General features: G+C 43.5%; 14 protein-coding genes and 1 long non-coding RNA gene across 27 annotated transcripts; 8 read left to right on the top strand and 7 right to left on the bottom strand.

The window, feature by feature from the left end:
• Positions 1-52681: 52681 nt before the first annotated feature.
• Positions 52682-55201, bottom strand: mrpl19 (mitochondrial ribosomal protein L19). The gene is made up of 6 exons (XM_034580335.1): positions 55065-55201; positions 54768-54876; positions 54572-54690; positions 53784-53918; positions 53374-53555; positions 52682-53200 (listed from the first exon to the last, which is right to left on the bottom strand). The coding sequence occupies exons 1-6, from the start codon at positions 55141-55143 to the stop codon at positions 52979-52981; spliced, it is 846 nt and encodes a 281-aa protein (XP_034436226.1). The 5' UTR covers positions 55144-55201; the 3' UTR covers positions 52682-52978.
• A 953-nt stretch (positions 55202-56154) lies between these two features.
• Positions 56155-124073, top strand: LOC117758479 (protein eva-1 homolog A). 2 transcript variants are annotated; one of them, XM_034580184.1, is made up of 8 exons: positions 56155-56621; positions 75548-75771; positions 77517-77640; positions 78819-78971; positions 87150-87293; positions 117857-117991; positions 120345-120548; positions 122040-124073. In XM_034580184.1, the coding sequence occupies exons 1-8, from the start codon at positions 56441-56443 to the stop codon at positions 122417-122419; spliced, it is 1545 nt and encodes a 514-aa protein (XP_034436075.1). In that variant the 5' UTR covers positions 56155-56440; the 3' UTR covers positions 122420-124073. The 2 variants fall into 2 exon arrangements, with proteins under 2 accessions (XP_034436075.1, XP_034436076.1); XM_034580185.1 differs by lacking the exons at positions 56155-56621; positions 75548-75771; positions 77517-77640; positions 78819-78971; positions 87150-87293 and adding an exon at positions 95722-96021.
• A 577-nt stretch (positions 124074-124650) lies between these two features.
• LOC117758595 (EF-hand domain-containing protein 1-like) lies at positions 124651-128410 on the top strand. Its single transcript, XM_034580396.1, has 10 exons — positions 124651-124859; positions 125331-125552; positions 125630-125917; positions 126007-126156; positions 126329-126515; positions 126739-126965; positions 127059-127199; positions 127563-127776; positions 127986-128126; positions 128266-128410. Exons 1-10 carry the CDS (start codon positions 124794-124796, stop codon positions 128307-128309), a joined length of 1680 nt encoding a protein of 559 aa, XP_034436287.1. The 5' UTR covers positions 124651-124793; the 3' UTR covers positions 128310-128410.
• A 1107-nt stretch (positions 128411-129517) lies between these two features.
• Positions 129518-133181, top strand: LOC117758262 (EF-hand domain-containing protein 1-like). The gene is made up of 9 exons (XM_034579794.1): positions 129518-129770; positions 130278-130499; positions 130608-130895; positions 130984-131133; positions 131306-131492; positions 131636-131862; positions 131973-132113; positions 132461-132674; positions 132884-133181. Exons 1-9 carry the CDS (start codon positions 129705-129707, stop codon positions 133039-133041), a joined length of 1653 nt encoding a protein of 550 aa, XP_034435685.1. The 5' UTR covers positions 129518-129704; the 3' UTR covers positions 133042-133181.
• A 421-nt stretch (positions 133182-133602) lies between these two features.
• Positions 133603-141331, bottom strand: tram2 (translocation associated membrane protein 2). The gene is made up of 11 exons (XM_034580197.1): positions 141108-141331; positions 138660-138723; positions 138346-138455; positions 137495-137611; positions 137343-137401; positions 136875-136959; positions 136622-136692; positions 136368-136472; positions 135756-135899; positions 135078-135235; positions 133603-134370 (listed from the first exon to the last, which is right to left on the bottom strand). Exons 1-11 carry the CDS (start codon positions 141225-141227, stop codon positions 134294-134296), a joined length of 1110 nt encoding a protein of 369 aa, XP_034436088.1. The 5' UTR covers positions 141228-141331; the 3' UTR covers positions 133603-134293.
• Positions 141332-142350: 1019 nt separating this feature from the next.
• Positions 142351-149286, top strand: rars2 (arginyl-tRNA synthetase 2, mitochondrial). The gene is made up of 20 exons (XM_034580269.1): positions 142351-142518; positions 142677-142750; positions 143219-143321; positions 143726-143809; positions 143897-143997; positions 144126-144181; positions 144535-144618; positions 144909-144985; positions 145067-145225; positions 145342-145448; positions 145616-145711; positions 145909-145969; positions 146272-146348; positions 147082-147206; positions 147519-147586; positions 147683-147792; positions 148384-148479; positions 148580-148654; positions 148959-149022; positions 149108-149286. The coding sequence occupies exons 1-20, from the start codon at positions 142483-142485 to the stop codon at positions 149192-149194; spliced, it is 1740 nt and encodes a 579-aa protein (XP_034436160.1). The 5' UTR covers positions 142351-142482; the 3' UTR covers positions 149195-149286.
• A 342-nt stretch (positions 149287-149628) lies between these two features.
• Positions 149629-153457, bottom strand: slc35a1 (solute carrier family 35 member A1). Its single transcript, XM_034580271.1, has 8 exons — positions 153258-153457; positions 152826-153006; positions 152075-152234; positions 151416-151568; positions 151252-151318; positions 150879-151055; positions 150655-150789; positions 149629-150390 (listed from the first exon to the last, which is right to left on the bottom strand). Exons 1-8 carry the CDS (start codon positions 153265-153267, stop codon positions 150263-150265), a joined length of 1011 nt encoding a protein of 336 aa, XP_034436162.1. The 5' UTR covers positions 153268-153457; the 3' UTR covers positions 149629-150262.
• Positions 153458-158041: 4584 nt separating this feature from the next.
• Positions 158042-170205, top strand: LOC117758817 (phospholipase B1, membrane-associated-like). The gene is made up of 41 exons (XM_034580782.1): positions 158042-158075; positions 158375-158435; positions 158532-158566; positions 158660-158726; positions 158805-158856; positions 159161-159241; positions 159360-159425; positions 159522-159571; positions 159905-159974; positions 160120-160228; positions 160866-160939; positions 161061-161132; positions 161252-161326; positions 161424-161484; positions 161713-161771; positions 162365-162432; positions 162516-162559; positions 162716-162824; positions 163045-163096; positions 163326-163406; positions 163484-163549; positions 163645-163745; positions 164082-164163; positions 164268-164372; positions 164769-164864; positions 165130-165201; positions 165393-165467; positions 166015-166075; positions 166433-166491; positions 166970-167037; positions 167121-167164; positions 167565-167667; positions 167768-167819; positions 167912-167992; positions 168091-168156; positions 168250-168344; positions 168622-168703; positions 168795-168899; positions 168988-169083; positions 169181-169255; positions 169711-170205. The coding sequence occupies exons 1-41, from the start codon at positions 158042-158044 to the stop codon at positions 169954-169956; spliced, it is 3150 nt and encodes a 1049-aa protein (XP_034436673.1). The 3' UTR covers positions 169957-170205.
• A 969-nt stretch (positions 170206-171174) lies between these two features.
• On the top strand, positions 171175-177182 carry LOC117758526 (serine/threonine-protein phosphatase PP1-beta catalytic subunit-like). The gene is made up of 8 exons (XM_034580276.1): positions 171175-171307; positions 172657-172788; positions 172918-173148; positions 173356-173460; positions 173624-173695; positions 174070-174221; positions 175065-175199; positions 175303-177182. Exons 1-8 carry the CDS (start codon positions 171256-171258, stop codon positions 175405-175407), a joined length of 984 nt encoding a protein of 327 aa, XP_034436167.1. The 5' UTR covers positions 171175-171255; the 3' UTR covers positions 175408-177182.
• On the bottom strand, positions 175608-180401 carry bpnt1 (bisphosphate nucleotidase 1). Of its 3 annotated transcripts, none has more exons than XM_034580272.1 (10): positions 180320-180401; positions 179495-179613; positions 179295-179399; positions 179098-179205; positions 178873-178921; positions 178388-178471; positions 178151-178242; positions 177877-178074; positions 177513-177618; positions 175608-177405 (listed from the first exon to the last, which is right to left on the bottom strand). In XM_034580272.1, exons 2-10 carry the CDS (start codon positions 179609-179611, stop codon positions 177254-177256), a joined length of 1011 nt encoding a protein of 336 aa, XP_034436163.1. In that variant the 5' UTR covers positions 179612-179613; positions 180320-180401; the 3' UTR covers positions 175608-177253. The 3 variants fall into 3 exon arrangements, with proteins under 3 accessions (XP_034436163.1, XP_034436164.1, XP_034436165.1); XM_034580273.1 differs by having other exon boundaries at positions 178394-178471; XM_034580274.1 differs by lacking the exon at positions 178388-178471.
• A 723-nt stretch (positions 180402-181124) lies between these two features.
• Positions 181125-182562, bottom strand: saysd1 (SAYSVFN motif domain containing 1). Its single transcript, XM_034580277.1, has 2 exons — positions 182235-182562; positions 181125-181895 (listed from the first exon to the last, which is right to left on the bottom strand). Exons 1-2 carry the CDS (start codon positions 182463-182465, stop codon positions 181572-181574), a joined length of 555 nt encoding a protein of 184 aa, XP_034436168.1. The 5' UTR covers positions 182466-182562; the 3' UTR covers positions 181125-181571.
• A 137-nt stretch (positions 182563-182699) lies between these two features.
• Positions 182700-184392, top strand: grcc10 (gene rich cluster, C10 gene). The gene is made up of 4 exons (XM_034580278.1): positions 182700-182780; positions 183424-183477; positions 183588-183764; positions 183858-184392. The coding sequence occupies exons 2-4, from the start codon at positions 183426-183428 to the stop codon at positions 183995-183997; spliced, it is 369 nt and encodes a 122-aa protein (XP_034436169.1). The 5' UTR covers positions 182700-182780; positions 183424-183425; the 3' UTR covers positions 183998-184392.
• Positions 184040-192477, bottom strand: LOC117758522 (cytospin-A-like). Its single transcript, XM_034580270.1, has 12 exons — positions 192095-192477; positions 190492-190600; positions 188410-188913; positions 187771-187844; positions 186992-187551; positions 186839-186923; positions 186636-186711; positions 186251-186287; positions 185837-185933; positions 185610-185726; positions 185248-185307; positions 184040-185108 (listed from the first exon to the last, which is right to left on the bottom strand). Exons 2-12 carry the CDS (start codon positions 190529-190531, stop codon positions 185019-185021), a joined length of 1740 nt encoding a protein of 579 aa, XP_034436161.1. The 5' UTR covers positions 190532-190600; positions 192095-192477; the 3' UTR covers positions 184040-185018.
• A 1749-nt stretch (positions 192478-194226) lies between these two features.
• LOC117758520 (disks large-associated protein 2) lies at positions 194227-277425 on the top strand. 10 transcript variants are annotated; one of them, XM_034580259.1, is made up of 14 exons: positions 194230-194563; positions 195248-195302; positions 237573-238729; positions 247948-248165; positions 250249-250405; positions 251686-251905; positions 261109-261144; positions 265436-265492; positions 269009-269367; positions 270638-270723; positions 270800-271206; positions 271713-271819; positions 273592-273744; positions 274606-277425. In XM_034580259.1, the coding sequence occupies exons 1-14, from the start codon at positions 194546-194548 to the stop codon at positions 274819-274821; spliced, it is 3246 nt and encodes a 1081-aa protein (XP_034436150.1). In that variant the 5' UTR covers positions 194230-194545; the 3' UTR covers positions 274822-277425. The 10 variants fall into 10 exon arrangements, with proteins under 10 accessions (XP_034436159.1, XP_034436150.1, XP_034436149.1 ...); XM_034580258.1 differs by having other exon boundaries at positions 261109-261153; XM_034580261.1 differs by having other exon boundaries at positions 194231-194563; positions 271728-271819.
• Positions 263444-280635, bottom strand: LOC117758529. Its single transcript, XR_004613300.1, has 4 exons — positions 280487-280635; positions 270339-270342; positions 269586-269596; positions 263444-263454 (listed from the first exon to the last, which is right to left on the bottom strand). It is a non-coding gene; the product is annotated as an uncharacterized LOC117758529 (long non-coding RNA).
• Positions 280636-286115: the final 5480 nt, after the last annotated feature.

The raw sequence follows: 286115 nt of genomic DNA, 5'->3' as shown, positions 1-286115 counted from the left end.
CTATTTCCTGTGACATTAAGGTGAACATACATTTTTACCATATTTCCATGGTAAGTGCTGAGACGGCCAAAGTTGAACTTGAACGGGGGTCACATTATTTTGCATTAAGATTCCGTGATTAATATATTTGTATCAAAACTTCCACAAATGTCTGTCTGTTCTTCCGTCTGAAGAACGCATATCTCGCAAACATTGATAGAATCACTTCCTCTTCGAACTTCAGATAACGTGGGGGCTCTTGGAGCAAAAAGCTGTTGCAAGGTGAGATAACGAATTTCCCTCTTACATAAATAAATATCGAAGTTTTGCAGAAACAGACTCGCTCAGTAACATCCCGTGGTTTCAACACAGACGCTGAAGATTTTTTCGCGTTGAAAGCTAACACGGAGGAAGAGTAATGTTATAAGTGGCGCGTCTGTTTCATGCCTGTGCCGGTGACCTCCCCTAACTGGTTAGTGCAGCTGTTGCTTAGTTTTGATAGAGGCCCCTGATAGCAGATAACACATAATGCTTTTTTTTCTCTTTTCTTTCTCTAATCATAACATGACGGGCGCGATGTGGGTTAGAGGGGAAGAAAAGGAGTGACACGGTGTTATGCTAAGTGACTTGTTTATTGTGATGAACACTGATGGAGACTGTGATACCTGAGGGCTTTGTTTGGAGTTGTCTTCACCCCACACACACCCCCACACACATACACATTACACACACACACACACACACACACACAGACGAGGACTGTACGTTCTGTCACGCCGCCCTCACGTGTAAGAGCAGGTATTTAATTCTTCCACTTCCTTTTAATTTACATGTGTTCATGTAACCCACATAACCAAACAAGCCCTTGGCCCTAGTGAACCCTGCGAAACCCTCCTGGAGGTCAATGAGCTCTTTTTAGCGTCCGCCCGCCCCCCTCCTCCTTCCCCCCCAGCCCGTCTTTATCTCCCTGCATTTGTTTTGATCCTCAGGGGTCATTAGCCAGACTAAATGTTTGTCTGCTCACAAAGGGAGATGGTTAATATGTTTCAACGCATCCATTTGTCAGCCCTCTTGTCTCTGGCTGCACGGTGTGTGAAAGGGGAGCTCAGCGTCTCAACTGGCATTTCAAGACTTACAAGCATTTCAGCACCTCCGGCAGGAGAGGCCTTCAGTGTGTGTCTGTGTCTGTGTGTGTGTGTGTGTGTGTGTGTGTGTGTGCATTTGTGTGTGCATGTATATGTGTGTCTAGATACATTCCTCCTTTAGGGTTGGGTTCCCAGACTCTTGGTCGATATATCACCCCTGACATCATCAACGTGCAGTTCGGAGGAGAAAGAACAAGGAACGTTTCACTTCCTGCCAACATGCTCCGTCCTGTCAGTCCACCCCAGTCAGATTAGCATGACTTACGAGAAGAGGAGAGAAGAGGAAGAAGAAAGGAGAGGAGGTGAGGAGAGGAGAGAGGAGAGAGGAGAAGTTCATTCAATCCTGCAACAACAATCATTCGCTGTCGAGGCGAGAAAAACGGAAACCGAGGCCATAAATTTGAGAGTGAATGTTTTGTGTTGACAGGAAGTGGTGTTGTTGGCACCGTTTTAATCATATCAAGGTGATTTGCTGAAGCCTGGCCCAAACAGGAAGCCGGCGGTCCAGAAAAAATGGCCGTCCTAACAGCATTTGGCCATCAGTGGGGCGAAGGATCCATTTGTGTCTGTGATGAGTGATTCTTTCCTGCTGCTGGGCCCTCCCGTGGTATTCAGAGCTGCAGGTTCCGCTCATAACTTTTGCCCCAGCAAGATGTGTCACATCTGTTGACACTGCATACATGACCCAAATTTCTTTGTGTGTATGTGTGCGTGTGTCTCTCCTGGTGTGTTAATGTGTACGTATATGCTTTGTAGATTTATGTCAGAAAGGTACGGCTGTGTAGTCGTATGATCAGCGGTGGAAGATGAACTTTACATCTTCTACTAAGGTTTACTTAAGTAAAAGTATAAAGGTTTTGTGCACATATATTTACCAAATGTAAAACCATTACAGACTAATTATTGTGATGCAATTGGATTAAAATCATTACATTAATTTAATATTGCAGGTATCAAAGATTTGTCTAAGTTCAATTATCTTGTAAATCCCCCTTAAGAATCAATATAGTCGTATATTAACTCAATTAAAAAACACTTTAATACATAATTATACATTTAGTAGTTCATTACATTTTGTACTATAATTCTGAATTTGAAAAATGACTAGAACTTAATGTAGTGGAGTAGAAGTATAACGTAGCAGGAAAAATAGGTGTATAGTTATTACTTATCATAATATAGCCAATATAGTAATCTACTGTGAAATATATAATTATCAAAACAGAAAATGCACTGCACTTCCCCCACTGTGTACATAGTTGTAATATTTCATATTGTACAATAGTATATTGTGTAACAGATATTTTTACACCTCATCATTAATTCATGACGGCTGGATTCCACTTAGCTGCTTCAGCTTCCGGGTCCTGGTGATGTGCTCCCTGCCTCACTGTCACATCTGTGGCTCGTACACAACAGAGTCATGGTCGATGCCGATCGTGACACCTGTGCTTTCAGATGCATTCACATCCGCAGGAACGTGTCTGGGACATTGAGGTGAGGGGTGGTGCCTGCATGGTGGCGCATGTAGGAGGTGACACTGTAAATTCCACTGTGGAAATCATGTGTTTTTTGTTTACCGCACATCGACACCGGCGTCGGCCCTTATCTCCAAAATCTCCCGATTTCGTCAGCGTCCTTTGTGTGAAAGACTTCTCTTTTTTTTATCTTATTTCCAGTTTTACATCCGACGCGCCCACTCGCTCGTTGTGATGTTTGCGAGCATTGTCCCAACTGAACTCTCACATCGACACTTTCTAGATATTTTACGAGGGGGCCCAGCAGGAAAAGTTCTGGAAAACGTCTGGAGCTGCCGACTCGGACATTTGCGATGTTTTCCTTAAGAAAACTCCAATAAAATGTCCTGAGTTCAGTGCATGTCTGAAAACGGCGTAACGGAAATCTGTGTGTGCGCACTTCGAGATTCTCTGTTTGCATGGACTCGCATTGGCTGAATCTATATTGACTTAACAGACAGTTTGCTAATTAATAAACCTGTATGTTGTGAGATGTCACCCGCTCTGTATGGAGCGTTATGAAGTTATGAAACCAACCATGCAGACATTAGCCGTGTGTAAATAGGACAGAAAAAGAGGTTGATTACCTGAATCAATGAGTTGTGTCTAATGTAAATAATGCAGTAAAACCAGTCGTGAATGTCTCAGCAGCACATACCGATGCATCTGCACATTATGAAACGTGTGTGTGTGCGTGTGTGTGTGTGTGTGTATATAAACTCCTCGTTGTTAAAATGCAGTTACATCCTAATGAGATGTAAATGACTACAGGAGGTGGTCTCCCACTCACTCAATGGGACGCCCCTCCACCTTTTGAAGTCCTGATTTTTGGGGGTCCGGGGGTTGTCATAGTGATGCTCCCTCGTCCCCCTGACCGTCTCTGGGGAATTGGCTTTGATTGGAGTATTGACAAGCATGTGGCAGCCTCCTTCTCTTTCTCCTGCTCACTTCTCCCCTCCCTCCCATCGCTGTCCCTCGAGCTTTCTCTCAAGAAAAAGCACAAAGAAGTATCGCCCCAAAGAAAGAAAATGCGAAGCCCCAATAATGTCAAAATTCCTAGTTTGAATCCTTTCGTCTGTGAAAACTTATGCAAAGCACTTTATATTTAGCCGCTTCTGTTTTGAAGGTGCGTTTTGATGATTTTGGAGGTCAAAGCGAAAGCTGTGTATATAAATAACTCCTGCAAGATACGTGAGCACAAGATAGAACATCGTGTGTGTGTCTGTGTGTCTGTGTGTGTGTGTGTCTGTGTGTGTGTGTGTGCGCACGCGTTTAGTGACATTGATTTTTGCCACAAAGGGCGGTTGTTGGTGTCAAAGGGAGAACAGCAGTGGGCATCGGCTTCAGGCTGACCACCAACAAGGTAATCTGCCAGACAGACCATGCCGCTCCATCTGTTCCATCTCTGTGTGTGTGTGTGTCTGCGTGCGCGCGTGTGTGTATGAATTAGTGTCTGTGGCAATCACAGACGTGTCACCTTCCGCAGTGTAAAGCTGAGATCACCCATCTCGCCTCGCACAGAAAAAGCCACAAAAACAAGGGGGGGGGGGGGGAAAGAGGGACAGAAACGGACTGAGAGGAGAAGTGTAAGAGATTTATGTGAAAACGAGGGAACGGGGACAACTGTGCGTCCACAGGGACACAGTGTTCCTGCAGCCACCCTCGGCCCAGCAGATCGCCCCCCCCCACATCTTGTCATCATTGATCATGTTTAGCTGTCAATTGATGTGAAATCTATTAGAATGGAGGGTCTTTGAGGATGAATTCCTGACAGGCACCAGTAGCCTACAGGCCAATGACCTTTGTGCCCTCTGCAAGGTCAACACCCCCCCCCCCCCTCCTCCTCCTAAAGAAAGAAAAGTTGCATGGCACGCCCCCCCCCTCTTCCCTCCCTCCCTCCCTCTCTTCTCTCAAGACCTCCATCATGTGGTCCTCTAATCAATTAAGCCGCATCTTACATTCCTCTGGTGTGAGGTCACGCCAGCGTTTCCTCTGGGGGGGTTTCTCTCTTGAATGACTGCTGCCCTCGTCCTCCCCATCATGTCTGTGCCCCCCCCCCCCCCCCCCCCCCCCCACATCCCCTGTCTTTTGTACGAGCTTTTGATTAACCAGCTTTGATTTTATATTTTCCAGCCGCTCACAAGGGAGCGTATCTATAATTCGTCTCCCTCTCCGCAGGAAATGAGCGGTGGCAAGAAACATCCGTTGTGCGTCAGACTGTACCTGGACCAGAATGAATCGGCTGAACGGAGCAGCTGTCACCTTCAGGATCACAGAAGGTCACGGTGATGCTGATCATTTTCAAAATGCATCATGTTCTTCTCTTTTTCTCTTGAATTTCATTCAGGTTTTTCAAAAATGTGAACTTGTGCTGACTTCAGGTGTGAGTGTGTCTATAAAATGGGTTTTACGAAGTGATTTTAAAGATGTCACTGACTCTGAGTCTTATCTCCTCAGGTAGGTCGTTCAAAAGCCTGATGGCAAAACCACGACATACATACAGCATCCAGAGAGTAAGTGAGAACGCAGGGTCGCTCTTCTTTCGTCAGTTTTGCATCCAACACCTTTGGAGAAAGTGTTTAAACATTAAGACCCTTGTTCGCGTCAGCTGTGGTCTGTAGGACAGATATCATCACTTTCAGATGTGTTTGTATTATGATTACAGGATTGATCAGTGTTTTGAGGAAGTGGAGTTTCTTACAGACCTGTAATTAGTGATCTAGATGTATATATATAGATAGATATATTACTATGCATATCTACAATCAGTCTCAGACTTAATCACACTGATCATGCACAGATGTCTGTGAACTTTAAATAACTTGGTAATTAGTGTTTAAATTAGTGTTTTTGTCTGGCAGTCGAGTTGGAAAAAATACATACAAACCCGTCTGTGTCCTTTTCCCTGAGGAGTGTCCCAGGACTCTGTCGAAGCCTGATGGATCTGCACAGTTTTGGAGACTGTGATTATACAGCGCAGCCCCTTAGGTGGGAATGTTTGTAACGAATGAGCATCAGGGCGTTGCAGAAAAAGAAGGTGCACGTTCAGCAATCTCTCGCCGGGTAAATACTGCTTAACGAGACTCATTCCACCTCCTTTGTTTGCTGTTTTGTCAGAGGGCACCGTAAAATTTACCTCATTAGGGCGGCAGGAGTGAGTTGTTAGCGGAGTGCCTCCAACAAAGAGGCCTGACAGGGCTGTGCCGCAGTAACTACTATGATGTTCTGTGGCTCGGTTGCAGACATATGAGGTCGGATCGACTATAACAAGCCACTCGGGGGAGTTCAACTGGTGCCAGGAATCAGAAATTTCTCTGATGATGCCTAATTGGGAAAGAGCCTTGATAAGAGGTGTCCCAGACAAACGGGTTCGGCCTCAGTACCCCTGACTGTGAGGTGAGGTGAGGTAACATGGTGCAATTAGAATCTCATTCTTATTTGCCCCGACCATGCAAGCTCACGTCCTCTGAGCAGGCCCTCTCTGTGTGTGGGTCCCATATGATTTACATAAGGCCGCAGAGACCCGCAATCACGCTCGGTAATCGCTGTGCTAAATTTAACATGGGGGATAAGGGGGAAATCGGGCCCAAATCAAAGGCTTGGTTATCTGCTCGGTGCTTATGATGTAGATTATGAAACTGCACGCTGATCTGATAAACATATGGGCAAGGAGCGAGACAGAAACATCTGCACGCCTGCTGGCCACACAGTAGCGGGAAAACTTTATCCCACTGCCAGCCTTTAATGAAAAAGAGGAAGTCGGCTGAAAAGGGAAATGTAGACGCACAATTAGAGTGTGTGTGTTTGTGTGTGCGTGCGTGTGTGTGAGTTTCTAGTAAACCTCTTGGTCATGACTTGCTTGGCAACGGGATGAGGAAACAGTTCCTAAGTTACCTCGGGGACCGACTCTGCTTGAGTGGAAGAATGAAAGGAGGAGGAGGATGGGGGGGTGAAGGGGTGGGTGGCGAGGACTTGGACGGAGGAGAACAGGAAGACAGATCGCCTATGGCAACCGGGACTTCCTGTCAGATCCAGGTCAGTAAGTTGCAGCGTGACACTGGGGGGGGAAATGGTCGGTAATCGCAACAATCAACATGATTAGCGTGAGCAAGCTGCAGCCCCAGACCTCAGTCTGCCACCCAGGCTGCCGCTGGCCCGCGAGCAGCCTCAGCATCGCTGCATGGGAACAATGGAGGTGGGAGTATAGGAAACTCATACAGAACAGTGTACTGGGTGAAAGCTGAGTGATGGAGACAAGGAGAGAGAAGACCGGCTGAGGAGATGGAGGGATCCGCTTTACTCCACAAGTTCAACGTCGTGACACTATTTATAATATTTGACTCAGAATTGTGGGAAAGTGAGGAAGCTCTTCCTCTGCTGGGTCCAAGTGCTGTGTCACAAACAAATAGTTCCCCCTTGGGAGACAAACTGGACGGTGTAAAAACATTCAGCCTTTTACTATATGTCACAACAGCCAGATGGATATGATGATATGCACAAGGCTCTTCTGACTGAGGAGGTTTGGATGCCTCTTGAAGAACGGCTGGGGCACTCGTGGTGGTGGATACGCACATCTGATTCTGCTGTGTCTCACAACCTGCTTTTTCCCTGGATAAACACGCCACATAATGAAAAAAGCAGAGGATTAATGAAAATGAAGAGTAAAAATGGAGGACTAAGAGAAGAAAGCAACAGTTTGCCCTGCAGCATCTTTATTCTAAATCCGTCTGGCGAGTGGTCATTTGTCAGTGACTCAGTGTTCCCCTTCCATCCATCTCTTTGTGTCTAAACACGCTGTCAATCACAGCGCTGGCACTTCCTGTTTACCTGTCCCATTGACCTCCTCTTTGGAGAGCCACCAGCACTGAGTGCTCGGGGCAGCCCCGAGCACAAGCACTCACACGGCCAGCTTCAAAGTTAAGGCAAAGTTTACCCAGAGTTGAGCTTCCACAGGGCTGCCCTGCCGTCCACCGGGGTTGTGTGTTCAGATAAGGAGGCTGCTTCCTGGTCCAAACACACACACACACAGACACACACACACACACACACAAAGAGAAAAGAAAGAGACAGAGAGAGAGAAGGGGGCTGGGAGGCAAACAGTGAAGTGTTATCACAGGTATCATTTGTTTGAAAAGTGACTCAGTGATTTGGAAAGAGTGTGGCTGTGTGTGAGTTTGTGTTGGGATTTGTTTAGTGGAACTTGTGCTTTCTCTGCTACTGTTGGAATAGAACAGAGGAATTACATCTTTTTTTAAATGTTAACAGCAGGCGCATCTTGGTCGACTGTATCAAGACGAGTAAACCCTGTCATTGCGTCATTACCTCCTCCTGTTTCCACATATTGTCTGTGTCTTTACACCATCACATTATCCAGAAAATTCTGTATTACAAAGTTCCAGAAAAATAATATTTAAATAAGTAAGACATTACACTAAAACTACTGAACTGGTTTCCATGAATTCTTGTGAAGGGTTAGGGAGTGACCAGAGGAATGACCCATTACATTTTGGTGCGGATCCAGATCAGGGGGCCGATGCAGGAATCTTTCTTTCTTAAACATTGTGAAATTGTCATGTCATTTGGTGCAGATCCAAATAAAAATCTTGATCTAGTGAATTAAATATAAAATATAAGGGGACTGTTGGCGGAGGTATGTGCTCTGCTTCTATTTTGTGTATTAATTAACAACCTAATCCTTATACTCACTATATACAATAGTCAGTCAGTCAAGAAGTGTTTACTTCTATATGGTCAACCAAATATCTTTGAGGAAGAGATTCAGAGATGCAGCCATGTAGTCCTGCACAATTTGATCTAATTGCCATTCGTCACTGCTGCTGCTTCACAATAAAAGGATTCAAGCAGCAAAACAGAGGGAGGCTTTTATTGTCCAGCAGCCACAGGAAACATGGTGCGTTAGTCCACGAGGTTAGTGCCAGCTTCAATCATTCATCAGAAAAGAAGAAGAAGAGGAGGAGGAGGAGGAAGAGGAGGAGAAGACTTAAACAAACAGGTGATGTGTTGTACATAACTTTGTTGGACATCACCTCAGCAGCAACCTCAGACTTGTAATACATCCGTCATGTAGTGTCCTTCTTGGAGGAATAGTTCACACTTTATAACATTTAAACTCCTGCAGTTAAAACACGTGGGGCCCTGGTTTTTGACCATCTTCAGATCCTGTGGAGTCCAGGGTTGACCGGACTGTGAACCAGGAACATAATGGCCGCTCTGTTCCTGCCATCTCTCAATGTAATGGTACTGTAAACCAACAGCCCCTCGGCCCCTTGAGCCACATTGCCTCGCCGCCTCGGTATTTCTACAACAAATTACACAGGCAAACTTAAATATTGGGTCGTCTGTCAACATGACGAGTGAAAGGAAAAAAGAGGCAATTTAGGCCTAATGTATTTCAATTAGTGGCGAACTTTTAAAGGAAACCGGACTTCCGCAAAAAGAAACATGTCTAAACTCGGGTCATCAGTGAAGGGGGCTGCTGTGGGTGTTCAGGGTTGTGTGAGCATAAATGAGGCCTTGTGGCTATTAGCAAATGAGCAGTAATACCCCCTGAATGATGGTGATAATGATGCAGTGGACAGGACATTGGATTCTGATTGGACCCGCTCTGTGAACGGGCCCCAGCGCACACAGGAAGTGCTTGTTTGTTCCATGCAGCACTGTTTCCTGTCCGACCGGCTGTGTGGGTGTATGTATGTTTTCCACTGCAATAATCAGGACAGGCGTTTGTGTGTGTTTGTGTGTGTGTCTTACTCCACCATTCGCCTCCTATGGCTGCCGCTTCAAAGCGCCGCTGATGGTCAGGACGGAAGCTCCTCGCAACCGAGGATGAGATCACTGCACGCCCAACAAGGGACTTCCTCCCCAAGCAGGAAGTGGAGGCGCAGCTGAGAGGGAAAGGGCTCTTCCTCTGCCACCCCCGCTGCTCCTGCCCCTGCTCTTCCCGTGTCCTCCTCCATGATCCGTGTTTTGTCTCAGAAATGAGATAAAGCATTGCTCGCTCTCTCTCCGTCGCTCTCTCTCTCTCTGGCCGCGCAGGAAGTGCAGCCGGCTTTGTTTACGTAACAGATGTCCTCTCTCCCGCCAAAGCCACCCAAAGGCCTCTGGGAAACGGGAATCCCCCAGACTTCATATCCTCACATTTGTGAAGTGAACATCCATCACGGATTGACAGAGCTGTGTGTCTGCATGTGTACATGGAAGAGGAACCTAGAGGGGGGAGTGAGGAGATGGAGAACAGAAGAGCGTCTGTGCCAGCGTTGATGACCCTTTCCTGAGATGGTTTTCTTTCTCTACTTAAGTTGACCCCTGCTGGAACCGAAGAGGGACGAGATGTGCTCTTGTTCCAGAGCCGCCATCATTTCCCCCTTTCCGCCGCTCGGCTCCCGAGCTTATCTGTCGGCACATGATTCCAATAGTGAACATTTGCACTTAATGCAGACTCTGAGCTGGGAGATATGAATTCCACTTGTGATGGATATCACACTGTGTCTGTGTGCGCCTTGTTTGGTCGGGGAGATTCACGCACTCGTGAGGCTCATGTGACTGGATGAGGGTCCACAGAAAGAGGGTCTATCTCTCTGAGGCCTCCAGAAGACTGCCCGACGGCCATTACCAGAGGAATAAAGACTTGTGAGTGTGTCCCTTGGAAGTGGGCAGCAATCCACTGAAGGCACGAGTGGATGTGTGTGTTTTTGTCTGAGGCTTTCTGTGACAAGTATAATCAGATATTCTCCCTTAACTAACAAATAAGTGTGGAGATGAGATGGAAAATGGAAAAACCCAAATCTGTTGCTGTGATACAAAACTAAGAATACATTCTAAGAAGATAAGAAAGCAACCACATTGTTCACACCACAAATTTATTGCTGATAACAATTTCCCCCAAATATATCTGGTAAATATAACTTGTGACTAATAACGCACTCATTATCGATTAAATTACGGGTTACTTTTTTTAGTTAATCGTTATATCTAATAAAATGTGCCCATCACAAAGTATCAAACGTGCTCAGTCTTGTACATTTTCCAGTCGAATTCTCAAATGGTTTCACTCTGACATTCTACCTGGGGGCTGGCAGTAAAAGTTTCGGGAAACATCCGGTGCAACTGACATTTGTGTTCTCACATACAGCCCCTCCTTAATATATCTGGGAAAAACTCTGTACTTCTAAAAACAGCTTTTCTTACTCCTCATTTCAGAGCAAGGACTAACTGTATCTAATCCTGTCTCATGGTATGTGCACAACTGTGTCTATGTGTGTTTTTCCCTGGGATCTCTAAGGTCAGGACTGTGAAAAGGTTGCATGGAGCTCGAAGGTTCTCCCAATTTGCTGGAGAGCCTGCGCCGGCCCCTGCACGGCTCCACCGCTCCGCCCATACAGTGGAGGGTCTGAGTGGCTGCCATAAGGCCTGATGGCCTCGGGACCTGTTGGTAGAGGTCAGTGAGTACAAGAGGCGACAGCTGTAGAAACGCTGGGAGCCCTCTGCAGCATGAATACTGGCGATTATAGCCAACATTGCATGCACACACACACACACACACACACACACACACACACACAGTGATCAGATCCTTATCTAAAGGATACATTGTTTGGAGGTCGTTGGAGCACCACCTCACAGGATATAGACCGCTGTTAGAAAGTGTGTCCGTGTCCGTGTGCGTGCAAAATGATTGATCTAAAGGCTGCGGCGCTTTGGCTCTCTTCCGATTTCCACGTGTCCATAATAATGCACTTCCGTACCTTTTTAAGGTGCCGATGCTCGCTCTGAAACTGGGTAGGGCCGCCCTCTGTTCTTGGAACAACCGTACTTCTTCTGTGGAATCCATACCACAAGACGTGGGAGGCATTCCTTTTACGATTCTGTGTGACATTGACACGATTACATCATCAATGCAGATTTGCCAGATGCACATTCATGCTGCCAGGCTCCTGCTCTACCACTTCCTGAAGGTGTTTTTATTGGATGATCTCATCGTCATATTCTTGAAACCAGTTTGAGACGACTCTTGCTTTGTGACACGGTGCATTGTCGTGCTGGAAGTGGAGTGGATCAGCAGATGGTAGATTTTGCCCATTGGATGGTCAGCAACAACATTAACATTGTGGCATTCAAATGATGGTTGGCTGGTATTAAAGGGTCCAGCGTGTGCCAATAATTCACTTCCCACACCATTACACCATCCCTACCTGATGACACAGGACAGTTTGGGTCCATGGATTCACGCTGTCGGTGCCAAATTCTGACTCTGCCATCTGCAGCCTCAGCAGGAATCTACATTCATCAGACCAGGCTCCGTTTTCCAGTCTTTAACTGGCCAGTGTTGGTCTGCGCTCAGAGCAGTCTTCATGAAGAAATCCTCATTAGAGATTAGACATTAAAGAAGGAGGACGGCGGTTTCAGAAATACTCACACCAGCCTGTCTGGCACCAACATTCATGCCACAGTCAAAGCCACTGAGGTAATTTTTTTTTATCTCCATTCTGATGTTTGAAGTGAACATTAACTGAAGCCCCCTGACTTGCTGCCACATGATTGGCTGAATGGGTAATTGCATGAATAAACAGGTTCACCGCTTTCCCCAATAAGTGGCTAGAATAGAAAAAGAAATAAGGTTTTGTCTGAAGGGCTTTGTTGTTTGTATCCATGCATATCAAATTACTTCACATTTCTATACTTATAAGCGTAGTAAATAGATGCCACACTATGTGGATGTACTCTATGAACTCTAGAGAACCTATAAGTGATATAACTGTAGCTGCTTTCAGACGTGCACTGAACTCTGCAGTTCCTTTGTGTTTCTCCAGAGGAGGTGCTTGTGAGAACCCCAATGTCCGAGTGAGACGCTCAGCAGACTCTGGCCTCTAAGTATAAAGTCCCTGGAAATCAAGGAGAAGTTCATGTGATGACACAGCCGTGATTCACTGCGAGCGGACTTGCAGGAGTGGATTAGAAATGAAGGAATCAAAACAAGTCAGAAATTCGTAATCTTATCGGAAGATTTAAAATAGTTAAAATTCTGCAAAACCCTCAATGCCAATATTTCCATCTAGAAAATGTAGAAAGTCTTGGGTTAATTGTGAGCGAAGTGTTTACTCCTCTGGCACCAAATGCGGTCAGCAAAGCTTCATGACCTGTTTCCATTTATTGAAAGGGTATTCTGGTCCTTTAAATGCAAAACCCTTTGACACTTGGGGAGGGCCTGGGGTCAGTGACCTGGATGCCCAGAGAGAGGTGTTGCAGCTGGGATAGTGCTCTGAAGAGGTGGTGCTAGTGCTGCTGGGAGCAGCTGTTGTGTGTTAGACTGTCAACACAGTAATGAAGGAGGGGTTAAATCTGGCACAAGGAGCTGAGTAGAATTTTTTTTTTTCTCAGGTTACTTCATTTTCTGCTTTGTCTTCCTTACGATACTCGGGAGGCGCCTGTCTTTGAGGCGTCGGAGACGGAATGTGAAATGGCGAGAGCGTACCTGGCAACGCTTTTTTAAAATATTCAATCCAGGCCGTTTTTACAGATTTATTTAACATCGCTGACGTTTACATTCTGAACTCACACACACAACGAACAAGCCGGCAGACATGTCCGTACACCGAAGTCCGCTTCAAACCCTTCGTCGCCATCATCACTGCGGCCTGGGATCTCTGAACCTCCCCTGCTCCTCGTTCTCATGGGAACTTCACCGCCTCTCAATGAGCCTCCTGGTTCACCTCTCAGCACTGGCCGCTCTGGGGTTAACTCCAGGGGTCAGAGGTCACAGGATCACAGGCTCCACAATGCCTCAGATTGTTGATTGTTGATACTAAGGTGGGCGCTGAGAGGAGGGGCGAGGGCTGTGTGTGTGTGTGTGTGTGTGTGTGTGTGTGTGTGTGTATTCGTTTGTTTGATTGTGTGCGTATTTATCTGTTTGTGCATGAGTGATCGTCCCTTTTGCCGCATGCATTCTGACATTTTCGACTGCGCTCATGCATGGCATCGCAGTGTGTGTGCGAAAGGAGGAACCTGATTGGTCCGGACCACCGTGGCAGATGAAACTTGATGGACTGCAGGCTCTCTAAGCTCCTGTTGATGGGGATTTGGAGGCATGTCTTTGAGGAGGAGGGGGGAGGATTCAATTTCCTCCCCTTTGCTTGCCGGCGCTGTTTGGATAGCTTGGCCCAGGACTGGAGAGGGTGTGTGACACTCCAGATTACCCACTCACTAAGAGCCGGCTGAGAAAGTGGTGTCTGATCTGCAGCATGCCATGACTCAACACAGGAGGAATGTGGCTCGGCAGAGAGCTGTCAGTCACTCTCAGTCCGTCCGTCCGTCCCACCTTCCATTTCCAGTTCTTTTACAGTTTCTGAGCGACCTACCACTCGTAAGCTCAAAAGATTTCCATTTGCACATGAACGCTTATGCAGGTATTGATCTTGTGAGGGCAGCCTGTATGCAAATCAAACCTATATTGACATCTGTTTATTTATTGACTGAGCATAATCAATACTCATATTCGAGGTATAGGATCCTTATTTAGTATGCATCGTGACAAAGACCGTTAGACTGTGGACTGTTCTCATTCGAGTATTACTGTTTTACATTGTAGGTTAACAGAGTTCGAACCTTTTTTCTAACGAGTCATTTTGAATATGATAAATTAAATTTGTTGATATAGTTATATATACATATAAACCATTTTAAGTAATATGTGCTAAGATTATTTAAAAAACACACAACACACAAATGAATCTTAAAATTGAGTGTTTAACTATCGTTATCTCACAGGCAAAACAAGCTGTTCCCTCTTAATAAGACTCACATTGAGGTAAAGTCATGTCAGTGAGCGGTGGTGAATTTCCATCTTTTATTATTTTCTTTATTATTACTGTAATTCTATTTTTATTTCTTATAAATTCTACAAAAGTACCAGGTTGTATTGAATTGCATTGGAAATTCATTGCTTACTTTTGGTTCTTCTCTCTTCTCGCACTTGGTTGCACACATGAAAATCAGGGCCACGTGTATTTATGCCATGCAGTCCCTGTGTGAACAAGAGATTGTCACTTTCTAGAAGCAACAGAGATATTCCAACGTAGCTGTGGTGAGAGCGGAAGGTATCTGACCGCAGCTCGACAATGTCAAACAGCAAGACGCTGCCACCTTGGGTGTCCTGCGCTGCTCTGATTTCACAACTCCACGCTCAAAGTTGAGTCACTTTTAACTTTGACCTGTTTTTTTTTGGATGACTCAGAAATAGTTTGTCACCCGCCCTTAATCCCTTCTTTCATCAGAGTTTCAGACACAGGAAGAGTTGGATAATATAGAAAGTTGTTTATGCAAAGCAATTAGGCCATGTTCTCTGTTGCACCTTTCAGCTGTCACTCACTCAGGGTATCATCGCTACGGAAGCGGTTCCCATCACTAAGTGTAAAAAGGGCCTGAAGCCCTTAAGGAGTGTGTCAATCAAATATGACGAAATAAAACTGATCAGATTATCAGTATGATCTGGTGGAAATTTTTACCGGGTTGTGTCCACTGTTGTAGTTCATCTGAGGACCTATGAGAGGACATGTTCTTCACCTGTTTATTCACATTTTATTAATATTGAGCGTATCACGTGTCCAAGTCGCACCCTGGGCCTTTAACAATACACGAGTGAAGAGTGTTGTTGATAAGTTGAGCGATCTGTGATAAATGATATCACAAACATTTGTGGAATTAGATAAATAGTTAGGATAAGGTGCAGTAGCAGTTGGAACTACTCATTTACCTAAGTCAACTAAAATCTGAATAGCGAGCAACTAGTGAGCCTTGCAATGAGCGATGTTCGGAGCTGGCAAACACACAAACAAATACATTCAACCCTGCGGGGGGGTTGTGTCCCACCTCATCAGGAATGTCAATTACTCCTGCATTATTTGTGTTGTTGTTTGTTTGGTTGTTTGTTTGTTTGTTTGGCCTGGTGGGGCGGCTGTGATCTGGGGTCCGGGGGAAGTGGTGTCAGGTCCAGTGACACTCGAGACGCTCACCTCAGCCGTAAAATGGAGGAATTTCTTTAAAGCCTCATCCAATTTTACTGGAGCGTTGACCACTTCATTATACACAGATGTCGATGTGTGTGTGCGCGGCGTTCTGTGCGAGCGTGCGCTGTGTGCTAACGGGCCTGGACAGCTTGCGAGCGCTTCCTGGGTCACAGCGTGTTATTGTTCTGGGAAGAGCCTCTTGATGGAGAAGTTTGTGGCCTGAAGTCTCGTATTCACTGCCAAACACCAGAGGAAGAGGTGGATGAAAAGGTGAAGAGATGAAAACAAAAGAAGGGTTGGATTTCAAAAAGGTGCTTAACAAAAAAAAAAAGAAGAACCCGCTAATGACCAGCAGTCGCACATGAGCGACAGGTTGAGCAAACACTGGATGTTCATGTTAACTGTGGTCAAGGTTGTTTATTCAGCAGCTGGTTTAAACATGAGTCAGTCGTGTCACGTTCAACCACTGTGATGACTCAATGACTTGAGCCAACATGACTGTGATCATCTCAGGGCTTATCGGAATGAGGAATTACATTCCTGTCACATACTCTAAACTCCTCCTGACTCTGCTTGTGGACACGGATCTTTCATACCGAGGAGGAGGAGGATGAATTAGAATTAAATGCCATCCTGCATGATACAAAATAACTTTTGTCCCATGAGGACACAAACAACTGGAAAGAAATTGAAAGTTTGAAAGCTTTCGATCATATCGCAAAATGTGTTTCTGTTTCTATTTATTTAATTTCAATGTTTTCAACCCTGTCCGTTTGTTTGATTCAAGATTATGCAAAAACTACAGGATGGATTTCCACGATACTTGGTGGAAGGAAGTGATATGGGTCAGGGAAGAGGAAGTTACATCATGGTGTGGATCTGGATCACAGGGCAGATCCAGGAAGTGTTTGTTTTTTTTCACTTTCTTTAACATTGAAAGGTTTTCCAACATTTTCCTTGATTTCTCAGACACTAATTTATGGATCTTGATGAAAAAGAGTCTGATATTCATGAGTGTTTGTAATTTGATGCAGAGCCAAATAAAAATCCAGGTCTATGATGGTGATAATGAAAACAATTGTTATCTATAGTTTACTCTGATTTAGTTCCCTCCTTACACCAGCTCAAACAATGGCTCCTCCTCTGCCCCAGCCCCCCCACACCATCCATCCATCCATCTGTCCATCCATCCATCCATCAGTCCTCCTCCGCCCTGTCACCCTGAACCCACTTGTCCGGACACGCCTCATCCCCTCAGCTCGGCTGGGTTTCGGGTATTCACCAAACAAGAGCTTGAAGAGAAAAAAGTTTGTTCACCGGTTGGAAAAAAAACGGTCAAGAAGCAAGTATCATAATCCCATGAGAAACACTTTCAGACGTGTTGGGAGTCAGATAAAATGAAAGTCAAGGACGTCAACTCACACTATAGGTCATGTGGATTTCAGAGTTCCACACATTTGTCTTTTTCAGCATCGCATTCACACATGTGAGAGGAAGTGAGGTCTTTTGAGTTGATGGAGTAATCCCTGAGTATTTAGATGATTGGAGATAAGCCCCATCGAGATAAGATGTGAGGATAAGAGGCATGAGCTTTGTTTAAGATTGGCAGCTCCTCCTCCTCTTATCTCCTCTTTTTCCCCCATTCCATTTGTCTTCCGTCTCATTTCATCTGTTCCCATCTGTTCCCCTCCTGTAACTAATCAGGTGTAAAGCTCAAGTCCGGACAGGGACCGGATGCCACTGGTGTTTAAGATATCCCTCACACCTCATGACTTCTGTTTTTCTGGCCGAGCCGTGACAGAAAGAGGGAAGAGAGAGCGAGAGCGGCAGCAGACGCAGATATGACGGCTCTGAGCGCGTCTTCAAGGCTTATCTCCACCTTTGATCTATATTGGTTTATTTGGGTATATATCAATCAGCCTCCACCAGCCCCTCTACTTTTCATCCGGCCATGACTTCCTGTCCCAGATTAGTCCTCCATCCTGCCCACCTCAGTGGCTCACGATGCAACGGCACTTCAGGATCACAGGTCAGAGGGCAAGGGGTCGAGCAAAGAGCGTCGTAACGATGTCCAGACTTGGAGCGGCTGACCAGTTGCTGCGGAGGAGGAGTGTGTGTGTGTGTGTGTGTGTGTGTGTGTGTGTGTGTGGAGGTAGTTAAATGGTTGAAAGGAAACTGTCCATCAGTTGGAAATCTGAAAACAATTTGACTGCATTAAGGCATTTAAAGCGTCTCCATTGATTTCCCTATTGGCCTCTCGTCAGCGCCACACACACCCGCTGCTGTGTGCGGCGGGGAGGAGCGCACAGACGACCTTTCACAGCTTCGCATTCACTCGTCCGTTCGCCTGCCTTCATTTACACATTTGTTTATTCATTTATTCATTTGCTTGTCCACTTTGTTTTGATCCAGCTGTCATCTGCTTTGTAACAGATGAACTCTGTCTTTTTCTTTTTCTGTTTTCTCTCTCGTGTGCGTTATGTATTTAAGTAGCTGGAATGCGAAAAAGAAAAAAGGACATGAGTGCTAACAGGTCCCCTCACACTCCATAATTTGTTTCTACTCTCTAATTTACTCACCCCCCAATTTTCCAATAACACATAATAACATGATTGATAACCGGCTCGTTTCCCTGAAATGCAAAAACACGCAACGCGCAAATGAGACCTGTATATTTTTATGGGCTTGTAATATTTATTGAGGCTTCGACAAATGGCTGCGCAGCATCCTCCTGGTCTGACTCACACTCTCTGCCTGTTTGCACTGTATTAAGTGTGTACGAGGACTTTCTATGAATTCTTTCCGATGTTGTATATGAATATATTCCTCTGTGTACAGTCCGTGTTTATGCGTCTCCACCCATGTTTAGCATAAGCTCATGACTCAACCGTTCCTCCGCTACCACCAGGACAGTTTGTCAGCTCCTGCGCTCCACAAACAAGGCCTCCTCTCCAAACCCTCTGCCCTTGGCTCGCTGCAGCAGTTCCCATAAGGGAGCCAGCCGATGCCTCCTTTAATTGTAGCATGTAATCTGACTTAAACACAAGGCTGATAATAGTGCTGTCTATGTAGAGGTTGGGATTATAAAGGCCCCCGATTCCTACCAGCTCTCTTATTATCTCCTCAGCCCCGGCCGCAAGGAACCAAAGGGCCGACGTGCTTGTTTCAACCAGTGCCAGTCACTCTGTGACTCATCTAGGTTGAGAAACATTTGAGGAGAATGGAGCCCCTGTTTTGGTGTGTCAGCGTGCCGCTTGTGGCTCCCTGACATATTGCCGTGAGACGTGAAGGCGAATCTCCCTGCATGCTGTGTGCGCGCGTATGGAAAACACACACGCCTTCACCTCAAGTTATGCAGCTCGACCAAACTCCCAGGGAGCCGCTGCGGCCGTCCAATTTCGGCTGCATATTTGAGGTGAGCGGGAGGGAGGAAAAAAGTTACAGTCCGAGCCATTCTTAAAGGTGGAGATGACATTTTTTACTGTCACTGCAGCGCTCAGCGTTTCCCAAACACATCAATATGGATTCCTCCTTTTCAGGCGTAGAAAAACACCAGATATGAGTGATCGCATCTCGTATCCTGCAGTAATTTGATATACTACAGGAAGAGAAGCGAGACAGTTCCTATTACATATTATTCTGGCATTGCTCTCTTCTTTGGGAGGGTTGTCTCGTGCTAAATATAGTTATGAATATGCTGTGTAGGGCCGCTTTTCATATTATTTCTGAGACTGACCAGAAATAATATGAAATTACATTAGTAGATTAAAGTCGCGATGGAAATCGGCTAAAGAAAGACTTTCTATTTTTAGTGTTTATCGTCTTTATTGACCCAAATCCTCAACATTGGCTGCACAACGTGAAACCTGCAGAAAACCTACTCACACGTGTGTGCGACGTTAACACGCTGCCTGCCGCTCGGTGCCGACGCAATCCTCATAACGACAATTCAGACAGGAGAAGATCCCAATATTAAAACCATGTCAGGACCTGGGGGTGTTCTCCTTCAGATTTAAATGAGATGAGTCAAATTTGACCCAAAATTTGAAAGCTGGTTTTAATAACAACTACTTTTAAGACTGTCTCATCTATCTTATAATTCCAGTTCGTCTGTCTGTCTGTGGCTCATGCAACAAGTATATTATATATTCTATTAATATTAAGATTAATAAACTGAGTTTACGACAATGACAACGACGGCTGATTCTCCAGTTCTGGGTTCTGTGAGGAGCTGAACTTTGAACAAACCCGTGAACAGCTCTACAGCTGAATGAGTTCTGCAGCCGGTCTTTACTTATGGCTCAATGACTTCAGGTCACTTTTACAGTTTCTCAAAGAAAACTGCAACCAGCATCAACACAGGCCAAGACAACAGCCCCATTACAAACCAGCAGGTTGAGAAAAAGCACTGCACTAGTTCATATTGACCAAGAACCTGGTTTGTGGCCTCACTTGTTTAGAAAGTTCACAGGTTCAATGGCTGAAGTGACGCAATGTAATTCCACCTTGACTCCTGACTCTTTATTAGTGGTCTTTGTAAAGAAGGATCAGCTAAACGGCCTCATTGTAAACATCCCTGCTCTCATTTGTTTAACTGTGTTTACTATGGGCCTATGGATTTGTGTGCCGGGGGTTTAAACACCCCGCAGGGTTCATCAGGGAATAGTCAGCACAAACGCACCTAATCGATAGACATGTTTAATCATCTGCTGTAACCCCCATTATATTGATTCTGAGTCACCAGTGTCAGAATCACACCAGCTGGAGGCAGACGGACACACACCTACAATCGCATGCGTTCAAACACACACACACTCAGCTCGTTTGATGCCAGCAGGAGGAGTCCTTGTGTGTATTGATCCTCCGGCCTCTGAAGGACAAGGTCATCGGGTCATCTGTCACAGGGCTGGACACGACGGTGACACACACACGCGGGCGCGCGCACACACACTTCAAACAGAACCGCCGGGGCGTGCGGTGGCCAGACGCGGGGTCACGAGGGAGTGCAGGTTGTACTTAGGGCAGAGCTGACATTGTTAGGCCCACGTTTAATCATGTTGGATGGGAGATCAGGGAGGTTACAGGAGATAGCTCACAACTACAAAGGCGGCTTGTTTCATCCACAGGTTCCAGGGGGGTTTCCTCACCTTTTACCCACTCCACAACTGATTGGACTGTGGACATCACCGGTATCTGGACGTGTAAATCATTGTCTGATTAGAGGGGGGGGGGGGATGAGTTATACACAACACTGAGCAGGTTTGTGGATAGAAGTAGAAACTGCGAGTGGCTTATTTTCACCCGCAGTGTATTTCCATATTCCTGTTATATCAGCGTATCAGCTGGAGGTCTGGAGGGCTGAAATGAGAGAGCGCCTCACTTGAGGCTGCAGCTGAATGTGAAGTATGCCGCTGACACAGCCTGAGAAGTATTCCTGCTATGCTTTATTCTGTTTCCGCGCTGCTACATCCTCACTTTGACATTTGGCTGTGATAAGAGGAAAGCCTTGAATCCCACACGTATCCACAGCGAATTCCGAGCGCTCGATGCCGACTCCGCTCCCACACTCGGTCGTACAGTAAGACCACTGCGCCGTCCTGGGACAATGCTCGAATTCAAGCAGTATGCATGAGGCCTATTCACACTTCCTATCGCTAGCATCTGCATTGCTAATGACTGAGGGACTGAGTGTGTTTCTCTCACTGGTGGGAGTGGTTGTGTTTTCTCTATGCATCTCTGTCCCTCCGTTTTTTTTTTCTTTTCTACAAACTCTCTCTCTCTCACTCTCTCTCTCTCTCTCTTTCCTCTCTCTCTCTTTCCTCTGTAGTTGCGTAGGCGGCACATCTGAAACCGCATCAAAGCCTCAGACGTCAAAAGAATCTGTACGGCTCAGCTGTGCGCAGAATGTGGCACAAGCTCCGTCGTAAATGTCATCTGAAAAATAGTTTGTAACATTTCTTTGTGGCTGTTCCGTCACGTGTCCATTGTGCAGGCCTAAGCTGCACGGTTTGCATTGATCGCGCTGCAGCTGTGGGACAGTTTCTTTCGCTTTATCAGTAGTTCGACATGATTATTTCCCTCCAGGTTCAGATTTGTAACACCTTCTCGTAAAGTTTTCTCCCCCATGCGAGTTCATTGGAACGCAACCACGTGATTTATTCCACCTGAGAAATGCTCTTGAGCAACTTTAAACACATCCTCCCCTTCATGCATTCAACTCTCCCTCCTCGTTATTCCTACATCCCTCCATCTGTCTCCTCCACGTCTCTGCCCCTTTCAGACTAACTCTGAGCATATAGGGCGCTTTCTTGAGACTTTGTTGTATCAGTGTCAGTTTTGACTTTCCCCCCTTCTACCAACTGCCGGCGAGGCCGCGAGGAGGACTGCTGGCGGCGCAGGGCCATGCCGGAGGTGACTTCCTGTTCAACAGCTGGCCCCTTGTTCGGCCCCGGCCCAGGCATCACTGCGATAATCTCCCATGAGTCTTTCCACATGGGCAGAGAAGCCGTCATGTCGCACCACTGTTTTTCCTGCCTTCCAACAAAGAAGAAAAGGTGATTGTGTTAAGACCCCTCAGCCCCTGTTTGGGGTCCAACTGTGTTTGTGTAGCGTGTGTGGGTGTGCGTCTGTGTGTGCGCGTCTGTGTGTGCGCGCCGTGAATTATTTTCCTTCCAGGATGCATGCATGAATCAGCCTTTTCAGTCAGTATGTGCAGCAGTGGCTGGCTGAGGTGTACAGATCGGGAGCGTTCAGCTGTCACCAGCTGACCTCACCACAGACACACTTTGTGCTCAGAAGCGAAGGAAACAGAGCTTCTCTCTATCCCGCCCCCCCACCCCCCCCTCTGGAGAACACTTACACCTCAGTTGGTTATCCTCAGATAATCTGGACCGAGTTGTGTGTGCATGTTGAAGGGGCCGACTTCCATCTTCTTTAACCGCTGTCCCCGCTTTTCCCCCCCTCGCCGTGACCTTTGGCTCGTCGTGAGCCCCAAGGCGCCCCTGGGCACAGGAACTGACCCGCACAGAGGTCACAGGAGGTCACCTGAGTCTGCCTGGGTCCTCGTGTGCACTGATAGGACTTTGATGGCTTATTAGGGAATGTAATGGTGGGTAAAATAGTGTGATTCCCAGGCTCCACCGCCTGCTGGGAAGGGGACTAGACCAACCTGTTATTAGAGAGGTCACAGAGGAAAAGAGAAATGTAAATCCAGACTTTTCACAATAATTAAAAGTAAAGAACTCAGTTTTGTATTTCTTCACAAAAACATAATTCGATTTAGCTTCTGTTTGAACTCGGTGCTGAGATCAGATGTAGCTCAGGAAGTCAGATTGCAGGGGTTAAAAACCATTTTGCAGCCAAACAGGACTTGTTGGATTCAGTAAATGAAATCCTTCTTGTCCCCTGATGAGACGACGCATGCAACCAGAGAGACTTCTGCCGTTGGGTTCACACAAAGCTGTTCTCAACTTCTTTTTCTATTGAAAGGCAGATGACACACGTGCACCAGTGATTGGACCAGACAGCTGCTCCCAGGATGTACAGGGGGCTTTGATTGGCCTTGGCAGCTGCCCATGCTGGGCTTTGCTTGCTAAGTGTGTGTATGTGTGTGTGTGTGTGTGTGTGTGTGTGTGCATTATCAGTGAGGTCACCGCTTTACCATACGGCACTAATGCTTCTGAGCTGATGTTTATCCCGCTAATCAAGTTAAGGCTCTGGCCTCTGTGGCTATCACTGAGCTGCTTTGTGCGTTTGTGTTTGGCGCCTGTTTCAAACATTATTGAGTTGTTCCGGGCTCGGTGTGTTTTAACTTGCAGGAGTGCATCGAGATTACACATGTTAATGCAATTGTAAATTTCAGTGTAGTGGGAATAATCTAATTTACAGTACAGAAATGTTTGCTTTATGTCAGAACTCCTGTAGAACTGGTCAATAATAGAAACCACCCGCCGCTGTAGTTACTGTAATGGAGAAAGGGTTGTTGGGAAACGGCCACTAACCAGTTGTCGAGAACACACACACACTCAGTTATTAATGAAATGCTATTGGAAGAAGAAGTCTGAACAGCAATACCCAAAAAAGTCAGCAGCACCCATCTTCCCTCCCCGCGTGGTTTGGTTTGAGCTCCGCCAACAGCTGAAGCGATTACATAATTGTGCTCTTACTGCCGACCGTGCCACCGCTGCCGAGGGAGGGGGGGAGGGGGGGTGCCACCATGGGCGCCCCCGCCGCCGCCGCCGCCGCAGATGGCGGTCCTGCCCGCCAGCACCTGTAAATCATTGGGCCCAAATTGTTTATTTAGCTTTTCTTAAGTGCTACCAGTGTTTCCTCTGTGCGTTTGTGTCCCCTCTAAAAAAAAATAAAAAAAGTCCCCCCTACACCATCTCCCAAAAAAGCAGCCCGTCCCTCTGGGCAGTTCACCGCTTTGGCATGACCACCAACAAGAGAGGGCCAAATTTACCCAAAGGACACCCCCGCTCTCCAACCCCCCCCCTGCCTCCTTCTTTCCTCAGGCCGTTCACTTCCAGAAATGCGCCGACACTTAACACAAATAAAGGAGTAATTCAAACAAGCTCTTTGGAAGGAAACACAGAGCTGTTGTTTGTTGTTGCTCCTCCTTTTGAAGGGTGAACCTCTCTTCCTGCGATTCTAAGTTTATTTGCGTGTTTGTCGTCGCGAGAGGAGCCGACTTGCTATCTGTTAACCGAAACATTCCTCCCAGCCGTGTAAACAGCAGCGTGCAGTGGGTGACTCCAGCTTGTGTTTGGGATTTATGGCCGCAAGCTTTTCTGGCTTCGAGCTGCCGGGATGATGCACACGCCGCTGACCTTGGTGATAAAAATGATTTTCCAGCCCGGCCCTTCTCAGACAGTTTTCCTTGAGAGCAGAAATTCCTCCAGAACGATTAAGAGGGGTAAAAAATAAATAAAGTGGAGCACTCACAAATCTGATAAATCCATCTCATTAACCATCAGCACACCAGCTCCACCCTGGCAGAGCTTGCAGGTGCTAACAAGGTCCACTCAATTTGCTAATGAGATAACGAGCAGGCTAATGAGGCCCCGAAAGAAGGTCATGATGTAATGGAATACCCAGCTCGCACCAGTACAGCAATATGAGAGATGTACTCTTCTGGGGAATTAAGGATCTTAAAATGAATTTGCAATAATGTGGTCTATTATAACTCGTCCCTGGTGGGGATGTTTTTTCTTTTAATAGGGGGCGTTGCTGATAATCGTCTTGGGGAGAACATAACAATAGGATGTGGATAAAATGGGGTAAAATAAAGAGGCGAGAAGCGGAGATGTTGGTGTTTACAGTTTGTTCAAGATAACGAGAGGGAGGGTTGTTAATTAGGAGGGCGGCAAAATGAGGAGAACACATTTTAGATGAGCGAGCAGCGAGGAGTTTAATTAGCAAAGTCTGATGGCCTCTTTTTGGATGAGCCTTTTCCAGCATTTGCAAGTTTCTGCTGTGTCAAGGTTTAAAAATGCTTCTTTTGCAGCAGGGGATGAAGTGTGTGTGTGTGTGTGTGTGTGTGTGTGTGTGTGTGTGTGTGTGTGTGTGTGTGTGTGTGTGTGCAGGCTTTTCCTTGCACATATGCACCATGTACATTTTTATGTGATAACATGTGCAAGACAATCTCTTTTTCTCTGATTCAGTGGAACGTTTCCAAGATTGCCGTTGTGCTGGCGTAGAAAACACAGAAGCTGTAACCAAAGCTCCGGCTGTTTCAGTCGTAATCCCTCGTGCCTCTCCCTGCTCTGCTTCCCCATCAAAGCAGCGCTGATTACTGGGAACTTCGCTGGGAACAGGAAGAGGAGATGGGAAATGGGTATGGAGGAGGAGGAGGAGGAAGAGGAGACGTGCCTCTAAAATACAGGACTGTAACGAGTGATGTAGTGCTGAATGAAAAGCTGTAGTTGAGCTGCTCCACTACCAGATGAGCTTCAAGACAAACACAAAACCATGAAAACAAGCTACATAATCCAGATTCTGTTGTGGTCACAGGATCTTTTGAAATTTCTGCAGCTGAATTTTCCTACAATTTCAAAGATTCACTTCAACCACTTGCTTTAAAGACGTCATAATTTGGTAATTCAAACAGAGCAGGTGGAGGATATGAAGCGATGAGTAATAATAATTCTTTATCAGCTTCAACTCAAACATAATCCTCTCAATTTCAGTTTCCATTGTTTGAAGTACACACACACACACACACACACACACACACACACACACACACACACACACACCACCATCAACAAACATATGGAGTAATTGAAGAGCACCACATACACACCAGGTGTAACTGCTCACGTCATAGCCCACGTAGCCTTTTCTACAGGACTTGATTTTACTTAGAGGTATAAAACCATCTTTAATCTGGTTTGTCCTACAGGCCAACTGTGGAACTACAACTCCCACGTGGCCCAAAAAGCATTTCCCAAATTTATGGGAAATAGAAGCTTTTGCCAAGACAGTATTTCGAAGCTCAGTTTTATGTGACAGCGTCTCAGTCCAGACCAGAACACAACATGTAAAACAGGCTCACTCTAGACGTTACAGACCTTTTGACAGCGACAGTTGTGGCAATCAGACTGTGGAATTTCTCACATTACAAAACATTTCTGACTCACCGGATATTCCACCAATCGTCTGGGATCAGGCATCTTGATCTCTCTCAAACTGAAAATCAAACATCCGGAACAAAAACAACATCTGAAATATTTTTTTCAGATAGTTTTGCATCGTAGAGTCCAGTTTTCATTTTCTTTGAATACGTGCAGGACGAAACAGGAAAAAATACGGGAAACAACACCCACATCTAACAAAATACGTCATAGAATAGACTGAGTTAAAGTTACCCAGCTTAGTCTTAGTCTCCTTCAGTCGACTACTGGAATCTGCCGAGTGGTTTCTCTGCTGTGGAGGCGAAACCCTCAACTGTGTAGAATCGGGAGATTAGGTGCATTTTATTCGGTATAAACTAAATTTTTCATGTTTATGAGAAAGAATGTGGTTTGTGCATTCAAAATGTTTATAGCCTCTTCATGTAGCCCCCTCTTGACGTGTTAACTTAGGTCTGAAAGGCGTTGGACTTGTATAAACTTGGGCATATGACCATAAAATATGACATATTACACATATAAAGAAAATAAAATGTGTTAATATTGTCGGTGCCGTGGGGCCTCGTTCTATCAGCCACCGTGTATTCTGGTCACAGCCAAACCTGGATTCTTCACATGTCCCGTAACCACGATACAGCCTTGATGCTGTTTGACTTCAAAAAGGAAGGGAAAGGTATTCAAAACAAAAATACAGCAAAAGTAAAAATGCCTGACTCACTGGTGGCAAAGGGGCAGGAAGCAAAGCATCCTTAGTGTGTGTGTGTGTGTGTTTTCACGTGTGTAAGTTTGGGTGGGTATTTTCAAAGCCTGAAATAGATCAGGGAGTGTATCCGCACATTCTCTCCCTGTGTTTTTAATCTTCCTGTCCATTTGTCCATCATGGGGTGCTGCGGCGCTTCCTGTCTGTGTTGCCGCGGCGTTGACTGCACGGCCAATAAAAAGTCAAACAGGAAACTGAGTGGAGACCCTCTGATTGTTACTGAGGTGTCTGGACCACGAGTCCCTGTTGTACATCCGCCAGCCGGGCTTTTCCCCTTTTAATAACACAAACACACTTGCACACACACACACAGCTCAATGTGATTATGCAGAAATCAAGGAGATAAAACACAACACAGATCTCCTTGTTGTGTAAAACATGAAAACACTGACAACAGGCCCAACGAATGGCATCGGAAACATCCTCAGTCATGTCTGAGAGTCATTCTTGTTTTGTAATTTTCCGACAAGGTGCTGAAAGGGGCGACGTCAGGTAGCATGTCAGTCACACCTCGGGAGCGGGAACATGTGCCAGATTCCCTCGCAGCTTTTTCCATCTCGCCAGTTTTTCTCCTATGTAGAAACAAGATTCAGACGCAGGGGGTGCGTGGTCGTGTGCGTCCCAGACAGGGGAGGACGGTGCAGCGCTGGTAAGTGGGACGGGAGTCGCTTGTGAAAGGCCAAGGCCTGGACTCTAACCCTGGAAGGAAGCGGAGGTCCCGAGCATCACATGAGAGGCTACAGGGGGCAGGATGTGTGGGAGGGAGCGAGACAGATTCTCCTCCTCTCCATTACTATTTATATTTAGACACTGTGCATGAAACTCACCATATTTTACTTCCCTTGTTCTAGTCAGTTCCATTCCGTTATGTTCTATTGTGTCCTGCTCCAAAACGACACTACATATGCTACGGTAGTAAATTCACTTTTTAACCGTCACCGTTTTGCATCACTAACAGAGTAGGTGTGTAAATGTCGTCATTCACCCATCTGCGCTCTGGTGGATGTCCGGTCGCAGCCCAGAATTTGTGACCATGTAGTAAATAGGAAGGAATTTCGGACACAGCTGTAGTTATCTGTGTTATGTTGTGTTTTCACCCTTGTCCATTTGTCAGTAAAGCGAGATTACACAGAAACAACTGAGCTGATGTCAGTAGGATTTTGTGGAGGGGTGGGGCATGACCCAATCATGAAGCCATTACATTTTTAGGAATTTTTCTTTCACTCTCTTTCTCATTGCGAGAATTTTTCCACATTTTCACAGATTTTTTATAGAATGATCCAAGGGAGTAATATTTATGTGTGTCCAATATGGTGCAGATCAAAACAAAAATCTAGATCTAGTGAATTTAAAAGTTGTTTAACATGGGACCTTGGAGGTTTGCACAGTCTCACTTCACTCTTATGCTAACAAGCCATGCAGATAGTTTGGGTTGCATCTGCGGAGGTTTCACTATTGTGTGTGGGTGTGTGTGTGTCCAGGAAGAGGGACCCCTCCCCTGAGATTTCTCCCTTTTTTCCTTCCTTCAATGTTTTTCTTCTAAGGACAGAGGGTGTTGAAAATGAAATTGACTGTACATGTAGAAAACCTTTGAATATACATATGGCCGTATATGGAAATGAAGCAATAACCCCTCCACTGTTTCTCTTGAGCACTGAAACCGCCGTTCGAATGAGCTGCTTCTGCTGCATCGCCTCCCAATGTCCCAGTTGCAACAAACAAAAAAAAGCCGACTGTGTGAAAGCATCTTTTGTGTGTTTCTCACTCGCTCCCGCTGCTGCGCCCTCTCTCTCTCTCTCTCTCTCTCTCTCTCCCTCTCTCTCTTCCAGCGTGTTGTGGCTCCCGTCGTGTGTTTTTTTTCCTCCGTGTTTTTACGCAGCGCGCGGTGTCACAACATGACCTTGTGCCAGTTTCATCCACAGTTTGCCAGCGTCTCGAGCAGCCGTGCCAAACCCCAGTCTGCAGAGCGAACACACACATCCCGCTCCTGACGAAACAAGCATGCATTCACTTGAGTGTGCACGTAGAATATTACACCCACACACACACGCACACACGCACACACACACACACACACACACACACACACACACACACACACACACGTGTGGTCATGCTGGGATTAAAGGAGATCAACAAAAGCAATTATTTGTTTCGACACTTTCACATGCTCTTAGTTTGACTTACACTCCCAAAACACACCTCTGCACGTTCCGAGAGTCGAACAACAAGCCTCTGTTCTTAATGGCATCTACAAAAAATGATTATATAATATGTGAGTTTATAGATTTGAGAGCATCATAAAAAGTCAGACGCTGAGGGAGCTGCACGCCAGACCTCAGGCTCGGCATAACCAGCTCAGTGTCTTAATTGAAAGTCTCACAGGCCCTGCGACTTGTTTTCTCTGGGAATCAGCTGGGGAGAGGCTGTGGGGTGTTGCTGGCTCAGGCTTGGCGTGCAGAAGCTTGTGCAAAAAAAAAAAGAAAAAGAAAAATAGGCACCAATTACAGATGAAGGGTTGAGATTTCATTTGGTTTCAATTCCCACTTCATGCTCCCACGATGTCAAGCTGTAAAAAGCTTCAAAGTTCACTTCCAATTAATGAGAGCTGAGGTTTGTGACACAGCGGCCCGTTCTGCTGAGTCACGCTCTTCGTCATCAGACCGGTGCGGTATATGTGTTTCTCAATGTGCTTCGACAAAACCGCCGGCGCTAACGAATGATAATCAGCGCCACGTAAAAAAAAAAAAAAAAACGCAGGTCAATACCGATTCGATTCGGGAGCGCGTGTGATCCGTGGAACGACCTGCAGTAATAAATGAGTGGAGTTTTGTAATTCGGATGAGATTGTGTCAGAGGTCAGAGAGCGTCACCTTTGAGCTCTGCCTCGCGGGTCAGCGGAGGTGAGGGCGCAGCCACAGGCAAACACGCACAAATGCAAACACTCGAGCACAAACACTGATGAGCCGCAATATCAATACAAACAGGTAAACTGCTTTAAAAGAGTTTATGAGTGATTTGATAAACTCACACGGAGCTGAAACTGGACAGATTTTAAAAAGCTTATTCAAGATAATACTAAATCAGTGGGGATGTAGCCTACGGTTTATTTTGAAGGCACACGATCACACTCCATCTGCTGAATTCCAAGGTCAACACAAGGTTCTTTGGAGCTTTCAGTTCTTTGAATTCCTGCGCTCTGGTCTTTGGAGATCACGTCCAGGGTCAGTCGTATTTCTCCGAGTCCACACTGAGTGGCACTGTACTGTGACCCAACGTACGAGCGGGCGCCCGTCAGATGTTAAATCTCTGGGCGAGGACGAGCCGCGCGGATCAAAGACGTTCATCAGAGACCCTACTGCGCTCTGGGTTTTTTCGTAACTGCCCGCACACAAGTCGGGGCCCACACCGGCGGCACCCCTTGGCCCTCTGACCCTGTGAACTGTGCGTGTACAGAGTCGAGGCGGAACTAAACGGGTGGCTCCGGCGGCGTCATGAGAAGAGCTCGCCGTCATCCATGCAGAATGCGTGTCAGGGGATTGGGTAACTCTGCCAAGGGAAGAAAAGGCAGGCAGCACACACTGCACACATTGTTGAAACAGAAGACATCTCACTTACACAAGACAAGTGCGCAGTGTGTGTGGAGGGGCCTGTGTGTGTGTGTGTGTGTGTGTGTGTGTGTGTGTGTGTGTGTGTGTGTGTGTGCATACACGCGGAGCATCTGCAAATTTGTATGCATGTGAATCTCTTTGTTTGTGTTCGTTTGTCTATAAATATTTCTATTTTTGTTCATGTTATAGAGCATCTGCATGTGTGAGTGTGTGTGTCTGTGTGTGTGTGTGTGTGTGTTCCAGTGTGTGTGTGTGTCTACATGTGTGTTATGCCTCTGGTCATAACCCCCCCCCCCCCCCCCCCCCCCCCCCGAACCTAAACATATTTAGCTGAAGCAAATGACCCCTCATTACTCAGTGTGCCGCAATCAAAGGTGATAGGTCACTGCAGTGTGTGTGTGTGTGTGTGTGTGTGTGTGTGTGTGTGTGCGTGTGTGTGTGTGTGTGTGTGTGTGAGTGCATGAGCATCCCTGCATTAGAGCATGTTTCTGTCTTTGCAATTAGACTGCGAGACTGTGTGTGTGTGTGTGTGTGTGTGTGTGTGTGTGTGTGTGTCATTTATCATCTGGGCTTTGTTATCCCTCCTCTCACAGTGTTTGTGTTTACCTGCAGTTCTTATCTGATCGGGCGACACAGGAGGTCAAAGTCGCAGCGTGCTCGGGGAAGGATTCTGTTCTCAGTCCATCCGAAGGACTAATCACCGAGAGGATCAGCTCCCATCTCCCATCAGCTTCTCACCCTGACACTGACAAAGTTGGAAAACAACAATTTGTCACACGCACATCACAACTAAGTACACGGGTGAAACGAGGCCTGTTATGAGATGAGTGATTATTGAGGAAAAGGTTCTGGTTTGGTAACTAAGGTTCGCTCGTGATGGATGTGGTTTCATCTGAGTGTCTGTTTCATTTGTTCGTCCACAAATTCCGGCTTCACCCTGGTATTGCTATTCACTGTCCCCACAGAGCAGAGGCTCCTCGTCCTCCATCAATGCCACTTGAGAATACAGCTTGTGAGGCTGCACAGGTCGTAAAGATGGACTTTCTTCTTCTTCTTCTTCTTCTTCTTCTTCTTCTTCTGCTTCACTCTTCCAGTTATTCAGCTACAACTTTAATGCAGGCATTGGGTTCACATGCTGTCAATTTATTTTGCCAATCAGCATTTAAGAGAATGTAGGAATGTGCCAACAAGACGAGATATTGCAGACGTTGGTGTGCACAGATGAGATTGTGTCCCACTTCGGAGGGTTGGGGTCAGAATGCATTTGTTGTTAACTACACGTACACAAGATGGCTGCTTCCTGCGTCTGTTTGGTGCGTAGAAATTAACGCTTACGCACGATGCAATACCCACATAACAGGTCGGGGCAGTAGCTTGTCCTTGGCAAGGTCAGCGGACACGTCATGAGGAGAATTTTGAAGACAAGCTGTGTGACCAGATTTGGAATCGCCGGCCCTAGTGGCTCCAGAGTGAGTTGCGTGGCGTCGGATTCGTTACCTTAAGTGACGTCCTTTGAGTCGGTGTCATTCGGGGGCGAGAACAGGAGTTTTACATCATCTCAAACATGGAGGTGTGGAATTTGAAAGATGTGAGCTCACCACACTTCTGTGGCCCACTCCTCATCTCTGCTTGAGGCTATCGAGGATGTGTTATGCTACTACTTGCATAATGCATGCAAACCTCAGGCTGAACTGTGGCAGAGATGCATTGTGGGTGACGTAGGTGCCAGATTTTGACAAGGAGGATGAACACGTTGAATCCGAAAGACTGAGTTATTCATTCAGCTTCAAAGATGATTGCGTTTTCGATCCTCATCATCATTATCATCATCATCATCATTATCATCATCATCATCATCACGACCACCACCACAGGCCGTATCCGTTTCCTCTGTCCCTCACAGTGCTAAAAGACAACAGTCCTCCAGACAGCACATACAGTGAGTCCCATTATGGGTTTCCTGAGTCGCATTCCAACCAAACGACCCAGCCGACTGATGCCCGGCGGAGGGCATGCATTCCCATCCTCGCACTGATCCCCTGTACATGCTCCTTAACCATACCCATACTTTGAAAACATCCGGGGCCCTATCGGATGCCCCCGCTGAAACGCCGCCTGGCGACTCCTCACGTCTCTCAACCAGCTGGCTCACATAATCAGGAGCTTTGAGGAGACACCCGGGAACGCCATGGCATTCCCTTGGATATCATTCCCATTCTCGCCAGCGTTGCTGTCAACATGAGTAAAAGGGGCTCAGGTTCGGCAGCGGCTACAGTAATGGGATGGACAGATGTTTAGATGTGAGGGACCGGGTCCCCCATGGGGCCCCTGCAGTGGTGCAGCCTGACAGAAAGCAATCAGCTTGATGTGGAGGAACAGAATACCGTACAGTGCATTCACAGAAAGAGCTGCAATCCGAGCCAGGAGACAGGGATTTAGATATGGGGATGGATAAGGAGGGAAATTAGCAGGAAAAAAAGTGGAAACAGTTGAGGGGCATAGTCGAGAAAGAGCGGATCTGAGGACGAGTGAAAGGGGGGTAAAAAAAAAAAAAAAGAAAGAAATACCTAAGAGAAACATTTTGAAAAACGGGAGGAATCCGGTGTGAAATTATTTGGAAAAATTCTTGGATAAAACAACTGAGTGAGACTTCGACAAAAAGAGGGAGGGAGGGAGAGAGGGAGGGAGGGAGGGAGGGAGGGAGGGAGGGAGGTGAGCGTAAACGTGAGTCATGTTGGCAGGAGAGACGGGGGAAACAGCTGAGAGGTTTTTCGAGGTGCGTCTTTGGCTCTGATCGCACTTTTATTTTGGCTGAAGTAAGGTGATACTTACGGGCAAAAAGGGGTCTCACTCACCCACCCACACACACACACACACACACACAGACACACACTCATTCTCTATTCCTCTCACCCCCTCCTCCTGTCTGTCCCTGCCAAGTTTTTTCTGTCCTCGGAGGTGATGTGAGTGTTTCCACATGTGGTGGGCCCGTGCTACTAGTTTGGCTTGTAACACTGACTTGACACAAAGCCCCTTTATAGAAACAGAAGAGCAAACAGGAAAAGGGCCAAGATGACCTCATAGTGCTTTACTTTTAACTCGGATAAAAGAAAAAAAAGGAAGCGAGGCAGATATAAATAGATATATTTCTCTATCCTGTGCATCCCTTTGCTCTGCAGACTCATATCCCTGCATAGGACAGAAACTTTAAAAAAATCTATATTAATTTGATTCATTATCGTCGTTCTTTTTTTCTTCCTGTTGTTCATTTACCTCAGTCCGGGCCCTTTGTGGAACCACTGGGCAGGTCAGGTTGACAGTAATTGGGACGGGTCAATACAAGATCCCACCCGCGGTGCAGAGAATCATTAGTGTGAGTGAAATAAACATTCATCTGCTGGATGTGCCGCCGTCGGCCGCACTCTCACAATCACAGAGACGGAGACAGAGAGAACAGATGAATGAGCTGTTCACTTTTTCTTGTTTTGTTTGTCGTACACTGAAGCAGCTTGGACTGGGATCAATTCTCCTCATGAAGCGAAAGCATCTTATCTACTAGTTCTTTATGATGCAAATTTAAAAGAATTGTGTTTTCCAGGAATAATTTTGATGCTTATTTTCTGTCTTTTATGTTTGCCTCGCTCAGGTGGAAAAATTAGAAAATCGTGGCTGTTTTTATTAGATTTAATAAAAGAGACCTGGTCCGTTGTAAAAGTTGCTGTTTTTGCAAAGACATGCCTGCAGCCATTGTGTTTCTGCACTGCATTTCCCAGCGCTTACTGGGAGTTCAAACATCACAAGCCCAGACTGCACACATGCAACTTTACTGAAAATTCTTCCATTATTCCGACATGGGAATGTTCATATATTTTCCCAAGGTTGTTCCCCCCCCCACTGCTTGTCACACTCACGTTTGTTGTGTTGTATATTTGTAGCAGAACATTAACGAGAAAATACAAACAGAGTATGAATGTTGGTACTAAATGGTTCAAACTAAAAAAATGACAGGAATTGGTATTTCACTCCCTCAACAGACATTTCCATTTTGTGCAGAAGGAAAAAAAAAAACGTGTATGAATAAGAATAACATTTTTACGACTCAGTCATTATCCAGGTTTCCCTTTGAAAGGCAACTCTTTAAATTTTACAACCCAAACGTGAGAATGCATACGAGAGGTACTGAACAAAGAGCGTGGCTTTGAAAGCAAATACAAGACCTGAAGAGCATCTTGTGTGGAGAAAAACCTGTTCGGAGCCGCAGTTACAAGTCGGAAACAACTGTGTTTCAACAGCTGTTGCAGTAAAATGATCCTAAAACACGTTGCACTGATAGAAGTTGGAGACTCCGGGCTCTATTTTAATGATCCTTTTTTAAATTTTTGTGCGTCTGTCTTGTGGTGTCTCGCGGTGAAACCTCCAGAGGATTTCCTGCTGTTGTATCACATTCGGGCCAAACTTCCGGAGAAAGTACGGAGCCTCTCACTTGGACATTTGCGTTCCGCTGAATGTCCGAAGATTATCCGGAGGTCAGTGCTTGTCTGAAAGCAACAAAAAAAAAAAGCCTCATAATGTGGCATCTGCATCCGTCGGCTTTCAGGTAGAGCTTTTAGAAAATGGAAATAAAACCGACTTCATTTCAGACATATTTCCATGAAAAAGTAAATAATAATTAGCGCTGGCTAATTTGATAATTTGTTGAATGAGTGGTTGTGTGTGTTTATGTCTGCGCTCATCTGCTGGGACACGCACTGATGCTCCCAGTGCCAGGACACCGGGGGCGGCCGGGGGGGGGTCTGAAGGTGGCTGATTGTGATGGAAGCTGAGCTCGATGGAACTGGGGAGGGCGGTGATGAAAGAGAGTGAGAGGGTAGTGCACTCACACACACACACACACACACACACACACATTCACATGCACTTTCTGTGTCGTCCGTTAGTGCCTGCCACCGTCACAGTGGGGGGGCCGTGGCCTCTGCATAGCCTGAGAATGCTAAAGGCTAATCCTACAGGAATGCTCCAGGAATGTGAAAGTTGAGTCAGGGATCGAACAAGAGAGGGGTGGAGAAGAAGTGGGGGCAGGGGAGGGGGGGGTGGAGAGAGAGAGAGAGAGAGAGAGAGAGAGAGAGAGAGAGAGAGAGAGAGAGAAAAGGGGGGGCAATTAGAGAAAAGGGTCGCATTCAGGAATAAAAGAAACTAAAAGAGAGGGAAAGAGAAAATGGGGGGGAGAGGGGGGATTCAGAGAAAGCAAAAGAGAGGAGGAGGAGAGGTTGAAAGAAAAGAAGAAGAAAGAAGTAGAGAAAGGGAATAAAGAGAGAAAAAGAGAGAAGGACAGATTGGCAGGAGGGCCGATTGCAGTGTGTTGGTCGTAAGATAAATGGTGGGATGCTTTCTTTTTTTTTGGTTTCTTCCCCGCGGCATTTGCAGCTGTTGTCACGGAAACAACGCCAAAGTTTGCTGGGTTTGTTTTCAGAGAGACGCCTCCTGTCCCGCAGGTAAACTCCGAGATCGTCCCGATAGCCGCGTGCAAGCTTGTCTAGTCATGAAACGGGAGAAGAAGAAAAAAAAAAAAAAACGAACTTTGTGCAGGCTTTCGTAACAATGGCAGTTAGGCGTCCACCGTTGGAGCTTAGCTGTCGGGATGAGTCTCTGCTTGTCCTCGCTTCCGGGCTCCTGTTACAGAAATGGTTTTTCACACTGTCATGCACCCAAACCTGCACAGATGTGTTCTCCCACTGCGGCGTCGTGCCGGTGAGGCCCTCACCTTTAACACATTTGGCAACTGATACTAAAAGGCAAAGCTGGGAAGTCGTTTGCTGTTGGCCAACATGACACATCTGCTCAAGTGTCAAACAAAAGTGTGAAAGCACCGAAGTTGGAAAAATCTATATGTAACTTCCTCATAAGACAGGATATGATGGTTTTATGGGATATCTTCAGTTACCTGAGTGGCAGGTGTGTGCCTGTGTGTGTGTGTGTGCCTGAATGACCTCCACTGTGGATAAGTGAAGTGCACGTGTGTGGGGAGAGAGGGAGAAGTTATTTGTTTTCGTTACCTGGTCGCTCTTGTGCAACAGCAGTTACAGTTACGGTTTAACTTGCTGACATAACACAGCGGGCAGCCCTTGAGAAACGCAGCTGCTCCATTATCTTTGAGTAAGTGTGTGGGTTTGTGGACATGTATGCAAATGTGGGTGTGTGCACTTTAACGGGACAAAAGGGAAAAAGGAAAGAAGGCTTTGAATTTGAAACCATTTTTTCCCCTCATGCAAATATATTCAAAATGTGTCAAAATTGGATGATTAACAAGTAAAAGTTACTTGGTTACATCATCACAGCTGTTTCACAACTAATAACCCACACTGGTGCGGTGCCTGAACTTTACTGTTTACCTGAGTTGATGCTCTGGAGTTACTTGTGTGCTTCGCTTTTCATAAACAGTCTATGGTCCAGAGTGAAGTTAGAAAACTTTGCTTTCATCCGATCTGGTTTATCTGCAGAGGAGATTTTGTAGTCAATGTTTTTCATCAAATGAAACTGAATTTGCTTCATTACTGTTCACATATATATTTATACACAAGTTTGAATGATTTACGTGACTTCTGTTCACTTGTTTGTTTCATACATTGCATGTTGGTTATTTCAGCGTCTGTTCAGCAATCGGCGCAATCCTCGGACCCAAGTTCATAACTTTCACAGTAAAAGCTCTGTAATTCTGCTCGATATGAAGCATCGCAGCAACAAAACAAACAATGTGCTTTTAATTTGTAGTCAAATTGCAAAACAGGAAGTGATTCTGTGAATGTTACGGAGATCAGCACCTGACGAAGGTTCAGTCCGTCGGTTTGTTTCGGTCCATTATGGTGAAATAAGATATTGGAATTATCAAAATGTACCTGGCAGCGATTTTTAAAAGCAGTTTGACCCAGTTGCAGACGACTGCTGTGGTTCATCCGAGGATGTAGAAAAAGACACGCTCAACCCGGTCCACAGACTGAAGGTGCACTGACTGCTACAGAGCACTGGGACATTTAGGCAAGGGGGGGGCACCTGGGTAAAGGACGAGGGCTTAGTAATGATGATTGTTTCCAGCACATCGACACCAGCGTCAGCCCCGATCACCAAAAGCTCTTGAATCTCGTCGTCTGTCCAAGTTGACATCTTCTTTGGCATCTTTTCGGGGCTGTCCCCCCTTTTTCATCCTGAGTTATTGAATCTGTCACACGTTAGAAACGTCTTCAACATCGACATTTTATTTCTTTATTCTCACATGTTCTCCAACTGACATTTCAGGACAAGTACCAACTGTCTCAGACATTTGCGTTCTCACATACGACCCCTCCGGAAAAGTTCTGGAAAATATCTTCACTACATGTCTGAAAGCAGCGATAGAATTAATTACTTAATAAGTAAAAAAAATAATAGATCCCCATGGAAGATGTGCATCTGCCTCCTGCTGTCTTTGGTTGTGTGTGCATGATGTGTGTGTCTGCCGGCTGTCAGGAAGTGTTGTCATCATTAGGCCGGCGGGCTCGGTGTGTCTCTGTGGTCACCGGATTCCCCCAAAGACCAACTCCCTCGCTCTCTCAAGGACAGACTTCAGACATAAAAACAATACCACAGGAGAGAGAGAGAAGAGAGAGCGAACGTGGAGTGTGGGAGTACAAGTGATAAATAGTGAATGTTTGAAGCCGGCGGAGAGGAAGAGAGCAGATGGAAACTGAGCGGTGATGAAAGATTTTAAGAGGGAGGGATACGGCGAGAGACAATAGGACAGACAGGGACACAGAGAGTCATGCAGTTAGAGGAAGTCCCCTAATAAAAGGTTTCCTGTCTCGCTGAGTGTCCCTCGTCCCTGATGGCTTTTCACCGAGGCCTGCTTGACACCAATTAAACCTACTCTGGGACTGACTGCCACCCCCCCAGGACACAGCAGACAGACAGCCATGCACATGACGGCTGAGGTCTGGGTGAGAGGACTTCCTATGTAGGAATACAATATACACATGGACACACTGACACATGCAGACGGCCACTGCAAGCACACACACACACACACACACACACACACACACACACACACACACACACACACACACACACACACACACACACACACACACAGCTTTTAATGAATAGACTGCCTCTCTTTTCAGTTGACATAATTCAACATGCACTGACTTCATAGTCAGTCTGAAGATTTGAAAGCTCCTCTTTCTCTGGAGGGATTTATAGACTATAATGTTTGCATTTTTCAAAAGCGTATAAAACCCTTTTTGGCCGTATTTATGGAAACAGCATCTCGAGGGCCAGTGTTGCCAAGAAGTTTCATAATGTCAACTTCTATGGATTTGACTCACAGGCCAAGAATGCTGATGTAAAAGGTTGTTTCTCCCGTCGTTAAACATACAAAATGTAACTTCGGCCACTTGGGTGTTAAGGTTTTTATTAGACAAACTTTTAAAATGCTGGTTCATGCAGATCCTGCACCAATAAACAGCACTGACATTGTCAAAAACAATCTTTTTTTTTCTGTACATTTTTGATCAAACAGAGTCAATCTCCAAGGTTTGATTTAACCTTTAAGGGTTTAGGGATTTTAGTTCAACCTCTGTTTCTAACATCACTGCACACAGTCTCTCTGTGTGTGTAGGAACCTATGAAATATGTGAGGGATTGACTGTTGAGATAAATTCTCCATTTGTGTGGCCCTCGAGATCCACGAGGATCTGGAGTGACAGGGCTCGGGATGAACGATCGGGATGGCAGATTACAGTAACAGGGTAGGTCGGGTGGAGGCTCGGGGGGGGGGGGTCCAATTGGAAATTGGGCCCAAAGCCCGGCACAACATGCCACGCTCCAGGCTTCATCCAGGCCCGCTTCAAAGAGCCCTGAAATCCCAGAGTCACTCAGACAAATTATAGTAATAAACAACAAGTTGCCCCCCCCGATCTAACCCGCCTCACCTCCCAGGGGGAAAACAAACGGGCCGGGATCCTGTTGCCCCGGCGACTGAACCCTGACTAGCCTGCCCAGCCGCTAACCGCCTCCAACTTTGTTTGTTTGTTTGTTTACTCAAAGACACCAGAGACCGCTGCGGCGGGGAGGTTTATTTCCACAGGGCTCGGGCTGAAAGGAGCTGGAAAAAATAAAGAACCTCCAATTACATGTGATTTAGTCCATCCTGGGGTATTATGGGGCTGGTGTGTTTGATTGGGGGAGATAAGCTGGACTGTGAGTGGGCTCTAATGACCGGCCGGCCTACGGGAAAGCTGGGCGTGCTGTGTTCAATTGTCTCTTTACTGTAACTCACAAGTGTCTCATGATTCTACAAAAACCTGAATGAAAGTTGAAGAAACTTCTCTTCCTCTCGTGTTTGTTTTCCACGCGGTCCACTTTCATGCTGCGTGAGGCCCGGCGCTCCAATAACGACATGTCAGGAATGCGAGGTCTCACCCAGAGCTATTGGCAGGTATTTGTCAAAAGCTTTGTTTTGGGAATCATCAAAGATCCTTATCTGTATTTGCAGTGTGTCGCCGGGAGCCCGTCCTCACGTGGGCTGATTGAAGCTGAAAATGTGTGAGTGCGATCACATCCTCCCGTCTCTCCACCTTTTCCTGTCACGTTCTGCGTCACGTCCAAAGGGGCAGTAAAAACCTCTGACTGTATCAAAAGGAAAAGAAATGGACTTGTGCACAGGTAGAGACGCCTTTACCAGCCCTCCAAGGCCAGCGGCACTGAGAAGGTGTGGAATTTGACGAGGCAATAACTCACGGCCCTCTACTGTAGCTCACATGGAACTGCTAACAGAAAACCCATGAAGGCTCAGGCGAGGAGTGGGCGATCAATCACGACTCTCTTCTTTTTATCTGGTTTAGCTAAGGGGAAAGCCAGATAAACACTCTGTGGTGCCGTTTCTCCAAGGTCAATCCCTGTGTGACACTAAAACCCCTCGCCGGAGATCCACCAGGCGTTTAGGTGAGAGAGGCGGATGGATGGAACGATGCGGGACCAAATATAAATGTTTAAGTTCAGGAGCCGAGTGGGGAGTGTACCTCCCAGAGCCTCGCTCCGGCAGATCAATCACGCTGATATCAGACAGTCATGGGAGGAATGTCAACAGCGCTCACCTCTAACCCCGTGTGTGAAGGCATTACAGTGGAGCGGTGACCCCTTGGTTCTCCTCACGGCGACCTCCAGGCAGCCCTGCTCTAATGGAGATTTTATGGATGGTGTTTCACTTTATAGAGACTGTAGCTGCGCGGCGGCTCTGGGAGCCAGATGTGTTATATGGACAAAGTAGGCCAATTACTGGAAAATGGAAAGCACACAGGACGCTTTTTCTCAGGTACAGGAACTGGTGTGTCAGTTAAATGTTCCACACAATTCATTGTTAATTAGTTGTGTGTGAGCACATCAAAAGACAGTCCTGAAAGATGCCACAGTAAAAAAAAAAAAGAAAATCCCTCTTCGACAACTCATGAAGTTACTGAGGCCTTATTGTTTTCATCTGTGTTCGTTATAAAGCAGAATTACGCAAAAAGTACTCAACAGATTTGCCTGAAATTCTGTGGAGGGGTGGGACATGATGAAGAATTCGTTTAATTCATTCATTTGGTGCGGACATGGACCAGGGGCCGACATTTTTTAAAACTTTCTTTTTTTCTTGATTTTAATGTGTGAATGTCTTTTCCAAAACATTTTAAAATCTCATCTTTAATGTTTAAAGTGCTTTGGACTGAACTTCCTTTTTTTTATCTAAGGTGCATGAAGTCAATTTTAGAGACAATGACATGATTTTCTCGTTAGTCGGGGGTTGGTGATGAATCTGTGATGCCGGTGACGCTGATGGTGACGGCGATAACGGCGATGACTCTGATAACAGTGTTCTCGGTGATGATTATGATGATGATGATGATAACGGTGACAGCTGTGAAGAGGGTGCTTGTTGACGCGGGAGAAACTGGACAGACCGAGCATGTCCTGGTCTCACATCGTCGCTCCTTCCATCAGATAGAGAAACAGGGTTTTTTGTTGAACTCATATGCTTCAGCGTGGAGAGGTGTACGTTCAGAAGTCTCCCAGGGTCAAGTGGAGCAGAGATAGAAACGGAAAGAGAAGCTGCTGGAGAGATAAAAGTTGACAGAGACACTTTGTACCAGTTCACCTCCTGCACACCTCAGCTGTGTTGTAAAACAGACAAATTGATTGTTTAGTTGCTTTACACACTCTCATGTGTTTTTGTTGTGCAGCAAATTAAGTGATTCAATTATAGCTCATTCAATTTTAACCATGTGAATGGCGGCTGTAGTTTTCTCACAGCTTTAATTGACACATCAGTCAAATCCCTTAGATTCAATTATTGCAAAGTTGTCAGAGTAAATAAAAATGAATGCAGGTTGATTACAACTGGCGTGTGATGTAATGAGTTATATTGGTGTTAAAACTGAGTGATCAACAACGACAGTAACCTGCACATCTTAATGCAACCGCTACATCCTGCAGCATCCTGCGTCTGGGTCCTGCATCTGTGTCACGGCAGCGTCCTTCCATCCCATAGACTGTAAATACCATACAGTCAGTGTCAGCTGTCAAGGCTGATGTTTCACACTATTTTCAAAAATCATAATTAAAACCAACTTACCGGTAAAATGCTCCTTGAACATACGTAGGTGTGATAAGAATGAAATAAAATAACAAAAACTATATTTGAGAAAGATTTGTTTGACTTTTTAGCTTGGTCCATGTCCCATCCACGGACATAGAGGAGGCAACATGCTGCCACCCGGTGGCGTTTCGAGACGCTTTGACCATTTTCATGACCCCATTCTCAAACTTTGATGGCTTTTCAGAGAGAGAAAGAGGGAGGGGGGAGGGAGGGAGGCTGAAAGTGTGAGACAGTGAAAGGAATGATGGAGCAAGACAGACAGACTTAGTGCAGAGAGAGAGAGAGAGAGAGAGAGAGAGAGAGAGAGAGAGAGAGAGAGAGAGAGAGAGAGAGAGATAAAAAGGACAAGAAAGAGAGGCAGAGAAAGAGAAGAGAGATCAAGTGTCAGGTCCACTGTGGTCCATTTTGCCCGGAGACAGCTGCAGCCACAACTGACAAATCCAGAGAGGCCCCTTCCTCTATAGGCACCGGGAAAGCACCGGGAATTATCCAGCGTCTCAGCTCTCTGCTCCTTAGGGAACCTCTTTCTCTCTTTCTCTCTCTCTCTCTCTCTCTCTCTCTCTCTCTCTCTCCCCCCCCCTCTCTCTCTCTCCCCCTCTCTCTCTCCCTCTCTAGTTAGCAGAGGAGGAGGAGAGGGTCACGGCCAGTTCCACCTTCCAGAGCCTCCACTGATACCCCTGCTCCACATTGATACCCCCCTCGCAGTCCTGGAATGGGGCAAATCCCGTATGTTCAGGGGGCACAAACCTCTCTCACCCCCTCTCTCTCCCATACATCCTCTTATAATGATTTGTGTGTGTGTGTGTGTGTGTATGTGTGTGCGTGTGTGTGTGTGTTTTAAAGGGATATGGAAGGAGCTGTGGGGGTGAAGTGTGAACAGCTGTGATGTATTGTCGTCTGGGGCATGATAATATCCCCATGTCATTAGGACTGGACATTGCTAACATGTGTATGCATATGTGTGTGTGTGTGTGTGTGTGTGTGTGTGTGTGTGTGTGTGTGTGTGTGTGTGTGTGTGTGTTCAGGTAGGTTTTAAAACAAGCTCGTCACAGTTCAAAGGAGGCCACAGCGTGCTGGAGAAGCCCGATGCCTGCTGCGCCCCGTAAAGAACACAGAATTAAGTGAGTAAAGTGAAATGAATGCAGCCGCCGAGTATGAAAAAACGCAGGCTGCGGATATTAGCGTGCGAGAGGGAAGGGGGGCAGCGCGGGGGGCGATCAGGTAAATATGTGTGTTGTAAGGAGGGGCGGTGGAGGTTGAGGTGAGGGTGGGATTGGGGGGGGGGGCAGTAGCTAGAAGGGTGAGAAAGGTAGAGGGAGGTTTTGATGTTTGTGGTGGGTTTGGGGGGGGGGGGACGTGCAGCAGGGGAGCGCATCGTAATGTATCTATTGAAGTTCTGGCCCCCGTGTTTGATACAGTACATCTGTAGCCCATTTCCCTCTTTTCCCCCAGCTGTGCACGCTCACGTGTACAGGAACAATAAGACCCGGGCCCATAAATTCTCTCACTCCCTCTCTCCCTCCGCATCCATCTCCCTTAGTGTCCTTGTTTCTCTCTCTCTTATTTTATCTCTTTTGCTCTCCATCCTTTTCCGTCTGTCGTCGGCACCCAAACAAGCTTCTTCCTCACCTCCTCCTCCCGCCCCTCTTCGTTTTTTTGATGTAATATAGTGATGGGGTCGCTTCGCTGGAGGACGCTGACTCGGCTGCTGCCCCCTCGCCCGCAGTAAAAAGCCTGAATTAATTGATTTCCTCTCAGTAAGAGGGGTCATGTCTTCTTCTGCTCTGGTTTCCGACATCCCTTCCTCCCCACCTCTTCTCTCGCCTCGCTCTCCCCCCATCTGCTCACCCCTCACTCTGAGTGCACCCCTTACCCCAGTCCCTCCGCCGCTGCCGCCGCCGCCGCTGCTGACACCACCACCACTCTCCACGACGCAGGAGAGTGGAAGTATCAGTTGGCCCCCGTCAGGTCCGCTGGGGTCCGGGTGCGCGGTAAATGAAATATGGTAGCTGTCGCATTAGGAAATCCATTGAAGTTAATGAGGGCCGGTGTTCTCTGCGGAGCCACATCTGCTGCTGGTTAGGCGCCAACACCCCCCCACCACCCCCCCTGATCCAGACATCACTATGGGGACTGGTGGTGGGGAAGAGGAGAGTGGGGGTTTTGATACCGATGGGGGAAACTGGACCTGGGGTATTGAGTGGTACTGGCCAGCGGTTGGCTGAGTGGGGAGAGTGGCAAGGAATCTGAATGGCTCAGAGGTCGTGACCTTCAGGTAATGCGTAATGGCGGCGGGTTGGAGCATCGAGTAATGGATACCACACTGTTATCAGGGCTATCAGCTGGCTAAGCTGTTGTAAAACCACAGAAACCAGCCACTCCACACCCACATGCTGTAACAACACATGGCATCGACCCGCTGACTGAGAATCTCCCAGGATACTTCAGTACCCACGCTTTTATTTCAAGGTCAAACAATGACTCAAATATAACAATTACAGTTTTTTATTATTGTCCATTAATGAGCTAAATCATTCGGTACCGCTGAGTGATTTTGAGTGGAACAGTCAGAGGGCGTCCGAGGCTCAACCGCTCGGCGCAGGATCGATCGCACGCTCGAAAACGAACAACAGCTGAGTCAGATCATCAGATGTGTGGGGGGGCGAGAGAGTGATGAAGACGAACAAACAGTGAGGACAAGACAAGTAAACTGACCACTACATCGACAGTAGGCACCCAACTCAAAGGGCAGAGTTCTGTCAAAGGGTGACAGACACGGACGGGTCAAAAGTTTAATGACGTGTGTGTGTGTGTGTGTGTGTGTGTGTGTGTGTGTGTGTGTGTGTGTGTGTGTGTGTGTGTGTGTGTGTGTGTGTGTGTGTGTGTGTGTGTGTGTGAAACCCGGCGATCGGGCAAACGTGTATTGGGATGTATAGACAAACGACTCGGAGCTGCCTTGAAAGGCCGGTCACAGATCTTTACAATCAGGCCCTGAGTGCCGCACTAATGGGTTAGATTAGGTTCGGAATCATCCATCCAGGCCTGGTTTCAAAGGGTGTTGAGCCGTCCCGGCACCCGGAGTCTACACAGGCTGCTCCAGGATTTGTTTTGATATCAGGCTTGGGTCAAATATTTGCAAATTTTTCCACGTTTTGTTTTGTTTCAACCTGCTCGACGGGTTTAGGGCATCAGAGAGTGTTTGGCATGAGCTGTCAATCACACAGTTGTAAGTTGATGTTAGACTTCTCTGTACTCGCCCGCTTGTATGTTTCTGCGAATAGTTTGATTAATGGAAAAATAACCTGCGTTCATTTAACGCTATAACTCCGTCTCGCTTTAAAATGAGTTTATTCTGAAGGGAAATGTTTTGGCGGCTTGCGTAGTTTGTAATGTCTCTGTGTGTAGTTCCTTCTCAATGATATCATATATTAGCTCGCTGTAATAAAACTACAAACGTGGAACTGATGACTACAACCGCCCCGGTCAGAATTGATCCCAGTTATCTGCCTGTAGTTTGAGAGATAACTTGATGTTTCAAGAGTGATTCTCTACTCGGCTACTTCACCTTATCTTCAATTATTATTTTTGCAAAGACATGAATGGAAAACCTGTGGCAGTTTTTGCTATATGTTCATAAAAAATCTTATTTATCTCCTAATCAGTTTTGTCTTTATTATTTTTATTCCAAATCAAGTGTCTGAGGACAATGGATCTATGTTAACTTGGTTATTTTAAAGAAACTTTAGCACCTTATATAGGACTTTACTGTTTGTTTATTTTGAGGGTCTCCTGATCCGAATGGGAGAAAACAAAATGTGGAGAAATGGTCACTTAACCTTTGTCAACTCCCAAAACAACTCACCCCTGCTGAGCCGTAGCGGGGGGTCAGCGCGCCCACTGAGGCGTCCGATCGTTTGTCACCTACAGTTCAGTCCAGGGAGCGTCTTCACTGCGTCATCCGTCTTCACCGTGCATTCTAAGTGTGTGTGTTTCTTGCCATTTGTCAATAGTTCAGAGTGCATCTTCGCCCATTCGTCTTCAGCGAGTGTCTTAAGTGAGCATTCTTCGTGTCCATTTCAGGTCATTAGTGGCCGGCGTGTATAATGGATGAATGGGGTGGGTGGCTATCAGCGAAATGTGAAGGGTTCTCTCTTCTTGTCTGAAACAGATAAGAAACAACTTCACACAATCGCGTTAAAGCACCTTTGTCATCTGTAATGTGAACAGAAAACATCAGCGTGGCGACAACACGGAGAGACAATGAAACACAGAGCAGGGCAGGGATTGCCATAGTTTTACATGTACAGTATTATTGGTGCACGACTCTGAGAACCTGTCCACACTAATGCAGATGTTTTACAAAACTAACTTTTTCTTGTGCTTTTGGTCCTTTCATCCACATGCAAACATCTTTTAAAGTCACTATAGTGGAGATTTGTCCCAAAAAAGCCTATTGCTCCTTTTAGACATACATTGAAGTCCGGGGATTTTCCTAAATGTTTCCAGAGAATCTGAACGTGAGAACGCAAATGTTTGAGTCGATTGTTCTGCACATTTTCCGTAACTTTTCCTACATGCCCCCCCCCCCCCAGTAAAATAACTGGAAAATTCACAGCTTGCGAGTGGGCGTGATCCTATCGTGCGACGGACGTATAACTGAAACAAAGAGAATACAAATATTTCAGGATCTAAAAGAGACAACGCGATTCAAGAGATTTCGGTGTAAAGACAAACTCTGGGAAATGTCCGGACCCAATCTTCATGTCTGGAAACGGCGAAGACAAAGACTAAATATCTCTGTAATTTGAAAACCATGAATCCTGACAAATATTTAAACCTCCTGATGTTGCATCATATTGATCATTGACCGTCGCTGTGCAAAATGATGAATGTGCCGTTCCCCCGCTCACTTGATGAAAAGTTTCTCTGCGCTCGCTTTGTTCGCACGAGCAGCATTTCAGTGACATCACGACTTAATTCGGGGCTTTTTCATCAAACCCAGAGACGTCTCGTGTTTTGCAGTTCAACGTTGACATGAACAATATTTATACAGCCTGAAGATTTTCTGTCAAGTCTGTATGTTCCTCAAACAGTCGTGCGTGGGATCTTTAAGTCAACCTTAACCTTAGCAAACAGAATTAACCGTGTTACCTCACAAGACCCTGCATGATTCACTTAGTTCTTTGTCGACCTTCGTGACCCCCCCCCCCCCCCCCCCCCATGCCTTGTGGTGCGGGATTTGCCTGTGTCTCCCCCCCCCCCCCCCCCTCTCTCTCCCTCTCTCTGCTCTCGTTCCTTCCCACAGTCGAGAGACGTGCATTAGGGAGGAGCACTCAACACTTCCCATAAAGGTGAATGAGTCTGTGTTGTACATAATCTGTGTTGGCACGGCATGTTAGAATCATAAGGTTCACACTGTCAGACGATCTAGAAGCTGTACGGTTTGGCTGGGGATCACAGCTCTACTTGCTTCTATATATTAATATATATATATATATATATATAATATATAATAGAAAAGTGGGTCAGACTGCCGCTCAGCTGCTGTGTGATATATGGAAAAATGAGAGCAGGCAGCGAGACAAAGGTATGGAGCAGCACCCAGGCCTGTGCATGTGTGTTCTGCCTCTGTGCTTGGCTTCAGATGAAGGTGAATCTGGTGTGAGTGAGGGAATAAGCAAAGTAAAGTGTGTGTGTGTGTGTGTGTGTGTGTGTGTGTGTGTGTGTGTGTGTGTGTGTGTGTGTGTGTGTGTGTGTGTGTGTGAGAGCCCTCATTAGCAAACTCCAGCCTTGCATTCACAGTATGAACGCGCCGCTCCTCCCCTTCCCCTCACTCTCAGCCTCTCGACTAAATGAGGTTAATAAACTCAAGCGTTTACTACCATCACCGACACCATCCCTCCTCCCCCGCCGTCTCCTTCATCCTCTCCCTCATCTACCTCCACCTCTCTTTGCACCCCTGAGCCCGGCGCTCCTCCACTCCTCCACTCCTCCACCTCCCCTCTCCTCCTAAGCCTCCCTCCCTCTTTCATCTTAGCTGAAATGCTTTCTTCCTCCTTTCTTCACCTCGTTTTTTTTTTTTTTTTTTATTGTCATTGTTGCAGGGCGAAAGCTCTGGGATTTCCTCCCTCGATTTCCCAGGAAAGAGCTGCAATTACAGCTCAAGAGAGAAGAAGACCAGCTGTGCAGGGGAAGCTGTGTTTAAGTGGTGGGTCCAGGAGACAAAGAGGAGGGCGCCCCCCAGAGGCAAGGGAGGGAAACTGCTCAGAGCTCCCGCCACAATATTTCTTCCTCACATCAAAGCAGACACTCACTTTCAGACTACATGACTTTTTTTTTTTTTTTTTTTAAGAATACCAGGCAGGATCATCGTGTCCTAACAACCCGTCATAACGAATAATGTGCCGTGTTGTGTCCTGGCTCACACACACACACACACACACACACACACACACACACACACACACACACACACACACACACACTGGCTGTGGCACAGTGATATCAAGGAAATGTGAAGAATGCATCAAACAGCCTTGGTTGCCCTTATCTCGCCCAGCATGTGGACAGGGACGTCCCGAAAGAAGAAAATACTCCGGACATGACTGAAGAGAGGACATTAAGGGCGAAAAGTTCCAATTCAGACGCCTGTGATGTGTTTTAAGTGAAGGAATGCTGTTCGGGTTCTGCAGAAACATCGTGTGGCTCCGTCTCGACACAAAGATTCAGAGTGATCGTCCTTGTGACACGTTTTGCTGTTCGTTCCAACGATGCACGATTTGTTCCACCGTCGCTTTGTAATTGTACTTGTGCGATATCTTGTACAGTAAAAGCCTCCCTGTCGAAATTGAAATAGTGCTTATCTGACATCTGACTGGATTACCTTCAAACAAAAGGTTTAAGAATTATTTTCACCTCAGGCTCTTGGTCACAGTGCTCTCTCTCTCTGATCATATGACTAAAGGGGCCACTCCAGCTCTGCTATTTATCAAGGGCCGAGCTGTTAAAGCCTCCTCTGTTTTACTGCCCCGGCCCACGTTGGGTAATACGCAGCAGTAATGGTGCAAGTAATCGTGTCCTTTAAGGGATTACCACCGCGTCCAGTCCATCCTGCAGCGTGGCCAGAGACACCAGCAGTGGTTAAAGGAGAATGTGATCTCTCATATCTTTGTTTTTATCTGTGTAATATCTGTGTGATACATGATACTGCACGAGGGCACTGCATCACCTGGACGATCTACAACGTGCACATGCAAAGGCGGAAATTCAACTGAGGATCGAAGCGTAGGAGCCAAATCCAGCAGTGTCAAAAACTGACCACACACACACACACACACACACACACACACACACACACACACACACACACACACACACACACACACACACACACAGCAGCTGGGAAATAACTAATAATCAGGCAATAACACTGTGCAAAAAGTGTGGCCCATTAATTTCCCTCTAAAAGGTTCTGAATTGAAGTGTATGCAAGCTCAATAAGAAATGTCCTCTATTGGCCACACAACCAAAACTTGTCAGTCGGACGGAGACACTGGACTTTTGGTCTTTTCATGGGATTTATGGACAAAGATAAAAAAAATTATTAAGGGTCACCAGGTGCCTCCATTACATTCCACTAAATGTCGAGTCAAATTTCTTCCCTGCAATATCTGTTTTGAAGGTTTTAGAAGCTGCCCCGTGCTAAGCCTGACAAGTCCGTGCTCAGTTGGCGTGAACTGAAATCCCTGTTGAACATATGCGATGTGATGGACACATTTATCTGGACATTTTTAAGATGCCTGGCCCCCAGTGGAAATGAACCCTTGACCCGTGGCAGCACAGCCAGACCCACTCCGCTCCACGCTGCACCGCGTTATTAAAACCACTGTGATGTGCTGCCTGTTCAACTTCAGGCATCAGCTGCTCGCGATGTAATGTTTCCTAGCAGCTGTCGCACTGTCAGGTTGTGTGTGTGTGTGTGTGTGTGTGTGTGTGTGTGTGTGTAACAAAGAGAGTGATGGCAGCAGGAGTCCCTGTCGGCCCATGGGACAGTCGGAGAGGAGCAGACGGTCGTGTTGTTTCACTGGAAACATATGGTGAAACTCAAGTGTGTAATTTACCTAGGACTACGGGTGGCCCCCGAGTAGCGCGCGCGCACACACACACACACACACACACACACACACACACACACGCACGTACACACAGTGATAGGGTGTAATTTACCTGGGGCCTATGGGTGGCCCAGGATCCCGTTGCACTTGTCATACACACACAGACAGCTCAAACACAGTTCACACTACTTGACACAGACGTAGAGAGTGAAACTAATTTTCCCAGGCCTGCAGGCAGGAGAGTAAGAAATCACACCTTGACAGAGATGTTGGAGACCCGCACTCGGAGAGAGAGACAGAGAGCGAGGCTGCGTTTAGAGGAAGAACTTACCTCTAAAATCCCAACCTGTGGGAGTTGCTGCACACCCTGGATCACATCCTCTCCAATTCATCAACCTGGATCCTTTTCAAAGCCGCTGCCCACCCCCCCCTCTCCTTTCGAGAGAGAGAGAGAGAGAAGGAGATGAAGGTCATGGGAGCACCAGCGAAGGGGAAAGAAGACAGATGAGGAGTATGTCCCTCCCTGCATTCCTGCGCTGACCTTCGTAGTATTGTTGCACTGTAACTATCATCGGCCCACCATGCTTTACAGTGGGTTGTTATTGAGGTGGTGGGTGTGTGGGTGTGTGGGGGGGGATTATGGGCTCCCTCCAACCTGCATGCCCCACCCTTGTTCCACGGCAACCGTGAACCGTATCTAGTTTCACCTGAGGATTGACAGACAGGCGGGTCCCAGACGTTTGCAGTTGGCACTGTTTGAGGTGTGGGTCTGTCAGGGCTGATGTGATAGTCTGTCTGCGACTCTGTGTGTGTGTGTGTGTGTGTGTGTGTGTGTGTGTGTGTGTGTGTGTGTGTGTGTTAGTCTGGGAGAGAGAGAGAGGGAGCTGGTGTTTGATCTCCGTTCCCAGCCAAGAGGCTTTAACTTCACTCCAGGTGCAGAGAAGTCAACCTGAGGGCATGGGAGGCACATACAGTAGAGATCACAACCATGAAGTACTTAACACACACACACACACACACACACACACACACAGGCAGAGGCAGGAAGTATCTTCGAAGCAGTAACTCCGTCTGAGTAGCTCTTGCGGTTTTTAAAACTGGTTTACCATTTCAGTCTCTTAAAGACTCATCGGCGTGCTGTGGGATAAACATCTCTGTTGACATCCCGAGCAGAAGTACTGAGAGTGAGAGATGAAAAGGTGAAAGGGCCTCGGCTGGTGCAGTGGGCAGCGTAATGACAACGTGCAGGACGGGCTCTCGGCCCACTGGTACACAACAGGCACATGGAGATGGTTTTCTTTGCCCGGCAGAGAGTAAATAAGGTGGAAAATCAACGACGAGACAACAAGTAGTGATTTCTCGCTGTGCTGCAAATGTTCAACAGGTGCAGATTTGGCATAAAAAATAACCGGGTAGCCATTAGCTTCGCCATATAACCCGCGAATCGCTGTGTTTCGACATTAAAAGCTTTCTTCCACTTCACAGGCCCTAAACGCAACGTGAATAATCGCTCTCTTCATTCCACTGTATCTCCGCACTGGGAATCTGTGTGGTCCATAATGAGTGCAGTAAACATCTGCTACTCCCGTATTAGAGACCATTTTCCCTGCATCTCATCCTGTAATATGGAGAAATTAGAGTGCAGGGACTCATTCTGCGTGTTTACACACACACACACACACACACACACACACAGGGAGAGAGAGCAGACATAACATCAGGAGTCCAAGTGTTTTTATACTACCTAACTGACGCTCTAACATACCATCTCAACACCACAATTTTCCATCCACAGGGGCAAAACACTACCGGGTGTCCTCACTGCTTTTTTCTTTTCCTCCCCAACCCCCCCCAACGAAGTGCCAGCGTACTCGGGCTGATTCCAAAAAGGCAGATTTACTGATTTATTTGGAAATCTTCATGAAGTTAAACCCAAGAATCCCCTTAAAAGATAAATCCAGAACATGTACTGATTGGACCTTTTTTTCCTGCTTTTAAACCGGAGAACTCAGATAACCTGCTTTTCCTTTGGGGAACAGGCATCTCCAGCCTTTGTTCAGCTGGAACAATATGTTTATTTAACATGGAAGGAAATTCCCTCGAAACGCTGCAACACACAACAAAGGCTGTTATGCAACGGCGGGTGGTCGCAACATTTATGGAGAAATGGTGCCATCTAGTGGCAAGACGCCGAAACGCAGACCAAAGCGAAAAGAAACAAAACAAACCACCAAACATTGGAGTTGCATGAATACATTTTATTATAGGAAACACTTAATATCTGCTAAATGGCAAATGTCACATCTTATACCAGTAATGACAGAACTCATCGTCAGGCAGACTGGTGGATAAGACAAAATGGAGAAGGCAGAACACACCAGCTTCCATGTTGGCTCCTCCTTATACACAGGTGCAGCTGTAGCAAACATCTGGATGACCGTCCAGCAGAGTTCCACATCCCTGCCACCCTCACATCACTGTCTCTTCCCGTTGGTTAAAGCAAACGACCTTTGACGTTCAGAAAGACCTGGTCCTCACTTGCTCATCTCCTGCTGCACCTCCTTGAGGATCTGCTCCTCCAGCTTGGACGTGTCGTACTCCTTCAGCATGTCGTACTCCCGCCATGGCTCCGCCCACTTCTGCACAAACTCCGTCTGATGGGGGGTCATACACAAGTCGTAGCGGATGCCCTGGATGTTGAAATTCGGCCGTTCCCAGTGTTTCTGCCACGGTTTGGGGCGCATCCTCACTTTGAGCTGGTGAGTGGACAGATGGAGAGAAAGTCGATTATTTCACATTGCAACATGCTTGACTTTCATTAAAGCTGCTTTCAAACGTGCAGTAACTCCAGAGATCCTCCAGGGGCTGTACGTGTGGACGCAGACTTTCTCCGGCCGGTTCCCATAGTAAAGGTTGATCTGTGTCTCACCTTGTTGACAGAAACCTCTCCGGTCGGGGAGAAGGGCACGGGCTTCATGTTGGGGTCCACGGTGCTGTACTCGGGCATGGCATCTCTCAGATACATCAGGTTGTCGTCCAGACGTTTCTCCAGCTTCAGCACGTCGATGCTCTGGATACGAGGACTGTACAGCTCGTAGCAAATCTCCACACCTGAGCCACACACACAGAAATATACGTGATTCAAACAGGTGTTTTACCTGAAGGTGTAAAGAAACTCGTCTTTCCTCTTCCTCGCTGAAGTTTAATCTTAAATCAACACCTGTAGTTTCCATTGAATAATTGTATTTATATTCGTATTTCATGTTGTTATCTATCAGTCGTTCCTGGAGCTGCAGCTACACGACTTCAAAGTGTTTGGAAAGCATTTCGAAGCCTCACCTTGGTTGTCGATGATGTTCCTCAGGACGAACGTGGCTCCGAGGCCTTTCCCACCTCTCTGGATGCAGATCCCAACAAAGCGGTTTGTTTTCCCGCTGGCATTAGGGTCGGCCATGGTCACCGCCAGGACACTCCCTTGAAAACGATGAAAAATAACCTGCATGGTTAGAATTGATAAGATATTAAATAGTCTTATTATAGACTTTGAGTGAAGGTCGTGGTTTTAAACTCTTCTTTATGAGCAGAGAACACTACAGGGCAACTAATCGATGTGTTTTTGCTGTTGATGAAAATTATATTGCGATGATTATTTTTGATTGTGTCATCGCTCGTCTCTATGGTAACACGGCAGCATTAACGATTTGTATGCTGTGTCTCAATTCAGGGGCCTCGTCCTTCGGAGGCTGCGTCTGAAGAGCGATTACGTCAGAGCGGCACGACGAATGCGTCCTTTCCATCCCAGAGAAACGAAGGCTCCACCAGGTGAAATGGTGCCGGCAAAGCAACTCAACCGAACTTCAGCTCTGTTGCTAGGATATCAGGGCGGGATGAGCCTCCCTTGGACCAGACTGTCTCATTTTGGTTTTGCGGTTTACGTTGCCCAAGAAGGACGTGACCTTGATGGACCAGGTTAGACTGCGTCCTTCTTAGAAAAGCCTCTGAGTTGAGACACATCTACATGATTTGCAGAAACTGAATCCAGGGGAGGAAGAAGAAGTGTCTCCAGACCCGGCTCGTCTCCCTCCAGTTTGCAGAGGAGGTGCACCTGGAGCGGCTCGGTTCCTCACCTGCGTAGAACTCGGGGATGTTGAGCACCTTCCTCCTGCGGATCATGTCCTTTCTCTCCATGGAGAACTTCAGGGGCTCGGTCCTCTGTCGTGGGGGGATGAACTCGGGGCTCAGGAACCTGCGGGGACAGAACACGTGAAACCATCACACAGCCTGGACATGTGACGAGGTCCAAGAGACCGGTGGACATCTTACTTCCGCAGAGACGTCACAGACTGAGTCTTATCGATGATGACGGGTCTGGGTGGAGGAGCGAATTTGGGAGGGTCGCTGCTCCCGAGACGCACAGACGTGCACACGAAGCCTGCAAAACAACAACACGTCACTTTGCAAACATCAGTCACACGAGCTCAGCTGCAGTTAGCACGGCTCACAATTAGCCTGAGAAATGACGTTTAGCTCGTGTAGCCTAGCCCGGGTTAAGTCCTGCGCCATCTACGCGACCTGCCCGCTGACTGTAAAGTATTTAAGCACACGTCCGGTTTCACTTACGTTCATTCTTGAGCTGCAGGTTCCGCAACAACCTCAGAGAAAGGATGAACCTGTCGAGCCCTGTGCTGCGGGCGGCCATGTCTGACCTTCTGCTGTCACGTGGGAGCTCGTACGGAAGCCGTGCGGGACAGACAGGGTTTGAAAACGCGATTGGTCCCGAGCTGTAATTCAGCAGGTTGTCCACAGGATGGCGCTAATGTTCCATCGGTCACACGTGCACAGTGTTTTCAAAGGGTTTTTAACAAGTTCACAATAAACATCCCCAAAATATGAAATTAAATGAAATCAAAAATGTAAAACATATTATTATTTATAATATTAGTAGTATTAGTATTGTTGTTATTATTATTGTTGTTATTAATAATAATAATAGTGACATGTGAGAACTTTCATCTATAACAATCCTACATATTTTATTAGATGAATAGATATTAGATGATCAAACAAGCTGGTAGTATATGTGTCAAAGTTATTGTCAATGATAAAAAAGTACAATATTTACCCATGAGAAGCCTGGAGTATACACATCAGTACTCATCAGCCTGTAGCCTGTGAACTTCTGATATTTGGCCCTGATTGATAATCCATGACTGAAGACCCAAAGGTGACGGGGCCTTTGATGTGAGGGCCCCCCCACCACCCACCCTCACCCCCTAATTGAGGAACTCAGACTTGAAACATCACAGCCTGTTTTTAAACCATCTCTCAAAACTTACTTTTAACAATTAAACTCAAATAATAATCTTATATATTATAAAATAATCTTGGATTATAGATTTCATATTATGTAATTTGCTGTGTTCGATTTTAATTGTATTAGTGTATTATTTTTGCTTGTTGCTTGTTTATTATTTGTCCTCTTTGTGAAGCACTTTTGAAAGATGCCACAGAATAATAATAATAAGGATAATAATTATTGTTATTATTATGATTAGCATCAGCAGTAGTAGTTGTTGTTGTTGTTGTGGTAATAACATCAAATAATAATTAATACTCAGATAAAAACATTGATTTATCCATTAAGTTATATTAAAATGATCCATGTTACTCGGAGCCATCATTTCCTCGAGGTCCGAGGCGACACACAGAAGCTTCCTGCTGCATTAGAAACTCTTGATGGAGACATTTCGCTGCTGCGTGTGTCAGGCGGGGAACTGTGGGTTTTTGAGACCATGCAGGGAGGAAGGGAGGAGGAGGGAGGAGGGGTCGGTCCTCCAGGTGGGCTGCCTCCTCCACACACCACACAACACAACACGCAGTTAGAAATGAGGCAGACGCGGAGCTGTTCCCGGTGCCACGGCAGTGCGGTGGGAGGATGAGGGACACGATGGAACCGCACATCTCCCGCACGCGACGACGCACGGCCTGAACACTCAATGCTGCTGCTGCTGCGGCCGCTGGATTTTTCTAATGCTACAGAGGAACCCACGAACTTTGAGGCTTCAAGGATGTTCTTCTCGGATGGGACTCTCTCAGCCGTCAGTAGTGCGCTCCTGTTGGGAATAACGTGCCTCGCCGCGCTCTGCGACCTCACCCAGGGCTCCTCGGACCTCTCAGGTTGGCACTAGTTCGTGTTGTGTTGACAGAAGCTGTGTACGAGCTGTGAAATGCGCTTTGAAATCCCACTTTATTCCCCCTTTTCTGCGTTTACTTCACACTTCATCCCAGGGGCGTAAAAGTTACGCTCCTTGCACGTTGGATCCGACTTTTACGCACGCGTTTACCAAGCAGTGCGCAGGGATTTGCAGTGTTGCGTCGCCTCAGCTCAGGGCAGCCCGTGCCTGTGGCGTGCTGCAGCTTGCAGGGCTCAAGTGTTTCGCCTCATAAACCGACTAGAACACAACCTAAACATGCGGAAAAGACCCGTATCCTGCGCTTATCTCCCGGCCCCATTCTGACACACTTGTAGTGGAGGGACTACGACCAAATCCTGCTGTAATGGGGGATTAATGGTTTCCCAACGCAGCTCTGCAACTCATATCCCACTGATGCAATTGAGATAAAAGTGGTTAATGTGTCACTGCATCCGTGGGAGCTATTGTCTAAAGACCCAGTGATCTCCTGTGCAGCTTTTAAACAGTTTATTGTGCTTCACATACAAGTTGCTGGGGAAGTAAGTCAACGCATGGCTGCCAGTTACTTGAGGTTTAAGTGCAAGCTGGTGTGACAGAATCTGCAGGCTTTTTTTTATTTAAGGATATCACTAAACTAATGAGTGATTCCGTGTTGCAGTGGAGGCCACTGAGCTGCGCTGAGCCCAGGGCCAGCCTGCAGGTCTTGTTTACTGTGCCATAAAACAGGAAGGGAGCTTTGTGTCAGTGTTAATTGGCCTCTAATGGGTCTAATGGTTGGAAACGAGCAGCCTCGACACTGTGGGGAAAAGGTGCTAAAGAGCAGCTGTGTGTTAACGTGCACCGCCTCTGTGCGTGAGGCCCGTGCTGCTGCCTAATGAGCTGCTAAAGATGAAGGTGCATTAACAAGGTTTCAGTCCTGTAACGTCCTGGCATGTGTGCATGTGGTTGTTGATTGAGCCAAATATAATACAACCGAGTTAATCAAATGGTTAATTAAGCAAGGAGGGATAAAGACCATCTGATTCCAGATTTCCGCCGCTCAGAGCAGATTTATCAACACCCCGGCTTAGACATGATTATGCAAATATTATGTCACAGGCAGGAAATAATTTGTTGGAAGGAGAGCTTTGGGTTCTCCAGGAATTGTTCTACCTGACTGGTTGGAAGTCGAGCTTTCATTCAACATTTCTTTGCTCCTTTGTAATTCTCAGTGACCCCCGATATATACTTACTTTCTTGTGGAGCTGTTGCTGTATTATGGACCTTATATCAGTTTTATTGTTGGAACACTTAATGTGGAGTCCAAGGATGCAACTTCCTTTGCTCATCAGGGACAGAGCGTACTCAGAGGCCTTTTTCAGTCATGACCTCAGGAGAATGTCTGCAGAGTTGGGGGGGGGGTGCAGCAGGCAGAGGTAGGATGTAACTTATAAATGGCTCTGCTGAGTTCACATGGTTTTGTTTCCAGTACATCAACACCGGCGTCTGCCTTTAGAAACATCATCAACACGCCCACTCGCTGGCGGTGAATCCTGCGGAGGATCTCCTGCTGTGTTCTCACATCAGCTCCTTCGGACTCTCTGCAGACTTTTCACCAGGGGCTGGCTGGAGGAAGTCTGCATGAAGTCTTGAGGCTCGCTCTCAGACATTTGCGTTCGCACATGCAGCCCCTCCGGAGAATGTTCGGCGGTCTGTCTTAAGTTCAGTGCACGTCTGAAAGCAGCTTTACAGAAACGCTGACCGAGCGTCCCTGTGAATGAAACGAGAAAACCTCAGGGGACAAAGAAATCCTTCAGTCTTCACATTCTCGGCCGGCCGGAGTCTCCCTGGAGACCGAGAGGAGTGGATTGATTGACAGGTGCTGCCGGGCTGCAGGGTGACAGAAGTGGTGGGTTTGGATCCAACATCTGTCAGTCAGACCTCTCATGAGTCAGATGGTTGAATTAGTGACGACAGCGAGGCCTCGGTCGCTGAGGTGCATTTACCAGCTGGAGCCAATTGTTGAATGTCTCCAGTTGTAAAAGTTAATTTGTGTCCTTCTTGCATTTGCATAATTTGTTGACGACGGGGGGGGGAGTAATGGCAGTTTCACATTTCGTCAGCGGCTTTCAGCTCACTGCTGAAATGGAAACAAACTGTGCCGGAGGGTAATTTAATTCTCTCTCTCTCCCTGTTATCATCTGCTATTATACAGCTGCCTGAGCGGCTAATTAGAGGTGTGGAGTGAGCGCCGCAACACTTAGCAGCCCCCGGGCTAACTGAGGTGGCAGGAAGCTAATTAATACTCTTTATCTCAAATGTTATTGACACTTTGTTGTTGTTTTTTTGTCACTTTTCTCGCCTCGTTCACGCTCGTGCACAGTTTTACTGATGTGACGAGGGCTCATCTTGTAACGTAACTGTTCTTTCACAGAGAACAGGCTGCGCTAAACAAACCCAGCCAGCTGCCAAACATCCTTCACCACATATGTTGAGCTTTGTCACTTCAAATATGGACGATTCTGCACCACAGCATCAGATTCACACCAAAATAGAGCCAAAAAGGAAGTTGATTAGTAAGTGTACGGGCCTGATATTCAATAAATCATTTGTTATTTTATGGGTAAAATGGCCCAAATACAGTAGCAGTTTCTCAGTTGTGGGGATGTGCTGCTTTTCTATTGAAGGATGAGACATTGGCCAAGAAACAACCCATTAAACTTTGTTCCAGTCAAAGGGGCTGATCCAGGTTTTTTAGGGTTAACTTAGAATGTTACCTTTCTTTAACATTGTCAGGTTGTGTGTTTCACCATTTTCCCAAAGTATATTCATTTGATTTTGATGAAAAACACACCAGGCATATTTAGGGGACTGATATCTATTAGCGTTTGCAATGTTGTGCAGCTTGATTTGAATGTGAGGGGACTGTGGGCTGTGGGCAGACGTAGGTTCTCTACTGAGTTCCATTCTAGTTGATAATGAAAATAATTGGTATCTGCATTTTAACACTCTCCTCATCTCTAAGACTATACATCACATTTTTGCCTTAAGTGCTTCCTGAGATACACGAGTGTTATTTCTGCTTGTCTGTACTTTGCTCTAATCAGACGATATTGAGATTGAATCATTTTTGTTAAAACATAGATAACGTGATGGAAATCCAGCATCTTCTGCCGCTCGCTGAGCTTTTCTCGCGCTTACACAGAAGAAGCTCAATTAGAAGCGCATGCAGTGTTTATCACTTGTTGCCAGGCGAACTCCGTGCCGCTGCCAAAGGGCTACAGTGAGCGAGGCAGCGTTCATTCTCTTCCTCTGTCATAAAAAAAACCCTGTGGGCGAAACCTTATTTAACCCCAGTGAATAGGATGTGAGGCTGTCGAGGGGCTGAGGGGTCAACTGAGGTCAACCCATAGTAACTGTGAGTGTGTGGTTAGGGGGGGTGGGTGCGGGGGGGGGTATCATCCATCTCGGTCTTTGTTCCCCGCTGTCGAACCTCGTGAACACATGTCCCCACAATCAGGAAAGATAGAAAGAAAAGTCAACAGCTTTTCCATAGGTCATGAATTTTGATTCAGTTCAAGAGAGGAGGAGGAGGATGAAATTTGGAGAAATGATCAATAAGAGTAAAGTAAAAATAACTTTTTTACAGTTTTTATACGGTTTTATACTTTTATATTAAACCTATATTTCCCCAAAAATGAATCAATAATTATAATATTATCCCGCTAATGACAGCTACTGTAGTTTTCTAGAGTTGTATTTGATTGATTTATAGGGAAAAGTATTGATTGGACAATTACAATAGGGCGGAAACACTTAATCGATCAGCTGCAACAGCCAATCACTTTTTCCGGTCCTGATCATTTGGTTTACAAAATAAAAGAATTAGTGGAAAACCTCACTTTCTTCAGCACAATCAATATTCAAATCAAGAATCCAACGATTAATTGACGATAAATAAGAAATAAAAGAAGTGGGGACATATCAGCTGATTGCTTCACTGTCCCGAACCCTGCGAGCTGCACGACACTGCAGCCAACACACAGACACACACAGACACACAAAAATCTACCTGCGCTATTAACGGATTACTGGATCAGGCTCCCTCTATCTGCCCACCCCCACACTACACACACACCCCTCCACCTATCACTGAGCACTACCCGAGGACCCTCAACTCATAATCTGCTCCGTTTTTGCTCGTGGCCCCCAGATAAGGGTACAGCGCACCGGACCCCATGCTCTCTCCTCTCTCCTCTCGACCCCTTCCCTTCCCCCACTCACACACCCATCAGCTCCCCTGCTTCTTTCCTCACCACCACCACCACCACCACCACCACCACCTCTCCATCTCCTCCCCACCTCCTGCCTGCCTCGACTCCTCCCTGGGGCTTGCCCTGATCACTGTTTCTCTGTCTGCGTGAGCGCCAGGTGAGCTCTGTCTAAACAAATCCTGCCGCCCACTTGTTTTGTCTACTGCGGTGTCGGCAGGCGGCTCGGCCGACAGCGAGAGTCTGGCATAAGGCCGCTTTTCTCAGGGAGTCAATAGCGAGACAGTGATTGCTTCTCCTCAAAGAATAGTTTCTGTGAAAGGGTTTTCAGACATGAACTCTGGAGAATGTCCTGCACAATTTGGGTTTGGACTTTCTCCGGAGTTTTCCTTTCACACATGAACAACTTAACAAAAATCTCTGGAGCATTCAGGTGAGAGAGAGGTGGTGTAGAGGCGAAGACATAATATATTTATTCCGCTGCAGAGATCACATGTTTTTGTCTTCTACGTGTATGGCACCGCCTTTTTCCAACCTGAGATATTTTGTATTCGTCTTGTTTTGCTCATTTTCTCACTGCTGTGTCCTCACACGGTTTCATTCGACATTCTCCAGACTTTTACGAGAGCGCTGGTGGCCGGAGAAAGCCCAGAGCCTCCTGGGTGTCAAAGAGGGAGCTTAGTACAGTCGAACTAAAACCCCTTCTTGATTTTATCATTTAAATCCACCTGAATGCTGAGAGCAGACAGTTTGCAGAAGGGTTGATCAAATCTGAATGTTTTTTTCCAAATCTGCTTATCGCAAATCCTTTCAAATCCCTTTGAAAGCTTTGCTTTTTATAAACTTTCAGTAAAAAACCTGGAGCGAGGTTAAATGATAAGGTCTTGAACTACAAAACCTGAATCATTTTAGCTCTTTATCAATAATCAAGATGTAGTTAAAGATAACATAGACCAGAAATGTCCAGAAATGAAGCCAAAATATTCCAGGTACGAAAGCTGTCACCTAGAGCCGGCCTCAGATGTCAACCATGACGTTTCAACTCGTCTTTATGGCATCAAATAAATTGAAACCAAACTTTCTAGATAAGATTGACCTAAAATGTCAGACCTCTGAATACGGTCCATGTCCCGTCCACTAACACGGATGAGGCAGCAGGAGTTATAACCCGTACCAGCCACCAGGTGACAATCGAGGGGCTTTAGCGTCACTTTTATGGAGAAGTCATGTCGTCCATCTTTTATATACAGTCTGTGTCAGAAACCCACAGAAGGTCATTAAAACTCGGAGGAGTCAGAGGTCCGTGCTTCACGTTACAGAAAGCGAACACTTCGTACGCTGGGAATTTATTGCTGACACTTAAAATGTCATATGCGGCCGTTTAGCTTCACGTGTTATGTGGTCACGTTTAGCCTGAATAAATCCCAAAGACTTCTGGGACATGAACGACTGAGGGAAAAGGTTAACGTGCAACTATCAACTGCTGAATGTGCGTGCCTCCCGTGTGTAGTTGTGGCACAGTGTGTGTGTTTGTGTGTGTAATTTAAGGTGGAAGTCTGGCCTGACACAACATGATAGCGATGAAAGACATGACCTGCTGTGTAAGTCTCTCCACCTGGATACAATAAGCACATAAACAAACACACACACGCATAAAGCAGAGCTCGACATCACGTCGGGGAGCAGCACAGCGGCGCTGGCGATGAGAGACGGGTGTTTACAACAGGAAACGACGCTTCCCCGCCGCTCAATTTACACACAGTGTGAGAAAATTTAATTATCCCACATAAGAGCTGCAATAAACAGAGCTTTATAGTCATAGTTTCACTGTGGAGGGTTTAGAAAGTGAATTGAGATGCAACTACAGATAAATCAAGTTTCTTGTGTGTGTTTTTTACGAGGAAACACAACACGCCGATGGAAATTCCCGAATAAAAGGACGAAGCATTGAGGGCAAAGGCGTCGACATGATTAATGTCTTGAAGGCGAGTTTTGTGTCAACTGAGTCAAGTCCTGGCATATGAGCCACGGTAACCAATCAAATTCAGCTTTTGTCCCGTTGCCAAAATATGTGCAGGGCGACTGCACATCCTGACTGAGGTAATACTTATTAAATGATTTGGCTGCTGTTGGGGCAATTACACACGAAATTAAGTGGAGGTATGTCAGTAATGTTCCGTGCAGAACAGAGTCGCAGGGAAGTTTCTGTATCGTAGAAAGTTTATTGCAGAAAATGATCTGTTACCTTTTATTCTGACATATATACAATATATTTTAGTTTTAAGAGGCATCACCAGCTGCTGCATTCTTCACCTCACATCCACGCTGCTGCTGAGCCCCTAAAACAGAGACTTTTGAAAATGCTACTTCATCGGCCAGGCTAAACAAATCCCTGGTCACTGTTGTTCCTTCATATTTTCCTGCAACTAACTAACCACCTGCAAATAGACAAACTATTTCTAAAGCTGTTTCTAAAGCTGTGTTCACACCGAACCTGAGATTACAGAACTTTCACTTCAGCCAGTCGTTCGATCGAATGATCTGAGTAACGCGACGCGAAAATTCCCTTCACGTTTCAAGTAACGCTCATTGTCAGTTATTCCTCCCCTGAGCTCTTTGATTTCCCTATGTGGGTTCATATAGAGACGATGATGATGATGATGATGATGATGATGAGGGACGACAGTTGCCTAAAGACTCAGATGTTTAAATGTTTCCATGGTTGGAGTCATATGAACTGAACCACCTCTGGTGTTTCAGCACTGTGCAGTAATGGAGCTTCATCACTGTGTTGACTGAGGACGTTGGCTGCTTTAAAAAAAAGAAGAAATTACTGTAATTGAAGCGAGAGTAGGTGTCACTTTTTCAAACTGTCTCGTGCCTGATTCTGGGGGTGAAACTCCTAAATTAAAACCAGACTGGGGTTTTTAAATCGCCCAACGTCGGCTGCATGAGAAGGTCTAACTACCAGCTGAGATGGGCTGGATGTCCTCATCAAATCTTATAATCGGCACAAAACCGCTCAACCAGCCAGCCTGTAATGCCATAATCATTATTTTTCATATGCTGTAATTCTGTGAATCCCTAAAAAAACCACCCAAATCGCCCATTTCGGTGTTGAGCTGGATGGTTTTATAGTAATAACTGTTATTGGGGTAGGGAGGACGGGGGCCTAATTCCTCACCCATTTATCTGCAAAGACGTATATATGTAGACACTGCAGGTGTGTGTTTGCACTTGCCCTCTCTCGCGTGGGGGGGGTGTAAGAAACTCCAAAGAAAACACGGAGAAAACATGCGAAAAAAGATTCCTCAGTGACACGCCGGTGTTGCTTCATGCAGCTGCACCTCCAGTGAGCGGTTCCCCTCATCTTTACTTTCTCTGTTTTGGCAACAGCCGCGGCAATTAATTAATCACGTGTTATCATTTGTCATTTTAAACACAATCTCCCCTGTGTTCTCTGGGGACAGACGTGTTTTCTTTGAGGGCAGAGAGCTCGCGGGAGGATCAGATAAGTGGCCGATAACCTGCCGCTGCAGGTACGGCGCCTTGCTCCATCCAGTGTGTGAGGATCAAACTAAGCTGTGGTGTTGAGAAAGAGACTAATGGGTGTGTGTGCACAGGCAATTATCCCCCTCACGACCACCCCACTCATGCAGGATTGAATTATGCATTTAAACAAACCCCCCCCCCCACCCCCTGCAACAACGACACAAATGCACATGCAGAAAAAAACAACCTTTTTCTGCTCTTGCATCTCGAAGAATGTGAACCATGCTTTTGATGCCACTCCTCCTCCCTCCTGTCTGTCTCTCTCTCTCTCTCTCTTTTCTCCTTCTCTTCCTGGGAGATGATTTATGTTTGGTTTCGGAGTCTGCATGTCCGCCTTCCTCTTTTTTTTTTTTCTAATTGTGTCTGCATCCCTCAATCCTCTCTTCCGTCTCCACTTCAGCGTTGAGGGGAAACGCTTTGAACGTCTTTTTTTTTTTTTTTGTGTGTACGGTTTGATTAAACCACCAGAGGGAAAGAGAGAGGGAGAGAGAGATGGAGAGAGAGAGAGAGAGATGGAGAGGTAGAGAGGTGGGGCGCCGAAGGGCCAGTCTGAACAAGGAGGCATTGTGTAGCCCCCCAACTGTGAGGGACTGACAGTCTGCATTACAGCACGCTACAGCAGCCTGCTCCCCAAAGCACTGCTAATCTGTTGCTTACTGGCCCCTCTGGCCTGCGCAGGTAAGGAGGAGGGAGCGAGAGAGAGAGAGAGAGAGAGAGAGGAGGGGGGGGGAGAGAGAGAGATTATTAATTTTTATGTACATGCCACAATCATTTTTATCTGCAACATTTGGACTGTTCCATTCCCCCAGCATCCTCCTAACAGTCATGAATAACAAAGTTCTGATAGGAAGTGCAACGTAGGAATCAATAGAGGCCGACTGATTGATCGATATTAGACTTTCACAGACATATCAGCACATCTGGATTTATGTTTACTGATATGAAAACTTTTTATTTTACAGAATAAACAATGCAGAAAAGATTCATGTTTATATTGCTCATGTGTATTTATTGTGTTAATTTGCTTCCAGTTTATGGTTAAACGGTAAAATATCAAGCCTCAGTGACGTTTCTTTGACATTTTAGAAATCGTTGCCGTGTCTTTTTTAATGTATCGGCCGATGTATCAGTCGGTATCTGAGTTTTTCTTCCTCTCTTTATTCAAGTGTGTGCTCGATCACTTTGAGGACTTGTTGATTTCATCTTCAGATTGCGTAATGCTCTCACTCAAAACCCTGTGCTCACTCAAATACACCCTGCGCTTGTTCTTCCATTTCATGTGCTCCAGCTTCAGCTCTTCTCCTCTTCTCCTTCTTCTCATTTTTTTGGTGCAACAAGTCCGTCACAATTCCCCAAACCAGTAAAACGCCAGGTGTAGTGAGGACAAATGAAATGAATCGTAGTTATTAATCTGGTGAACATATGTGGAAAACACGTATTAGGAAGCTGTGTGTGTGTGTGTGTGTGTGTGTGTGTGTGTGTGTGTGTGTGTGTGTGTGTGTGTGTGTGTGTGTGTGTGTGTGTGTGTGTGTGTGTGTGTAGCAGCTGACTTCATTTCCCAAATCGTGGCTCGTACATTCAGCATGAAATCAAACCTTTTTCCCGAGCAGACCCCAGTGACTCGGTAGCTACAAAAACAAACTGCTCTGTGAATGACTGCGGCGCAGAGGTAAGCTTCCACATTTAGCCGGGTCATTCCTGCAGATCTCTCTGGGTTTGTTGTAAATGGAAGGGGATCTGCCCGCTAAGTCCCATTGGACATGCTGCAGATGGCTTTTCACTCCCTCGGCTCCTCAGGAGTTGTTCTATTGCTTGTTTTCACAGAGCTGCCCTCCAGATAAGCTTGTTAATTCCCCCCAAAAAGCTCAGCCTTTCAGTGCCCACCCACTCCCACCAGAAGAAAATACCCCAGTGCACGCTTGCACCTTCGTCGGCTGCTGCACTCTCTTGCTGTTATTGCTTTAGAACTAATTTTGGAGATTGTATATAGACTCTTGACCAAACTGGAGCAGTGCAGAAATAGAGGGGTGAGAGACTATTGGACAGGAAGCAGCCACAGTGTTATTTTTGGTTGTTTTGTGTTGAGTTCATTTTGGTGTTTAACTTCCTGATGACGAGCAACGAGAGAAAAAGTCAAAGGTCCGAACATGTGGACGTAAAAACTCCCAGAAGAGAAGTTAATCATTTCGCTATCAACTTTACACTTTGCCAAAACCTGATTATACATTCATTATTCTCTCAGGTAACTCCATTAATCTTTTGGACTTTATAATGTCTCCTCAAATCAAAAAGATTCTGAGGTGACGTCTTGTGTCTTGTTTTGTCCAAAAGAAATTTAGTTCACAGGTAAAAGTAGAAAATCCCACCACGTTGTGTGTTTGTCTATTTGGTTGTGTTGTGTGTATTTGCAGCTTTTTTGTCTATTTGGTTGTGTTGTATATATGCAGCAAGTTTGTCGATTGGGTTGTGTCGTTTGTACTTGCAACAATTTTGTGTGTATATTTGCCGCACATTTATCTATTTGCTTGTATTGTGTGTATTTGCAAGACACAGTTCGTCAAACTGATGAAGACGTTTTCTTAACGTGTTGAACTCTCAGGGCCACCGTACTTTTCTCACTATTACTTTGCCGATGTGCTCAACCTTCATCGTGTCTTTTACTTCTAGGTGTTGTAGCATTTACCGAAGATTGAATGTTCCCCAGGAGAATTCAGACTCAGACGGCAGCTTCCTCCATGTGCGTCGTCTTCTCTGCTCAGTCTGACTCCACAGACATTTATTCCTAATGATCAGTTCCTTGACATTCAGAGAAAACCAGAGAAAGGAAATCATTCCCCTGACGACCTCCCTTTGAAATCACGCCTCTCCAGCCCTCAGGCGACCACTGCCACACCCAGCAATCACTCCACTCCACTCTGCTGAAGGATACATCTGTCGTTCACTTTGTCACATTAACCCTCGCACACACTGATGCATCTGTCTGGTGTCTGCCGGTCTGTGGTTAGCGATGGGCCGGTCTGGCTTCCTCCCAACTCTCCCAGGCCATAAAAATGACCATTAAAATGATAGATCTCCTCCTCCTCCGCCTCTTTCTCTCCATCTCCGTGTGTCTTTCTTTCTGTCGCACACTTTCTCTGTGTGGGTTCCTGCGGGCGCACAAGACACACACTCAGAGACTCGGAGTAAAAGCGTCCTCGCCTCAGTGCCCTTTGACCCCCAGAGGTCGCCAGGAGAGGCACGTGCTAGCAGAGGTCACGGCGGCGGGTCGGGTAAGACCAGTGTTTAGTTTTCAGGGAGTCCCTAAAGGGAGACTCAGCGGCCACTGTCCAACCACAAGGCCGTCTCCAAGCCGACAGATGTTTTATAACCAGTCCCCCCCCCCCCCCCCCTTAGGATGAGCTTAGACAACAGAGCCACAGGTGGACATCCTCTCATTGTCGCTGTTATCCAATAAGGATAAGCTGAAACTTAAACTGCAGACATGTTGCTAACATGACAGAGTTTATCCTTCAACTATCAGCTTCTCTTGTGGTTTTAGGCTGTTTGGTGCCCCCCCCCCCCCCTTTGGTTTAGTGTGGTTATAAAGAAGAACTGTTGTGTTCATGTTCTCCTCCAGAGCATGAATTCCTCATCCCGCCTGATGTGTGTCTGACTTAGCATGTGACATCACTGCAGCTCTTTTCTATTTAATCCCCCTTGTCTTGTCTGGTTTGTTATTGGAGACATCAAACATCCTGCTCTCATTCGATCAGCTCCGCCACCATCCATGATCTCAACTGTGAGTTCATATCCATCACAACAACATAACAACTCCACATCAACTGTATAGTTTCTGCATGTCGGCCTTTTCTTTCGTTTATCTCTCATGTGTTGATTCATAATGGCTCTACCCTTGCAAATGTTCTGACATCAAACCCTCGTCACCCTCCTCTGATTTCCTCTACACACACACACACACACACACACACACACACACACACACAGAGCATTTTAAAAGCCCGGGCGACTGCTGCACTCAGACACGTACGTCATGGTGTGAACAAATAAATGAGCTTTGTTCAGGAAAGCTTCGGGGGCTGGGCTGCAGTGTGGAAGTTTGTTGTTCATGTCGCCGGAGTTCATGCTGTGGCTGCGTGCCACCGTGGAGCCATGTGTGAGTGTGTAGGTGTTGGAAAGATAAACCATCTCAGTGCGGAGGAGAGGACCGGGGCGAGCAGAGTGTTTGTGTTTGTGTCTCTCTGCTTTTAATGGCTTCAGCTGCTTCAGGCTCAGGTCTCGGGGGCGGGGGGGGGCAGCAGCTCTGCCATTCAAATGACCTGAGGATGTTGATGGACACCGTGATGTTAGCACACACACTCTTCATTCAATTCCACTGAATTTCAGTGCATCAATGAATCAAATCTTCCTTGAATTAAAACACAGTGATGAATGTCATGTAGTTAGAAGGTATAAGTGTTTTTATTTTTAAAGATTGACAACTAGAATTACCGCTCTGTGGTCGCATGCCTCTGCCAAACAGTGCAGTTTCCGTGTACATGTTTCTACATACTTTCTTTTCCAGATTCATGTAAGGTCACTGTGACCTTTGACCTTTGACCACTAAAACGTAATCCCTTTATCTGAAAGTGTTAGTCCAAGTGACAACTGATCGAAAGTTGAAGAAGTTCCCTCAAGGAGTCCTGAGATATCATTCAAGAGGCCACCGTGACCTTTGACCTTTGACCACCAAATTCTATTCAGGTCATCCTTGAGTCCAAATGAATGTTTGTACCAAAATTTGAAGAAATTCCCTCAGGGCACTCTCAAGATATCGCACTTGACCCGGGAGTGAATGCAGATTGTGTCCACTCCCGTTGCAGATGTCAAAAGCCAGATGTCAGTGGATGTTAGTGGGTTGTTTGACTCCGTATCGACTCTAATCTTCTCTCTCAGGGCTGTTTTCCCTTCTCCTCGGGTTTTTCTTCCACACTCTTCCAGATTTCATTAGCTGCTGTTTGATCAGCCGTCAGTGAAGTCTGATAGCCGGGTGTGAAGCACATGCTGGGTGGATCTCCTGCGGGGAAGAGGGCGGATGCTCTGAAAAAAGGGATTAGAAAGTCGTGTTTTTTTTCGGCCCTGGTCCTCTGTGGGTTTTCAGTGTGAAGTCAAAACCGATGCTGGGGTTAAATCCAGGGGGGCAACCTCATGTGAGTAAGCCCCCTCAGCTGACACCCACACCCACTCAAGTAACTGTGCGTGTACAGTATGTGTCTGTTAACATGTTCAGTAAGTATTCACGGAACTCGCACGGTTCAGTAGCCGTCGTCACGTGTCGCCCCTGACTGCTGTCGATACGAACGTGCCAACTTCTCACACACATTTTGCCACCACTCAACCACTGACTCCAAAAATATGAAAGCAATGGTTGGCATCTTGGACAGTTTATTCATATTTATAAAGAAAAATATATATTTATTATATATTAACCTCTCAAAACTCCTGAACACCTTCATTACACGACCATGAAGAAAATAATACCTACATTTTCATAGTTATATTTTTAAGAGTTTAACAGTCAAACATTCATCTTATTACCACAATCAAAACAGGATTTACAGAGACCAAAGACGCCATCAACTTGTTTTGGATTCAGAGACCCTGAAGCAGAAGTTACGTATTGTATGTTTAACCATAACTGAAAAACAGACCCCATCATGTAGGCTACCTTAAGAATAATTAAGATAAAGGGCTTTAGGCATTATTAAGACATTTTTAATCCACTGTAGCTAATATCCTCAAATCTATAGATAACAATGCAACAAATATGTGCATGTTTCCATAGATTCTTGCACTAAATCATCGATTTTCCAGCGAACGACCCATTTACAGTACACGAGTAGTTTAAAAAGTGAATCCCTCTCGGGCTTGTGTCAAATTTAACTGCTTAGGCTTCAACAAAAATATCTCTATGCTCTTTTTCTGCTCCGTAGCACGATTAGCGAGAAAGTAGGCTAATCCAAAACGTGACTATAGCAGCAAGACCAATGTATTGTGAGCGGAGGAATGCTGTGTATTTTAGGAATGCGTTTTTCTTTTTTGTTTAAGCTCCAAACTCTTAATGGTTTTCGCCGTGAGTACAGTACTTGGCACATTTACAGCAGCGGCCGCTCGTAGCTTCCCTCTGACATGACGTCCTTTGTGCGGGAGCGTGTCCTTTGTGGCATCCATGTGAACTTTTGCTCCTTTTTTTTTTTTCCTCTTCTCATGTTTGAGGTCTCATTCAAACGCTGGCACACCTCATCGTTCTGTCCCATTCAGCTCACGTATCATATAGTCAAGAGTTTTGACCACATGTGATTTAAAGCCGGCGGTGGTTTTATCTATATGTCGTGCTGCGCTCCGGGCCCTTGTGCCGCCTCTGTGGTTTGCGGAGGAAGAGTAATTACAACGTGGCTAAAAGCCGCCACACTCCGACCTCGGCCGCCACATCCTGTAAGCGGTGGCCTGCGCTTTTTAAAATATCTCTCTTCTTTGCTCCGTGCAGCTTTTTTCTCACGACCCGTATCGCAAGGGTTTTCCTCTCGTCCACCACCACCCCGACATCTTTTCAGATTTTTATTCAACACAGGTTTCACTAGGTCTTCATCTCCCACTTTCCTTCTCCGTCACTCACTCCTCTCTGCTTTTCGTCGTCGTCGTCTCCCCCCCTCCTCGCCTCCTCTCGGGCTCTGCCAGTTGCCTTTTGGGGGGAAACCTCCACTCTCCCCAGTAATCACCACTTAACGGGGAATTCCTTCCACCAGCAGCGGGCCTGCAGCTCTGCATCTTTGAACATTTGATGTTTTGATGGCTATAATTAGCTTAAAATAACACCAATAAAGTCATGAAGCTGTAAATGTTTAAATACCTAATGTACCAAGATAAAACGCGACACAGCCTTTGATTTTGCAGCTTTCAAGAACCTCATTCTACAGAATGCATTTTGAAGCGTATTCTTTATTACAGGTTAGAGATTGATTGCAGTTTATACAGCATATTTATTATCTCTAAACTAAAGCATAAACGTGCACTTTATGGCATTAAGCTAAGCTATATAATCTACTCATATTGTACAATGTTACACATTCTTCCCCAACGCCAGAGGCTTGACAAGTGTTACTCCACAAGCAACGCAAAAAGAGTTTAGAGGCGTAAGCAGCTGAATAGTAATCAGCACGAAGCCTATAAGATTTTAACGCGGCAGTAATACTTCACGCTGCCGTGCATTGTTCACTCTGACCAATCGGAGGAGACGGCATCTTACAAAAACAGGCGAAAGCCCTGAGCATCAACAACAGACCGGGTTTCCACCTGAACTGCCTCTGGAATCAAACCGCCGTCGCTCCCGTCCCCTCCCTCAGCTCAAGTCAGAAATACCTGTCATTCTCCTTCTGAGGAGACACTGAACACCTCGGCTTCAGGGACCGTGAGCGGAATTAGTACGAGCTTCCTCCCGGGCTGACCTGAAAGGAGAGACGGCTCCAGCTGGATGAGAGCCCCCCCACAAAAAGCCTTTCCTCTGTTTTTAGTCATGACTATTTCTGAGTGTATTTAACCAGACTCAGCACTGGTATGTGACCTGCACCAGGTTGTGACTGATCAGCGGTGCCCAGAGACGAAATCCTTCTCCAGCAGGCTTGTCTCTGCGTCGTGTTGACACAACACAGCGGCCCATCGCTAATCTCCTGACCCTCTCCACCGCCGGGTCAGACCTCAGGGTCGTCACATGACCACAAACGAGGAGCTAATAATCACAAGGGCCTCTGAATGCCTGAAAAATTGGGATTGCGGCCGAAAAACATTTTTGCCCACTGACGGGATAAATCTCATCATGTGACAACATCACATCTATTTTCCGGATGAGGCGTTCAAAAGAGCCGCTGCACCCGCCTGCGTCCGCAGCTCAAAACAAATGCAGAGGTTGAATGCAGGCCTTTCAATCCGGCTCGTGACGAGGGCGACCTGTTTGTACACGAACTGCACGGCGACCGCAGCCTCCTGTCTTTTAATGGCCAAATAAACAAGCCGGCAGACATAATAGCGCAGTGCTTTTGTCAAGGGGAAAGGGCAGAGAGCTCGTGAAGGGAAAGAGCCTGGGCCCACATGAAAAGAGCCGGGGAGGAGGAGAGACGCCTGGGTGTTCCTCCGGCATTGTTCGGCCTTCTGCCTCTGAGGGACACCTGTCATTGGCTGGGCGGTTTACACAGGTGCCTTCACCCAGCCTGATTTGTTGGCCTTGAAAGGAGACTTCAGTCAACAGGTAGCGTGGAGGGAACAATGGGGAACGATCCTGAGGAGGAGAGGGAGAGAGGAGCGAGTGGGAGGAGGGTGCAGTGGCGAAAAAAGAGAAATGGATTCTTTAGAAAGCACCTGAGGGGTTTGAGTGAGATAATCTGTTTGCGTTTTACCCACAGTCTGGCTTTGTGGGGCGGAGGAAGGCGTTTTCTGTGTGCTTGTGGCGCTCAGACTGTTGCTCAAGGATCCCTCCTCTCAAGAAACTCCCCCCCGCGAGTGGCGAATTCAGTCATCTATCCTCAGCCCCTCTCCGTTTCACCTCCTTCGTAACCCTGGCCGTTGCCGTGGCTACGCCGCCGTGCCCACGGCTCGGGTAAATGCAGGGCTGCACAAACTCGTGGTCTCTCATGGCACTGGCGCTTCGCCAAGAACCAGCCCCAATAATGTGATACTGTTGCAGTAACGCCACACACCCTGGCTCCGAGAGCCGAGCGGGGGCGAGGATTGTTCGCACCACGTTGTTTGTGTTGATGTGTTTTGAATGCATGCGTGTTTGTGTGTGGTCCCGCTGCCAGGGGGAATGCCACGTCCCCCCCCCCCCCCCCCTCACCCTGTGTGGAATGTGGAAGGCAAAGCAGACCTGTGACTGTTGAGGGGGAGAATCTAGTTAGAGTTCAAATTAAAAGTTGCAATAGTGATGCTATCAAGTGTCAGATTTGGATTCTGTGTCAGACAAAATCTTAAAATTTTATTCTGTTCTAGTTCCACAGCTTACAAATATAATGTATTGTAGGTTGTCATAATATAAATCCAGGCTGTGACATAAAGACAGCTGCTGTGTTTATCTTCTTCACATTCCTGATAATCTGGTTCGTGGCATCCAAATAGTCCCTGAATAAACTTAAAATAGGATTTCATGTGTTTCACCTGCCCTTTATTTTACAAGCCCACGCAGCCACAGGTGGAAACAATAGCGGTTTACCAACCATCCTTTATTTAGAGAGAGGCCGACCTTTCCAAAACCGAGAATGTCTCTTGTTTCCCTTCCTCTTAGAACTGTGGCCATGGTGATAAAGGCACAATGTGTGTGTTTTGTGTGTAAGTGTGCTTATGTGTGAGTTAGAAAAACACTGTTTCTGTGTAATTTCCTCTTCCCCAACAAACACAAGCCAAATAAAGTCAATTGAATCACAGTGTTTCCACTTTGTGAGTGAGTGTGCGTGTGTGAGCAGGAGTGTGTTGACTTTGTGTAAATGTGTTTGCCGAGCACTTACCCAAGAGGCTCAGGCTTCAGTTGCAGGTTGTCTGTAGTCGGTGAAAAGTAGATTATCAACATATCACATGATTTAATAAAAACACTCCCAGTATTAGTTTAATTGTAGTGGAAACATAGAGATACATTTTTTAATTTAATTTAATAATTAAAAAAAAAGTTCAGAATGGGAGATGGTACAATTTGTGCGTTTGTTTCTCTTCTGCTGCAGCCAGCCCCATAAATGGTCCAGATAATTCCAGGGAGACTTTCTATGACAGTGGTCAGGGGATCAGCTCGCTCCTTTATCTGCGTCTCCCTTCTCACACGCTGGAATGTTAATGGTGGCTTTGTGATGGGTTCAGCTCTCCTGAGTGACTGACAGGCCGACCGGCAGCTCTCAAAGAAGCAGAGATGGCTGAGAGACGTCAGTGTTTTCAAAAAGAAAGAGAGCTTTTTATTTGATTTCAAGCAGCCCCCGAGGTTAACTGAACCTTGTTCCGTGAAATGGTTTGTACAGGGTTTCTATTCATGGTCTTTGATAGCAGCTGGTTGTGGGGTGCAAGTACACACGGTTACTGGGAAGCTTAATCACGTGACATTAAACGCTTCAAGATTGACACTGACAATCGATCCCGCTGCCAGAGCCAAATTACTCTTTGGTGGATAAATATGCGGACCATCATATTTCCCTGTAGCAGAGCAGGAGTTGAACCAGAATTCTGTTGTAAATCTGTGGGAAAGGTCCCGTAGGTCGGTCTCTATGAACTCGGATCCTTGTCTAGAAACTGTAATAATGTCAGGCTTTGAAGATATCATCCTTGGCAGATATTATTTAATTTCAAAAATAAGAATATGTTCTAAAGCCATGACTGCAGGGCTGATGCTGGCAGCTAAATAAGCTGAAGCTTGACTCCCTATCTCTGCCGTTGTGGTATTCTAGGCCTGGGGCCGTCCTTAAGATGTAAGTAGTTGTCTGCCAAGGATCGCTTGAATGCAGCACTTTCATTTGGCCGTGGAAACACAACTTTATGGAACAGAGGGGCCAAGGGAAGGAGAACAGGTTTGATAAATAAGGGATAAAGTGGTGAAGAACAATGGAATTATCCAGTGATGAATGTACAGTGATGCCATATCTCAAGAAAGCCTCAAAGGAATTCCTTCAAATTTGGTAAAAATGTTCAGTTGGACTCGTGGATTAACTGATTCGATTTGAGTGTTGAAAGGTCAAAGGTCAATGTCATGGTGGCCTCAGAAAATATGTTTGTCCTTTTGATTGTGATATCTAAAGTCTTTCTTAAGGGAATCTCCTCAAGCAATTGAGTAGTTGTCACTTGGACTCAAAGAATCACTGATTATGTTTCACTGGTCACAGGTCACAGGTTATAGGTCATGGTGACCTCATGTTATTGTGAATGCAATATGTCAAGAGGACCTCAAGGGACTGAAACTCCACTCGAGGCATTCGAGCACAGGGCGGTAACTCTAGGTTTTATACAGAATGCTAAAGGGTTGCAACTAAATATAAGAAAGTCTGCCGTTTTTATGCATTGGTCTCAGTTTCTCAGCTAAAGGCTACATTGGCATCTTGCTGTCTTACAGGTTACCTGTCCAAAGTGTTGAGGAACTACACTGAGCAGGCCTGTGAAGGGGACCTCCTATCTGTTCGCTGCCCGCCACGCACCACCATCACCGTCCAATCAGCTTTCTACGGAAGGAGGGGTGCCTCTGACCCCCAGCAGTGCCCTCAGACCTACCAGGCCCTCCTTAGTTCTTACAACGCTCGGGAGGATGTTCGATATTGTTCTGTGTCCACTGCTCTACAGGTAATCAGCAGAGCTCACACAGTGCGGATAGTTTCAGAGAAAAATCTAATTAGAGTTTTCCTAAATCCCTGCATGTGTCTGTACAATACCCACTGTGTCCCCTGCACCCTTATCCCAGTCTTGAATCTCATCTGTGACTCTACTCTTAACATAAACATCCTGTAACACACCCTGGGCTCTGGGCTGTGAGGCCTCCTGAGAGAAAGCCTCCTGTAAAATGGTCAAATTGGCCAAGGGTTAAATTTCGGAGGACCACTGATTATGTAATGCTTTGTGAGGAGGTTTTCCGGCAAATTACACTCTCTCAAGAGGAAGCAGCTTGTATGTTCCCACCACACAAAGCGATTTCATGGGGTCTTTGCCTCAGCATCCTCTCCTAAATTGGGATACGGCTGGACTGGAAGCCCCACTTTGCAGCACCAACACAAACACACACAAACACGTCCTGTTCAGCATTCATTGGGCTGTTTTGTTTATTCTTAGTGCCCCTGCCTCCGAGCGTTGAACACCCTCCATTTCCATAACAGACAGGACAGCTATGAATGCACACAGGGACTGCATTGTGGTGAAGTGAGAGAATTACTGACCGCCACCCGTATTAGTAACCCTGAAGAAACCTGTTCACGACCCTTGTCCTGTTGGTATTACAGATTCAATTCTCAATGTAAAAGTGTTTAGTTTATTTTCTGTCCAACAAGAGCTGCAGATAATTCTTATTTTCTTTGTGAATTATATACTTAGAAATTATTTTTACTATATGAAAATGGTGATGATATCATTTTCTTTCTTTCTTTAAGACGACACTGGCTGATGGTCAACATGACTGCCCTCCGAAAGTAAAGCCAAAGCGTCCCGATCGCCATCTGGTGGCCGGCTGCAGTATAGGTCATATATCCTGCCTCCTCCATGTTAGTGGGTGGGACATGGACCAAACTAAAAAGTGCACAGTCAATACATTTAGTAGTAGTAGTTTTTGTCACACTGTATGTTGAAGAGCTGAAGTTTGGTTTTAATTCGTTATTTCTAGGCGGGACCTCGCTACTGCGGCTCAGTCCCACGATCGTATACTGGGCAGACGCCAGCTCCAAATGCACAAGATGGCAGCGTCCGTATCCGTTATATTTCAGCTTCACGTCTGGGGAGTGGATGGAAGTGGAAACGCGTCGTTCATCTTTATATGCAGTCACAACCGTGAAACTTTGAGCTAAATGCTAACATGCTCTCAATGACATTGCCAATAGGCAGGAAGGCATGCGACCGTTTGCTAATTAGCACCAAACACACAGAAGAGGATTGATGGGAAAGTGATTAGTTTTGCATGTATTCCTAAAAGTATCTCCCAGTTTCTGCGTTCCACGACGTGTTGCACCTCATTCCTGTTGAATACGGGAAAGCGTCGGAACAGAATCCATTCAGTCATCCCTCCAGCGAGTGGGATTTCAGTCCGGGGGAATGTTGGAATGTGCTCACCTGGGTTACAGCGGGCTTAAAGATGATGAAACTAGAGAAGCAGCAGGATGCCAGGAAATGAGTGCTATTGAGCTTTCCAGAGTTTTCTTTCTCCTGTTCTCTTTTTTTGCCCCCCTGACCTGCTCCTGTCCTCCTTATTCCCATGGCTCCAAGCAGCCCCGTTTGAAGTGGTTTTAGGTTTGCTCGCTGCTGGTCTCACCGTCGCTGGCTTATTGTTCTTCACCTAAACCTCCCTTTGGTCTTCTCTCGCTCTCTGTCACTCTTTCCCCCTTTAGAAAATGCTGGACGAGTGCCAAGACAGAAGGAGCTGTCAAGTCCTTGTCAACAGCCGCGTGTTCGGGACGGACCAGTGTCCTGGCATCAGTAAATACCTCATTGTCTGGTACAAATGCAGACCGAGTAAGTCCCTCATCGCCTCACATCCAGGCACTGACACACATTTTGTCCCTGTTTGTCCTCGGACTCTTCTTTCACTTTTTCTCCTATTTGCACAGAAGGAGACCAAGGGGTGGGGTCACTTCACGTGCACTAGGGTCAACAATGAAATGAAATCCAATCTATTTTATTATTTCTTATGTGTATTGAACAACCCTCGCTCCAATTTGTCTTCGCCATTCCTGCCTCTGCTCCATTTAAAAGAGAACAGAAACACTTGTTGCGTGCCTCCTCCTTTATTCCTCTGCGTCCCGCTCCCCATGAGCCAGGAAGCTAAGAGTATCACTCCAGATCGGAGCCACAACAGTGAAGTAATCCCACCCAGATTCTCGTCTCCATTCACGGCTCAGTGCCGCGCTGAGCCGAGCTGCACTGAGTTGTGCAGCAGTTCACACTAGAGTGACCAGAAGTGGACATTAATCCACTGATCATCCCCCCCCCCAACACCCCTTTCCCTCCCCACTTTTTCTTTCTCCACCGTAGCCTGGAGCCAATCAACAGCTCTTTGTTCACTGTCACTTAACCAATGACTTCTCAGGGGGAAGAGAGAATGACCGCATGGGGTGTTAGTGAGGTGCAACGGGCAGGTGTCACTGCCTCTGAAAGGAGAGGTGGATCGAGGACGGAGGAAGTGGAGGAGAAAGGGACGGAGGGAGTGAAAGAGAGAGAACAAGAGCGAATCCATCACCAAGAGACATAACAAACCAGTCCCATCCCGTTCCCCCCCCCCTCTGCTCTCTCTTCTGTGTGCATTCCTGTTCCACTCCCCACATGGATGAAGAAACGGCTGCTGTTGTGTTTTTATTTGCCGGCCAGTGGAGCTGCTCTGGCTGTCACAGGTCACTGTGGCTGGTTGTGTGTGAGGAATGTCGTTGCATGGCTCTACATGTCCACTGAGCAACTCCATCTCTGTTACTACCTGTTTACACTGACTTGAACCAGGCCGCTGTGCTCAGTGCTTATTCAAACCTGCTCTACAGAGGTTTGATAGAATACAAATGATTTAAAAACAAATCTGTCATCAAAATACTTCCTTTATCTAGCAAATACATTTTTTTAAATGTAGAAATCCAATTTTACATTTAAATTATTCTATTTTCTATGTTTTAACATTTCGTATATCCTCTCTGTTCCATCTCCAGACGAGTATAAGAGTAAGGTGGTTTGTGAGGAGGAGAGGATGAGGCTGAGCTGCAAGCGGGGCATGCAGATCGCCATTTACTCCGCCATGTTTGGCCGAACGCAACAGGGCACCCTGGAGTGTCCCCTTCATCACCGGAGGGCGCCGTCAGTAGGTGAGGCCCGTTCTTACTCCCACGTTGCAGGTCACAAGACGGGTGAGGAGCCGAGGAAGCTGCTTTTCTGTCAACAGACCCAGTTTTCCATAATTTAAGTTTACGTTTTGTCCATGTTCACATATTTATATGAAAGGTTTTACCTAAATCAACAAAAGATTGACAATCACGTCTTTTAGCCACGTAGCCTGTGACGCTACAACGATTTATTGTTGAAGGCTTTAATCAATCAATCATTAGATTTACTTTATTTCTATTTGATGCTAATTTCTTTCATAGCATTGGCCGTGGGTCAGTCTGAGGTCGGAACTTTCTTACATGAAGACACAAGCTGGGAATGTAAATCAGCTCTGCTTGGGTTTGCATGATGTTTACTTGAGTGTCCTTGTCCTGCTAATGCTGTTCTACATATTAATGAATTGACAGAGTGGAACTTGAGGTCAATCCGGGCTTTGATTTGTTCTTGTCTGAGTGAAACACACCGGGTGTCGTGCAGCCGATGGGGAAAAGATTTCACTGATGAGTTTTACAAGTCGGGGCTCGAACACCTTTGAACTCAGAGCCGCAAACAGTGCCAGGATCTGAACTCCAGCGGAATCTCTCCTTCATAAATTATCTTTGATTTGAGAAGCTGGTGTTGCTCGGTGGATTTTTATCATTTCCTCTCCTGCTTCTTTGCTTCGCAGGCTCTAGAACAAACACTGGTCTGCCACACCCACACTTCACGTTAAAGCTATCCCAACACATTCCACCGTTTCTACCAGGATAACTGATTAATAACATCCACAAAAGAAATGTCTCTATCTTGTTCCGAGACATATGCAACCGGCACTAAATCTCAGGTCAACATTCGCAACACACACACACACACACACACACACACACACACACACACACACACACACACACACACACACACACACACACACACACACACACACACACATTGTCGGGGGAATTGTGGTGGAATGTAGATCAGATGTCTCTGTCATCCAAAGCGCAGAGTTTGGCCCGTAGAAAAGGGACAGTATTGAGTTCCCTCCAAGTGTGTGTGTGTGTGTGTGTGTGTGTGTGTGTGTGTGTGTGTGTGTGTGTGTGTGTGTGTGTGTGTGTGTGTGTGTGTGTGTGTGTGTGTGTGTGTGTGTGTGTGTGTGTGTGTGTAGGGATATCCAGACGTACTCTAGCTCTTGTTTAGGAGAATGTTAATGACTCTAAGCTTGGATACATGACAAGTCTTATAATAGGTAGCTACTGTGGTGGGGGGGGGGGGGGGGGCTCGCCTCTTTGCAGAGAAGCTTTGTTTTGTTAATGTATAGAAGGAACTGTACACTGAGGTTTGTAAATAAGTAGCCAGAGCAGGTGTAAGTTAACTGAGTGTGAGTGTGTGTGCTCGACACATACAGACTGCATGAAGCTGTGGAGGAAGGCTACATGTCATCGGCTTTGGTTCATAATTCAAAAAGTAGGAATATTTTTAAGTGTGTGTGCTCAATTTGGTTTCCTACCGAGGACCTTTTCCAGTATAACCCACAACCTTGTCAGGACCAGCAGGCCTCATTATGACCACAGCCCAGTCCTAATGGGGCAAAATGTCACTTCTGAGCTCCAGGTTCGAGTTAGGGGTAAGATATGAATTGAGGTAAGGTACAGGTTGTTTAAGGTAAGGGATAAGAATAGCCGTATGTGTGTGTGTGTGCATTCTGTACGAGCAGCCAGTCGTGTGCAGGTGGACCAGGAATGTGCGACAGGTAGGTGTAGCTGACCTGATATCTGGTTTCAGACTCAGGATTAAATACACGAGCTGAGTTCCCTCCGCATTGATGTAAAAACTGACTCCACTGTTACGGTTGTATAAAGAGCAGATTAGAGCTGAGGAGTCGTGGTGTTTCCTGTCAAATCACATGTTAACCTTGCACGTGTTTACCTCAACTGCAGACTCAGACATACACAAACGCCTTGTTGTTCCTGTCCAACCATCCTGCAGCATGCTTTTCTATCTGTCCATCACACACACACACGCACACACACGCACACATGCACACACACACACTCCAACCACCCACTAACACCTCCTCGGGCTGTTGGGCTCTAGCGCTGCCCTGGTGGGATTTCCCCTGTCAGCTCCGTCTTTGATGTGGCTCCCATGTCACCGGGAGCAGGAAGTGAGGGTGTCTTGAGTGACAGCTCAGACACACACCGTTAATTATTTTTAAATGTCCCCCCCCCCCCCCCCCCCCATGTTTTCCCCTCTTTTACCTCGCACGTGTGTTTTTGTGATTCTGTGCGTCTGAATGATCTCAGGCTTCGGCAGTCGCGTTACGCACACGTTCGTTTAGAACCCATTTTGATTTAACGTCTCTTTAAACACGTGTTTAAAATGGGCCACGGTTCTAGTAATCTCCTAACCTGCACCACCCTGGCAAGCTCGCCGCTGCCTGAGGTGTGAGATCGACGCCTGAACTCCCAGAGCTGCGTGCACCTGTCCAGGTGAACTCTGGGTGGAGAGAGATTGCAGTGTGCGGCGGCAGCAGCTGGGATTTGCGGGTAAACTGTTTACCCCACAAAGAATCACCTTACATGTTCTGTTTCATCCAAAGACCAAGATTGTAGTGTAACGATGGCCACCTGCCAAACAGTGATTATTTTCTTTAAGTGAACTGTAGAGAGCCACATGGGCGACTGTGGCTTAGGGGGTAGAGTGGGTCGTCCCCTAACCAGAGAGTTTGTGGTTTGATCCTCAGATCCTCCAGTCTGCATTCTGAGTCCTTTGGCAAGATACTGAACCCCAAATTGCCCCTGAAGGCTGTGATGACAATAAATGGTAAATGAATGGCTGAATGCAATTGGTCGATATGACTGGAAAGGTGCTTTATAAACTACAGAAATACAGACAGTCCATTTTTCACATTGTTTAAACAGACTCTCTGTATCTTAGGCTGCTCTCAATCAAAATAAAAACAAAATACTTTGTTTGACTACGTCGTGAAGCAGCTTGGGATCATGGGAGTCTTCTCCACAATTTCTTCTCCCATAATCTTCTTGGGACTTCCTGTTCCCCTGTGCATTTGCACTTGGACGAATGGGAATGCATAATCTTGATCCATTACGAGCGACCAGTACAACCAGTGGAAGGAATAAACAGCCCAGTGGTTAACTGACTACCTGGTGAGCAGTGTGTTTTCCTCCATCGTATGTTGTTTGCTCCAGAAGTTAAAGCAGAGAGAAGCAAAGCCCCAAAGGCGAACAAAATGAAATGTCCCATTACCTTGAATAAAATGTGGCATTTCTCTGGTTTTTAACAATGTAGGAAACATTTTCTCTATTATATCACTGTTACTCTAATGTAAGGGCACAAGTCAACTAAGTATTTAACACAGGTCTTTTCACTTTTAGACATTTTAATGAAAAATTGTCACATATGCTTCTCTTCATCTGGAGGAAGTCTTACTTAAGTGGTCTTGTGAATGAAGAGCTCCAGAGAGCAGGTATCTGCTTCCTTGCTGAATCCAGAAGCCCTGGAACTGTGCAACACACAAATAACAAGTGCACACACACACACAGGCATGTGCGCACAAAAGTCAGGACCTTTGATGTCGTCTGCTCCTTGGTTGTGGGGTGGGGTGGGAGTGGTGGAGTCGGACAGGTCTTGGCGGCGATAGAGAATCCTCAAAGCAAAGGGGCCTGTTCAGCCCTCCTCTCTCATCTGCCCCATTACCATCACACACACACCTCTTGACATCTAAATAGCCCCCCATGCTTGGCATGCAGGGTCCCAGACTGATTCTTCTTTTTTTTTCTGGAGCTTTCACTTTTGAGCATGTGCTTCAGACGAGGATCTCAGTAAGATGTTTCCTAACTATAAGCTCGGGCTGGTCGGATGATCACAGTAGTTTTTAAAAAGCTGGGCATGCACAGCTGCAGGTCAAATTTAACACTTGGCTGTCGGAAGCCCGTTCCAGTTGTTAGGGTTGGAGCTGCTCCACTGTAACTCTATCTGCGCTGCTCCTCGGCCGCGATGCACTCGGAGCAGATAAATAGCAGGATGTCAGTGTTGTCTCTGACTTATGGTCAAGGGTGTTCAAAGCTCTTTTGAAGGAGATTTCAGTCAGTGCACGGTAGATTGTGACATTTCTGAAGGTCTGCCAGGTACCAAGAACTTCACACTGCATTCCATGATGCCAGTTTAACACAAGCTTTTGTTGATTGTAAATCAGATGTGTTGCTCTCATATCTAAAGTAAAACATAGCCGCTGGTAACACATGAGCGGGGTCGACTGTTTTCGTGCAAAGTGCTTCTGACTCTAGGAATAACCTGCTATCAACTTACAAATGCAGCCGAGGGAAACTCTTGTGCATGCTCATGTGCATGTGTGCACGCATGTGTCTGTGCAGGGGAGCTGTGAGTTCTGCAGGACACTTCCACACTTGATACATACTTTAATTCTTGAATCCTCTGTGTTGATCCTGCTGAAAAGACCATTTACAGTAAATGAGAGTGTCAAATTCTTTAATGGCTTCCACAGAAAGCCCCTGCCGTGTGCAGGTCCTTTAAACCCCCCCTCTTCAAAAGTCACTTTTTTATATTATACAAAGACTTTCCATCCCACAACAATGACTTAAGCCTCCCTATCAAATTATATGTGTGGCATGTGAGTCAGAGGAGAAGATGAGATGAGGAGATGAGTGCTTGTGAAAAGTTTGTCCGCCCATTGTCTTTGAAATTCCAGGAAAGGTGTGCATGCGTGGGTGGAAAACCAGGAGGATTGTTATGGAGAATTTCCTTGGAAAGGTTGCTGTGGATACACTATATGTACCCGTGTGTTTGTGTGTGTGGGGGGGGGGGACAAGCACTGCCCTATAAAGTTGTGCAAGGCAGTCTTTCAGTCCATCAACATAAACTGCACCCACAACACAAAGCTGGGGTTAAATTTGGGGTGGGGGTGTTCACTCGTGTTCACTCGTGTTCACTCGTTCTCTCCTTGGTGTGGATTTTTTGTATTTGTGTTGAGATAATTCTGCAGAGGGGGGAGAACCGGCACGTTGACTGTGAAGACACAATCTGAGGCCGCCGGTCGTTGAAGCGAGCAGAATGTACGACGGATGACTGAGGATGAGTTGTTGAGCCGTGTCGAGGTGCTGCTGGTACAGGGCAGCTTATCAACACACTGACAATACCACTAGGGGGTGGGTGATCAAACTATGAGTCATTTAAGGGATACGTACGTGCCAAAAATGTTGTGGCTCTCTGTGTCTGACCCCTATGTCGCATGTCTGCCGCAGGAAACTCCTCCCTTCCCTCGCTCGTTGCTTGACTTGACTGTGGACCTCCTCTCATGCACCACAGGCCTGTCCTTGTTGGGTGTGTGGTGGGTCGGAGGGTTTGGTGCACGGGCTTGGAGCTGGTCGAGGGTAAAGGTTAGAGGTAAAGGGGGTTATTCATGCCTATTCCCCTCGCTGTGTGTGCGTGCGTGTGTGTGTGTGTGTGTGTGTGTGAGAAAGGCTCTATGCTTGCCTGTCTGTGTTAAAGCCGTTAATGAGAGCCAGAGAAGGTCAGATCCTGAGGAATGCTCTTTTAAACTACAAAAATATGCCCTGTGTGCGTGTGTGCGTGTGTGCGTGTGTGCGTGCGTGCGTGTGTGCGTGTGTGTGTGTGTGTGTGTGCGTGTGTGTGTGTGTGTGTGTGTGTGTGTGGTAAGAAAGCCAGTGGACAAAGAAAAAACGTGTGTGTGTGTGTGTATGTGTGTATGTGTGTGTGTGTGTGTGTGTGTGTGTGTCTCCATCCTCTTGTCTCTAGAAGTCTCTATCTGTCTCCAGACCCACCCGTCCCACTGTGGGCCCCCTGCTCAAGTAATCACCCACAGCCAGTAATCAAAGCAGCAGCTAATGGGGGCCTGTCTGTCAGTGGGGAGGAAAGTTCTCTGTGTGGCACAGCGGCTCGACTGAGCGCTCTGGGAAGGGAAAGAGAGAAAGAAAGAGGGAGAACAGATTAAAGCACATCGGGGAGACTAGGAGGCGACTGTGCTGCAGAAACAAATATAGATACAGGATCTTTATATATCTGCACAAGATTCACCCGTGATCCAACTTACACCAGACCTTTGTTTCGCAGATTACCCTTAAAGTCCAAAATCCCAAATGTTGCATGTACTTCTACAGCAGCAGGTGGTCAGTGATGAATAAATATTGCTTTCTATTTATTTAGATTTTGCAGATACACCCAAATATTTCTCCTTTGCCTCTGAGAAATTAGAACAATTAGAAATTAGAGTAGTTTTCCTATAGACAGATGATGATAGAATGATGAATTGTCTTTGACTCTTTCCTGAGATCACTGACCTTTTACTGCAGATGATGTTAGCAGCTCAGTCACTTAACCTCTGAGGTGTCCGTCTCCCCGGTGCCGCCGTCTTCCACCTCACTTCATTGTGGTCGGGAATTCCAGTCTGTCGTCTCCAGCTGGGAAACGTCCGGTTGCCCCTTTGAACATCACTCAAATGATTGATTGATTGATTTGAGTTCACATTTTTTTTATAGAGTAACACACGAGCTGTGACCCGGACCTGCTGTTTTTCTCTCTGAGGCAGGATCACACAGTTCAGGACCATTCAAAGAATTTCCAGTGTTGACGCTGTCCACGACCACTTGATTACCGTCTTTCACTTCCTCACTGCGACATTTACCCTTTGACCTGAGCCATAATTTGTTGCGGCCCGCTGACGTGTGAGCTGAGCCTGTTCTCTTTTACCTTTTCTTTCTTGATCTCTCTTTGGGGCCCACCGGGGCAGACGGTGCGAGACCCCAGTGTCCACTTTCAAAGGCTCATCTCCTTCTGTTGTTTTTAGGAGTTAGATGGAACCATACAGGGGCCTGGGAGGAATTCATGTGGAACCCAGGGCCATTCACTTTCCCACAAAACCCAGGGGGAGGTGCGTCCAACTTAGTTAGTGCTTCTCACACCTCCATCTGTAGCGTCACTTAAGTTCATGATGTGGAACAGGTGGTAGAATACTGATGCCACTGGGATCGTGCTTTTTGAGGGGAATTCAAAACTTTCAGATCTAGTTTTCAAAATGCATGACAATGGAAGAATTACGTATTTTATATTTTTGTTCTTTAGTCTTCATTCACATATTGAATTTGCAGTTTATTGGCTTGAACCTGTAATATGTGGCTCTGGTGCAGGTTCTCTTGCGCTAAATTCAATATAAGTACATTTATACTTTAACAAGCATAATTATTCTTCATCACGATTATTAGCCAATGAGTTGTGATCATTATTGATCATTTTTGCAAATGTGTTAAACGACTTTCTCCCTTAACTGTTCTCCGATAATTTCAAGATCATCAATTAATCCGGACACCAAATCTGCAGGCCACTTTAAAGGGGTGTTTTATTTAAGTGTGGGCTCATTAAAATCGTATTTAAAAGCAGGTTAGCATATGATCTTCTTTTGTCGGAGTTAGGAAGTCAGAGCGGAAAAGGGAAAGAAAAGAGCCTCATCTGTCCTTCCACAAAGATCTGGAGGAGCAGTCGGGTGCTTAGTGATGATGTATGAGTCCCATCCATTACTCCATCTGGTCCCCATACACAAACACTCACACGCACACCCACACCCACTTCCACAAACACACACACACACACACACACACTGGATCAGGTATCTCTTTAGACAATGTGAGGCCCCGGTGAGGTTCCTCTGTGAGGGTCTGTTGTGGACAGAGGCTCCACCGTGGGAGCTGGGAAAACCTTTGTGTGTGAGAGATGGTCCTTTACTGTCTGCAGCGCATGTGTGTGCAGGTATGTGTGTGTGTGTGTGTGTGTGTGTGTGTGTGTGTGTGTGTGTGTGTGTGGGTCCATCTCCGTTGTAGCTGTCAGAGACTCGTGTATTGTTATTGTGCCTGAAGTGCTGCTTGTCCATCAAACACTTAACAGGGAGCAAGAGAATCACATGTAACAAGAACAATAAGAATATCTTGATTAATGTTCATGAAATGGATTTTAGTTAATTGATTTTAATTCAATTTACTGTTAACAGACTGTTAATTGATTTATATACTAATAAGGTAAATTTTCCATTTAGTTACAGTAACATGACCAGAACAGATATTTTAAGAACAACCGTGGATATAAAGTGATTTAGTCCGAATTGACCTGGTCCTTCTCCGTCTCTCCGTCAGACTGCCAGTCGTCTGTGGCCCTGCAGGTCCTCAACGCTCGCTGTCAGGGCAAGAAGAGCTGCCTGGTCCGAGCCTCCACCAGAGACTTTGGAGATCCGTGTTACTCCGGCACCAGGAAGTACCTCAACGTCATCTACACCTGTGGTGAGTCCCCAACGCACCTTTTACTGAGGGCTTCTTTCTCTCTTCCACCAGGGGGCGGTGTTCACTCACTGATCAACTTGACCTCAGTGTTCAGTCTATGGTGTTTAAACTCAGTGTCAAGCTAATTTAAGACTATTTAAACTTTTACTACAAACTCGAATGCAGTCACCCCCAGTGGAAATGGCAAGAGGCAATTTTCATTTTCTTTCAAGTATTTCATCAAGCGACACAACTTTCCCATCATGTAGAGACTCTGAAAGGTTTCTGAAGGAATGCAGTGTTTGTTTTCTGACTCTGAAGCAGTTTCTTTTAGGAGGGAGCAACGGAAGCCAAGTTCAAAGCTTAAAAACTTGTTTTCCACCCTCAGAACGTAGTTAAAAAAAAAAAAGTCTGGCATTACATCCATCTTCTGTTTTGGCTTTATGTCTGTGCAGATGAGGGAGAATGATTATCTTCCTTTTTATCTGTTTCCCACCCCTGGGATAATCCTGTACTGTCAAGGCTGTAATTCATTAACCTCAAGCTTGGAGACACACACACACACACACACACACACACACACACACACACACACACACACACACACACACACACACACACACACACACACACACACACACGCGCCTCAGTCGCCTCCAGCACCAGGAAGAGGTCTCTCAGCACCGTGGCCTGAAGCGTCTCAAACCCACCAGAATCGGTGGCAAAACAATCCCAGATCCGCACCAAGAAGAATGTTACGTTTGGCACTTAAGTGTCCAGATTTCTAGGAAAAGGGGTTTTATATTTGCGAGTTCCTACACTGCGTCTTAAAAATTATTGTTATGTTTCTCGAAGGACTGTGAATTCCTCTTTGGCGGTGTCGGTGTGATTCCCATGTTCTGCCCACAGCTCCTTTCAGAGCTCGTGGTGTAAACTGGTGATTAATCCGAGTCGTGAAGTTCTTATCACAGTCAATTGATTCTACGTCTTTTGCTGTGTGACGGTTGAATCCGTCCATCCTCTATCTCTGTAACCATCGGGCCAGCGCAGACAATGATACACAGGCCGTTCGGCTGTGTTTACGGAGTCGTTTGGCTCTGAGTCCCTTTCTGACCTCCCCTTATCTGCCGCTGATAACACCACGTACTCTGCTAACAGTTCGGCTGCTGAGGTGGGGCGGCGAAGTGTTTTGTGAGGAAGGGGCAGCGGAGAAAAAAGGGAAGGATGTGGAATGGTGTAAACGTTTAACAGATAGAGGCGAGGGGCGTGTGTGTGTGTGTGTGTGTGTGTGTGTGTGTGTGTGTGTGTGCGCTCTCAGAGGGAGTAGGTGGGTTTTCTGTGCTGTGGTCAGAGTTGAGAGGGGGGGGGGGGGGGGGGTGGATGTGAGTAAATCAGTCTTGTTGCTGTAGACATGAAGTCACTGGTTTGCTCCAGGCTCCAGCAAAGTGGTAATTTTGGGGGATCCTCTTTCATTGGTGGTTGAGTGTGTGTAGAATTGACCCCATTTGTGTCGGAATAGAGAGCGGAGGATGTCTGTCTGCACATGATTGGTAGCATTGGCGTGCATATCCGTGTGTGTGTGTGTGTGTGTGTGTGTGTGTGTGTGTGTGTGTGTGTGTGTGTGTGTGTGTGTGTGTGTGTGTGTGTGTGTGTGTGTGTGTGTGTGTGTGTGTGTGTGGCGGGGGTCTGTACAATGTTTTGTTTCAGCTATAAATAGTGGCGTCTACTTACACAAAGTGATTGATGCCACAAAAACCTTAAAACCTGAGATGGCGTTTTGATGGATAGTGAATAAGTAAATGAATAAGTACAAATTAATTCACGAACAAACCCCCTGATCCGCAAAAAGGTCTTTAGTTCTGATAATCTGAGGAAGTCTATAGAGTGTTTAAAGAAATATTGACTTTGTTTCTTTTGAAAAGATCATGAACTGAACTCCCTGCCTCCCTGTGTGTGTGTGTGTGTGTGTGTGTGTGTGTGTGTGTGTGTGTGTGTGTGTGTGTGTGTGTGTGTGTGTGTGTGTGTGTGTGTGTGTGTGTGTGTGTGTGTGTGTGTGTGTGTGTGTGTGTGTGTGTGTGTGTGTGTGTGTGTGTGTGTGGGCCAGCTCGTTTCACAGAGGTGTTAACCCACTTAAAATCGTTCCTTTCCTATGATGACCTAAGTGCTGTTTCAGTGGCTCCTGCAGCCTGCCAAGTAAAGAATAATTAGGAAACTGTTTTATAAGTCTATATATCTGCATGAATAAGTGTCGAGTGTGTGTTTATAAGTTGGCGTTTGGGTGCACGCACACACACACACACACACTCACACGTGCAGGTAGGAGTGTGCACGCATTGGCCCCCGGCTTGCCCGTGATTTAGAAAGCCATCAACCGGCAGAGCTCCAGCTTCTTCCTCACACAGCCTCCGGGGTGGACGCGTTTCTCAGCAATAACACAGCAGCAAATGGTCTGAAACCTGCCATCAGTCTCCCATCAGATCTCACGCACACACACACACACACACACACACACAATCTGCACAGCCGCCACAGCCCCCCCCCCCCCCCCCAAGGAGGAAGTCCCCATGGTTTGTTTATTTGTCAGAAAAAGCAGAAACAACTTCAGGAGTCCCGCTGCAGATTAACCGCAGCTCTAAATATTTGACGTTTCATTATTTGAAGAAGATTAAGGTATAAAATAAACTCGGAGCACTGTCCTCTGTCTTGCAAATTATTCGTAGCCTAAACATGGAAATATTTACGCCCCAGTGCGACTGCTGCAGGTTGATGGATGAGCCTTCTCTGGGGCACGTTCTTCAAAAAGCAAGGTTCCAATGTGGCGGCTTTGAAGTGTCTTTACTTGCAATGTTTTGTTTTGTCCGAGTTTGACCTCCCGTCTTCTGAAGCTGGGACGGAAAACTCTGCCTCTTTGCAACACGTATACAACTTTACGTTCTGACGCTCTTTTTTTTTTGTGATGTGCTGGTATAAAAGTTGCAGGAAGGGTTTTATTTATTCAGCTACCAGACGTCTGAGGCCTGTCCTGCAGCCTCATAACATCATTTTTCTATTTGTCAACATCCTTCCTCTGCCCGGTGAGCAAAGAGAAACAGCCCGAGGGCATCCTGCTCCCGCATGTGTGTGCGTCTTTGTACCTGGAAGGACGGAGATAAACATGATTTATGGACATCCATGATGAAAAGATCATATCCAGGGACAAAAAAAAAGTTTCCGTCCCTTTCTCCTTCTTGTGTCAGTCCCACATTCAGGCCTCCTTTCCCAGCTCTAACCCCCCCCCCCACTCCTGAGAAGTATTGAAGCTCAATGTGGAGACCTCCATCTTCTAAATGTTCCTCCACGTCTTCACTGCTGTGTAATGTATCACCCTGAACGAGCCACACAGCCTCTTTTGAACCACGCACACCAGACTCTCTCTGGGGGGATAAAAGGTCATGGAAAACCTAATGAGCAGGTCTAATTGCTGCAGAGGAAATGGATTAATTGTGGCACTTAGGTGGTTAACGTGGGATCCAGGGCAGGTGAGGGAGGGGGCTTGATGGAGTTGGCAACTCAAGCATTTCCAACCCTGGGGTTGAAACCTCCAAATGGAAACAAGATCCCTAAAAAACCTAATGAGACCATTTTTAATATGAGTTTTCATACATGTCTACAGCCTCTATTTGGTGCCGGATGTATAAAGTGACTGATTTTCCCCTAGTTGGACCATTATTAAAATAAAATGGGAAACTCGTAGTTTCCTCGTTTGCCAGTATGTCACACAATCTTTCTCTATGGAGCAGAAAGAGATGGGACTTTAAGTTCAATTAAATTCAAATTTCATTCTTGACCTCGGAGTGAGAATTGAATTAACTTAGAAATGATACAAGCAGATTTTACTCTGGTCGGTATTCAGCTCATTTTTGTCTAAGTTCGATTTTCTTTTTATGTTTTCTCTAATTGCTGTTTCCAACATCTATTTCCCTTCAGTTGGGCAAATAAAATGTGGGGCTGTGCGGATAGAAGCTGCCGGTTTGGTTCATTTTGGTCAAGGCTTCCCTGCAGGGATTAAACTGTGGGATCTGGCAGAGGTGTGCTCACCGCTCTGTGCTCCTGGTGTTTTTAATGGACACCATCCGAGCAGTGGAGACTGTGGCTGCCTGCTCGCTGCTCAGGGGGGGGTGATTTAGATGTAACAGGGAAAAATAGAGGAAGATAAAGATGTAATTCAGAAGCTTGAGGGCTCGAATTGTCCCAATTGGTTCTGCAGACGTACGCAAGGACACACACATGCACGAATGTATACATGCACGGAGATACTTGAGGTGCACATGTAACCGCTGCGAGCCGCGCAGTCCTCCGGCTCCCCAGCGCACAATCATGTCATGTCAGCAGAGGAGACTGTGGGGAAGATGTTTACTTTGGCCTGGTTGTGTGGAGCTGCAGTCCAGCCAGGCCGGCAGGGAGGCGGGCAGTCGCTGCTGCTGCTGCCGGGCCCCATGATTCCCCCGCTGAAGCTCATCCTATAGCTGCAGGAAAACACACACGCACTCTGCATTTAATGATGCCAACTTCGTCCCAGTGGCTTGTAAACATGGGCAACATATGTCTGTTTTCAGTGCAGTAATTTCACACTGCCAGACATCATAATGGCGACATTTGCCTAATGTACACCTAGCTACTCACGCAGGCCCCCTAACAACCTTTTCAAGTAATAACACTTATTAAAATTATGAACCTGAATATGAGCGTCTCCTTTAAAATACTAAAATATACGAGGCACTGCCAGATTAGGTGTTGTTTTCTTTTTCACCAGGCCAGTATCAAACATAATAAAATTGCCTAACTTAACTTTCGAATACTTAAGCGGTTATGTCGGAGTGTTGGCTCTTGTTGCATCATTATACAGTACGTGGCCGCGACTCCGACCAATTAAGTATTTTACTGGGGTAAAACAAACCAAGAACCTGGCAGAAGGTGTGTTAAGAAACAGCCGTTGAGTTGTACGCAGAAAGGAATGAAACGGCCCCTCTGAACGCTCCCTTGCCTCGTAACACAGGCCTGACTCTGCAGAAACCCTGGAATAACAGCCGCAGCTGGCACTCTCAGGACCACTGCTGCGAGAAAACACACTGCACGCGACCTCCACCGGCCTGCGTGTGTCGGGGTGCTGCGTTAATAGTGGTTGTAGTTGGTTTCGGCCAATGCCCATAAAAGGTGTTGAGTGTGGTTGGTATAACATCATCTCTGCAACGCACGGGTTCGACTCGTTATTGGACAAAAGTGTTCCTGTCCTTTTGGTGCTGAAAGTTGGTGAATCCCACTCAGGGCGTGTTCTCTGGAAGACGGGATGGAGTATTTGGCGGTAACACCAGAGGTTGTGGGTTTGTGCTTTGCCAGCGCGTTCAGTCGGCTGCAGCTGATGTCGGCCCCTCGCATCCTCGTGCATATGCCGGCAAGTTTGGTTCACCCAGGCGCCACTCGCAATACGCACAGGCGAATAAAATCCGGTGAAATCACGTCCTCATTCTGCTGGATTTTCCCTCCCTCGGACACGTCCACGCTCAGTTTTATGTGCTGTGGTCACACATCACAAATCTCGTTTAATACCCAGTCGATGTGATCACTGGCCCTCGGGGGGGAAAAGTCTGTAAGGCCTTTAATCAGATTAAAAATAAATCTTGAACAAAGTGGATTTGGAAAAAAACAAGGTGTTACATTCCCTTTTAAGTTCTCACAGCTCCTCCGACTTTCCCTCGGCCTCTCTCTCCCCTCACATGGTTCACTCACCTTCTCTGTACATCCAATCCAATCTTTCTCTCACGTTGCACAGTCTCTGCTGCTTTTAATCCTGTTTTATACACGGGAGCCTCATGTTCACGTGTTGTTGGAATAATCGTTAGAATGAGTTCCTGACCTGATGTTTCGATTCGTCTGTTTACAGATCACTTAGTAAACACGATGGGGAAGCAGCATGACAGGCCTGCACTGATAAACCCAGGTGACTGGATAAAGCATGATAGGATCAATGAGCCCTGAGAGTGATTAACTCAATTCTGAATGAGCATCATCACCTGCTGACAAAAGCTGAAGATAAGCAGAGATAATCTGTGTAGAATCCAGAGGGCGATGGAGGAAGTAGCCATTATCGTACTCAGCTAAGTGTGTTATTCTCAACAATACTTTATCTCCGTTGTGTTGACAGTCTCATGATATCGTGGAAAATCAATCGATCTTCCATCCTGTGTGACTCGATTCTGACCCCTCAGTCCTATACGTGGCCTGTGCGTCACGTTATTGAGGCCATAGGTCTCAGCACTAATAATTAACACTGGTGTGTGTCTGGTGGGGGGGGGGGTGCCTGCCGGTCTGATGATCATTTTGGGGTCTGCCGCTCCACTGCCGCTACTCAAAGCCACTTGCGTCCCCGTGTCCAGTCCAGCCCCCAACATAGGAAGCACTTTCCAGAGCGGAGGAATGTTCTGCGTTTGGCTTTGGGCTGTTTGTCTGCTTTACAAACGTCGGATAATGGGAGCATGTAGTGAAGCCAACACAAATGCATGTAAACACGAGTACAAACCTCCTTAAAAACAAGCACAAATGCTACACGGACAGACTGAACGCACAAACACACAAACATCTCCCCTCTTTTTTTGCTTGGCCCGTTCCCCCCAAATGAGCGACTGCGTCTTTGTTGGGCTGGAAACTGCAAAATAAGCAGAGCTCTGGACGAGAACTCGCTTTGCCAACTTTGCCGGCTACACACACTCGTAAATTGCGTACACTACTGTTTTCGTGTGTCGCGCTGTGTGCACGGCGCAAAGACAAGCTCTTAATTTTGCGATCCATCGTTTTCATCATTTGTGTGCCGAGCGTGTTGAATGAATCATGATGGGGGGGGGGGGGGGGGGGGGGGGGGCTGGGGGTGGAGGAGTGGTTGGTACTAATGCTTTCCAGTCTGTGGCTGGTTTCATTTTTCCCTCCTGCGGTGGACTCGGAAGGAGAGAGAGAGGGAGAGGGAAAAGGAGAGCGCAGAATTAATGTGTGTGTGTGTGTGAGGGACAGTCGGGGGGGGGGGAGTCAAAGGGAGAAATTCCCAAGGCGTCTTAAACTGGAATTTGTACTTCTGCAATTTCAATGTCTCTTCAGATCCATAGATCTACGCTGAGAGGAGAGTTGTGGGTAATTGTTGGTTCAGTCACACACAAGGAAACCTTTTCTTTCTCAGGACTTTATTTACAAACGCACAAACCAAAAAGCATTTTCCACAGACATAACATCAAATCAGAGACTTTGTTACGAGGCATGAACGTCTTTCCATGAAATTCCTGACATGAGGACAAAGTCGGGATGAATGCAAACATTTCCAAAGTGGTTGATCTAACTTCAAAACGGCAAGAGATAAAAAATTGTACTGAAAAATGATATTGGGGTGAGAGAGGGGGGTGAGGAGAGGTGGGAGGAGAAGAGGAGGATGAAGAGCGACAAAGATTTAAGCCATTTGTTTTCTCTCATGGTGTCAATCAATTAATTATTTTTTCTATGACCTAATCACAATTGGAACTTAATTGTGTCCTTGAGGCTCGACTTGGGTGAGGAAAAACTACAAGAGGGCGTAGGGGCGGGGGGGGAGAACCTCCCAGAGAGTCAGAAGTGAGGGATTCCTCTCCCAGGACGGACACAAGTGAAGATGATGTCGTGTGAAGCAGAGCACATCAACACAATAACAATATTTATACAACATGTAAAAAACCTCATAGACCTGGTTCAGATGCAGCCTGGAGCCGCACAGCTCTCACACACCAGGTTGGAGCAAACTCTCTTTCCTGAAGCTGCACATTAAATTCTCTCTCTCTCTCTCTGTGTGTGTGTGTGTGTGTGTGTGTGTGTGTGTGTGTGTGTGTGTGTGTGTGTGTGTGTGTGTGTGTGTGTGTGTGTGTGTGTGTGTGTGTGTGTGTCAGAGTCTTACTCATGCACACACTCACAGCCTCCTCCTCCTCCTCCTCCTGCCTGCTCCTTCCCTCCCTCTCCACCTCTCTGACTGCTCACTCACACAGCACTGAGCTGTGGAGGTGGACACTACATGTACCACTTCTCTCTCTCTCTCTCTCTCTCTCTCTCTCTCTCTCTCTCTCTCTACACACACACACTCGCTCCCTCCCTCCCTCCCTTACCCTCTCTCGCTCTCTCTCTGTGTGTGTGTGTGTGTGTGTGTTCTCTCTCTCCTGCTGTCACATTCCAGTTGTCTAAAGCCAGGTTTAACTTTCTCTCTCTCCCCGAGCGCAGGAAGGAAGGGGAAAACTTAAAAAAGAAAAGGAGGCATTAGAAGAGCCCTCAGTCGTTATAGTCTCTCCGGATGAGAAGAAGAAAAGAGGAGGAAACTCTCTCTCTTCATACTCCATCTGGCTTTTAAACAAAAAGTGGGAGTTACCATAAAGGAGCATACCTTCTTAAAGGGGGTATCTGTTTTGGTTTTTTTGTTGCTCTCGCCCTCCTTGCTTTTTCCTTTTTTGGGCCGTGCTCTCTCTCTCTCTCCCTCTCTCTCTCTCTCTCTGGTGGGACCCACTGCGGACTATTCACGTGAGCGCTTGTTTTTACGGCAAAGCTGGTCCTAACTCTCCTGGCGGGACGGAGAAGAGGAGGAGGCGGTGGTGGTGGTGGGAGTGTTTGACAAGGCAGACCGCCGCACACACACACACACACACAAACACACGCTCTTCAGAGAAAGTTACTGCCCCGGACCCTGGAGGATTTTCCATTCGGCAATGTGTGTGTAAGTGTCACCTTGTTTTTTTTCGCCTGAGCTTTTAAATGTGTGGATATTTGACTTTGTGCTGCGGCTGTGAGAGTTTCTGTGTCATCTGAGGATCTCCCCCCCCCCCCCCCCCCCAGTTTCAATTCCTCACCTTCATCGTTGCCTTTAGGAATGTTCTCGCTGTCTTAGCGTTGAGGATGTGAGAGAACATGTGAGCGTTAAAACTGGCGTTTGAGTTTGAGTCCGTGCGCGGTGGAATTCCTGTGAAACGCAGGGAAACAAGTGTTCGGGAGCTGGGGGGGGGGGGATTTGCCAGGTTGACTGACTGGATTAGACTCCTGACGGGGAACTGACGGCTTCACGTGTGGACAGATGAGATCACTCGGATGCGCCCGGCGATGAAGTGCACGACTTAAGCGATGCCTGACAACGGCCTGTCAACACTGGCTCCTTTAAAACCAACAGTTATTCTCATTTCTCGTGTGTGTGGGATGGAGGTTATGTTTTCAACCCTGTCACTTAGTTTTCTGGTTTGTTTATATGTTTGTTTATTGGTTGGTGAGCAAGATTACACAAAAACAACTGGATGGATTTCCCTCGAAACTTTGTGGAAGGACTGGTCAGGGGAAGAATCTGGTATTTTATGTCTCAGTTTTCCCAAAGAATCGTGGATCTAGATGAAATTCGATTGCATTTAAAGGGACCGTTGGGCCTTGGCGGAGGAATGTGTTCTACTACCATTCGAACAGCTCATTCACACACTCCAGATACTGCACGTGTGTACCAGTGTTTATTAAAGAAGCTTGGCTTCACACACCGCAGGCTTCACTTCCAGCGTCGCACCCCTCGTAAAACAGGACCTAAAAACCCAGTGAGCTGCTCAGACCACACAATGGCGCAGTCAGTTCCTGGGCTCCGAAAAATGACAGAATAGTTTCGATGGCTTCCAAATCCTGTGTGTGTGTGTGTGTGTGTGTCGTTGTGTGTATGTGTTTTCCTCTCTGTGTCGAACGTGTGTTTACAGTTCGCCTGTTTGTGAGACTGTAAATGTGGGAGCTTGTTTTTGAGCATCCACACCTACCTCTCTGTGCCCGTCGACCAACTTCTCTCCCACCTCTCTCTCTCTCTCTCTAATTGACGCGTGTAGCCGCTCCCCCCATGTAGCGCCAGTTTGCAGCGCCGGGCCCGGTCCCTCCCAAACCACAAGGGACCCTTTGTTTGTAATTTATGAATTAGTGTGTGGTTTTGGTTACGAGAAGAGAGGACGGGCCGGGGACTGACAGCGGCGCAGGAATGAGCCCGGACGCTAACTCGCTCTCGTTTTTTATTATTCCAGAGCAGCAATGTGGATGTGGAGGTGGACGCAGGGATTGAGTAGAAATGATTAGTGAGCGAGATGAATGAACGTTACACACACACACACACACACACACACACACACACACACACACAGATGTGACATCATGTTTGACAATGCTGTGGTAATCTGTGTAAATCTGTGTCCGGCCGTCAGATAAGAGACGACTGCTCAGTTGTAAAAACAGACAGTCAGACCTTCTCGTGCTCTTTTATCTTCACATCTTCCCGTATAGCTCCACACACACACACACACACACACACACACACACACACACACACACACACACACACACACACACACACACACACACACACCGCTCTTTCCGCCACCTACTCACTTCCTTTTTTCTCTTTTTCATTAAATGCTTGTATTTACTTTGTCTAGTCTGAGTGGAACCTGGCACAGTGCGGAGCTTTGGCCTGGTTCTCTCACAGACAAGCAAAAGACCTCTTTCCTTTCCAAGCCCCTCTTCTTTCCTTCTCTTGTCTTGATTTGATTTTTATCCTTCTCTCTCTCTCTTCTCTCAGCATGCATTCCTAAATGTTTCAGCTCTCCTAGAGTAGTTGCTTCCTTCCTTTGTACTTGCTTCCTTACCTTCTTCCTTCCTTCCTTCCATCCGAACTTACTTACTTTCTTATTTACTTCCTTACCTACTTACTTTCTTACTTTCTTATTTCCTTCCTTCCTTCCTTCCCTCCTTCCTTCTTTACTTTCTTTCTTCCTTCCTTTCTTACTTACTGAATTCCTACTCACTTCTTACTTCCTTGCTTCTTTACTTTCTTGCTCGCTTGCTTTCTTCATTACTTTCCTACTTACTTATCGTGCGTTCACACGCGTTGCGTTACTCATGTGATTCGCGTTGCGACATTCACAGGAGCCTCCCTCTCCCAATATTACTTGGACCACAGTGCTGGTAGTTGACGGAGCGTTGATGGAAGACTTTATCGGCACCTACTGGCCCGGCTTGTTAGAGTGTTCATTGTCGTTTTTGTGTGTTCTCGTCTGGACGTTCTCGTTTTTGGTAAAACGAAGGTCGTGTGGATAGAGATTTTCTTTTCCGAAACAGAGGGGGAAATATTAATTTAGAATAATATCTGTGAAACAGGTGACCTGACCATAGTTCTGCTTCTAAATGGAAGAGCCCTTCTCGTTGTAGTTCATCTTCAACAACCGGACTTTTCCTTTTCCTCTCAGGCCACTTCTTTGAAATGGCTTGAAGTTTGACCAGGCAGCCTTCTCCTGCAGGAGCAGTGTTTTATTGCTCCTCTGATGCCAGTGTTATTGGCCGGACTGGTCCTGGATGGAGGGGATTGGAGGGAGGCTCATCTGTGGGGAGTTATTCATCTCCCGGTGAGAGTGTGGGGATAAGTCCTCTGGATCCTGGTAGATCTGAAAAGGTCATCGAGGTGGGAGAGGGTGAAGGAAAAGGGTTACGGTTCACAGGCAATGGGGGGGGGATTCAAAGAACTTAACACCTGAGGAAGCAAAACACAGACTTCAGCGATGCACAGATCAAGATACAGTTGAGAGGAGAGTGTTTTATTCACAACTAACACAATTGTTCACCAGATTCATTTTATCTGTATGCAGGATTTTGTGACATTGCAACTTACAAAAGTGTGATGTGGAAACTTGAAGCCTCTGGTGAAGATTACATTTTCAGTGAACAAAGTACGACTTTATTCTTATAATCTCAGGATTTTCTTTCTTCAACATGGCCCTAATACTGTAATATATTATATTACATTAATCAGTTAAACATTTGTCCTAAAACATCTATACATGTATGTGTCAGTCTTGTTTGAAAGGAAACAACTTAAACTCAGTGATACCACCCTTAGATTGGTATTTGCGGTGTGTAATCCAGAAAAGTTGCGTGGCCAGTTCCTGCTCATGTCTGGGAGTTGCGTGCCAGAGGACTTCTTGAATGGCTTTATTCAGCAAGCGTTCCTGCCCTTTAACAAACCATGCACACCCAGGAAAATTAATTTTCTCTCGGGTCAAGGTGAAGGACGCTGCCCCTCTGAGAGAGATCCAGTGTGTGTTGCCCTCAGAAGAACCTGCACATATAGTCCAGTTAATTAAAGCAGAACATTGCACCATGCAGGAAAAGACCAGGGTTGAGGTGCATTCCAACTGAGTGTGTTCATGTCAGGGTTTTTGCCCAAGGTGTGTATGTTTGCTCACTTGCGTGTCAACTGGGTTAACTGGTATCTGCCAGTGAGTGTGATCTTAACCTGCTCGTGGTAAAACGATGCTGTTTCACATTTTCTTCTATAGGAAGATGAGTCACTGTCGGGTGAAACGTTTCTTTGACAACTGGGTCAGACATGTTCACAACAACAGGACATTTTCTGGAAGATTGTCGGCCCTCATCACCAAAAGCTCTTGAATCTCGTTGTCTTTCTACATTGACATCTTCGTCTTCGTCCTCTACATGTATGGCTCCTCTGTTTCATCCTGAGATATTTGGATTCTTCCGGTTTTGAATCTGTCGCAGGTTAGAAACGTCATCACCACACCGACTCGCTGAGACATCTTCCTGCTGTATTCTCACATGGGCTCACTCGGACATTTTCCGGACATTTTCCTCTGGGGCTGGCAGGAAAAGATGCATGTCAGTGCAGTGCAGTTCAGTGCATGTCCAAAAGCAGCACAAGAGAGATAAAACTCAACATAATGACATTTCCCTTCGTTAAAAGTCATATTAAAATGTACGTTTTCCTGTGTTTCTGCTCAACCCAGTGCATGTAACTGTGGCACTGGGGGCTCAGGAGTAATGTCATGGCGTGGAAGCAGTAACGCTGTGGTTCTCCTCACTGGGACTTGCACGGAGAAGCATGTGCTGTGTTTTTTCAGGCCTCTCTTTACCTTCCCCTCGGCTCACCCTGCCTCACCCCCATTAAACTCAATTTGTTCTGAGAGGCGAGGATCGCTACGAGCCCGGGAACATGTGCTGCGTGGCCAGAAAGGGCAGAGAGACTTGATTTGAGAGGAGGATTTAGTGGCATGGCTGGAAAAAAATAGAACTGTTGACTGAGAGAGAAAGAGACATTTATATCTTTGTATGACGTTAATCATGAAAATATGGTTTGATTTTGAATATATGAAGTGTTTCTGTAAAGCTTTGCCAAACGTTTTACGGCCTAACTGAAATGAGAAAGAAAAAGAGAGACAAACACAGACGGGCTCTTTTTAGTGAGACAAAGTTTTTGTGTTTTGGCTCCATCGCCTCCACATTAGAAGTCTGGAGACTTTGAAAAAGCCCAAACACTCCTCAACAATCCAGCGAGACTTCCAATAAAGGCCCAAGTGTTTTGCTGCAGGATTACAGGGTGAGAATTTAATGAAGACTCAGGGTCTCAGATGAAGAGACTTTGTTTGGAGGTTCCTATCTAAACATGTGTTTAAAGTCGGACCCACTTCAACCAGGTTTCAGTAAACATGTGTTTCTGGTTGCGTTGCCTTAGTAGTTTTTATATCGCTGCTTTATTTCAGGTTTTATAAATTAGCAGACGTGCTTAATGACGTCTGTGTGTTTTACAGCCCAGGGTTTTTGAATGAAGCATTAAATGAGGTTTTCAGATGTCGGCCAGTTGAAGGGAGAACATCTGCTGTGAAGTGATGTCAATTAATATGTAATAAGGTGCTAAGCTTTTATAGGACTGGTTTGTATCCCACTGCTTATTTGAATATTTATTTACAACAAACAGCTACTGATGTTGGAACAGAGTTATACAGTATATTATACAGTATATTTTTCAATTAAAAATGAAAATTCCAAAACCCTCAACTTTGAATTTAGTTGCATTATATGTGAAAAAAAAAAACAAGTAGAGGAATTTGACGCCAGCCTAAATAATCGATTACACCTCGAGTCTCTTAAAGGAAACTTTTAGTCACTGTCTGGACATCACATCATCTGACGTGGTCTTGGTGTTTGTGCTTCACCACGATAAAGATCTAAGATTTGGAGATTCTGGAAAATGCATGTGTCCAAACACGTGATGGATCGCAACCCTCGAGCAGCCGGGGTCAGTCCACTCATCAATGTGTCCTCTGTGGAGCGCGGCCTTACTCAACACAATATTGATCTCTGATTGCTGTTCTCGGGGTCAGAGGTTATCTGACCTCAGCAGCTGATGGGTCAGTGCTGCGTACCAAGCAGAGGTCAGGGGGTCGTTCGTGGAGGAAGTAAACTTCACAGGTCACCTGTTGAACGGGCCTCATGGACTCCAGTGTCTTCTAATGGGGAATGAGGGAAGTCACGAAGAAATAGGTTTTATGAGATTTGAACCTGTTACTGCATCTGTCCAGGAAGGTTTTCCCGCACATAAATCCCCATGACACATTCTAGCTAATACCTATACTGCCTACTTTAAGTCAAACTAACCAGCTGACAATTTCCGTTGCCCTGAGATATATTTAAAAGTTGATAGCCAATGCATTTCAGTAAATGTCATCTAACACTGAGAGAAAGCAATTATGTGTATTCTCCAAAACGTGGAACTATTCCTTTAATTTTCTTGTCGTGACCCAGGTTACATATTCAATTTCACACACTCTGTACTGTAAATGTGCCTCTTACATTTGTTGTGTTAATGTTAAACACAGCACTTGACAACATTATTATGCCCTGAAGGCTTAAAATACCTTCTGCTCCACTGGGATGTGTGTGTGTCCTGGGCAGCCTGCAGGCTCCCAGCCCAGTGCAGCAGAGCCATGCTGGGCTGTTATTTAAAACTCCATCACTCTGATGTCGAGCCAGAGCCCGCTGATCTGCCCCTCCGAACACTACCACGGCCTCGCTCGTCCTTTTCCTTCCAACGGAGGATGAAGAGATGATGGAAGGAGGGATGTAGGGTGAGAAAAAAAAGAGGGAGGGAGGCATTTTCTCTGGCCTTCTTTGGCATGCCTTTTTCTGCCTCTTTTCCCAGCAGGCCATCTGTTTCCTGTCTGCAACTTGACACCAGTGCCCGATTGGGTTGAGGTGTGTGTGGGTCTGCGTGTGTGTGTGTGTGTGTGCACTCTTGTAGGGTTCATGATTAGCTGCCATAATAATAAACGTAGTCATTTATATTGGTACAAATTGGCCCACGTGCGCTCATGTGATACGAGTGTGATATAGAAGACACGCTTCACACAGAGTGCGTGGGAACCGATGTGTGTGTCATTGATTCACACTGAGCCTTCTCAGTGGCTGATGTGTTGTGATATGACATTATTGATATTTTCCTTTGTCTCAGACTGACTTGTGTCATGCAGAAACACAGTTATACACTTTTTGTCTTTGTTTTGTGTTTAAATGAATAAATCCTGAAGAAATTTGCACTAAATGCGGAGAATACATATTTGAAATCTTGAATTCGTGGACCAGGTTTACAGAATGGTTACAGTGGCCATTTTAATTTAATTCCTGTGCAGGCTGGAGGGGGCAGGCTCTGTTTTGATCTTGGCTTTTCTCCACTAATAACAACACACTGCGGAGCTGGCTGGATGAACCTGGATAATCCCCATTCTCTTCTTTCATTTGCTTTTTATGGCAATTAAAAAAGCAGAGATCAACATTCAGCTTCAGGGTCAATTCAGGAACAGCTTAACTGGTAAATTGGCATCTTGGACGGCTCAGATTAAACACATTAAAAAGGCATCAAGAATTGTCCCTCACCCAGAAGTAGCCACTGTACTCCGCCTCCCACACTTCTTCACTCTCTTCTTTACCCCTGACTAACCCTTGCGTCAATGGGGATTTTCCAGCCCTGGGCCCACACCGAAAATCTGGACGTTTCTCTCTGCCAGCATGTTTGTTTTTAATCGACGTGCATAATGACGTCCGTCAGCTAAAGCAAAGCCAGACCTCCGAGTTGTGTTTGTTTAGCGAGGCCACAGTGGATCTAGGCCTCCGTGGGTCTGGTAATAGCCGTGGCCAAACCAGACGGATTTTGGGATGCTGTCTTTATGCAATCCAAGATTTTGGAAGCTTTGCTGACGGAAGCTAACATTCACGGGGGACTCTGTTGTCGTCGGTGCCAGATTCGCTGTAGTTGGCCACTTTGAATCGCAGTGAAGAAACTCCGACGTGCAGTGAGGTAATGTTTTAAAAACACATCACAAGTAAGTTGCCATTTTGCTCTGTAAAAACACATAAAGGAGTTTGCTAGGGCCAATAAAAATCTGTCAGTGTATAAAAGTCACTCTCTTGAGTATAGAAGAATACAGTCTCCATTATTTATAAAAATTGTCCTGTCAGAACAAAGGTTGCAAAAACGACATGTGATATGTGATTTTCTGCACAATGAAAGACTATTTAATGAGTTTTTAAAGACCCGCAGCGACATGTTCTTTGTTTTTTATCACAAGGTTTCTACTCTTTCATTTGCCAAATAAAATTCCTGCCAGTGTTAATATGATAGTTGCCCTATAAAGGTCGGCAATGATGAATTCATGGGTGGTCCCCTACCTCCTACAACCACATTCATTCTGGCATCTCTTATCTTTGGCAAGTCCTTGACCCTGCCCGAGCCACATCACAGGGAATACTGGTGTATATTTTACTGCAGTGTCGTAACAGAATCGTGGACCTAAATAAAGCAAGATTACTCTTAGCGTTAATTCTAACAGCTGGTATTAAAAGGAATGGTTTGACGCTTTGGGGAAAATATACTTTTCTCTCTTTCTTGCCTTGAGTCAGTTGAGGGTTCCCTAACCTCAGAACCTCTCTTCTAGTCTGTCATGTGTAGGACTACTGCTGTGACCAAATCCATGGACTGCATCTTTTGAAGGGCTTGATCCTATGAAAACCACAAGTTCGTCTGTGCCTTCGTAAAACCAAGTATACCACGAACTGAAATGAGAGTCTAGGGAGGATTACCATTGAATTGCTACCGACTTCCAGCGGCTGCATTTACTGCAGCTTAGCCACCTGCGTAGCTAGGTTGTTAGCTTCATTACTGGCGTGCAGTGAATCATGGCCCTAGACGGATCCACCCATTGGATCCTTTGTTGGTCGGCCGCATTTGAAGGAGCCTTTGAAATGGGGCGGCCCGGTCACACGGACGCAATCGGTCTCAGAATGCAGCTTTCAAGGATGCAGGCCCTGTTGTTGGTTGCCTATAGCAACTACCCAGCCAATCTTAACATTCTGCAAAAATAGCAAAGCTTACTTGTTTAAATTTTCAGTCTGCTTTTTACTTATCTATCTCCTATCCAGCGGTTATTTGTATTCGTTATGTTATACGACTGTCGACATGAAGAATATGAATTATTTGGACTGTCTGGTGTCAACTGATTTTGTCTGCGCCCCCCCCCTCACATAATTTACTCCACTCGCCCTCTCGTTTCATCCCTCCCACATAAACTTCCTGTCTTCCTCTGTCTCAGGCCAGAATATATGTGCTAGAAAGGTGTTCTGCGTAATGTGTGTGATTCTAAATGTCAACTGTTGATCTATGTGCCAGTGTACGCTTCTGTGAGTCTGTCTCTTGTCAAACCTGCACAAAACCCCCTGTAGCAAGAGTGAGAAAAGACACAAGCCACTGCAGATCACATTGCATTTTCTAACTCTGTAAGCCTCAGTCAGTTTCCCGTCGGAGGATTTATTCAGTTGATACCAAGAAGATTTACGGCACAGCTGGAAAGAGAATACTGCCGGCTGGGCTGGGGATTGAGAAGACTGATCTCCTCAGCTGTGACAAGAGGTTGATTCCTGTTGGGTAGAAGAGGCTGATTGGTGAAGTCTTTACAACTTCTTCTCCGTTAAGGAGAATGGCAAGTTCACATCTTTTCAAAGTAAAAGCTGTGTAATTTCAGCTCGACATTTTGCCCCACAGTTTGACGAACGGCTGCTGCTGTTTATCCATCAACTTGATCCAAAGACTGAAGACACATTTTTTAACGTATTGCATGTCCAAATCACAACAAATCTGACACTGCACTTCCCTGGGCCATTAACAATTCAACACGCCAAACGTAACGTCCATAAGATGAATGGTTTGCGAGATATCCGTTCCACATACAGACGGACACAAATACAGATATCCATGCTCTTAACGCTCATTAATCTGTCACACAGAAGTTACTAAGGTTTCAGGGCCGTTTCAAACTTCCGTTTCCTTTTCCTCTTGAATCAAATAGCTCTCCTGAACCTGACAGCCAGACATCTCTCCAACCAGTGAGAGGAGTGAACAGTCTCCTGTTGGTTTTAGTCACGCTTTTTTCACTTAGCTTGAATTTTCATTTGCGTGAAAAGAAAGCAAACCAAGGGGAAAAGGCATAAATTTTATCAAATCATCGACTGTTTGAGAACAAGGGAAGTAATGTGTATTAAAACACTATTCCCCCCACGAGTGTTAACAGGATGCAAAGGCCTCGGTAGTCACACAAAGAAACAGGGCTCCAGCAAACCAAGGAATCCTAGAATTCGCCAAAGAAACTACAGGAGATTAATCAGGTGTAAACTATACGAAAATCCTCAATGGAGCTATTTCAGTATTTGAAACAGGGTTTTTATTTTATTCCTGCTCTGCTACAGCACATACGAGTCGTGCGTTTCCTCGTATACAGGACATGTAATTGTGGCTCAGGGACTTGCGAGATAGTTTACGAAGTTGTAACTCTGTTAGCTCGGTTTCATTATCTAATCACAGCCGTAATGTTAGACGGCAGGATCTCCCGTGTCCCCCGGGCACTTCAGCCACTGCAGCAGGTGTTTATTTTAAAGAGCCTTGTAACAGTGTCTCTGGCAGCGTCTGCGTCTATCACTCCTCTCGCTGCCGGTCTCTCGCGCTCTTTACCCCCGAGGACATGCATCTGCATCTGCTGTGGCTCAAGCTGTTTTAAGACCGCAGCTGAGTTGACGGGCAGAAGAAGAAGACGACAGGACGCAGCCTGGATGTTACAGGAAATACAGACAAACAGATGGCCAGCTGTGCCCAGAAAACCCCAGTAAAGAACAATGTATGTATTCAGTGCTCTTGTGTGAGGAGAAACCCAAGCCGTGAGGAGAGAAATGAAAGGAAATGTTTAAAGTTCTCCTCTCATCTGTCCTCCCTTCCTCTTCTCTCTCGATCACAAACAGCTGCTCAGTGGAGCCTGTGATAGCACCAGCCACAAGTCTATTTTCGGAACTGGTTCTAATAATAGCCGGTAGTAGAGTATTATCAAAAGTCTGCTCAGGGGGGACAGGTTCAGCTCAACGTGGAGCTGGGTATCAAACTTTTTTTGGTACCGACCAAAATGTATCGATAGTAGCAATATCAGAATTCTTGCACGGATTCATGCTCCTCTGCACTTATTTGATGATATGATAGTTAACTCCGCCAAGGAAGTTATGTTTTCACCCCTGTCTGTTTGTTTGTAAGCAAGATTACGCAAATACTACTTGACGGATTACTACAAAACGTAGTGGAAGGATGTGGTATAGGTTCGGGAAGAGCCCGTTTAATTTTGCCGATTGAGAATTTTTTTACTTTCTTTAACGTTGCAACATTTTCACTGATTGGGACACTTTCAATGGATCCTCAGGAAATAATTCACGGTTCTTGATTTTTTAATTCTGACACATTTAAGGGAATGACATCTATGAGTGTGTTCAAATTGGTGCAGTTTGATATAATTTAATTGGACTACAGGGCCTTGGCCGGAGGAATGCCTGCTTTTTTCTCCTCAATGGACTTTACCAAAGAAAGAATAACTCTGGTGATTGAAACTGAAAATTAGGTACCGGCACTGTAAGCCGTATCAAAACATTTCAACCAATAATCCAGCCTAAGTGTAACGTTGTTGTAGCAGACTAAACAAAAGGCGGACGGTAATATGCATGCGTGTATACTTGTGGCGATAAGACTCTGAATCAGACCTCACCATCATTATCTCTGTCCAGCTCTGACCACTAATATGACCCAGCAGCCCGTCAACACACAGAAAAAAATACCCCTCCCTCTCTTATACTGTTATGAACATGCCGACTCGCTTGGTTTGTAGATGCTTGAGTTATCATGGTTGCTCTATCTGTGAAGTACAGCAAGGTATTACTTAGTCTGAATACTACCACTTGTGATCCACTATCACTTAGGGCTCGTCTAATTGCCTGACAATGACAGGGTGGGGGGGAAGCTCCCATGACAGACGTGCACTATATGAGGCCGGGCAGGTGACAGTGTTTCACCAAAATGAAAAAGAAGGAACCTTGGAGTGTGATGGCCTGCATCAAATCATAGAGCACGTAATGACACACAGTGCGTTATTTTGTTATGGTATGTCCTCCGTCATTTAGAACAATGACTTGTACTCAGATCTAGCTATTTCTGGTGTTTACTGAAAAGCCGGTGCGATACGGAGGGAGTCCCACCGCACTGCATGTGACTCTGAAATCATACACTAGCAGCATCTATCCCTATGACAATGTGGTCACACTCTCAGCCGCTGCTCACAATAGTGTTTACTGTTTACTTTGTGTGGTTGGATTTTCCCCAAATATAGAAAAACCCTGTTAGATTTAAGTTACTTTGAAAAAAAGAAAATTGTTGGACCAACTTAATAAAGAAAATACTTCAACTGGTAACACACACATTAGTTAAGCTTGTTGAAATTAAGATAACAAGTTGTATTAACACAATTGATAACTTTTATTGTAGTTTTTAGTAAATTACAGTTTTAAATTGGTCAGACAATGAACTCAATGAACCCAGCCCCCGTGGGTCGCTGTCTGTATCCGACCATTTGTCCAGACTGTGTAGGCGTAACAAGTCCTTGTATAGACGTCAGTTCTACAGCCTGCAATCTTCACATCCACCTGGACATAATGGAGAAGTACAGGGACATATTAAATCCACCAGGGAAGTGCTGTGTGCTATAATGCCAAAGCCATACTATCTTTGTCCCGGCTCCTTTCAATTAGCTTCTCTAATGTAGTTTGCTGTATGAAAGAGACCCATTCAGCGAGTTAGCTGCCGGCCCTGATGAACGTCTGAGGTAATATCTGTCGTAGGACGGAGCAAAGCCTCTTGTAGACGTTTCTTTATCTCCGTCTAAAGCTGTCGAATTATTGTTTTAATGCCCTGAGAATACTGCACTGCTCTATACTTTAATAAAATCATTAAACATAAGGTTCACTTAGCTGAAGCATTCATCTATACCCACTACCTACCAGTCTTAGCTGAATGGACCATTTTTTCATGTGATAATTTTCTATATTATTACCGAGTGATGAGAACATATGGATCTTGGGTTGTTTTTCCATATTTTTCCATATGTGGAGCCGGAGTCTGCCAGCCATCAGGGGGCGATCAAGGTGTTTTGGCTTCATTTTTGTGGAGCCGTCATGTTCTCCAATCTTTATATGCAGTCTGGTTTCTATTAAATACTTAATCGCATGCTTCATAAAAGTCAGGAGCATTTTTATTTTTACAGAACTGTTTATTGAGTGTATTGTCTGAACTAATGAGGCCTTGTACATGTAGAAAACAGCTGCAGAGACACAAAGTGTTGTGTGAACATGACGTAACTTAACAAATACAATGTTATGGCATCTGGCTTTTGGATGTTATGCAAGTTAATGTATGAAGACTTGGTGTTTGTGGTTTGGACGCATCAGGCTTAATGACATTTGTCTGTACAGTTCTCTTTGTAGAGAGAAACTCTTTTAGCCAATCGTACTCCATCTTTCACCAAACCCTTCTTCATTTCTCAGGTCCCAGTAGATTTGAATGTTGCCCCGTGTTCATTTTATTAACCGTCTGTGTGTGACCAGTTGTTGCCTTTAGCTAAAGATAGCACCATTGTTTAGATCAGCCCTGACACACGCTGGAACATCCTTGTTGAATGCCGCTGCCGCTTTATTCCTGTCCTGATTGTGTCTAGACCAGTCCTGCCACCATCTGCTCTCTCTCTCTCTGTTCCATGTCAGTGGCAGCGAATGACAAATCTCAATCTTGACTGTTTTCACAAGATACTGTCATTCGACGACCTCATCAGCAGCTTTGACCCAATCAAAACTCCACATCCCGTTACCTCATAACTCTGATATGAAGGAGTGAGTTCAGGCGGGCGGTTCGTTTTGATGATTCAGCGCCGGTCACATCCTTGTTGACCCAGCAGAGCATCAGATAATGATGAGGCTGTGCTGACTGCGACAGAGGACCCGCCTCCCCCACGTTCCGCCGATAAAGACGTGGAAATACAAACATTGGAGGATTCAGAGGGCAGCGTGCAGTCAGGCAGAAGAGGAACAGAGGTCCTACTAGATAACAAAGATCCAGTACAGTTAGGACGGCTTGTACTGTGGGCTATAGCAGGGATTTATCACTTGGCCGATTTTTGGACAATAATGAAATAAGGGGACAGATTGATTAATGGTATAGTTCCTCATGAGAGTGGGTCTTCCAGGGACCAGAGGGTCGACGGTTTGATCCCAGTCTCCCCCATTACATGTACTGAAGTGCACTGTACAAATGTGTGTGTGAGTGGCTGAAAGGCAAAACTGTCTTGTAAAGTGTTGTTGAGTGGTTATCAAGAATAGAAGGTTAGTATATAAATACAGACCATTTACCAACGAGCTGCTGATTTTACATCAGTGTCCCTCTAATTTGAAAACTATAAACTACAGAGTATGCCTTTGTAAATTGCCTTTTACGTCTTTTGTGTTAGATCACTTTTTTTGTCATTTCTAAATCCTGTTTTGTGTTTTCATTATTGAAATAAACTCGGAAACATTCCTCTTAAATTATGAGCCCGGATGACATTTGGGGAGTTCTGAGTAAATGCTGACAAATAAATCAAAACCTAGAAGAATCAGACAAATTCTTACAAAGTGACGAGACGAACGACATCACAATGAAAATACCAGTAGATTTAACTTGTAGATAAACTCAAAGGGGCTTGTTACTCATTGCTTTGGACTTATTCTGTGCAATGGACAACTGCAGACTTCAGCAGACCGATGCAGCCGCCGCCCGACTTCAGTGTCACAAATGAGTAAATCAATCACTCATCATGTCTGAGTTGGAGTCTACGAGCCGGTGTGAGGATTTTCTCCACATCAAAGAATAGTCATTTTAATCTTTGAGCACCTGGTAAATGTCCGAGAAACAGTTGTTGTTTCATTTCCCGCTGCCAAAACACTGTCACTGACCTAGAGTTAGATTTGAAGGCCTGTTCCGGCTCCGGTTAATGAAAACATGTCGGTTGTGTTTTATTGCTCCAATGCTTGTTTCATGGAAGCAGTAATAATAGATAAAATTTGACAGTCGTTCAGAAAACTGAAGCAGACTTTTAAGAGTACCTCAAAAGTTGCTGTACCTAGTAACTAATTACTTTTTAATGTAGTAATTGGCAAGCCACTTTTTTGTGGCCTCGACAAAATGACTGTGAGCCTAAAGTTGCCCACTTGTAAAATGGCAAATGTGGCCCAAATACCCCAAAACACTTTAACGTTGCGCTTTTCGACATTTTCACCAATTTCCCAGGGAATAATTCATGGATCTTGATGAAAAATATTTAGGCAACAGATGCCTTGAATTAATTTAAGGGGACCACTGGGCCTCAGCACCTCAGCAGACATTATTTCCAGTACGTGTGTGTGTGTCTTTGCGGGGTCTGAGGGGTGGGACTGACTGAGTGATCTTCTCACTGATTGTTATGACCCCACACTGTCAACAGTGCATCTATTTCTGCCTCCATGTTAATGACACCAACTGTGTGTCCGTGCACATGTGGTGGCGCATGAGGAGTGTTTAAATAGCCAAAACAGCTGGGATTTTGGAGTATAACTGATGGCTGTGGTGAGAGTGAGAGTGATTACGTTCAGAGCCCATGCTGTGGCATCTGTGTATGTATGTGTGTGTGTGTGTGTGTGTGTGTGTGTGTGTGTGTGTGTGTGTGTGTGTGTTTCAGACTGCAGAGGGATGTGTGCTGCTATCCATTAAAGTAAATGGGAAAAGAATTCTGTGTTTTGCAGCAGAATGTAGGGCAGGGGGCTCAGCGAGGCAGGATGGGGGGGTTGAGCTTTTCCACTCTCTCCATCCTGGAATGCTCTCCCAACCCTCAATACCCCGAGTCTGGATGCTTTTAGACTCCGTCACCATCGAGCTATGCCATAGTTTGCAACGACATCAAACGGTAAACTTGTATTTAAAATATCACCGCGTGTGGGGAGAACAATCAGCAAACAGACGTCATAACAAGAAGCTCCTGCCAACTACAGAATCAACGCTGACTGGGTAAAAAACGAGACCACTGAGCGACTGAGCCAAACAGACAAAGCCCAACTTTTCCTGGATCTCCAGGATTTGAGGCTTGGTTCTAATAACGGTTTCCTGGGCAGTGGCTGCTTCTCATGTGCACAGTTACAAGCAGTCGCTGCAGTGAGAGTTCTCGTTTGGCCACAGTTTTTCCACCCAGTGGCCTTAGATCAGCTCCAGTGGAGTTTTCAGAGGGGGGGATTAAAAGCATTTGCTGAGGGACAATTTGATGGCAGTTGTTCAGGAGGGGAGCACGCCGGCCAACTGGTAACGTTCCCAGCTGAGATTCATTGTTGGTAGAAAAGGAAACTTAGTTTTCATGTTCTCTATTATTTGATTTCTTCAGTTTCCTCTTGAATTTTCTCTGTGACAATGTATTCCATATGCTTTATGCTCTCACTGAACAGAATAGGCAAACCCAAGATGCCATGTTTTCACAGCTTCACCGTGGAATCCTTGCTTTCTATTTGTCTTGTGCATTACTGAATGTAAATTAAACGTCTGTCTCGAAGGTTGGAATTAAGTTTAAATCTGGTGGCATGCTGTGGGAAATTGTCGACAATCATGTAAATTAGATGTAGTTCATAGTTAATGGGCTAAAACTTTTCAAACCACCAATGTGCTGCTTTAAGGTCACCACATTCCCAGTGCATGTTGTAATTCTTGTAGTAGACACACACACACACACCCACACACACACACACACACACACACACGCACACACGCACACACACAAGTTAACCTCATAACGTAATGGAGTAGGCTGGATTGCCCACGCTGACACAAAAATGCAGCAGGAGCCCAGAGAAGCCCTCCGCTCTGACCAGCAGTCCCCTGATCGCGTTACCAGACCCGGACCTGGAGTGTACACAGAACAAGAAGGAGTGTGTTAACCATGTCCTCTGACACACATGCTCTACATCATTCAAGGACACACACACATATTCAGCTCTCACATATCTACAGTGGTGGAGGAAGGACTCAAACATTTTACTCAAGTAAAACTACAAATAAATTCTTGTCCAAACTATTCTTGAGTAAAAGTACCACATTAACTTTTAGAGTAAATACTAGCTTTAAAAATACTTAAAATATTAAAAGTGAAAGTACTTCTCTCTGTCCACTGTATATGTTGTTTAATACAATAATAATACAATAATGTCCTATATTTCATTTCAATATGACATATTCACATCCTTACACTGTCGTTCTCATGGCAAACAATGCACAGTGTTGTCTGCATGTTGAAGAAATGCATTCCCTTGCATGTAAGCTGTCAAACTTGCACACACACACACACACAGACACACAAATACACACGCTCATACACACTCGAGCCCAATCAGCTGCTGTCAGCTGGATACTATCAGAGGGTTCAGATGGGGGCTGGACAATAGGAATACGGGAGGGAGAGGAGGAGGAGGAGGAGGAGGAGGAGGAGGAATGCAATCTCAACACCTTCATCTTGCAAGTTGTTCTGCAGGAATGTCATTAGCTAAGTGAAAAATGACTGTGTGTACGTGTATCTGAGTGTGTGTCTGTGTGTGTGGGTGGATGTGCTGATGTCTGCATGCCTGTGTGTGTGGGAGAAAAAGCTGAAACACAAGGAAATAAAAAAGCATCTATAAGTGTGTCCCTGAACACTGAGTCACTACCTTTTGTGTGTGTGGTTGTCGGGTGATTGTTTGGCTCCAGAGAGTAATTTAATGTTGTAGATTAAGTAGAAACTGTGCGTTGATTGAAACCAGACACTGAGACTTTTGCTCTGACATTTCACACACATGCACACATCTACCAGCTCTTTGTTTCAATGCCCCTCTTTGTTTGTATATATTCTTTTCAGGTTTTCAGGGTGTTATCCTCTACATAACTTTTTTAAAGATTCTTGCTATTTTTCTGATTCGGAAAACAAAATATCTCCACATCTTCATGTAGCTGCACATTAATTCCTGCTCCTGTCAGAAGTATCTGTTGTGCACAGTTTACAGTTTCTTACACATTCTCCCTTTCTGGTTTTAAAGTGCTCACAATTTGTCATCTTGCTGCACCCTCATGGCGTATAATTTAGAGTCACCACATTAAAGCTGCTTTCAGACATGCACTGAAGTCCAGACATTTTCCCAAAAATTTCTGGAGGGGCAAATGGTTGAGTCAGTTGCTCCGGAATTTGATCAGAACCTTTCCTGCCACCCCCCTGGTAAAATATCTGGAAAATGTCAGAGTATGAGAATACAGCAGAAAACTATCTGCAAAATTCCGAGTGAGCGAGTGGGTGTATCGGTGACACATGAGACGTAGGCAAAACTTGAAAAAAAGATAAAAATAATTCAAATATTTCAGGATGAAAAAGAGGAGCCGAGGACACGAAGAAGACGCAGACGAGATTCGAGGACTTTTCACGATCTGGAGTTCGTGTCTGAAAGCCGCTTAAGACTGAGCTGTGCAGAAAGATCACACCGAAGATGAAGCTGAAGTCTCGTCAAAATCTCAGAGCGAGCGAGCATTACAGAGTTCCCTAAAACAATACCCAAAACATTTAGTTCCCAGCAGCGCCCCGTGTACACACATAAATGCTAAAGTATGTTCAAATTATTGGCCCTGGGTCTGATCTCATCTCAGATTTAGCATGGTTTAATATTTCATTATATCCCCTCTGGCTTACGGGGCTTTGTCACAACAGTGTTCTGCATGGCTCAGCACATGTACACACACAGGCATGCACACACACTCGGGCCCGCAGAGCCCAGTGAAAACAAAGCCGGGCTCTGCCAGTGTAAACACGGGCCATTGTTATGGGCACTCTTTTCCCGCCTCAAAATCTGCGCTCCCCATGGCGATCGCAGGCCGCCGAGCGGGACCACGCTGGCGCGGCTCCCGCGCAGTGGAGTTAAATTAGGAATCGCCAGGACTCGTTTGCTTCGCATTTATGTGACCGTGTCATTATAATGCAGACGGTGGAGTGTGATTTATGTGCTGGGTTTCTCTCCCTTGCACTCCTCTGTCTCCCTTTTACTGGTTCTCGTTTTATTGCCTGGCTCCTTATGTGTGGTTTGTGGCCATTTGCTTTAACTTTGTGACAATTATTTTTAGACGGGGAACAGCAGTCGATCTACTGTTCTGCACCAACTCTTGCTCACAAAGTAGGAAAACACAAGAAATGGCTGTTTTTGTTGGAGCAGGTAATGCATCCATGTGTGTTCACGTGCATCTGCTGCAGCTGGCGATCACGGTGCACGTGCACTTTTGTGTCTCGATCTGTAGCTGGGTAGAAATGTCTATATGTGAGTGTGTGTGTGTGTGTGTGTCGCATCACGGTGCCTCTCAGCTGTGACCTTGGGCCACATGTGCAGTCAATTAGGGCCAATCAGAAGGCTGTAATCAGGGCGTGGCATGGGGATAGTGGCATCGTGGCAGTGGGGGGGAGTTTTAAGACCTAAGATTAGTGCGTCAGACTGAAGAGGAAGCACGGGGGGGCGGGGGGAGCTGGCCGAATCGAATTTCTTCATTCCGCTGCCTGGTTCACCTTCACTCACATGAGTTTATTTAGTTTGTGCCAACCAGACGTGGATCAAATTAAGTCTCAATTTTCTTTTAACCCTGGTTATGTGACAGAATGGTGCGGTTTGCCACATGAGATGATGTAATTACGCAGCAGTGGTTAAATGTACCTTTTCCTCAATGCAGAAAGGTGGAGACGTCAAAGCAGATTGAAATAAAGACCAGAAACCATTCACTACTGCTATTAGGTTACATCAACTGTGTTTTCAAACTAAAACGATCTCTGTCCACAGAAGAGTTTTGGCAATTCTCCTCTTCCATGTGTGTTGCATGTTCTGTATCCCATAATAAGTACCAGAGTACGTTCACCTGCCTCTGCCAGAGTGGCACTGGAGGCAGCTGCACTTCTTTTAAATCCCGACATCAGATAGCGAAGAATTTAAATCTCTTCCATACAACCCTAGTTGGCAATATCACAATAAAATCCAACATGTTGTACTTTAGGGCCAAATCCTTCTATAATCTTCTGGTGTGCACTTGTCAAATACTCAAAACCCCAACGGGAAGTTTCAGCGGTGAAACGTCTCGCTGAGATTTGAGTTTTCAAAGTTTTTATTGGCTGAAGAAATATGTATTAAGTTGTGTGTGTGCGTGTGTGTGTGTGTAAGTGCAGATATAAAACTTTTCCTGCACCTGCTGCTGTCTAATCTAATTTTCAAAGTTTAACCAGTCACTTAACATTCAGCTCTCAGTTGAATAAGTAGTTCTGTGTAAAAAGAAAATTTCTGCATGAGCTCCAAGTTTACTTCTGTGTCAGAATATCACAAGGAAAGTATTTTTGCAAAGTGCAACGGAGCGTGTAGGTGTGTAATAAACATCATTTCTTCATCTTTAAGTATGTGCGTGTAAAAGGAAGCTGCCACGTCACGTTCGCTCATGCAACCGCAGCCGGTGACGAGGTGCTGGTGTCGTATGCGCATCATGAAAGTGCGATGTTATAGGAATATGTTTCCTGTCAATCTCCGAGTCTTCTCGTTATTGCTCATAATTGGAAAACCCTTGTAATGTGTCCCAAGACAAAAGTATTATCCAGTGAACGGGAGCTTTGTCAGCTCTGCTCTTCCTGCACTTTGATTGGTTCCTGGAGATCTGCCAAAGTCTGGAAATTTGATCCGCGTGTTTAAACAAATGGTCCTTTTTTCGAAACCTCAAATCACAAGTCACAATCGGACTATTAGTGCGTGTGATGTCACCAGAAACCAGACAGCAGATATTTGTTTGTCTGGAGCAAATGAAAACAACAGAGCAGGCAGACAGACAGCTGGACAGAAAGTCATCTGTTGGGCTGTAAATCACCTCCGATCCAACAGGGCAGACAAACACGGTGACCGGAGCGTGGCCCGGCCTCCGAAACCACATGTGAGCAGGCAGGAATGTAATAGCCCACTGCATTGTGGGTTCGTGTCTGGGGGGAAAGAGCGCCGACTCCCTGACTCACAGGACACCGTGAGGTTGGGGGATGAGGTGTATGGGGGGGGGGGGGCAGCTTAGCTTTCGGGAATCAAGAGTGCAAGGTCAGGGGGAGTGTGTGAATCACAGCCGCGATGCTATTCCGCAACCGTTTCCTTCATAACTCCTTACTCCTCTGTCATCATGTAGTCTAAGTAGTTTGACTTTCATCTTTACAGCACTGAAGGGAGGAGGACAAGCTGCTAAGCATCAATTACAATTGAGCGACTGATAAAATTATTGAAATTGTATTAAAAATTCAATTTATTTGACATAATGCATGTGAAATGTTGACTGTCACATTACTTTAAATGAGAGTTAGCAGACTCATTGTGTTTGGCTCCATCAACCGACATTTAATCTACAAAAATAATGATTATCAGTCAAACGCTTGGGTAATTTTTCCAGGCAGAAATCCACGGGTTCTTAAATGTGAACATGTGCTTGTGTCTGTTTGGGTTCAGATTAAAAAAGCATTTTTTATCATTTTGATCACGTCAACTAAATGTATTTTTCATTTTCTTCAAACGCTGAGAAAGTAAACGGCAGATGAACCGATAAAGACATTTGTTGTTAGTTGCTCCCCTTTTCCATAATTCAGCCCCGGCCGGTTTAATTTGCACACAGACGCATTTTTGGCTGAGTTGCATATACATGCGATACGACCTATAATGTTTTAGTTATTTAAAGAAGTTACAGTCGTCATATTAACTGTGTCGTTTTCAGATGTTGCTGTTTTTAGTGGCTCTGATAAATCCGCTGTTCACTACCTGCTGGGGACAGATTTATAGACTAGTTGGTGAAGTTAAAGAGCCATTTAATTGCTCTTTGAGTTGGCGGAGACCAACACCAGAGCAAAAAGAGAGTGAATATTGGACTTATGTGTTTTTAGGTGGCCACTTACATAGCTTCAAACGGATAATAACATAGAACTGTGTGTGTGGTAAATGCATGAATAAGCAACTGCTTGCAAATGTGGTTTCACTTCAAAAGAGTTTTGATATGTCAGTGTTTGTCTTAGACATTATTTCTGCCACAATCTTTTTAAAAATGAATTGGAATTTAAAAAATACCTAATCAAAAAAGACACAAGAGAGCAGCTTGTAAAATTGATTGATTGTCAGTATATTGTTTGGGTCTAGTGTGGAAGTAACTGTCTCATTTATATACTTATAATTGTCTCTTCTCTTCTTTGATTCCATCTTTCCCAACCTCCCCTCCCTCGCTCCATCTATTTCTCTCTTTTAAGTCCCAAAGAAGTTGCTCCAGGAGCAGAGCCCCAGACCACCGGTGTTCTCCCCTCCCCCAGGTGCCCATGACCCCAACATAGTGGGAGACGGTCCTCCGGAGGGGAGCTCGGTCAAAAGCCCTGACGCTGTCCCAGGTGAGCAAAACGACAAACACACAAGCTTTCTTTCACTCTCTCTCTCACACTCACACACACACTCACACACACACACACACACACACACACACACACACACACACACACACACACACACACACACACACACACACACACAATGCCTCCCATGGAGAGCAGTTAACACTGAACAGTCACGAGGCCTCCCAGGCATCAAGAGGAACAGTGGGGTCAGGTCTCAAGCTCGGGCATAAATGTACGTGTATTTAATGTCACACGAGTTTAACTGTTTCCATGTGTATCCGAGCAGAGCCACTGGTCTGTGCTATTTATGATCGTAGATCTTAAAAATATACGTCTCTCCGAGACCCAGTGATTGCACTTACATGTGACCACAGTCTAAATCAGTCTGTTATAATGTCAAGCTCCCAGAGAGAGAACGAGGGAGAAGACAGAGCGAGAACAATGGAATGAAAGAATGAAAAGTGGGGAGATGCCAGCAAGGAAGGAAAAGTTAAACAAAGCTTCATTCATGAGGGATGGTGGCCTGCGTCCAGCACACTAATTACTCTGCTCAGCTACCGGCACTGTACTGATTAGGAGGATAGACGGATGAATGAGGAGTTACGACAGGAGATGTGTGCTGCTGACACATGAATGCTCCCTGCGCTGGTTTCGAACACTTCACCTACAGCTCATCTGGAAAAACCTGTTTCCGTGTCTGATGGGACGATGGGGGATGAATCATATGAAGGTGAAACCCGATGCACGTCTCTATCCCCTCATTTGATTTGTCTCATTCTTTGTTTATTTAGGGACACAGAGACACAGATTCATTCTTTCCAAAATATAAAACTTTATGAATCTGAACACCGCTCGGCAGGACAAGATCGTTTCGTAGAAACTGACCCGCCTGTTAGAAAGGTTAAAGAGGTTAAAGTTGTAAACCACGAGATTCTGACTTTTTATTGACTCCATCTTTGGTGCTCACTGCTTATTACTGCACTGTTTCTGCAGCCGTGTTTCCCAGAGATCCTTTGGCCACAGGTTTTCTTTCAGTCAAGTCCTTATTTTTGGAGCCATGATGCCAACTAGTATACCCAGCTCCTCTAACGTCTATAACGCACCTCTTTTATAGTATTTTTTTATTGTTACCATGAGGCTTAATTACTGCAATTTAATATTTAAGTGAATATTTTTGGTCGTTAAAAATGATTTCACCTGGATTTATCGTGTCAAAAGTATTTTACGGGACGATCAGCTGCTGTATTTCCATTGTTTTGTGTTTTCTAGCTCTGTAAGACTTTTCTGCTGACCGATTGTTTGGCCGTTTCTACGCGTGTTACAAAGAGGGATTGTGGTTGAATGTTGGTCGATGTGCGCGGCACAGCAGTGGGTCCAGGTGGAAACATTTACAGTGAGCACTTCCAGTCTAAACTGCATTTATCAGATAAAGTGGGCCTGACACACCTCGGAGACTCTGCAATTAGAGCTCATCGGTGTGTGTGACGGTTCACTGGAGCATGCTCACCTACACGGTCAAAAGAAAAAATCAAGTATGGAAATATGACTATAACACACACCGATCCTGAATGCTGCTCTTTATTTTGACGTCTTAGCTTCAGGGTTGTTTTTTTGCTCATTCATGGAGCTTAAGTTACTCTGTCCCACCTAAACAGCTCTGTCGGATTAACTAGGAGCGATTATACTCAGAAATATGGCATTTTCTTTATTTAATTAAATCATTCTGTGCCTCTTTTGCCTCCTCTCTCATCTCAGCTCCTCTAGTCTTTAATACACAACACAGCCCGGCACGTAAACACTGCCAGAAGTCATGCTGCGGTGCAATTCCAGCAGAGGAAACAGTTGTTCCCATCCATAAATAGATCGTTTTCTGAGATTTATTTTGAAATGTTGCCCGAGTGCATGTTTTTCCCATGTGGTTCTCTGTTCCTTAATGACCTGAGTCAGAATGAGTTTAACAGAAGCGGATGTTGTGTTATCTTCTGAATCACACAACCCTCTGTGGACGTGTGTGTGTGTGTGTGTGTTTCGCTATGTGTGATCCATCTTTTTACAGAAGCCTTAAATTTAAAAAACCACAGTGGATGAGTCACTGGTGCGCACGCTGAAGTCACAATACCTCAAAGGCAACACACACTCACTTTACCATAAATGAGCAAAGCAGCGCCGTCATAATCTGACTGTACGTGTAGTTGAAAACACACTTGTGGTGTGTCACTGCACATGGGACCACAGAATATGATCTCAGAGTGTATCACAAATAAAACCTTTCAAAAACATCTTCTATTTCAAATACTTGATCACATTTAGAAAATTTTACTTAAGTTTCCTGCTCCGTTGGCTTTTACAGATAAGAAGAAGGTCAGGGAGACGGACCCCAACGAGGAGAAGGCTTCAGACGCCGAGAGAGGAGGAGGAGGAGGAAGAGGAGGAGGAGGAGGAGGAGAGGAAAGTGTGCTGCGGCCCAGAGACATGAATCCCATCATCAACTCCACCTCCAGCGCCAACATGGCTCTCATCAGCAACGCACTGGCAGCCTACACCTACGTATCAGGTGGGGAAATCAAAATCAAAGTGTTGACATGGACAGAGACGGATATCGAACCTCTGACCCTCTTTTTTTTTAAAGAGATGAAATTCCGCTGCAAAGATCTAATGTTACAACATCATTGTCATTATTGATTCCTTCTCGGCCAATGAAATCAGAGAGGTTTCGTGTGTGTGGTGCGTTTTTTATTTGGATAAAATCCCCTGTTTCCTTTCTCGTTGGACCGAGTGGTGGGTAAATGTGGGCCAGAGGAACGCAGATGTTGAGAGAAGATAATGACCACACACACACACACACACACACACACACACACACACACACACACACACACACACACACACACACACACACCATCAGTCACCTGCTTCAGCCAGCTGGTAAAGCGAAGCAGAACATTTTTGGGTGTTTGGATATTTCCTGATTTATTACCTCCCACTCAAATTAAAAGTTTATAAGAAGTGAACTCCATAGTACGTTCAGTTGAATGATTATATGTATATACACTGTAATGTATTCTACTGTAGCTGGAAAGGTTTTCTCACATTTGTAAGCTGCCATAACATTTTATGTTAGGTTGAGGAATATTCGACCAGTATAAATCTTTTAAAGAATGAGCTTAGACTTTTTAAGAAGATCACAGTATATGGGGGGATACCAGTGTGAAGTAGAGCAGTGGGGAAACTACCAGAAGTCGAAACTGAGGGATCCTGCAGGACGGAGAGAAGTGCAATAGATGCGGCGTGCAGCAAAGCACAATATTGAATAACATTCAAAAGAAAAGACGAACATAGCTGCAGAGGTGTGTCAGTGTTTAAAGTATTTATACAAAAGAAGTATGACAGAGATGAAGGGAGCAGTAATGAGTGTTGTATTGATAGCGGTATTGCCAGTAAACGTAGTACATGTGCGTACAGGCATATTGTATATCTAAGTAATCTAGTTGCTGCCACCATGGTCCATGATCACGATCCACAATGTGGCCGCAGCCTGGAGCAGGAAGCTGCTTGGATTCATTCATGAGAAAGTCCCTAATATGAGTGGTGCTCTGGAGGGAGAGTCTGCAGGACGCAGCAGCAGCCTCACAGTATCACACCTAAATCTGTGATTGATGCAATGTGGGTCATTTTGCTTCACAACCGCAATGAAAGACAGATTTTTATTGTGGCGAAGAGGAGAAGCAGCTTGGTCTTACTCACTATGTGTTTGTGGAGGAGTACAGAATGTACCACGGTTAACGGGATTTGTGAGACATAACCAAACCAAAACACCAAGCCAGGGAAGTGAGTCATACGAGCTGTGAGCCTGCAGCCAGCGTTCATTACAGCGAGTGAGACATATGAGTGAAATATTTCATGACGGATCAGCTGAACAGGTCAGAGGAAAAATAAGAAGGAGACCTGCTCAGAAAGATCCAATTACATGTTTGATGTTTTCTGTGAGAGCTCCACTACATGTTGAATTTCCTTCGCTCATTTTCCTCTTCTCCTTCCCTTTCAGACCACCCAGAGAGGGCAGCGCTCTTCTTCGTCTGCGGCGTGTGTTTGGGCCTCTTCCTCACGCTCTTCGCGCTGGTGGTCCAGATCTCCTGTCGCACTGACTGCAAGCCCCGCAAGCAGCCCCCCGCCAAGAAACGGCCCCGTCCCGCCGACACGTCGTCCGACTCCAGCGACTCGGACTCGGACTGGGACACCACCTCAGACCTGTCGGCGCGGAGACACCGGCGGTTCGAGCGCACGCTCAACATGAACGTGTTCACGTCGGCGGAGGAGCTGGAGAGGGCGCAGCGGCTCGAGGAGAGGGAGCGCATCATCCGGGAGATCTGGATGAACGGGCAACCGGACATCCCCGGGACACGGAGCCTCAACCGGTATTACTGAGGCTTTTCATAGGAAGATCACATGACTTGAACGCACTTGGCTTGGAGGCGAGGCCCCCGACGAGGCCACACAACTGTGGAGGTTGCTGCAGACCTGGAAATAAAGCCCTCCCTCGCTGCCGGTTGGCATATTCCTCTGGGTGTCATAAGCTATACCCCATTTAGTAAGAGAATAAGCTCTCTGCATGGTAAGCTCAGCTCTCGGCCGCTTCTCTCCGCTGAAAGAGAGGGTGAAAGGCTACACTGCCTTGCCCGTGACCTCCGCAGGCCTTTTTGAAGTGGGGGGGGGGGGGGATTTATGGGGTCGGCTGCCTTCACACTGGCCCACAGAGACTACATGGTGACTGAAGGACCGGGGCCTCAGATGGGTCTGTTCTATGCAGAACGCGGAGCAGCTGAAAGAGACACTTGGGGCTTCACGCTCAGAAGAACCCTCCAGTATTTAAGTGTGGACTTTAATGGAGGAGGCGGCGTAAAGATGAACGCAGCTGACTGGACGATGTAAGACAATCTCTCCACAGTGGGAAAAAAGAAAAAACCATGCTGCCTTTTGAACTTAAAAAAACCAAAAGATTTTTTTTTTTGGGGGGGGGGGACTCCATCTCAACCCTTATGAAATATATTTTATGATATTTAATAGTTTATTGATGTTGTGTATTATTTTGTTCTCAAGTATGGTTTGTTATGAGCTATTTTTTATACTTGGCGAAGGTTGTCCGGCACCTCAGGGATGCAATCCTCGTGTTTCTGTGTTTCTTTGAGTGATGTTTGCGCTTCCTGAGAAGGGGATCGGCCCATTTCAACAGCTGTGTCAGCATTAAATTAAAAAAAAGAAAAATTAAAGATGTCATATAAAGAGCCTCCAAGAGGATGATTCAGCGATTTTAACCTTATTTTTGATACCCGATGTTTAATATACACTGCAGTGCCTTCTCTTTACTTTTCAAGAGTGCAGCTCCTGTTATCACTCGGAAACTGGTCAAATGATTTTATAGATTGGAGAAAAAAAACACCAAATTTATCTGGTCGTACATGTATTCCCGTCTAACTGTCGCTGGAGTGGAGCACGTGTAAAAAAGCTGAATGTCTCAAATGTCAAAAGTTGCACTTGTCGTCTCATCAGATGTAAAAATGTCGTAAATATGCCAATTGTTGTTCAAGTGGATTTGTTGGAAACTATTTTTTCTCACAGATTATAGTGAATGTCAGATGTTGGCCTTCTTCTTCTTCTTCTTCTTCTTCTTCTTCTTCTCAAAGATACCTGTGCTACACAGATGCTCGTGGTGATCGCCTGGTCACGGCCGTCTGAAGAAGGAACGAGCGCTGCAGCATTTGCTCCTCGTAAAATCACGTCGCCAGTTATATCGTCACAATATAAGCTATTGTCAATCCAGCTCTGTGTGTTTGTGCTGCCCTGGATTCAAGCATAGAAAAAAAATATAGTTTTCATTTAAGAAAAAAGAAAAAAAGAAAAGCTTGGTTGGAGTTTTAACTGAGAGCACACAGGACATATTGGGGTCATCCACGTCAAGACTGCCACTCAATGTAGGTTATTTTTTAATAAAGACAGTTCTTGAATGGGATTCAAATGTGCCAATAGCTGGTGAAGTGAGACCAAAATATGACTCCTGTGCTTGGAATAAACTGCTCAAAAATAACTCATCCACTCTTTGTCACATTTCTTTCTTTTATCATATTTGGGATTTTTAAATGACCCGATCTTATAATGAAGAGTTTATTCACGCAGCTATATAGAGTTATAAAACAGTGCAATGAGCTGATCATGAGCTTTTATACTTTTATATACACATTTATGACCTGTCTGCTTTTCTTTCTGGGAACATTTATTGGTTTTGCTCGCCCCCTGGTGGGACTTTCAAGGCATTACTGGTTGTGTAAATTGTACAGCTTAAAAATCACCAAATTATTTATTTGCACGACCTAAAGAGAATAGTTTAAAGTCATTTCAGTGATTCTAGCAGTTATAGTCGTAACTCAATATATAGTATATACAAATTTAAATCATGTATAGTTGACTATTTAAGGTTTTTATAATTTCATCAGTTTTTAATTTCTCACTATTTTGTTTTTTAACTTTAATTTAATTGATTTTTTTCCATCTCATTTACTCTTAATTATTATTTTTGAGCTTTTAAAAAATATATGTAATTTATTTCGTTTTTTTGGTGGGGGGGGGGGGGGGTTAAACTGTTGTCCCGTTTCCATGGAGACCACACAAGTAGCACGGTGGAGCTGTCGCGCAGCAGCAGCAGCGGTTGTTGTTTTGTTGTTGTTATAGAGACACATTCTATAGTTTATCCTCATATACAGCTGAAGGAATAGTTCTATAACCCGGGGAAGGTTTATTTGGAGCGATGTCTTGGAACTGGAACAGCCACGGATTACCTTTCTTACCTGGATACACTTTCCGGGATGTGACGGTACGTATACGGTTGTTACGCGAATGACTTAAAGTGAAACGAGCTAGCTTCAATTATAACGTATAAGTTTACTTAACGCAACGGTTTAAGGTTCAGCTAACGTTAGCCAACTAAGGTTATATAATATTGACTGTTTACTTTCTGTCATGCTAATGTTCTCCCTGCATTGCTCCACTTTAAACTCATTTTTAATTTTAGCCGTCTAATAACAGAGGGAAATTAATGACTTGAATTAAAATCTGAAATCAATTCTCCGTTGAGGTGTCCTCAAGTAGAGATGTTTTAGAAATAATTCAATCCAATTATTTATCTTATACCGGTATTTTTCTGTCCACTCCCCGGTTCTGTGTATTGTAACAATAGGATGACATACAATGTTAATCTGACTTCAATTTAATGGGATTCCTGACTTTATACTTATCAGATTGAAAAGATCTAAAGCATGTTCTTGTCAATGATCTTTCCGTGCAGAAGTCTGCCTTCCATCGATCACAGACTCTCAACTACAAGAACGGCTTCCCTCTGCCCCGTCGCCCCACTGTCGGCATCGGACAGGATCCTCTTCTGTCAGAGCAGCTGATCCAGGAGGAAGTCAACAAGCTGACCTTCACGACACCAGACGTGAGGTTTGAATCCCTTTACAAGATCCCACCTCAAGAGTTCGTACCAGCTCACGTGGCCTTAGACAAGAAGGTAAGGTACAACTTTGAAGACTAAGAATAGTGTTTGATGGTTTTTGTTTGTCTGTTCACCAACCTTTTGTGTTGTAGGTGCTGCGCTTCTATGCATACTTTCAGGAGGACGTCCTGTTTTCACCTGACGAGGTGTACCGCGTGCGCCCTGTGATGATATACTTCTACCTAGAGGATGACAGCATGCTCCTCTATGAGCCCACAGTGGAGAACTCTGGGTTAGCGCAGGGGAAACGGCTGAAACGGCAGCGTGTGCCCAAGAATGAACGTGGAGAGCATTACCAGTATAAAGACCTCAACCTTGGCATAGACCTGGATGTGTATGGGGTCAAGTACCACATCACAGACTGTGATGAGTTTACACAGGTACAACCTGTTCGAATGCTCGTTATTTTTCTGTATATTTAATAGTTAACCTGTCAGTTGTTGAAAATAATCTCTGTCACTGTAAACAGGAGTTCATGGAAAGTGAGGGCATTGTTTTGAACGACCCTCAGCCGATGCCAGTTGACCCTTACAGCAAAAGGCGCGAAATCCCTGAGCCTTCCCACACCACACCCTCCGATTTCGACCCCTACCACCAGTTTCTCACTATGGACGGCAAGGTAAAGTAAATTCCCTCTGCTCCAAACTCCTTGAGCAACTATTACAAACTCTAACCTTGGCCAGCTACCAACACAGAACCTCTAGTACAGTAACATCTATTCAAACACCTCAGAAAACATGAGCTGCAATGAGCAAGGTCTCGTTTCAGACTCTTAACTTCTCTCTGTTCAGGTGCTGTGTTTCTTCGCCCTGTGGGATGACGCTGACTCACTGTACAAAGAAACCAGGACCGTTACCATCCACTATTTCCTTGCGGATGACACGGTGGAGATCAGAGAGGTCCACGAACCCAACAGCGGTCGTGATCCCTTCCCGGTCGTGATGCGCCGACAGAGGCTGCCCAAGCAACTCAAACCACGTAAGATGCAAAGTCGTGAGACTGGGAAACGCAGTTTCAATTTCTGCTCAAACTGAAGCTAAACTGAACTGCTGGCTTGAATTTGTATGAGGAAGCAGTTGCAGTGGTATGGATAAAGACATTTAAAAGAAAACAAATAGTAAATAACAACAAATAATGATTATATGGTGGCATTTTCATTATTTGGTCACTACATAATTGTTCTTGTCTTATTTCCTTTCAGGGCCCTTCCCCAGCTGTGTGCTGGAGGTCTCAAAGCATGAGGTGGACGAGTACTTCTCACCCAAAGACTTCCAGCTGGGTCACACAGTGAAGCTGCTGGGTCGTCCCTTCTTGCTCTATGACTGCGATGGCTTCACTCAAGAGTATTTCCAGACCAACCACCCTGACATGGAGATGAAACCCATTGAAGTTCCAAAGAAGGTTGACGTGCATCAGGACAGGAAGAGGGTGAGAAATATCTCATCTTTTCTTTCACAAAACTGAAGACCATGTAATCTGACTTGTGTTGTGGTAACTATTTGCTCTCGTCCACATCTACAGGAGGTTCCTCCCTACAATGGCTTTGGTTCACTTGAAGATTCTCTCCAGAATTGTTTGTCTCTGATTCCAGAGCCTCCGAGGAAGAATGTGATGAAGATGCTGGAGAACAACCTCAAAGTGTTGCGCTACGGTGCCACAATGGTGAGTCGACAGTTTTGTGCCGCTTGGTCTAATCCAGGATGGAGAAAAATGACCCAAGAAGTGTAACTCAGGAAACACATTTTATTGATTAACCCGACAAGATTCAAAGCCATTGCCAAGACCATCTTACGCACATACAAGGAAACACTACACTAGCTGCCTGTTAGCTGTAATTTTACTTATTACATTTAAAATCCTACCTGGGCTTGCTCCTACTTAGATCACAGATTTAAATGTACCCTATGAGCCTAAACGCTACCTGCGTTCCTCAGGTCCTGAAATGCAAATGATTAGTTATCATTATTATTAAAACAGATCATTGCTCTGTTTGGTTAAGCTGTCCCTATGTTATTGACATTCCAGGACTCACAGAATCCGTCAGACGAAGGCCGACATTTTGTTATGTCCTACTTCCTGTCCAACGACATGATCAGTATTTTTGAGAAGCCCACTCGCAACTCGGGGATCATCAGTGGCAAGTTCCTGGAAAAGACGCGTATCCCCAAGCCGGGCTCTACTGTGGATGATCCTGAGTTCTACTCACCTGCAGACTTTGCTATTGGAGCCACTGTGGAGGGTGAGGATCACAGCGGCCTCCATTTATTAGCGTTGTTGCAAATGGGTTTACAAAAGGAACGCTTACTCAGATACTACAGCATCAACAGGAGATGTGTAGCTCATTATTACAACCAGTATGATGGTCCCAAGTTTGATGGGGATCAATACCAAAGAGCGAAAGCTCAGCTAATGTCATCTTTCTCTTCTTTGTCGTGTCTGTTACTTTAGTTTTCGGCCACCGCTTTGTGCTGACCGATGCCGACCAATACGTCCTTACATACCTGGAGTCCATATCAAGCCAGATCCCTTCTCAGACGCTGGACTCTGTGCGTCAGAAGCTGGGTGAAGGGGCAGAGAATAACCAGCCAGGTGACCAAGATGGTTAAACAGTCAGCTAATCATCTCTATTAAATTGTTTGTCAGTGATACTCGGTGTCACCTTCTTTAAATGCACTAATACAATATTCAGCAAATTAAGCCCTAACTTCTTTCTTTTTTTTAAAATCAGGTGATGAAGTAGAGGAGATGCCTCGTGATGCCAGTGAAGGCTAGATGCCCTCAGTGTTGTTCCCTGCTCAATAAATCTGTCCACAAGAATATGAATCAAAGCCTTTGAAGAGTACTTCATTACACAATAAATAAATAAAACTGGATGCAAAACGTGAAGAGGTATTTGTCTAATGAAATCTGACAACTTGTGCAAACTCCACAGAGTGAGGTTAGTCAAGCCTGTGCAATATTGGTTGATCACTTCATCAATAAACTGAACAAAGTAGAAGAAGACTACTTTGTTCAGTTTATTAGCGGGTTGCAACCAACGTAAAGGTGCACGGATTGTACGCACACAAGCTCTCGTCCAAGGGTGCACTGTAGCATCATTACTTCCGGAAGCATCGCTGCAAAGCTGCAGTTACTGCTGAGTATCGCTGATGTCATCACGTGCCCCTTGAACTTTCCCTTCCCTCAAGAATTCCAGGATGAGCTGATTTCGTCCTTGCTCTTCCTCTCTTGTCCTCCTCAGTCAAGTTACCAGAACTATGGATTTGAATAAGTGCTTTCCCTGTCACCTTCTTAAGATCCTGTTGGTTAAGCACTTCTTCTTCTTCTTCTTCTTCTTCTTCTTCTTCTTCTTCTTCTTCTTCTTCTTCTTCTTCTTCTATGGCTACCTACTGTGTTGTAATATGAATCAGAGTTATCTAGGTCAGACTAAAATCTTTCGTCCAATCCTGTCTCCTTCAGATTCCAATGATCAAACAGAGTCAGATCAGGTTTTTTCGAAAACATGACTGTCAGAGATCAAAGGCATCATGCAGTGGCTACAATGTGAAGGACAAATGGAATGTAAAGGAAAACCTTTGTGGGCAATTATTAAAGTCTAGAATGTCGGACCCCTCCTTTATACCTGTGAAATACAGGTGAGCTTTGATGGAATAGCACGTTCATGTTGGTTGCCACCCGCTAACAAACCTCAAAAAAGAAGAAGGCATTTTGAAGCAGAAAAACACATTTGTGTACAAACCTGCATTCACTTTTTGGCCAGAGGGAAAAGGTATTTTTAAAATAAATGATTTCAAACATCCATAAGCTGCTCCTACAGACAGGACTGACTATTAACTCGGGCCATATGGATGATGGGGGGGAAAAAAAGATAATTTCTTACTTTATTTTTTTGAAACCCATCCATAGATCTTGTTAGTTACAGTCTCATTTCCAAATATTGCCTAAACATGAATAATAGACATAGCAAATATATATACAAATCGGAGACAATACTATAGTATTGCCTACGAACACCATACTGTCATGTCTGACTATGCAATTAACTTCTATGGCCTCAATTGTGATCATTCGGTTCCAATAAACGTCAAGTATAAATGATGTTGTTTAACAGGTTGTAGAGCTGAAGAAACAAAGAATACGAACACAGTGAAAAGTTTATTTGGAGCGATGTCTTGGTACTGGAACAGCCACGGATTACCGTTCTTACCTGGAAACACTTTTCGAGATGTCACGGTACGTACGTTTTTGTATGCTAATTACTTAATGTGTAACTAGCTATCTTGATTTAAAATGTATTTAAGTTTACATAACCGAAGGGTTAAACGTTTCACAACGGTTAGCCAAACTGAAGTTATATAATATTTACAGTTTACTTGCTGTGCTACTAATGTACTTTCTGCATTTCTCCAGTTTAAGCAGATTTTTTAATTTAAATTTTCTATCCAAATTACCAAGATAAAAATCTCTGTTGAGGTCTCGTCAAGTGGTGACGTTTTCTATTAAACATAAGAAATAATATATTCCAATTATTTATCTTTTACTAGTATTTTTCTGTCCACTCCTAGGTTGTGTGTCCGACAGGTTTTTATGTAGTAAAGTGCTGTTGTATGAATTGTAACAATAGGATCACATACAAAATTAATTGGACAGCAATTTAATTGGATTCTTGAATTGATTTATGTATTCTTATCAGATTGAAAAGATCTAATCCATGTTCTTGTCAATGATCTTTCCCTGCAGAAGTCTGCCTTCCATCGAGCACAGACTCTCCACTACAAGAACGGCTTCCCTCTGCCCCATCGCCCCGGTGATGCCATCGGACAGGATCCTCTTCGGTCAGAGCAGCTGATCCAGCAGAAGATCAACAAGTTGACCTTGATGACACCGGACGTGAGGTTTGGATCCCTTTACCAGATCCCACCTGAAGGGTTCGTACCATCTCACGTGGCCTTAGACAAGAAGGTAAGGTCCAACTTTGAAGACTCAGAATAGTGTTGGATGTTTTTTGTTGCTTCGTTACCTGTCTAATCAATCCGTTGTTTGTCTGTTCACCAACCTTTTGTGTTGTAGGTTCTGCGCTTCTATGCACACTTTAAGGAGGACGTCCTGTTTTCACCTGACGAGGTGTACCGCGTGCGCCCTGTGATGATATACTACTACCTAGAGGATGACAGCATGCTCCTCTATGAGCCCAGAGTGAAGAACTCTGGGTTACTGCAGGGGAAACGGTTGAAACGGCAGCGTGTGCCCAAGAATGAACGTGGAGAGCATTACCATTATAAAGACCTCAACCTTGGCATAGACCTGGATGTGTATGGGGTCAAGTACCGCATCACACACTGTGATGAGTTTACAAAGGTACAACCTGTTCGAATGCTCGTTATTTTTCTGTATATTTAATATGTACCTGTCAGTTTTTGAAAATAATCTCTGTCCCTGTAAACAGGAATTCTTTGAAAGTGAGGGAATTGCTTTGAACGACCCTCAGCCGATGCCAGTTGACCCTTACACCAAAGGACAAATAATCCCTCAGCCTTGCCACATCACGCCCTCAGAATTCGACCCCACACACCAGTTTCTCACTATGGACGGCAAGGTAAAGTAAATTCCCTCTGCTCCAAACTCCCTGAGTAACTATTACAAACTCTAATCTTGGCCAGCTACCAACACAGAACATCTAGTACAGTAACGTCTATTCAAACGCCTCAGAAAACATGAGCTGCAATGAACCAGTTCTAGTTTCAGTCTCTTAACTGCTCTCTGTTCAGGTGCTGTGTTTCTTCGCCCTGTGGGATGACAATCACCGTCTGTACAGGGAAACCAGGACCGTTATCATCCACTATTACCTTGCAGACGACACAGTGGAGATCAGAGAGGTCCATGAACAAAACAGCGGTCGTGATCCCTTCCCGGTCGTGATGCACCGACAGAGGCTGCCCAAGCAACTCAAACCACGTAAGATGCAAAGTTATGGAAAATGCAATTTCTAAAAGAAACATTCAGTTGATGACAACAAATTTTCCAGCAAAATTATTATTATTATTGGCATCTTCATTATTTAGTCACTACATAATTGTTCTTGTCTTATTTCCTTTCAGGGCCCTTCCCCAGCTGTGTGCTGGAGGTCTCAAAGCATGAGGTGGACGAGTACTTCTCACCCAAAGACTTCCAGGTGGGTCAAACAGTGAAGCTGCTGGCCCGTTCCTTCTTGCTCTATGACTGCGATGGCTTCACTAAAGAGTATTTCCAGACCAACCACCCTGACATGGAGATGAAACCCATTAAAGTACCAAAGAAGGTTGACATGTATCACAACAGGAAGAGGGTGAGTTGTTTTCTTTCACAAAACTGAAGACCATGTAATCTGACTTGTGTTGTGGTAGCTATTTGCTCTCGTCCATAACCCTCTCATGTCCATGTTGTCCACATCCACAGTACGTTCCTCCCTACAATGGGTTTGGTTCACTTGAAGATTCTCTCCAGAATTGTTTGTCTCTGGTTCCCAAGCCTCCGAGGAAGAATGTGATGAAGATGCTGGAGAACAACCTCAAAGAGTTGCGCTACAGTGCCACACTGGTGAGTAAACATCAGGGAATCGGTATGTGCCACTTGGTCTAATCCAGGAATCAAAAAATGACCCAGGGAAATGTAACCCTGGAAACACATTTTACTGATTAACCAGACAAAATTCAAAACCAGAATTGACTTAGACCATATTTAGCCCATACTAGCAACTCTACATTACCTTCCTGTTGGTTGTAATTTTCCCAATCACATTTAAAACCTGCATTGGCTTTCTCTTTCTCACAAGGTGGGACTGCCTACCTAACTTGACTTGTTTACATTACACACTCTATTACACCATATTGTGTGTACAGGTTCTGTGAAACACTGAAGCTTCCCCTATGTTACTGACATTCCAGAAGTCAAAGTATCCCGTAGACGAATCCCGGTGTTTCATTCTGACCTACTACCTGTCCAACGACATGATCAGCATTTATGAGAAGCCCGCTCGCAACTCAGGTATGATCAGTGGCAAGTTCCTGGAAAAGACGCGCATCCCCAAGCCGGGCTCTAATCTGGAGAATCTGGAGTTCTACTCACCTGCAGACTTTGCTATTGGAGCCACTGTGGAGGGTGAGGATCACAGCGGCCTACATTTATTAGTGTTGTTGCAAATGGGTTTACAAAAGGAATGCTTACTCAGATACTACAGCATCAACAGGAGATGTGTAGCTCATTATTACAACCAGTACGATGGTCCCAAGTTTGATGGGGATCAATACCAAAGAGCGAAAGCTCAGCTAATGTCATCTTTCTCTTCTTTGTCGTGTCTGTTACTTTAGTTTTCGGCCACCGCTTTCTGCTGACCGATGCCGACCAATACGTCCTTACATACCTGGAGTCCATATCAAGCCAGATCCCTTCTCAGACGCTGGACTCTGTGCGTCAGAAGCTGGGTGAAGGGGCAGCGAATAACCAGCCAGGTGACCAAGATGGTTAAACAGTCAGCTAATCATTTTTATTATTATTTGTCTGAGCGTCAAGGTGACTCGTGATTTTATTCTGCCTGTCCTTCTGTGTGAATGCAGCAGTTTTATTTGAATAAATTATCTAATAAAATCTCTACACATCTATGGATACACTATATGATTATGAATATCCTTGGACGGTTGTTTATGTACTGTATTCTCATTTGTCTGTGTGGGTGTTATATGTATCCACTGTTTGGAAGCATGAGAACTTGTAGGTATAGTGTGTGTACATGTGTGAATGCGTGTGCATGCGTGTGCATATGTAGGCATGTGCACATACGTCCGCTCCGTCACATTCCCATGAACGCAATAGCACCCAGGAAGTTGCACAGGTAGATGTGCATACCGTTGTTTTTAAAGCCAGTGGCCGGAGGCATAATGTTTTCGGGTTGTCCGTCCGTACCATTTATATTTTTTGTTTTACGACTCAATATAACAATGTGTGTGAGGTCACATGGAAGACAGCAAACGTTCCATGTTCCGGACAGATGCGTGTTGCGTACACAATGAAATAGAAACATAGACAAGTCTTTATCTTATTTGAGAAAATTGCATTATTTAATAAAGTAATAAACAAAAAAAACAAACATGGAATGGCATGCGGTAATATCCAACATACATACTCGATACATATCTATTAAGTGACCAGTGACAGATGTAAATCATTGGGAGGAGCCTATAGGTGAACATCATTGTTTGGCCAGAATCCCTTCTCTTGGCTTGGTTAAGGGATAACGCTACAGCCGGCATACAGTAAGCTCATATCATAGCATATCATCAGTAACAATTCATTCTGCTCCAATGGATCAGACCAGAAAACAAGCAAAGCCGGCTCAATGGGAAGAGCTGCAAACACTACAACCAATACAGTACTTATGTATGAGGAAATGCACGGACACATTCATCACTGACACACACAGTAACTTGTGTGCCATTTACTGCATTCACTTTTATGCACACAGTGGTGTTCCTTAGGAAGGGGGAGCAGGCTGCGTGGATGTATGAAAATACTGATATGATGAGAAGAGTAAATGTCTTTTGGGCTCAAAGAGATTTCCTTGGTTTCCATTTTCCAGCATTCAAGCGACTGAGTCCCTGTAACATCTCAGGACGTAGTCAACCAGGAGCCCCGTGGCCACCGGCCACCAGTTCCCCTGTTTTGCTGTTGAGAAAACCTTAGCCTGGGCTAAGGCTGCTGTTCAGGCCAGTCTGTGCGTTTTCTTAGGTGGATTTGAGTTTTTTGGTCCGAGGAGAGGCTCCGTTCTCCGCTTTAAGAACTCCGTTTTCATGGTGACCAACTAGCAGAGAGAGAAGTGAGGCGAGAGGGTGTTAATGCAGAACATATACTGTGATCTGGACAAAAACTGTGTTTTAAAGCATCGTTATGCAACTTTTTCCCCTTAAAACAGCGGCTTCATAATTAGTTTGATGGTTCACTAACTTGGAACAGAGAGGATGGTGTCGCTTTCATTCCCACTCTGTTCTTGTTCTATGTAACCTTTTGAGCAGGTATGATGTCCTGTGTAAAGTGTGTAACTGACTCATAGTCGCAGCTTTAATTGTCAGAATCAGGTCCAGCAAGTTATAGAGTAAAGATGAACTGTAGATCAGTTAAAAAGACTTTGAAATCATTCAAAACCAGCATTTATCTCCAATATTCAGCAGTTAACTTTTAAAATATGAAGCATTCTTAACAGAGTTTGGTGGATTTGTTACAGCAGCAGTTCTTCTTCTGGTTCAGGAAGCCGGGGATTATGGGTAATATCCACCATTCGGTTGTGCTTCAGTTCAGTGAGTGGGACTAGGCAGTCAGAGCTCCGCTGGCTGCAGGGGGCGCTGTTGCTCAGAAAGTTACACAGTGTTGCTTTAAGAAGGAATCGTGACAAATCACATTCCTGAAAACTAATGTTGTGAAACGGCTGTCCCCTTGCCTCCACTGCAGCTATTCATCATGTGAGTTCATCAGTGTGTGATGAAACATGTTTGACCAGGTGCCTGTACTCACGTGAGTCTCTCTTCACTGTCCGTAGGGGTTGTTTTGGGGCTGCCTTCTTGCGGACGGCCTGTTCGTGTCTGAACTCCCTCCAGCGCCTCAGCTGGAAGCGGATAAACTTCCAGAGTAGCCAGGATTGGGTCAAACACACCAGCAGTAGAACAGTCATCCTGTCGGGGCCCCAAGGCAAGAAGATTAGCGCAATTGTGTGTGGGGTTTGGGGGGGAAATGGGCCTGACATTGCACATTAATGAAATTACTCTCTTGCCTTGACATGTGTTATTGGATCAAGGTCTGAATTCCTTAATTTCTCAGGGTTTTACAGTAGCCGACTCCTGGTAACACGGTTAGATCTAGACCACTGTTTGAACCCTTTAAGTTTAAGAGTTACAGTTTAAGAGATTTCCATAATCAATGTTCTGAATATCACATCATAATAATGACTTATTAAACCTAATTTAATGGTTCGTGGAGATCATATATTTTCTGTCCCTAAGCTTCAAATTGTGTTGTTTTTATGTTGTAAAACGATAAAATAACACAAAAACGTCAACACTTTCTTTTATAGGTGTTTTTTTGCCATTTAGTTGTTATGACAGCTGTAAAAAGTAACGGCTGTGCCACAAAATGAATCATTATCCACAAATGTAGGACACAGTGTTTTTCTGTCTGCCCACGTTGTGGCTTTACCTAATCAGCACAGTGTTGAAGTTTCCCATCTCCCAGTCCAGCCCCTGGCTCTCAGCACGAGCCAAACCAAAGCCAACTGCCAGGAACATCAGGGTCAGAGTGGCCATCCGTGTAAACACAAAGCTGACCGCCCACAGGTCAAACCTGAAAACACCACACACAGAGACACAATCAATAAAAGATTTAAGGTGCTGAGATAATCAACTCTGACGACCCTCAAACCAAACAAGGCAACAATAAAATGCACTGTTAAAGGTGGAAAACACTAAAAACATGTGATACAGCTGCTTGGGGAGGACAATTTCTTCGAGAGGTTGAAGAGTTCAGTGTTTGTGATAAGGAAATATCAACAGTCTGTAGTTCAAGTATTTTATTCTGAGGGTTGAGTTACAGTGGAAAAATAAAACCCGCAGTAGGGATTGTGTGTTTGCTTTCAACACAAGTGAGGCAGCAGAGGAGGCACCACAGACAAGCAGAGCAACCTCAAGTATTCAACCTCATCTCACTTGTGCCCGGGGGTTGTATTCAAATCAATTCATACTGATTCTGTGTCATGTCAAATTTATTAGACCTGGATTTTTGGAAAAAAGTGACAGTGTTGAGGTTACTTACATTTTCTGATGGTTCTCATCAGTGAAATAGAAGAGTCTGGCGATGTGGAAGCCCAGTTCTGACACGTACTGGAGGAAGAGCAGGACCAGACCCACACGACTCAAACTACACAGGAAACAAGAGCGAGGCAGTCAGGGCCGAGGAGCAAGGAGGAGCTGAGAAACTCATTTTGGAAAAACAAGTGTAGAAGTATTTCTTGGCCGGACTTTGAGTTTACAGGATTTTAAAATAAAGTCCTTCCGTCGGATGCTTACTTTAACAAATAGGCTGCAGAGATGTGCAGCAGATACAGGCAGATGTACTGCAGCTGGCGGGAAATCTCCTCCTGAAAAAACAAAAACTGTGTTTATTCACGAAACGTACAAGCCTTTTGTTGTTTCTCATTCTCCATCCAAATCACACAAATGTGGGACACACACAGACCGACACAGCCACACACACACACACACTCATGTTCTCTGGTCACACTCCCTTAACTCCTCCAGTTCCCAGGATCCCCTCACTGACCTTCCGTACTTTCTGGAAGTAGAGCTCCGGCAGGGCATGGAGCCAGTAGGCCAGCTGAGTGAGGTAGAAAAACTTCACCTGAAACCTGGACCACAGATACAGACGGAGATAGAGAGAGAGGGAGAAAGCAGCAGAAGTTAAAAGGCAACTGACAAGAATATAAATCTTTATAGAAACTGGTTAAATGCCAAACAATCCAGCACAAAAAGTTGCTGCCTTTAGTTTAATCTGCTACAGAGGAATTGATGATAAGACACAAACTAACGGAGGTCGACCAAAGCTACTGAGGCCTCGTGGTCCCAAAATTCAAGTTGTGTGGGTTCACTTTGTAGTGATTCATTAGTGAAACATCTAAAAGTATGTTACTGTACGTTATATGTATTTTGATGAGAAAAAAAACATAATCTACAAACCATGTTATTTTGCTAATATGACACTGACAGTGGTAGAGGAACACATGGGTCATACCTGAGGTGTACATGGGGATAGTTCTCCCAAAGGCTGCTGGGATGCAGGACATATCCTTCCTGTGTGGAGACATTAGAGACACGTCATCACTGTGTCTGCTCAGAGTTTAAACAATCACATATCCTTAACAATACGAGTAAAATCTCACTTACTGTTACGAGAACGTAAAGGCTCCATACGCTGGACACCAGGTGAAACACACACAGTTGACCCGACTCGTTGAACTTGGTGTTCTTGCTCTTGGAGAGGTGGAGACGGCGGTTCACCTTCTGCAGCGCGGACAACAAAAAACGACAGATCACGTAAATGCGGCTGGATCGGGTCCGAACTGGAGGAAGAGCCGCAGCGATACAAATAACTTGGACTGCAGGTGCTATTTGTGGCTGTCGCTGAAGAGGTGTTCCTTTCAAGACTCTCTGGAAACCATAGTGATGGAGCTAAAATAAAACCTACTGGCCTATTTCTACACAATGACACAGGGGCTTGTTTAGTCGGATGGATCAAATGCTACCGTCTCTTCCTGTCTCTGTACTCACAGGGCACATTGCTCATACTGCTCCTGGTGCGATGCCCAATAAGGTTCAAGAATTTTCTTCGGTTTTAAGTGAGTCTTGTATTATCTTAATTGCATTTGTATGAAACACCGTAAGAGGGAAACGACTCATTTCCTGGTGTTCGTGTTCACTTTGTCTTCATATGTCCTGTGCATTTGTTTATTTGTCTGTTTACACAAAAACTACAAAACAGATTTGCATGAAACTTGGGGGAAGCTTGAAACTCGGGCCAGCAGAGATCCTGTTGAATTTTGCTGATCCAGACAAAGGAAAACTTTCTTGGACAATGTATTTGTTCCTACTTTTTCACAGATTTCCCGGGGAACTCATTTATGGATCTTGAATAAAGAAAAACAGGCATATTTGGGGACTAATATCCATGAGTGTGTGCGATCTGTACGACTCCTCTGATTCCTCGATGCAATGCAGCACACTGACCACGTACTTACATCCAGAAGATACTCCTGCACTACGGCATGGAGTATGATGGCGATGAAGAAGTAGAAAAGGATGGTGGCAGAGTCCTTCCATCCGTAGTGGTACAGCGTCACCTCTCCCTCTAAACACACACACACAAACACACACACAGCATGTTTGCAGTCAGAGGCGTGTGAAACATCCTGGTGCAACGTGAGGCGTGTTTGTAATCGCACTTTGACAGCAGTAAACAGAATAATGGCAACATGCAGGAGTGAAACTGAGGCCAAATAGATCATCTGCTGGGAATGAACTGAATAATAAAGTGTTAAATTGCAGTGCGTACCTGGTGACAGTGTGGTGACATTGTACTGAGGCTGAATGAACAGTATGGCCGTCTTCGCTGTAGCCTGCAAATGAGACGAGATGGTAATCAGCAGCGTACGAGTAAGACCGCAACAGGTCCCATGCATGTGTGTATGTGTGTGTGTGTGTGGGGGGACAGACATTAAGAATCCAAGCTTATCAGAATATATAATGTTTGTAATACTGTCAGTCAATCCTCCTCCTCATCCCCTGGTATTGTAATTAGCCACTGGGAGGTGAACTCCCTGAGGGGTGCCGCTAAAAAATATGTCAGCATGATGCAGCTTGTGTGGACCTGGGATGTGGAGGCTGTGACAGAGCTTCCAAAATATTTCATGTGAAGTATCCCCCTCGAAGACACGAGGCATTAGAGCGTGTTTCCTCAAACTCTCGAAGTAAAGCGGCGTCGCCCTGTGGCCTCGTCTCAAAGGGTCGAATGTGGCAGTGAACCGTGAGAAGCTCAGCAAAGTTTCACTTCTCAGATCATTTCTGGGACTGTTGAAGGTTTTCAAAAGGAAATTGGCAAAGACTTTTTAAAGATTTGATTTCTTCTTCATTTGCCTGTAAAACAGTCTTAAATCCACAGATCTCACATTAAATAGGCTGGAGTGAGAAAATGATCTGCATATTTTATTTAGGGGGATTCATTATTTAAGCTGTTTTAAAAAATTTACAAACTTGTTAGGGATCTGTCATTTAATGGTTTCAATACTACAAGCATCATAGTTTCTTCATTACAACTTTTGTGCCCCGTCTCTTTTCCAAATGTCGATTTTTATTTTGATTTACAACTTTTTGCCTTGGATAGCTTTCTGTAATATATAGTATATATATATATATATATACACATATACACACACACACACACCACTGCATCAGAACCACATGGGACCCTGTTGGTGGCCTGGTCCCTGTTTGAGCACCACAGTCACCAGTCGTCCCTTGAGCACCGCGGCCACACGCTTGAACTGTCAACACCAAAACGTCAGACTGAAAACCAGCTGCAGCTTCTTCTCCCCCAAACCAAGAAAAATGAAGGAAATCCCCTCCTTCGTATTCGTTTCAGCCGAGCAGCTGTGTGATCACTACCAGTCTCACTTCAGGCTCTGAAGTGAGACTGTGGAGCCTGAAGGTTTCTGTTCACACGTATGTGAAACTGTTGATTCAAACACCGGATTGAGTCAGACAGTGTGTGTGTGTGTGTGTGTACACATATACATATATATATATATACACACACACGTGTGTGTCTATGTGCGCTGGTGCATGTATGTATATGAGTGTGTATATGTAAATGTATATCGATGTATGTATGTGTGTCGATATGTGTATATATATATGTGTGTGTGTGTGTGTGTGTGTGTGTATGTATATAAAATGTGTATATGTCTGTGTGTGTAGGTATATGTTTGTTTATATATATATGTGTGTGTGAGTGTGTGTGTATAGAATGTGCATATATTTGTCTATATACAATGTGTATATATGTATATATTTGTGTATATATGTGTGCATATAGAATGTGTGTGTGTATGTATGTATGTGTGTATATAGAATGTGTGTGTATGTGTGTATATATATAATGTGTATATATGTATGTGTATATGTATGTGTGTGTGTATAGAATGTGTATATATGCATATATATGTATGTATGTGTGAGTATCAGCTGAGCCTCCAGCAGCAGCTCAGAGATTGAGACGTGGCAGTTAACTACCAGAGTCGAGCTAGCGACCATAACCACACCCTTTCCGATTTGCCCTTTCAAAATAAAACCCTAAATCACGGACGTGTGCTACAACTCCAATTTAACCACAGCGAGGCTTTTAATTTGAAATTCCCGTCCTACCTAAACCCGGCTGTACGTGGTTTCTGACACAATTTGGATGCAAAAAAAAAATTGCTGCAGCGGATTGACTTTACTGGAAAGTGGAGGAAGAGCGAGGGTAAAACAGGTGATTCAAAGAGAGAAGGAAGTTACATCATGAAGCGTTAGAGGATGTATGTGCTGAGAAAAGAGGTTTTAAACAACTATGCATGGATTCAAGAAACGTCCATTGAGGTTAAACCATAAACAAACAACACAAGAAAGTAGAAAAGTAAAGTTCCAGGTTGAACCCTGAAGTTTCCTGCAGCCTCTCTCTCTCTCTCACTCAGCCTCAATCCTCCCATTCTCAACTTTACTTGGTGGATAAAAAGTGAGGAAGCATTAAACATGTCCGACAGCACTGATGCACATTTCTTCCAAAGTGAACTTTTTCACAAACCAAACCCAAAAGCCCTCTGGTTCCTCACTGACCTGGTTTCGCGTGTGAAGGAGCAGGAGGAGTTCGAAAACCTCTGAAAACATCTGAGTGACCCGATGGAGGAGAAGAAGGAGAAGAAGAAGAAGAAGAGGAAGAAGAAGAGGAAGAAGAAGTTGGGCTCACCTCGAACATCAGTCCAATGAGAATGAAAATGACCAGAGTGAACACGATGTCCGCGTGGTTCTGGATGAGGAACTCCTGGCTGAAGAAGGGGTAGCTCTTGTTCCTCCTGCGGAAAGCCATGTCCGCCGCCGCAGCGTCTTTTCCTGCTGCTTCTTTATTAATCTCACCAAGAAAATCTCGAGCTGCGAAGTTCAGGAGTTAACTTTCTCTACGCCGTGCGCACGCGCGTCCTCTTAAAGGGCCAGTGCCCTAAATACCTTCTGTGTGAGATGTGTTCCTGTGAAGTGCACGAATGATACAGGTGGAAATAAATACATGAAGGAATACATACAGCTTGTAATGAAAATGTATATTTCTTCATTCATTCATTTATTTCGGTCTTTCTACATTTACTTATTCATTGATACATTTATTTATTTAATGGTCATATTTTTCGTGTACATTCCACATTTTCTTCTGTTTGTTTCCCAGAAAGTTGATTTATTGTTATGCTCAGTTCGAGTCTTTCAGAAAATGCCTTTTACTTTTAACTTTTTAGTTGAAACTATGAGTCTGTAGCAACCTCCATCCTTCAGGAGAACATTCCTACTGCTGCAAAGCAACGTCAACTTCAACCACTAGAGGTCAGCAGAAACACGTTCTGCTTGCACTACTTTGATTTTATGTGATCATAAAACACAATCATCTCTGACATTTCTACGTGAACCGAATTGGTTTGTTGTGTTCACAGCATTGAAACTTAACATTTAAAAAGTTAAACATATAAATAATAAATATATTTAATAAATATGTATTTTATCTTCTCTTCTTGTTTTGGGAATAAGACAAAAGCCAATGTGGAGATTGTGCGGTTTTGTGATTAAATAAAACATTTCATCTCTGTATATTTTATTCTGGATGAAGTGTTTGTTGCTCTGATTTCTTAATATAACACTTTGATCCTCGTTGTGAAATATGAGGCTCTGCTGTCAGTCAAACCAGCTCTGTGATTGGTCACACGCAGTAAACCCCGCCCCTTTCCTGTGCACGTGCTCAGATCTTGAACCTGAGTTATCTCAACTTGTTGATAAGCAGCGTCATGTGACCACTGAGCCTGGCTGTGATTGTTGGGTTAAGTTTATCCGGATCTCAGGAACATATCCGGGATATGTTGAACCCGCGTCGTAGGACAAACCCCGGGAAATCCATTTTTTTCCTGAGTCGGTGACGTTACTGGCAACAAAGGTTGTGATTGGACGAGCTGACCGGAATCGCTGCTGCTGGGCGGAAGTACATTAGCCACACGTCCCTACACCCTGCGAGCACAACATGAGTGGATTTTACTTCATGTTTCCGAACGAGGATTAAAACGTCGCGTTCGCACTTTGTAGGAAACATGGCGAACTACTTCAGGAGAAGAATCGCAGCGAAGGTAACGAGGCTGAACGTCTACAATGATAATGCTAACGTGCTAATGCTAACATGCCTGTGACCCTGGACACAGATCAAAACAAGAATAGTGTTGAACCTCGTTCTGTCATTGACTTCGTGCGCGTGTGCGTGCGTGTGTGTGTGTTTATGTGCGTGCAGCTGAGCAGGACCCTGCAGCAGCATGAGGACTTGTTCTCTCCAGCCCTGTCAGCTGTTCCTGTCTTTAAGAAACAGTTAAGTGTCTTTATTTATCTGTTCTTTATCAAAGAGAGAAACACGTCATGTGCAGGGAAAGTTCACAACAAGATCCTGGGGTTGGTGTTATGATTCAAAGAAATAAACAAGCATTTAATGGGTTATTATTTATATTATATTTAGTAATCTGACTTACTTATTGTTCAACATCTTTTAAAGAATATTACAAAATAAAACAAACATATGCCATTACATATGCTGTAGGTTTTAATAGCATCTTTGTTCTTAAACTTAGAAATATTGTTCAACATCTTTAAGGAAATTAACAAACTTTTAGTGCAAATTCTGTATTAGATAGATTAAATAGATAGTTAGATAAAATTAGATAGTTTTTGATCAATACATATCCTCTTATATTTGTTTTTGAAACACCATAATGAAAAATGCAGTGTTTTATTTTGTCCTCTCACCAGTTTATTAAAGCTTGTTGATCTTGTTCTCCTCAGGAAGACGGCCGACTTTAAACTGTCCATCAACACTCTGCGAGCCAATGGAGTATTGCCGTCCAGCGGAGACGTTCAGCTGCAGGCGGAAAACTTGGCCGCTCAGGTAAGATAGATCTCACAGGAATTATGGAAATGGGCAGAAGCAGCATTACTACGTCTCTACACTTTTGTAAACCTACTCAAAGGAAACACACGCATTTCATCCAATATTCCCTCTCTTTTCTTTAATTAATGGATATGTCTACCTTTTGTCAAATCCTCCACACAAAATAAATGCAATGTATAATGATGTTAAGGCGAGGAAAGTGTCTTTGCTTGTATTCGTACATTATTGCACATTAATATTCTGTCGATCAACAAATGTATTATTATTATTTCAGCTTTTGTGTCTATATATATACCTGTGTAATGTAGTGTTCACACAAGGTTTCACAGTCTTGGCTCTTTAAAGGTCACAGATTAGACAAAGTGTTGTTTTTAAGTTGTGGTTCTTGTTGTGTGTTTCAGCTGAAGCAGGACAGCGTGGTGGAAAACATCTCTGCTGATCGAGGACTGATCAACTTCACAGTCAATCGCAAGCTTTTTGTGGAGGTGTGTGAGCCGACATTTCCACAGTGCTGGAGAATAGTCTTTATTGTTTCTGTTGTTTCTATAATCTTTCTGCTTTATTTGTTTTAGAAAATGTTGGAGCCGTTAGAAAATCAGGACGATACGAAGTTTGGGTTAAATAGTGAACTTTTAAATAATCTCAAGAGAGGAACAACATTAGTGGAATACAGGTATGTTTGTCTTTGTCTATTTTCTTTTTCTTTTGTATATCTTCACTTCATATGTCTTCACCTTTTATATAAGAATGAATATTTTTATAAACATTTTAACGGACACAGGTTGTGTTTGTATGTTGCAGCTCTCCTAATATTGCCAAAAAATTCCATGCTGGACACTTGCGGTCAACAATTATTGGTGAGTTAATTTATTCAGTAACTAAAGCCAAAGTAGCTGATATTGATCCATATGTGTGTGAAGTGAGTTGATCTGAACTAGAGCTTGATTGATAAATCAGCCAATATTAGGTCATTGCAGAAACATATGTGTCAGCCGATCTATTGTTTGACCATCAGGGGGCAGCAAAGCTTCTTTTTTCAACAGTGAAAAGTCTGCTACTTGTATATTAATTGGTCATAAATTCGAAAAACAAATTAATTGAAACCCTAAATGAAAGAATATTACGACAAATAATCTTGTGTTCTACAGTGAACTCCCATTTTGATCTGATGACTTTGAATAATTAGCAAAGAAATGAACTCCCTCTCCAGGTAACTTCATCGCCAACCTAAAGCAAACCCTCGGAAACAACGTCATTCGAATGAACTACCTTGGCGACTGGGGAATGCAGTTTGGTGAGTAGCTCACCAAGGCCCAATAATCCCTTAGATTCTATCAAGTGGCACAAATTTGAAAAGCTCATAAATATCAGTTCCCTCAATGTGTCTGATTTTTTCTAATTCATGACCCATTTATCATTCCCCTGGAAAAGGGTGAAAATGTCAATAACAAAAAAAAACATCTCACAAAGATAAAGAAAGTTTAAAAATAAATCTGGCTTCCCCCTTTCTCTAAATCCAACATATTAAAACATTGAACCAGTATCATAACGTCCCAGATGTTAGTGTTTCCTCTTGGATTTCAGGTTTGCTCGGCGCTGGGTTCGGTCAGTTTGGATCTCAGGAGAAATTAAAACAGAATCCACTGCAGCATTTGTTCGAGGTGAGTTTGTATGTGTGCAAGATCTGAATCCTGTGATCTAAAGTATGGTGCGTACTTCACAAGTGACGTGTCTTTTTTCAGGTGTATGTTCAAGTGAACAAGGAAGCAGAGCGGAATGAGGACATGAGGCAGAACGCCAGAGACTTCTTTAGACAGCTGGAGCAGCATGAGAGCCAGGCCGTGTCGCTATGGCAACAGTTCAGAGACATCACAGTGAGCGAGTATCAACACATTTACAAGGTACAACCAGTCGCACGGCACTGTAAAGAGTTAAATCTCCAAAATACACACTTGATGGGAGAAATGAAACAAAACATAATTCTAACATTTCACAAACTGAAATCTGATCTTTGCAGCGTTTAGGCGTCCACTTTGATATTTACTCCGGGGAGTCCGAGCACCAAGGTCAGGCCCAGGAAGTGGTGCAGCAGCTGCGGAGTCGAGGCCTGTTGAAAACCTCAGAGTATGTGACAGTATGTGATGGTTTCTGATCAGTAAATGGTGCCAGAAGTGTTTGTTTGTTAGCAAGAAAATAGTCTAATGTAAACCTTATTTTTCTTCTAGTATTGTTTACAAGAATATGCACCCAGCACCTATGGGAGTTGTATCATCACACTGTATGTATTACAGGAAGGGAACTGGTGTAGTGGATCTCTCCCCTGATGGAGACGGGAGCAGCGTCTGCACAGTGCTCCGCAGCGACGGCACCACTCTCTACATCACCAGGTCAGTGCGAGTCACAAGTCACAACAAAATGGAGAATTTTACAGAATAGTTTTTCAGGCCTGGAGAAGGTTAAATCATAAATACATATCATAAAACCGAAATTCTGGTCTGAACTATTGGTTTATCTCTTTACTGTCAATTATCCAAACACAGACAACCATGCAACGTTAACCTCTTTTGCGTTTGCTCCATTCCAGAGATTTGGCTGCAGCTGTTGACCGAAAACAGAAGTACCACTTTGATGAGATGATTTATGTGGTGAGGACACTGACTCATTCACCTTTTCACTTGTTCACCGCTGCCCTTTGATTTAAAGACAACTTCATACAAAGTAATAAACACATTCATCCGCAACAAAAACTACTACTTTTCACTGCAGATGTAAGTAATGAGTAGTTCATACAATCAAAAGTAGAAAACATATCATCCAAGTGAAGATTTGTTCAACTCCCTTTTCCTCTTGAATTTAGATTATTATTGTTACTGGAGTTTCTTGCTGGTTTGCTTTTACACTCGAATCACTGCTGTGCCTGTATTTCTTTTTCTTTTTCTTTTGTCAGACGGATAAAAGTCAAGCGACTCACTTCCAGCAGTTGTTCCAGATTCTGCTCGCCATGGGTCATCCTTGGGCGGAGAGGTAGCAGGAGAGACACCACACACACAGTTTTGTAAAATATATTTTATAATTTACTTATCACACTGATGGAAATACACAGTAACTTTATAAAGAAAGAAACTTAACAATCTAATATTGAAATACTGGGAAAACTTTTCTTACTAACAAAACTATGTGCACTGTCTTTATAACTGCCGGAGCAGAAACTAAGAATGGAATGAAAAGGGAATTCCTTTGGATTTCGTAATAATTGAATCCGTACTCCACCCACCACAGAACAATGTTTTAATAAGAAACACTCGTCACACCACATCCTGGATGGTGAAACATTTTCACTCAGTAAATACAGTTTGGATCAGTTTGTGCTTTACTTGACTATTTTATATACATTTTATAGATGGTTTGTTTATTTTGTAAGAGACTCTACATGCTCTACACTCTACTACACTACATTTCTAACATCTTCTAGTTTTTACTTAACTACTTTTATCTGACAGCTGTGGATACTTTGAAGATTAAAAGAAAAATGTATATATAATTCACAATGTATATAATAAACTTATGAAACATTATAATTTGGTATAGATCAAAGTACCAAGCAGTGTATGAATGACGTAAAATCACTCCTCAGTCAGTTTCAACTTAAAGTTTCCTTATACATCAGTAATAATACCATTTCTACTTTTAATGAAGTATTGTTACAGTGTTGTATTGTGTGTGTGTCTCGAGTAACGTGTGTACTTCCTGCTTGCAGCTGTCAGCACGTTTCCTTCGGCCTGGTGCGGGGGATGAAGACCAGGACCGGTGAGGTGGTGTTTCTGGAGGACGTGCTGGACGAAGCTCGGACCAGGATGTTACACAACATGAGCCAATCAAAAAGTAAAGTCTGCCAAATACATTAAGGGATTTATTTCTATACATGATACACGAGTGGTAAAAATCTGTTTGCATGAGTCCCAGTACAAGTAATCCAGGCTTGAGTGTCGAAGTATTTAAGTGTTTAAAGGGGCTACAGGAAGCATTTTAACATTAGTATATCATAGTAATAACTCTAACACATTATTTTGTGCAGATTTTCCATTGACTTCACTACATTTAACTGCAACACCTCAAACTTAAAGATGGATTTATATATTTGTGAATGATGTCATGAAGTAAATAGAGTGACAACAGTTCTCGTTGTTTCCACAGCAACAAAGGAACTGGACGACCCAGAGGACACGGCAGAGAAAGTGGGAATCAGTGCATTGATAGTTCAGGTAAATCACCTTTAAACTTTCACCATCAACTACTTTATGACTCTGTAATCTGATGAGAGACAGAGACTTTATTTCTTTCTCATTTCTGTGTTTCAGGACTTTAAAGGTCCCCTGAACTCAGACTACAAGTTCGACTGGGACAGGATGCTGCAGGCACAGGGAGACACGGGCGTCTTCCTCCAATACACACATGCTCGACTCTGCAGGTCTGTTCGCCGCTGAAAAGAATAAAACACGACCACAGGAATATTTGCATTCTGTTGTGCAGCAAATTACTATTTTCATTATTCATTCATCATTTAGCTTGGAAAACGTCATTAAAAAAACCCAAATGTTGAATTTATCGTTAAATATAAACAAGATATAAATATATCATGCTGCTGCAGCGTTTAATCTGTAACGCTTTATATTTTCTAAACTGATGGTATGTTTTGCATGTAACATTTGAATGTGCAAAGTAACTATGAACTTAAACTGTCAGATAATAAACCCAAGTGCAAAGTAACAGGTAAAGATATTTTCCTTAAAAGCGTAAAGAGGTAGAAAGTACAAATCATCAAGTAAAGTTTATTTTAAACACTCCACTGGCTGATTTCAGTTGCTAGTTCTCTTTCAGAGTTTTTTTTATGTTTGTTTGCAGTTTTGAAAAACGCAATATCACTCTTGCAGGAATTCCATATTTAAAAATCCAAACCCACTGAAACCAGACACATTAGCATGATGGATTGAACCTGTCCGAAGCCAACAAGACTCGTGAGATGGTTATTGAACATTTTAATTGTTTTCTTTTACTGCAGTTTAATACGGAGGAATGAAGAAATAGATGCTGCGACGTTCGATCCGTCTCTTCTCCTCGAGCAGTCGAGTGTCACCATCCTGCAGCACCTCCTTCGGTAAGCAAACCACTCAACCCCCAACATCCCCTAATTCCTCTGCACCTTTTACAAATATTTGTGCCAGTTAAAAACCATTAGGTCTTCGTTTTGTTTGCAGTTATGACGAGGTGTTGTATCAGTCGGCCCAGGATCTCCAACCCAAACACCTTGTCAACTTCTTATTAAAGCTGTGGTAAGGAACAGGATTTCAGACTGTGTTTACCTATGGAAGAATAATTGAAGGGTAAAGCTTTCACTTAGGAAATCAATGTTTCGCCCTGTTCTCCTGAAAATGTATTATATTTTTGATCTGGAAAAACTGACCAGATTTTTTTAAGAAAGTTTTCTCTGAATTCTGAGACAATTTTTTTTTTATTCTAAACAAAGGATAGGTTTCTCTCAAGTAAATGCATTTAGCTTCCATATTAACATGCACACGTGTGAATTCAACTGTGTAGTCAGGCGTATTCATATTTTTCCTTTTCCCTCTCTTCCAGCCACCTGATCGCCACGGCACACAGGGAGCTGCCGGTGAAGGGAAGCCCTCAGGAAGTTGCACAGGTAGACAGAGAAATCCTTATGTACATACAATGTTTATTTCTTTAAATGCACCATCATCTAACGTTTATTTGTTCAATGTCAATAGGCGCGATTACGGCTGTTCAGCAGATCCTGCTCAGTCCTGGCCAACGGGATGAGGATCCTCGGCATCACACCGGTTGATAAAATGTGAAACCTTAACCAATGTTATTTGACTGCTGCAAGTGGCTGTAGATAAACTGTACTGTAAATAAGAGCATTACATATTAAAAATAAGAGCATTTTTTAAACTTGAATTCAGGTTCCTTTTTCTCTCACTGAGATTGTGACCAAGTAACTGAGTTTTTCTACAGACCATTATCCACATCTGTAAAAACAAGAGCTGAGTGATGTAATTCACAGTTGATGTAGATGCCAGAGCTCCGACTGGTGCAAGAAGCTCAGTTAGTTTCTCCTGAAGCTTTTTTATACAGTAACAGCTTTGTTCTTATCAACAGGAACACTGAATATAAATGAATCATTGATAAAGTGATATCCTGTTTAAGGGAGATAAGAGTTTTTATTGAACACCCACTCTTAAGAAACCCAGTTAGATCATTTGTATATTGACAAAAGGTTCAGAGGCACTATTTGTTTCTAACATATTTCCATTGAAATTTAATGAAAGCTTTAAAACAAAGCAGAATCCAACACAGATCTGATACGAAAGATACGAGACAGTGAAGATATTAAACATCACACATGCAACCTGCTCATCCTCCTCCTGTCCATGTTTGTTCTCCTGTGGTTTGGGCACGTTGAGAATCAGCACTATGTGGTTATGAGCATAAGAGACTAACACGGAACGGTTTAAAACCGACTAAAATAATAACTCCGTGAGAAGGAGGTGTGATATTTAAACGCCTCTGATAAAATACATGGAGGCCCCAAAGTAAACGTGGATATAGTTGAATCATGTCACTCCAGCGTGGTTGAAGATGAAAACAAGGTTTCACTGATTGCTTCACATTATTTACAAACTTCAAAAAATAACCTAACATGAATTTGATTTTAAAAAAACTACGATTTCTGGTGAGCTGGATCGAAACATGGAAGTGGAACGACAGCTGTCGTCGACGTGATGAACTGAAAACGGAGCGAGTCCAACCGAGTGTTCATTTGGAAAACAGCTGGATCGGCTCCCTGATCCCTCCAGGGCGGGAGCTTCTTGACTTCCACATACCGTCCAGCACACCTGGTCCTGCTGCTGCAGCTCAGTGACTCACACAGTGATCAGTTTCTGTTTGGACTCTGTGTCCTTCTGGCTCAGCTTGGACGTGTCTTGCTTTGGAAGTCCATACAGGTAGATGGAGACGCACACGAGTAAGGCACCAGAGGCAAATGTGATTGCTGCACAAGAGCGGGAGAAAGAGAATAGAATTGAATAAGACAGTTGTAGAATGGGATCTGCTGGAATTCCACACGTTTCCAGGAAACATGGCGGCGCAGATCCAAAAAATGTTCCTCAAATCAGATAACACGTCAAGTTTTTTATAGTTTCATTATCAAAAAATATGCACTAAACACACACGCCCTCATCTCAGAACAGGCTGGACCGGAAAAACAATAAAAAAAATCTCAACCGTCAGTCTGTCAACAATGTGGTTAACTTACTTATCTTCAGGCCAAACAGGATGACGGATGCAACAGTGGAGATAACGATGGCGGCCGCAGCGGAGAAGCCTTTCATGATGTTGTCCGTGTACTTCACCACCACCGACGTGTACAGGCCTCCCACACTGGCCAGCACTGACAGCACAGACGGAACAGTGTCAACCGAACAATTGTGAAAAACATGTAAATAAATAGAAAGCGTTCTCCGCTTTTATCGTACTTACACACTACAAAGTACACCCAGGGTGTGTAACCGAAAAAGAAGCCTTTTTCCAGGACGTTTTCACCGTCCTTCATGAAAACTCCCATCAGTGTGACCACAATGCCCGACAAGTACATCTGTATGTTCCTCACCCACAGAGACGTGTCGGAGCTCTTCAGCACCTTCTCAAAGTAAACACCTTAAATCAGAGGGGGAACACAAGTTAGAACCAGCAACTTGTGATGTGAATTGACATAAGTTTTTATCAGTTTCATGTTTGAATGCACATCACACAGTCCCTTGTGAAAACTCAGGCTCAGTGTTGTTTAAGTGACTGCAATGATTAGTTTTATGTGCAGTTACTAAATCAATATAAAAGGAAGAGTCATCGTTACCTGCAAATCCAGAGCAGATGACAGCAATGGCGATGGCGATGAAGCCAACTAAAGGATTTTGCTCGATCTGGGGGGGGGAAACATAGACATGAGCCACCAGGTAATAAAAAGCAGGATCCATGACGGGGGTCGTCACATGACAGACGATGATATGTCACCCGTACCTGGACTTTAGTGGCTTCAACCGGCCTCCACTGTACGAGTGTGACGCCTCCGCAGAGCATGAAGACAGAGAACCACTGCAGCCGGCTGAGAGAGCGGTTCAGCATGAGGACTGTGCACAAGGCCGTGCACGGGATCTTCAGCTGATAGGTCACCTAAACAGAAAAACACAGCTGGAGTCAAACAACTATGTGTTTTTCCCTATTTATAAAAAGGGCAGGAGGGCCGAGCATCTCCTGTAGACACCATGTAGCTGTTGACTTTTCAACATAAGCGCCACATATGAGGCATTCTACACTAAAATCAAGTGTAAAAGATTTGGTGAAAAACATCATTGTATATTAGTACGGTGTAAAATGTCCCAAAGGATCAAAGTGGTTATGGTTGTGGTTCCAGATTTGTCAGGATTTTCTGCTTTTCTCTATTTTAAGTTGAAATATCATAGGTTTCAGACTTTTGTTGGAAAATGTAAGAAATTTAACAACACAATTTTTCGACATTTCACCTTTAGAGCTGAAACGATTTGTCGTCAACACAAAACAAATCAATTATTTTGATATTCGCATAATCTTTGCAGAAAAAACTTCAAATATTCTCTTGTTTCAGATTCTCCATTGTGATGAACACTGTACTTTAATTTGAACATCATCCAAAATGCTACCTGATAAACTGCTGCGTCGAGGTTGCTCAGGGCCAGAAAGGCCATGTTGTTCTGAACTCCGTACACGACCGAGGGCACGCTCAGCTTCAGCAGCTCCTTGGGGCTGTAGATCACGTGTTCCACGAGGGCGTTCTTCAGCCGGCTGAGGCTTCCGGTCTCTCTGGGAGAGAAGACATGAAAACAGACCAATAAGAGGAGGAGAAGAGGAAATGGTGACCAACTTAAATTGAAATTAATTTAATTAACAAACGTTTGTAGTGTTTTAAACAGTTTAGATTCCCTGCCGAGTTTTTTACGTGTTTCAAAGTGGACGACAAAAACATCTAGAATCTTTTTTGGCCGTTTTTTCAAACATTTTCCTCAATTTTTTCAAATTCAAATCAAATTTTGTATCTATCTTAAGTCCTACTTGACAAATGTGAGTGTTTATTTATGTTTTCTCTGAATGTTTTCTTTATCTTCTTCAGTTGTCTGTATTGTAAATGAGGTATCTACAATCAGTTTGTCCCAGAGTTTAAATAAAGGTCACATGAATATTGGTATTGAACATGTATTAGTCCCTAACTACAGTATAACCCCAAAACCCCCAATTGATCAGGCTCTAGTTCATACCCCAGATGATTAATCGATTAACCACCAGTTTGCAGATTGATCAGTATTGACAACAATAACAATAGTTTCCACGTGGACCCCACGTCCTGTACATTGTGTTCGTTTCCCCACGTTTAGAGTGAAGCTGACGGACTCTTACTTTGTCAACATGCCCAGACTCAGCACGAGTTTAATGACCTCGGTGATGCACACCGCGGTGGTGGAGAAGTACAGGTCCCCGGAGGAGATGGTCCTCGTGTACCGCAGCACCACCGTGTACGTGGCCGCCACCAGGGTCATCACCGTCAGGCAGTACAGCTTGAACACCACGCTCACGTTCTCTGGAGGAAACAGGGGAGAGTCACTGACGAGCAGCTAACGGGAGTCATCCTCCATGTTTCAGAGCGGAACCGACGACAGGCTCCATCTTTACTCATTTAACAACACTCACACATCACCGACATGTGTCAGTGACGTGTAACCAGCAGATTGGAGACATTGTATTTCATTTAAAGTCGTTTTTGTTGCCACCGTTGTTGCTTCACTCTAAGCTAGCTCCTAATGCTAGCATGTAGCCGCAGGTAAAACTCACCGACGGCCATTGTGTCTGTTGAGTGTCCGTCCTGCAGGGAGAAGGGGTCGGTTGTCCTGCTCCTGCTTACATGGCGTTAGAACCTCCACATGCACGCGGGGCTGGTCCGAGGTGAGTCCGCCGCCGAGGACGCGAGGAGACCGGAGATGGACTAAACGGGGTCTGCCTACATCACCCAGCATGCACCGCGGGTCAACAATGTCCGGTGACGCCACAGCCCCTCCCCTTTCAGTGGCGTAGCAGACAAATCCGGGGCCCGTTTGACAAATATAAATAATAATAATAATTCCTCCCGCAGAGAAATTTTGAATGTGTGCCTTGTGCTTGAGAGACATTTATAAAAGCTGCATGTTTATAACATGATCCAGTTTGATTAAGTTTTTATTAGTTAGAGTAAAAAAATGTGACCGCGGGAGCGAGTTAGAAAATGTGGACCTTCGGACTATATCTTGTTATTTCCTCTCAAAATTAACATTAGACCCAATGGAGAGAGGCCACGGAGAACTAAAGTTACAAAAAATGGATACAGCCAAATTACATTTTTCAAAACACAGTTACAAGTTGTTGAAAATATGTTTCTAAGGGAAAATATGGGAAACAAATAAAAGAGCAAACAACAGGTAATTAGTAAAAGTAACTTGAGGGTCACACAACATCAGATCACAAAGACAAGAATAAAATTAGAGACAGATGAAAAAAGAGTAAAAATCTAAATAAAACATATTGTTTAATATTGTTGGTAGGGTCAGAACTAGATCTAAAGTAAATTAATACAAATAAAAAGCCAAATTCAGACCCCAAGTCCGGAGAAAGCAAACCAATAAAAATGAGAGATTAAAAATAAGATACAGAGTTTGGGCCCGGTCACCTTTGGTCCTCACCGGGGACTGAGGAATGGCTCCTAGGGGCCTCAGCTTTTAACGTTGGCTTTCTGAGTAACATCATCTGCATCTCCATCTCAGGAACTTTCCCCAGGAGGAACCTTTGCAGGAACTCTGTGGGTTTCCATCACAAAGGTCCGAATAAAGTTCAGCTGAATAAAACGTTTTCTCTGTTGTTCGTGTTGTCAACTCCCCAGTGTGGTCCACTTGATGCAGCTCTCAATAATGACCACAGGGGGGCAGCACAGTTCTCCAGAAGAGATGCATTATATTCAAGGACGCTGGCAGAGAGGGGCTGAGGGGGCTGCCCCCTATTGGTGAAGGACTACAACTGCAGGGCAATCAAAGAAACAATTTGAAATCAATAAAAGAAACTTTCACTTCATTTTCTAAAGTTGTTAAAATTTTAGAGTAGCATAAATGGCCCCAGAAAATCCAGATAGTGTAAAAATACTACTTTAAAAGGGAAAATCCTGCATTCTAAAGTAAATTAAAGTACAAAAATATTACAGTTAATATGCAATATAAATGACCCGTTTTAGAGTATTTCTTTAGAGTTTTATTTTAATTAAATTATAAGGTGGAGCTCATTTCAACTAATTTATAAAGCGATAGATATTCTTATCTATGATAGGACTTATTACTGGTAACTCATAAGATCTGTTATAAATCTGATCAGGAACTATAGCTGCAAATAAGTGTACATAGTTAATTTATAAGTGCAATATATGTCATTGCTTTGTCAGCTGCCGATTGTTATCATACATAATAAAACAATTCACCGTTGATCAAGGCCACCACACAATTAATTTTACAGTGTTGCCCAAAAGTCAAGATACAGTAAAGCTGCTCTTGGCTTCTTATCATCATACAATTAAAAAAAACTAAAAATCAAGTAACAGATAAAGCTAAATTCCAAAAAAATCATGTCAATCTGATTTTTGAAATCCTTTGGTGATAAGGACTGATGTCGGTGCTGATATGTTAAAATAGAAAGACACTGGGAAATGTCCTGACCCTTTACTCTAAAAACAACTTCTGTGTCAGGTTTATACATACATTTCAACCTGTTTTAAGACTGTCAATATAATTCTGTGACACCAGGTTTTAAATATTCGTACAGATCATGAGGGCGATTATCAAGTTTCAGCAGAAACTTGATAACAGGACAAACTGTTCAGCTCATCTAAGCCCGTTCAAAGATTAGCGTTGGTGAGGGTGATTCGGCCTCAGCAGGAGGTTCAAGCCGAGTTAAGGTCCTTGAGGGAAGATAACGGACTATAAAGGCAGCACGGCCTCATATCAGGATTAACCTAATCACGATTGCAGCAGACTCTCTGGTAGTAGAGGTGTTCTTAGTTCTGCAGCAACAAGGAAGCAATGGAGAGATCATGACTGTACTTTTATCTTTCAGTAAGCCACAGACTAAACCTCAGGTGAACGGCTGTGGTGCTGGAAGGACGAGAGCTGGTGTTAATGTCTGTAGCTCATGAGAATAAGGAACAGTAGCCGTCAGCGCCTGGTTGGTTGTTTTCCTAACATCTTTAAAGACCCTCACATCTAATCAGCAGGGAGATAAGAGATAGTCGGTTTTAAAACGTCGAAGCATCAGCGTTATGTAAAAAAGAGCATTTCATCAGCTGCTGTCGTAGAGACGATTTAAAAAAAGATTATCTTTACGAACACAAAGATTTAGTAGAAAAATCACATATTTCTATCAACACACTAAATGGACATTAAGGCAGATTCTTGAATGAGGAGAAATGAATCTGCAGGAGAATCAGCAGAGAACTAGTTATCTAGAATAGTGATAAATGACCTGTTTTCTAATCAAAGTCTAACTTTTTAATTCCACGTTCACGAAACCCAGATGATCGGCTGACTTGATGTGAAGCCAACAAGAAGATACACGGTTGACATCATGTGATTCTGCTAATAACTAGGATAATCACCTTTGACGCTTTGCCCTGTTACAGCAACAACCAATCACATGGTTCCACAGGAAGCCAACAGAGTGGTGTGATTCCTTAGGTTGAGAGAGGTCAAGGACTGATTCATCAGATACTGTATCAGGAGAAGCATTCGTCTGGCTCTGTCTAAAGTAAAGAAATCAAACCTACGAGACAACAGGAAATCCAACACCACATGAACATGTTGGTTATTTACATTAAAGTTTGGAGGCAGGCAGATATTGTTGTGTTTTATTTCCAGTGTTTGTGCTAAGCTAAGATAATAAACTGCTGCTGTGTGATGTTCAAGAGATGAGGAGCAAAATGTTTCTCATGTACCGAGAAAAATTGTTTGTTTTGTGGCAAAGTTAAAAAGTAAAGATTATCTCATAAAGAAAAGCTTCTGTGTATAAACTTATGTGAAGTATAATTCACGTGAAAGACAAAGATGTTACGTTCAGGAACATTTATTACTTTCACTGTTTTTTGTAAATCAATTAAAAGTTTCTTTGAGCATTTGTTAAAAGCGCTATATAAAACTAAAATGTATGATGATAATAATAATAGTTATTATTATTATTGTTATTACCTTCTTAAGGTTTAATGCGATTAATTTCTTATTCAATCATTGGTTCTACGAGGAGATAAAGTTTGTACTTTTTAGTAACATGCTTTTTATTTCAGTTAATTTCTTGTGGTTTGAACATTACTTGTTCTATAGGAAGGAAACTTTTTTGTCGCAGATTTTTTTTGCCACGGTTTTGAAAATTTAAGTAGAATATTTTGTTAAATGCTGAATTGTTAAACAATACTTTATTTTGTCAAAAACTAAATGACATTGAACACTGCCACTGTACCTCTTGATGTCTCTGTGTGCATGACATTTATACATTGATGTTATATAGAGTCATGTTTGACTCCTTATCATCATATTTTAGATTGTGATATTTATGGTTGTTCTTAATTATTGCAACCATATAGGTGAAAGTGAATTTTCCCGACAGTCTATAAATAGCAGCACATTAACCTCTGGTGTTCACTGTCACTCATGCTGAAATGATAAATGTTCATTAGGATCTTATCAGCATCAATGTTACAAAACCTTTGGACAACAGTCTGGTCCCTCCCCTCGGAGCATGGTTATGATACAACTGTCGACCAGGTATAAGGGATATTGACAAAGATAGAGAGGAGAGGAGCAGACAGAGAGTTAAGAAGAAGAAGAACGGCTGCACAGACGACCCACGAGGACAAAATCTGACCGAGAAGATGCTTCCACGGCTGGTTCTCATCGCTCTGCTGAGCCTCACATGGAAAACAGGTTTCTGCAACATAAAACTTCTCACTGCTGGTTTTCTTTCTTTTGGGTTTGGTTGCTGCAAACGTGTAGCTGATGAAAGTTTTAGAGGACGAAGCTGAACGTGTTTTATAGTGAAAACTGACAGAAAAATATATTTTGAGCTTATCTGAGGCTTTTTGACTTTAATCTCTTCAGGAAACTTAAAATCTTGTTGTTTTCGTTTCTTTTTATTTCTTTGATATTTGATGAGTTTGGATGTGAAGTTTTTTTCCCATCTGTTTTATGCCTATAACAACAACCAAGGAATAAAATGAGTGTCCACGGCTGTTCAGTTACAACGATATGTAATATGTATATCATATATATGAGTTAACAAATAAGAATACAATGCAGGAAAGTTCTTATATATGCATTAATTATAGTATTAATCTATAGTATATGAATATAGTAATATAATACTTTTCTGGTATAATTATGATAGTTGTCTCTAAGCATCTTAACTGATTTCATGTTTTTTTGTTTGAAATATTTCGTGTGGACCTCAGGAAGAGTAACTTATACTCGACATCAGTTAATGGGGATCCTGATAAAAGTCATTTTTAAATCACACTTCATCTCCTCATGCTTTCAGTGAGTGGACTCCCCTGCACTCAGATGTTTGCTTCTCAGCCGCCTCCTCCCTCCACTGGTGAGTCCGGTGTTGACCAGATTTAATTTAATGGTTTTGAACGATGTATGGTTGATGCGTCCTTAAATCAACACAAAAGTTTGATCGAAGCTCTTAAGATCAAAACTGGTTTACGAATATGTGTAAAAAAAATTAAATCAAATGTGGAGTATGTCTAAAATCTGTTAACTTCTTTTTAACAGTAATTGAATCCAGAGTCCAAAATAACTAATTTACTCAATCACAGTTTTACCACATAATAAATTCTCCTGTAATTTGTTACTAGATTCTGTGTAAAATGTTGTTTCTTTCCTCTGAAGTTAACGGCGTCCGGCCCTCAGACGTGGCTGTGATCTCCTCCATCGGACTCCACATGCACAGGTGAGCACAACTCAACAGTGAGCACCAACCGTTCTACGGTATCAGCTTCACAAGGTCTGAAAATCATCATCAGCACCGTGTTTTCTTTCCCTGCAGCACTGAGCTGTCCACAGTGGTTTCAAGACTCACAGGTAGATCTCAGACTTTTATTTTATACTTTAGAGGAAAAACAAGCTTTGGATTTTGAGGCTAATTTAAACTTTGGGTTTGTTTCCTTCTGTCAGAGCTGATGTTGATGTTCAATCCTGCACTGATCAGAGAGGACACAAACCTTTATGCCCCTCAACAAAGGTACAGACAGAACATTAAGATGAACACAGTGAGGTACCAGTGACCGATATTTAATTGTATTTCTCTGTGTTCTTACAGGAGACTGGTGGAGCAGGCAGAGGACGTGTCCCTCGATCTCCAGAACAACAAGGTAGGAGCTTTAACTTCTGCTCTCCCATCTAAAGGTGATGTTTTCAGTTTGACCTCTTTTTGTATTTATCTTATATCAAATGGCTCTTTTACTGTATTGATGATGCAATCACACTAGGATATACAGTCTTCAACCAATCAAATATCATATTAGTCATCTTTCTTGTTTTAAACAGCTTGTTGACACTGACAAGTTCTGACACCTTGTGTTCTGATTTAAAGATTTAATTGCAAATATATAAATGGACGTAGTCTCTGCATTTGAACAGAAAACCTAAACAGCTGTTATTTGTTTCCACCTGCAGGGGACGGATGTGGACAGAGACTGGAAGCTGGTGCTTCTCTTCGTTCAGGTGGATCGTCTCTGTGCCGTCAAGCAGCCGCAGGTAAACTGGGAAATATTGTTATGATGTTATATATATATTAAATGCACGATGTCTCACTTGTTGTTTCAGCTGAATAAAAGATGATGATTCAGTTTCCCTCTGTTGTGTGTGTGTGCAGGTTCAGTCGGTTCTCCAGACGGTGGTTGAAGAGGTGGACGATGCTCTGCAGCTGCTGAGCTCTCAGGTAAATTTCACATCATAAACTGTATTTGTATTCATTCTTTCTCTGTCACTGTGTTTGCAGAACTTTTTACATTTCTGTCACATCACTGTCTTGTAGTTAAAGCGAACAATCGTCAGCGTTGCATTGTGGGATGGAGAACAGCACAAGTAAGTTCATATTCCAGTGGACATCATTCCCTTTGATCCTAACACTTAGTTCTCGTGTAAACATGTTTCTGCCGCATTGGTTTTACTGCAGCTTTCATTTTCATGAACAACTTCTCTTGTTCCACTCTGTTTAAAATATCTCTTATTCTTCTATGGAACATAGTGTGTTACATTTAACAAATTATACGTTATGTTATATGAGGGTTCACATGTATTATGAGGCTGTAAAATGCCTGTGGTGCTCTGTAGTTGACTTACTCTAATCTACTTTATCAGTTTCTTCTGTTTCTCGTAAAAATGGAGATAGTGAGAGACAATGTGTTTCCCTGACAGGACGTGCATGGACGCGAACAGCGAAGGAGAAGTCAGACTTCTGAGGACCCTGCTGACTCAGTCCCTGCAGGTTTGTCCGTTATTCATCCTCAACAGTTCAGTCCAGTGCTTATTTTAGCTGCTGTGATTTCTGATCTGTGGTGGAGGAGTATGAACCAGTAAATATCTTGTAGCTTATTAAAGTTGAACCTTTTTTCTCCCACTGCTCTGAGCAGGAGTCCCTGGGCGAGCTCTTGGTGAAGAGACGCTGGTACAATGACAGAGATGACTTCAGCGTGTCTCTGCAGGACAAACCTCTCTTCACCGTCCCTGTGAGTTCAGCTCATACATTATATTTCCTCTAACGTGAACTTTCCCATCAGTGTGACAGTGGAAACGTTCCTACACTGTAAATATTCCTTATTAAGTCAAGGTTTTAGAGATGAATTGTTTTACCTTAGAGTTTTAGTGAAAGATCTCAAACATTAAATACTATGAACATTTAAACTAATTTGCTGTCGCACATTGATTGTACAGAAATATAATTGTAGGAGAAGGTGTTTCTGTCTCTTAAAATACTCTTAAAAGAAATATTTAAAACACTGGATAAACTAGGACACGATTAGTAAAGTACCTGGTGCAGGGGGAGCAGAGTAGAGCAATAATTAAAAATAACTAGAGCAAATTTAAGTCCCTATTCACTCAGGGTTACACCTTGTTCACAGATCAAAATGAAAAGTCTGACTGCTTTAATCTTACCCGTTCAAATCAATAACAAAAGAGCAAACCATGAATTCTGAGGCCTGACGAGAGCCGTGCTCTTCGCTTGTGTTCAGTAAAGAAACAATTCAAGAACGCTGCTCGGTCTCTGAGCCGCTGAACGAGCTCCTGACCAGTGACACACACAGAGTCCTGATTATCTCACAGCACAAACTACAGATATACGTTTTATATCTAACATACACCTTTTCCCTAAAACAGAGTGGGAAACATGTGTCGGAGGCCGAAGCTACACAACAAACTGATAACCTGATGATGCAGATGTGGACAAACCTGGTAAAGCCTGACACACAAACGCCTGTTCTCTCTCACATACTATAGACACACACACACACACATGTAGATTCATTGTCCTCTGTGTGGCAAACATGAAGACAAGGAGTTTTCTGTCTTGCAGCTGCAGCCCACAGTCGGCCAACACAACACAGACGACAGTGGAAACATCATGACACTGCCATGTCCCACTGAGGTGAGGAACTGTGCCACACACACACACACATATTGTATATCAGCTGAACAAAATGTACAGTGTGTGTAAATAATACTAATTGTGCGTCCCCTCCTCCTCAATCTGTGTCCCGCCCCAAGGACCGACCCTTCCTGAGGACGGAGGGAAACTCTCCTTCAAATAGCCCCAGCGACGTGTCTCCTCTACTTCTCCCCGTGAGTAGCGATGTCGAGCCAAATGGAGGCAGTGGCGGCGTTGTTGATTACTTCCTGTTTAGTTCTGACCATGGATGTGCTCTGTGCGTCTGCTCAGTTCATAGGAACAGAGATGCCCTGCGAGGACTTCAGCCCCTCGGCCTTCGTACCCACCTCAGGTAAGATCCTTTACACTTTATCAGAATTTCAAGTGTCAATTGTCTGTAGAGGCTCAAAATGCTCCTTTACAGTACTTTAATCCCACTGTACAGTATTTCTAGAAAGTTGCATTGCTCTATTATTATAGTAGAAGAGTCATATGGATTTACAGTTGCTCTGAATGTCACGTGTTGTCTAATAAATGGAGTCTGATGTTATTCTGACTGACTTTTACTGTATTTTCCCAGTTCATGAACTCAGGCCTGCAGACATCAACGGGGTGGCTGCTGTGGGAGACTCTCTGACAGTGAGTTCTCATTCTCTATGTTCTACATATAGAGATAGAAACATATCATCTAAAATAAGCAAATAGAAAAATGGAGATTGATCTTTGACTCTAAAATGTACTAAATATGCAACCATAGCACCCAGTGAGGTGAAGGATTGTTCTTGGATATTTTAGAATACTTCAAAGCTATTTAACAATGCATATTCATATACTGCGTGTAGTTATATACAGAGATTGATTTAGCACAGTTTCTGCACCCGCCCTGATGCCTAGTCACCACAGTTTATAAGATTTGTAAAGACAGAACTTTATTTGAGTGATAAATGAGATATGACAAGATAATTATACATTAATCAGTAATAAAAAAAACCTTGATTAGATAATTATTTGGCTCAGTCTGACAGTTTAAAGATCTAAAGGTCTCAGCGGACATGTTGACCATGTGTTCATATTACATAATCATGCAGAACAGCGACGCCACAATATGATGGAATCTTATTTTAACATCTTCAAATAAAGTAGAATCTGATACTGTACGATCTTCTATATCTGGAAGGTACGGTTCTGTGTCATCACGTCACATAAACATTTTCTGTTTCTTCCTCCATCAGGCCGGGAACGGTATCGCATCCAACAACATCCTGGACGTGGTGCGTCAGTACAGGGGTTTGTCCTGGAGGTGAGTTTTTCCTGGATATGAAACCACAGCTTTCAAATCGTTCACTGAGAAAATAAACTTAAAGATGTTATTTTCCTCCTTAGCATCGGTGGAGATGACAACCTCACCACTGTCACCACTCTGCCCAGTGAGTCTCTCTCTCTCCATAACCTTATGTCCCTCTAATCAATTAAAAACAGTCCGTTCAGGTCTGTTTTTGTCACTGTGAGGTTCATGTAGACTCATGTAAACACACACACACACCTTGTTTTATTACCTAAATGTGTCTCTTCTCTTTTAACAGACATCTTGAAGTATTATAATAGCAACCTGACGGGCTTCTCCGTTGGTATGGGCAAAGAGCAGAGTCCTCAGGCTTTTCTCAACCAGGCTGTGGCAGGAGCCAAAAGCAAGTGAGTCCTCCTGGAGGCAGCAGCTTCCTGGTTTTGTTATTATCGTCACAAAATACGAGACTGAAATATGTGACGAAACTACTCCACCATAAAATCTAAAAGAAAATGGGATTTGTATATAACCGACAGTACAATACATCTTTAGCTAAATGTGCTTTTAACCGCCTGAGTAAAATCTTTGTCAATTCATTGCCATATTTTGTTTTGTTTGCTTTTTAAGGGACATACCATCACAGGTTCGAACCCTGGTGAAGATGATGAAGAACGACTCTGTGAGTTTATAGACATGTATTCATTTATTTTTACTCTACACTTTAAAATCATGTTGTACTTGTATGTGTTATATCTGGAGAGTGAAAATGACCGTAACAGGTCTACATGCCTAATTATTTTAAACAAGGAACGTCCACCTGTGTGTAGCTTTGACAGTTCAGACAGGAAGAAACACAGAAAAGTACAAACTGCGTCACGTGACCATGTTTCATCTTCTTTCTCGTCCAGAGAATCAATTTTGAATCCGATTGGAAAGTGATCACGTTGTTCGTGGGTGGAAACGACATCTGTGACCACTGCTATAACTCGGTGAGTAACCTACTAACATCAAGTCGCTGTCCGAGGTGTCAACAGCAAGACATTAAAACGTTTGACTCTCTTCACAGCTGCTCTATTCTGCAGAGAGTTATGTCCAGAGTGTCCGTGAGAGTCTGGATTATCTGCACAAACAGGTAAATAAACCAGACTTTGCACTGGAGATGTGGTTTTTGTTTAGATGTTCATTGGTTGAATGTTTGTTTGCATTAACCGGGCTCGTCCCTGTCAGGTCCCTCGAGCTCTGGTCAACCTGGTAGAGCCTCTGCACATCATCCCCCTGAGAGAAATGCACATGGACCCTTCACTTAAATGTCCAACTTTGCTCGTGGAGTGAGTATCACTTCTCTCTGTTGAATGACTTGTAAATTCATTCAAGTTAAGAAAGATTCAGAAAATCCACTTTAACCTCTCTCACTATCATTATTCTTTTTGTTATATTTCATTTTTCTTAAGGGGAAATACATATTCTATTAACTAAATGTACTATTCTTGAATTCTCTTATTTTACTTACTATATAAAGGTAAGTTGGCTCTGACACCAATAATCCCATGTTGTTATTAAGTATAAAACAATAAACATGATTCCTGCTTGTTCTCTGCATTATAATCTAATAAATAATAAAATAATTAAACTGATTTAGAACCATGTTATCTCTCCTTTGCCAGAATTCTGTGCCCCTGCGTTATTTTGCCAAAGCCCAAATCTAAAGCTTTTCAGATGTTGGATGACATCAACAGAATTTATCAGGTGAGCAAACACCATGAACGGTCAAATGACTTTCCTCTCCATCCTCAGGCTCTGACACCTTCTCTCTCTCTCTCTCTCTCTCTTTCTCTCTCTCTTTCTCTAAGCGTTCGCTCCAGGACCTCGTGGAGTCCGGCCGCTACGACACTCGCTCAGACTTCACTGTGGTCGTCCAGCCTTTCCTCAGGAAAATCATTCTGCCCCGACTGCCGGTAACGACGACAACTCAAAACCAAGCTCTCTGAGAACCATCAGTCACCTTCTCCATTGTCTTATACAAGAGAATCATCACAGGGCCGTGGCTACATAGTGATGATGTAAAAGAGTCCTTCTCATTTGATCACTAATCCATTTTAAAGTCACTTCATTTAAAGAACAGAGACCTTTACTGGTGGACCAATCCAGGAATGGGGTTACACTCAATAAACATGTTTTCAAAAATGTATTTTACTAGTACGTTTTAATTTTAAATTTGTTGTTTGAGGTGTTTGGAAACCATTCATTGGCAGCTCTGTTTTTTTTTTTTATTGAATGCTCCTTCAAACTACTCCTACATCTCACTGCTCTGATTGATGAAATAAACACATTTGCTTGAACCTTCTCCGCAGGATGGCCGCCCCGATCGCTCCTTCTTCAGTGCCGACTGCTTCCACCTCAGCCAGAAGGCCCAGACGCTGTTCGCTCGCTCCCTCTGGAACAACATGGTAACTCTCAGACAGACAATCACACACTTTCACTGTATTTTATCCCAATGCCATTTTTTATGGATGAATTTAATTTCATGTTTTGTCAGTAAATTAGTAGCGAGATCAACGACTTTTCCAAATAATACATAAAACACATTTCTCTCTTGCAACCAGCTACATTAAAGTTGTTCTTGCACATGATCACGATAATAACACTAATCTTATATTAATGTACCAGTAAATTAAATCTATACTCACTGTCACGCTGACTCCTGTTTTCTAGCTGGAACCACTTGGCAACAAAACCTCCCAACAGGATTTCAATGCAGACATTAACCTGAAATGTCCAACCAAGGTAAAAACATTTTGATTAAACTGAGAATTGAATATTGTTTCATGTCTCCTAGTTTCTCTAATGTCCCGACTGTGAGGAAACAAAATACTGAGAATAAATTGCAAACATAGGTTTTGATTGGATGTAGCCTCTTTCTATATTTTGAAGCTGCTGTGAATTAATCTAGTTTCTTCTCTGTTTTCTTCCTGCAGACTTCACCGTATATTCGCACCTTTAACAACAGCGATTACAGATACACTCCCTCCCCAACACCTGGACCCATAAAAGTAAGCACCCCCCGTCGGAGGAGAGGACAAAACAGATTTGAGAAATGATTTGGTACAAAGTTTGACAACTATAAAGTGGAATTAAGCTCAATTATTTCCGATTGTGAAATGACAATGAAAGAATGATTGATTGATATGTTTATTGATTGGAAATAAATCAACTAATTTATAAGTCATTTATCAAGGAAAAATTGCAACAATTTCTTGTTCCAGGTTTTATAAAATGGTCATTCTATGGAAACGTAAATGTTTCTGTCCCTAGTCTTTACAGTTTATTGTGCAGCAATGAAGTGTAAAAAAAAAAAAGAATTGCATCATTGCTTGTTTACAACCGCCTGCAAATGAATAAACATTCAACTCCACTACATTATCAAAATAAAGAAAAGATATCGCAGAAACATACAACAGACAAACTCATTCAGGTTTTTGTCCCTTTGATAGAAATATGCACAAAACTAATGATTTATTTAGAAACCTAATTTATCATTTGAGGACGATTCATCTTACACGCTGCCACTCTCTATCTTTTGCCTTTTGTCCTCTCCAGAACTGGGGAAGTGACTTCTCCTGTGTGGACCTTGTTCCATCTGACACTGTTCCAATGTCAGGTGAGACGATAGTCATCAGTTCATTATCAGCAGACAGTCGATATGGGATTTGATGTCCTCTTTTATCCAGAGGCAACAAGCTGAAATGAAGACATGGCGGCGTACGACCACAAACTGACAGTGAAAGTGCTGGAATGAGCAGCACCATTCCTCAACTGCAGTTTCTCAATATCCTACGAACAGAAATGTTTGTCACCAAGATGATTTAACAGATAATCACATGCACGTAACATACATGGTGGCTTCAAACTCTTTTTCCCCAAATACTGAAGGAGCTGGTGTAAATGTGACATAACACAGGAGGAGGATTGTGGCTTTATCTTGATGATGAATCTCTTCTATGTGTTTTATCTGTAGTTAACCAGCTGAGGCCGGCAGACATCATGGTGGTGGCAGCGCTGGGAGACTCTTTAACGGTGAGAGACATAGCACATTTTCCATTTGATTCTTTTTTTTCTCATCAAAATTACAGAGTGCTTCATATGAGGATAAAACAACATCAAAAAAATTGAAATTCACAAAGAGATGAAAGCTTTTGAAATAAGTTTTAAGAATAATATGTCTTTAAATATCTTTAAATAAATGAATTAATAGATGCTGCATTTAAATAAATGCTTAACAGGTTATTATTATGTATTTTATATAGTATCTGGTGTGTGTGTGTGTGTGTGTGTGTGTGTGTGTTAAATGGACACATTATCACCATCGGTTATTTGATGTCATTGAACTATGAACTGTCTAATCAATTCATTATCAGCCAGATAATTCCCATCAGTGATAAACTTCTCTTTTATGTTCTGGTTGTTTATTAAAATCTCTGTCTGCGTCTCGCTGTCTTCACAATGTCGTGCTGTTTTTCTGTGTCTTCACTTCCGTGGCTTGTTCTGTTTACAGGTCGGCACTGGAGCGAAAGCAAAGAACTTCTTTAACATCAATAAAGAATATAAAGGAGTATCGTGGAGGTAACAGGAGTCTTTGTGGTGTAAATCATAGTCACAGTAATTGTTACATTTCACAAATCACACCAATGTTTGTTTTCTTGCAGCATCGGGGGGGACAAGGATCTGGAGACTGTCACAACACTTCCAAGTGAGTTTATACTTTTTAACCACGTTACTGGAAGCTTTGGCAATATTTTTTAGATCCCTGACATGACAACTGAACTTGTAATTGTAGTTTGGTGTAGTTTGTTCCTGTTGTTACACTTAGCTGACATGTTTATCATATGTGTGCTTGTCACGTGAAAGTAGTAACATGAGAGTTTATGTTGAATCCTTGCTACTTGCCGTAGATGGTAAACATTTTTTGGATGTTTTAACGGAACACCAACATGGGCAGGATTTCTCCCAGTAGCCTATGTACAATGCACAAGCAGGGTATGGCCCCTCTAGAGGCAATGGTTTCCTGAATGATAACTTCATGAACCACTCATGTTCAGGTAGCTTTAGACAAGTTGTTTCACAGTAGGATATTTGACCTTTCCCCTCAGACATCCTGAGGAAGTTCAACCCCTCCCTGAAGGGCTTCTCTACCGATCAGGGTCTGCCCAAACAGAAGGGCTTCAACATGGCTGCAGCTGGAGCTAAGACCTCGTAAGTGCACAAGTGTTTTTGGTTCCTCCACATGAGTAAAACCTCTGAACCCACCCGTTGTTATCTCTCACCTCCTCCTGATTGGATTTGTTCTGTACAGAGACATTCCAGCACAAGCGCAGGCTCTGATCAAGGCCATGAGAGAGGATAAGGTGAGACGTCCTCAAATACGACTTAACTCTCTCCATGTCTGATTCAAACAGTGTGAAACTTAACTCTGATGTTCCTCATAAATCCTACACAGAAGGTGGATTTTGAAAAGGACTGGAAACTTGTGACAATATTTGTCGGGGGAAACGATCTTTGCCATTATTGCATCGACCAAGTAAGTGCTCCTCAACGTTTTCTTACTTTACACAAAGATATTCATATTTCTGCAAGTTCTGGAATGGCAATAAAAACATTCTTTACCTATTTCTACAGAATACTCTGTCACCTAAGAATTACAGCCACAATCTTAAGGTCGGCTTGGACATGCTCCACAAAGAGGTGAGTCACATTAACAATATTGAATTAATCTAATCTCTAAAGTGGATCATATTTTACTGTCTGTACTTCACCTTTATCTCTCGGAATCTTCAGGTACCGAGACTGTTGGTCAACGTTGTGGAAATTTTTGAGATACTTCCTTTTAAAACAGTTCATGGGAAGTCAGTGGCCTGTTCTCTAGTGCCCAGGTTGGTTTTGTTTTAATCTGAGCGGATGTTTCTGGCTTGTTTTCCATTATCTTAAATATCATGTACAATATCAGTACATACAAAGTCTACAAGATCCTTTCTTTGGTGATATAGCATTACGTTTATACACGTTATAAATCACAAGCTATAAGTGAAGTACTTTAGAAAGCTACTATAATCTGGAGGAAAAGGTTTGATAAAGAGTTTAACACTATATCCTCGTCTTATTTTTTCATTTCAAACTTCACCCTTTAAACTAATAAGTGTTTTTTTGCAGGACCAGTTGTCCCTGTGTCATAAACCCAATTGAAAACTCTCCAGAGCTTGACGAGATAAAACGAATCAATCATGAATACCAGGTATAAGCTTTTCTAATAATAATTTTAAAAAAAAATTATAAGCAAATTAATCTGAGCTCTAATTCATTATTTTTATTAATCTCATTCCTAGATTGAGATCCAGCATCTTATTTCTGGAGATCGCTATGAGGGGAAAGAAGATTTTGCCGTCGTCCTTCAACCGTTTCTGCACAATTCCTTTATCCCTCATACTGGAGTGAGTTGCAGAGGCAGACGTATCAAAACAAGCATCCACACGCAAATAATGAAACGTGCTCATGCTGAAAATCTGATCTTTTCACCAGAAGGGAGAGGCCGACCCCAGTTTCTTCTCCGTGGACTGTTTCCACGTCAGTGAGCGAGCTCACGCTGAGATGGCCATCGCCCTTTGGAACAACATGGTGAGTGCTGGGCGGTGACGGACCAGAGTGAAGCAGAGGACCATGTGCTTTCAAGTGTAATTTGATTTGAGAGAATTCCTCTTTCTGTCTTTAACAGCTGGAGCCTGTCGGGAGGAAGCAGTCGTACAACAACTTCACGTACGATCGCTCCAAGATTCACTGTCCTTCTCAGGTATGAGTGGAGAATTCAGACAAGAATCCATCACATCAGTCAATCAATGAGACATATTCATTTACTATTCAGGGTTGACTTTCAACAATCAATTAGTTTAACTTTTGTGGAGAGTGTTCAATTACATAAATACATTTTATGGAAATATATCATGAATATATTATTTATTGTGTATCCAGTTTTGTGCGTAATGCAACAGCTTTGTGTTTCATGTTGGATCTAATGTTTGTTTTGTAGATTTGTGTGTTATGGGCATTTTGTTTTTATGAATTTTCTGTTATTACAAAAATAGCAATATAACATACCATTTCATAAATACTGCTTTGGCTACATATTTTGTGTGTTTCTTTCCATATGCTTATTTATTTTGTAAACTCTTTTATTTAACATCAAAACAGCTTGGGTATGTTTTTCAATGGTTTTCCAAATGTCTAACTGTTTTACTTTCCCTACAGGCCAGTCCCTTCGTCTTCACCAAGATAAACAGCCTTCCACGTCCACCAGCAACCCTCCCACCTACTTCCAGTCCTATTTCAACCGTCCCTGTGCCGAGGTGCCCCTCCTCTCTGCCCGTGTGGGTGCCAGTGGTCGCGGGATTCGTCGGTTTACTGGCTGGCATCACCGCCGCCTACATGCTGTTCTCCTGCAGACGGAAAGACAAAGTGCAGAGAGGAGTGGAAATGAAGGCCACCAACTTTTAATGCCAACTTTCTTATTGTCAACAGTAGCTCAAGCCTTAAAGTTGCATTAAGCCATTTATATAAGATCATTTTTGAAGAGGACAGAAAGTAGACAGTTTTTATTCTCGCTACTTGTTCAATGTACAATATTTGGTTCATCACCTCTTATCAGAACCATCTGTGAGTTTTTGTTTTGCCAGATGTTTGACTCTCTGATGCTTGTTTGCTGTCTGTGTTTTATTCAAACTTAGACAGTAAGTGAACATTCAGTTTGTTCACAGTTTTTTTTTAGGGTGTGAAGTGCTGTGGCTCAGCACATAGGAAATAATATGTAGGAAAAACCCAGTCAAGGAATAAAACCTGCAAAGAGCTGTAGGCAGGTTTGTAAATTATCTGTTGAACTGGTAGTACTGTTTCAGGTACTCAAATAATGAAAAGCTAGTTTGAAAAAATATCTCTTAATTGTACAAGTATGTAAAATATGTGTCATTTTTTTTTGTACTGCATAGAAATTGTGAAATATTCCAAATGTAATTGATTGAAATTCCGGAGTTTTGTACATTTTCCTTTATCATTTCTATTTATTGACAAAATAAAAATTCTACAATAACCAAGTTAATCATTACATGTATACTCGTCAATGATGATGGAACTTCACAAAGCACTGAACTACAGCCACGTGCGCGTTTCTGTATTTGCACCTGTTGTGGCTTTTTGCAGCGTGTGTCATCAAATTGATGAAGTTGTGTAGAATTCACAGTGTAGAATTTACTGACATCTAGTGGTGAAGTTGCATGTTGCAGCTGAATACTCCTCACCTCACCCTCCCCTTCCAAACATGACAGAGAACCTGTGGTAGCCTTCAGTTGTCATAAAAACGCAAAAGTGTTTAAGTTTGTCCAGTTCGGGCTACTGTAAAAGAAACATGGCGGCCTCCGTAGAGAGAACCCGCTCCTGATGTAAATATAAAGTATTTAAACACACAGGGCCAACAATTAATACAATTTAGGTGAAACACACTCGAGAAAACATCACTAGGGTTATTTTAGATTCAATTTCTGCCAATGGATCCCTTTCACCTAAATCTTACACACTGAAACTTTAATTTGCAAGATTTTTCTATTTGCATGTTTTTTCTTAGTTGGCACGTGTTTTTGCTATTTGCATGTATTTTCTTAACTGGCACGCGCCTCCGTAATTTCAGTAAAAAAAACACAAATACCCTGAAATTGTACATGCACCTTGCGTCCTGCTCTTTGAGCCTGCAAGTCAACGCTCAGGGCTGATTTCGCCCAGTCCCCCTGCCTGCGTAAGAGAAACATGGCGGAAAGCGAGTTGAACGTAGACAGCCTCATCTCTCGGTTACTAGAAGGTAAGAGAGCGTAGTTACGCTTTTCTGCTTGAATAAGAAAACACTCGGGCGTGTAGCTTGTAACTTTACTTCACGTTAAACACAACAATCCTGCTCTTCGTTGTCTCGTAGCTACTGAGAAGCGGCGACCCGTGAATCGAGCCGCTGCGTCCAAAGCGCAGTGATTAACGTGACTGTGATGTCACAGGTTGTTGGAGCTATTCACGAACGATCCCATGTTCGTTATCAGTCGCGACTCTGCGCGTGAAATTGTGACACAAATAAAAAAAATCCCATCGTGGCCGCGCGTAACAGAGAGTTACGGTAAATAGTGACACAACGTGGTTTTATTACAAACTCAACGATTCGAGTTCGCGTGTTTTTTGTTTGTTAAGAAGACGGGACGTCAGAGGAATGCTGCGGTTGCTTAGTAACGTCAAGTGTCTGCATGGCGAGACGACCTGAGCGACACGCCCCCTTTAAAACCTCCGTGACGTCAGCAGCCCTCCAAACGCACCCGTTTAAAATCTGAAATCGAAAAGTTTAATTTCACTTGATTTAATTCGAGAAATCTAAAAGTAAAATGGCTTAATTATAAATGTAGATAACGTGTTTTTATTTTGTATAATTTTTAAACTCAGTTTTTTCCAGGGCTGGCATTTGTTTAAAAAATTAAAACAATGTATTTAATTTAACTCAAGCCACATGTCGATTTAAAAACAGAAATGGATTCAAACCTGGATTCATTAACCTGTTCAAGGTTTTCCATAAGAAGCTCAATCTATGTTCATCTATGTTAGCGTCTATAGTTACGTTATTTAATAAATATTATAATTTGCATTTTCAGTAGTTATTAATATTATACAATTCTCAATTTAATTCTTTAATATTTGTCTTTTTGTTTTTGCTAACATACCCATCATAAGAAAATTAATAGATGCAGTTACGGCTGCATGAATCTGCCCTCCAGACTTGTGTCCTTCCTGTACCCCCCCCAGCCTCGTTCACACACACACACCTCCAGCTGGGCCAACAAGCTGTTCATTCCTCAGCTCGCCAGTTTATAACGACCAGTGTTGACTGGAGTAAAGTGAATTTCTTACCGGTGGCGAAGGAAACACGATAGTCAGGTCTCTCTCTAAAGGCACCATGATGCAAATGTAAAGTAAAGAGTAGCTGACCTCAACTCTGAAAGACAGAACACGACAGGAACATGGTCTCATAATAATTGGTTGGCATTTTACCCTACGATCTGAAAAATGTACCTGGACACCTGTCATTACTGTACGTGGAATTTGATGCAGCGATCTGGTGTCAAATACTTACTCGTCCCTATTAAAAGATCACGTCTTTGTACGTTTGACTCGCAGTACGAGGATGTCGTCCAGGAAAGATCGTCCAGATGTCGGAGGCTGAGGTGCGGGGGCTCTGCATCAAGTCCAGAGAGATCTTCCTCAGTCAGCCCATCCTGCTAGAACTTGAGGCTCCGCTCAAAATCTGTGGTGAGAACTTCTTCACTTCTTCTATATTTGTTGCATTATCATCTTCATTCAATCCCATTAATTAAAAAAGCTGCTACACTCATCACTGAGATCATGAGATCGATTAAACATCTGAATACATGATTCCAGGTGATATCCATGGACAGTACACAGACTTGCTGAGGCTATTCGAGTACGGAGGTTTCCCTCCGGAGGCCAACTATCTGTTCCTGGGGGACTACGTGGACCGAGGGAAACAGTCGCTGGAGACCATCTGCCTGCTGCTGGCCTACAAGATCAAATACCCAGAAAACTTCTTCTTGCTCAGGGGGAACCACGAGTGTGCTTCCATCAATCGCATCTACGGCTTTTACGACGAGTGTGAGTTGTCACTTGTTTGTTTGTCGTGCACAGGCTACGTCCCAAAGTCCTGTGTTTTGCATTTGGCCAAGAAGAGTCCTACTAGCATTTGAAAACATTAAAAAAGTCCTTCTTATAAGGTATTATTTAGCTAAAAAATAAATTCTAATGGTTCTTTGTCTGATTTGTTTTGTTATCTTCCACGTGTCTTTATGTTTTTCTCCTCAGGCAAACGCAGGTTCAACATAAAGCTCTGGAAGACGTTCACAGACTGTTTTAATTGCCTGCCCATTGCTGCCATTATCGATGAGAAGATCTTCTGCTGCCATGGAGGTTTGTGTATCATGTATCCAAAGGCGTTGACATTAATTTGTCACGTTTTCTGCTACATCATATCTCCAGGCTTCTATTTTGTGATGTTCCTTTCTTTATGTAAATTGAACATTTGATTTGCTGCAGTGTGAGTCACAGTAACAGAATCTCTCGTTCTCCTCAGGTCTCTCTCCTGATCTGCAGTCCATGGAACAGATTCGACGCATTATGAGACCCACTGACGTCCCTGACACAGGTCTGTGGTTTAACGCTCTCGTGACGATCGTCTTAATCACCGGATTATTTACAGGAAAACAACAAAGTGGTTCTGTACAGTGTAGCAGCACATTTGTATTCATTGGTTGTAAGAGACTGAGCAGTTTCATGTTAGAATTGAGCAAGGACTTAACTAAACTAACTATGCTCTTCATTTTCTAAGAGATAAATTGCTATTTCTTGAACTGAGGTGACAGAACTGGTAGCACAGACAAGTTTGGAGTTGTCCATAATGTGTTCTCAGGGTTTACCACCACTGTATACAAAGATGAAATGAAAATTAAACAAAAAACCCTTCAGTTTTTTACTTCTGGGAGTGTTATTGGTCTGACTGGTGCTTCTGGCTGGTTCCAGGCTTGCTGTGCGACCTGCTGTGGTCGGACCCAGACAAAGACGTGCAGGGATGGGGGGAGAACGATCGGGGAGTTTCCTTCACCTTCGGGGCCGACGTGGTCAGCAAGTTCCTCAACCGCCACGACCTGGATCTCATCTGCCGAGCACATCAGGTAACACTCCTGCAGATACACACACTCCTGCAGATACACACACTCCTGCAGATACACACACTCCTACAGATACACACACTCCTGCTATATTCTAAAAGATACCGTGGGAAAATCCAACTTTCATTTTGTTAAGGCAAATAAAATGGAAATTTCAGAATACATTGTTAGTTCATTCAGAAACAAGGACAGAGAAATATTGTTTTTAATAATTGAGTTTCAGTTTAATGTATTTGATAATGTGACTCATTTATTTCATGGTTTGTACATTCAATGCAGGTTTTCAATTACAGCATTAAATTGCAAAATACACAATGTGTTTCCACTAGATAGATGAATAATGGTGATTAAAATAATCAGGTTTCAGGTTTTGACTAATTCAGTATTCAAATCAATTGACTATCAACAGTGTTTCCATGAATCAGACTTAAAATAGAACACAACGCAATACAACCAAACATTTTAAAAGGGGAAGTTCTGCAGATGTAGTGTAGCAAAAACTCCTGTATTACAACCTTAATGTGTAGTAATTTTAGCGATAATATTGCAGCTCTTTTCTCGATATGTTTGCTTTAAAATCATTTAGTATCTTATGTTAGATCCTATAAAATGTCAGTATATTGTGAAAAATGTGAGAAATCTAAACATAATGCCCCAGTTAACATGTTTATTCAGTTTAACGGAACAGTAAGAAATCTTCACATTGGCAAAGCCGAAAAAAGAAGATTTTTGGCACTTCTACTTAAAAATAACACAAAAATACCATCAGTTGGTCCTAAAAGCTTTTTGTCGAACACCTTCCCCTTGATCAACAGATACTTTCTGCTCTAATTCTTCTAACCACAGGTCGTTGAAGATGGCTACGAGTTCTTTGCCAAGCGACAGCTGGTGACGCTGTTCTCTGCCCCCAACTACTGCGGGGAGTTTGACAACGCCGGCGGCATGATGAGTGTGGACGAGTCTCTGATGTGCTCCTTTCAGGTACCGAGCTCAGTTTGATGTTGTCCTGGAACGTTAATCCTGATCTGGACCCGACTGGATTTGCTGTCAATGTATTAATCACGACCGTCTCACTGTCTTTCAGATTCTGAAGCCGTCAGAAAAAAAGGCCAAGTACCAGTACGGAGGGGTGAATGGGGGACGCCCTGTCACCCCCCCTCGCACCGCTCAGGCACCTAAGAAGAGGTGAGCGTCTGGCCCCCCCCTCTGACTCTCCTGCTCCTCCCCTGGCTGGTCTCTGGCCCGAGTCCCTGCAGGCTGCCTCAAACACTCCAGCCTCCTCTCAGTAAGCTCGTCCGTGTGTAAACAGAAACTCCAGGAGTGTTTGTTGTTGCTCGTTCTGTGGGTAGTTTTATGAACACGAGTGGTATTTCCTTTACTCAAGTTTTTTCAATGCCATGGTGTGTATTCACTCAGCCTTCGTTTCCACTGCTCAGTCCATTCAGCAACATTTAAAACTAACCCTTTGTGGAAAAGGCACGACGCTAAGAAAAGACGCTTCTCCGCCTCCATGAACAACTTCCATTGTGACTTTGTGAACGCATGCACACTTGTGAGACTGAGACTGGTTCTTTGCCCTGGTCGATGTAATTTTCTGTTCCACCTCGACTTGCCTAATGTGCATGTAATTTACCTGATTACTGCCATTGTCCCCATTTAAATGGAGCTGAAAGCCGAGAGGGAATCGTTTGACATAGTAGAATGAGTTTATTTCTTTACGACTGAAGAATGTTAGGCATCTCTAAAATCCGGAGATTTTCACCAGAAATTTAGCCAAATGCAAGAAGAAACATGTGTGAGCCTGTTTGAACTGTACTTTTACGAGGGCATTCATAAACAATAGATAAGCTGCATTAGTTAAGTGTTTCCAGCTTCAGCTCTGAACACATGCACCCCCTCACATCACTAAACCAGCATTTGTGGTTGTTGAAGAGCAGATTTCCATTGTTGGTGTAAAGTAAAGAAAAAGGCAAATGCAATAGCATTAAAATGTTCCTTTTTTGTTCTGATGTAAATTCAGTGTGTGTGGAAACGTGAGAACAAAACATAGCTGAGAACTTTGAGTTGATGTTCTTTATTCTTGTTAAGATCAGTGGGTGTGTAGAAACCATAGACTGTATATAAACATGGACGACATGTCTCCACTTCCTCCCGCTGTACAAAAATGAAGCTAAAATATCCTGGATACAGGTGATGCCATCTTGCACTTGTGACGTCATTTGGAGCCAGAGTCTGTGCAGCAGTGATCAGGATGTGGAGCTGTGGTATCGAGGTCCCACGGATTCACCAGCTGGACGAATCACACGTCTCAGCCGCCAAATCGTGACGTTGAACATACATCAGTGTGATTAAAAACTACATAAAATGACAGAAACCAGCTTTGGGGAAGAAAAATATTTAATTTTTTACTTTTTAATTTGGTCCACATCCCATTATGCTAACTTAGAAAAAGCAGGGTTAATGTCCTGTACTCCAGTCAGCCACCAGGGGGCAGTCAAGATGATTTTGCTTCACTTTTGTAGAGCTGTCATGTCGTCCATCTTTATATACAGTCCATGGTAGAAATGTAGCCATGGATACGTGAATGCAAGAGGTGAAAGTGTACAAAGAAAAGTGAACTAATAAAAACAATACAAGACAAACTATCTCACATTGAACTCTGTTGCACTTCATCGCATGACATTACATGACGTTGTAAAGAGGTCGAGACGATGTTTGTTGTCGGCATTATGCTAATGATGTTACACTGTTTCCACCTAGTGGTTATTGAATGAAAGTACAGTGAATCATTTCCAACTCACTGATGAACATTTGACTTGTGTATTTTTATTTAATATAGTATAATCTTGCCTTTTGCCTTGTACAGCGATTGGTCCTCGAGTTGCAAACAGTTACGTTACGATGTTTTGAGATTTGTACGACTTTGTTTCAAATGAGTGAAATAAATGGACGTGCTGTTGCGTCGGCTCATTTCTGATTGAAGTACGATCGGTGTGTTTCTGAATCACACGTGAGTCAAAGTGTTTCATGTTTCCTCAGTCAAGCTTGAGGGCTTCCCTCACCGACTGTGGTACTCTGCTGACGTAGTACTCGTGGTTACGCAGAGTCGCGAGAACACCAGCGGAGTTCATGTGCTTCACGTCTGCATCGTAGCAGTACGCGTTACCGTGCATGTCGGTCAGTTTACCTGCACAAGGACAGAAGGAGCTGGTTAAATATTTAGCACTTTAGCACATGTGTACTGTTTTAAAAACTGTCCTGTACTCGTCTGTAAAAGGAAATGAGAGACTTTACCTCCGACTGCGTGTAGGATGGCCTCAGGAGCACAGGTGTCCCACTTCTTACATCCTGGACTCGCGAAGACATAAGCTGATGCTTTTCCCTCAACAAGCTGAATTATCTGCAGAGATGAATCAGTGACCAGGTGTTATTCACACAGAAGCAGGCTTTTTGTCTCTTTGTGCTGTTACTGTTATTGCTAAAAATGTCTGTCTATTCAAGGGAACAGAAAAGGAGTTACTAGTTGTAATAACAGCCGAAAGTAGGATTCCTCTGCGAGTCAAGAGCAGAAACCATGACTGCATTTTGATTCAATGATTATAATTAACAAGGACCAAAATCCCACGTGTTAAAATGCTAAAAAAAACCAAAATCTCACCTTATTTCCAGCACCACCCACTTTTACAACTTCATGCGGCTCCATGGCGTCTACGCAGTCCGTTACCAGCTTGTTGCTGTGGGAACGGGTGGTGGTGACTATTCTTCTGTCCCCTGGAACTTCCTGCAGCTGAAATCCAAAGGCGCCCACTCCCAGTATTCCCCACATGGTTCTTCCCAGAACTGCTCCTGCTCCAAGCTGACAAGAGTCTGAATTAACCAGAGTGTTGGGTTTTAAGACGCAGCTGCAGAACAATACTTAGTTTTCACTGTACCTGATAGTTGTAGAATGGCTGGTTGATGACACCTGCTATAGCTCTGCCTCCGTATGCAATTCCAATCAGCACCGTCACGTTATCCAGGAGCCCTGGAGACAGCAGGACGTTAGCTGGAGGCCACTTAACCAAAGTTTAATTGACTCAAAGTAAACATGAGAAACTGCTCTGGCAGGTTAAGAGTCAATACAGCAAGTTCATGCAGAGGTTTTCCATCGCTGCTTTTCTACGTGTCACCATTACAGAGAGCTGTGCCGTGAGAGGTCACCGACCCTCCGTGTGGTGTCTGGACCTCAGTGTGCTGACGGAGACACCTCGACGCTGGGGTCGGCAGAGGGCGAGTTAGAGAAAGAAAGACAGAGAGAGAGAAATACAAGGAGAAAGGAGAGGAAAAGGTGAAAGTGACAGTGAACCCGAGAGCCAGAAAATAACCAGCACACGAAAGAATTTTGAGGAAGGAATAAATGGATTCAAACAAGAGTTTCGGTTAAAGACTTGAGTCGGTGGTTGTGTTCATTTCCAGGAAGCAGAAAGTAGAAGGGCTGAAGTAATTAGTCAATGAATTAACTTGACAACATGTGTGTTAAATGAATAAGAAGCTGGTGGAGTCACTTCAGAGCTAAATATATTTGTTCAGTCAATTCCTGGATAGTTTACTATGAAGCCTCAGCCCACTGTGCGCACACACACACACTTTTAAGAATGATATGTGAAGAGCCTACCTTCAGTATATTCCTTTGTGCCATCGAGTGGATCGACCCACACAACAAGCTGAGACACAGAAACACACCAACACATGCACAAAGTGAGAGTCACAATATCATTATGCACCAATTTATAACCAGTGTGAGTCACAGAAAAATAACATAACTTAATATTCTTCAGCTTTACCTAATTACCGTGACTGAAAATACACATTACACTCCTGGAACTACTGGTTGTTTTACCTCCTCCTCCTTCAGCCCCCTGTATTCTGCTGGGCAGCTCTTCTGGAGGATCTCCTCTGCCTGGCCCTTCTCAATGGCGTCCTCCTTCACCTCCTCAGATGGAAGATCCTGGATGAGCAGGAGATACATGTCATTGTCTGTCTTTGTCCTCACTGTCCACCCATATAAAACCTTAAACCAGAGTTATTTTGACGGACCTCTTCTCCAATGATGGTGAGTTTTGGGAAGCGTCTGGACAGTGAGGCACAAATGCTCTGCTGGGCCAGTCTGTCTGCCAGCGTCTGCAGATCGTTAGCTCCCGTCTGTGGAGACAAACATGGAGGAATCAGAAAAGGTCCAAACGACACTGATGATGAGGCTGGGAGCTTTTATAACTTTACAAACAAATGAGTCCTACCTTCTCCACGATGCCAAGGTCTCCACTGTGAAGGACCTTCCTCACGATGGCCCCGGCCTTCTCAGCCACAGAGTGCGCCGACGCCATCAGACGCATGATCACAGGACTTCCAGACATCGCTGAGGGACAGAGACAGAGACAGACACCTTTAATGGACACATTCAAACACATCACTGATATCTTTAGATCTACAGCTGTTATTGTAGTTAATGGTGAATTTGTATTAATGATCAGTTTGATTTGAATTATGTAACATCAAATGTGAACTATTTCATATTCAAGTTATCTTAAGAGTTAAATTGTTACTTACTACACTTATCAAGTTAGTAATATGCTTAACTACAAAGTTGATGTACTTATACTAACTGGGTATTTACATTGTATACTTTGCTACATTTCAGTAGTTCTGGGCTTTTATCCTGTCGTTCATAGTTATTTAAAAGATCAAGGTCCAAAACTACTTCTTTAACTACTGTCAATGCAATTTGAATCTCCAGGTTTTCCACTTTCTCTCTGTAAGGTGTCACAGTGTTTTTGTTTTCCTCAGATGAAACTGTTTTAATTTCCATTTCTCCCTTTTTTAGTGAAAATCCTTAATAAGCTCTTTAGACTTTGTCTTTTTATCAAAATCAGAAACCTTATTAAACATTTCAGTTGAAGTAAAGAAGCATTAAACTGAGAGAAGTGTTAGCATCGTGAAGCTTGTACACAAGCTAACCTGCTAACACGCTACTGTAGTAAACTAACTGAATCACAGATGTGTTAATGATGAACAGGATAAATCAAAGATCAAATATAAAGTTATATGATGAAGAGGAGACTTACTGAATAAGGCACAGACACACACTCACACAGACACACACAGCTGCTGACAACCTGAAGCTGAGTGAACCCGGAAATACAAACCCTTTCACCTCCAAAGAGCCGATACAAGTGTCAAGATAGTTCACTTCCAAACCAGAAGTATAAGTTCCACCTGGAAAACTCGGTTGTCAGGACATTCGTCAATTTCTTCTTACAAAGTTCGTGTTTATATTTTTAAACATATTAAGGAGTCCACTAACATCTGCATGAATCTAGTGATGCTCTTTAGAAAACAACTGGGACTTATTTAAGGTTTAAGCTAAACGTAAAAGCGATAAAACGGATTTTAGACTAGAGTGAACCATCTCGCTTTGTCTCCAAACATATACTCTCTGCAATAAAAAGACACTCTACTGGTCCTAAAGTCCGTTGAGTTTGATTCGAAGCATAAAGAGGCGTGGCTATAAAAATCAAGTTAACTGTCTTTATAGTTGTAAAATAACATTTTTTAATTCTTACTTTCAGAATAACTTACGTTTAAATCAGTAATCAAAACAAATTATTTTAAAATTAATTTTAGCACAATCTTGTTGCTAAGCTAATTATTTGTTTTCATTATTTAACATTAAGCTTAATTTTTCTGGGTTTTATTCCACTTTACAAATTCTTTGCATTTCAGTTGCTTGATTTTATTTTGTTTATTTGTTCCGTAATATTCATATAATTAGTTACTTTAATCAAACATTTTACTTTCTTGGCCGATTCCATTGAAAAGATTGCTGCACAACAAAATGTAAACCTGTATCACTCTCTAGAGACGAGACGCTGGAGTCATCAAAATACTTTATTAGACTTTGAAAGACTTAAATTACAAGTAAACACCATTTACCACATATAAATTAATAGCAACTTGCCCTTTGTTTTCTCTTCCCATTCCCATTTCTCAACACTTTTGAATACACCATATTTTGAATTAACCCCACATTGGTTTGTAAAAGGAAATGGAAAGTCGAGGTGAAAAGATGAAGCCCAGGAGAGAAAAATGTTCCCCAATATAACGTGTACTATCTTGTGAGTTAGGGTGATGATTATTGGCAGCTGTAGAATTAACACTGACACAAAGATGGAGTTTTAAGTAAAGACATCTCAATTTTCTGTTGTACTATACAGTCAAAGTACAGTAAAAACACATTTTATCTCACTGTAAAGTCTTTAAAAGTTAGATTTGAAAAGGAAAACACCCTGATTATTTGATCTAAATGTGCAATGCGCTTCACATGTTAGCCAGATGTATGAAGCCCATCTCTCCCTCCAGCTGCTCTGCAGTGAGCGAGCCCAGCAGAGGTTGACAGTCCGGGTTGAAGACGGAGTAAGCGCTCATTTCTCCCGGCTCTCGGGGCGCTGGGCTTCGGAGTCCTGCATAGAGCCAGTAGAAGAGGGAGATGACGAAGAAGGCCAGGCCGAACTCCAGCTCCACAAACAGGCCGAGCAACACCAGCCACAGCAGCACTTTCAGCAAAGTGAGGTTGGAGATGATCCCTTGTCTGGAGGTGAGCCATCTTCCCAGAGCGCTGTCCAGCAGCCAGTCACTTCGGTCCTGCAGGGAAGACACGGTAAAGTTCACATGTTGTGTAAGACCCAGAATAATAACGCTGAATAAAAGTCAGTTGAATATTGCACCTGCCCTAAAAACACTTAAAAAGATAAAACACTAAAAGGATAAAAGATGAAAAACAACAACAGGCATCAAACCCTAAAAGCCAGGGTGTGAAAATGTGCCAGACAAAGATATCGAGATACAGGAAGAACATGTTTCCTGGAGCTTGAGGAAGTTCCTCTTACTTCATAATATGCTGTTTACATATAAGTACTTCTGGAAATGTTTAAAATCCCAAATACTACTAAATACTCATAGTTTGGTTGTTGGTGATCTTACCTGGATGTGAGAGCTGTCAGCTGCTGCTCTGTTGCTTTGTGTCTTCTGCTTCTCAATAGTAGCAGTAGTAGTAGTGGTACTTGTAGTATTAGTAGCAGAAGTAGTACTACTACTACTACTAGTACTAGTAGTTTCAGTCTGTCCCATGACTTGAGAACCAGCAGCCTGTGGTTTCTCTTCAGATTTTACAGCCTGACGTCGAGCCCTGAAATCAGCGAGCTTCTGCTCCATCGACTCTAAAGAGTCAATCAAATCCACGAGATACAAACCAAACAGCCGCTTCCGACAACTGGATCCAAACTTCTGAGACTTCAGATTCACTTCAGTTCAAGTTCAAAAAGCCCAGAACGCGAGCACGTGGACTGAATCTGACACTTTGAAGAGGTTTCATCGCTACGAGCAAAGAGGTTTGTTTACCTTCCGCGTCAGCAGTTACCGGAAACTAGGAGCACTTGTCGTAAAGCGCCTCCGTGTGTCGCAAAAGGCGTCGTTTTCCGGCAGATGTCCGCCGCCCTGCTACAAGCTGGTTTGTTATTTTCATCTCTGGTGAGTTTACACAACATTAAACCTCCATTAACCACTGAGCAGGGACCCGGATGTTCATGTTTGTGTGTTTAACGTGTTGTGGTTTCCTCCTGCTGCGTGTTAACCTGACGTCACACAACATTAGTTCAATTATCCATGAATTAACATCAACAGTTTCCAGCTCGTCACACCACGGAGACTAGTTAACGTGTGGTGGATGACTAGTTAATGTTTGGTTAACTAACCTGAGACTGACTAAAAGCACTGGTCAGATCCTTCACTCATCAGACCCTTTGCTTAGACTAAAGTACACCATTAAATACTGCAATACCATTCAAAGTACTGCACTCACGATCTAGAATCATAGTATTATCAGCATAATGTACGTCACGAATCATAAGTAAATATTCATGATGCAGAAAGAATCATCTCAGAGGGTTATATCATTGATACGGTGGAATGTTAGATTTGTATCATACCTCGTCAATGTTTAACCAATTTTACAGTTACTACATTTTCTTTTAGCTGGAAGTGCGTCTTCATATATACTACACGTTTTGAATACTGTCTCCGTCAGTTCTGTGGAGTACTTGCTATCTGCAGTACTTCATTCTGTTCATGTTACTCAGTGTAAACATCTGCTTGCTCCCTCTCTCCTCTGCAGTCATGGCCTCAGCTCCAGCACAACAGCCGACCCTGACTGTGGAGCAGACCAGAGGTGAGAGGAGCTGGAGCTTCAACAGTTACTGAATACATTTTGGCCTTTTACATTAAAACACCTTGCATTTATACTATATATAGACTCCTGATGCTGTTGTTGTGTCTCAGTGGTGCTGAGTGAGGTGATCCAGGCCTTCTCGGTGCCAGATAACGCTGCTCGGATGGAGGAGGCTCGGGAGAGCGCCTGCAACGACATGGGCAAGATGCTGCAGCTCGTTCTCCCCGTGGCCACTCAGATCCAACAGGAGGTTCTCAAAGCCTACGGGTTCAACAACGAAGGAGAAGGTGAGGCAGCGTTTAACAGCCTCATGCACACAGGCTCTCATCCGTTCAGCGTAGATGTCAGGATCCATCACCTTCTCTCTGCTTCGCTTTCAGGCGTCCTAAAATTTGCCCGACTGGTGAAGATGTACGAAACCCAGGACCCTGAAATTGCAGCCATGTCGGCTAAACTGAAGTCTCTGCTGCTGCCACCTCTGTCGACACCACCTATAGGAGGCGCCATCCCAGCTTCATAGGAACTCTTTATATTCAAATGGTCAACTGCTTTTTTTTTTTTGGTGACTTTCATTTAATGCTTTGGATCCGTGTGACCATGCCGCATTTTCAAAATCATGTCTAGATGTTATAGACAATTAGTGTGTTCCAGCATAACATTAAACCCATGAACTACATGTACATTATGATTTCATTTGAAGCATCTTGTTAAATTATTGCTTTTGAAAATGTTTCAGTATTTATTTGTTACCCAATGACCACTTTCTTATGTCACTGAACCTAAACATTTCCTTTAGTTCCATATTTGACATCATTCTTTTATACCATTTTTATATTCTATCAAATGTATTAGTCTTTTTTTTGTTATACAGTCAGGTCCAAACTGTATATTGATATTAAAAAGGTTTTCTGTGAATCTGTGTGGTGTTAATAGAGAAAACAAAAACTTACATTATACATAACTTTATTATTGCATAACGTTTAGCAGCGACATCTTCATGTGTTTAATATGTTTCTAAAAATACTGAAGCGGTTACACACATTTACATATTTACAAGACAACTCTCCTTAGTTTATAAACATCACTTCTACAGAAAATAAAATCTTTGGTGGGTTTAGTTTTGGGAGCATGCGAACATGACAACACTGTCATGGTAGAAGAGGTTTAAGATTAAAAATAAATAAAACTTAAATGCCAGAGATTCTGGAATCATTAAAAAAATTACATAATCATAAAGTGCATTTTTTTTAAAAAGGCGAACCGTGCAAAACCAGTGGCTCCAGCACCAAATGTGAAAGTAACTGTTGAGTAAGTGAAACGTCTGGAATTCAAATATTTGATGACCTGTGCATATTCACCAACCTGGTGCCACCACTATGTACAGTATGTAGAAAAATAAAAGTATTCGAGGGCAAAACACTGTTTGGAGTTTTTCATGAGAACGTGTGTTGATGCATAAAATCTTATGATAAAGTTCGATATTGCTGATGCATTTTAAATCCAACAGTGTTTCAGTCCAAACAGGACGAGAGGAGACGACCTCACATCTCAAACTGACGGAAGATGCATTCGACGTATCCCAGGACCCTCTGCCAGTCCGGCCCGTCAGCCCTCAGCATCTCCTCCACCGTCTGCCACACAGAGGAAGGTTGTAAAAAACACAGACCATGATGCTGTGAGATCTATGAATACATCTAAAAACAAACCTTACTGATCAGAACTCTGAAATGACAAACACATTGTGTAAAAGACAGTAGAAGCGTCTCTCACCAGTGTGCCTGTGACTCCCACGTTCTCTCCCGTCCTAAAAGCGAGGTCCAGATTTACCTTCTGCAAAAACAAAGTTCGAGTCAAAAGTTTCTGATTGAACTCAGCTTCACATTTTTACATTTTTAATTTCAGATGTGAGCTCTCGTAAAACTAGAACGACACACAGTAGAGCCAACACCTCAACAGGCCCCTTATCAAACCATATTTAAATCCACTAGATAACAGATTTTTTAAAAATTGGATCTGTTTTTCTTTTCTGTCGCTTTAAAAGTTCTTTCAGACTCAAACCTGTGGTCATGGTCTTTGTAAGTGAATTAAACTGATACAAATCTGCATGTCACACAAGTCACCAGCAGTCTTACCTTGTCCTCAGGGTTCAGGCTCTCATATGGGATGTGACTCGGTAAATACGTGTGATAAACGGCGCAGAACGCCAAACCATCCTCCCAGCTGCTGCTGAAGTTGGTGATATCAATATTCTGTTGATAGAAGAGCCTTGATTTGTTCCCTGTGCAGAATTCCACTTGATTTTACAGAATGGGATTGATTTAAATAAAATATTGAGAATAAATAAATACTTCTCTCTGACCTTGTAACCTTGTGTACGACCTTGGCACCAGCGCAGCAGGGAGTTTCTCCTGGAGCCGCCGTGACGCCGCAGCAGAGCACTGAAACCATCCTGAGGTCTGAGGAAAGAAAATATCTCAACCACCGATCAGCTGAGAGTTAATCCTAAAACTCTGTGGGTGTGTAGAGGATCGTTTTAATGTGTACAGCAATTTTCTAAACATGGTTACAAAGCACTTAACGAAGAACAGTGATACAATTACAGTGAAAAGTTTGTTTAAAACTAAATCTACATTTAGAAGAAAAGCTTTTTCATCATACGATTCAAGTTCAACCTGAGACTGTGACTGGGTTTGAAAATGCTTCTGACTCATTCATACTAAACATTCATCAGTCTCCCGGCTGGAGTCAGAATCAACTTCTCACAGAAACTTACTTGACGTAATCTGAGCTTTGATCCTCGTCCAGTTTTCCTGCAAGATGCAAAAAACAACCAGTCGCAGTCACACAAATGAACAAAAACACAGTACATGTGTTAAGATGGACGACGTGACTGCTCCCCAAAGTGAAGCCAAAACATCTGGATCGCCCCCTGGTGGCTGTCTGCAGTATAGGGCATAAAGCCCACCTCCTCCATGTTAGTGGATGGGACATGGACCAAACTAAAAAAGGTGAATTCTGCACTCTGGCTCCAAAAGTGAAATATGGCCACGTTCGTAGCTGGTTATATTTTGGCTTCATTTCTGGGTAGCGGGAGGAAGTGGTGGTTCATCTTTATGTGGTGAAAGAGCATCATGTTGGTTTTGTAGATTTAATCTCACCCGAATAAAAACTGGACCAACTGTCCTGTCGCTGTAAAATACGATCCATCCTTCTCCCCTTAGTTGGCTGCTCTTTCTGGAAGAGACAACAAATGATTCTACACAGGCCACAACAATTAGATCAAACCCTCCCCCCCGCCTCCAAGTCATTTAGACATTACATGTAATAGATATACTATTCATATAAAGACAATATCTAATACCTTGCATAGTGGCAAAGTTGTGCTTGTATTTGAAGCCTCATTTGGACCGGAGGAGTCAACTGGGAGTGGAAGACGAGATAAACTCCTGAAAGACAAAATGTTCAGTGAGACGTTGTTGTTGTGTGAGGGCTGTGAACTTTCACGCAGACTCACCAAGATCGTTCAGACAGCATCACGATCCTCCTCGGATCTCTGAGCCCACGTCCCGCTTCTTTCTTCTTCTCCAGTGCAGCTAAACTCCGCAGGTATCCCTCCGCTACCCCCTTCCCCTTCGGCTGCATGTCCCCTGACCCGTTTGCCTCCACGTCTCCATTTGCTTCATTCTCCTCCTGCTCAGCTTCAGTCTCTCCTGCAGCTTCTTGTATGTCCTCTCCCTCCTCAGAGTCTCGTCTCTCTATCAGTTTACCACCATCCGCTCTGTCTTTCGCCCCACATGTGTTTCTCAGAGCATCCAGCTCGGCTCGCTGCTGCTCCTGCTGCAGCGTGAGGTTGTTTAGTTTGCTGCAGACGTCTCTGTGCTCGGCTCTCAGACTCTCCAGCTCTCCGTCCTTCTCCTGCTGCCCGCTGAGGGCAAGGGCCAGCTGCTCCTCCACGGCCCTGTGGCGCCCCTGGAGCAGACCCAGAGCCTGGTCCGACTCGATCCGCAGCCGGTCGGCCACGGACACGGCGACCTGCAGGTCACGCTGGAACTGACGCCACTCCAGCCGCTCCGCCTGTGGAGGACAAAAGAGCGAGCCGCACATGGAAAATAAACACTACTGCTTAGTTAGTGACCATCGGCTGTACGCTACTTTTCATGATGCATTGTGGGAAAAAATGAGTTCACTATAAAGGGTATAACAAAATCTCCGTGAACAATTGTATATACAGTCTGTGGACTCAACAAATCCTCAAGAGCTAAGAGTGAAATGTGACGTGTGGTTGAAACTCACCCTCAGTGTCTCCCTCAGTGTGTCCACCTCCTCGAGCAGCTCGTCTCTCTCTGTTATCAAGCGCCTGAGCAGCTCTGACACACACACACACACACACACACACACACACACACACACACACACACACACACACACACACACACACACACACACACACACACACACACACACACACACACACACACACACACACACACACACACACACACACACACACACACACACACACAGTGTTATAGTAGAGTGAAGGTGAATCAATCATTTCACAGGAGAGCAACACAAGTAACATAACATAATTATTCATACATGAATCTGTATCTTAGAATTAGGGTGAACACAGAATCTTTCCTCGTTCAGCAGAGAAACTCCACAGATACTTTATTCTGCACAGTGAAGTTCAAATGTGAACTAACAATGAGCAAAAACACCTTTTTGAAAAAGAGGGAATTAAAAGTTCTTAGTATTTTAGGCACGTTACCAATAACCAATAGTTTCTAGGAACTTAAAGGAGACACTTTGACGGCCGACAAGTGCAGAACATGTGGGAGGTGGTGGTCTTCTCCTCTCTCACAGAAGTCAGTTTCCATAGAAGCAGGTGTAAAGAAGCAGAAGAAGAAGACAGTGAAGACAGAAGCGTACCTACTGCTCCTGTGATGACATCGGTTTTGGGGGTGAGGCCCAGCGAGGCCCTCTGATGCTCCATCAGACTGAGCAGGACCAGGGTCATCTCCTCCTCGGCTCTCTCTGCTGCATCCTGCGGCTCCAGTCCGCTGTCTCTCTCCTGCCAGCTCTGCTCCGAGGGGGAGTCTCTGGACGGGGGCAGAGACGCCGGGGGGGCCACGCTGACCGCTGCCTTCCCGTGTCTGGCTGCTGCATCGCTCACACTCGTCTCTGAGGAGGCGATGCTTTCTACGCTTATCACGGCCCAGTCTGTGGACCCAGATAGTCTCTGTGTCCACTCTGTAATTGGAGAAGCGGCGGCGGTGGCGGAGGGGATGTCGCTGTCGGCCGGCGATGGAGTCTGTGCTTTGTTAGAGGAGGAGGCTGACGAGGATAAGGCCATGGCTGTCAGCTCTGCCTCTGAGGGCGTGGTAGGAGGCGTGTGGTAGAAATCTAGAGGAGAACCTGAGAGGGAGGAACAAGCTGTAAAACAGAGGAGGAGAAAAAGAAAGGGAGGTAAAAGAAGAACAACAACTGACCTGAGCTTTAAAATCATCTAAGTTGAAAAATGTGCCGAGCATTAAAGCCTCTTTGTTCTTCTCCTTGATGCAGATGTAAGGGCTCAGTGTCTGCTCCCTTATTTACTGTCCTGTGCTGACTGATGCAGCAAAAAAATCCTCTCCTGCCAAAGTCTTGGCTGGTGCACACACACACGCACACACATACACACACATTTCCCTGGGAGAGATGCAGTCTGACCCTGATCTACTATCTTACAGCTGCTCTCACTGCTTCCACCAGGCGATTACATTGATCAGTGCTGCCATATTTAGATTCAAGTTGCTGCATTGGTTTGGTTTTGTGATATTAAGGTTAGAGCTATGTGGTTTCTGTTTGATGCAGATAATATGTCGTTTACGGCGTGCACCGACTGCTCGTGCACACTTGAGCAGGCCACAGCGATCTCCACCTGCTTCCCCTCCTTGCCCTTGCGTCGTACTGCAGGAATTCTGCAGACTCATCATTTCCCCGGCAGCTGCATGATGTGATGTGTTTCAGCTACGGCAGTGGAGCTATTCTCATCCTCCAGCGTGAGCCCACCTCCTGCACACTGCCGGCCCAGAGATGAAGGAGCAGCATGTCAAACAGCTGTTAAGTGAGAAATAACCGGAGCGAGCGGACGACTGAATGTCCTCAGTTAGGAAATGAGACGTTTTAACGCTGCTCGGGCTGATTTCACACGATGGCCGAGCCAAACGACAGCTGGTCTGTGATGTTTGGAGCTGAAAGATGCTGGAAGCGAAAATATCTGACAATGCTGAATCCAAATTTCACAGAAATCCCAGAGATACACTTCTGACTCATCAATTTCTTTGTGCAGGGAAATGTCTCTGTCATCAGATGGTGTCTCTCACCAGAATTTCATCTGGTCAAACTGGGTAAATACAAAGAATCACTCAATGGGACTGTGATGTTCATCTTCACAGCACCTATGCACATATACATTTAGTAAAAGAAATATCGGGGAAAGATTTTGTTGAATGAAGCATTTAGAAGCTGCAGATTAAAAGCAACACAACGTAATAATTCCTTTGCTCTATGTAAGTGTATTTTGGGTAAAAACAATTATATGATAAATGTATTTGTCTTTGGATTTTAGTGGAATTACTTCTGCTGTTCACCTTTAAGTCAACAAATGATATTCTTCTGTAGTTTTCATTCTGTGTTGTATCTCTAAACACTTCAGCTGGTGCCCTCCCCAGTGCAGAGGATCCTGTTACTGTTCTGAATCCCACAACTTCAGAAGACTTATCTTTTGATCTCAGAAGTGGGATAATGAGACACTGAAACTTAAAAACATGCGGCACCCTCCATCTTGTAACCAGGAAGACAGTGTCTAAAAATAGTCTGCCCGGAAAAAAAAGGACATAATTAAAGACGGAGAGAGAACTGGGAATGTGCAGTGCAGAGACCGAATCGTAACCATCTGTTACTCAAACTAAAATCTATCATTGCAAATATAACCAAAGCATTGATTGTGCATGCGTGTTGCTGTGATACCTGTAGGACTGTGGCTGTCTTTGCCAGTGTGGTTACCCATGATCCAGGACGGGTGGGTACCTGGAGCGTCCTTCTTGTGCCCTCTGTGCTCCGCGAGGCCCACTGCTGTCTGGAGGGGGGGGGGGGGGGGGGGGGGGGGGGGGGGTAGAGATAAATATTAATATTTAATGAGTATGACTAACTGCTGAGAAAAGAGAAAAACCTTGAGACCTTCTGCTATGATCAATCAACCAAACTCCATTACCTAATATAGTGATTTAAGGTTTCCATGGTTATCGATAAAAGAGCCGTGCATTAAACGGTATGGATGATCTCACTAAGACATGGGCAGTATACTCAGTGTAACTCGGCATCCACACAACTTGTCATGATGCTCTGCACGTCACAGTTTCCCAGAGTCAGAGCTGATCACTTTGAGAGAGAATTACATGAATGAACTGACAGGAGAACTAACCCTGCAGTGAAGTTAGCTTCAAGTTGGATATTCCACAGACAGAATTTCCCTTATGGACCATCAGTGAGTTTGAATAGGAAATAACTGCATTGCTTTTGTAGCTTCCGTCTCATGTGATCTTTATTAACAGATTCTCCGTGTAAATGTATGAATCTAGAGGCGAGGGACACGATTTTTGGCGTCTGGAAGCATTTCTGGTCTCCATCTCTAGTTTGACCAATCACGCTTGGAGCAGATTTTAGTTGCCTGCAGGTAAACAATCCGAGTGGAGAGTAGAAGACACGGAACACACTGACCTAAATACATCGTTAATACGGATAGTTGTTGATAGAGATGAAGCAAAATGTCATCTGGACCTAAAACACAGACAAAAAGTGTCAGAGTCTTGGTCCAAATATCTGCTGGCTACAACAGATGCCCCAAATTATTGGCAGTTGGAGTCGGTGGGTCACATGACATGGAAGCTCTTGAAATATTAAAATCTACTAGAAAGAGGTGTGTCCTGTTGTCCAGGGTAAGGGTCACATCATATGCATGGAAACTATTGAACAACATAAATATTCATATAAAATATCAGAAGCACTAAAATCCAGTAGAAATGAGGGCATCGTGTTGATCTGGGGTAAAAACACAATTCAGCATCGTGACAAAAATATGATTTTTTAAACATATTAATATTCACATAAAATAGATGACACACAAAATTCACACAACAAGACGTGTGTCCTGTTTGTCTATGAATGAAGTCAGGGGGTCACATGACATGGAAAGAATTCAAAAGGGAATTTATTGACGGTCCCTAAACGAAATCCCTGTGCTTCAGATGCAACATAAAACTAACTTCAACCTGTTAGTAAATTAATGCGCAACTGGGTGAACGATGTGAGCCGTTTTAAAGAAGAGCAACAATTCATCTGTAAAATGTTTTGAAAATTAGACAATGCAGATAATTTGTGTTTTTAACCAGCCAATCCGATTTAAAATGACAGTTTTGTGAATGAAGTTCGGGAGTAACACATATCTTATTGTCATGGCCAAGAGATATATTTATTTATATGATTTTGGCTGTGACATATGTTGCATGTTACTGCGCACACACACACACGCACACTGATCACACACAGACACACACACCGTCATCCATCCTACCTTCTTCCACCAGCTGCTGGATGTCCTCCCCTTCCCTCCTCAGCTCTCCGCCGGGTTTCCTCGACCTCCTCGCCGGGCTGCTGGTTCCTCTGTCTGCGTCCCTTCTCCCAAATTCACCGGAGGACTCGCTTCAAATGCCTGAAAATCATTTCACTCCGAAGTCCCATGTTGATCACACAGCTGCAGAGAGGCAGCGAGTCCCAGTGAAAAACCCAACCCTGCTCCTCCTTTAAATCCAATGCGACAAAAGGCGCAGGAGGCAGAAACCAAGTGTTTGCGCAGCAGCTGCACGTTGGATCCACACGAATCTCGTCATTAAACTGAGGAACATCTGAACACGTTTGCACAGTTAAACCATTTAAACAGTTTGTGATCTGTGGGAGTAAAAGTCTGCCGGAGGTGAGGAGGTGCTTCCGCCAGCAGGGGGGTGATTGTCCTCTGTTACCTGCAGGTGTGTTGGACAGGTAACAGTCACGTGGTCTGAACATGTGTTGAGTCAAACCTCCTCCTCTGTTCTTCTGCTATTATAAATGTTCAAATTTAAGAAATATCCATTCATTCATTCATTTAAGTGGAAATCAAACAAACAAAATCACCCTAGAAAAGTGTAGTAGTCTGTGTTTGATGCTCAGTTTGTGTTGTGGCATGAAGAGGTGAGAACTTGTTTAGAGGCAAAAATTACTGACGACACTGACAGGACACAGGTCAGTAATTGTGCAAAAACAGGAAATGAATTTACTTGCAATATGTAAAGTAGAAACACTGCATTGAAAAAAATTTGACTTCCTCTTTTTGGTATTTGAAATTTCAATATGAAAATATATTCTAACAGATAAATGAAGTGGAGTAAAAAGCAGAATACTTCCCTCTGAAATGTAGTGGAGTGGAGATGAAGTAAGAAATACTAGTACCAGTATAACTGTATTTAAGTACAGTAACAATCTCGCAGCAGTGTATCCTCTGATATGATACTATATACTTTATTGTATACAACAACATACATTTACTCCAAACATCCAACAAACAAGCTCAACCTCAGTATCTTCAAATCTGATCAAATTAATTTGAATATCTTAAATATCAATAAAAATACATGCACCTCTTATATAATCTTTAATAACCTAACATGTTTCACTATGGACAACCCAGTGTTATATTCTGTCTAATATATTCAAACACAACCATATGAAAGATGCTGAAGGCTGAAAATAAAGCTCTTAATCTGCATTGTATTGTATAAACTCATATGCTTCAGGACCATGGACAGAGAACAGTGAAAAGAGATCTAGTGCCCCCACATGTCCAAATTCAATACTGCTGGATGTGATGAGAAAATAACATTCACAGATGTTTCATGAGGATGATTAATAAGAACTGGAGAGTCTTTAGCTCTGGGATGATGCCTCACTCCTCCAGGAGGTCGGTGCTAGACAAACTGTGGGTTCAGTACATATGAGAATGTAGATTTACTGTGGAAGTGTAGTTCAGGTGTGTTAAGATCACACTTTCTATCTAATTATGTGTTGAGTACACTGGTAGTACATACATATATATATATATATATATATATATATATATATATATATATCAGTACACTTCAGCATCAGTCAGCGAGGGACGTCAGGACAGAGTTTATCATTCTCATCCCCTAAACAGGAAGTTATTCCTAAAATCAGTGTCCTCTTTTAGGACTGATTTTCAAGTAAGTTTTTAGCTTAACTTATACTAAATTGTTGGAATGACATTAATATTGTCATTCTTTGTATTTTGTGTAGTATTTTCACATTTTGGTGAGTGTGGTATGTGCCTGATACCTTGCTGCTGTAACACAGGAATTTCCATCTATCTATCTATCTATCTATCTATCTGTCTGTCTGTCTTTTGTTTACTAAAAAGCAGGTTGTAACTTTATTTTGAAGTTAAAGGAAATTAAACAGACTGACAAGGGCACATAATGACTAATGATAATGTTTGTAAAGCAATATAGTTCCATAATATATTTGTATTTACATTATCTACATTTTTGATTAACTCAAAATGTAAAATTCAAATGATGACATTATTATCCACTCAACGACCTTTTCCCGGTGAAAGTTTTTGCATCGAGAAGTTACGTGTTTGTTACGTAGTTTCATTCTGTAGGTGCAGACTTTGTGAAAATGGCGTCTGGTGTGGGGCTGCCTTCACAGGCGGAGCTGAGCCACAACAGCAGATAAGTCATGTCCGGAGGATGAAGTCCGCCGCTGCGTCAGGACGAGGAGACGCACACATGTCGCCTGCATCATGGGAAACTGCTGCGCTGCTGCTGCAGATGTTTCCAGCGGTGCAGACAACCAGCGTTTCCACTGGACCTCAGGGGACATGATGATGATGATGAAGATGATGACGATGATGGTCGGCTTCTTTCACGTTGTTTATCGCCAGTGCGAGTGACCTTCTGAGAGGAGGAAGATGTCAGCGCTGAAAAAGGTAAGAGGCAGCACGCACGGTGTTTGTGCACGAACCCCCGAGCACCGTTGTTGTTGTTATTGATTATCGTGCACTCGCATGTGATGTGAAGTGTGATGAAGGAGGATCTGACCCGATTCTGACCCGAGCATCACGTGTGACCGTGAAGTAGATCTAATTAGACAAAGTGCCATAAGTTGTGCTCAGTCACTGTTTTTCACCTGCGTGTCTGCAGAGATCAGTCAATGCCACTGAATGAGGGGGGAGGTGGGCGGGCGTGCGTGTGCGTGCGTCTTTTAGAGGGTGAAAGGTGTGTGTGTGCGTACGTGCTTGCGCGTGCGTCGTTTGGGGAGGTGGAAGGTGTGCATGTGTGTCTCTTGGGGGGTGGAAGGTCTGTGCGTGTGTCTTAAGGGGGGTGGAAGGTATGATTTGTGTGTGTGTCATTTGGAGGGTGAAAGCAGTGTGTGTGTGTGTGTATTTTGGGGGAGGTGGAAGGTGGTGGAAGGTGTGTGTATGTGTGTGTGTATGTATTTTGTCCTTGTGAATGGAGGGGACCCACAACTTCTGTCTTTAAACTTTCCTCTGTCTGTGTAAATGCCCACACACTCCCATTGTGCAGCAACCCCCCCAATTCAGTGTGTGTGTGTGTAGAGTGACTCAGCTGTATTGTACTATATCTGTCATCCATCTTTTCATCTGTCACAGGTGTTACCATGGCTACTACAGACTCACTGCTGTCTTTTCTTTGAGAAGGACTCAGGTAAGAGGTGGGAGGGGAGATTAAGTCATCACATGGTTTTATAGTAGCAGGGATCTGACTGTAGTGACACTGTAGTGACGACTGTAGTCGTGGGCGAGTTTTAATACAACAAAAGCCCTATGAAGGATAAACCTCGTTATATTCTGTATCTTTTATGAATCGTGACCAAACTGATGATACTAAGTTTTGTCTGTGAAGCCATTAGGCTGCTTGATATATGTCTTATCCCTGTGTTGTAAGAAAACCACAGTGTTTGCCTTGGTGACATGTTCCCTCATCACTATGAACACAGCTTCAATATAGTTTATATTCTACTATACTCCAATCACTTTACACTGGAAGTCACAGTCACCAATTCAGACACACAACCGTACAGTGTGTCCATCACACATCATTCAGGGACAACTTAGTGCTCACTGTTTTGCCTCAGAATGTGTCCTGGAGGAGCCGGGGATTGAACCACCGACCTTCTGGTTGGTGGACGACCTCTAGCTCTACCTCTCCACCCACTGTCAGCTGATGAGGTTGATATGAGGAACGTGTTATCGGACATTTTGCTTATTTTCACATCCAGCAGAGACATTAGCAACATTAGCATTCATTTGGAACCGTGTCTCTGGACACCTGATTAATTAAGTCCAACTCCTCAGCTTTGCTAAGTTCTTCCGAGTTCATCGGCTGCGTCATTTGGTGCAGACGGTGGTAAAAGATTGATGAGGAGCGTGAATGAACCAAAACAGTCGTTTAGGGGCTGTAAAACCAAAACAAGGAGCTGAAAGACCCTAGAACTTAAGCCAGCATATTGATGTTACAAGTGATGTGACAGGAAAAGTTCTGCTACTATCTGTCATGTGCCTCATGCTTCGGATCGGGTGCTGGAGGTGCGAGCAGGAGATTGTTGCAAATTAGTCGAACTCTGTGTGACTCTTCTTCTCGGCAGAGGCCAGAAAAACATCCGAGGAAGAAGAGCAGCAGGGGTCCGCTGCCTTTCTCTTGGCATTTGTTTGGACATCGGAGAATAGAAGATCAAAAACTGGCTCACATCAGCACAAACCTCAAATGCTATCACTATCAATGTGAGGCTTTTGAAGAGGAAATCATGAAAGAGGAATTTGGAATTTGAATGCACTTGTTTATTTATAACACAGAAACAAAGAAAAACGAGCCGTCTAATGATTTTCCATCACATGAGAATAGAATTTATTTTTATTGGTTTATAAATCACAAATGAACAAACATATTGAGGTCAGGTTTGACTATTTTTACTGCGACGCTTTCCCCCTTGTGTTTTGCTCATTAATATTTCAGGTAGTTTTAACCCGACACTAATTACTCGCCTGTGTGAAGTGTTGCTATGTTCAAAATCATAGATAAAATCCTCGTATGTGTGTTAATCACATTCTCAAAAGGTCTTTTTAAACATCACAAACGAGCTGACGGTGGATTTTCAACTGGAGCCCGCGTCAGATTATCAGTGAGTTAATCATGTGAAGGGTCTTACTGTGATTTTACAGGCTTTGTCAGCACAAAGGTTCCTGATGATGAAGGTGAAGACGAGAACTTGTTTGAAGTGCATAACCTGAAGAGTTTAGTTTTTCTTCTTCATCAGCCATCTGCAGAAGCTGCTCTTGATCGTATCTTACTCATCGTTTTCTCAAGGTTGAAGCACAACATTAACAACTGCGGGGAACAAATCATTAAAAGGAATATGAAGCATGTTGGATAAATAGCAGAGGCTGTGATGATGCTTATGTTCTTTATACAAAAGGTTAAGATTTATAAAAAAAATTAGCACAATGAGCTTTTTAAATGTGTCTTAATGGTTTTTTAACCTCGATGAAAGAGTTTGGCACAAACGTGTGAATGTGTGATATTTCCAGCTTAGTGTTTTACCACTAGGTGGTGCTGTTTACTTTGATTAAAAAAAAAAAAAGAAGAACCTGCTGCTTTCACATAGTGTATCTATGAATATTTCCATCTTGGTTATATTTGAGACTGAGCAGGTTGGAGAATGGTTTGTAACAAAACCAGCAGCTTATTTCAGAACTTTAAAATGTACCTAGAAACCCATTAGAATCTTATGAAATACACCATCAATTTAAACTGTTCCACTGAATTAGATTTGCTGTCAGTCGATGTACAGTGTGTGTTAGTACAATGACAGAAATCCACCAGTTCTTTAAGACAAACATCTGCTAGTTTGACAGACTCAGGAAAAACTTTGGCCTGACGAAATAATACAGTCACAAGAAAACGATGTCTTTTCCGGAGTTTGCCTTTCACATATGTAGGACGCAGCAGGAGAGTGTGCGGTGTCAATTCTTATCACCAAGAGATCTCAAATCTCTTCTACTTTACAAGTTGACATCTTGAATGGCACCTCTTCTTCCTCCTAAAATATTGTATTAGAAACTTCATCAAGCCGCCCACTCGCTCTCTCTGTGAATTCTCAGGACTTGGACATTTTACCAGGGGGCTCGCAGGAAAAGTTTCGGAGCAACTGACTTGGACTTCTGTGCTCTCATATACGACCTCTCTGGAGTTGTCCTGAGTTCATTGCATCTCTGAATACAGCACTATTGACTCCCACTCAATAATTACAGCTCCATCATGGCTGTTCAACTGTTGAAGGACTGTGGATTGAATAACTTTCACAATCACTCGATCGGAAGAAGTGCACAGACAGGAGAAATAAAAGACTCATTACTTTGACCACTTATCAAGGCATCTAGGTTTGAGCTCTGACTTCCAAAAGGTATTACGTCTTTTTCTTGACTTTGTCTTGCGGCTCTTTCTTTCCGTGCCCTTCTTTAAGCGGTCCCTCCTTTTCCATCTGCATCAACTATTGCTGAAATGTCCTTTTCATCAAGCGAAGGAGCGCTGATATTCTTCTTGCGTAGCACCTTTACCCCTTCAGAATATCAATAAGTCTTACATCTGGCCTCGAATCAATATCATCCTTTCCAAATCTGTGTTTATTCCTCTCTCAGATTGTCTTTCAGCCTCAGTCGCTCGGCTGTGCTGTAGGACAGAAGAGGCTGGTGAAGGAGGACGTGAGGTGAATGTGAGGGCGGTCGTGTTCTTGTTAGCTGGTGGAGTTCTTGGTTCTAGTTTGGATGAGAGGTTGTGTGATGACTTCATAAAGGCAGTGAGTACCATCAAGTCTCGTGGATCTGGTGCAGTGCGTTTAGGCTGAAGTGGAACTCTTTTTGGCGTGCTCCTGTTGTTGAGCTCTGTGTAACTTTCTCTACGGATGCATGTTTGCCGTTTAAACGCCCGCACATGGTCTGAGGAACGTGTCTGATCTCGGTGATGTCACCGGGGTCCCGATAAGACCAGGAAACGACTCCCTCCCTTTCAGTCGGAGGAGTGATGTCATCGCAGGGAGAGTGTGAGGTTGGCTGAGGGTTTATTGAGCTTGACGTTTCATCACCAAGAGCGCCAGACGTATGACCACATGTGCCGGTCAGTGCGAGGACACAGAGCAGGGAAACGGAGCCAAATAACATGGCAACACATTTGTGACTTGTTATAAACCCCCTGAGAGGGAGCAAAGGAGGGGAGGAGGAGCAGCATGAGCGTGCATGCTGATGGGGAGAGGAGCTTGTGGAGCCACAGAGCTGCAGAATCCTGAATCCAGCAGATGGAGACTCCGCGTCCTTGTTTTGCGGTGATCCGTGGGAGCAACATGCAGCTCGCGCCGCTGCCTTGCACTGCTGCAGTGGAGGAGTAAATGCGGAGCCCAGCACTGCTCCAGGTGATCCACAGCAGCCCAGCCCGGCAGACTGCTCCCTCCTCAGCCTTCCCTCTCCTCCTCCTCCTCCTTATCCTTCTCCTCCTCCTCCTCCTCTTCCTCCTCCTCTTCCACCTCCTCCTCCTCCTCCTCATCCTCTGTCATTGCTCCATCCCTCTGAGGGCTCTGAGAAAAAAACCACAAGAAAGGAAAAGAAAAACAGAGGAGAAATCCTGCTTCTCCCCCTCCTCCATTCTCAGATGTGAAACACCTCTGCATGACTGTCCACCGCTTCCCCGTCATCGTGCGAAGACGCATATGTGCTCCAATGTCTCCGGAACATACAATCGCTGCAAGGTAAGAATCGTTGCTTTGGTTTTTCCCGAAGGCAAATTTCTGTGTAAGTGTTCTGTGTAACTGTGGCAGAGACTTGTGTGTGTGTGTATTTGTGAATTTAACAGGTAGATGGGAAGTTGCCACAGCTGATTAGGTAATCGGTAATTTCTTGCAATGGTTTGAGATCAAAAGAAGCTCTCGGCAGATAAGAGTCTTTATCAGATGTGCCAAATATATCTGTGTTCAGCTGTGGAGGGAAAGCAGCTCTTCTCCCCCTCATTCACAGCAAGCCGTGCAGGTGTGTGTGTTCATATGTACGTGTGTGTGTGTGTGTGTGTGTGTGTGTGTGTGACAGAATCGAGCAGGGGAGGGAGGGATTGCTCCTCATCCAAGCTCCTCGATGGGCAACAAGGGGATTTTCATCTTGACAGTCTGGTCAAACAGCTTCCCATCAATCTTCTCATGGACATAGCTGTCGGCAGATCTCCAAGACTTTAAACGTAACCGACACCGTCTTCTTCCATCGCATCAATAGTGCATCAATATGTGATCATCTTCATTAAATGCAGCTTGGAGAAAATTGGTCTTGTCCTCAAAAAATCGTCATGCTTTTATTTTGCAGAGATAAATAGGAATCCAGTGGATGAAGAAGGGGAATGAAAGGGGTGGATGTGTGCGACGGCAGGGAATAGATGGGGGACAGGGGGATGGAGGGGTGAGGAAAAGGGAGGTGGAGGGGTGCGGGAGAACTTACTCCATCACTCTCTGATTTGGGAAACCTGCCGGCCATCAGCTGCACATTCTCAGATCTCTCAGTCACATGTTGGCTTCTGACGCCACAAAGCCTTAACCTGTAAGTGGCCTAATGAAGGTTCATTACTTTCAGCTCCTATACACACACACACACACACACACACACACACACACACACACACACACACACACACACACACACACACACACACCCTTCCTAATGCCATAATAAGAACTGGAGTCGAGCTGGTGCTGCAGTGATATCCAAATCCTGCATTCTGCCGTTTGACAGGGCTGCAGGGCTTTACTGTGTGTGTGTGTGTGTGTGTGTGTGTGTGTGTGTGTGTGTGTGTGTGTGTGTGTGTTTAAACCATTGACAGAGTCCTGCGCTCTGTTTAGCTGTTGTGTTTGCACAGAAAAATAAAATGCTCTGCCTGTGAAAAATAACCCCACCACCACCATTTAGCCAAAATAAAATCTGTGCACGTTCACATTCATTCACGTTTGCGCACAGATCAGAAGCGTTTCAGGCTCTTTTTGAAGCTGCTCTGTAATATGCAGCAGAGGACTGGACAGATACTCTTTATTACTGGCAGCATTAATCCTCGGGTCTTGACACATGCAGGCTCACACACATACAAGCAGCGTTTGCCCTTGCAACATACTCCATCTCCTACCACACACACAGTGAGGCATGTAAATGCATGGCTGTACGTATACAGACCCACTCAGCTGGCTGTGTGGACTGAATCAGACGCGTAGCAGGGTGCCTGGATGAGGTGGTTCCTCTGTGGTGTTGGGTTGCAGAGGAGGAGGATCTCAGAGCTCGCGAGGCTCAGATCCTCGCGAGCTCCCGGTCGGCTTTTAACCGCTCGGGTTTTTTCAAGCAGATCGCTTTCATACTGAAACGCCTCATTTGGCCGCTTCCCTGTAAAAAGCTCAAAGCGCCCAACAAACCTAGAGGCTGCAGGGTTTATGAACCCACAATACAGAGATGTTGGTCAGAACTGTCATACATACTGACCGACCGAGAGGCTAAAGGCCTGGGTAGATGGCGGTGGCCGAATGGCAACACGTGAAGACAATGGGGAAAAGATGGTTGTCACAGAGAATGGAGAGAAGCAATATTGTTTTAAATATGGAGATAACGGTGCACATTCATAGGATGTTACATGGCTGCCCACATGAAGAGTTACAGAAATACCTCTATCAAGAGGTCCACACATTTGGCCAATCACAGTGTGAGGTCAGTGTGAACGTCGGATCGTTTCAGTTTCAGAGAGAAAATCCTCAGATGCAGACCCCCCCCCCCCCCCCCCCCCCCCCCCAACACACACACACACTCACACACACACACACACACACACACACACACACACACACACACACATCAGAAAGGTGTGGGGAAGGAAGTTTCTGAAGCAGTTTGACTCCTTCCTCAGCAACATTGACAGCTGCACTGGTTGAAGGATTAGTTTGACATTTCATTCACTTTCTTGCTGAGAATCCGATGGACGCTGCAGCTGAGCATACTAACTGGACCTGAGGTGTAAAAATGAGAAGTTGCTATTTTATGTGGGGTTACGTGCTAGACTATTTCTGGGCCGGGACCAGTAACTTCAGTTGCCTGGCAACAACTTGTGTTAAATAGTGAAGTGTGTAGTGGATTTTTGTTTCTTGTGGACAGAGCTAAGCTAGCTGCTCCCCTCTTGTTTCTAGTCCTTACGCTAAGCTAGCCAGCTGCTGCCTCCAGCAACACTTTTACCAAACAGTCACGAGATATGAGTGGTATCAATGGTCTCATCTAAATTCTGCCAAGAAAGCGAGCTAGTTTCTCAAATTGTTGAACTATTCATTTGAAAAAATATAAGAGGGCACTCAAGGAAACAACATTCATCTACTCTAAAAGGTTTTATCCCTTCGGGAGCACGAGTGTGTTCATTCAATTTCCTTGTCTGTTGCATTAAAGGTCAAAAGGGGCTAAGACATGAAGATGTGTCACTTCTCTTTCTCTGACGACCAAGAATATCCAAACCAAATTTTGAAATCTGGCAAGAAGTCGTTGAAATCTGGGCGGTATAGTTTGACCGGCAGATACAAGGTTTGACCAACATACAAACTGATCATCACATGCTGTCCCCACTGGGTCTCAGACTGTCACAAGAGATTCTGGTTTGGTTTTAGAGTTGTCTAAAGTTGTCCTACTTAGGGAAACAGGCACATCAGTCATTTGGCAAAGTGTAAAGAGAGATTCATTTGTTTACGCTGTTGGTTTTTCTCACTGCGACTGTGTGTTTGGTTTTAGGATTAAAGCTGCAGTACCTGTGGATGTTAATGGCGTGTTTCTCTTTGTGCTGTGAGGTTTAGAGGTCAGGGTGGAATGATTAACCAGCCATTAACTCACAAGCCCATTCACTGCCGGGTGCAGAGCAGGACAATGGAGGTACCGGTGAATTATTACGTTATCTGTTATGTTGCCTTGTTCATGGTGTTACACAGTCGTGGCTCTAGTGTTTCTAATTTCTGATCGTTGATCTTTTCTCTGCATGTGACATTAATCCCCAAAGAAGAGTGAATAAAATTGCAGATTTATTACTTTAAGGATCATTTATGCTCAACGTTAAATACGGAAAGGGACAGGGTCTCCTGTCCGTACTCGGCGTTCATTTCCTCTGTATTTGCACACGTCTTAGACACACGAAATAGAGCAGTACCACTGGAAAACAAGGGGGGGGGCAGTGTAGCCAACAATGGAATAACTGTTCGAGGAAGTTCAAATCGAAGTATGTGGACTGGTTACATCGTTAGGAAAAGGACGTATCTCTTTTCACACGCACAGGCAGCATGAATGAGCCTTTAGTCTGATGAACTTTCCTCACCAGACGTTTAATTGATATAAACTGTGTGAATAAATCATCTTTTTTTCTCTCTGACAGTGAGAAGTTGTTGTGTTGGTGAAAACCTCCACAGGGTGATAATGTGACATTTATCCAGGATCCAGCAATTAACTTACATTTTAATGAGGAGTGGGTTTGTTTTGGCACCTCACCTATTTAGAGCTCACACTGTTACAACTTCACATCCTTTCTCTGTCTTGTTACCACAGTGCATCTTATTAGTGACACCTTGGTATTTTTCTCCAGCTTCCACATCATTGTCTACACACTACAGTAGACATTTGACATTTATTTTATTCAGCACTTTTGCTAAATACAGTCTTAGATCGTCACTTTTTCTCCCGAGCATAGTCGACTGTCGAATGATAAACATGGAATATAAGAATAAGGAGATTTTAAAAATAAAAAAGCAGTTATACAATGTAAACAGAATACATACGGTGTAAAAAGGATTTATTGCAAGTGTTGTGTTGGACTGAATTAGATTTAGATGGATGTTCCTAATAAACTGCCAAAAAAGGAAGGGAATGCTCTGTTGTAGTTCCAGTGGAAAAGTACATTGATTTATTACTTTCTCACAGACACACTTGTGTGTTTGCATATCACATAACCAGTGAATGTCCACCTGCACATCTTCTCTGGTGTTCTGCACACATATCCTCCTCTTCACTGTAATTGTGCAAATCTGGAAACTACTCTATGTAGTTAAGAGCTCGGGCTGCAACTAAAGATCATTTTCATTCATGTTCACCCGTCAATTAATTACCAGACTATTTAATTTCATTCATGACTAGATTCAATTTATCTGGTCGATAAAATCATATTAACATTAGATTACAAGAGCTTAAGGTATCGAGCTGAAATTTAGTTTTTTTTTGTCATTGACGATTCAACGCCAAAAAAGTGACATTTAAGAAAAGGATTGAATTGCATGAAGTCGGAAATTCTCTAATCCGAGGAGCTGTTATCACATATTAGATGTCTTATATTTACTCAGCATTAATGTTTCATCTCATCTACAGCACCTCCTTTTTTCTTCTACTGCTGTGTGGAAGTTTCAACTCAGCTGTGTAACCTCAGTGTTTCCTGACCGCCTGATATTCTTTCCTGTGGCGGAAACGCAGTGAAGATGGATTTAAATAACCAGAATCCTACTCGCCAGTTTTAATCCCTCCGAGTGGTGCTGAGCACAACACCATGTTAGGTAGCGAGAGAAGTTGTGTGGGTGTACGAGTGAGTAGAAGAGTGAATATGAGTTTGAATATCGAGAGCGTTCAGTCGAGTGAGCTGGATATTTGAAGCAGAGAGGATGATTGATACCTGGTTATTGTTTTGTGCGGAGAACACGTGGAAATCCTCTCGGTCACCTCTGACCCGAGTAGTTCTGAAGGACGTAGGAATTGCATAAACGTAGAATTGCTTGTGTATTGAAAGCAAATTACGGCTTTGTAGTTAAATGCCTCAAGCTGCAGGAAAGGTCACAGACGTCTGTTTTTTGGTTACGTTACAGTAAAGTTTGTCTTTGACATTATGTAAAATGTAATTACGTCACTGTAAGCTGTATCCTAATTGGGAGGCTACATTTGAAGACAGATTGCGTCACAGCAGCTCGACTGGGATGTCCCATTTCAAAGGCTTCCTCAAACGTGGCCGACATATGCGTCTGTCCATTCCTGAGCAATGAGGGATCCAACAGGTGGATCCTTCTCAAGCCAACATATCTCAGGATTCATTGCACGTCAGTAACGAAGCTTCCATATTCTAATACGATCGTCCTTGAGTCCAGATGGAACGATTGTAACACATTTAATGAAATTCCCTCCTGCCGTTCCCGATGTGTGGTGTTTACGAGAATGTAAGGTCATTGTGCCCTTGACCTTTGACCAACAAATACGTCCAGGTCAATGTTTGTGCCAAATTTGAAGATGATACCTCCAGTTGTTCCTGAGAACGGGAACAATGTTGAAATGAATTTGTCTCATCACCGCTACTCTCTCATGGTCCCTAAATATGAGTTTGAAACAATCTCACTGAACGGCTCCTGCAACACATCTTGCAGCACACGGGCCGCAGTGAGAGCCTCTTCAAGTCTCAAGCTTTTACATCTCAACGATTCAGTTTGCTTTTTTTCTCGAATTGAATCGCCTGCTCTGGGGGATTTTTTCCTTTATTCTTATCAGTGCGTCAGCAGCACTTTGGACCTGACTCAAGAAACATGTCCACTTTCCCTGTCAGCTGGCAGCTACTGCACAAAGTACAGAAGGGGAAACTGTAAATATGAGTTGCCCACAGGGGGAAATCGACAGCAAGCTCAGGATGAGACGGCATTAGCCTGCGTGAAAATCATACGATTTGCATTGATCTGCCTGGAGAGAGGATCTCTTGTCCCACATCCAATAAACTAGCTGGAGTGTATTGACTACTTTGAGCATGAGGAAACCCCTCATCCAGGTGTGTGTGTGTGTGTGTGTGTGTGTGTGTTTTCTCTGTTAAAAAAAACGCTGTTGTGTTTAATAATGGAATCAACCGCCTGGTGTGTGGTGTGGCTTCCCTAATGAGGACTGGATTCATCCTCAGTCTCTGACAGTACACTGAGTGGGATATGCTGCTCTCCAGCCTGTTTCCATGGAGATACTCAGGAGCTGTTGCCCCCCCCCCCCCCAACTCCTCCTCCCCCCAACCCAACCACCCCCCCACCCAACCACCACCACACCCCCACCCCCACCCCCCACCTTCTGCTGTACATTCCTCCAAACGGTGCTGCTTCATATGAGAGATCTGGGCCACGGTGTGTGAGTGTGTGCTTTTATTATAACGTGACGTTTGCAGACACACAATCATGTGTGGTGCCGCTGACGGATATGCTAATGCTATTGTGGTACTATAAAGCTCTACTGCAGTGAACATGCCAGTGTGTGTTTGTGTGCAGCTCCCCTAAGTGTGATTTTACAGTGTGTTAGCGTGTGTTTTGCGTGTGTGTGCACTCGCTCTCTCCCGGTGTGTCATGCTAGTAGTAGCTAATCTTGAAGCTCTGCTGTGGCAAATGCACAAGTGTGTATGTGTTTGTGTACGTCACAGTGTGCGATGGATGCCGAATTGTCAGCCGTGTGTGATACTGTGAGTGGTCATTGACAGTGTGTCAGTGTGTGTCAGTGTGTGTGTGTGTGCTCACGCTGTGTACGTGAGATTATGAGTCAGAGTGACAGAAACAGTGAGAGAGAAGATCGAGGGCAGTCGAGGTTCGGAAGAGAGAGACACACAAACAGAGGCGAAAAGGACACAATCAATCTAATGAATGCATAAGACAATTAACTGTAAACGGTGAGCAATACAAACGGTGGACAACGTAACCCTGCTGCATTCTGTGAGTGTGTGTGTGTGTGTATGTGTGTGTGTGTGTGTCACCTGGGCTGCAGAGCCACAAACAGACTCCTGAGGTTGTTGCTTACAAGGTGACAAAGGTGACAAGTGATTTGTGGCCGGACAAAGAGGCCACCATGGAGAAGGAGCGTGTCGAAAATAGCTGCGAAAAGGATCTTTCTCTCGTGGCAGATGTGATGCAGTGCAGACCTGAAGAGAGAGTCCCTGCTGAACGGAGACCAGGGCAATCCCTGGTTTTGTCGAATCCTGAATCTCTGTCCTGTCAATGCCCGTCCTGCCTCCGTTTGAGGGAGTTGATCCGCCCTTTGATTCATTGATCGCACCAAGTAGATTCTGGTTGTTTCTGCCTGGTGTTTTGTAATTAAGCTAAGTCCGGTGTGAACCATTTTTTCCTTTTTGGCAGCTTCTGTAAAACTGCATTTATCGATTTTATTTTGGCCGCATGGGGTCAAAAGAACAAGTAGAGACAAAAGAAATACACCCACTTCATGTATTATCTTATTAAACTGGAAAACACATTAATATGACTGAAAGTAATGATTATTTTAATTACTGATTAATCTAATAATTACTTTCTAAGAGAGCTCTGAGGGACCTACAGATTTAGATGATAATTGTGTCAGAGTCTTTTCCCTGTTATTATTTAATACAGCATTATTCTAAAAATAGAGATTATAGCTGTTTCAAATGAATTTGACATTTCTTAATTCCTACAAAACAAGAACATCCCTAAACAAATTAAAAAAGCAGAGACACACAACTGATACATAAAGCCAGTGTGTCCTCATTTTGGTCCTGGATTTTACATTTGAAGTCACACCACAGAAGAAAAGAGATCAGAATCCGCTTCATCGACCTATGTAGTTCAAATCGCTGCTGTCATGCGTGAAATTGGTTTAAGTCTCTCTGTGTGTGTTTCCTCCCTTAACAGCATCTATACTGAACATCTCCATCCCTGATAATAGGATATGCTGCGTGCAGGGTTGGCCTGCGGAGAAGCAGGGTGGTAGCAGTCATCTCAGTGTATCGCACTCTGGGGAGCGCTTATAGGATCAGTACAAGTCGGGGCAGGAGGGAGGGTAAGGCTTGATCCCTCGCCGATGCCACGGTACCTGCCGTGCGGTAATGGCCGGTGTTGTGACTCACGCAGGGAGGTGACGCCTGCCAGGTGGTACATGTCCACACGGGGAAATCAAAGTTGTAATGCTAATGTGCTAAACCAAGCAAGGAAGGGGGGTGGGGGTGGAGGGACAGGAAGCTCAGGAAGAAACTCACACGCTTTGTTTCTGTAAAGCTGCTTTCAGACATAGTACTGAACTCCGGATATTGTCCTGAGCTGCTCCGGACATTTTCAGTTTTTCCTGCCAATCCCTTAGTAAAATGTCTGGGGAATGTCCGAGTGATCCCACGTGAGGATACAGCAGGATAATGTCCACAGAATTCACCACGAGCGAGCGGCTTTGGTTGATGACATTTCCAACATGTAATGGACGCAAAACTGGAATAAACCCCAAAAATACAAACATCTCAGGATGAAAAAGAGGAGGCATACACGAAGAAGACGGTGACGAAGATGTCAACTTCGAAGGACAACAAGATTCGAGAGCTTCAAGCGATGAGGACCAATGCCGGTGTTGATGTGCTGTATTTTTTCGGGCCCAATTGTCGAGACATTTTCTGGATTATTGTCTGAAAATGGCGACGTGAGCACACCCACGGCTACAGTGACTTGCCTTCAATAAAGAATATGCAAATCACAACATATATTATCTCAAGGCTCTTTTTTAAAGTAAGGTTGATACTATTCCCTTTAAAATGAAGAAACCTCCAACAGAACCAGACTGAGTGTTGAGGATTCGTCTGCCCAGACAGCTCGGGCTGAGAGGAAAGGAGAGATGGATGGAAAAGGGGACAGCGAAGAGAAAGAGAGAGGAGGAAGATGCAGGTGTTTGTAAAACATTCGCCTTCATCCAAACAGCTGTATTTTGTCGTCCAAACTTCACCACTTCAGGGACAAAGTGAAGTTTTCTATCCTCCACATCCTTTTTGGGGTCTTGCCTCATTTAGACACCGAATCCAACTTCCTTTATATTAGATTCCAAACTAAAACTGACCGCTCTTGAACCATTCTTTCAACTTTCAGTTGACTTTGGCAAATCCCTAACTAGCCTCTAATCAGAAGCCGCTGCCCACTTGGAAACAGCCAACGTAAGAGGTTTTTCACTCGCCTCTCGCAGGCGGCTGGCGCGCAGCATCCTCAGTCTGGCCTGGACAGAAAACCCTTGGCTCATCAGCACAACATGAGCAAGGAAGTGGAATATTAATAATGCTGGATATTTCCACTCAGTAGGGATCCATCCAGCCTCTCGTGGAGCCCATCCAAAGAGTTCGGTTCATTTTCAAATCTTGGTGGGGAAACTTTTGGGATATACACAGGACTGAGACTGTCTCTGCTGCAGCTCTGTCGAGTTTTCAGTGACGTAACCAAAGTGACAAGCAGAGCCTTCCCAAACGTGGTGCCGGCACATGACTGAAACCTAACTGTTTAGTTTGAGGCCTTTTAGCGGTGTCGGGATTCACTAATCGCTTTAATGCACTGGGATTAGACAGCTCTGTGTGTGACCACAGACACACAAGAGGCTTAAAGATCGTGGCCTGTGCTCTGATGTGTCATGGCACTGGGAAGGTGAGAACACTGACGACGCATGTCTGGCCCCCCCGCTGCTGGTGACGGATTAATTCAGAACCAATCGTGGTAAATATTCCTGGAGCTGGTCTCGGTGTCTTCAGAGGAGTTTTTGCATGAGGTGAAGATGCCTTTGGGTAGTTTCGGATCAGGCTGCAGTGGAATCTGGATCAGAATCTGGATTCAAAAAATTGGCAAGATCATCAGTAGGATCTAAGAATGTACGCTGTATGCTGTCTTGAACCTACTGCCTCGAAGGGGCGGAAGCTACCACCAGAGGGCAACTCTTCCACTTCAGTCAGAGAGAGGGCTTGTCTGACTACAGGTCTTTTAGATTGACTTCTTATGAGAGTGAGCATGTGTCATGCTGAGCGCGGAGAGGGAGGATAGACGAGAGGAAGCACGGCCCTCCTCTCCAGAGCCATTACTCTGTCAGCCCATTAAGACCATGAATCAAAGCTCCCTGCTCTCCAAATGAAGACACTAGAGGTGATTTGGTGTAGAGTACTGACATATTGGTATTCGACACCATTCTGGTCCCATTCAGGATTCTCAGGTGCAACATGTGGAGTTGGAAAGTAAGAGTCTCTCGCAGTCAGCCACTTTGAGAGCATCCATTTTATTACCTCCGAGAACGAGGCAATGTTTGTGTCCGTCCCCCTTTTGTCTCCCTGTTAGTTAGAGGGATATTTCTAAAACTACTCAGTTTGACTGAACGGCCACGGAAAGAGTAGCAGAGATCGGTTTTATACAGAACTGTGAAAAAAATTGCTGCACCCATATCCGGGTACAGTTTACGGTTGTAACCCATTACTCCAGAACAGTAAAACACAGAAGCAATTGAGCTTTTCTGCAATATAAGTGTTTTTAACAGATCTTTTTCACAATCTTTCCAAGCGAAATCAACCAATCTGGACAAAACTTGGCACGAAATATGTTACCACGAGTTTTTTTTCATTTCTTTAGCCAAAATACAACATGGCCAGTTTGAGATACACTTCCATAACCAAATGTGCAACTGCAGATAAATTTAAGCAAGACATGTATGTACAGACTCCAGAAACCAGATAACAGTTAAGCCAAGAGAAAGTTGTTTTAGGGATTTTAACGTAAATAGAAATCTGTAAAATAAAATAATAAAAACGTATCCGGATCTGTCTTATGAGCTGCAGCTGAATGTTGGGTGCGTGACTAAAAGCAAACAGCTCAGGAAAATCATTAACAACAGTTTGTCTTGTACTTGTTAAAAAATCATTTGGAGGAACGTCTTAAAGCCCTGTTGGTTTTTTCGATTCGCTTGTGTTGGTGTTACCCATCCAGGCTGTTGTCCCTACACCCCTCACACGAGCAGCGCCACCTCCCAGGGCCCTCTGCAACTCCGACGAGAGCTGGCTGTTGTGCCTGAATACGGACATAAGAAGAAATATCGCCGCGTGAAATACCCAGTTGGTGCTTGTGTAATCTCCCTCAGCAGCATCTTTATTAAAATATTCTGTCACTGCAGTGGGCTCTTGGTGTCTTAAGAAGAGACAGCTTCTGTTGAGCGTCACACTGCTTTGACAAATCACACTCGAGAGCCACACTGCTTGCTTGTGCGCAGCAAAACACAGCTGATGGAAACAACCCAGCAGGACGGCACATTGGCTGTGATCAAAGAAAAGTGAAAGAAAAGAGGTCGGACAAACTTTGACCTACAATAAACCCCAGGATTTAGAAAAAAACATGTCCGAAAAAATGTGTGACTCTGAGTATGTACGACTTTTTTTTTTTCCCAGATGAATGACTCACAGCGGCTCAGAAACATGCTGTTATACCTAATGATTATCATTAGTGATAATGATAACTAGAAGTGCAGAATAACAACTGAATGGTCAGAACTCAGTGTGGGCTTAAACAACAGCCACACACACACACACATACACACACACACACACACACACACACGTTTGTAGAAGTGACACACTGGTTACATCGAGAGGCCAAAAGGTGGCTGAGGAGGACATCTTGTGTAATGAGATGCTTATTTTTGGAAAGTGATTAAAAGGGGAGTAAATAAAAACTAATAGTTATTTTGGGGGCATGGCAAACTGTATAAGTTATCGGGCCGTTCGATGCAGTAAATGTATTATTCATACAGTGTCGCTGCAAGTAAATAGGAGGAGAGCGTGTGGCATCCTGTTTTGCCCCCAGACTCTTAACGCTCCGTGTTGCTTTTTTTTGGAAGATGTTTTTCCGAGATGAATTCTTTTAATTTTTACGCTGAGGTTGAAGCTTTTCTGTATTTTGCACAAACCTAATTTATCTTAGTAATTTAAATGTGATCATGCCAAACACTCTGATAGTTAGATAATGTGGTTTAGGCCGTTGAAACCACACCAACCTGTTTTATTAATAACTTAAATAAGTAAAGCATGTAAAACCACCAAATTGACCTTAATTTTAAAATAAAAAATTAAGGGTGAAAGGAGGGAAAGGGGGTGAGGACAACACGCCGCAAATAGCTGGGTCAGAACTGAACCTGCGGCCGCTACAGGGGGACTCATACCTTCATACACATTCGTACATGGGGCGCCCGCTCAACCTGGTGTTTCAGTAGAATAGCAGTCATCAGGAAACATTGAATTGCAGCAATACTCTGCCCATCAGTACTCTGAAACAACATGTCGTGTATGATACAATCTCCTGTGCACCACCACTGTGGGAAAAGCCTCAGACACACACACACACACACACACACACGAACACACACTTGCCCCTCTTCCCTGTCCTCCATCCTTCCCTCTCCACGTTTAAAGCACACTTTGCTCCCGCTCACTGCTCACTAAGCTCGGCTAAGTGTTACTTTGAGATTAATGCATGGGAGGCCCGCTCTGCCGGATGATGTAATAATCGCGGCGGGTTGCTGTTGCCTGGATACAGGGCGACAGCAGTGAAAACACTCAGCCGGGTCTCGCTCTCCCGTCACCGAGACCTGCAGGTATGTTAGCGTCAATTAGAAGAAAGTTGTTTAAGGAGTAGTGCTGCTCACCTCTGGAGCCATGTACATCAACAAATATTAAATGATTCAAACTCATTTAGTGTCTTCTTTGCTCAAAAATTAGATTTTCTCATTATATCATTTTCTTGAGTGCACCCCAGGGTGTTGTTGCCTCATCTCTGTACATGACATTAGTGCTTTGAGGAAACGCAATCTTCCGAGCAACAGACTCACCAAACCTTCCTAAACTAATTCCTCTCGTCCCGTAGTGAAGAGCTGAGACGGAGAACTCAAAGGAAACTCTTAGACGCAGGTCACTACGCTTGAATCAGTGTGTGTGTGTGTGTGGAGCCTGTTATCCTGTAACTGTACTGCAAACATTTTCCATTCTGTTTTTAGCACAACCAAACTCAATCTGCCAGGTTGCCATAGCAATTACGACCAACACTTGATACTTCATGTGCCGTTTTGGTGAAGATGCATGAAGATGATCCGGTGATTGTTGTTTATTAAGCAAGAAGATGGAGTCTTGAATTCTGGGTGACAACAGAGAAGTGTCTTCCAGGTTTTTCTTGATCCGGGATCTTGTCTGTTCTTATAAAACCACTCACAAAACCAAGTGTTGTGCTGATCTGAAGTCTACATTTAGCCAAGTATGGTCTTGCTCCTCAAATACAATCGAGGATGCTTTAAATAGGCTGACTTGTGTGGGTTTGGTGTGAGCAGGTATCCCATTTGGATTCAGCTCGCTACTGTTTTGTCTCTCTTTCCGTTTACATCACTGCAAACCGACAGTTTCCACAATTTCCACAATTAATTGAGAAAATAATAGGCCAACAGTAAAAAGCCATTGAGGTGCTAGTTTTGGCCTCTGTGCCAACTTTGAATTATTATAGATACAAGTTTGAATTTGCTATATATATATTTTTGAAAGGATTTGACTTCACCAGAGGGGTACTGTAAATACATCTGTACCAAATACAGAATTACCTTCGACCTGGTGCATTTCTGGATCAGGGGGCAGATCCAGTAAGACTGGGAGTTTTTTGACAATTTCCCTGATTTCCCAGGGAATAATTCATGGATCTTGATGGGATTGTTGGGCCTTGGCTTTATGTGCTCTCCTGAGGGCCATTCTTCTTCAGCCAATGTAAATCTTTCTTTTAAACTAGAATAAAGCAGCAGAATCCCCACAAGCTTTTTGTGAGAAAGAACAACCATCGATCTCCTGGATGAGCAATGATGAGCCGTCATTTGACCACCATCTGCTGCTCTGGTGCCAGTTGCTTTTCGAGAGACTGGCCGTGACCTTGGGGAGAGGCTGGCCTGGCTGGGCTGGTCTGCATGACATGGTCTCTTGTTGCCAGCTGTCCATTAGTTCTGAGTCAGTTATCGCCTGAGCTGATCGTCCATGACACATTTACTGTAGATTTGGCCGCTAGATTGCCAATCAGCGTGAATTTCTGGTGCTAAAAATGGGTTTCAAGTGGACTCTGCCTCATTGTGCAGTGTGTGGCAGAGAACAGGAGATGGAGGAGACAAGCTATGATGTAGAAAAGACATGTGGCTCAGTCCATTTTTAAAAGCACACTCCTAAAATGTAGCCATTTCCAAAATGACAGCAGTAAAAATTGGACATTTTTGACAGTGTCGTGTACGGAGGAGCTGTGCTGGTTCCCAGACCCAAAGTAGAACCTGTCACACTGACACACACCTGCCCACGTTTCACTTTCCTCACAGACTAAAGCCAAAATCTGTCATTTTGCAAACTGCTGCCATACTTGAACAGCTGCAAATGGGAAGTGTGAGGAGCTCCATGTGTCAGTGCTACGTTTTTAAAACAGTTAAAATCAGGAAGCTACTGCTCCACTTCAGGTGCATGTGCATAACATTGCTCTGATCTACTGATGCATGTATTGTTTGCACCATAGTCTGTAAATAGAGATCTCCACCTCCTAAAATATCCCAGATACGGGGGCCGCCATCTTGCACTTTTGAAGTCATTTGGAGTCAGAGTCTGCACAGTAGTAATCGCGGTGTGGAGCTGTGGTATCGAAAATTAAGATATACATTTATTTATGTACTTTGACTTTATAATTTGGTCTATGTCCCATCTGCTAACACGGAGGAGGGAGAGTTTATGACACTAGGAGGCCAACACAACGATTTGGCTTCACTTTTATTGAGCTGTCATGTCATCTATCTTTATATACACTCTATGGTTTGCATATGTGAAGTGGATTAAATCAAGGCTTGCATTCTGCCTGGAGACACTAGAGGTGCAATCAAATCTTGATTGTTTTTCAAAGATGGACACATTGGGACATTAACTAATCAAGCCTCCTCCATTAGACCACGGGCAGAACATCACTCTTTAGACCAGTCTCTCTCTCTCTCTCTCTCTCTCTCTCTCTCTCTCTCTCTCTCTCTCTCTCTACAATCCTGTGCCCGTTCTCCTCCACTGGACAGAAGCATAAAGTCAAGATACAACAGAAATGAAAGAGACACGACCACTGGAAAGGTCACATATCACCGACCCTAAATACAGGAATAGTAAAGTGCATGAAGTGGTAGCCATTGATGCAGCGTAGCGACGGTTGTCACTCAGGCACGTTAAAAAGGGAATTGGCGATGAAGGTCACTACGTTTTATTTTAGCTTACCTCTCAAATGGTGGATAACGCATAATGAGATGTGTGAATGTTTGCTTCCAATCATTTAGAGATTTATTTTCGTGCAACTATTGCAGCGTTTTCCACAGAATTAATTCCATATCTGAATATAATACATACCACTTGAAACTGTGAGGTCTGACAATGTGGATGGTAAAAACACTATGGAGCCTCACACAGCTAAACAACGAAGAAACGAACCAAGTTAGAAATCTCTTATGTTATGATGAGCGGTGTAAAATACATTTCTGGTTCAATAGGACAAATATTATGGGAAATTAGAATATGGCGGGCGAGAATTAATGGGAAACACTGCTATTGTAGGTGTTATATGTTCATTCATACGTTCCTGAGTGCGTGTACAGGCCTCTGGTCGTATGTTCAGTATATATATGTATGTCTTTGTGTGTGTACGCTTGTGTTTTGATGTATTTACTGCCTGGAGTAAAAGTCATGCACGACCCACTCGACAGCAGAGACAGTTCAGGCTGCACTGATACTCCAGACCCACACAAACAGCAACATGTCATCATCGCACTCCCCCCCCCCTTTTCCCTCTCCTCACTGTACTGTGCAGTGAAGCAGGAACACTTTAAAAACAATATATGTCACCTCAGCAAACAGCTAAATTACATCTATGGTCTTTTGATGGTGGCGTGTGTAATCCCAGTGTCCATAGCGGGCGTCTCAGCGGCTGCACGGTGACCATTTTTCCTCTCTCAGGGGCGAGAGGAGGATCGCTCGGCTGACAAGCGAGGTCAGCGCTCTTGTTTTTATCCGGGGCCGGTGCTGTGACACGCACGTAGCGCAGGGGAGAGCTGGAGTGAGAGCGAAAACAATACACACACACGGCTGCCTTGTCTTTTCCAGGAAGAGGCAATCATATCTGACAGTTTGAATTTCATCCTTTTTTTTTTTATGTCGGAGAAAAAGATTAATGGCAAAACCTGATACCGGGATGGAGGGGTCGGCAAAAGTTAAGAGCAGATGTAAGAACCAAGTGAGGTGTAAACAAGTGTCTGTGTCAGCCTGGTTCACAGTACAGCAGGAGAATCAGGTGGATTTTTGGGACGAGTCGGGGGGGTTTGTCCTGGTGAATGATGGTGGTGTGTGACCCCCCATTGCCGGTCAGTCATGTTGTATGACCTCACAACGACTGCCAATCAAACTGCACAGCGATCCAATGAGTCGTACAGTGTGAACTCTCTGGAGCATTAAGTATTTTCTAACACTGCCTCGGCGAGTGGTTTAAATATCAGGTGGAACAAGACGACTGATTTGGTTAATGTTGCCTTGTATTCGATATATATTTGGCTTCTGGATGCTGTAAAGGTAAAGTCAGTATATTGCTGTAAAATGAGTTGTATTCATATCTTTATCTCTTTCACTCCCCTCGCTCTTCATCAACGGGTGCTTCGCTCTCCTCTCAGGATCAGTGCAGAGTTGTAAGTGAGCCGTACCTCGTAAAGCATCTCCCACTGACATTTCTGCTGTTGCCTGGCAACCACTTAGCATTTTGATACCCTTGTACCCGCATTGAAAAATAAATAAAAAATAGCACAGTGAAGGCTAAGTTCCTTGAACTCCTGCTGTGGGTGTTTGAATACTGAATATATTGTGTTTCTCACCAAACACCAGGAGCATCACAGTCCTATTCTTGAGCCAACATCTCTGCCCCGGGGTTTCCAGGAGCGATGCAAACTTTTCCTCACCGGCTGCAGAGGGAAGAAGTAGAAAGCACAAAGTTAGAGTTAAACTTTTTTTCTTAAAGATTAATGGGCTATAATCTCTTGAGGCAGATACATGAATTAAATCAAATGGATGAAGTTTAACTGGGAGGTCATTTAGTTTCTTGGCCTGTGTTGTTCTTTCTAAAGAGCCGGTTGGAATCACTGTAGGTTAAAACACAGGATTCATGTTTTAGCACTGAACTATACAGAAAGCACGCAATTAAACTTGTTAGAAAATAACTTCCTTTAACATGAGGGAGATAGGCCTCCCTGTTTTTAAACAAAATATTTGATACATTGTAAAATTACAAAGAATGGGACATTTGACAGCTGAATTTAAAAACTACGTATAATGAAAACACTGTTTCTCCATTAACTCAGATATATTTTGGGGCATTTTGATTTCATTTCATTCTTCAGTACGACAACAAGGTCTAAACATAGAGGGAAAGTTATAAAGAACTGTCAGAACAGTGGAGCAGCAGATGGTTTGGCCCTGAACGCAACATGAGTCGGACTAGGAGGAGACAGAAGACACTGAGACAAACTTAAGACACTTGAACATACCAGCAAACTATCTTTAAAAAACTATGTGTACTTGTACCATTTTAAAAAACGACACACCGCAGTACTTCTAGTGTATTATATCAGTCAATGTTAAATACAAATTTGTGTAATCACCTCTAGTGTCCTCACTTGTGGAAAAACATATGGCCGCCATATTGATAACTTCATTAATTGTCACGAGGAAAATTTGCAAGAAGTCCCCGTCACAGCCAAATGACATGGTAATGGATTCAGAGCAGCAGCTGATCTGCCTGTAACTGCAATTATCTCCACATCCTGTTTTTACTGTCATTAGCAGCCTGCCTCCACAGTGTGCGAACTGTGGAGACGGGCAGATGAGAACAAATTAATACAAGTCTGGAACCGTCCCAACTCTCTCTGAGAAAAAAACGTCCAGTTTATTGTAGAGGAGCAAAACAACTGACATAGTGGGAAAGAAATTGTTCACCTGGGTGTTTTATATACGGCTCTTATGAGATATGTGAATCTGTCAATCTGAGGTTATCGGTAGAATTTCATGAAAAGAAATAAAAACACATTATTCCTTTGTATTTGTTCTCCAGGATTGCGCAAAAACTATCAAGGGTATTTCCACAAAACTTGGGCCAAGAAAGAACCCATTGAATTTTGGGGGCAGATCCTGGACTTTCTCAAATATTGGAAGACGGAGATTTTTTCCCAGAGAGTAATTCATGGATCTTGATGAAGAAAATCAGGCATATTTAGTCGACTGATATCTGATATGAGTTGCTGCTTGATGAGACTTAAGGGGACGTTTGGGCTTACTTGTGCTCTACTGTGTTGCATTTATAATAGTTTTCTTGGACGCCCCCACAAACCACGAAACAAACAACAGAGCAAATATAGACCCGAAACATATATATACCATCCCACACAGGTACCGGATAATTAAAAGGTCATGAAAGAAAACGAACTTGGACTTAGAGAAACTTTTCTCTGAATGTGTGTGTGTGTGTGTGTATATAATCTTAAAGGCAGATCAAGGAGATTCACCCGATTAAATGGCAGCTGCACGGCCTTATTTTCTATGCACACTGTGTCCAGCATCCTTGAGTGATTCTGATAAATCACTTTTCCCCGTGGTTAAAATCAATACGCGTGGCACACAGCACTTCAGCCCAAAGCAAACCCAGATAATTCCCCTGATACGGACGCAGTGTTTTCCCTCGAAGCTTCACACACACACACACACAGTATCAATGATGCATAGGAGTTTACAGGTTGTTTATTTCTGTGATTAAATTACTTCTCGATTACTTCCCCCACGCCGTGCCGTCAGTGGATCGTTAAACAGGACGTGGGTCAGCAGGTGACGAGGCGTTGGACGAGGTTACATCAGGAAAATTAAAACACATTTCAGTCATAATAGAAGAAAAGAAAACGTCGTGACACCAGCAGAAGAGTTTAAAGCTGCTCTTTAAGACATCTTATAAACCAAGTGGAGTCTGTAAATAATCCTTAGGAAACTGGGAATTATTTTTGGAGGAACAAATTTCAAAACTCAAAAGTCTAAATACATAGATACCTCTGGGTTTATGTGGGAAAATACAATTTAGTCATTTCTGTGTTCATAAAAGTTAATTTAATTCGATAATTAAGTTAGGAATTAACGGAAAGACAGTTTTAGTTGTGACTGCACATCCTGCAACTGGGAATATTTCAATCATGAACCAAAGGACCTCCAGTTGCCCTGGTGGTAGATGTGTGGCGCCTCTAATATTGCTGAAGAAGAACAATCAATTTGCACATTAATATTAATTAATATTAATATTAATATTATATACCAATATTTGTTAAAACAAACAAGAACAGATGCAGCTCTTCTGTAAAAATACAGAAATTTTGGGTGCGAGGACCTGATCGTGTCAGACGTGTGTGAGACGGATGACTGAAACATATGTTTGAAAACCCACCAGTAGATTGAAATCAAAATCTTAAAGAGTGTTTATTGTAGCCTGGTACACTTGTATTCCCGTTAGTTAATTTGAAAACACGGTCAGGTTTTGGTATTTCGATGGAGGATAACTTTAGTTGCCGTAACTCCAAGTCGGCCTTCGTTGGACTTATCTAACACTGAGGGGATAGGAGCCCAGTTTCAGACTGACATGGAAAGATTTCACCAAGTGTCATCTTTCATTTGCCCCAAATCCTTTTAGAAAAGGAACCATTAACAGAAGCCAATCTTCTCTCTCCTACTCATTACAAAACTGTCAGGACACTGCGGCGGAGAGGACGTCACTTGATTCAAAATGAAAATCAGGATGGATGAATTTAAAGTCAGAGTGCTTATTTGCAATGCAAAATGTCAGCCCTGTGTGCTTGTGTACTTCGCACCTTGATTAGGGAAAGTGATGCACATTTTTGCATAAATTTACATGTTAATATAAAAACACTATGCAGCTGTAACTCCTTCATCATATAGGAGTAGAAGTGAAAAGAGTTTCTAACAAGTTATATGTTGACAGAAATACTTTCTAATTTATGCATTAATTAATCATTAAATTGGCACAACTGCTTTAATTTGAAGTAGAGGAGGAAACATGCGGGAGAGCTGTGAGTCAGATGCGTAACAGGAAGTGCTCGCCACAATAAAACATCGTCCCTATTCTCCTCCAGGATCTGCTCGTGTTGACTCCACTGCATCACAGCGGCGAAGCTGTTATTCAGGGGATTCCCCAACATCCCAGCATCGCACTGTGGGACTTCAGCTGCCGCATCACATTTTCATCAGCTGTGATGCAAAATCCCAACCACACCTCCACCCTCCCCCACTCGCCTCACAGCCCTGAGAAGTCAACACAGACATAAATAAGATCAAATGAACCCAGAGCGAAAAAAACACATCAAAGCTTTTTCTTTGCATTCGTCAAATCTGCCGTATCCCTGCCGCTTTTATTTCAGACACAACTGGGAAAAGTGTCGCGATGAACAGGCAACGCTCAGAAAGAATCCACAAGCTTCCTTTGTAAGTACACTGGAAAGAGATTGATTTTTAAAAAGTCAATAATGGACCTTTTGGCTGCATCTGCACCATATTTCATACCGAAGAGTTACAGGGGGACAAAACTAATTTACACAGAAAAAGCTTCACTGATTAAACTAACTTAACTGAGAATAAAGTCTGACTAACTAAATGGATTTCCAGCAACGTAAATCCCCTTTAACTGCTTGATTTGTCTGTGGAAACACTGGGAAGTTGATAAAGACTAAAAAAAAGTATTATAAAATAATAATAGAAATGACAGGATAAAGATAATTCATCAATCAGACTATTTCCAAGAGAATAAGGCATCAGACAGCTGTTATTGAAGTTTACTGAGGTATCTGCCATTAGAAAGCTCTTTTTAAAAAGCTATATGATAAAACACTCTATAGTTATTGCACCGTGCTCTTTTATATCCGCTGGTCGACATTAACATGTTCTGTGTAATTGTCTAATGCTCTGAGCCTCACAAAGCAGCTCTCAGAGTTGTTAGCAGCCGTCTGATCGTCCGGGCCGAATGGACGGAGCCGAGGATTTAACGGCGCTGACGGACGTGCAGGTGCTGCTGTAAAGGAAGAAAAGTCCAGAGGGGGATTTTGCAGTATTTCAGTATTTGTCTCTTGCCACTGGCAGGTGGAGAATATTATCACTTACATAATAGACAAGATAGGCGCCGAGGGTTGCAGCTTGCCAGTATAATTGAAGTTCCTCTACACCCTCATTAACCCATATTAATGACTATGCAGGATGTAATGAATCTGCTGCGGAGTTTCTGGATAAATTGTCAGATTTAAGCGGATTCTGAGGCTAAATCAAAACTTTTTGAAAGTATCTTTTGACTTTTTTAGACTCTTGGACACATCTGGGATAAGAACGTTTCCATCGTGTGACAAAGACGTCATTTGGAGCCAGATTCTGCACAGAGGTGATCATGGGGGGGAGCCGGGGTCGTGAGGTCCTGTCAAGACATGTACTCGACCAATCCAGAGACAGTCTCAGCTGTCAATCATGGCGTTTCACACCAACTTTATAGCAACAAATAAGTAATTAAAAACTTACTGAGAAAATTAGCACATGAACAAAACATCCGTGTGGAAAGCACTTCCTAAAAATACATTGGATATATTTTCTCCTTTTTGTTAGGTCCTAGTCCCATCTGCTAACATGGAGGAGGCAGGGTTTATCACCTATACTGCAGCCACCCAGCAGGGGGCGATCTCAACACTCCAAATCCAACATTAGCGTCGTGCTGTTGATGGACATGAACTCGGTCACCTCTCCGAAGGGAGCTCTGGACCGGAGCCTGTATTTTTATACGGATCCCAGATAAATTCAATCAGTGCATGAGCTCAGCCTCATACTCTGAATGCATATTTATCCTCCCGCCTGTCTTAAGAAAAACACTGCCAATCAATAAATTAGCTTCTCTGCTGGCAGGCGGCGCACAGTGATACTGACGGGCTGCACAGACTGACGTGCTGGTGTAGTTATATAACAGAGGCAGAGATGTCTGGCTTGCTGAGGGTATTATAGGTATAATGTAACATCGCCCTTTTTACTGTAAAATAAATACCCAGAGCAGAGAGTACACCTACTGAGTTCAACCCCACAGTGAAGCAGAAACTTCACAAATCAATGAATGGATATGTGGATGATTTAAAAGACTAAATAAGTAGAGAAGAAATATACAGAATAACACATTTTCTTGCAGTTTAGAGCGATTTGCATTGAAAAGTCCTGGTGTTGTTATTGTTCAGAGAGAGCGAAGTGTAGCATTTGTGACCCTCATGGTTATTTTATTGCCTGGAAATCAGGTTGTGCTGGACCATGACTGAAGGAACAATATGGTTATAGTGGTTTTCCAAAGGGACTTTCACATGTCTGGAGATTTTGGGCACCTCTCGCTTCCATTTTGTTTTTAGAGTTAGGGAATTCGGGGAACTAGGGGGGGAGCTGGGGTGGAACCATCACACCCGGAACCCTCAGAGATGTCGATCCACAGACAGAGACCCACACACACCCTCCGAACTAAGTTGCGAGTCTTTCTGAGTGACTTTAATACGATGAGAAGGAGTTAAAGCTGGGCATGTATTTTTAGGAGCAGATGGCGCCCCTGCTGGGTGCTGCTCTTTAGTCTGTGATCCAGATGATCTTTAGCTGACATTAGTTGTTCACATCTTGACTTCCTCACCTCTTATGTCAGGACAACACGAACAGAGCAAACGTGTCACATCAGTTTGAGCGATTGAGTTTACGTCGCTGTGTGTGTGTGTGTGTGTGTGTGTGTGTGTGTGTGTGTGTGTGTGTGTGTGTGTGTGTGTGTGCTTGTTGTGGACTTCACACACAACCAGGTGCAGCGTGCGTCCACTTTGAAGGTCACGGACGGCATCGGCAATGAATCCTGGGACCTGGCGGTTGCAGGTTTCCCTCAGACAGTTCTCTGACAGTCTGAACCGTCCCCACAGAGACAGATGGAGCAGCGGGGCGGCGCAGCACAGTCCTGCTTTGTCTCACAGAGCACGGTGCTGTGATATCGTGAGAGGAGCTTGTCAGGTTGTCCCAGCACTAAATGAAATGGACGGCTAAGGTTTCCTGAGGGTTTGATTTCTTAAACTGATTGAGGGTCTTCTTATCATTTGCTGCTCATATAAAATCCTCATCCTGATTATAATTATTAAATGAGCTTGAAAACAAACAGAAGCATTATAGCCACATTTTTACAGTATTTTAGAAACATATTGTTATTGGCACTTATGATTGTCAATATGAAAACTTTAATCTGCAGAAAAAACAATGCTGAATTTTGTCTTTCTCCTTCATTCAAGTTCTACATATTTAGTTGTATTTGTGGTTTTTCTTTTTCATAAGGGGTTTGATAATGATAATATATTAGTATTGGGATTTTTTTTTAATTCCCTAGTACCGACAAAGCCCCCAAAATTCCATATTGGTTTGGCTCTAATCAATATGAGTAAAACAAAAGTAACAAGGTAGAAAATAATAAGTGACATGTGTATTGTTACTGGTTTAATTAAGAAAGCTATTAAATTAGCAACAATTAATTCTGTCTTCCATGCTTATGAATGATGTGCTCTGTTTTTCAATTTAGCATTGAGCACATTTCACAGCACTGTGACATCTGTACATGAAGTAATTTCAGTAAATTTATAATTATCTCTTTTAATCACCGCTCTTTTTTTAAAGTTGGGTCATACTTTCGAGAGCTGAGGCCATTCCACCGTTCTGAACAGCACTGACTCACGTGCACAGGAACCAGAGGCAAAGGAATAGATCTGAATTCCCCTTTAACAAATTGTGTCCGTTTGTATTCCCCTATTTCTCTGGCAGGCCTCCTTACAAAAGCAACGGCTGAGAGAAACAAAGCAATTAAGGAATTTTAAGAAACAAACCGCTCACGACACAGCTGACAAGATTTGTTCCTACAGTGACAATAACACTGTTGTCTGGGGAGATGCACCATACCCACGATGTGAGAAAACAGACAACAAGGAGAGAAAATTAGCCTGACTGACGGTTTTCTATTAATCAATGTGGCTTGTCTGTGGCATTTAAAAAACAATAAAGATGACTTACAGAGCAGCTTCACACTTACTGTGTCCTGTTTACAAGGTTCAAACTTTGATGCTTTTAAGTTCATCGCAGTTTTTTTGTGATATTTTTGGCGACACAATGAACCCTTTCATCCCCGTGTGTCATTAGATAGGTGGTCGCCACGGCAACAAGCCTGGATCCTACCATCTCTCGAGTGTAGGACAAATGGCGTGACCCGGCGTGGACACCTCAACAGCGTCCTGCTGCGACCTCGGTGTCCTGGCAGTAAATCATCAGTCTGAATAATGAACACTAATGGGAACAAAGCAGATTACTAGTGTGAGAATACACTCTTTATTAATGATACCTGTGCAGTGCGACACACATATTTCTCATTATTCCATCTCCACTGTACAGCATTGTTCCCTAGACTGTATAAAGATAATATGGAACCATAGTAGTAGTAGAAATAGTGGAGTGGAGTTTTATAACATCAAATAACTAATTAAAACCAAACCTACCAGAAAAAGTATCACTCGATTAAACAACAGTGTGATAAGAACTTTCTAAAATGACAGAAACTATCTTTGAGAAAAATGTATTTGATGTTTATTCTTACTGACCTTTTTAGTTTGGTCCAAGTCCCATCTGCTAACATGGAGGATGTTGGTTTAAATCCTTTATTCACAGTCTGTGGTATGAAGTAGTTTTTATTCTGGGAACAGACTTTCCTTTAAAGAATTTATCTGACACTTCAACACTTTCCTTTTCTGTTGTTCACCTTTACAAGCGTTCCTGCTGTTCAGGTGTTCCCCTCCTCATGCAGCTTACTGTTAAAACCCCCCCTCTCACAGTTTCTCTCTGCAGCCGCTTGAGCAACGTGCACAATCTTTCACCGTGTCTTCTGCACAGCCGTCACAAGGAGGCGGGCCTGTGTTCCATATTTCATGCGCGCCGCGTTCGGTTAGCCATCATTAAAGCTCAACTTTTCACACTGGCTGCTTGACAGTCTGGTGCATGCTGTACAGGTATTGAGGGAGGAGTTGTCCCCCAACCCACCCTTCTCCCACTTCCTCTATCTCCCTCACTCTCTGCTGCAGTCGGCTCAAGACAGATGGAGCGGTACACGACAAAACAGCCTAATTAAGAGAGTGGTGCACCTCTGAATTCCCACACACGCGAAAAGAAAAAAAAAACTTCACCAGAACCATGACTGAACATGTTGGAGGCGAGGAAAGAAGAAAAACATTTTCTACCAATTTGCGTCATCCGTCTTCGTCCTCAAAGTGCTACCGCTACCTGGAAGCCTCGCAGAAGAGCGCGCAGCAAATAGGCCATTCAAATATCTGCTTTCTATGCAGAACGACAACATGACTGCCTAATGAACTACATGGCTGAATACGTTTACAACTTGAAAATGATTTATACGCGGATCGAAGAATGGCAAACACCGAGACCTGCACTCTGAGAGGTTGCAGTGTAGAAAGAGGAACAAACATAGCTCCAGGAATGTTAGTTATGGCTTCAAACACCTGCTCACTTTGACGTCACTTCATATTATGAGCACATTTCTCTGAGCTGAAAAGATTATAAAAGTTTATTTAATTTGCAATTACTTAAATAACTAATAAATCCCCAAATGTGATGTTTTTGGTAAAATCTCCGGGGATCAGTTTTTTGGGGCTGAACAAACGCACTTTTCTCGTACTTTACATTCCAAACGACAGATGACTTAATCAGGACAATATTTGTCGGATTAATTGCTAATGAAAATGATAATTAGTAGCGTCCCTTCGTGCATGCGTAATGAATGAATATATGTGAAGTGAAAAACTTTTATTTGCGATACTGTGTGGAGCCACTTCTTGCCTGTGCTTGATGTGACACATCCCATCTGGCTCCATTCTGCTCGCTTTGTATCACCCGGTAAACATTCTGCTTAATTTTAATGTTGATGCCAAAAGCCGGCCGCTCCAACAACGTGAATAGTTACATGGATAATTTTTCCTTATAGCAGTGTTCACACAGACAGAGACTGAACCATCTGGAGGACACTTGATCCCAAAGAACAGGGCTCTTCTGTATACTATATAATATTTAAGAAGTTTCACACAATGTTGCATTGAACCAACATTTAAAAAGCCTCCTGTGTGTTGAGCTCTGTGTACATTAGCCAGTAAAGCCTGAAAATCTGTGTTCATTACAGAGAAGAAATGGAGAAAGCTCTAAGCAGCTGTTTCAAAGGACAGATAGAGATGCTTTTCTTTTATGGTTTATGATAAAATGTTCTACTAAAGGCTAAATTTTGCCAAAGCATATCTCATATTTCAGTGATTATGTGCAATAATAGTAATATCTCACAAAGTAATAAAATGTTCTGTTCAGAAATGTCATGTGAGGGAATATCAAATAATATCTAATAAGTTTTTAGATACTGTAACAATATGTGCTGATACTGAAAGAAAGTAATTACAGCTTTCGAGCACCAACCCATTTTGAGTTTTGGGGGCAGATGCCAAAATTTATATCCGGGAGAGAAGACTTTCCAATAAATATACTTTTTTCAAAATTGGGAAATGATTCACAAGATGTTCTCAAACCCTTATGACAAAAAAAAGTAATTAAGGTTTGATATTTTACAGTTTAACCATAAACTTTATTCGAAATAACTGTAAAGCACAAATAAAACCGAATACATAGAAGTTGAACTGAGAATATTACATATAGGTGAAATGCATGTAAACATAGATGCACATCTTTTCATTTTGTAAAATAAATGCAAACATAAACACCAATATTGTTCGATATTATAGGATAATTGATATATTGCTTGTGCTATAGTCTTATAAAGGGTTTAAGAATAAAAATTCTAATACTAATATTCGTCTTTATGTGTGAAAGACTTGATGACTAAACCTCATCAGCTGTCAGTCACTGTGATGAAGCTTCGGGCTGGAACAAATGCCAAAGGGTTACAGTGAGTTACAGGGATTCTCTCATTTTACATATTCTCGCCTGTGGCTTTAAAAAAAATGAATGTGTGATACACTGTGTGTTTGTGCAGATGTTCCTGTTGCAGGACAGGCTGAGCTGCTGCATGTCTCCCCACATACTGCACTGCAACACTCTAAGTCAAGGCGGATTGCTGAGATATACTGGAGGAGTATCACTGTTCTATTGCTGGAATGAAACCCAAAAAGAGTATCCTCCATTCTGAATAAAACATCTGTTAAATCTGTGAGGATGACGGGCGGGCGTGGGCTTTAATATTGCAGCTGTTGCAGATGTGAGACGCAGCTATCGGGGCATTTTTGGGGGGAAGAAGCTATTTTCTCCTCCTGTTTTCTGTTTCTAAGAAAACATGAACTAACACAATACATTTGTGATGCGCTTTGCTTTGATGGGATTTCTTTTCTTCCTGAAGTATTTTCTCTTTCTGTGCAGAAAGGACAGTGCCCCATCTTTAATGTAGTAGTTGCAGTAGTAGTGGCATAATATATTGCATTATAAGAGAAAACAGTATTACAGTCGGTCTGACCAACAGAATTAAGGTTGATAACACTTTATAAACATTCAGAAAAACACGGTTAGATACTGATTATTTTTGGGACTTTGTGAATCTCGGTGTAATAAGTTTGTGTTTTGTTCAATTGACAAAAAAGGGTAATAACAATAATTACCAGCCTAAAATTAGCTGACAACATAAAACACAACACATTTAACTTATAGCTCAAAAAGCAAAGCTGTGGCCCATCTTAAGTTTGAATGGCGTTTTGTTTCGTTAATGCTAAAGTTTGATTTCCCTGCACTTCAGCATCTTTAACGGTAGAAGATTTTCTAAAAATGTCCTGAAAGCCACAACAGTTTTCTGCAAGCTGGTAAATTTATACCTTGAACTGACAATGCAGAAATATACGCTGTTCATTGACTATTTTATTGAGAAAAGGTTGCATTGACGCGTTTAGCATTTCAGAAGTGGTGTACGAGTATCGCAAGCTGTATTTGCAGAATTTTAAACTTGTTAACTTTGGTGAACCGAGTCAGTGACGGCCTGTGGTTATAATGAGGGACTGGAAAGGATGCTGATGAGGCAGAACACCCCCCTCAGCGATGCACACTCTGATTCTTTTCTTTGCAGTTTTTAACTGAATTTGCTTATTGAGATCATTTCCATTTTAAACACAAAAAACTGTTAAAACACTTGTGTATTGATTCTGAATACAAAACAAGTACCCAGGTCAGGAGCTGGTTAAACCTGCAACACGACAAATGTAGCATAAAACTGCATAATCCGCGTGGTCATAAATTTAAAACCCTCAATTCGTGGAGGTTAGTGCTTTGTAGGCGGACGCTTAAACATCCCACACAGACAAGATGGTTAAAGTGCAACAGATGTCTCAATATTTAAACTCACACAAGCTGCACAAAGGCTTTAATAACGGCTAAACACTACATATGAGTCGTTTCTATGGAGACGTGTCAATATCTGCTGTAAGAGGAAAGGATAAGATTCCAACTCACGTCTGCTACATCTTGGGTTTTTAGCGTCTTTTCCTATATTGTATCATCGCTTATTGTTATGAATTTCTCACATGGCTGCCTTCTTATGTTACAGTTTAGATTCCAAACTACAACTCATAGACTCAACGAACAATGGGCCTCAGGCAGAAGCCGTTCTTAAATAATGCATACGATCGATTTAGGAGAACTTTTGCATTCAACAAGTGTTTCTGACCTGTTGTGGGAGTCACGTCCGCCGTTACTCAAGTTTTTCCTCTAATGCATTTTATATTTCAACACTTTGGAGCAAATAAAAACATTTTAATAATTATATTGACATGATTCTGTAATTCAAATTAAAATATAATTCTACATGTATTCATCTACCTCCTGCTTAGTGCTGCAAAATATGCAATTGGTATTCGTCTTGAGCAAATTCTCCTTTTTACTCTTTGATGCAATTTTCATGAATGAACAGGAGCGGAAGGAAGATTAGCCTTATATGGTATTATATGCTTAAATGCACACAAGTGGCATTCATTAGGGATTTTCACGCCATATAGACACATTTCTGAAGTTAGAAGCGTTTGTTGAATCTGACGTTTCATGATCGTACGATATTCTGCATGCAAGAACATGTTCTTGCATGAGGCTCATTGTTAAATCATGAGGTCCTCGTTACTTCCTGTAGACCCCAGTTAAAGACTCTGTTCTGCTATATAACTCGTACATTACGTGCACAATGTATACACTTGTGGAATTACACAAGACCCCTGAGGGAAGAATATATTTCAGCTCTACACAGGACCTCATCCTTGGTGTGTTAAATGATAGTGTAGGAGGCTTTACAGGCTGCTGCACACCGAGCAGTGATGGACTCTAAGCTCCCTATTTGGCGTTTTCTTGTGGTGAAGGGTGCAGAGAAGAGACTGTGTCCAGGGTGTGTGGCATCACTACAACATCAGCCTGTGTCTGCTCAGCGAGGAGAGAGCAGCAGCAGCAGCAGTGGGAGGGAGTGGGCGGATATCAAAAGGTGAAATGCGGCCTCTGCTGCAAAGCAACTGCATATGATTTTGTCTCAGTTGCGAGGTCTAACACTTATATAATTTTTCCGCTGCTGTCCCCGTGTGCATGAGCAAAACCATTTTACCCGTAATGAGCCGTCTCCTCACCGCGGCCTCTGCAGCGTTGCTGGAGCGATTACACCTTTATTAACAGTCAGATGCTTTAGTTATTTCCTGCCAGTAAACATTCATTTGCTATTCACCGTTACCTTTTCTTTTACAATATGAATTCAATCATTGCCAGGACATGTCAAATGTTACATTCAATCGTCTAAACAAATAAGAGAGAAAAGCTGGGCCGGTGCAACAACACACACGTTGACACCTTTTCCTGTCCAAACGGATTCAGGTGTTTTTAGCCACATAGAAAGAGTGAGAATAATAAAAAAGTGTGGCCCAGAGGTGTCTCCATGCCACAGGTTCTGACTGAGGAAATACATCTAGTACATCCAGGACACTGTGTCTCTGCAGTGCATACCCAGAATATTCCAATAAACCGCACCGTAGCCAGGATACTCTACGAATGTGACGTGGTTTTTCTGTTGAAGAGGCTTCATCAGCTCAGTCAGCTTTCTCACAAATAGTCTCTAAATTGTCTTTTGAGGTTTGGATATCACTGAGTGTTGGAAACCTGTTCAAAATGATCCACCTGCCTCCCATCAAGTGCTGGGATAGGCTCCAGACTCCTGTGACCCTGACTCACAATTAGCAGGCAATGAAAATGAATGAACGCTGTTTTGTTTAAAAAAAGAATAAAGAGAAACGGGGTGCTGAATGCAACCGACACTTCTCTTTTGGCAGGTAGCTCGAGACGTGGGTAGGACACCTTAGGTAGACAGGAATACACTCTGTTCGTTTGTATTTGAGGCAACAAGGAGACGAAATCACAGGCGACGAAAAGCACATGCGATTCCTCACGGGGCAAGTCTCTCCGCTCAGCAGCCCAACCTGCCAACTCCCAGGGGCGTTTATTTCAGGCTAAGAAGACTGGACCCCTGTCTGAATGAATAAGGAGCCATAACTGCACTTCTAACGTTCACCTGGAAATAAAAACTGCATGTGTAGAACTTAGCTTGTGTGCAAAAACACGATTGCCTTGGTATGATGTTTCCCCCGTAAGAAGAGGATTGGCTAATTTGGCGAAAATATCATACAACCAGCATCTTTGGTGCTAGTTTGTGGTTTGTCATGAGGTTGGTATATTGCCTCTTTTTGCTTTTTTCTGATGAAGTCATCATCGGAAACACCGGCAGTTGAGATTCACTACGAGACGTTGACCTGCGCTGAGCGAGACATCGAGTTCCCTTCTCGTTTCCGTATCATCTCCAACCTTTCGAGAGACGTAATGTCATGACCGTCATGTCTGATAATTTCGTAACTGACCTGATTGGATTTGTTTGGTTTGTGGCTTGTTGCTCTTTCCGAGGTCAGTCTTCGATGTCGAGGTCAGGGCCGAGGAACAATCAGCGAAAGTAATAAGGATTGATTAAGAGCGGATGTTTTTTGCTCAACGCCGATCGATAAATCATTTCAGGGGTGTTATTTTTTTCCAGCAGTGTGATTCATGCTCTACAGTTTGGCTGCCTGTTGCTCGGTTCTCCCCTGTGGCATTAGCTCGCTGTGCACTGGTGTGGAGGAGGAAGGTCTCATTTATTCCAAGTTATGCAACCATCTTGGGAAATGCTGGCCAGGCGCTGACTGTAGCACAGAGCTTAAACTCAGCACACTGGTTTCCCAGAGAGCAGAGCGAGCAGAGAGGCTTCCCCCCCCCCCGCCGCCGCCGCCGCCTCTCTTCTTCCTTTTCTATTTTGCCTCTTCCGCACCGGGCTCCAAATCTCTCTCCCCCCTCTTTCTCAGAGTGGCAGCTTTGTCAGGAGAAGATATGTTTTACAGGCTGCATCAGGTGCTGACAGAAGCACATTTAAGGCACGGAGGAAATAGTCTGTTGCTCATGCACCAGAATAGCTGTTGCATAAGCTGTGAAACAGGAAAGCTCTCATCAATGTTTCATGGAGCTGCATTGTAAGCTCTTAAAGAGACAAGGGGGAGTATTTGAATTTTTACAACCTATTGTCCTATTGAGGAAGAATCCCTTTCAATCATGACAGCTGAAGACATTTTATCCAGCGTGTCAGATAACAGCATTTATTGTCACCTTAATTCGATATTTTTAAAAAATCCTTGCCAGTGGTGTATTGACTTGCAGAGTTTGATTTACATTTTCCTCCATGGCTGCATGTAATCTTCTGAAATCTCCCCCTTCTCCCGAAAGTCGACACAAGGTTGCTTGCTTTTCTCAAAAAACCTTTCAGGGGCTTAATTCTCCGCCTTCTGACGTCCATCAATCACCATCACAGGTTCTTTTTTCCTCTTTGCTCCTGGTTCTAGTTGTCCTCTCATACCACGAGCTAGTATCTGTTGCTACAGCACCGGAAATCACTTCTTCTGAGGCGCTCTGAAAACAGTACTTTCCGGTAGCAGTGTAGCACAACTACTCTTCAGAGTGGTGCAGTTTAATGTGGGTGAAACTAAGGACGTGGTATCAGATCGGTACATAGATCTGTGTACTCGCAGATGCCCCCTTTCCGGCAGTATCAGAGTTATTTCCGATGCTGGTATTATTGGTATCGAAACATCTCTTGTGCAGATCCGGCCAAGTTAATTTCATTGAGTTTTTCCCAGGGAACTGAAGCTGGTGCTACTACAGAAACAGAAGAGTTGTGCGGAAGTCACATGGAAGTCTGGTCGAATGAGCACTTGAAACAATTCACGGTTCACCTCAGGCGAATGAGCTGCAGGCTAAAGGTGCTCTATCCTTGCTCATGGTATGGAGAGTGGGAGGTAATGTCCAGGCTGAGCTGAGAACTCATCCTTCTCTCTGCTTCTGGCTGCAGGCTATCCAGACTCAGCCCTATGACACAGCGAGCTTCTTTTTTTTTTTTTTGTTACTAGTTTGTTGAGCCTGCCGGCATCCCTGTCTTGATGTCACCTCCCCCACACACGGAGAACAGTGCACTGGCCACTATGTATTAGTGGAAGTTGCAGAGCAGTCTGCTGCAAATGCTGGATGACACGAGCCGACTCAGGCAGACAGTCAGTGTTTGTTTGTGCTGTCAGACCACACCGAGTTGTTACGTGATATGAACTGCCATAACTTGACTGCACCACCTTTCACATCCTCGCTAGGGATCGGTGGCAGGTGTCACTGGACTCTTGCTCTGTTGGGAGATATGCTACAGGCTACGTCAGTTCAAGTCTTTGAGTTTAACCACAGCATTTCGGTTCTGCACTTTGGAGACTTAGAACTACAGAGGAGTATTTCAACTCAACTCAGCCTCATTCACATTCACCTAAGGGACAGAAACGCTCCCAGAGGAGAAAGTAATCCAAGTGCTGGGGAGGTTGCCATTCAGGATGTTCCCAGGCAGTCTTTGATTGAATATTTTAATATATTTTAACAATACAAAGCAACCCCCCAAAAGGATAAGTGGTATAGTTACTGGATGGAATGGAGAATTCTTTAAATTTAAGTGAATCAAAAAGTGGTCACAATATGAGATATTAAAGATAAACTATGTTACATTTGAGTAGTAGTGCTCTTGGAATAGCTGTGTGTACTGATGGATCTAAGGGGAACTGGTAATTGTGGATAATTACATTGCATTCATAATCTAACTCTGCTTAATGATTGATTGATGGAGCAAAAAAGCATTTTAGCAGCTTCTTGGTACTTTATTTTTAAATGAATTGGTTGATAGCTGGAGACTCTAATCTGGGTTAAAAGATTAGACTTTAAACAGCTGATTGCAGAGTAATCAAAGCACCTCGCGAGAGTTCACATAATCACATTGGAGCTGTGACTGAGAGTTACACTGAAACTCTGTGAGTGCAAACAGATGCTTTCAGTTTTCCGAGTACTTACATCGTTTCCTATACCAGAGTGGTCGATGATTAGTTATTTGAAAGACTAGTAAAACTTGATAAACATTGATGTTGGCTGGACATCTTAGCGAACCATGGCATTTAGATGAATTTGTCAATAAAGCCCGCTGGACCAAGCAAATGTAATTTAGCCTGAGCAGATACAATGCAGATATGGTGACTAATTAAACAGCTATGTACTGTATCTGCTCTTTCCTTGGATAGGATAACATGAAGGATAACATCCAAGTGCCATTAGGTCAGAGAACGGTTTAACTATTGGCTGTTTGTAAGATTAGCGGTGATAAGCAAACATGGCAGGAGGGATGGCAGCTGGACGACGGAGCGGACCATACCTTCTGAAGAATACTGTGTATTTCAAGCTACCTTTAACTTAATGATGTGATTCAATTTAGAGACATGAAAATAGATTATTGGGTTTGGGAATGGGTTTCAGACAGACACTGAGAAGTTACTACCATTCTTTAACTAGAAGGGTTGGGTTTAAAACTGATGTCCTTACTGATTCTGTACAGAGAATTATACATTTAAAGTTGTTGATGGTCTTATGAACCACCTGTGGCAGCCCACCACAGTCTAATTTGGCCAACCACAGTTTCATAAGGAACCAAATTATTCTCACACAGTCATAACAACATCTCTGACTTTGTGCTTTGTGCCGCTGCTTCATTGTAGAGCCGTGTGCTGTCAAAACACCCATAAAGTTTTTACCACCCTCATCATTTCCACAATGGGCATGCTCTCAGCAAGTGTTACCTGTTACACACTGCGAAGAACTGCATACTCGTGGGTTTACAGTCGGTTTTATGGTTTGTGTGAATTTGGTTTCTAGGTTAATTCTTGCATTATACCATCACTCATTGAGGATGTAAACGCACCTGCTGGTATCCCGATTATTCATTTTGATGTAAATGAAGCCTTGCAAGTAAATGCAACCTACTTTATAGTGTATGTCATACGTTGACATACTGACAAACCGTGTATAAATGTGTATATTGTAAAATACATGATTGGATTACATTACACTGTACATAACGGAGCATAACACGGGCATGCATGTACACACATACCGTCTCTGTGTGCTTTCATTACCGTTGTAGGCTCTAATTTGACACATTTAGTTGCCTTAGCAACTGGTCGATGTCCTCTACTTCAGTGTGGTAAATTTGAGAGCTAGTCAGGCTTAGGGAGACAACAGAGAGCTGTGATGGATGAAATGAGATAAAGAGAGGACCACCGAAAGATTATTACAGTGATTACAACACTACATCAACTGCTTCCCATAGTCACACACGGTATTTTAACCCCAGATGTACAACCTCTGCTAAGATAAATCACAAACACGTGAAAGGCTAAAAGTGAAGAAGAATCACAATAAGGGTTATTACACCTCCTAATGAATAATACTGTGTTTTAATGTCTTCTACTGTTGTTACTACAAAATTGAAAAGCAGGGCAAGGACGTTAGTAAAATGAAAACAATAATTACATCTGCTCAGCGATGGTGTAAGAAGTCTGTTGGTAAAAAAAAACCTGCAGCACAAACCATCCCACTGATGATGGATTTTAAAGGTTAGTGATTCAAAAGTGTTTTGTTGCTCAACCTGTATTGATTTCCGAGGGAGGGACTTTGTGGCACCGGGTGAGACACATTTAAATTCAGATTTTTATTTTAATTTTTTATTTTAATAAGACACAGTTTTAAGTCGAGTTTCATTGTGTGTCCTCCAGCTGCTGCTGCTGCTGCTTAAATTCATCATTCATTTAAAGTGTACAAAATGTGGTGCAATCGGTAACGGGGCATCAAACACAGTAGACCATATGGCAAGTCAAGCTCAAGTGTCTGTAACACATTACATACTGTATGTGTCTCTTCTTCCCTGCTGGTGAGATCAGGATCCACCCCAAACAACCTTGAAAATCCCATTACAGTTCCAAGGTTTTTTTCAGCAGCGGTTGCCATGACAACTGTGCATTTTATTTCTGGCTCTTTTTGAAATAGTGCGAGGAGAGATCACAGTTCCTCCGCGTTATGTAAGACGATGTGCACCATTCCAGGCCGGGGTTTCCTGCCGAAGAGAACTTCAAGAAATTAATTAGAGGGGGGGAAAATAGACGCTCCGACGTTCTGTTTACCTCGAAGCTTTTATCACAAACTGATACGAATGTTGGCTGTAATTGTCGTGCACGGAGCTGAGCGCGGCTGCCAGACTCTTTTAATAACACTGCTCATTTTGGTGCATTTTGTTGTTCTGCCTGTTTTCGACGTTGTCTTGCGTCTTGATGGGCAAGACATACATGATGATCAAGGTGTGTGTGTGTGTGTGTGTGTGTGTGTGTGTGTGTGTGTGAGAGGAAGAGAGAGGGAGGAAAAAGGAAAATAATATTGTATAATATAAACAGGACTGGGAAATTATGGATTAGCCTTAATCGGATTAGTAATCACGTTGGGATTTAGATAAGGAATCACTTGGTGTCTAAGTCAATTTTACTTTTCAGGTAAATTCTTACATAATGTAAACATGGTTCAGTTTATTTGCAGTGTGAAAATGTGAAAGTGGGAATAGTTTCAGATCGATTGCAGAAAGTTAAGATGGCATTAAACTATAAAACTTTGAAATAGTTTACCAGGCCTGCCGCATTGCTTGCAGTCGTCGCCTCCGACAACATAATGGTTGAACAACAAGGACACTCACATTCCAACTGGTTTCAACTACCTCTCCTGAAGGCGGTAGTGATACTTTAATGGTATTACAGTGGTAAAGAAATTGACTAAATGAAGTGGTTTATTGATTTTCTATGTGTAAATGGAAAGACTGCTACCTGTCGAACTGACGACACGGCAGCGTCAGACACACACACATCTACCAACCAATCAATATCAAGTAGATGTATATGCAGCTCACGTAGGTGATGGCGATAGGACATACGCAAGTCATATACAATTAGTATGCTCCCTAAATGAAAATGCATAACAAGACATGAACCTTGGTCCAGACTTTCCGATGTGAGAATCAAAAGCTTAAATGAATCTAAAAACGGAAACTTGAGAGAGAAACTGGATTATTATTCCTTATTCCTTTTTCAGAAAAGTACAGATGGGTTATTACCGGCAGTGACAATGAACTATACAAGCCTTTGTTGTTTCAGCACAGTATTTGGAGCCTGAGCAGCATTCTCCATTAAACACCTTGCAGAGATTGGCAGTGCAAAAGGTTTTTTTACGAGGTTAATCACTCACACACACGACGCGCTGTCTCATCTCTTTGCAGTTGGGCAGAATGTGTCGCTCTTTGTGATTCCCGCTCAGTGATGTCTGCAGCTCCGCGTAGAATAATTAGGTGCACGGCTAATAACAACTGGTGCACCGCAGGGCTTGACACAGAACTTTTATATAACAACTCTTTCATCACAGAGTCAATTTGTTGAGGGAATCACTCGCGCGATTACTGTGCGATGTGTTCAGGAGCATGGTCTTCCAATGAAGGAATGTATCGGAGGAATTAAAGCAAAGTGGAGCTCTGCTTTTAAAGAGATAGTCTGATGATTGTAGTCCAACACAGCTGGTTTCTGGTGATACAATGTTCTGTAATGATTATTAAAGGTATCGGTAGGAGCATTTAGATTTTTGCAAATTCCTGTTTCACTTCCTTAATAACAGTCTTATCAGTGACTCTATCGAATATTTTCACCTTCTGTATTTTTCTCCTTGTGAAATGCTGACATCCACACTTACGGAAAACAATGAATGGCTGATGTGTGCGAAAAGATATTACTCTGACAGACTATTCAAGTCATCGTTGCTTGAAGGAGATAATCAGTAAAAAACCTCCGAGCTTCTTTGGGGGCTGAAGTGGAACGACTTTTCAGAAGAGATTTGGTAAATAGTGTCTCATGAAATCCAAATACAAACCCTTTCGTTGTAGAAGAGAAATTATTTCGATCTGACGTCAAAGAGAAATATTTATTGAGAAATCAGCCAACCGCAACTTTAAATTTGGAAACTGATTTTAACGATATGTCAGAGCTGTGTACATCTGTGACTTCCTACTATAATAAAAATATTGAGTATAACAACTTTGTGTGTTGGCCAATTATCAACTAGGTCTCCTGACTATTCACTCACATTACAGGTCCCTTGTTGTTCTGTACACTTCACTATACTGTGCTGTAGATAGAAGGATGATAATATTAATATACACTAACTTGAACACACACAAAAACTGTTAGTATCATCGAGATTAAGTGATTTTCGTGAGAAAGGAATGAATGGAGGAATGCAAAGAGAATCCCACTCGAGTATTTATCTATCATGTTGTTACTTTTAAGGAGAACCACAAGAGCAATTTTAAATTACGGGCCTTTGGGCTATGAACAGAATTACTCTTCATGGTTGTTCGGAGCCAATATCTGTCTGACTTAATGCATCTTTTCTTATGTCTTTATTTTCTTCTGTCTTTCCCTTTCTCTGTAACAGACCAGAAGTTTTCGCCTTGGTCCCCGTCTCAAAAGTTCAATGAAGGCAGACGCCTCCCTCCGGCCAGGAACATGAAGGGCTTATCGGGCAGCCGTTCCCAGCACCAGATCCCTTTACCCCATGGCTTGGACTACGACCCCCACATCCATGACCTCCATGCTCACCATGGCGCTGACGCCCGCCACTCGTCCTACCTTCTCAGCCCCACAGAGAGCTGCCCCATGGACTTCCACCACCGCTACTCACCGCGCAGCTCCATCCACTCTGACTGCATGATCATGGCGCCGGTTATGATGCCTCCAGCTGCTGTGTCTGACCACATCTCCAGCAGCACCTTCCCCAGAATGCACTACAGCTCACAATATTACGACTCAGCCACACGGGACGACTGCGCTGCCATCACAGCCTCTGCCACCTCCCCAGCTGTCGCTGCCGCTGCAGCCGCGGCGGCTGCCTCCGCCCACCACGCCGGCAACAAGAGCAACCGCCTTCCTGCTAACCTTCTAGACCAGTTTGAAAAACAAATGCCACTACACCGTGACGGCTTCCACACATTACAGTACCAGCGCACCTCCACCACCACCGAGCAACGCAGTGAGAGTCCTGGCCGCATCCGACACCTTGTTCATTCTGTCCAGAAGCTCTTCACAAAGTCTCACTCCCTGGAGGGCTCGTCCAAGATGAACGGCACAAAAGGTGATATTGTAGGAGGTGGAGGAGGAGCGGGAGGTTATCACCATCACGGCCACCACTCCACCAAACACGGTAGCAAGAGGAGCAAGAGCAAAGAACGCAAGCACCGCTCTGGTGGCTGGTGGAGCTCCGACGACAATCTGGATAGTGACAGCACCTACCGCACGCCCAGTGTCATGTCGCGGCACCACGGGGAACATGTCAGCCACTGCTACCCGGATTCCATGCACAGCCACCACTTTGGAGACCTGTCTCTAAAGACCTCTAAGAGTAACAATGATGTCAAGTGCTCGGCCTGTGAGAGCATGGCCATGGCGCCTGAGGGGAAATTCATGAAGAGGAGCTCCTGGTCGACACTGACAGTCAGCCAGGCTAAGGAGGCCTACAGGAAGTCATCGCTCAATCTAGAGAAACCCATAATGCATCTGGACCTCAAGCCTTCACGGACATGTCACTACCTGCAGGTGGGTGGTCGTTTACTTAATTTAATATATATAGTTTGTTTCTAATCAATCTGTCAATCGTATTTGCTATTATTAGGGACATCAGTGAATTAAAGTGTTTATTTAAAGTTTAAGTTTTTTTTTTAACTGTCAATGCAAATTTAACATATATGAATGGAGCTGCTGTTTTCTTTAAAGATGAAAAACATGTCGCCTCCTTCAAAGCGTCTCCCTTTAAGAAGACCCTTACCTCTGCTGAATAATTCTTAAGAAAGTGTGGAACAGGATTTCAAGGCTGATTTTTTTGTGCTGGATTGAAAAGGGCAGAAATCCTGAGCATCACCTATCTGAAAATATGACAAACAATAATTGAGATCAATATTCCCTCCCTCCCCCTGGAGGGTCATTCTGAATAAGATGGAGTGATCGATGTATTGATTGGATATCCTGCTGGGGGAAGCCTTTTGAATTGCACTTTTCTTTCTGTTACTCTCTTGAGGGCAATTACGTGAGTGTCCGTGAGTGTGAGAAGCCAATGTATTTATCCAGGATTACCTTTTGTGTAGTCACCTCAGGGGGCCATTGTCTATTAAGGTGCAGAGATCAACTGAGTGAATTGATGTCAGGGTGGAAGACACTGAGGATAAAGGGTTACCTGCAGCTCGAATGCAATGTAGAAAAACAGATTGGTTTTGGGCAAAAAATGTTTACTGATGAGTCAGAACTGCTGCAGGCACTAAAACATAATTAAATCATTTTATACAGTTTTTAGGCCTCTGCCATAACGTTAAGGGACTAATATAGCCACTAGTAACACTTTTAGAAACATGGTATAAGACGAGTGTTTTGTAATTTTAAATAATTAGCATGGCTTTCCAAAGAGACTCACATGGTTCAGCATTAGAATAATGTAAATATTGTAGGGCTGTCCCGAACACCTGAATAACATGGTGGTGTAAAGGCTTCAGTGAGAATGACCCCATGGATATTCTAAGCTTCAGTCGGCAGCAATGTGAAAGTGAAAGGATTCTCTCAAGGCATTTTTAGGATTATATGTTTAAGAGGCAAAAAAAGGGTTTCGTGAGGTCGTTGTGACCTTGATCTTTGACCTTTGACCACCAAAATGCGATATGCTCATCCTTGAGTCTGGCGGACAACCCGACGACTTAATGCCTCCTGCCACTGGCTGGCGTCCCCATGGAGGCAGGGATTTTAGTGACTGGTGAACTGTGAATAGATTTAAAAAGAGGTATCATGAGCCCTTACTAACATACATAACACTTTTCTTCTAAGGAGAACTGTCTCAGCTTATTTTGAAAAGGTCTCCTGCTTGTAATGGGAATGGAAGAGATGCAGGAATTGGTCATTATTAAAGTTGCCCCAACTGCCTGCCTGAAGAAGATGAATGCCTTCTACTAACACTGCATCCCCCCCGCTATGCCCTGTTTAGATTGTGCTCTAAGTTTTATGCGTGCAACGTCATCAATTCTTAGTCTCTGCCCTGTTTTTTTATTTGTTTAGTAATGACAGTGGATTTAAATGGTGCCACACTTACTCAAACCCATAAATAGTTGTCTTGGGCTCTGGATGCATTCCCGTCCATGCTTGGAGAGGGAGAAGAGGCTGAGTCTTTGCCCAGTGAACGCACTTTGATGCTATGTGGAGTGCACAGCTACACACAGCTACACACAGCTACACACACACACACTGTGGTTGTTTGTAAGCCGTGGGGACAGACAGACCCTGTCAATACGGAAACTCTTTCGCTGACATTCGACAAGCCTCCGCCTGCCCTACAGCTGCCACATGAACACAGTCAGCCTGTCCTCACTGAGGGCTTCATTCAGTGGAATAAGCGAAGGGAGATCTGTACACGGACACTGCGGTCAATGCTCAGTGTGGTTATCGGATTTTCTCTGCTTGATGTGTCAGGTCTGTGTTCACTGGTGACGAGGACAGGTCTGTCTTGGACAAGCTGTTGACTTGACCTTGTTCTAGCAAGTGTCAAGTCTAGAGGGAGTGTAGTGTAGTGACTGCTAAACATGATAAGGTAAATCTTAACAGTAGGGTTGATAAGTTTATATCCTCTTCACGACCTGATCAACCATCAGTAAATAAAGTTGTTGCAGGTGTCTGTGGCCCCTCGCTGGATCGTAGTAAACACAACCAGTCATATCAAAATGTTATTATTTGGTCCTTTACCAACCTGCCTGTCTGCTCGCACCTTGCTCCTGCTCTCACTGCACATGACTGGAGTCACGCTGGGAGACATACACCGCCGAGGCAGAGAGACGGTGGTTGGAAGTTGGCGAGCAAGTCATGGAAAAGTCGTCTTCTACCAGTTGTCAGGCAGTGCACGTTCATGTGTTTTGGGGGCTGCAGTAGTAGAGGAATTCGAATGAAGGATAAGAAATGCTGGAATAAAGCAGCTGAAAAGCTTCAGTTGTAAACTCAATTCAGGCATATTGTGCATTTCCAATAATATATTATTGCATAGAGATTTTACAAATTACTAACTGAACTATTGTTTCTGATAACTGATCATTTACATTATATCTACGACTGAGTAAATTAATCATATCTGCATGTCTGCTATCATTCACTTTTATTAAATTTTCCTTTAACTGAATTTTATACAGGTAATATATCATCCATCACTAACTTGGCCAGGTCCCCTGTGTAAGAGGAATACATGGGTTTAACAGGACTGAGTAAATAAAGTCTAAATAACTAATTGTTTGGCGTAGTCCCAAGATCCTGAAGCATGTTGTGAAGGTGAGCTACAGTCTTGACTGTGGAGTGAAGCCAAACTGTTTCTCCAATATTCCATAAACCACATAGCTTCAATCAATCATATCTCTGCGCCTGTCCTTGTTTGAAATGGAGCCAGTGTGGTGCTTTGCCTTAAGTGTAATAATAAAAAAAAATCTCTCAGGCGATAGCAGGGAATTTGAAAAGATTATCTTGGGAAGAACTTTGTCTCCCCCGTGATGTCTCCATCCACTGTAATGACCCTAAAGATTGAGCTTGTGTCCTCCCGATGATATACAGCGACCATTACAACAAATTATGTCTCTCAGGGCGCGCTGCACTCACAGTGTGGTACTCTACGCCCAAATCCACCAACAGAGAATTTACTGTACGTAGAAGTACACGCTCCGTATAAAATTATGGAGACATATTTGGGTTATAGTCTGCGATCCTGTCAAACGGGGCTTAACATCCTGCTGATTTGTACACACCTGTTTATTCTGGTTACTGTACATAGTAGGAGACTTAAACTGGGGTCACAGTACAGGAATCTTGGGTCGGTATAATCCTGATTCAGCCCCCTACAGAGAATTGAAGGGTAAATCTGATATTAAGTAATAAAATTAATATCCTGTAGTGTGTGATGTGCCATTATTTTCTAATCTTGAAGTGTTGGCGTGTTTAAGATTGTAGAGGATATCAGTTTTTAAAACTCCTGCTTCAGATTTCAGTACATTCAGTGTCACACATTCAACCACTTCAACGTTTAACAACTGTGCGGAAGTATGGGGGGGGAGAGAAATTACACGACTAATTCACTACAAATTGTCCTACCGGTTTTTACAGGTCAGCAATTTCTGTGCTCGAACGTCTGCTACCGCGCTCTCACACAAAATCACCGTCTGCAATCTGCAGCGCGGGGATGCTTTGTCCCGGGGTTATTTTTGTGCACGGCGTTCGCAGTGTTTGTTCGTAACTAATGATGGTGGAAAGCGGCTCGTCTGTCTGGCTGCCTCAGAGGCACAGCTGAACATGCTCTTTCAGGTGTCGCATCAAATGAGCGCAGAAATGAGGTAATGCTAATGAGCTAGCGCGACGCCTCCGTGAGTGATGGCTGCCTTGTTAAACCACAGCCCCCAGACGATCCCACGCTCGTGCGTTAGGAGGAAAATGCTTCTTAAACTTTATTGCTGTACTTAAACCTGATTAACTTGTTCCCAGATAATTGTTATTCTGCTGATGTGGAAGAAAATAAACTGGAAGATTAACATGCATGATAGTTTTACTGATTCAACTTTGTGGGATATAAGCGAGCCAGCTAATTTCCATGTTACCTTCCCAAGTAGGGCAGCGTTGGAAACTACTCCCTTATCTTTCTTTTTTTTAAGCAGATGACTCATAGAGGAAGCTACATACCACAACGTTTGGAAAGAGGATCATTTATTTTCCTTCTTTGCTGTTGCATGATGAAAAAGTGTATCCTGCACAAAAGTTCATTGGTTTTTAGATTCAAAGGAGAGAAGCATATGGTCCGAACGCTTCAGAAAAACCTTTTCAACTCCACTACAAAAACATTTGGGGAGAACTTGCTCGTAGAACGCATTCAATTAATGACGGGGGAAAGCAGTGGCTGCAAATCTTCCTCTACATGCTCACTGTTTTCTTGTAGGTGCCTCAGGCTGTCAGGTCCCTGCTGAAGTGGGCTGTCAGGTCGAAGAGGATAATGGGCGTTAAAGGAGACATATGATACTTGTTCTTTCCTCGAGTGTGTTACATGTTTGTGTGTGTGTGTATGTAAAAGGTCAGCAAAGTTAAAAAGCACAAAGTCAAGTAAGTGGAGCCCCCCCCCCCCACAGAAAACACTGACGCTCCTGAGAGGCCCTGTCAATCGTCTGCACCATTGTGACATCACAATGACCCACATTTTCATCATGCTCACCTAGCAGCTAGTTTGATTGGACCACTTACAAAGATAAAGTGAGGGCAGAGACAAACATTTCCTATATATGTTGGAAGTGGTTGACCAATCACAACAGAGAGTGGGCCAGCGGGCCAATCAGAGCAGACTGGGCTTTTTCAAGAGGGGGCCTTAAAGAGACAGGAGCTAAAACTAAGAATGTTCCAATTACAGCATCGGAAGAGACTCCGATACTTCAAAAAAATACAGAGTCGGACATCAGCGAGTATGTGAATCTGCTTATCTCTAAGTATATTATTTTTACCAAGTTAAAACAGGGAATCACAGATACTTATCGGTATCGGATTCAATATTGTGAAGATGAAAAGGTATTGGAACATCTCTAGCTGAAACCAAGAGGTGCTGCGGCAATAGAGAGGATAAGGAAAGTGATTTGTTTGTGGTAGAGAAAGCGTTACTTTACCTTAAGGCAAAAAAAGGAGGTATATATCAGCCACTCTAAAGCCGGTATCTGTAAAAGCCGTTCAGCGATTGTGGCAGAAAGCAGCCGAGCTACAGTATATGATTGGATAAAGTGAGTAACTGGCAGAGCATTACGGACAGCCCTGCGCCCGAGGCTGCTGTTTCAAGAGCTAAGGCTGCCCCCAGTCCGCTGGGACCACTGCTACTGCTGAGCTGCACACTGACACGGTGTTGTACTTACTATACACCTGATCAATACGCTGCCAGACCGTGTAGCGTGTGACACATTGCCACTGAAAATCGTTCCTCTTCAGGAGAAGGAAAGCACTGCGTGTTTGGGAGCCTGTGAATAACCGGACTTGTCAATATTAGTCAGTTTAATCACAGTTAAAAAAAACAGGTGAGCTTAAACCTGCAGCGTGTCCAATATGACGACCAGAAAGATCGAGGGTACTTGCTGGAAGTACTCTGCCCTGATTTCTATCACGTGAAAATCTAATTAAATCCTACTGGTATTTGTACGTGAGCACTGTGTGTACAATTACTCGCTCATGTTCACGTCACCCTGATGCTGTTACACTAAGAACAGTCATTGATTACACAGTGGACTGTGACTTTTCAACCCCTCTTTACTTTGTGGATTATTTCTGTAGGTTTTGATCAAACCAAATTTTAAGCTACAATACATCTGAAATAATAGTCCTTATTTCAGTCATAGCTAATTTAAGAGCTCATATGTTTTTTGTATTAGCTGTGACACTGTGCCATTCATAACGGAGTGCTGATTTAAAAAGGCCTGAGCCTCAGTGATATGACTGGCAACCTTTGCTGTGCAAGCGTAAAAAAAATATATCACTGCCAGAAGTGCAGGGAAATTGAATTAACAGTTTTATAAAAATGCTCTCACCTAAGTGCTATCCTCAAACATCGTCTAACCGTTCTCATTCAACTGGTTTGATGATCCTACAGATGTGAAGTAGCCTTTGAGTTTAGTCTAAAAATGTGCTGATAAATCCTACCCTAAATCAATTTACTCCCAAACCACTGAAATGGACTCATTGATAAGTGGAAGGGTGGATTGTGGATATTTTTTGGTTTTATCTTAGTTGAAATGCTGAAATCCTGCAGACGTACTAACACACAGCTTTTGGTCAAACAGGAACAAAAGTTATATGACTTGCGTAGAAAAATCCGAGTTTTTCTCTTCATGAAAACCTCTGAATCGCTCCGACACAGGGAAAGAAATCTGTCCAAAGAAATCTGAATATTAGGAAGCAACCCTTGAAAATGAAACCACACTTATACTCCATATGCACGGTTCCGCTTATAACCCAGAGCAATATCAGTTTCTCTCTCTGTATATATTTAATCCTTTGTACACGACCGATTTCCTCACAGGATGCAGGGCTCTGTGTTATCACCACCCACTTTGTCAAAAGATTACACACAGGAAACAGCCTTCACTCACGGGCCCCCACACACTTCCCACCAGCTTCAGGTTAATAAACAGTGGTTACCCTGTTTTTCTGTTTATTCCAGACAAACTGCTGCTGCTGCTGCTGTCGGAAGCTTAACGCCTGATTCTCTCAGAGCAGGAGGGGAGTTTACAGAGAAAAACCCGGCTGACAAAAAAGTGTTCTTTACACTTTAAAAAGGTTTTGATCTGCCTGACTTCCTTCTGCATAAGAGCCAGAGAATACTCAGAAGTATTTAATTGGGCAATGAATAACTAGCAAGTGACCCCAAAGTGCAAGTCTCAAGGGACAAAAGAAAACACATCTTATAGTTCACAGTATTTCAGACATGACACCTAAACTGTTTCATAGTTGTTTTATCTCTGGCTTTTTTATTTTATTTTTTTTTGCTATGCCAACTAAATATAACACATTACAAATACAGAATTCTGGCTCTAATAAAATGCTTAATGTTCTGCACTGGGTAGAAATACAAGAGCAAAGTGCAACAGCTTCTAAAATGTTTAAAATACTAAAACATCAGATTTAAATGATTACAGTGTGATTCATTTAAATCAACTTGTGTAAATATTTCAATTTTGTTTCTACTTTAAGAAAAAAAATTGTTGTGTGTTTCACCCATGGTGTGTTTATAAAGATGGACGACAAAAAATAAGTTTAACGTACACTTTCTGGAACAATAACTTTATTTATTTTGACTAGAGAAAACCTCTGGATCTGATTCTCACGGGTGGTGCGAGGTTAAGCACTGAGCTTGTTTAATTTGAGAAACCGGGGCTCTGAGATGAATGAAATAAGAGGGGGAGCTTGAAACCAGGGAAGTGAATCAGCTTAATTTTCTGTTTAGTGAAAACCCAGCCAGAGCTTATCCCACTACTTGTCTGATACATTTCCCAAACTCGTTTGGCTAATTGGGCCCCATTGTACTTGCAAATACTATCTCTTGTGTGCACTGTACAAGCCTGATATTTTGTCTTCGAGCAGAACGGCCCTGTTACATCTGTACTCCATCACCATTTAACAAGTCACCACAGATACTGGCTCGAGTAAACAAGCAATATCTTAGAGCGTTATAACCTGATATTTATAAAGTGTGTGACACGGCATTGGAAAGTCCAGTAAAACCGTAATTTTCAGCTGAACTCAGACAGAAAACGAGGCAGGTGTCAGGAGTGTGGTCACACATTTGGACAAAGACACAAAGTAAAGTCTGGAAAGAAGAATTAACTTGGTTCAGAGAACGCACTCAAAGAGGCAGAAAAACCAAATTGCTGCTGATGACCCAACTTCAGCTCAGAAAAGCCTCGAGGAGATTATCAACTTCCAGGTGAGGAAAATAAACCCTAAAAACAAGTGGAATCATTTGTATTTAAATGCACTAAGGACATTATGGCCCTATTCATGCCTCTGATCACAATGACTGGTCCCCAAAAAGACAAATAGTACGTGTCCTACTGACGACGCTGTTGTGAACTTGGCCGTGCACATCACAGAACAGCGTTTAGACAGCTCAGGGACCTGTGCACTAGCCGTGGACACCGTATTACCAGAGCTCCAGCAGGAGAAAGTGTCCCAGTTATCTATGCACGACTAGACATGTCAACAGAGGTTTTCCCCAGAGCTGTAGCACTTAAAACAAAATATCACCCAGCTCTCTTCCTGTGGCCAAACTTTCATGCACCAAGTGCATCTTTGCTCAACTCCATATAAAAATCTGCATCCCGTAAATAATAGATTCTCTCAGACTCTGCTCATTGGGACAGATTCACACATTCAACACTCTTTGCTTTGAGCTTTATTCTATTCATTGTATTCTTATTTTATCTTTCCCTCAATATAACATCTTATTTCTCTTGACTGTATATATGTAAATAGTCTGTGTTTGACACACTTGGTGAAATAAAGCTATTCTGGAACTGAATCGGATCAGTGAGGATGAATTACATATCGTGATTGGCCAATGAGAATATACATGCATGCAGTATACTCAAGCATACCCCGAACGATATGAATGGTTAAAACTTTATGGATTCTTTTGATGGTCCACCGATGTGGTGCACGGAGCTCTCGATGGCCGGTCCGACTATGACAGATAGGTCAATTTTCGAGGTGTTTGTCTGTGTGTCTGTCTGTCTGTGTGTGTGTGCGTGCGTGTGCGTGTGTGTGTGTGTGTGTGGGGGGGGGGGGGGGGGGGGGGGGGGGGGGGTAGAGAAGGAGTAAATCAATGTTCTGTGCAGCTATACGATAAAAGAAGATTTTACCCATTTGACATAGTAAACAAAAATAATTTAAAATGAGTACTCTACGTGGCAGTCAATGTTAATCTTGTGTTTGTCTGCCACAAATAAATCAAACAAATGCGAAATCCTTGACAACCATATATCAGACTGCAGCAGCTTGACCAATGAACATTTGGATCAGTGTCTCCATGTGGGTGGAAATAAACCCTCTTATATCTACACTCAAGCAACTGAAAGCAGGCAAACAATACAAACAAGGTCAAATATAATTTAAATATTTTGACTTCAAGTTGATTAAATGTTATCACCGATGATCCAGGACCTTTGACCTTGGAATAGGTTCAGTAACGGTTGTGTATGTAGTATTGAATGCAGTGTGTTATCTCCCAACAGGTGCCCCAGGATGAGTGGAGCGGATACCCCGGTGACAAAGACGAGGAGATCCCGTGTCGGCGGATGCGCAGCAGTAGCTACGTCAAAGCTATGGGAGAGGTGGATGATGAAAGTGGCGACTCTGACACCAGCCCGAAGACCTCCCCCCAGAAGGCCGTGCGGCCTGACGCTCTAGTCCTCAAATCAGCCATGCAGAGAGCCCATTTTGACTCCCACAGGTAGGCCTGGCTGCCGAGCTCGATACGTCCACGCCAAATCTATGTGTGAAGTCAACCTCGATCTTTATTATTAATAGGAATAGCTCAGGAATTGATGGAGGGTTTAGGACCAATAAAAATGTTAATTACTACATGCTTAAATTTTTATTGCGGTGTGCATCTTCTCCATGCTGAGGACAGGAGGTAGATTTTGGTGTCTGGAACCGACAAAAATACTTGTAAATGGGACATAGACTGTACAACGGGGTCAGTACGGGTTCACTTCAGGGTTCGCACAATTACCGAGGCACACAAACACACACACACACACACTCATACACTCAAATATGATGGCAGGGATGTCAGGTATGTTGTTGGCTGAGTGGTTTGCTTTCTCAAGCTTCAGTACTGTGAGTCACATCGCCAGGGCCACGCCAATAACTTTGATCAGCAGCTTAATTTCAGTGACCAATGAAAGTCTTTACAGTAGAAAGACCTTTATTCAGCACTGGACTCAAACTACTACACACTGTTATTTTAAGAAATAAGCAATAACTTATGGGGAATGACTGGAATGCAAATTTGCAACAGCTTCACTGCACTTTATCAACTGACGACACGCTACTGTAAGTGTTTCTGGGAAAGATTTATTCAGTGTTTTAGGTGTGGGGGGGGGGGGTACATGCAAAGTGTTTTTTTTACAAATTCTAAAACCTTGCTTTCAATAAATAGTAATAAATCAATTCAGAGCCTCAGCCTTATTGTTTCCATTTAACACTGACTCACTGCTTTGTCTACGTGCTGTCACAGAAATACAGATTTTGAACTCAGCTGCCGTCCATGAGAGATTTTGAATAGGTTCAACATTCTTTGGTGACTCCAAATGAAACTGCTCTGCAACTAAATGGAGGAATGTATTTTTACAAATACCTGGAGAACTACATCTAGCAGATATTTTGCGTCAGGCTGCTCCCACTCGTTTTTCTCAATACCAACATTACTAACCTGCTCCTGAGCACTGTTGGCTAACTGTTTGATCCGTGACCGTTTCATGAGATCAGTCAAAGCGATGCTCTGCTGAGCGTTTCAGCACGAAATGGGTTTTTTGTTTGTGACCTTTTTTTTTTCTGTCTGCTGGTTCAATATTTGCTCAACGTCTTACACGGGTGATGTGCTTCGTTTCCATCACAGTGTTGTTGACAAGTCTGTGGCAAAACTGTCACATTTATACAATGTAAGACTCAAGAGAGCAGGTTTAAATGGGCTCGGTCTAAAGGGGAATTAATTATGGTGGAAGTGCTGCAACTTTTAATTAATTGTATATTTACTCCGATTACTAATAATACGTTTAAATATACAGTTCATTTGCTGCGAAAGGTCTCAGCAGTGGTCAAGGTGAAATAATATAAAAAAAGAAGTAGGTGGCCAGCAAATTGTAGATTCAAAGGATCCTTCAAAAGCAAATTGGAAGTCATGGAGTTCTCCATCTTTACCTAATCATTTCTTAATCGTCCCCTTATGAAACCTGCTCCCTGGTGCTGGTTTATTTCCAGGCAGTGTGGCTTTCAGCTAAAACCAAATTCTGTGAACCTGGGGAGGCGTCATGCAGCCGTCATCCCCTCTGCCACTCAGCGCTCGGTGCTATTTTGGTTCCCGTGGTCTCAGCGGGGGTCTGATCACTTCTGCTTTTTTGTCCACAAACAATTCAACCCCCTTGTTTTTTTTAGCCTCTGGCAAAGACTGTGATAATGTCTTATTATTGCAGCTGCAAGCGTCTCATTGTTTCTCACACGCGCACTGATGTAGTTCTGGGATGAGAGTTGCTGTTTTCTCAGAGGAAACTCGGAGCGAGACTAGAAGCTGTAACAACTGTAGTCATTAAAAATAGTGCAGTGTTGATCCCAGTGGTTCGGATAATACCACAAGGAGATGAGTCATTCAAATGCTCAGAATCACTTTGGAAAAAACCCAATCATGAATTCTACAAAAAAGACGACACACCATACACAACAATATGTTCTAACCACTACATTTTTTTGTATACAGTTTTCTATTTGGCTTATTAATTGTGCAACCCTCTTTCCCCCCCCTTGCTCTTGTTCAGCCAGGGCTACCACTTGCAAACCACAAGAGAAATGCGGCCCCACCCTAGTGTCACGCTGGACCCTGCCACCTCCTTCCATCCCCCGCCCTTCCGATCTCGCAACCAGAGCTACATGCGCGCAGTCAGCACCCTCAGTCAGGCTAGCTGCGTCAGCCAGGTGAGTCCCAAACACACGCATGGCACCGCGACACGCGACGAGACGGAGAGCAAACGTTTCCTTGTTTAGTGGACAGAAGCTTTGCGTTGAGGGCATCCCAGTAAAACAGTAAAACATCCCCAGGCGTCCATATTGCAGGTCCACAGCTGATTGTTGAGTAGTCGTAGCCCTTTCCTGAACTCAACTGAAGTCAAAGGAAATAACCGATTTGTGCTGTTTTGGACAGATTTGTTGCTTTAGCCCACATCTGAATCAGCTCCAGACAAAGTCTAATGTTGTTCACAGTTTGTATTTCTAGTGTTCAGGGCTACAAGGAAATGTTTATCTGGAGAGCCTGTGTCCTGATTCGGCCCCAGAGGATTGCTGGAAACCAATTATCACTGTCTTGTTGTTGTGACGTGCCGGCTAGGTGGCTTATCTTTATCTTTATCTTCTCGGACAACAACTAATGTTTCAAAGTAGAGACTTATTATTGTCTAACCTCACATCACACATCAACCATTTTAGGTATCTCCCCCCCCCCACCCCCCCTCCCCCCTTTTCCAAACCCTGCTAAGAAACTATACAGTTGGATCAATTGCGCGGGTCTGTTATCGATCGCCCTGGTGGCAAAAGACGTGGCTGCGACAGTAAGAAGATCTGTGACACAACCAGCACATGAGTCTCTGTATGGATGAGTAACAGAAGCGACGCTAACACTAATTGTATCATTAATAACTCTGATGTTTAACGATGGTAATAATAGAAAAGGTTCTTGAGTAATATTGAGACTCGTCCCTTCTCTGCAACAGAATTTAGAAAGTTAAACACTGAAGTAATAAGAAAAAGATGATGTTTATATAACTGTGTAACTGTGACAGGGTGTTAAAGCAATCGCCTGTTAATTTTTCACTAACTGTTACATAGACTACATAGAGTAGATTGTTCTTTTTGAATAATACACAAACAACAAATGTTTTCATCTTGTATCAGCTAGAATTTACAATATTGTTACTTGCTAAAGTTAAAAAAATACACAACTGAAACTGTTTTTGCTAGTTTGTTAAATGAAATGCTTTTGAAACACAAACTAAATACTTTTTTCTGATTGTTTTTATGTTGTCATCTGCCCTTTCTCTAATTTGATCTTGACATTTATTCAGTTTAAGGTCGGAAGTGACAGTGGCATTTCCTAATGCTAACACTCCTTCATATTTGCTGTGCAAAGGGGAAGAATCAAAGTGAGAAAGAGAAAGGAAGAGGAAAAATTAAGGACTGCTATTCCTGTTTTTGTCTCTCAGGTGAGTGAGACTGAGGTCAATGGCCAGTTTGAGTCAGTTTGCGAGTCCGTTTTTAGTGAAGTAGAATCCCAGGCCATGGAGGCCTTGGACCTGCCTGGTTCGTTCCGCACTCGAAGCCACAGTTACCTCCGTGCAATTCAGGCTGGTTATTCCCAAGATGACGACTGCTTGCCTTCAATGACATCCTCCACTGTCACTTCAACTCTCAGATCCACAACAGGTAAAAAAAAATCCCCCCCCTAATTGAGAGAGGGCTTAGACCACATATCCTCATACATCCTATACATGCGCACAGACCTGACATACCTACATATGTACAGTGGGGAACCCTTGAGCTTCAGAGATGCCGGGCTGAATGATCCCAGTTCATTTTCTTTGGAAACTCTGGTGTGCGTGTGTTTGTTTTTGCCTCTGCATACCCCCCCCCCCCCCCCCCCTGATTGTTCAGATGGATTTGCTTGTATGTTACTTTGCACGATTCATGCACCATTAGCCAAGCTTCTGGTCGGTAACTTGTGGTGTTGCCAAGCTGCAGACTGGGCTACGGGCGGGAGGGGTTGCATTCTAAACACTCAGATGGCAGCACACGCTCACAGCACACAATGTCACAACACAGCCACGACACATGGCATGCCTAAGAGGAACAGGCCCTACCCTGAGCATGTTAAACTGTGGTGTTATATATGTGTTGTGCGAAAGCGTCTTAGGAAGGGGTGAAATCCAAAAACGGGCCGGGGGTAGGGGAGCGGCAGGTTTTTAGACATATTTGTGTTGCGAGGACACGCTGGACAAGCCTTCTGCCTGTCCTCCCCCCTGCTCTGTTCCACCAACACACAAGCATATGCTTTGCAACCCACCTCGCAATTGACCTCGTTAAATAAAAAAAAAACCAATTTAAGGTAAGTTGACAATCTCCAAAGACTAGAACACGTGCACATACACACACTGGTTGCACAAAGGATCTGCCCACTGATGGTTTACTCCCACAACTTGACCTGGCCTTCATTTATTTGCAGTGTTGTGTTGTGTTGCATGAAACTCAACCTTGTGAGCAGCGGTTTCCGGAACAATTCAAACATCATTCAAACATGATCACAAAACTTATTTTCTCCTAATCATTGTGGTCTTCAACGGCAAGTTTCAAATAGAAGTTAATTTTGTTTGGGATATTTCTTCGTTAGTAATAATTACACATGAACTCACAGATGGTTTTTCTGAAACCAGAGAATTTTGTGTACGACTCAATTTAAACTACCTGGTACTTTTTTAATGCGACATGCAAGGACTTCAAGGTTTTGTGCAACACAGTACGTGCAATAAAATCCCTAAAATGACACGTCTCAGGTTCTTTGTGCAAGCAGTCTCTGCAGTAACTCCCTCACTAAGTGCATTTGGTGTTTGCCTGCAAGAGTAAAGCTATGAACCCTATTGAAACTTTTTTCTTTAATTACGTGCATTTTTATATACTATGACCTGGATTTTGAATTGTTTTTGTACACTTTTCTGTCAATTGAATATTGGAGACATTTGCACTTTTAACTCATTCTGTGGGCTTTGTTTTCTTGTTCAATCTGGACTTTTTGTTTTTTCGGGAATTCCTCTCATCTTCAATTGGGTTTTTCCATCTGCGATTTCTTCGCTGTGACAGAAGGATAAAGAAGTGTTCTCCAATCCCACCGTCTTATTTGCTGAACTCTATTCATTTAGGTCTCTGCTCCAAATCTGTCAGCTCTAAAAGGGCCAAACGACTGTAGAGTGTGTTGTGAAGTTGTATTTCAAAGATTGGCAGGATGCTTTATCTACAACATGTCAGATAAGGTTAAAGTAAAACAGAGGAAGGGTTCAGTGGATGGTGATTCGTTTACATGCAGCACCGTCACCTCCTAGTTTAAGACATACTGTAAATAATATTTCTCATTTGGTTTGCACTCCTCTGAGGGAATAGTTGCCTTAAAATTGATAAAGTATTGATTCCTGGAATCACGTTTGTTAAGGTAGTATTTAATACTAGTTTATAATTGAATTGTAAGCCTTATGAACCAAACCCCGTGTGAGGCTAGTGGGCCCTTGAGTGGGGCAGGGATCCCGAGCAGCAAACCCCTCTCCATTTGACCATCCATCTCTTGAAGGATAACCAGGGGGAAAGAACAACTGGAGGCATCAGTGATGATTGTTGCAGGTATTTTAATGTTGACACGCATACATATATCTATGTATATGTGTGTTTTTGCACTGCCTTCTCAGTAAAAAAACTATAGCCACTTAGAGTTTATAAAATAGAGCTGGTAGAAAATATCCCGTTATGTTTCCTCGTAGCAAACACGGTTTCAAACAACTCACAAAACCTCAGACACTGATTTTGATCTGAAAAACCTTCGCATCTTAATATTGATGACATTGATGAATGTGATACTGGCTTTTGTGAGTTGTTTAACATGTCTCTATTTAAGTGTTCTTAGACCACATTATAAGTGTATATGTATGAGAGGTGTACTTCTCAAACTTGTGCCTGCTGCACACTAGAGGATAATCGGCCGGACTTTGGTTTGACATCAGCGAGACTCAATTAGTAAGAAAGGAACAGCGATTGGGCAAAAACATGCAATAGCCAATTAGGGCGAGAACACGGCTGCCTACAAGATTTCTGTTTGTTTTGAGGACAAACTTGTGGAACAGTTTAAGTACTTGTTTAATGTGTCCTGTCGTGTTTGTGCAAAACATTACACAAACAAATGCAACAAGCTGCAGTCCGCCTCCCTGTTTGTTTTTATTCTAATTCGATAACGCAAAGTTTCTGCAAACGTGTTTGTCGCCCTTCGTTTCGACTCGATCGTCAAGTTTGTGCGTTCTCTCGATTAAAAGATTAAACATAGGTGATCAGTCGTTATGTCTGTGGTCTTTAAAATCAGTTCAAATCCTCTAGTGTGCAGCCGTCACAATGTCTTCATATCCCAAACCATAAAATAGCTCTGAATGTTATCGCATTGCCACTGTCTCCAATCATGTGTGAGAGCAGCATCTGTCTGCTGTACATGTGTAAACTTTATTCTTTCTTTCCATGAAAATTTGACATCTTTAAAAAAAAAAAAAAAAGGCCACATGTGGCAAAGTCTAACCGTTTTGCATCGAGTCTGTCAGCTGTGTTTGACTGTGGGATTGCAGCCTCTTCCTGGTGCAGCCCTGAAGTGGGGGGGGTGAGCGAGCCCTCCCCTCGCCAGGTTACTTTCTTCATACGGTCTAATCTGCCACCTTGGACCTGATATGTTCAATAGGGTTCATATCTGCTTCTTGGCCCAGTGGGTTGTGATTCCTCTGCTCCCTTTACATCTTTTCTTTTGCACAAAATGGCACAAATTTTTTTCCAGTCAACATTTTGATATGTCTTGAGAAATAGGGTTCTCGGGGAAAAAATGGGATTCATCATTTGATAAGGATTGATGCATTTCGTGTGTTTAATTCCACTCTTCGCTGTGCTGTGCAGTGAAAAGATGGAAAGAAGCCTTGAGATGACTGAGAAGGCAGTGTTAAAAACATCGTGAAAAGTCTACAGTATGTGAGTTTCATGACAAGAGTCAGGTGTATACTCCTCCACTCACTCAGGAAGGAAGGATAGTAGCTGACCCTCAAAGACATTTTGTTAATAGTTAAACTTGAACACCACATGATTAGAAACTTTAAAACACATCCTATCAATTCCACCAACAATACTCTTTACATATTAGTCACATTTGGACTGCACACCAGTCCGTGGTGGGTTAGAACCAAACAGGAAATGATGCCACTCACATACTGTATGTTTTCCATAGATATGTGTTGACTTTCTGATTGAGAATCCAAATCAAATCACACTCCAGCTGTTCCTTTCACGTTGAATGTCCTTCTGTTTGCATATTCAAATTTTTCTTCCAGAGGGATATGATATTGTGGATGGGACCTCTTTACTAAATGAAGACATGATAGACGATGATGACGGTGCTAGCTCCTCTGCCTATGCGGAGCTGGAAAGGCTGGAGAGAGAGACTGCTGTTGCTCGCAGCCAGCACAGTACTAGCTCCACCATAACAGCCATCTCCGTCCCACCGGCGTCCCCGCCTTCATACAGGATCCCCTCTGCCTCGCCGATATCCACCTCTGAGACACCGGTCCCTCAGGCCCTTCAGGCCTTTAAGGAGTCTGCGAACATGGTCGCTGCCTTCAACCTGCAGTGGAAGGATGAAATCTCAGCAATGCGCTATGAGCTGGCAGAGCTGCGTAGAGACGTCTGTGGGGAACTGAAAACTTTCAACAGCAACTTCTTCAACTTTACTCAGTGCTACAATATGTGGACCTTGTGCCGGGAGCCGTGCAGCGACAGCACCACACAGACAGACGACAGAGTGTCCATAGGAATTCAAGCAGGCTCCAGTTGGTCCATTCGACATAATAAACAGGACAAGTCGGTGATGTGCCAGCCAGAGCCTGCGCCGTTCAGCATAATGGATTTCATGGACCCACCCCGGATTGAGATCATAGAGGGAACCCCTGAAAGCACGCCAGAGGGGTCGGGCAGCCCTGCCAGCCCACTTCCAATCGAGGACTTCCCCTGGGAGATCATAAAAAAAAAGCCCCATAAGCAGCCAGACTCAGGTGCCCACACGGGTGGTCACAGAAGCGCCAGTCTAGAACTATGGAGCAGAAAGTACACCAGTGGGCCCATGTCATATCTGTCTATGTCATTCTAACCATTCCCATACGCATTCTGTAAAACGAGACGAGGAAGCCAGGGTAAACACCTGACATTTACCACGAGAGGCAGGGAAGTGCTGTTGTTAGATGTCCCTTTACTCTATGCAGACACAGAGTCTGTCATCTCTTGAACAGGTTACAATGTTGTTCAAGCAATCTTTAAAAACAAGTGTCTTGCTTAGCCATGGAATAAATGAGAATGATTATGCTTCACACCAGAATGAGGTGGCATGAGAATGTGAGAGAGAATGTGGCTGATGTTCAGATCCTCAAGTGCCAACGAGTGCAGCATTATCTTCTCTCGACCGTCTTAAATACCCGACCTTCAGAGAAACGTCAATTACAGTAAACACACGATTGGAGATCTGAGGGTCGTTGAATGATCTAGAATCAGCCACGTGTCAGGTGAGGAGTAAGTGGGCCTGTTTCTGCACATGAATTTGAACAGCTCAAGCTCATGTTCATTCCAGTTTCTCTTCGTGTAGAAACGTTCTTTTAAGCACCTCCTGAGAATACTGAATAAAAACTGTGAATAACTTTATAAAACCCTAGTTTTTTAAAACGAGTGCTTTAAAGATGAACAAATTTATTTATGGATATATTGATATATAATTTACTTTTTAGTTGTTCTAATCAAAGCGTTCCTCTGCCATGGCCTTCATCCATTTTGCAGCCAGTTCCAGTTGAAAATGGGCTTTTTCTGAAAAAATGTCTCGCTTACAAAAAAAAGGAAGTTACTGTAAGAAATTAAGAAATATTAGATAGTGCTAACAATAACTTATAAGAGCCCTAATAACAACGTTTAAAAGCCCAATTCTCTGGAATATTAGATGGATGACACTGTCTCGAGGCGTTGTCGACTGGCTCTGTGGCCCCCCCGGCTGAAAAATAGTTTACAGTGATTTCATAGTCTAACAACATGTGGAGAGAAACACAGTGAAGGGGATTCACAGTGATCACGAAGTATGAATGTATCGGCTTCAGTTCATCCTTGCACAAAACTGCATTCGTGTTCCTAACTCCTGTACATGTATATAAATGTACCATTTTGTATATAGAGAAACTTATATTCAATACTTGTACTGTTTGCAGTTGTAGACATACTGTGTTGCCGGCGCTGAGAGGGGTAAAAGCAGGAGTTGTGGTTCTAAACCAAACGCAGCACTTTTTTTCCCCAAGTCTTTGAGGTCTGCCGCCATTTTCTTCATCACGTTCCGCCATCCAGCCGCCGTTGCGCCTCATAAGGAGGTTGGTAGTTCATACCGGTGTTTCGCCTTTTGTTTTATCGTGCAGTGGTGACTGCGCTGTGAATGTAAAGTGTCCAACCGATCCCATGAGTAATCGCTATAAACGGCGAGGCACAAGATTTTTGGGGGCTGGAAGCTTCATGGTTTCCATTTTCTAGTTTGAGCAGACTTTGGTTTTTAATTTATCTGCATTCATAGATGTTAATAGAGATTAGACCTAAAACACAAACATGTATCGCTAGTTGGATTATGAACAGTGAACGGAAGATGGAGGCTTGACCCAGATATCTGCCGTCTACACTACAAGCTCCAAAATATTATCAAATGCCCCTAGAGACTAATTCGTCATCAGATAATAACCAAATGCCTCCGACTTTGTTTTTAGAGGTTTAACAAGTACTGATTTGAACTTGCTGTTTTGGTTAAGTGTCCTCTTGAGATATGGACTAAATTCTACCAAATTCACCTTTTTTAAAATGCCACATTTCTCTGGTAAAGATGAGATTTCTCATGCTCGGCTGGTTCATCACTGCAGGAAGACGACAGAGAAACATTGGTCCATATAAGTAGACAATCAGAGCCACTGAGGGCCTCTACCTCTCTAACGTGTCCCCAGAGGTGCAGTGCAGTACCACTGGATGTACTAACACCGCCTCACTAGTGATGGCTGTTAAACCGTACGGGGGGGGGGGAGCCCTCTATCACCTGCTATATTTGGCCAATTGCTCATTTTGTCTGTTACTCATAAAGCTATCGCCGTTCACTAGCCATTGGCATCTCCCTCAACCACTCATCCATTCGTCCCATCGTACCAACATGGCGTACCAAAGTTAATCCGGAGGCCCGTGGAACTGAGGCCGACAACAAACGTCTCCCAAGTTTGACAGCACTCATCTCCGGATGATCACTGCAGCACAGGAGCATGGAAAGCCTGTATGTATCAGACCCCTGACTGAAATGTGAACCTTGCAAAAAGGACTTGTGATAAAGGAGAGGCTACAGCTTTCACTTTATAACGAGAGAGTGGATCCACTTCCTCCTTTTTGCACGACCAAAAGACAGTTCTTGCAGAAAAAAGTGGCATTTTTGAAAAGATGATATTTATAAAAAAAAGGTTGTACCAGAGGTAAGAAATCAAATTTAAAGCCACAAAATAAAAAAAAAAGAATAAAGGCAGATATTTCCTTTTTCGGTTTTTGCAGTAGCTCCACTCCACACATCTGTTCCAGTATCTCATCCAACCTGAGCTAAAAGTCCGAGCTAACGATTTCATTTGCCTTGATAATCTAATATTGGTGTCACAGAGGAACACTGAACCAAGGCATGTGCTGCTGCTCATTTTAGCAGCAACTCCATAACTCTGATGTTTTGGTACAAAGAGTAAAAAAGGTACAAAGGATAAACTCAACTGTATTGTTGCCATTCTTCACTCTTTGCAATACAGAATAAGCATTTTTTAAAAAAAGCTTATAACCTATTTATAATTGTTATAAACCCAAATAAAAGAATTTTGCGTTTTTTCCATCGCAGACCAGCCAAAGGTCGGGTTAGAATAAATCATGACTAATTTCAGTGAAAGGCATATGACTGTGACAACATTTAGCCTATAATCATTTTAATATATAAATACATATATATATATATACAGTATATATTAAAAAAAAAGAAAAAACTTTGGAAAGGCTTGTCTTCATATTTTTGCTTTTTGAATGACTAAGAGGGGAATGCACTGGCGTTCCTTACTTTACATCTATTCCCATCGTTTGGGGAATGCAAAGTAACTTAAAGGTGCTGAGGACCGGCCAATCACGATGTCTCAAATCTACATTCATTCATTCTATGCAAGTCGTATGTTATTTGTTGTATTTTTACGTCATCTGAATATTTACAGTTATAGATATTAGGTGTTTACGTTAAGCCTTCACGCAAGTCACCAATGCCAGGAATGGATTTTTGATGTTGACAGAAAAATATCAGCGGCTCTTTTAGAAAAATGAAATATCTCTTTCATTTTGTTTTTGGATTTTATTTTTTTTTGCATGAGCCCCGGGCGACACTCACGGTTGTTTCAGTGTTTTCCTGCAAAGCGGCCGTGTCATTCCCACTGCTCTCATCTTAGCTTAGAGGTGCACGAGCGTCCGAGGGGTTGTTGGTGAGATTCCTGAGATTTCTGCCATGTTGTAGCATACGTGTGCTTCGTAAAACATTATACACAGAAGAAATGAACAATCATAAGTGCATCACACATTTAAAAAGAAAATAGTTAAGGACTTGTACAGACAATATAATTGGAAATGCTGTGCAAATACATTCTAATGAATTTCTATCAAATGGAACTAGTGACTGATTGATGCCAGGGAACTCACCCAATTCTATAAATACATTTAAACCCAATGTTTCGTCATCATTCCATCATTTAGCCCAAAGAAAATAATGACTCTTCCCTCAAAACAAGTTGAAATGTAGCAGGATTACAGATATTGATCTAAATATTAAAATCAATGAAAGATATTACCCTAAAAAAAAAAAAAAAACTTAAGAAACAGACGAAGTGTAATTTAAAGATATTTTTTGACAATGCAACCATATTTTTGTGCGATGAAATATATAATTGTTTGTGAGAGAAATTCTGAACAGCACGTAGTCAACTTCCCAATCTGAGTTTTTGTCGACATTTTTTTTATTTTGTCATCCAGAGATCTGATGCAACAACTGTGCCCCCCCCCCCCCCCCCCCCCCCCCCCCCCCCCCCCCCCCCCCCCTCCCTCCCCCCACTCTGTGACAAAAAGGTTTTTGGGATGGAATCTGATCCTGAACCTGTAAACACTGCTTCAGTAGAACTACCTTTTCTTACCCATGTGCTATTTGCCTGCATTTAATTCAAGGTTTCACTCACATTGCAATTTTCAGGGATCTCAGACTGCATTGTTCAGTGAATCAGATTTTGTCAAAAAGTTCTAACGCATTCTTTTGAGAACCACAGTTTAGCCGGCATTTGTTAGCGTACGCTTACTTTGTTCAACGAATGAAATGTGACATGTGATATTTTGTTTTTTTGATTTATTTTTGGTTTTTCCCGCTTATTGTGGTGTTTCTTGTGAATTTTCTTTTTCATTTACAACTTTTATTGGCCTTATGTATTTTTCATAAATTGATATAAAACAATGGATTAAAATGTTTATGATGCTTATGTTTATGGTAATTTTAATGACATAAAAATGGGGGTCATAGCTTTACGATGGCGTCCAAAGATGAAACTGACTTGTAGCATGTCCGCAGTGAGTCGTCTACACACCCTGACGCACAACAAGTACACAGCATGGGTCTGGCTTACTGTCTTTTTACTTTGACTCCTCTCTATTATGCCTTGCTTTTTTTTTTTTTACTGAGTTATCATATTTTTATTTTGGTTTTTCTTTTTTCCTTTTTCTATTTTTCCCCCCCATTGTAGGCGTCCGTAGCTTAGCTGGGGGGCGTAGAGAGTACGGTAGGTCTGGTAGGGAACCGCTTTATTCTGTATTCTTTTATATATGTTGTTAATACAGTTTTTCATACATTTTGTCCGACTCATCCACATTTTCCACCCGTTAGAAGAATAAGATGCATCATGAAGTTGCAGCTACTGTCCCCACTCACTGAGTACGTTGAATACATTTAAATGTTTTCATCTGTTCCCACATTGATTCAAGTAGATTTTACAAAATGATGCTTGTGCAGAAGTTGCATATTGAGTTTAACAAACCAAAACTAACAGGAGTAACACAATTGTCCCACATGTTTGCCTCGTGTTAAGTTAACACTAGAAACACACTGGCATTGGCAACGAGACACAATATTCAAACGTTCCACTTAAAATCTCTACGGCACAACTGCAATATACTTCAATTGAAAACATGCATAGAGTTTCTTTTAATTGTTTATTTGGTTTGGTTTTATTCGTTATGTTTTAATATTTACAGTTTTGTTCAAATTCATCGGTTTTAGTATTGATTCACCCTCTTGCTTTAACCATTGTATACGTTTTCGTTAAGCGGAGGGCGAGGAACACGGTCAGCACACAGCAGTGCGTCTTTATTTAGAAATGTCCTGGCATGCAGCAAGGCAGGTTACGACCAACGTGACGGCTTTGTTCTTCAAACCACCGCAAATCAATGCTGCTTTTAGCTGATATCATGAATCTGGTTTTAATACTTATGAAAAATACCTTTTTAGATGTGTAGTCAAGTCAGTTACTTTCAGTGGTTTTAATTTTGGCGTCGCAGGTATTTTATATTCAGCTTTACTTCTAACATCAGCTTTAAAAGAAAGGATGGATACTACCAATATTCATACAATATTCTTAATTCTAAGGTGGTGGGTGATGGATACTGAAAAGTATTTTCTCTATCTATATATATATATAGTTGGAAATCATCCAGTCTGCACAAAATCCTGCATATACTATTTTACTTGTAGATATATTGGGTTCTACTACTTTAACGACCTCATTAGCAGCAGAGCGCAGGGTTTGGAAGTCGTCTTTCCAACAAAGCAACATATTGAAGATATTGATATTCACGTCCCCATAAAGGTTTTAGTGAACCCTCGATGTTTCCTCTACCACGCCACCATCAGGCCAAAGTAGACACTCCCCCAACCCTAATGAACTTTAGGTTTTGGAGATTTATTCAAACTAGTGATACAATCAATAAAAACGATCTTTTAAACCCAGCTACTTGTAAGTAACAGCAGCAAAAAGACCAATATGTCAATTTGTTTTATTAGAAGAGCTGTGAATACAGGGTACTATGAAAATACTCGAGGGGCTCTTTCAAAATACTGTATAAGAATCTCGTGACGGTTGCAGAAGGTAAATCTTTGTGGAGAGTTTATTCGGGACGCTGACCTCTACCTCATGATTGGGGCAGGCCATTGATTTGTATTGGTTTGTTGTGATTTACCATACATAAAAAAAGTTAACCCACCTTGCATCCATGGGGGCATCACCACTGTATGTATATATGTATGTGGCTATGAACAACATGCTTGTGTAGTGTACAGCTCTTGGAAAAAACAATAAGAGCTAACACAAACCTAGTTTTTAAAAATTTCGTATATCAAAGCGGAATTAGCTGGGATTCTCGACGTATACACACTCGAGTCCTGCTAATTGTCCTATGTCAAATCATCCATGCATTCATCAGCCCATCTATCCATCCATCCACTCATCTTTGCAAACCACCAGCTCCATAATCAAGCTGAAGCCTGAGGAAGTACACAGTGGTCAGGTCAGGTGTAGTTACACGGAAACAAGGATAAAGTCCCCAAAGTCAGTTCTCTATTGCAGTGTTCATTTTACTAGTAATTTATTCTGCCTTTGGCAAAACGCACACACTAAAGAGATGTAATTCAGCTGGGCACATGCATTATTCAAGAAAGTACAGGTTTATAAGAGAGATTCCTTTAGCAGGAGAAAAAGGCCATTTCAGACCATTTCAGTACAAGTAGGATTTAATTTGGATTGAATCCAGGAGTCATCACTGAGGAGACATTTTACTGATGCCAGTCAAGATCTACAGGAGTAGATACTTTTTTATTCCCAATTATTTTTACATTAAAGATGCTGTAAAGTGCCCGGTGAAAAGGGCTGGCCAATAAAACAATAATTGCAGTATAATTTTCATCAAAAGCAAGATAACAAAAGTTCAATATATATCAATATGATGCTTACATTAGTAAAATGTCCTGCTGTTTATCAAGTGTTTGTCATTGTCGGACAATAAAGACAACAAAGGTCAAAAGAATGATAATACTGAAACTAGATAAAGTTGTAGGATGAGATTTTGTAGACTTTAAATACAACAATTTGCAACGTATGAATTCAAATACAATAAATAAAACCTTTTTCCAATTGTTTCCATGGTTTGGTATAGAAAATATATGTCTAACAAAACGAGTGTAGCCTTCAGACATTTTACATTCACCCGGTCACATCCTCGGCCCCCATGCTCATGTGCGCAGCTTGTCAGTCATTGCACGTCATTACGCCACGATCCCACCCCGAGCTGAGTAAGAGCAGCATTTCACCAGCACCTTTGCCAGTCTGAGTCCGCAACTATGGCAAGAAACAGAAACGGAGGGAGTCGGCCCGGAGACGAGACGCGGTCAGAACTATTGCATCAAGTTTTCTGAAAATTTAAGTCTTGACCGCAGAGGAGAAAAAAGGTTTGAGGGGGTGTTGTTGAAAAAAAAAAGTGAAAGTCTGTTACTTATTCTCTGCACCAAAAATATTGACTTTTGATCCCAGGTCAGACTTTACATGAAGTCCATGCAAGTACAGTAGTTACAGTTACCACATTCTCAAGTACACATATAACATGTGGAAGAAGGGATTTTAATTAAATATTGCACTTCACGTAGAGTAAGAGTTTCAAGCAAATACAAAAGGGATTCAAAGTACAACATGCAACACTTCTCATTATACTCTATTGTTGCATGATCAGACAGTCCAGACATAAAGAAGAGAAAAACAGACTGTCTTGATTTTTAGTTTAAAAACATCTCTCAGGACATTTTGTCAGATTTTCTATGTTTCCCGACGTCTTATCTTCATTTCTGTTAACACGACAAAAAGCCTCTTGACAACGACCTTAAATTTTCCAATTTAAGGTCGTGTTTTTAGCATTTTTTGCCACAGTGGTGGAGTGGCTAATTTACCACTTGATTATAATTACTTGCCATTGTCTCTTCTTCTTAGTCTCTGTCTGTAAATTAGAGTTTGAGTTGGCTTTAGTCTCCAAACACTCTCTCAAAAGACACACTGTACTGCTTGAACAAAAGTATTTGACTAGTAAATATTTCTATCCACGGATCAGAAAATAATAAACCATCTCACCATTTATATTTGTAATCATAATAATTCTAATGGCTTCATTAAACCCTGAAGTTAAAAAAAAAAAAGTTGATCACGACTTGAATGTCATATGAATGTCTTAATAACTTCTACTCTGTGTTTTATATGTCTATATAACATGATAAGGTGAAGCTGTGTTCTCAGATTCAGATGTACTGTATGTTTAAATACACTATTCAGGATTGACCATTGCCTAATAAGTAATCGATAAGTATGGATTGAACTAGATAATATGTATAATGTGTTTAATTAGGGCAATGCAGATGGGCAAAATTCCTCGATTATTCAAAGGTTAAAGCTTTGGATAGTGATTCTGTTGATTGCTTTATGAAGCAATAAGATGTTTAAGTACAAAATCTAGAAATATTCATATTCAAATGTCTCCGGCAACAAAAACCTTGATATTAAACATATAAACAAGGTTGAGGCACCTCCTGAGAAATTGTTGCGGATGAGTTTTGCCCATCAAGTTGCAAATTGTGTCAGTGCCATTAGAATATAAATCTGCTTTTTGAGACAGAAACACAACAAATGCTGAATTATGATGGTAAACCAAAACAATCTGCAATAATCCCGTATGCAGAGAAGCAGGGAACTCACTCATACTATATGAAATCATTATAGGGCAAGATGCATTTTCTCCAAGTGCATCCAGCTCTATAATCATCATTTGATAACCCCAAAAATTATAATATGACCCATTTTTAAATCTCTACATTCAGCTTGTGTGTTTCTCTCTCCCTCTGCCTGTTACTTACCTAGCAACTGGATAAACAAGGAGAAAACATCCTGTGTTTAATGAGCTTTAGACCTGTAGTGCATCAGTGTGAATGATGAAGATACCTGTACTGGTCCTTTAGTAACTGGTGGTGCTTGCTCCTTGCAGGGATTCAGTTTCGTCTCCCTACTTCCTGCAGCGTGGACCGCGCTCAGCCTCCTCCAGGTAACCAGTCTGTCTCCATCTCTTCTCCCCTCCGCCCCACTGGCTCTTATTTCCGCAAAAAAACTACATTTCAGCCGCAGCCACACATCCATGGGTTGCTAGAAACATAAGCACAGAGACAAAAGTAGATAAATGTGGACGTCTACTTAGTAAATAGGTGGGAGACACATCAGTATGATTTTAGTATTTCTTTGGGTGTCAAATTCCTGCTCATATTCCTGAAAATTATACGTTGCAAAACAGCATCTGGTTTTAAATTGAAATTGAATCCACAAAACTTTTAAAACCAATTATGCAACATTTCCCTGCGTCTGAAAATCAATGTAGTGTATTTTAGACTCATTGTTTCTCCTGTATTATGTTAAAACGCTGCTAAAATATCTGATAAACTAATATTGTAATATTTTAGCTAATAATAGCTCTGTTGGAGTTTGTAGCAGTAAAGTAAAAAATCATCTCACAGGTTTGAGCGTTTTCTGTTATAACTTTTTTGATGTACTTTGATGAAGGCTTTAATTTTCTAACCCTCACCCTGCAGTTTGAGCTCCATGATATTTATATGAGGATTTTGATATATACACACAATACTCCTCAATATCAGTACTTGAGAAATTCCGTCCTGCCATGATCCAGTATTACTCCGATAGAGTCCAAGGTAAATAATGTAGAGTCTACATCGAAGGACATCTGCTGTCCAGTCAATGTTATTGCAATATATATTATAATTTTCTATTTCTATTCTTTTAAGTAGGACGCTTCTCTCAGCAGAGGAGTCAGCAAATTAAAGGTCTTCGCTGAACAGCAACAACTTAAGCAAATAATTGTGTGATTATTCCCGGGATATTAACGAAGGCGTGCGAGGCAACAAATCTGCCCCTGAATGTCAGCTCATTTAGTCGAGCACAAAGAGTGTGAATGAAGAGCAGGGCAGCCGTGTAGTGCTGAGTCATCCTCCATGCTGATGACAGGCTCATTTACAGTATTTACCATTATCCTGCGGTGGGAGTACACTCATTCATTACTTTCTACAGAGGAGCTTATGTGACTGGGCGTATTCACACATTCAAGACCACTTTGGAAAACTCTGTGACCTTTCCTCTGCAGCGCCACCTTCAGCCCACATCGTTGCATTGGTTGAGTCACGAAGCTAGATTGAAAACAATTGGAAGAAGGTACATAATATCTCTGAGGGACGAGGCAGTGAAGGCGAGATGAGGAAAGGTTTAGACGCATTTGAGGAGATTATAATGCTCCGATTTCCTATCGGCAATAAAACTGTTAACTTGTGTTTACTGGTCGCCCCGATGCATCTGGAATGGGGAACAACTAATCCAGTTTTTAAATTGTCATCCATCTCCATCAAAGATTTCCTTCTTACACATTTGCAGTCTGGAAACAATTAAAAGTCACTTTGCATGTGCCAGCAGAATAGAAGCTGTTAAGTTATTGTAATTGGACGAGGTCACATCAACAGCGTTTCCTTTAGTTGAGAAACTCAATTCATCACTTTGATTTTAAAACGCCAAGCGGAGCGACTCAGTTAAACAGGATGGACGTCTGAAGGTAGTGTCAAGTTTTCAGGAGTCAAATAAGTTAGGAACTATAATTTATTACACTGTATATAAGGATCTATACAGTGTTTTATCTATTTTATATATATATGGTGCTTCATAATCACACTATATGGGTAAAACTAACTAAAATGGAGGTACAGCATATAAAACTAATGCAGTCTAAATAAAACCGCCCTGCACTAAATCACCTTCATCAAGGTTAGAATGTTTTTTTGCACCCGTTTAAAAAAGATGTTCTATTCAACGATGATACATTTGGAGGAAGTGGTTAATGACCCTGTTGAACTCTTTTGTATTTTACTGTGCAGAGAGGTGTTTGTGATATTTTTCCACACGAAACGCAGCAACCTCTCTAAAACTGTTTTGGACCGAAACCTGAATTGTAACCTCGGTGAACAGTGTGGGTGAATCTGATAAACAAGATACTTCACATGTTTTTTAAAATATGATGTGGAAGGTACTTTAACCTCACGTTGGAACCGTTTCATATACTCCTGCGGTTTTTATGATCTGATTTGCCTCATTCAAAAAGGAAAAGTGTTTTTTAATCCAAATCAGTGACGTGATGGCAAAGCTACAGATATATTAACAATATAATTAAGGCTAAATTAGAATTTAATGCAAGGTAACTGCAAGAAATACAGATACTAGAGTATTTATATATATGTATATGTGGATGTTTATCAGTTTTCAGCTGGTACCGAGCAGTCTGTTACGTGTTTCCTTTAGGAAGTAAGTCGATGTATAAAAATAGACTGTATGGTGTTGCGTACCAGCTGAGTCACTGCTCCTTTCAGTTCGGTATCCACCCACCGCGTCTTGCAGAACTGCAGCCCCTTCAAGTTGGAAGCAAGTCAAGTCTCTGACTGGATTTAGCTTCACAGATTTCACTGTGATTTCTTCTATGCATTTTAATTACCTGTATGGTTCAAAGTGGCGTGCGCGCACGAGTATATGTATCTGTGAGGTGTGTGTGGGCTCTCTGTTAGGGGCTGTGTCTGCACCTACTTGTAAACAGTGATAGTTTGAAGCACAGATTCTTGCTGCATTAGGTAACACATATAAATAATGGATGGGGATGACTAAAGGACCAGAGGACTGAGAGAATCTGGGAGAAGCTTCAGGTTCATAAAGGCCGTTAAAGGTGTCAACCAAGAAAGTTAGAGCCGTGATTCACAGACGACTTCTACTCTGTGATTCATGTAGATTTTTCAAACCTTAAGTGCAGAATATATTTTTTATTCAGTGTAAAAAAGATAATTTTATTCAGTGTAAAAAAAAAAAATCATTCAGTCAATCAAACGAGAAATAGCAACTGTGTTGTTGTTTCTAAGGTTGTTAGAAATAAAGTTCAAAGGAAATTTTCTTTGGAATCATGTTTTGATTTTTATTCCTCTAATAATTAGGTTTCATAATTTAATAGTAGAAATAGTTGATAATCAGCTCAGTTACTTTGTCACTTTTTGCACCAGAAAACAAAGACACACTTGAAATCTAAACTTCAGTGTATTTTTCTGTGAATTTAAATGAATCCTAATCTCTTTTCCATTATTTAAAACATTTTCTCCCCTGAACAATTACACGTTACGTCAGAGTTTTATCCTGCAAGCAAGTGAAGTTGGCACAGTTCTGCTGTGAGGTCCATCTGGATGGATTACCATCAAATTCTCATTTGCACTCGAGAGCAAATCTTTCCCATAATCCTTCATTTCACTTCCTGCAATAAACACACAGACATATTACAGAGCTGCTGTTGCTTTTCACCTTAGTGACATTCCCCTTGCTCTAACTCCGTATCTGTCATCATGCTCACACACGCTGTGATACAGGTGACTGCAGCACTTGTCAGCTTCTGGCCACATTTTTCATTCTCATGTTTTATTTTATCCTCTACCCCTGTCTTGCCTTGTCCTCGTCCTTTCATCCTGCTTGTGCTATCCAGCGGTATCATATCCTCCTAGTTACAAGAAGACTCCACCTCCCGTGCCCCCGCGCACCACCACCAAGCCTCTTATCTCTGTGACAGCCCAGAGCAGTACAGAGTCCACCCAAGATGCCTACCAGGAGGGCAGGCATCCACGGGGCGGTCTGTGGACCACGGACAGCCTCGGCCGTCCCATCTACAGCTCCACGGACAGCCTGGACAGCACCAAGGCGGTCACCATGGCCATGGAGTCAGCAGGAGGCAAGAGGCACGCATCCTCGGGCAGCCACACCTCCGTCCAGACATGCGACAAAGCAGTGCTGGTGTCCAAGGCCGAGGAGTACCTCAAAACCCCACGTTCCTCCATTGGGATACAGGTAACAAACCCACTGCTGCTCTCTCTTCACTCACCACTCAGCCTTCATACCGATTATATCTGTCTCCCTCGGTTTGATATTCACAACGTTAACATGTAGGAGAGCTGTGCAACTGTAAAAACACCTCTGGGCTCTCAGTCATTCATTTTAAATCAGACAAATATGTTTTTTTTTCACCAAAGAAGAAAATTACAATGGATTTTTTTTGTAGATGTCACAATGAATCACTCTGGATGGAAAAAAATACAATAACAGAGATGACAGAAGAGGTTGATGTTTCATGGATAACTTTCAGTACGTCCACATCTAACAACTACAAGTGTGCAAATGAGCTAATCTTCGTTATTTAAGAGATGTGATCAATTCCCAAATGCACCAGTCAGTGTGAACTTCAAGGTCTCAAAGTCCTGTTTAACTTTACACATGTATTACCTGGAGGAGTAGTGAAGAGCGATATCTACCAGCTGAGGTAAACGAGAGCTCAAGCTCGAGTCAAAGAGTCACTCTGACAAACTTAGGTTCCTCCTTCCTATTCTGAAGGTGAGCGTCCTCCGTGGTGCCCGTGTGAACTATGCTGTTCCCGCGGACAAAGTAGAGCAGTGTCCAAGAAAATGTGTCCAGTTGTTTAAAATGGATGCCGTGTCGATAACGAAACAGACATCCACCTAAAGGATTGTGTCGTACAGCTCGCCTTGTACCAAAATCCCTGAACAGGGAAGATCAAACTTCCCCAAAGACTCTCGACCAACCAAGAACAACGGAGCTGCTCGTTGAGTCTCTAGAGACGATGATCTGAAACCTTGGAAAGCACCAAACGTTACCCCAGGGACCAGGCATTGTGATGTGTCGCTATGGCAGACGGCTCTTGTCTCTGATTCTTACATAAAAGTGCTGGTTTTCTTACAGTGGCGCTGACTGTTGGTTTAGCACCTACGCTCTGCGGAGCAGGAAGGATGAGTGGGGAGTGTCACTTCACTCCTGACTGCCAGTTGCCCTTGTGGTCCTTGTTTAGAACTTATAGGTTTGAGAAGGATTATGAAAGGCCGAGATGTATCAAGTGCAGTTTTTTTTACAACTTTGTAGAACAACATAAAAAAGTCTGTGCAATGGTTTTCAAAGAGTTGATTGTGGGAGATGATAAGAGTCCTTCTCTGAACCAGCACACCTGCCTTTGCTGTAAAAGAAACAATCTAATAAGCAACGTGTTTGTTCTGTTGAGCGGTTGCGATGTGTGGTGACTTGAAAGTGTCCTGCTGTGCGTCTTCTCCAGGTGGAAACTGTGACAGACTCTGAGACAGAAAGTAAAGGCATTCCTCAGTTCCATTCTATAGGGATCCAGGTGGAGGATCACAAACGGTGAGTAGCACGGACAAAACACATTATTCTTTGTTCTCAAGTAAGCGTATTAACATTTCATCACTGTCCTTGTCAGGCATGGGCGGTTCAAGCGCTCAAACAGCGTGACCACTGCGGTGCAAGCAGACATGGAGCTGGAGGGCTTTCCCTCCATGGAGGACAAGGCCCTGCAGTTTGGCGGCGCCTTCGGCCGCCACTCTGAGCCCAGCACGCCGACGCAGTACGGGGCCATCCGTACGGTGCGCACGCAGGGCCTGTTCAGTTACAGGGAGGACTACCGGCCGTCCAGTGGGCCTTCCAGCCCGCAGCCTGAACCCTGGCTGGTGGGGCCTAGCATGGAGGGCGCTGAAGCAGGCCGCGTGTCCCCCCTCCGCAGGGACGGCAGCTGGTTCATGCAGCTCCTCCACAATGAAACCAAGCGGCTGGAGGGATGGTGCAAAGAGATGGAGAGAGAAGCAGAGGAACACGACATGTCGGAGGAGAGTGAGTGTCCCAAGGGAAACTGTCTATGTCGATCTGGTTTTGTTGTCTTTATGATATTTAATGCAGGATGTCCACTGTAGTTAAAGATGGATGACACATGTCCACTTCTGTGTTTGGAGCCAAAGACTGCAAAGAGGGGTAGCAATGGAGGGGTGGAGCCACTGTAGTGAAGTCTCAACCAATCATAAATCAGTCTCAGCTGTCAATCATGACTCAAATAACTAATTAAAACAAAACTTAGCGGAAACATGAACACTTCAACATCCTTAAACCAACTTACATGACAGAAACCATCTTTGTGAACTTGTTGACATGTATTTTGAGTTTTTGGTTACAGTCTATAACGTACACCAGTATAGCCAAAGTGGACACTGACACAATAAGCTGTCATGTTGACTCTGAAAACACTGAATCTTGATGGGCTCCTTGTGAATGAAAGATGTTTCTCATCATGTTGCGTCAGTTGTCAAATCAAATTCTGTCCCTTTCTCTCTCTCTCTCTACATGTGTTCGTCCACCAGTTCTTGGAAAAATCCGGAGCGCAGTGGGAAGTGCTCAGCTACTAATGTCTCAAAAGTTTCAGCAGTTTTACTGGTTATGTCAGCAGAATCTGGTGAGTATTCCACGTGTGTGTGTGTGTGTGTGTGTGTGTGTGTGTGTGTGTGTGTGTGTGTGTGTGTGTGTGTGTGTGTGTGTGTGTGTGTGTGTGTGTGTGTGTGTGTAAGCATGAAATCGACCTACATGGTGTTGATATGTCACACAAAAGATCAGGGGTAAACTCGTCCTCTTCCTCGGAGCAGGTGCTCGCTCTGACGCTGCACTTGTGCACCTTCCAGAAATAGAGCGCAGGGATCGATAGTGAAGCCGTCCCGCTGCCACTGTTGACCCACAGCGGACGAAAGGGGAATTCCAATAGGAAGCAGCACCTGCGTTTCGAGGCTAGCCATTAATGCACAGCGGCAGCGGCGTGAACGGGACCTTTAGAGTTTGAGTAATGGACTGACACGCCGTCTCACTGTTTAGCCCTCACTTCACGTAGACGGGAATATTGCACCTTTTTCTATCCACAAAATGTCGTCAATGAGAATGTTTCTGCAGATACAGAAAAGAGACGGGTGCTTAATCACTTCTGTCTAAAGGGCAACTAATATTTTTAATGAAATGCAAAACCTTGTGGAGGCGGTTGAAGTCTGCCTTACTTTGGGTTTTGTGTGCATGTGTGTGTGTGTGTCTTAGCTCAGTTTGTTGCTCTCTTTAAGATGGATTTCTGCTGCGGTTTCTCTCTCTCTGTAGATAATGGGATGATGAATTAAGTCTAACATTGTTACTGACAAGCCTTAAGATAGGCCCCCGAGCCCTCAGACAGGTCAACGAGACAGGTTTTCCCTGCTGGGCGGAGGAAGAACTGCATGACGTTTGGGTTGATAGAATTTTTCTTGTCTGTGGTAATGGTTGTGTGGAGCCGCCTGATTGTGCAAGTTGTCATCTGCACATCAGTCAGCTGGGCAGGTATCACAAGGAGGAAGAAGAATGCTCCACAGAAACACTCTGAGCACCAGATGTTAGTCACTTTAAAGACGTTTGTCATTTAGGCAATTGTGCGTTTGCTGTATCGAAGCTTTGGAGCAGTTAAGTGTCCCCCCAACAGCTGACATATTTAATTTTAATAATTATATTTCCTCTGGCTTTTGACTATCCTCAAGTTTATTTATTCCTATTGTATTCCATTTCATTAGAATTGTTTTATTATACACAGCTTGGATCAACTCTGGTTGTGTTAAATATGCTTTGTACATAAACATGACTTAACTTTAACTTCATAGAATAATAACAATTTTGTCAAATTAATAATATTATAGAATTATAACATAAAAAAAATACAGACAGTAATTTGTGCACACTTGTTTGAAAACAAAGAAAATAAATGTATGATTCGAAGTAACAACCTCTCCCTCACTCACTCATTCTCACATGCATTTCATTATTGATAATCATTGTTGTTTCTATATAGCACAAAATAAACCAAATTTGCTGCTATATAAAAAACATATTAAAGACATTTTAAGGATGTGACCACAAAGTGTCAGTTGAGGTTATGAACCAATTTTGAAGCTATGCTGCCACACAGTGGTGAGGATGGTGAGGTTCAAGTGTAGATGTGGCTATGATATGACCAGAAAGTAAATTGTGCTTTCAAACACAAAGTAGATATGATGGTTTCAGTGACATAGTTTCTTTTCTCTTATTTAATATGAAGCAGATGGTTTATCACAGGTCTAAAATACAGTCTGTTATCTGTAGATGGTGTTTAATAATCGTGCACTTAAAGATTTTTTTAGAAAATGTCAAACACTCACCACATCCTCTCCTCCGCCGTCTCCTCAGGACCCCAGTGCCATGCCCAGACCCACATCTCAGGACCTGGCTGGATTCTGGGACCTGTTGCAGCTTTCCATCGACGACGTCACTGCCAAGTTTGATGAGCTGCAGCAGATCAAGAGCAACCACTGGCAGCTGGTGGAGAGTCCGGAGAAGAAGGTAAAGATGGTGATTTTTTATTTCACTTCTCACAGATCCACACTCTCAAAATACTGAGGACTTGCACGTGTGAGAAGCACATTTAGGCGGTAATGTGTTTTTAGATGGACTAGAGCCTTCGGGGCACTTGGATAATTATCTTCATGCTACAGTTGTAGTTGCGAGGGCTGTTATTTACCTCCAGCAGTTAATGGGCACATTGCAGGCTCCTTGAAGTCGAGTGCTAACAGTCACACAGATGCTCTATATTGGGCTGATCTCCTTCGAGCAAGCGAGGCACCGATTTACTCCCAACAGCAGATTAGCAAGCAATTCGAAAAAGCTTCTATTCAAACGTTTGTGAGCGTCAGTCTGTTTTAGGTATGTAGATTATATAGGTGAAATGTTAGCGGCGTCATATGTAATGTGGGTGATGTTCTAACTATATAACTAGTCAAGAACTCAATTGATGAAAGTTATTCAAAGTCATTTCTGTTCTCAGGGAATCAGGGGCTGTGATACTGACTAGAGCCAAACCGATTCACCAGTTGGTCGATTAAATCAGCCGATATGAGCAAAACATCGGGATCAGACATAAAAAATTACACTAAACATCATCATCAACATCACACTCCACAGCACAGCAGCCATCAAATAACGTCTGATTCGATCCACTGTTCTATTTGTTATCCATTAAATTTAAGGTCCATATGATTTATATCCTCTGGCAAACATCAACACCCTTTTGAACTTCAGACCATTAATTGAGATACGCTGTTCTAATCGCATTTCTCCCTTCAAATCAAAACATGTTTCTGCAGAGTTTATTGCTTAAATAATCGAGACATTTTTTTGATTAATCACGTCGCTCTATCTCCCAAGGAGCGGAAGTGGCCCCCACCCCTGCCAAAGCGGCCAGCCAAGGGCCACGGCGTCATAACGCGGGAGCGCTCTCTGGACCTTCAGGACCGCCAGCGACAAGAAGCCCGCAGACGCCTCTTGGCTGCGAAACGAGCAGCTTCTTTCAGACAGAACTCAGCCACCGAGAGGGCAGACAGTATCGAGATCTACATCCCCGAAGCCCAGACGCGGCTTTGAGGTCCACACACTCATCGTCCACTTTCTTCCTCCTCCTGCTGTCCTCATCTGTCCCCCAGCTCGTCCACTGTGTTGCCATCTGTTGTTGCCATTCTCTGGGTTGTCCCCACTGAAGCTACACTAGGCAAAGATTTCAGAGGAAACCATTTTTTTCAGCCTAAATGACCACGTGGCACTGCCATGGGGGAGAACGCCCCGTGTTCCCTGAGTGAGACGTCAGGTGAGTCAGGTGTGTGCGATGCTCGTCCCACAGGAAGAGATAAAAAATATCAGAAATTTTGATTGAACCCGAAACAGTAAAAACCTGGACACACCAGCATTAGACCTTTTTCCTCTTGTCCCTCTGGTCTGATTGAAGTTGGTTAAAAGGGATCTCAGGCCAGCTGGATTAGTGACCGTCAGTATTCTCATGGCTATTCAATGTCATAAAAAAGGTCTACATGTCTTTGTCACCTGAAGCTGCTAATGTGAAGTTGCCTCGTGTAGCTTTAAGCCCTCAGGGGACTCGACACATTCTGCACCATGAGAATGAGCTGCTATATCCAAAAAGAAACATTTCACTTCACATGAATTTCAGCTATAACTTCAAACTTCCGTCATTGCTATTAGCCCCACGGAGAAGAATGCGAGTAATGTTATATTTGCTCCATTCAAGGGAAACACAAAGTGCAACTTTATCTCATCAGCAACAATGGTCTTGGTTTTAAAGCAGCCTGAGGTTACCACGGCAGCAGAAAGTGATGTGTCAAACTTTTCATTAGAAACACTGGTGCAACTTTATTGTTGTCGAGATTTCCTGCCACTTTTGTGGTTATATAGTCAGAATGGACGGGCCGTATAAACAATACTCTCGTTTCTATCATTATTGCATCACTCCATCTTGAACTAAAATGACACTCATTAGAGCGCACACCTCCGCCATATACACTCATAGATATCAGTTCCCGAAATATACCAGATTTCTTTCCATCAAGATCCATGAATTATTCACTGGAAAAAATTTTGATAATGTTGACGAACGCTTTATGCTGCTATGTCAAAGAAAGAGAAATACAAATTCCTGATCTGCGCCAAAATGCAAAGGTTCAGTGTGTAAGATTTAGGTGAAATGGATTCATGAGCAGAAACAGAATATAAATGAATCCTAGTGATGTTTTCACGAGTGTGTTTCATCTAAATTGTACGAATTGTGGTTTTCTTTCACCTAGAATGGACCCTTTATATTTAAATACTATATATTTACACCAGGAGCGGGTCCCAGACTGGACAAAATAAACACCTGAAGGGAAGTGTGAGGTGAGGGGTATTCAGCTGCAACATGCAAATTCACCACTAGATGTCACTAAACTCCACACACTGAACCTTTAATTGGTTCTTCCTCTAAAAACACCTCAGTTTTTTTTTTTGTGTAATATTGCTAACGAACAATCAAACCAAACAAACAGACAGAACCTCCTTGGCCGAGGTGACCAGGCGAGCTGCAGCCGTGGAACAGTGTTGCTGAATGAGATCTGAAAATGAGGCTAAAAACTCCTAGACCATCATTTCCCATCATTGATTCACTTTAATCCATATTAAAAAAAACATCCATCTTAGAACGTTTTTTAAAGATATGTACGTTATTTGCTGCTGGATGCATTTCCATTGCAGAACAAATATGAATTATTAACAGAAAAAAAAGAAGTTTTACGAAGCCTGGAAGAGGTGACTGTATCCAACAATGCATTTTGCACCTTATAATATTCATGTTTGTATTTCCAAGGGAAATGTAGTTTATGAAGCTCATGTGATATTGTTGCAGTTGAATTGCAAGGACAGAAATGGAGGATTTACCACAGAATTTCATGTTATTCTATAGGATCATGTAAACTGCACCTTGTGTTTCGTTTTTCTTTCCGACGCCGCTCAGGCCTCGTAATCGTAAATCTAACACGTTTGATCATACTTACAGTATCTATCACATGGCCGACATCACAGTATACATTCAGTATCTCTAGCTAAAGCAGTTGTGGGTGGATTTGAGTGCGTTTGTCCTGCTGACTGAGGGGAGTTCCTCGGCTAACAACTCATTTCTCATGACACACTGCATCCGACCCTTTTGTTCCAAGTGGCGCATATTTAAAAAAGAAAATACTGTTGTTATTTTGATCTGCTCATGTAGTCTATGAAAGACAGGTGCAAATTACACTTTAACAATATTCAGTTACTATAGTAAATGGTGCTGCTTTTTACTCTGAAACTGTTGTCCTTTACCCAGTCCTATGTGCACGCACACACACACACACACACACACACACACACACACACACACACACACACACACACACAACACACACACACACACACACACACTCACACACACACTCAAGGACTTTTTAAACTGAGATTTATCAACATGGTGCCCGGTGTCTCTCCAACGACCGTGTGGGACATTGTGACTTTAGAAAAGATCATCTTTGCAATGCTCTCGCCCTCAGCGGTGAAAATCAGGAGAAGGTTTCATGGTGTAACTTCCTGTCTGGCATGAAAAGAGGTCAGTTTGTTTATCAGACGGGAGAGATTACAGGATTTCGACATTCCACCGACCTTAAAGTAAAATCTAATATGCCCACCATGAGCCAGGGGCATTCCGCTACAGCGAGTTGAGAGTACTTCAGTGTACCCGTCCATATTTTATATACGACACAGACGAAGAATCCCCGACATTTTGCTCACATACGCCCATTCATTTGTCAATCCAGTCCCAGCTAATTAAGACTATTACAGGGCCACTAGGTTTCCCATGTCGCTGTAATAAGACCAGTGCTCAGTAGGGGGCAGCAGTCTGTGTACTGTAAATACTTTGGTGAGGTAGTGAGACCTGCTTGTCAGGAGGGAGAGTCTTTTACTTTGTGACACGTATACATCACTGCTAGATGGAAAACCCTCACGTTACCAGACGGCCTTAAGCAAAAAAAACAACAAACGAATGTAGAGCCCCAAACGATGCAAAAAAATATCCAAGAGGATCAAAAAACTTTTTACTTTATTTAATTCTTATTTTACTTTTGTCGTTCTTGTTTCAGTTATCTTCTTGTTGATTGGTTTTAATGAGACATATGATGCTTTCTCAGTTCTTCAGTTTCCTCTGGAGTATTATATAGGATTTTTTGTGAATGTAAAAGTTCTGCGAATTTAAAAAGCCCCAAAAATCAATTTAATCAGTCATTTTAATTTCCACTTACAAGTCTAATAAAGTCTGTTTCGGTCTGCGAGAGAGAATTTACCATTTTAAATATTCCTTCTCATTTATTTCTCTGTGTCCTCCTGAACTTTTTGTTCTCAAAGAAACAAACGACAGCTTCACTGAATTACGATACAACAGCTGATGGGCTACTTTGACAATTCAGCTGCTCTTCCACCTGACTGAAGGTCACGCAAATCAAGTCGACTTCCCACAGACTGCATACTGTGATTCCATCTTGTGTGGTATTTGATCAAGTCATTATCATCCATCTAGGCTTTCCTTTAGGAACTACCTTTTCAAACAGGGGGGGGGTCTATGTCGTTTTGTAGCTTCAAGCCCGTCACTAAGAATTTCCCTGCAGGTTGTTTCCACTTTCAAACCAGTAGACATGAGTGAAATCTACAAAATCTAATTAGTGGTAATAATCCATAGATTAGCTTCTCTGCTCGGGGAACTCGTCACGTGCCACCTGACAGAGACGAGGCAGCAAAGAGGGAACAGGGAGAGTAAAGTGCTGAGGATCGACTGGAACGACCTAATGGTCTCTGGCTTAAATGGAAAACGATGTCACTTTAGCTGTTTTTGCACCAGTCACCAGTGGGTGGGGCTGATTTCTGACACAAAGATGTCCCTCAAAAGTCACAGGGACACCAGCGGCTGCGAGCTGTCACAGGACGTACGATACACACACACACATACGCTGACATAGATATTTAGAAAAGTGTTTTGTGATCTCACGTGGGGCTCGTCTGTGATCGTGGCGCATCGACATGACATCTTTAGTGAAAACACTGAATATTTCTCTTCCTTGTCTGTGTCACGTTTTATCTCACCACGCCACAAGGGGCTTAGACGTTTGGCAACTATGTACATGACAAATCCTCAGGTGCCTTACGGTTTGATTCTCATCGGACTCTGTGAGTGAATGTGTTGGGTTTGAGACTTGTGGAAGGACTGCAACACCTGTTAAGAGTGCGAGTTTGTCTGTGATACCATTACAAAGGGCTGGAAACTGGGCTGGGTCGGACTGCAGAATTTAAAACTTTATATTTGACTACTTTAAACTTCGGACTGTAATAAACTTCAGCACAATAACGTCAAGAGGGCAGCAAAGGAGGATTTGGTAACATTTGTTATCCTCTTCTTTTTGGGGTTTTTGACTCAGATCTCACAGATGTTCTGCTGCGTATCACCATGATGCAGTGAGATCCACTTTATGAGTCACGACTGTGGACAAAGGTTCGTTCAAATTACGATAAAATTGTAGGAAATCGGTTGATTCGACAATTTATACTCATTTCGTGCCTCGTTTCCAAACAGTTTTGTTTCGTGTCTGTAATTCCGTGTCATATTCGGACTCCGCTCCCCTAGTGTTCCACGCCTGGAAATGCATTTCTCTACGGCTGGATAGAGATGCCACTGCAGCCAGTAGAGAAACTGTTGGATTACGTACCTGGAGCAATATTTGGAAGAAAGAACGTGCTTGATGATTGTTGTTTAAAGCACATTATTTATGTTGATTATATTATGATCATTAAATCTATTGATGTACACAAATCATGTTCAGCAAAAAAAACTTTTTTGTAATTCATAGTGTTCAACTGGCAGAACAGGTATATATTTAATTATACAATTACACAGTTTGAGTAACAACAGTGTCAAACAATTGAATTCAAATAGTCTCTTAGCTAATTGGTGTTTATGTTTAAAACTTCCCAGTGGCACAAAGTGTGTAAAGTCTGTCCGAACTCCACAGCAAAAAACTTTTTACTTGGAGGCAAAATGTTGACCAAAAAATGCAAAGGAATGACGACACTACCGGGTTGACTCACACACCGACACAGAGCTTGGTGGAAACAAGGCGTCGAAGTCACATCCATTTCTGCAAATCTAAAAAAAGATAATTTATTTAAAAAGGTCTATATTTTTTCCTTCTTGCTGTGATATTGTAATCTCGTGATGTTTTTTTGCCTTTTTTCGGCATCAACATCGGCAGAAATCTGGAGACTGACAAACTTGACCAGCCAAAAAGTGCAATAGTGTTTTCATACAATGGCAGGCAGGCTCACCTACAGCTATTTACCTCATAGATAAGCATTTTAGCGAAACATGGTATATTAGGAGTAGTTGTAATCTCCACAGGAAGTATTTGTCATGCCTGTGTACTATGCAGCAGTACTTCTGTGGGGCTGCAGAGCCTTTGCGGGCCCTGGTGCACATCACCTTTCATTCACAGAGCACTGACAAGCACCATGTTCACCGTGCTTTACACTGCAGGAGCAAAAATGTGTGCTGTCATTGTCATCCAATTCCAAATCCTATACAGTTAACCGACCATCACTTTAAAAAAAATATATACTGTAAAGAAAAAGGTCAGCTAACTTTCATTAATCAAGACATCTGTTAATGCCTTGTACAACACTAACTAACATCTTTTACTAGTCGTCCTGAGATAAACCTCAGAGAAGTCTGTATAGGTGCTGAATCAAACCACTTCTCTCATTGTACTTTTACATTTTCTTCTTCTTTTGGCTTTATTCTGACAATCAGCACACATCAAACACACACACACCAACACACACACACACACACACACACACACACACACAAGCACTGCAGCAGCGGTGTGATCTCCTCAAGATGGCGCCCTGAGTTTCCCTCACATTCACATCTTGAGGATTTCTTCACACTGAGACTCCAAGTCGATTTTCATTGAAAGCTTTTCTCCTTGATTCTGATACAGTTGCGCTGCAAAGATGTCTTTCTACTGTTTGCTCTCTCTTCTCATAAACGACCTGAGCTCTGACTACGTGCTGTGGATCGTCAGGCTTTGTTCAGCACGGCAGTCGAGTGAGTCATCATGGGCCATGTTCGATGTCACGCTTCCATCACTACTGGGCTTGTACGAGTGTATTTGCTCCTCAAGCAATAAGCCTGATTTAGATATTTCAGCTGGTGTTTCAACCTTATCTTACCTTAAACTGCTTTATTGTTTAAAAGCTGCTTAAAAAGTGGTTTGAAATTTTGGGAAATACCATAGACTGTATAAGATAGATGAGGAGACAGTGAAACCAAATCATCTGGATCGCCCCCTAGTGGGTAGCTGCTATAATCGGCTGTAGTCAAAGCTAAAAAGCAAAAAATGGTTTCTAGGACTTTAGATTGTTCTTATCACACAGATGTGTGTTAAAGTGCTAATATTTCCAGTTAGCTTGGATTTAATTAGTTATTTGATGCCATGAAAAACATGGTGAAAAGTCTTGATTGGCAGCTGAGACTGATGGCGATGAGTTGAGTGTGAGAATCAATGACACCACAGCTCCACCCCCCCGATCACTACAGATCTGGCTCCAAATGACGTCAAAAGTGAAATGTTTTTGCTTCGTTTTTGTACAACGGGAGGAAGTGAAGACACGTCGTCCATCTTTATATACAGCCTATGGGAAATATACATAAGCACCCTTGAGATGGAATAGCCTAGCATTAAGTATGAAAACGGGGAGATGGCTAGCTTGCCTCAATTCACATGTAACAAAATCTGCGTAAAAAGCAGAGTAAATCTCAATCAATGTGTTAGGTACGAAAAAATGACATAAAAGGAAAAAACAAACATTTTACAGTGGTTATGTACTGGTTTACTTCTTAGCTAGGAACAGAGAAGCTAGTCCACCATTAACAAAACCAGCATAAAACCACAAATCCTAATTTTCACACTTGAAACAGGTTCATTTGTGCTGGTCGGTGGATTTTGTTGCATTTGGGCTAAGCCACGCCCCCAGTCTCTATGCTAAGCTAAGCTAACGTCTCATGTGAATAGCAAATATTTCCCCAAATTACAAATTATTTCTTGAAGCACTCAAATATTTCTCTTTAGCTTATGTTAGATTATATAAATTTGTAAAGGCATTGCAGATGCTCACATGTAATATTTTTTTCCTCACGCTTGATTTCTGTAATAGTTTTATTATTAATATTCTCATTTGTGATTTTAGTTATGAGCCTGACCAGTGTAGTAACAAACAGAAGGCAGGGCAGTTACACTATTTGACACCACAACTCGTCTCTGCACCAATTTCTGGACACACAATCCCAATGAAACCACAATATACAGACGTGCGTTGTCCACATATTGTTTTTGGATCGTGTGCTTCTATTAAAACGACAGGGAGGAGAAGTGTTTGTGTGCTGTTTGTGTGTCTGTGCTTTATGAGGGGAGAGAGCAGTCACAATTTAGTTTGCCTTTGGTGGAGAAATGTCTTGTTGTGTTGTGGCTGTGGGTAGAAATAACAAGAGGCCTCTTCTGGGCTCTGGAATGTGATACGAGAAACATTTGATAGCATAAAAGGTTTGTGGTTAGCTTAAGACTATTTTCAATTGTTAGATATCTCAATAATGAGGATAAATATAATGCCAAATATTCAGTATTTGTACAGAAATATACATATATAAATATATAATATATGCCTAATTTAAATGGAACTATTTTCCGCTCTTGACCATGTTTTTGTTGTTTACCGTTCCTTTGTCAACATTATTTTATAAGATCTTCAGATAGCATGCGGGATAGTGAAAATGAATGTATTCTTTAGTGTTTCATTGCTGTTCAGTATTACAGCATTCTACAGATCAGTTTGTGTTTGTAAGATTTATTTAAGCTGAATATTTCATTTCTAGATTTTTTCTTTGATCGAGTTGTAAAACTTTCTTTTGTTTTTCTAAATGCAAGATTCTGACATGGTTTCGCCAAATTTAAATCATTCTATTATTTCCCTGCTTTATCAGCGTGGTTCAGTATATTTTGCCTCTTCTGAAGTTCTGCTATCTACCATGTTGTAAATATTATGCAAATTAAACTTTTTGAAGAAAACTGCACGGTTGTGAGAGAGAATTTCATTTTTTCTTCAAAAGCACCAGGACTTGTTTTCAGGATTGAGCTGTTGCATAAAATACAATAAAAATTCACTTTATAACATTGTTTTTTATGGGGGAACAACAAAATGCAGTTTGTAAAGAAAAAGGCGCTGGGATTGATGCATTTGCGTCTGACTCCATTTAGTTTACCTGCCATTATGACATCATGTGATCCCAAAGACAATGAGCAAAGATTAACGTTGATGTTATTTGATCGAACATCATATAAAACGTCCTGTTTATCAGTTTGTGACTCAGGGAAAGTGAGAAAAAACTAATTTCTCCAAACTACAGTTTGTCTGAACTGTGTCGTTCACCAAACCACAGACATTCAGTCTATATATAATCTCCTGTAGATATTTAACCTGTATACACATGTGACAAAGAACAAGATGGAGGCCTACCACTGGAGACGCACTTACAGGTACTTCTTCTTCTTCTTCTAATTCTTTTTCATTTTCTTCTTCTTTCTGTTTCCTATTCTTCTACTCCTCTGCCTTCTTCTTCCTGTTCTTCTCTTCTCTGCCTCCTTCTTCCTGTTCTTCTTCTTCTTCTACTCCTCTGCCTTCTTCTTCCTGTTCTTCTTCTTCTTCTTCTACTCCTCTGCCTTCTCCTTCCTGTTCTTCTTCTTCTACTCCTCTGCCTCCTTCTTCCTGTTCTTCTTCTACTCCTCTGCCTCCTTCTTCCTGTTCTTCTTCTTCTACTCCTCTGCCTCCTTCTTCCTGTTCTTCTTCTTCTACTTCTTCTTCTCGTCCTTCTTCCTGTTTTACTTCTTCTCTTACTCTTTCCTGTTCTCCTCCTCCACCTCCATCTTCTTCTTCTTCTGTTAATCCTCCTTCTCCTCCTCTCTGGTTTAACAGCAGCTTGTATCCATGGTGACAGTACTGTCTTATTTAACTCTATTCAACTCTTTATACGTTGGAAAAGAACAATTTAAATAACATTTAATCAATATTGTGATTAATCAACATGCTAAAATAAAGACAAATATATATGTTGTCATAAACAGAGTATTGTTGTGGATTTATACACAATGGAAACTTTTTCTCAAGTTTCAATATCAGAAGAAGAAACCGGCCTCGGAACCTCTTTAGGATCCTCGTTGATGTGAATGTTTCTTGTATCGTAACAACAGACGCAGTCCCGACAGTTTCTTTAATTAAGAAGTGGTCGTTATTACAGCAAAGAAAGCCAAACATTACAGACAAGAATAATTATGAACCATGAATATCACTTTTACACTCAGACTGGCCTCTCGTCCTAGAGGACGTCTCCTCGGGGGCCACGACCTCATGTTTACTGAGGAGGACTCGTCTGTTCTGCTCCTCACTTTTCCCTTTTAACTGTTTGATTCTTGTCACTGACGGCGGCTTCACTTTTCTCTCTGCATGCGATAAGACGGACATCAGCTTTGTCCACACTGCTCAACCACTGAAGGCAAAGTACGACTGTAGCAACGTATGTTATGGCCTCTACATTTTTCTTTCCCTTCTTTGGGTCAGATCAGAAATCTGGAGGAAATAAAAAAACAAAACCAAACAGAAAGTGGATGTTCTACCAACAGATGAAGTTTTAAACATCTGTCAAAGTTAGTTTTTTTTAAGCTGAATCCTCCAGGAGTACAATCTCTGACGTTTTTTTTTTTATCTACAACAGAACAAATGTCCTGACATTGCATCCATCGTCTTTATCTCTAAACAATGGAGCCTGTTAGAGTCCTCGTGATTCTCTATTTACAATAACATCCGTGCGAGCAGAGCTTCTCTGGTTCCAACCGAGCGGAACGTCTAACATTTGTTATTTACAATAAAGTTCTTTCTTTTTTTCCCTCCTTCTGTATCATGTTGCAAAACAAAACAGAAACACATCTGGTATTCAGTGATCCTCACAAAGAATTAGATCTGATGAATAAAACACACTGAATCGTGGTTCCGAAAAAAGGTCAAACAATGATCGTCCATGACAACGCGTTCGCCGAAGCCCCGGCTGCCGTCTGAGACGCTGGTAAAATGCTTGTTTCGACAAGGAAATTCAAATGATTAGGCACAATAATGTCTTTTTTTTTTTACTCTCTTTTTGTTTCACAGTCCTGCACGTTTCGCTCACTAAGCCTGTGTTGCATCACCGAGTCAGTGTGTATCCAGGGGGAATAACGGTGAGCGGGATACGAGGGTGAAGATAAACAGCTTATCCCGACTAAGACGTTAAGAGGGATCGCAGCTATTATCCAAAATACTCTGATGTTCTACTGACCACGAACAGAGCGATGGGCTTTTTACACAAAGAAACCACGGCAACGTCACAGAGATTCATAAGTGAAAACAAGACAATACTACTGAACTCCACCTAAATACTGAAAAACTACTTCTATGCTTGAATATACAGCTTCGGTCAGCGGCTCTTAAACTCTTCTTCAACGGACGCAAATTGAGTGGAAGTCACCTCGAACCTCGGGGGAACCGTTAAATCACATTTAGGCGCCGGAGGAAAAGGACTCGCAGCCCATTTTGGGTCCCGACCCTCGGGTTAAGAAACGCTGCTGGTAGAGTAAACATGGAATGAAGAATGATTGTTCTTACAAGCAATGCAAGTAAACAAAACAATAAATACAAACAATGTGCTTTATCCATATAGACATATTTACACAAAGTCTTTGGCTTATGAATAAACATCAGCTGCAAAGTAAAACATAACAAAAAAAAAAACCTAAGTGTTGGCCACCAGTGCACAAAACGAATGAAGCCTGGGGTCACTTCTAATTCTCTGTCAAACCAGAAACGGAAAATTAATCCTCAGTCCTCACGTTTGTCACATTTATGTTTGCGTTCTGAAAATGATCCCATTTGTGAATTGGCTGAATTGAAAGTGCATTGGGCCCAGCCCTGAAACAACGTGATCAAAACAATCTCAAGTTTTCTGATTCGTACATTTTTGGGGGAACAAAGACGACTTGGACGCTTCTATCCAGTAGATCAATAAATGATAATATAAAAAGCCTATCAACACAAACCAATGATACATATCACACTTTCTTTTTTATACATTTTAGTGAAGATCCTACATTTTCAAGTTGCCACTTCATGATATTGTAAAATAAAAAATAAGATCTAACAGCCTAATACTCATGTAAACTTGTTATTTTTGATCTGTTGTCAGT

This window comes from Hippoglossus hippoglossus, chromosome 24 (assembly GCF_009819705.1).
Source record: "Hippoglossus hippoglossus isolate fHipHip1 chromosome 24, fHipHip1.pri, whole genome shotgun sequence".
Lineage (NCBI taxonomy): Eukaryota > Metazoa > Chordata > Actinopteri > Pleuronectiformes > Pleuronectidae > Hippoglossus > Hippoglossus hippoglossus.
This window is presented reverse-complemented; position numbering and strand designations above follow the sequence as displayed.

Excerpts from the sequence above, each read along its gene's own strand:
- mrpl19 (XM_034580335.1), bottom strand. The coding sequence starts at position 55,143 with ATGGCCGCCCGCAGCACAGGGCTCGACAGGTTCATCCTTTCTCTGAGG. Across the intron at positions 54,877-55,064 it reads CCTGCAGCTCAAGAATGAAC|GCTTCGTGTGCACGTCTGTG; the intron begins GTAAGTGAAACC and ends GTTGTTTTGCAG. Across the intron at positions 53,919-54,571 it reads CATCCCCGAGTTCTACGCAG|GGAGTGTCCTGGCGGTGACC; the intron begins GTGAGGAACCGA and ends ATCGTTTTCAAG.
- LOC117758479 (XM_034580184.1), top strand. The coding sequence starts at position 56,441 with ATGCTGCTGCTGCTGCGGCCGCTGGATTTTTCTAATGCTACAGAGGAA. Across the intron at positions 75,772-77,516 it reads CTGTGTCCACTGCTCTACAG|AAAATGCTGGACGAGTGCCA; the intron begins GTAATCAGCAGA and ends TTCCCCCTTTAG. Across the intron at positions 77,641-78,818 it reads CTGGTACAAATGCAGACCGA|ACGAGTATAAGAGTAAGGTG; the intron begins GTAAGTCCCTCA and ends TTCCATCTCCAG.
- LOC117758595 (XM_034580396.1), top strand. The coding sequence starts at position 124,794 with ATGTCTTGGAACTGGAACAGCCACGGATTACCTTTCTTACCTGGATAC. Across the intron at positions 126,516-126,738 it reads GCCCAAGCAACTCAAACCAC|GGCCCTTCCCCAGCTGTGTG; the intron begins GTAAGATGCAAA and ends ATTTCCTTTCAG. Across the intron at positions 127,200-127,562 it reads TGCGCTACGGTGCCACAATG|GACTCACAGAATCCGTCAGA; the intron begins GTGAGTCGACAG and ends TTGACATTCCAG.
- LOC117758262 (XM_034579794.1), top strand. The coding sequence starts at position 129,705 with ATGTCTTGGTACTGGAACAGCCACGGATTACCGTTCTTACCTGGAAAC. Across the intron at positions 131,493-131,635 it reads GCCCAAGCAACTCAAACCAC|GGCCCTTCCCCAGCTGTGTG; the intron begins GTAAGATGCAAA and ends ATTTCCTTTCAG. Across the intron at positions 132,114-132,460 it reads TGCGCTACAGTGCCACACTG|AAGTCAAAGTATCCCGTAGA; the intron begins GTGAGTAAACAT and ends CTGACATTCCAG.
- tram2 (XM_034580197.1), bottom strand. The coding sequence starts at position 141,227 with ATGGCTTTCCGCAGGAGGAACAAGAGCTACCCCTTCTTCAGCCAGGAG. Across the intron at positions 135,900-136,367 it reads GATGAGAACCATCAGAAAAT|GTTTGACCTGTGGGCGGTCA; the intron begins GTAAGTAACCTC and ends TGGTGTTTTCAG. Across the intron at positions 135,236-135,755 it reads TTCAACACTGTGCTGATTAG|GATGACTGTTCTACTGCTGG; the intron begins GTAAAGCCACAA and ends GGGCCCCGACAG.
- rars2 (XM_034580269.1), top strand. The coding sequence starts at position 142,483 with ATGGCGAACTACTTCAGGAGAAGAATCGCAGCGAAG. Across the intron at positions 142,751-143,218 it reads GTTCCTGTCTTTAAGAAACA|GAAGACGGCCGACTTTAAAC; the intron begins GTTAAGTGTCTT and ends TGTTCTCCTCAG. Across the intron at positions 143,810-143,896 it reads ATCGCAAGCTTTTTGTGGAG|AAAATGTTGGAGCCGTTAGA; the intron begins GTGTGTGAGCCG and ends TATTTGTTTTAG.
- slc35a1 (XM_034580271.1), bottom strand. Across the intron at positions 152,235-152,825 it reads AGTCTGGGCATGTTGACAAA|AGAGACCGGAAGCCTCAGCC; the intron begins GTAAGAGTCCGT and ends CTTCTCTCCCAG. Across the intron at positions 150,391-150,654 it reads CCTGTTTGGCCTGAAGATAA|CAATCACATTTGCCTCTGGT; the intron begins GTAAGTTAACCA and ends GCTCTTGTGCAG.
- LOC117758817 (XM_034580782.1), top strand. The coding sequence starts at position 158,042 with ATGTTTGCTTCTCAGCCGCCTCCTCCCTCCACTG. Across the intron at positions 164,865-165,129 it reads GCTCCCTCTGGAACAACATG|CTGGAACCACTTGGCAACAA; the intron begins GTAACTCTCAGA and ends CCTGTTTTCTAG. Across the intron at positions 165,468-166,014 it reads CAACACCTGGACCCATAAAA|AACTGGGGAAGTGACTTCTC; the intron begins GTAAGCACCCCC and ends TGTCCTCTCCAG.
- LOC117758526 (XM_034580276.1), top strand. The coding sequence starts at position 171,256 with ATGGCGGAAAGCGAGTTGAACGTAGACAGCCTCATCTCTCGGTTACTA. Across the intron at positions 171,308-172,656 it reads CATCTCTCGGTTACTAGAAG|TACGAGGATGTCGTCCAGGA; the intron begins GTAAGAGAGCGT and ends TTTGACTCGCAG. Across the intron at positions 173,149-173,355 it reads CTACGGCTTTTACGACGAGT|GCAAACGCAGGTTCAACATA; the intron begins GTGAGTTGTCAC and ends TTTTCTCCTCAG.
- bpnt1 (XM_034580272.1), bottom strand. The coding sequence starts at position 179,611 with ATGTCTGGAAGTCCTGTGATCATGCGTCTGATGGCGTCGGCGCACTCT. Across the intron at positions 179,206-179,294 it reads TCACCATCATTGGAGAAGAG|GATCTTCCATCTGAGGAGGT; the intron begins GTCCGTCAAAAT and ends CTGCTCATCCAG. Across the intron at positions 178,922-179,097 it reads GGGGGCTGAAGGAGGAGGAG|CTTGTTGTGTGGGTCGATCC; the intron begins GTAAAACAACCA and ends TCTGTGTCTCAG.
- saysd1 (XM_034580277.1), bottom strand. The coding sequence starts at position 182,465 with ATGGAGCAGAAGCTCGCTGATTTCAGGGCTCGACGTCAGGCTGTAAAA. Across the intron at positions 181,896-182,234 it reads CTGACAGCTCTCACATCCAG|GACCGAAGTGACTGGCTGCT; the intron begins GTAAGATCACCA and ends TCTTCCCTGCAG.
- grcc10 (XM_034580278.1), top strand. The coding sequence starts at position 183,426 with ATGGCCTCAGCTCCAGCACAACAGCCGACCCTGACTGTGGAGCAGACC. Across the intron at positions 183,478-183,587 it reads GACTGTGGAGCAGACCAGAG|TGGTGCTGAGTGAGGTGATC; the intron begins GTGAGAGGAGCT and ends GTTGTGTCTCAG. Across the intron at positions 183,765-183,857 it reads GTTCAACAACGAAGGAGAAG|GCGTCCTAAAATTTGCCCGA; the intron begins GTGAGGCAGCGT and ends CTTCGCTTTCAG.
- LOC117758522 (XM_034580270.1), bottom strand. The coding sequence starts at position 190,531 with ATGGGTAACCACACTGGCAAAGACAGCCACAGTCCTACAG. Across the intron at positions 188,914-190,491 it reads AGACAGCCACAGTCCTACAG|CTTGTTCCTCCCTCTCAGGT; the intron begins GTATCACAGCAA and ends TCTGTTTTACAG. Across the intron at positions 185,727-185,836 it reads GTCGTACACAAGGTTACAAG|AATATTGATATCACCAACTT; the intron begins GTCAGAGAGAAG and ends TTCTATCAACAG.
- LOC117758520 (XM_034580258.1), top strand. Across the intron at positions 271,207-271,712 it reads ACACGACATGTCGGAGGAGA|GTGTTCGTCCACCAGTTCTT; the intron begins GTGAGTGTCCCA and ends CTCTCTCTACAT. Across the intron at positions 271,820-273,591 it reads GGTTATGTCAGCAGAATCTG|GACCCCAGTGCCATGCCCAG; the intron begins GTGAGTATTCCA and ends CCGTCTCCTCAG.